We start from the raw sequence: 288,358 nt of genomic DNA on the forward strand, positions 1-288,358 counted from the left end.
GAGTGGGTCATGTGGCGGGGGCTCCCATGGAGGGAGAGGCGGCTGGAGGAGAGGCTGCTGAGCCGCAAGCCCCCACCCACGCTGCCGGCCCCCTGGTGCCCGAAATGCTTCCTGTAAGACGACAGGACTCTCTGACTCTCCATGGCAGGGAATGAAGCCGTCAGGGCACACACATGCCTTTTATAGGGATAGATACCCCCCCATCCCGAGAGAGAGTACACAGAGAGGGGCGGGGGGGACGGTCCGGTCACTGAATGGGACAGAGAGAGGGACCGACAGAGAGAGAGAGAGTGAGAGATAGAGAGAGAGAGAGAGAGAGAGAGAGAGAGAGGATGAGAGCGTCAGTGAGAGAGAGAGAGAGAGCGAGAGAGAGAGAGAGAGAGAGAGAGAGAGAGAGAGATAGAGAGAGAGAGAGGAGGGTGGTTTATGTGATACTCAAAAGCTGTGTGCCAGGGATTGTTTGTGCTCGTCCACTCAGCTGCAAATGTCTCCTGGCCTCTCTCTCTCTCTCTCCCTCGTACTTGTTTGAATAGGATTTGGTGAGACAGAGCTTGGCCACCAAATCAAACCTGCCTCCCACACATGCTCAGTCACACAGACACAGATGGGGACAGAGTGTGATTGAAAGGGAAGAAGAAAAGCAGGGAGGTGAAGGAATGAGATCTCTTTTACTCCATCCCCCGTCCCTGTTAGTTGGTGACTAATAGTGTCAGAAAAAGAGAGGGACAGAGAAAACTGGGACAGAGAGAGGGTCAGATAGTAGCTGTGTTCTTGTGTGGCACTCCGTCTCGCTTGGCGTCCAAAATATCCCACTAAGCCCTCCGGATTTATTGGTATTACTCTGACTGGCCCCCCGCCACTCTGTGTGTGACAGCAGCACCGTCTAGGAGCGTCTCACACCCATCTCTGTTCCTCTGCTCCTCTTTTGTCTTCTCCTTGTCTAAGTCAAAATGGAAATGGGTACAATTACATAACACACTAAGAAAAGAGCAAGTTAGTTAGGTTTGTCTCTCTCTCTTGTCTTATCTAGGTACATCAAATAGAAGTCAAGAACAGTTAATCAATTATTGGAGAGCTACATTGACCACAGTATCTCCAAACTATTGTGAGATACTGAAGACAAAAGTAGGAGAGAAAACAGAGGGGAGTAGAAACAAAATAACGTTATAATAACTAAATGCATTATTAGATTAATTCTTATTCAACAGCTGACCTTATGAGAATAAGTATTGAAAATCCACCAACTGTTTGTCCTTGTAGTCATGGATACATAATGAATGCCAGTGTACTAAACAGTCAACAAGTGACACCATTACAGTGCGCTAGCCAATAGGAGCAACTTTGGGGCCTCAGGGCTGAACAGTAGCAGCTATACATCTCCACCTCTTTGTCCCCCCTAGTGTTTCTGACCATGATGTCACTGACAGGCTACAGATGGATGCATAAGACCTATAGGCCACATCTATCAGTGGGTTGGAGTGCTTCTCTTTGGACAGACACACAGGCACACACAGGAGCATGGCAACATAACACGCACACATTATTAATCGATCACGATCACTACCATTATTAACTGTGATCAACTATAAAGGAAGCTATGCATCAGAGTAAGACCAGAGGCAGCCAGTTGGATTGCAGCCTCTTTACAACAATAACACCACTCCCTCTTCTACAAGTCACAGCTCATAAAGCCCTATTGTAAGTGATGGCAGCTGATTCAATCAGACGTAATGACTGCTTAGCCCAAAAAGAGGGCAATTGGACCTGGAGAAAGAAGTCTGTGTTGGGCATGGTCAAAAAGCCCAACGAGTTCTGGGTAAAGTACCCATCCAAACAACAATAGCTATGGCAAAGTAAGTATTAGGTTACTATAAAGGGGAAAACCTAGTCAGTTGTACAACTGAAATGTGTATTTTGCATTTAACATAATCCCTCTGAATCAGAGAGGTGCAGGGGCTGCCTTAATCGACATAATCACTGCCCAGGAGTAGTTGTTGGGGATTAACTGCCTTACTCAAGGGGATAATTTTTCAACCTTGCTTGCTCTGAGATTCAAACCAGCGACCTTTCAGTTACTAGTCCAACACTCTTAACCGCTAGGCTACCAGAGAGTGAGATTGTCTGTGAGTTATTAGATAGTTGGAACTGTCACAGGACTCCAGCAGATGGATGGTTGTAGAATGGGGGGATGGGACATGAAACCTAGTCTGAACCCGACTAACCAGCAGCCAGTCCGTTACGAATCAATTTCCATCCATTGCCATGGCAACCCCAGGGCCAGTTACTTCAAAACACTTATGTTGAACTCTTGTTGACTCTCATCTAATAGGGATGTGACTCTGGGATGGGATGAAGCCTCATATAAACACGAGACTGAGGATTAATGAGGAGTCAACAGATCCACAGATGACGCAATCTCAATCGCACTCCACACTGCCCTTTCCCACCTGGACAAAAGGAACACCTATGTGAGAATGCTGTTCATTGACTACAACTCAGCATTCAACACCATAGTGCCCACAAAGCTCAGCATTTAAGCTAAGGACCCTGGGACTAAACACCTCCCTCTGCAACTGGATCCTGGACTTCCTGACTGCCGCCCCCAGGTGGTAAGTGTAGGCAACAACACATCTGTAGTCTTTACTAGATGCTGTTCTTCTACTAATCTCACTGCAACTCCCCTCCATGTCTCCGACCACTACTTTGTATCCTTTTCTCTCTCGCTCTCCTCCAACACTACTCACTCTGCCCCTACTCAGATGGTAATGCGCCGTCGCAACCTTCGCTCTCTCTCTCCCGCTACTCTCTCCTCTTCCATCCTATCATCTCTTCCCTCTGCTCAATCCTTCTCCCTCCAATCTCCTGATTCTGCCTCCTCAACCCTCCTCTCCTCCCTTTCTGCATCCTTTGACTCTCTATGTCCCCTATCCTCCCGGCCGGCTCGGTCCTCCCCCTCCAGCTCCGTGGCTTGATGACTCATTGCGAGCTCACAGAACAGGGCTCCGGGCAGCCGAGCGGAAATGGAGGAAAACTAGACTCCCCTGCGGACCTGGCATCTTTTCACTCCCTCCTCTTTACATTTTCTTCATCTGTTTCTGCTGCTAAGGCCACTTTCTACCACTCTAAATTCCAAGCATCTGCCTCTAACCCTAGGAAGCTCTTTGCCACCTTCTCCTCCCTGCTGAATCCTCCCCCCCTCCTCCCTCTCTGTGGATGACTTCGTCAACCATTTTGAAAAGAAGGTTGACGACATCCGATCCTCGTTTGTTAAGTCAAATGACACTGCTGGTCCTGCTCACACTGCCCTACCCTATGCTTTGACTTCTTTCTCCCCTCTCTCTCCAGATAAAATCTTGCGACTTGTGACGGCCGGCCGCCCAACAACCTGCCCGCTTGACCCTATCCCCTCCTCTCTTCTCCAGACCATCTCCGGTGACCTTCTCCCCTTACCTCACCTCGCTGATCAACTCATCCTTGACCGCTGGCTATGTCCCTTCCGTCTTCAAGAGAGCGAGAGTTGCACCCCTTCTCAAAAAACCAACACTCGATCCCTCTGATGTCAACAACTACAGACCAGTATCCCTTCTTTCTTTTCTCTCCAAAACTATTGAGCGTGCCGTCTTTAGCCAACTCTCTTGCTATCTCTCTCAGAATGACCTTCTTGATCCAAACCAGTCAGGTTTCAAGACTGGTCATTCAACTGAGACTGCTCTTCTCTGTGTCACAGAGGCTCTCCGCACTGCTAAAGCTAACTCTCTCTCCTCTGCTCTTGTCCTTCTAGACCTGTCTGCTGCCTTTGATACTGTGAACCATCAGATCCTCCCCTCCACCCTCTCCGAGCTGGGCATCTCCAGCGCGGCTCACTCTTGGATTGCGTCCTACCTGACCGGTCGCTCCTACCAAGTGGCGTGGCGAGAAGCTGTCTCCGCACCACGTGCTCTCACCACTGGTGTCCCCCAGGGCTCAGTTCTAGGCCCTCTCCTATTCTCGCTATACACCAAGTCACTTGGCTCTGTCATATCCTCACATGGCCTCTCCTATCATTGCTACGCAGACGACACACAACTAATCTTCTCCTTTCCCCCTTCTGATAACCAGGTGGCGAATCGCATCTCTGCATGTCTGGCAGACATATCAGTATGGATGACGGATCACCACCTCAAGCTGAACCTTGGCAAGACGGAGCTGCTCTTCCTCCCGGGGAAGGACTGCCCGTTCCATGATCTCGCCATCACGGTTGACAACTCCGTTGTGTCCTCCTCCCAGAGTGCGAAGAGCCTTGGCGTGACCCTGGACAACACCCTGTCGTTCTCCGCTAACATCAAGGCGGTGACCCGATCCTGTAGGTTCATGCTCTACAACATTCGGAGAGTACGACCCTGCCTTACACAGGAAGCGGCACAAGTCCTAATCCAGGCACTTGTCATCTCCCGTCTGGATTACTGCAACTCGCTGTTGGCTGGGCTCCCTGCCTGTGCCATTAAACCCCTACAACTCATCCAGAATGCCGCAGCCCGTCTGGTGTTCAACCTTCCCAAGTTCTCTCACGTCATCCCGCTCCTCCGCACACTACACTGGCTTCCAGTTGAAGCTCGCATCTGCTGCAAGACCATGGTGCTTGCCTACGGAGCTGTGAGGGGAACGGCACCTCCGTACCTTCAGGCTCTGATCAGTCCCTACACCCAAACGAGGGCATTGCGTTCATCCACCTCTGGCCTGCTGGCTCCCCTACCTCTGCTGAAGCACAGTTCCCGCTCAGCCCAGTCAAAACTGTTCGCTGCTCTGGCACCCCAATGGTGGAACAAGCTCCCTCATGACGCCAGGACAGCGGAGTCACTCACCACCTTCCGGAGACATTTGAAACCCCACCTCTTTAAGGAACACCTGGGATAGGATAAAGTAATCCTTCTAACCCCCCCTTACCCCACCAAAAAAAAAAAAAAAAACTTGTAAAGTGGTTATCCCACTGGCTATAAGGTGAATGCACCAATTTGTAAGTCGCTCTGGATAAGAGCGTCTGCTAAATGACGTAAATGTAAATGTAAATCTGCCACGCTGATCCTCAACACGGGGGCCCCTCAGGGTGTGTGCTTAGTCCCCTCCTGTAAGTTTGCTGACGACACAACAGTGGTAGGCCTGATCACCGACAACGATGAGACAGCCTATAGGGAGGAGGTCAGAGACCTGGCAGTGTGGTGCCAGGACAACAACCTCTCCCTCAATGTGAGCAAGACAAAGGAGATGATCGTGGACTACAGAAAAAGGAGGGCCGAACACGCCCCCATGTACATCGACGGGGCTGTAGTGGAGCGGGTCGAGAGTTCCTTGGTGTCCACATCACCAAAAAACATTCATGGTCCAAATGCACCAAGAACGCCTTTTCCCCCTCAGGAGACTGAAAAGATTTGGCATGGGTCCCCAGATCCTCAAAAAGTTCTGCAGCTGCACCATCGAGAGCATCCTGACCGGTTGCATCACCGCCTGGTATGGCAACTGCTCGGCATCTGACCGTAAGGCGCTACAGAGGGTAGTGCGTACATCCCAGTACATCACTGGGGCCAAGCTTCCTGCCATCCAGGACCTATATACTAGGCGGTGTCAGAGGAAGGCTCAAAAAATTGTCAAAGACTCCAGTCACCCAAGTCATAGACTCTCTGCTACCGCATGGCAAGCGGTACCGGAGCGCCAAGTCTAGGTCCAAAAGGCTCCTTAACAGCTTCTATCCCCAAGCCTAAGACCAACGAACAATTAATCAACTGGCCACCCAGACTATTTGCATTGACCCGCCCCCCCCCTTTGTTTTTAAACTGCTGCTACTCGCTGTTTATTATCTATGCATAGTCACTTTACCCCTACCTACATGTACAAATTACCTCGACTAACCTGTACCCCCGTACATTGACTCGGTACAGGTACCCCCTATATTTAGCCTCATTATTGTTATTTTATTGTGTTACTTTTTAATTTTTAATATGTTTTACTTTAGTTTATTTAGCAAATATTTCCTTAACTCTATTTTCTTAAAACTGCATTGTTGGTTAAGGGCTTAAGTAAGTATTTCACGGTAAGGTCTACACCGGTTGTATTCGGCGCATGTGACAAATAACATTTGATTTTATTTTATTTGAGTCTGGGATCCAGAGCTATTAGACAGTAATGCTGCCCAGATCAACATTCAGCAATGAGCAGCAAATATGATCCTAACATGCTCAAACAACCAGGTCTACGATCTCTCAAGCTGCTATACCAGCAAGATCCTAGGCTATTTTCCATCCTACTCGCCTCTGTTCTCCCTCTCCCCTCCAACCAACTCTGGCCCTGCAACAGGTAGTAAAACCCACATCCCAGACCATAGAAACCCTCTTTGTTACCAACACACTCTGTTAAAAGAAATGTGCAGCCAGTGGGAACCAGTATGACTGGAAGACTGTAAATACAGAATACAACAGAGTGAGTAGAATTCCAATTGGTCCCTGTTGATAGAGGCTAACTGAGCGGGTCCACTGTAAATCTGTCTGGATGTGTTGTTTTAAAAGCTTCCATCTAGCAGGATTAACAACGTGGTCTCATCATTAAGGTGAAACTAATTGTATCGCCCCCTGGATTTCTGAGACAGTCATTGTGGTTGCCTCAGATCTGGTCACTTAGGCAATATCTGTCAGATGAGAAACCTTCAGAAAGAGAGAGCGAGAGAAGGAAAGAGACAAGAGAGACAAGAGAGAGAGAGTGAGAGAGTGAGAGAGAGAGAGAGAGAGAGAGAGAGAGAGAGAAAGAGAGAGAAAGAGAGAGAAAGAGAGAGAGAGAGAGAGAGAGAGAGAAAGAGAGAGAAAGAGAGAGAGAGAGAAAAAGAGAGAGAGATGGGTAGGAGGGATGGAGGGTGGCCCCAGACCTCTCCCTCTTTCTCCCTCTCTCTTCCCCCTCTCTCCTCTCAGAGCCAGTGGAAGGCCAACAAACCATCTGATTCATGTGGGGCGACATGAGGAGGAGCCCGTCTCATTTGCAAGGAGCAGAAGAAAAGGCGCCTTGCCTGGGAGCAGAGCAGAATCTTAATGCTGTTCCTCCGGACTGATCTCCCTCCAGAACCACAGGGACTCCAGCTCTGTTTGCCTGCACACACGGCACACCCCACCTCACCATTCAGGCCTTTTAGACCCTTTCTGTTACTGCCGGTTTCAACCCCTTTCCCCTCTCTCCTATGTGAGCTACCCTACCCCAGACCCCCTTGCACTCCCAGCCTACTCTCTATGCAAATGAGCACACCCCAAATTCTGAACATTCAGTTGGATACACCTCATCCCCCACCCATAACAAAACTCACACAGCAGCCCCCTCCTACTCCACTAGATCAAGTGCGCCCCATCAACTCAATGATATGGGCCCCCAGTCAGCTCAATCACGTATAAATCCCCACGTCCCATTACTTAATCTCAGTCCTCACATGGAGCTCAGGGACCCGGGACCCCATCCTCTCTGCCCCTCTTTGCCAACAAAGAGCCCATTGATAACAGCAGAACCCGGGGGAACGGCAGTCCCAATGGCCCATGGGTCTCATCTCACCTCACACTCACAGACTACGCCCACACACAGCATGCAGTGTACTAATCACTGATGTACAGTATCACTGATGTGCATGCTAGCATTAGCACAGGACCTCTCACGTATTATAGGACGTTGTATGTAGTTGTTAGTGGTGGAAGGTTCAGTTGTGAAGTCATAATATGCCAGTTGTGGCTGCAGAGGTCCAGTCCCCGCTGGTGCCCAATGTATGTGTGTGTCTGTGTGTGTGCTGGGAGCTTAACTGGAGCAGACAGGCAGGCTGAATCACTGACTATGACTCAGCACCACTGGGTCCAAACTGAGTGTGGTCACAAAGAGGGGCCTGGGGAGGCAGTTTAGTCTCTGTCCTGCAGTTTGCCTGTCAGCACTAATGCTGGGGCCCCAGCGGCCCAGAGACATACCTCACAGACAGAACTGCATACCATACAGACCCAGACACCTAGCACACGAACAGAACTGTATACCTCCCAAACACTACCACTGACCACAATAACATGCTGACTACAATAACTCACTGACCACAATAACACTACCACTGACCAAAATAACACTACCACTAACCACAATAATACTACTACTGATCACAATAACACTACCACTGATCACAATAACACTACCACTGACCACAATAACACTACCACTGATCACAATAACACTACCACTAACCACAATAACACTACCAGTGACGACAATAACACTACCACTGACCACAATAACACTACCAGTGACGACAATAACACTACCACTGACCACAATAACACTACCAGTGACGACAATAACACTACCAGTGACAACAATAACACTACCAGTGATGACAATAACACTACCACTGACCACAATAATACTACTACTGATCACAATAACACTACCACTGATCACAATAACACTACCAGTGACGACAATAACACTACCAGTGACGACAATAACACTACCACTGACCACAATAACACTACCAGTGACGACAATAACACTACCAGTGACGACAATAACACTACCAGTGACGACAATAACACTACCAGTGACGACAATAACGCTACCACTGACCACAATAACACTACCACTGACCACAATAACACTACCACTGATCACAATAACTACCACTAACCACAATAACACTACCACAATAACACTACTACTGACTACAATAACACTACCACTGACCACAATAATACTACCACTAACCATAATAACACTACCACTGACCACAATAACACTACCACTAACCACATCAACAGACCTGCAGGCCACATGGAGAGGTGCAGTGCAGGTGTAGGGGAAGGTTATGTAACTGGTATCAGATCCTGGTAATCAGGGGCCACGGGTCAGATACACAGGAAGAAAATGGCACAAGCAAGCAGCATGCTAAAACTTATGTACAGTATCACTGATGTGCATGCTAGCATTAGCACAGGACCTCTCACGTCTTATAGCAAGCAGCATGCTAAAACACACACAGAAAAAGTGCATTACCAGGAAAACAAAGCAATAAAGCATTATCTGCCATCCATCCCCTTGTCACAGTAGCTCAGAAAAGGAACCTTTGTTTGGTCCAAGCTTTTCTCTGTCCCATGGCCACACAGATAGGTTAACAGAGCTCTCTCCGCCTCCTCTTCTGTCTTAAAGGGAGGGAGAAAGCGATGGAGCAAGCATCAATCGGGTTGCTTCTTTCTCCCAACAATGAGCTCTATTCAGTGAGATGTCCTTTTATTTACTGGACTTGGCCCGTCTGACTTTCCAACCTGCTGGCTGCTCAAAGATAATGAAGACAGGCTTGGAAAGACTAGCCAGTGTCTTCCAGAGCCGCCGGCCCCAAAACATCTCATACAATACCAAACACACCTCCATCAGAGCGGTGCACATGACTGGAACGTGCACAAAACATTATGCAAACAAACAAGTAACCAGTTCAGAATATTGGACCAGAGACAAAGAATATTTATTTGTTTTTGAAAGTAGGCACTCAAAGATATATAAAAACAATGTCATTTAACATACTGTTCTTTTTTCTACGTAAATACATTTGATACACTGGAGTGACTTTGCACTGCAAGTCCCCTGTCATTAAACAAACATACTCATTTATACATTTACATACATGTATATATCTAAAATTTGAACTCCTATTTCATTTGCTTACCCCAGGGTTCTTTCTGTTAACAGAAACATTTGTTTTGGCTCTTTGCATATAACAGGACCATTTCTAATACTGAACTGATTCTTAGCTGCCTTCTTTAACATCTAGCAGTCACATGATATCCATTTGATTCACTTAAGAAAGTATTTTAGAGCCAGTCACATTGAAAAGGTCAGGACAATAAATGGAAAATAAAACCAAAATAAGGTAATTGTAGAAAGTCCTTCGCTCAGTGTGGAGGGCCCCAGACATTGGGCACCGGTCGGTCTCTTGAACCCTGAGCTAAACAAAGTCGTCATGTTGTTTGGAACCCCGGTCTCTGGCATCCACCTGATCAGAACTCATCCATCCCTGTCCCTGCTCAGCTCAGTCTAACTAACGCACACATTCAGTCTCTCTGCTCAGCAAGAATGACACTAAGAGAAGGTTATTCTGGTGAGACACAGCATTCTAGTGCATACTCTTAAAAGGAGACTTCATATACTTCCCCTCTATTTCCCACACATCACGCAAGCAAGGAGAAATATGGAGAAACTTTAGTAGCCTTTAACTCATAGGCTGTGGCCTTGTTAAAATAAGTATTGAAACTGTGAGAGGTTTGACAGGGCAGTCCAACTGAAAGGGTCCAATGGAAAAGTTTTGCCATATAATAAAGCATGTGAATGTGGATACGTTTCTTGTTTTGGAGCAGAGACCAGGTAAGATTGCCAGAGGTCGTTTTCCACCCAAAGTTTTTCACTAATAAACCCCAATGTTGTAATTTCTGCAAAACCAGCTGCTTTCACAATTTATCATTTCGAACGGCATCATTTACCTCATAGGTCTAAATGCATCATCATTAGATTTCAAATTGTCTAGAGTCAATATATAAAAAATATATTTATACATATATATATTTGAATATAGAAAAAAAACAGAAATGGATGAACACAGGGATATAAATAAAAGTGAAAGAAATGTCACATTAAACGTTTTTTTTTAAAGTTACTTTCGTAAGGCGAACAATAACCAACAACATTAATTTTACATAAAAGTGCATCTGACTCAAATGAATCCTAAATGGCAGAGTTCCACTGTTTGGCGTAGCGTTTTCCTAGATACACCTGTCAACACATAGAAAGCCGGTAAACCTAATGGCAACTCACTTTCAAATCAAGGCATTAGGATTGTATTTGTCTAGGACTAAAAGAAAATCTCTCTTTCAATCACAAAGTACAATATCATTTGTCATATTGTGTAGTTAGCATATCCTCCAACCAAACTGGAAACCAACCCCTTCATGAATGAAATCAGTCATTTTTGGTACACTCAGAAAACACTGGGCTGTCATACTGAGGGGCTGTAGCGGAGGGTTGGAGTATAAGGCACAGTCATCACAATGGTCTACTGTAAAGGTCATAATAAAACAAAAACACTGATGGCTCTGGTTCCCTGTTGTATGGTGAGGACAGGACAGATCAGCATGGGCTTCCATCAGGGACCGTGAGTCTTCAAAACCATAAAGAGGCACTTTCTCAAAAATACAAAGAATTTCAGAGACGGATCCGAGGAGAAAGTGAAAAATAAATCCATCCGTTCTCAATAACACTGAGTGGTGCATCTGTTGGTTTCATCAGTCAGCATGTTGAAGCACTGTGCTGTGACTGTGGGTCTGCTGGCTTGGCCTAAGTAGACCAGACACTGCTCTGCTCAAGCTTACTGTAAGTCCCATATGAAACAGTTCATTATCTCAGGGGTCTCACCCAGCCCATCTAGAGAATGTAAACTTAGGAGGGGACACTCTGGCATTTTTAAAAGGCACATTCGGTGGACATGCTTGATCAAATCCCATCCTGAACCACATATAATAGATTAGATTTGTTTGGAGTGTCTGTGTGTGTGTGTGTGTGTGTGTGTGTGTGTGTGTGCGCGCGTGTTTGATCCTCTCACAGACCACCAAGGTGATAGCTGAATAGCTACAGTTCATGTGGAGTTGGTGGGACCAGTTCTCCACAGCAGACAGCTGAAGACTGATCAGTCATATAGCTCCCTCTAGTGGGGGAAGTTAGAGGTGAATTTGATAAAGGTCATTAACAGCTTGGAATAATGGCACTGTGCTATTATCCATAATAATGGATCATGTGTTGTTGTGGGTTAAGGTACGAGTCTGACTAGAGGTGAGTCTGGTTTGGGGAGAGAGCTGTAGGATGGACAGGGCCATGTTCCAAATTCCAAGTCTAGAGTCTAGATGTCTGCTGTAGACCATGAGTCCTGAGGAGCGGTCGAGACAGAGAGAGTGTACTAGTACTTCCCCTCAGCAGAGGATCTGGGAGAAGGGGTGTCTGAGCAGCTCCTCAGCACTGGGCCGGTGCTTGGCCTCCACAAAGATGCAGTGGATGAAGTCACGGGTGTGGTCCGAGGAGTGTGAGGGCAGCAGGGGTTTGGTGGGCTGGGTGGCGATCTTAAAGATGGCCGCCATGGCCTCGTATTCAGCCCAGGGAGGCTTCTCTGTCAGCATCTCCACCACTGTGCAGCCCAGGCTCCTGGGGAAGGTGACACAAACACACGGTTAAGAGAACACCCATATGAGCTCAAACACACAATTTAAACACTTGCCCCCCAATCCCCCCCTTCCACAAAACGTGTAAATATTGGAATATAAATTGTGCCTTCCTGTATTATACTTACTAATAAATATATTATATTCTACTGAGCCATTTACTTTATGTTCATATTGTTATCTTTTATTAGTTCTTATTGTTGTTGCATTGTTCGAGAAGGAACCAGCAAGTAAGCATTTTGTTGGACGGTGTATACCATAAGTGTCCTGTACATACGACTCATAAAACTTGAAACCCGCTCACACACAAACATCAGAATAGGACATTCAATGCAATACACAATTGTAGAACTTATTGACTTGTGTGAATTGACAAAAACTGTGTTAGCACACACTGAAAAAACAAAGGGCAGCTTTTCCTCACTACAGGCACGAAGGGAACAGACCATCCCTCTGCTCTTCTGCTTTCCCAGGCTCCACTGGAATGTTTTGGTGGAAACTTTTTCCCTGTTGACAATTAAAGTGTCCTTTTGCTGGCTACGGGAGGCTGTTTCAGTCCTGAAGTCAGACAGAGCAGGGGGCTGGTGAGGGGAGCTGGGTGGCCAGTGACAGACTCCCCTTTGGACCTGTTACCCCCTACCGACGCTCCCGGCCTGGTCCCCCAGGGGAGCTATGAAGTCGGAACATTCCGACCCGTCACAAGATGGCTGGTTGGCTGGTTCTTGGCCAATCACATTCCTCGCCTGATGGGACACTACCCAATCAGATTGCACAGGGGAATCCCTGGGCAGCAGGTGGGCCCGACCCATTTCAGGGCCCTGTGCGTGGGAGTGAGGCAGTCCTTCTCAACATTCTCTTTTAAATATAGCACTTTTCCTCTTTTATATATAGCACTTTTTCCCTTTAAGAATAATGGTTTCCCCCTTTTAGAACAGCTATTTTCCCTTCCTTCACATTCCAGCAGTCTAGCCACTCTGCTATCAGGGAAGGAGCCTACTTATAAGAGCACACAAGGAAAGCATCTGACACTTGACTTGAAGATACATTCACACACTCCCAGATGAGACATCTATCCCCCACCTCCCCTCCTATCAACACAACTAATCAGAATTACCTGCATGTGTATAAGACATCTTACCCAAACCCAAACCCCAAGCCCAACCCCATGTGTCCTGGTGCTTACCAGACGTCAGCCTTCCTGCCGTAGCCCTCCCCGCTGATCACCTCGGGGCTCATCCAGTAGGGGGTGCCAGTGACAGAGCGGATGCCCGTGCCAGACATGCAGATGGTCTGCAGCCTCTTGCTGGCGCCAAAATCTCCCAGCTTCACGTTTCCCGCCGAATCCCGCAGGATGTTGGCACCTGGATAAGGAGACGACAGAGTAACACCATGTGACACAGACTCACCAAACCACCTTCCTTGTATTTTAAATGTAGCTTTTAGGTCCTTGTGCTTGAGTCTGGAAGTCTATAGCCATTTAGTTCACTTTCTTTACTACAAATGGCCATCTGAGCAGTGTGTTGACATAACTACCTTTGATGTCACGGTGAACGATCATGTTGCTGTGCAGATAGGACATGCCCTCCAGGATCTGCCGTGTGTACTTCCGGGTCACGTTTTCCGTCAGCGCCCCGTAGGCCTTCAACTGGTCTTTGACTGAACCCTGAGCGACAAGAAGGAAGTGCATGGTTAATACTCATATCCCCAGGAGAGACTGGGACACAGTCCAGGGCTGAACACCACAGATACCCTTTAACCCCCAACACTCCAGCCCTGAGCAGAAGTGTGAAGAACAGACTGACCCCTGGCATGTACTCCATGAAGATGGTGAGGGTCTTCTCGTTGTGGTCCCTCAGACAGCCGTAGTACTGGACGATGCGTTCGTGGTGGAGGTTCTTTAACAACTGGATCTCACACTCCAGAGCACTCACCTCCTACAGACAGACAGGGAACAACAGGTTTAGGGATGTTGTACAGAACCACTGCTCTACACTGTGAACAAACGGAGAGCAAAAACGAAAGGAAAAATACATTACAGCAACCAATCAACAACAAATAAACTGCTCAACATTACATGATATGAATGAGTCAACTGTCCACAAAAAGACAAAAAAAATTCAGACACACAGACTAGCTCTCTCTCTGCAAATAGGACATTAGCGGTAACAGTCCAGTTCCTCAAAAGCAGTTCCTCTGTTTACCTCAGAGAATATGGCCACAGAGATCACATCACAGAGAGAGAGAGAGAGAGAGAGAGAGAGAGAGAGAGAGAGAGAGAGAGAGAGAGAGAGAGAGAGAGAGAGAGAGAGAGAGAGAGAGAGAGAGAGAGAGAGAGAGAGAGAAATTGAGATATATACAAAGTATCTGCAACACAAAGACCCACTAAATAGATAAAAACAACAACAACTGATTAACATCCGCTGCAGGCTGGGGGGCCAGAGGCAGAGAGGGAGAGAGAGAAAAAGAGAGAGAGAGAGAAACAGAGAGAGACAGAGAGAGAGAGAGAGAGAGAGAGAGAGAGAGAGAGAGAGAGAGAGGAGAGGGGAGTTTAAGGGGTGATTGGAGGCCAAGGCAAAGCTGGCTCCGCTACTCTCCCCTTCCTCACCCCCATGCAAATACTCCACTCAGATACAGGAAGTAACAGTGAATGTTTTCTCTGTGGCAGACAGGAAAATACATTAAAGAGGGGGGAGAGAGAAAGGAAAGAAAGTCCCTTGAATCTCCTCAAAGTTCATTGCTCTTAGAGACAGAGATGAGCACTCAGTCAGGATTTAGTGACTGCGTCAGTGATTCAGAGCATGAGTTTATCTGATTCCTGACCACAGATTGTTGAATAGCGCCTGTTGTGTTTAAGACAGTTGACCAACCCTTAGATAGTGAAACTCAGTCAGGTTAAACACTGCACCATACTGCATTCCTCCACAATCGCCTCTTAAGAGTAAAGTAGCTTGCTGAACACATTACCTCATTCTTGGCATTGCTCCAGGCTAAAGGTGCTCCAGGCTAACCCTCTATGCATCAATCTTTAACAATACACGGGAACTCAAGTCATACCGAGTTCTCCTTCAGGCTGGGGAGTCTGAGTCATGTTGGCATAAATACATTACAGTAGCCTGGCTGTGAACAGTAGACTTTGATATAAAAGCAGAAAACAATCTGTGTAGTAGCATACAGTTCCGGCATCCCCTGCTGTCTCACCTTACTGGTGTCAGGACTGTCCGGGTCAAACACCACCTGCTTGGCGGCCAGCTCCCGTCCCGTGTCCACATCGTAACACAGGTAAACCCTCCCAAACGCCCCCTGACCCAGCAGCTTGCCCCGCCTCCATGTCACTGGAGCACTGGGGGCTGTGGAGGGAGGGGCATACACCATACATATCATACTCTCTCCATATAGAAAACATTACACCATACTCTTAAAACACACGTCATTCATCATACAAACTAACTCCCTTATTTGAAATGTATAGGATATAAGAATAGATTAATGAGTATGAAATCTCTAATAACCATACAATATATGTAAAATATGTGTAATATATGTAAATATAAGATGGAGAGGCGGGGTCGGGACTCACACTTGTGGGCGACGGGACGCTCCTGTGGGCGGAGCCTGCCCTGCTTGTCCACTAGCTGCCAGCTGCCCAGACTCTCCTCGCTGCCATTGAGGGAGCGCCGTGAGGGCACCAGGGTGAACAGGTTACCCTGGGGGCGACGGATCCGTGGGAACGTCCTCCGACCTGGGGGGATGAGAGGAGAGTTGAGGGTGAAGGAGAGATGAGAGAAGAACCAAGAGACCAAGAGAAGGAGGAGATGGTTCAAGAAATGGGTCAGGGAAAATGTCAAATACAAAGTAATATGACACAAAGTGGTTTGGTGAGAGGAACAGTGAACAGTGCCCCTACCTTCACTATGGTCCTTGTGATGCAGGGAGACATGGTACCTGCGGGGGTATGTCCCTCCCTTCCCTACCACCTTATCATACACATGGTTCTCCCGGTCTGAGAGGGAGGAATGAGTAAAGAGAGCGAGAGAGAGGGTGAAGGTTAGATTACAACAGGATTCAGACTGTTGGTAAATGCTGCCTTGTTGCTCTGTGCTGTTGCTTGGGACTACATTGTTGCTTTGTTGATAGGAGCTGCGTTGTGGTTCACGCCTGTTGCTAAGGGGCTGGAGAGCGGCGCTGTTGCCAGCACTGTGAAGGGGTTACTGTGAATTTGACAGTAGATTACAGGCAGCTCGGTGGCAAGTAAAATTCTGTATTTCATATTACAGTTCACCTGATGTAATCTGAATACGGTATCAAAGCAAGTAATGTGTAATGACATAAAGTACACTATCATAAAATTGACTGTATTATACTGTAAAAAAATAAATGCTACCGTAATCGTAATTAATTAATAAATAAATGAATGAATTACACTCATTGAGGGGAGGGGTTTTTATTTCACAGTATTTTACTGTAATTTCATGGGATTGGTGCAAGCAGGTTGGCTGATAAGCTTTTACACATTACAGCATATTAATGAATATTTGGTGCTTCATATCACTTGCACTTCTAGAGGCTTTAACAAAGGCTTCCAAACTGGCAGTGACTACAGGGTAAAACAGACCAAAAGGACATGGCAAAATGCTTAACCATTTGCTGCCACTCCAATCTGCCCCTATACATTTTTAATTGATGGGGCACTATAACCACATAGGAGTATAATTGGTACAGCATTCTCACTAACGGGTGCAACAAATATAGCCTCTTAAAAGGCACGCCTCAAAATACGGTAATAAGCCAGAAACAACAATACCATGCACCCACTAGTGGTAAAAAAAGGTTTTTGCCGCTCTGAAGATACGGTACGGTACTGTATTCTGTGGGGTGGAACTGCAGTAACATTTGAAATACAGCAATTTCCCCACAATGCACAGTATTTTACAGTATGCTACAGTAAAACTTTCAATGTTTTTTGCTGTTGATAATACCTCATATTACCATATAAATTACAGTTTTCCGTTACAGTGAGGATCTATATCTTGTGTAGTGATATCAGGAATCTTCCTGGGCACCCACCTGAGACGTTCTCCTGCTGCCGGTTATCAGGGTAGCTCTTAGCTCGGTGCATGCGTGACTTCCTCAGGGAGGGGCTGGGAGGAAGGACAGATAAAGAGAGAGTGAGAGGTGCTGATCACCTCCTTAAAATACATACAATGTCTTTATAACCCAAGTCAAGTATTGTGTGTACGTGTGAGGTAGAATCAGGGGTAAAAGTAGATATAATTTCTTACCGGTACCGGACACCCAAGCGCGCGCACACTTTTTAAAATAAGTGTCATCGTAGAATTACATATAGAATCCTTATTAATTTCATATATGATCTCTGTGGGCCTAGTAAAGATTTGTCATATCACTTTTAACATGCAATACCTGTTAACATAGGCAGCGAGTGGGTTTCAAGTTTGGGGAAAATAATTTTCACCATAAAAATGCACCTTTACAATAAAGTATTTCATCAATCCTCGCATTTACAGACTTATGTAAGATAGCCTACTATTCCTAATGTGATGATTATATTGGATAGTCATAATTTAAGCTAATAATATAACAATCACTGTTCACAAAAAAAAATACTTCAATGCAGTGTGTACTGGCGTAGAGTAGGCCTAGGCTATATCAGATTGATTTCTTCTCCTTTCTTTGCACAGGAAAATGTTGGCCTTTTATAAACACATTTCATACAATTCTACTACACTTTATATGACTGGAGACATAAGCATAATCTTTTTTTAATACGACAAAAATTACAGGGTAGCATACTCTGCTGACACTGACAAACAGATCAATAAAAACAACGTTGTCTGATCCATATAATAGGCCTATGGAAAGGGGAGACACAAATACAATATAGTCCATCTAACCTGGAGGAGGAAATAATGACACAATGTGAATATGCACACTCACCGGGGATATGGACAATGTTCTCCGCTGGTGCCAATAAGATAGGCTACTGTTCACTCAATTAAGTTGAGAATTTTGATGACTAAAAGACAGATTGCAGTCGTTTCATTGTCTTCTCTTTACAGCTATAGCCATTGCTTTCCAAACTGTTTTCCGCAATTTTATTTTTAAATATTACGATATGCCTGGCTGGGTCTCTCTGCTTTTCACTGACAGAAGCAACTCACATTTGGTATTTGCCACGCGCTGCCCAAATTGTGGGCGCTTCCAACTGTAGGCTAGGCGATAAAAAACAATCCACAGCTTTAAAAAAAGAAGCTAATGATCCTCTGTGGCCAAATCATGCCTTCTGGTACAATAGCTTTTTTATGATTTTATTTATTTCTGTATAGAGAGGAGTAGGCTAATTAGGCTATATAATTTTGGCTATTTAATTCAAATTACTTTAGGGAAAGCTTCCCCTAGCCTTATGGACACTCCGCCTATGCATTTTAATGTGGCATAAACACAACCAGTCATGATGTTTTCATCTGATTGTCAAACAAACAATCACTTCAAAGAGGCGGTCCTGTAGCCTACCCGCACACGTTCGTCCACTCACAAAATAATTCCAGCATCCAAACCCCAACAGTGCACCTGCAATTTGATGAATGGAAAGAGACATCTTTTACAAAACACCTACGTGTATTGTAATGACATTCTGCGATTGGCTTAAACTTCTAGCCTGAATTGATGCATCCTCTGTTGTCCACGCGCCTCGGTCTTGGCCACTCATCTCAGCCTTGTCTGTGCGTTTCTCGGTCTCGGCCACTCATCTCCAAGGCATGCAAGTATTCTCGTCGAACCACAATGCAATTTGGGTCATATACCATCCGGTTTCAAGTCAATTCGCAAATTTTTCATGCAGCTGACATTAGGTAAAGTTAAATAATGGTATAATAGACTACAGTTTTCTTGGCATTTTGTGTTAATAGTGATAGGCTCACGTTTTACCAGTACGGAGTACCCCCACTATTTATTTTGCCAGGACGCTGTACCAGTCCATACTGGCTTACTTTCACCCCTGGGTAGAATGTGGGGCAGAGCCCTGCCCTCACCTGTCTGAGCTACTGTCCAGCGACTGGCAGCTTCCTGAGACAGAGTTCTCTGCACTGCTCCAGGGGTCCAGCACCTAGGAAGAGGAGACACAGTATTAGCCCTACAGTGTGTGTGTGTGTGTTTGTGTGCGTGTGTGTGTGTGTTTGTGTGCGCACGTGTTTGTGTACAGTGCAATGACTCACACACTGGTCGCTCTCTGGGATGAACTCTCCCTCACTGTTGATGCTGGTGTAGGAGCCCTGGCGGGCGATCCTCTGCTGCCGTTCAGGGACATAGCCAGGAGGGGGGGAGCTACGGCCTGTGTTCTGAGAGCCTGGGACGGGGGAGAGGAGGAGGAGGATAAGAATCTGTCGATGTGCCCTTGAGCAAGGCACTTAACCCTAATTGCTGAGGTAGTCGCTCTGGATAAGAGCATCTGCTAAATGAAAAAAGTAATATAAAAAAAAAGTTAAACAATGGATTATGTGGGAGAAAAGAAGATACATCCCTAACACTGATAACAGATATGATCTCTCTCTCTCCAACCACAGAATGAAATAAGGGGAAAAAATATCTCAATTATTAATAACGGGATTGTTCAAAATGTAACTCTGCCTCAGGCGGAGGATCTGCAGAGAATTTAGGATATGTACAGATTCCCTCACGCTGCACTAATCTCAAACCCCCCTCCCCTCTCCCAAAACAGCCAGTTTTTCTAAAACCAGGCCATTGGCCCGCTACACTAATAGTGTCTCCAAATCTGATTGGCTTGTGGCCAGCAGGCCATTGTAGAGCAGCCAGTGATGGTGGACAGGAAGAGGAAGAGGACCTACTGCTAAGAGGGGAAGCCAGAGAAACAACAGCAGTCAGAGAGAGAGGGGGGACGAGAGAGAGGAGGGGGTGGGGGGGAGAAGAGAGCGAGGGGGGAGTAGAGAGAGAGAGCGAGAGAGAGGGGGGATAGAGAGACATAGAGAAAGCTAGCAAAAAAAATTAGCTAAGAGAGCAAGACATGACAAACACCAAACCAGACAATATCCAACATTACTGTCTCTCCATAGTGAGAGATACCACTACCCTTCCCTTTCTATTGTAAAAAAAAAGTTAGAGCGAGAGGAAGGGAGAAAGAGGATGTTGAAAGCAAAGGCAGTAGAATAGAGGAAGCAGCAATGAGTTGAATCTGCTGTTCATACTCACTGGTGGAGAGGTGGCGCCCCCTGGGCTCGGAGGGCTGGTACACCGTGCTGACATCCCCCGTGGACTGGGCTTTGATCCTCACCTGCTTACTCACCGTGTGGTGGGAGGAGGGAGAGGGAGAGGGAGAGTGGGACGGGGAGGCCTAGGGGGAGGGATTACAGGGGTGTGGTCAGAGTGCTGGTCCACATATAGACACTACACACTATCCTATTACATATGATTTTAATAACACGTGTTATTGCTTAATGTGTGTGTTTGTTTATTTATGTATGTCTGTGTATTTATGTGTGTGTGTGTGTGTGTCGTACATTGCACTGCTCCTGCGTCAGCAGCAAGATCTTGATGCTCTTAATCTTGGAGCTGCGGTCCAGCAGGTCAATGGCCTTGTCCAGGTCATCCTGACCACGCAGAGGGATGGACAGCTGGACACACAACACACAGAGATGACTCAACCACCACACAGAGACACTAAGGGAGAATTTTCATTAAACATGCATCTTTGTACTTCGGACTAAATGTCCAGGAAAATGTCCGTAAAAGTTATCTACATCCAGTGGGTTGCTGTGAGGGCCAGTGTTTGTGTGTGTATGCATTGTGTTGGTGTATGTCTGAGAGAGTGTTTGTAGGTGAGAAAGGGAGAGAAAGAGATGTGGAGTTAGCTGTACCTCATTGTTCATATAGTGCAAGTCTAGCTGTTGGCCAAAGACTGTCTTGACCTTCTGCTGGATTTCTTCAAACTGCACAGGCCTCCCAAACATCAGTATCCTACACAAATAAAAAAATATGTAGACAACCAGTGGGTAAGATGGACAGACAAACAGCGGGTAAGATGGACAGACAAACAGACAGAAGGAAAAAAAGTGTGTCGGTCAGGAAACTATAACCTCTTTCGATCTGCAACACAAGCGTGCACACACTTTTACAAACATATTCAGTTTCCAGCGTGTGCAGATTCCTCTAAGCACACCTAACATAGCTGTGGTTTCTGCTGGCAGACACAGCTAAACCACAGTCCTTTCCCTTTCCATTCTCCGCTTCACATACCAGTCTGACTGGAGAGCTGGAGTGCGTTTGAGCCGAGCTGACCAAGCTCTTCTCACAGACAAAGACACATGATAAAACAGGCACACACACACACAGACACACACACACACAAAGACACACATCCAAAAACAAGAAAACCAACTCACCTCCTCTCTCCACTGAACTCAAACTTTATTCTGACATCGTCCTGAGGAAGTAGAGAGAAGAAGCCCAGTCAAGAGGGGTCACGGAAGGTCACAGGGTCATGATGGGGTCATGAAGGGAAACAAGATGTCTGGTAGGGATGATATTGACATGCCTGTCTGAGGAGTGTGTGTTGTTGACTGTGTGGGGTGGTAGATGGTTTACCTGTCTCTTAGCAGGAGCAGGGGCAGGGTTGGGCAGAGTCTTGGGTTTTCCCGTGTCATAAGAGGGCACAGGCTGGCGCCTCGTCATCTGGAGGGCCACCAGGTCCTTCATTATGGAGTGGAGAGCCTGGCGCTCATCTGTAGGGGAGAAGGGTTGGTGGAAACACACAGTTACCATAAGATAAAATTGAAGTGTAATTGTGTGTCTGTGTGTAGCCACTTAAATCCCACTTCTAGTGAGAGGACAGACTGCAGTGTTTTTGATATTCCTATTCCCATGTTTGATCTCTAAGCGCTGCATTGGCTGTTTTAGCTCACAAAGGGAAATATTCCCCTAGTGTAGTTTGGACAGACATCACACAGCAGCAGGGCAGGAGAGATAACCAGAGCCCCATCTCCATAACACTGAAAATCAATCCTTCACCCGCCGGCCCGGCCAGCGTCTGGAAAACCAGCTCAGCTCAACTCACACAGGAACGGGGGTTGGGGAATAGTGTGTGTAGGTCTGTGTGTGTGTTCATCTGAGTGTACATTTATGACGTGTAATATTGTGAGTGTTTCATGTGTGTTCTAACATCATCATAATCAACACAAGGAACTCACTCATTTTGGCGATGTCTGAGCCAACAGCCTTCAGAGAACTGCAGATCTTCAGACTCCTCACTCTGCAGTGGCACCCATCAACAGCCTGCAGGGAAAGCACCAATATGTTAACATAGGGAATATATTTCATAACATAAGCTACAGTTGTCATCATATTCACAAGTCATCATCATATTCATCATCTTTATGTTCAACATATTTTGTAGCACTGGCAATAGATTATCTTATAGTGTGAAGTGTACGACATCATCAGTCCTTAAAACACAAGCTGTTTATCTTTGATATAAACATACTAAATGGTTTGTAATGCATTTAAAGATAGCGTGCATGAAGAATGTATATAAGAAAATTTAATTTCTGAAGTACCATCCATTTCTCAAGGAAAGCGTGGAACATAAACTAAAATACATTTTCTGGGACGAGGCCTGGCCGAGCGGGAAACTGCCATTTAAAAAGCACTTGAGATGTGTGTGTTGTGTGACAGAGAGAAACTTTGCACATAAGAAAAATCGAGAGTTGAAAAGGTCTGAAATTTGAGCTCCACTGGCACTGACAGATCTGGCACAAAGCACATTAAAGAGTTTTACTGTGAATATTCTGCCAGCTTTAAACTTATCAGACTGCATGAGCCATAAAACACTCACTCAACCATGTCATAACTCCACTGTTAATGTTAAGAGGGCAATATTCTCTTAAAAAGGATGACAGAGTTGTGCCAAGTATACATTTTTCCCTGATTTAACATAACCCTTGAGAAGGTAAAGTATTAAGGTGTATAGTGTATCCAAGAAGACAACAGCATTAGAAACTCTGGTACAGTGAGGGAAAAAAGTATTTGATCCCCTGCTGATTTTGTACGTTTGCCCACTGACAAAGACATGATCAGTCTATAATTTTAATGGTAGGTTTATTTGAACAGTGAGAGACAGAATAACAACAAAAAAATCCAGAAAAACGCATGTCAAAAATGTTATAAATTGATTTGCATTTTAATGAGGGAAATAAGTATTTGACCCCTCTGCAAAACATGACTTAGTACTTGGTGGCAAACCCCTTGTTGGCAATCATAGAGGTCAGATGATTCTTGTAGTTGGCCACCAGGTTTGCACAAATCTCAGGAGGGATTTTGTCCCATTCATCTTTGCAGATCTTCTCCAAGTCATTAAGGTTTCGAGGCTGACGTTTGGCAACTCCAACCTTCAGCTCCCTCCACAGATTTTCTATGGGATTAAGGTCTGGAGACTGGCTAGGCCACTCCAGGACCTTAATGTGCTTCCTCTTGAGCCACTCCTTTGTTGCCTTGGCCGTGTGTTTTGGGTCATTGTCATGCTGGAATACCCATCCACAACCCATTTTCAATGCCCTGGCTGAGGGAAGGAGGTTCTCACCCAAGATTTGACGGTACATGGCCCCGTCCATCGTCCCTTTGATGCGGTGAAGTTGTCCTGTCCTCTTAGCAGAAAAACACCCCCAAAGCATAATGTTTCCACTTCCATGTTTGACGGTGGGGATGGTGTTCTTGGGGTCATAGGCAGCATTCCTCCTCCTCCAAACACGGCGAGTTGAGTTGATGCAAAGAGCTCGATTTTGGTCTCATCTGACCACAACACTTTCACCCAGTTCTCCTCTGAATCATTCAGATGTTCATTGGCAAACTTCAGACGGGCCTGTATATGTGCTTTCTTGAGCAGAGAGACCTTGCGGGCGCTGCAGGATTACAGTCCTTCACGGCGTAGTGTGTTACCAATTGTTTTCTTGGTGACTATGGTCCCAGCTGCCTGACAAGATCCTCCCGTGTAGTTCTGGGCTGATTCCTCACCGTTCTCATGATCATTGCAACTCCATGAGGTGAGATCTTGCATGGAGCCCCAGGCCGAGGGAGATTGACAGTTCTTTTGTGTTTCTTCCATTTGCGAATAATCGCACCAACTGTTGTCACCTTCTCACCAAGCTGCTTGGCGATGGTTTTGTAGCCCATTCCAGCCTTGTGTAGGTCTACAATCTTGTCCCTGACATCCTAGGAGAGCTCTTTGGTCTTGGCCATGGTGGAGAGTTTGGAATCTGATTGATTGATTGCTTCTGTGGACAGGTGTCTTTTATACAGGTAACAAGATGAGATTAGGAGCACTCCCTTTAAGAGTGTGCTCCTAATCTCAGCTCGTTACCTGTATAAAAGACACCTGGGAGCCAGAAATCTTTCTGATTGAGAGGGGGTCAAATACTTATTTCCCTTATTAAAATGCAAATCAATTTATAACATTTTTGACATGTGTTTTTCTGTATTTTTTTGTTGTTATTCTGTCTCTCACTGTTCAAATAAACCTACCACTAAAATTATAGACTGATCATTTCTTTGTCAATGGGCAAATGTACAAAATCAGCAGGGGATCAAATACTTTTTTCCCTCACTGTATTTCCTTTAGTGGAGTGGGTTGCCATATCTATGACAAAGAAACACTGGAATTTAAAAAAACACTGACACCACTATAAGACTATAATTCAGCAGAGATTAGTGTGCTTGGAAAATGTGTGCTTTATTTGGTAAGTGAAAGGGTATTTTAGTATTTTCTTTACCTAAAGTGGACCAGACACCTATCACATGGGCCTTAAACTACAGTAACAATCAGCACAATAACATTGGTCTTATTACACTGTAACAACGTAGTAAGTACACACAGCTATTGAGAACTCACCAATATAGCGCTCAGTAGGGATGCACAAAATCATTTAGCTGTAGGCTAGTTATTACCATATAGTTTAGTTATTACCATATTATTACACGTACTGGAGTTCATCATCAAAGAATACTGCCTAGGTACGCACTGCTGTTCCTTTTTTTATAAGATCAGCCCCTCAATCTTCCCTGGTCTCTCTGATCAATATTGTTCTATTATTGATCCAAATAGAGCAGGTCAGGAGAGGAACCCAATCCAGAAGGAGCTAGTGTCAACACAGCAGTTATCACCAGCCACCTCACATGCATGGCCACTTTGCCCAGGGGGGTTACCACACTGTAACTCAACTCTAAGTTCAAATATAAATACAGAGAGACACATTGGACCCTAAGGTGAGTGAAAAATATTAACCGAATGAAATGTGTTGTTATTTGAATCTGAGAGGCCTGAAGTTGAAATGGAATGAAACAGGTGTGCTGATGATTGAGCGTTCTCGTAAAAAATACACTACTGCACATGTGCCAAATGCCAACACTGCCCCTGCCTCATAAACAACAGGAAAGAGAGGAAAATGAAGATTGGAGGGAGGTGAGTGGCTGAGGAGGTAGAGTGGTGTGATGAAGAGGGGGGGAGTATAAAGGGGACAACAGCAGCAGCACCTGAAGCACTTCAATGGCCCTTTGGAATTCTGGGTAATAATCACCCACTGGAATGCCAGGTATGTCCGTCTGTGGTCGCCCGAGCGTTACCGCGCTGCTTCCCGGCCAGCCCCCTCGCCACACTCACATTCTCCTCACCCAAGAGACACACTATTTGTTTCTACCCTTTGTACCCCCAAACCAAAGGCCTGCTACCATTGGCCCTCCCTCCACCTATAAAAACATGGGGTGAAATCCCAGGGTCGCAGATAGCTTCAGGACACACCAACCTTCAAACATCTCACTACCTCGGCTCCATATGTTACATCAGAGCTCACATCCGCCTCTTCCACTACAACCCCTATGTGCTGTAAACATGATGAAGTGATGTCACAGCTCCACGAGGAGCCCTTATCTATCTCTGTTATACATTGACTGGCCTCGCTGTCCGTCATTCTGTCGTTATGCTCCCCCGCTCTCCTGATTTTAATTACCTCCCCCGAGGAATGTGGGGAATTCAGCGAGGAGCGAGGCCGCACACTGCCAGCCCAGTCAGCTGTGCCCCCTTCATTTTACTTGTATCGCATTTCCAGGACTCACCGGAGTTACATGGACTTTCCTCCACTTCTCTCTGCCTGCTTTTAGGTGTTTAGTCTAAGGCTGTTTTTCCCAGCCACGGCCCTTGCTCTGTCTGCATCTGGACCCCAAAAACCCTAAGCAGTCCCTGGCCTCATGGCTCTCCTTGCTTAACAGGCTCAAGTGCTCTGGGTTGGGGTGACCTGCTATGTTCACAGCTGCACTGCAAGGCTTGAGTAAAAACTTGCCATAAAAGCTTGTAGTGAGGCCTAGTGGTGCAACTCAGAGTACCGTCTGCCAAGTTTTTTGTAAAAACAAAACAAAAATAAAGATCCCAAACAGCCATCCCAGCAGTGTGAAGAGGAACCCTACTTATTGATTGACTACCACCTCCAGGGGTAATGGCAGAGGGGAAAGAGAGGAGGCAGAGGATCAAGGGAAAGTTCCGAATCATCATATTGCACAATGCTTTGTCATTTCTCCATAACTTTATGCATCCACTCAGTGCTGTAGGGAGGAAAATTCCCTTGCAAAACTCTAGTTGGACAAAATTGCATGCATAGAACTGTCCCCTACTGGTACAGATGTAGGATCTTAATGAGAATTTTCCAGCCCAGCAGGAAACGCAAACTTGTAGTGTATTTCAGTTTTAAAAAATATTCTGAAGTTTGTAATTTCCACTTTGAAATGTCAGACTTGTTTTGCCCTAGCGAAAAAACACTACAGAAATGGCGATTAAAGGAGCAATATGCAGAGCCATTTCCTGGTTTCTAAAATTCTAATAGTTTGCCTAATTTCAGTTTATGTGACAAAACAAGCAATGTATTGTGTAGACAATCATTGTACCATCTAAACCAGTGTAAAATATATTTTCAATAACCAAAAATATTGTATTTTCGGCTGTTTGAAGCTGGAGTACAAAACCGAAAGTAAAGAAGCAAAAACTAAACTTGAGAATGGGAAGCATAGAAATAGTGCACATACAACAGATCTACCGCTACTTAGACTTGCTTTCAATGAGAATGACAGATATATAACTCAGATTTCTATGTGAATTTGGTTGGGTCACCCAAGAAGTTACATATTGCAGTTTTAATTATAATCCACATAATAATTCACATTTCCTGTTGCTGCAGGATTATTTTGCTGCTGTAGCAAAATGGCTCAAATTAAGATCCTACATCTGTATCATTCTAAACTCCAGTTCTTGAGGGCAAGTGTCTGCTGGTTTTCATCATTGCTTTTTAAGGAGTAATTCACTTTGACTTTGGGGACCAGAGCTGGGGACTGTCCAATGTCTGTCCAATTGATCAAGTAATGTCATGGAGAAAGGAGAGAAACCCTAGGAGGCTATGAGAATAACAGGTGATGTACAACTAGGCCTTAATTGGCTTAAGGACACTTTGAGTGGAGCTTATTGAGTGAAGTCCCATAGCCATATTCAGCATAAAAGGCTGTGAGTGTTTCTATACGTTGGATGCCTTTGAAATTGCCATGTGATGTGATGAAAATGCATGAGCTCTCACCTGTGCCGTTGCCCTGGTGATTAACCTCCTTCTGGAGGATGAGAGCCGTTCCCACTAGCGGGGGTCCTGGTTCAACTTCTCACTGGGTCGCTCAGGAGAGATGCTGCAGCGTCAATTCGAACCGTTATCTCCAGAGCATCATCCTCAGCTTTGATCCCCAGTCTTTGTTGTTGTTGATTCACTCACACAACCACACGGAGATACTGAGGGATGAGGGCGCCATGGTGGGGTTGCCCCCAGGTGCGGGGGCACTGGTGCGCGCGCTGGTCCACGAAAGTTTGTTACGCACTAGCCAATAAATATAAATTCTAATGAGCAGTAGGCCTAGAAAACACAATGTCCTCACATCGAGATCGTCACTGTACATGCGTAGACATTTGGATTTCTCTGATGCAAAATTAATTTAACAGAAATATAGTCCAAAATCCGATACATTAGACTGCGCTCAGAAAGTTACCAAAAAGAAAAGTGTCAACCTTCCGTCACCACAAAAACGTTCGACAACTTGCCCATATTTCCAAACTTTATCAAAAAAGAAAAACGTCTGATGGCATTTCATTGTGGAACAAGACGCCCAACTTACAGCCTGGAATAGAAAAAACAAACGTAGGCCATGATAATTCTCTCTATTCAATAATCAATATTTCCCAGTGACATTTTGTCAGCATGGAAAGGGTGAATTAACACAAAAGGTGTAACAATAACCGTGTTGCCTTTATGAAATCCATTTGTAACAGTGTAACAGTACACCAAAGGAAAAGGACGAAGCGATTTCCGTGATTTTTATGGCCTCTTTTCCTGCTAAATTTGCAGATTTTTCCTTTTTGTTCTATGCCCGTATTCTCTCCTAACTGTATTGTTCCATCTCTATACAGAATAATTAGTATTAATCCATAAACTGCAAACAAGCGCCAGACTTTTTATAACAAAGAAATCAGGTGAAAAAAATGTAATTCAACACACAACATGGTGGAGATGGGAGATGAAGATTTAACTATACGAAAGCAGGCTATTCTTGTCGGAATAATGGTGTAAAATTCTAGGAGACGGATGCAACACATAGTTCACCACACACAATTAATAAACTTGCATCGATAACAAGTTATGATCGGATGGTTTTGTCGAGAAAATATATCGTGCGCATAACTGAACTTTTACCATCTCCGCGGTGCCCGATATGCAGTTGTAGAACTCAACAAAAGTGGAAAAAATTGTATTTTCTTTGTGCAATAGAAGTGATAAACATGCCCCAACTGTTCAGAAGACATGAGGGAAAGATATTCCATAAGTTCAGGTACTGATGCTCACCGACATAAAGTAAAATGAATCTTTAATGCAACCAATTTCCTGACAGAAAAAACAATCCGTCACCGGAACCCCTCTAGTACGCTTCCTACAAAACGAGAAAAAGGTTTATATTCCCAATACTTTGCAGGCTTAAGATTCAATGTTCTGAATGCGGTGGTTGGTCATGGGCAAAGGTATATCATAATAACGCAGATTTGTGTTCCATTTGGGTAAAGCATTCAGTAACTAAAACGACTCCGTGCTTTTCTCGGGGGCGCGCTGTTCCTCGGTCAGGGTAGCGCGCACAATATTAATGGCGCGCTCAAAACCAGACTCGCGACCATCTACACATACATTGATGACGTAGGCTGCATAAAAAGTAAAGGCCTACAAATTTCACTTATGCGTTCTCCATCACATAAGGACTTTTTAGACAGAGAGCTGACAATATATTTACATTTACGTCATTTAGCAGACGCTCTTATCCAGAGCGACTTACAGTTAGTGAATACATCTTTTTTTTTTATACTGGCCCCCCGTGGGAATCAAACCCACAACCCTGGCGTTGCAAACGCCATGCTCTATCAACTGAGCTACATCCCTGCCGGCCATTCCCTCCCCTACCCTGGACGACGCTGAGCCAATTGTGTGCCGCCCATGAGTCTCCCGGTCGCGGCCGGCTGCGACAGAGCCTGGATTCGAACCAGGATCTCTAGTGGCACAGTTAACACTGCGATGCAGTGCCTTAGACCACTGCGCCACTCAGGAGACACATGAGCAGATACTATTATGAAGACCAAATATCATCCTTAATTAAAGTTTGACTTCAACTTGATTGAACTCATGAACTTCGGTGACTTTTGACACATTCAATTCAATATAGGGTCTAATCTGCACCCAGGGCTGTAATATAGTTTGTGTGAGTGTAGATTATTCCATAGAAGTATAGGGTCAGCAAGACTTGATGAATGATACCACAAAAGCCATACTGTATATTGTTTAATCCATGGTTCAATAGCAAAAAAAAATGTTTTGCCTATAAAAAGTGAAAGAAACTACAGATGTTCTATCTTCATTTGATCACTCTGTTCTCTCAATATAACTTGTATGTATTCAAGGTTTAAAAAGGCTTCTAAAGTTTGTAATTTCCACTTTAAAATGTCAGACTTCATTTGCGTGAACAAAAAATTTACAGATGTAGAAACTTAATTTGAGCCTGTTAGCTACAGCAGGAACATAATCCTGCAGCAACAGGAAATGTGAATTATGTGGATTGAAATTCATGGACATTTTTGTAGGGGTTGATACATTTCTCACAAGGGAAAATCAAGTCTGAAATTTCAAAGTGGAAATTACTAACTTCAGAATCCTTTTAAAATCTCAAATACAGTGGGGAAAAAAAGTATTTAGTCAGCCACCAATTGTGCAAGTTCTCCCACTTAAAAAGATGAGAGAGGCCTGTAATTTTCATCATAGGTACATGTAAATTATGACAGACAAAATGAGAATTTTTTTCTCCAGAAAATCACATTGTAGGATTTTTAATGAATTTATTTGCAAATTATGGTGGAAAATAAGTATTTGGTCAATAACAAAAGTTTCTCAATACTTTGTTATATACCCTTTGTTGGCAATGACACAGGTCAAACGTTTTCTGTAAGTCTTCACAAGGTTTTCACACACTGTTGCTGGTATTTTGGTCCATTCCTCCATGCAGATCTCCTCTAGAGCAGTGATGTTTTGGGGCTGTCGCTGGGCAACACAGACTTTCAACTCCCTCCAAAGATTTTCTATGGGGTTGAGATCTGGAGACTGGCTAGGCCACTCCAGGACCTTGAAATGCTTCTTACAAAGCCACTCCTTCGTTGCCCGGGCGGTGTGTTTGGGATTATTGTCATGCTGAAAGACCCAGCCACATTTCATCTTCAATGCCCTTGCTGATGGAAGGAGGTTTTCACTCAAAATCTCACGATACATGGCCCCATTCATTCTTTCCTTTACACGGATCATTCATCCTGGTCCCTTTGCAGAAAAACAGCCCCAAAGCATGATGTTTCCACCCCCATGCTTCACAGTAGGTATGGTGTTCTTTGGATGCAACTCAGCATTCTTTCTCCTCCAAACACGATGAGTTGAGTTTTTACCAAAAAGTTCTATTTTGGTTTCATCTGACCATATGACATTCTCCCAATCCTCTTCTGGATCATCCAAATGCACTCTAGCAAACTTCAGACGGGCCTGGACATGTACTGGCTTAAGCAGGGGGACACGTCTGGCACTGCAGGATTTGAGTCCCTGGCGGCGTAGTGTGTTACTGATGGTAGGCTTTGTTACTTTGGTCCCAGCTCTCTGCAGGTCATTCACTAGGTCCCGCCGTGTGGTTCTGGGATTTTTGCTCACCGTTCTTGTGATCATTTTGACCCCACGGGGTGAGATCTTGCGTGGAGCCCCAGATCGAGGGAGATTATCAGTGGTCTTGTATGTCTTCCATTTCCTAATAATTGCTCCCACAGTTGATTTCTTCAAACCAAGCTGCTTACCTATTGCAGATTCAGTCTTCCCAGCCTGGTGCAGGTCTACAATTTTGTTTCTGGTGTCCTTTAACAGCTCTTTGGTCTTGGCCATAGTGGAGTTGAGTGTGACTGTTTGAGGTTGTGGACAGGTGTCTTTTATACTGATAACAAGTTCAAACAGGTGCCATTAATACAGGTAACGAGTGGAGGACAGAAGAGCCTCTTAAAGAAGAAGTTACAGGTCTGTGAGAGCCAGAAATCTTGCTTGTTTGTAGGTGACCAAATACTTATTTTCCACCATAATTTGCAAATAAATTCATAACAAATCCTACAATGTGATTTTCTGGATTTTCTTTTCTCAATTTGTCTATCATAGTTGACGTGTACCTATGATGAAAATTACAGGCCTCTCATCTTTTTAAGTGGGAGAACTTGCACAATTGGTGGCTGACTAAATACTTTTTTCCCCCACTGTACACTACACGTTTTACATTTCTCCTCCAACAGGGTGATCAAATTAAGATCCTACATCCATATCAACTCCTACAAAACATTTCCATTCATTATTATCCACTTAATAATTCAAATGTCCTATTGCTGTAGGATTATTTTCCTGCTGTGAGAAATTTAAGATAGCACATCTGTACCAGTAGGAGACAATATTTATGTTCTATATCGTTTTCTTCAGGCACCTTGAACTAAAACAACTCCCGTTGTCGAGCATCTGAAAGATTGTATAACAGTATATAATTCACACACTAGCTCCTGTACAATTCATTAAAAAGGCTAACTATTTAACCAACAAATGACTTTGGTATCAAATAATGAAATATGCACTGCCTTTAGTCATCATGTAATAAAGACAACCACTTCACTTCTATCAACAACAGCATCTTCATTTATTTTTCCAAAAACATGTAAAAAACAAAAAAATAAAACTATGGAAAGAAATTGATCAAACAAAATATATTTGATTGTGTGTGTGGGGGGGACGACAAATCACATTATTTATAATAATGTTCTTCTACAACACAATTTAACTGGAGTAATAATCCAAAAGAAGAAGGGAGGAGAGTCGAGGTGAAACAGCCAAAAACGTCCTTTTGCGTGTAAGGCCACCATCCACAGGTCAAGTTATATAGAATATTTTTGTTTTTAAACGCATACATATACATTGACAACAGTGACACCTGCATTGAAAAATAAATGTAAAGTCTACATCCAATTTTGCACAAAACTACATGACTCGCAGAACAGATACAGTCACACAGCTCTCATAGACCTGAACCTCCTGGCACCGGGGTGGAAAAGTGTACCTTCTTTCTTTTTGTTTCTCTTTACAAAGAACGTTTATTCACAGAATAATGCCATTGTACCTTGGCACACTGCACGCACATAACAGACCATATGGACACAGTGTTATTTTATATGATGTTCTTGGTTACAAAGCATTCTGGGTGGTCTCGAGGACCCTTACAAAATTTAAAAAGGCAAATAGATATCCTTACAGCTTCAGAAATTGAAATGAGAAGATGAAAACCGTTCAGGAGGGAGTGAAGGGTGAGTGGGTAAAGAAACTGCTGTCTGAGTGAAGCCACTCATATCCACCACTGGGATAAAGTGGAAAAAAGCAGAAGGATTATTTCCTTTCACAAGGGATAGGCTGGAACAGGTAGAAAGGTATGTGCACAGAAAAAAGTTTTTTTGTTGTTGAAAAAGCAATAAATGTTAGGCCATGGTTTTTAGCTATTTATTTCTAAGGCTTTACTTATCAAAAATTAAACATCTCTTTCCTGTTTATTTTCTATTCTGCACAGTATGCTCTAATTCACAGTAAACCTTCTGTCACAATATACATTGTGTCATTCAAGTGTTGTGGCATTGGATACTTCACAAATGATTTAGTTCAATGGCTTTAGTCTCATTCTTAAGCAAGAATGAAGAAAATAGAAATGGAAATCTTGTCTATTGAGTTTGTTGGCCTAAGTAGGTGTCACATTAGAACATTCAAACCTAAAAATGCCTATAGCGCAGCCGTTTCAATCCCGAAGCCACGCCCACATCTTAAAGATAGAGTAAAAACTATACAGAAGAAATAATTGGGGGAAACGTGTTTATTGACAATTGTGTGATATCTAATATCTCAAGCCTTTACTGGGTCTGGCTGAACTGACTCAAGCATTTCCTACCTCTCTTCTCCCACCAGGAGGAGCTACTCTGAGTTTCAGGGCACTGTAGGGCTGAACTCACTGCATAGGCAATTCCCTGAACATGCCCCAGGTCAAACAACATTCCCTGTTAGTGCCCACCACTCATATTACCAGGTCCTGGTGCTCAGAATCAGAGATGGAAGAAGAAGCGAGACATCCCACTCCCCCATTTTTTCTGGTTACATTAGTCAATGAAGTAGACCAGACCCAGCTGCTATCTATCGCATTGGTGTCTATGGGAGATCCACCCTGTTAAGCAGACTGAAACTGACAATTTTTCCAATGGTAAACGGCCTGAAGTGAACAATCTTCATGAATCCAACATCTCTGCTCAGAATCGCATGATGCAGTCGAAACAAGGAACTCATGAGATGGAGACATTTATAAAAAATTTAAAAAAAGATACATTTATGTTCTCAAATGTGATGTCACTGAAGAAAATATTTTACACTATGTTATTTCACTTTGTGGCCCCGTCCGGACATAAGTCATGTGAATTTCTGCCGCGTTCAGAACCGGGGACTCGGAAATCTCAGACTTTAGAACATTCAAGACAATAGGGAACTCAGAAAAACTGGGAAAAATCGTTTTGAGCGGTCATCCAACTCATAATTCCGAGTCGGGAACTCTGGCCTCTTTCTAGAGCGCCAACTTTCCGAGTGGAAGATCACAGACATCAGGATTTGACAACGTTTCCCTCCCCCAGAGTTCACAGTTGTCTTGAAAGCACCAAAAGTAATCCTTAATTTTACACACCAACGTGGCCCAATTTAGCACATGAACAGACAGCTCTGCATGGACAGGAAGCTGCAGGGGATAATGCTGTGACAGTTGTGTGGTTTCCTGTCAGGCTATGTTCCCTGTCAATCTAACATTGTCTTGTCTGGTGAACATGCATGGTCATATGTGCAAGACAATATAGTATAGTGCGATATGTTCACTAAGCACAAGCTACTGCTATGTACAAACACCTATGAGATACTTCTCATATTCAGAATAAAGACAAAAAAGCCTCAATGAGCTACAGCAACGTATCGCATGAGAGCAGTCAAACCCAGCAAATAACAGAGCAAAGAGCGCTTTTTAAAACCGGTAAGTGAGATAAGTAAATTAAGCAGATTAGTTTTAAAAAGTCATCCAGAACACAGGAGGGCAGTACAGACCAAAGGTAATAAGGCTAAGACACTCATTCATACAGGACAAACATGCAGAACTGAAACCTAGCAGCCATTCAGATCATAGGAGCAAAAAATATATAAAAGAAAAATGGAATAAGACAGAATTTCAACAGAATTTACCAAGAGAGAGAATGTGTGACAGTTCTACAGTACCGCGTACCCTGTTTGTTTCTCAGATAAGTGGACCCTGACAAACTCACAAAATGGCCTCTGCCTGTACTACTGCAATGCAGAGGACTGGTCTTTAAAATTGGTATTAGATTTAATTGACTATATGGAACTAAAAGAGGTCATAAAATAATACAAACTTGCTAAATCAATCTAGCTCAGTATGGTTGACCTGAGAGTATGCTCTACAGCTTACAGTGAACTCTAGCTTCTCTAACGATATGTTTATCTTAGCATATGGTCCTTACACCTGTTGCATCAAAAGGGTGCACATTTTCCAGAAAAATAAACAAGAAAACAATATTGTAGTTCTCAAAAAGCCAGCAAAAACATACCACTGGTTTGTGAAGAAGCAGTTTGGTCACAATCAACAAACAATTTCAAAGAGAAATAAAACATAAAAATCATTATTTTTACTAAAACCAAATTAAAGGAATAAACACCCCACTAAATAAAATGTTAAGCAACAGGGGGCGTGACTGGCCAGTCATAGTGGGTCTTCCATGGTGTGGAGAGAGAGCACACAAGAGCGCTGAGTGCACCCCTCATATGACACGTGCTCTTTACGACGTGTTGGAGATGGAGAAGAGGGTTTGGGGGTGAGAAGGGAGATACTATTAAGGATACTGATGACCTGCAAAACAACTACCCAAAACCTAAAACTAACCCTGACCTCAAACAATTCTGAAATTAAATGTCGGTTTGCAGGTCAGGAGTGTCCGTATAGCCTTTCCCGTGGGAGAATGGATGGGACACAGACAGGCAGGCGTGGCTACGCAGTCTTTGTTATGTTCTCTCCCTCCTTGGCGGTCCAAAGCTCCTTGTGCTGCTTGCGGCCAAAGCCCTCGTCATAGTTTCCTTTGCTCTTGAAGAGTTGCTGGTAGTGTGGCTTGCAGTAGAAATCACCCGAGAGGGCAGCAAATGTGCCCAGGCTGCAGGGAGAGGGAAGGGAGGGGTAGAATATAAAGAAAGAGTAACACAGTTTGGTTTGGAGTGAGTGAGTCTCACCTGAGTTTGGTGTTGCAGTGTTTGCAGCAGAAACAGGCCGAGTGGAATATCAGGTTGTTAGCCACCAATCTCTCCATAGGGTAGACTGTCTTCTCACACGACGAGCACACCTCCCTCGGCGTCTTGAAGCTGAAGGACTACGCACATGAACAAAAACCACACCATTACTATGGCTTCAAACGTGGTGTTTCAATGGATAAATCATGCATCTCAACTTGCTAAGTTATCTATAACCAATCTATTGAAATTAGTTGCTGTTGAGAGAGTATGTGACAACATATAAACTGAAGTTCCATTATGGATGATGTTTAAATGACATCTGAGTAAAGGTCAGTAGGGGTGAGAGACACTGGGCTCGACAGACAAGTAATGGAGAAGGATAGTGATTAAAAGATAATGGCCTGCTGGGTTGAAACAGGGACAAAGGAGGAGGATGGAGTGATAATGGCGGTATATTTACTTTGGAGCGCTGGACAGGTTTATCTTCAGGGGCATTTCTGTTGTCCTGGAATAGAAATATGAGTAAACCTCAGTACTTTCCTAGTTAGTGTTATTACAACAGAAGTAGAAGCATGATCAGGATTTCCCCATTTATATTGACAATACCATGACCATAATATCCCTCTTTCATCTCAGTAGTTTCCCCTTTCCCGATCTCTACCTCCCTGCAGCTCCATCTGTCAGTGTACTGTACACCCCGGAGAGGAGGTCAGCTACCTTCTGTCTGGACATGTGAGCAGGTACACTGAACACACAATCACAACTATTTCAAATATTAACCCCAAGGGTGATATTATGGACATCCTTAGGAGACTTAACTTGCACACAGCACTTGCTGTTTAAGAAAGCAACCAGTGCCAGTGTTACACTACATCACTAATCTGGAATTCTGATGTACTACTTTGAGTCAATAAAAAAAGCATTTGTTCACAAACCTTACAACAGTAACAGAGCGGTCCATGCAGGTCTATAGAACTAAAGGCCTTATGTAATGGAGGGATCTGTCTCATTTCTCTACTTGTGGCGCCAAAGCCCTACGCTCTGATACAAACATGCATCCATTGACTTCCTGCTTCAACTTAACTCTACAGAGAGACCCTGAACACTCATTTAATCCATGACAACTGCATGATACCGTACACAAACAAGTTACTTTCAACATACACAAATGTGGACTCCTAGACTGTACTGACTCCCTGTCAAAACCCATGAGGACCGGATAGGTATAATTTTGTCTGCCATATTGCCAACAGATGTTGTCCTAGCTGGCTAGGCCACTCCAGGACCTTGAAATGCGTCTTACGAAGCCACTCCTTCGTTGCCCGGGCGGTGTGTTTGGGATCATTGTCATGCTGAAAGACCCAGCCACGTTTCATCTTCAATGCCCTTCCTGATGGAAGGAGGTTTTCACTCAAAATCGCACGATACATGGCCCCATTCATTCTTTCCTTTACACGGATCAGTCGTCCTGGTCCCTTTGCAGAAAAACAGCCCCAAAGCATGATGTTTCCACCCCCATGCTTCACAGTAGGTATGGTGTTCTTTGGATCTTGGCCATAGTGGAGTTTGGAGTGTGACTGTTTGAGGTTGTGGACAGGTGTCTTTTATACTGATAACAAGTTCAAACAGGTGCCATTAATACAGGTAACGAGTGGAGGACAGAGGAGCCTCTTAAAGAAGAAGTTACAGGTCTGTGAGAGCCAGAAATCTTGCTTGTTTGTCCGTGACCAAATACTTATTTTCCACCATAATTTGCAAATAAATTCAATAAAAATCCTACAATGTGATTTTCTGGATTTTTTCCCCTCAATTTGTCTGTCATAGTTGACGTGTACCTATGATGAAAATTACAGGCCTCTCTCATCTTTTTAAGTGGGAGAACTTGCACAATTGGTGGCTGACTAAATACTTTTCTTCCCCACTGTACTTTAAAGCTCTGTGACCGTCGGGCTTCAGCAGTTTCTCCACATTGACGTCCACGGCCATGCCCTGAAGCAGGACTAGCAGGTCAATTAGCAGACAGACCGGCACATTCAGACACACGCATGTAGGCAGACAGTGAAAAGGCTGTGTCCGCTTGTGTGCAGGCAGAACTGCTCTCTGGGAAAGTCCACTGCAGACATCTCTAAAACTCTGGCTGTTATGCAAGGAGATTGGGGGTAGTGGTGGCGGAGGGGCTCCTCATTTGACAGACAACTGTGCATTGCCACATTCTCGCTACAGCCCTTTCATGAAGCCTGTGCAGCTTCATGTGCAGCAGAAAGGAGGAAATGTAGGCTACATGAATGCACACTGAAGGGGAGTGGACACACACCAAGCACTGAGCCATGGGGGTTTGGGTTGTTTACACCAAATCCAGCTCCTCATTGGGTCTGCTCAATTAGAACGCGTTGGGAAGACCAGAAACACTCCATTAAACTGGATGAAATAAAGTTGAGCCGTTACAAGTGGTTGAGAGTGAAATCCATCAGCCATTGATTCAATCAAATTACAGCCATTAGGGTCAATGGAGAGCTCCCCAAAAGCCCTTACACATCATCTAGCATGTGCACAGATGTGATTACAGTTTGGGAATCCAATTTGTATTCTATTCAATTGTAATTTTTTGCATCAGAGTAACCATCGCTCACTCACTACTGAACCCTGATGTGAAAACCATGTCAGATATCTTTAAACTGAATGACTAAGGAAGCTGGGGTGTTGCCTCAGTTTGTGAGAACGGAATGATGGTCTGATGGAGGCACTGCAACTTCCTGTAGATGCAATCACAATCTTGACAATCTTCCTCCTCGCCAAGTCTCCTTCATTCTCATATTTGGGTAGGGTACAGGGTGCACTGCTTGGTTGGCTGCATGGTAGCTAGCATGACAAACTCACTTCCTGTTGCAGCAAGAGAGCAGCCCCTTCTCTCCAACTTGTAACAGTGAGAGAAAGAAGAAGAACAGCCAGCACTGCTTAATGACTACATTAAAATATCACTCACTGGTGAAAAGCAATAGCCCAATTCACCTAAGAAATCCTCCATATGTAACCGCAAGGTTCACCCAACGGGTGAACAAAAGGGGGAAACCATGAGAGTAACGCTCAACAGGAGCTTTATATTTCCTGTTATAGCACAGCACACAACATACAGTACCTTACAGCAAAGTTGGTCAACAATTCAGGCTGCACAAGTTAAAATCTGCAGCCCAGAATTGCCATAGCCACTAAACAATAATGAAAACAGGATTATGTGCCATGTCAATGGCAGGCACGCACATACAGTCAGACAAATCCTGGAAGGCTTCTACATGGCTGGTGCCATCTGTCTTCTTTTGCCTTATTTGTACATGAAGACACACCACTGACTGGAGCCCAAGAACTGACATTGTGGCAGGAAGTAGTGATGACACAGACTTTAAGAGTCCCTGTGGGGAGCCTGCTACAGCTAACCGCCACCCCACTGGGCTTACAGCACAGGCTGATTACAGCAGATAAGAACTACCACAGTGAATGATCAGTGCACTGACCAAACCTCTCCTTAAAACGGTGAGAAGGACAGAGGGACAATATGCACATTGCGGTGTGCCAACTCTGCTCAAAAACAGTAGGCTAGATGAAGGCCTGCCCATTAGATTAACAATGTAATTCAATTGCAATTTGGTGTACCCATTTAGATGTGTTTGAAGTTGGAACCACTTAAGAAAGTCTCCAGCTAGATAGAAAAAAAATCACTTCACTGATAGCCTACCTTTAGCAACATTCAAATTCAGTCTCTTACCTGTCATTTATTTACACTAAGCGGAAGAGACACTGCATCTCTGTTTGAGTTTCAAGTAGGCTACACTTCATGTGTGATTCTTCTACGCAGCCATTTGAAGAGTTGGGCCCTGCTGTGCTGCACCCACAGTCAGATCAGGTTGAGACTCTCCCTCTCTGCTGACGAGCCCCTAATCTCATTACAATGACAAATCCCATTGCCTGTTCACCCGGAGCTCAGACCACACCAACAATGGCAGGGGGTCTGGGGGGGACTCCACCCTGCCTCGAGTAGAGAGGTGAGGGGGCATGAACCAGGGGATGTCTGTTCAGGCCCAGGGAAACCACACTAGGGCTAGCTCTTCTCTAATAAAAGTATTGAGGGAAGGAGTTTGGAGCGTCAAGTACCTGCTATGATTACCATTTTAGACTTTGAAAAGGTCAGTGTTATAAACCAGACCCCTGTCCAATATTTGGGTATGTTTATACAGATATATCTGGCCTAAATCTGCCCCTTTTAGAAATGTTACAGCAACAGTCAGGAATATTAAAGTCATGGGACGTCAATGTCTCCATCTAGAGTAGAAAGGCTAAGGGACTTTGTGCTGGTAAGTTTACTTAGAACGTGTCACCCCAGGCTGTGTGACTGACACACACACACACAGATGGAGAGAGAGAGATCACCCAGTGTTCTACAGTGAGGGAAAAAAGTATTTGATCCCCTACTGATTTTGTACATTTGCCCACTGATAAAGACATGATCAGTCTATAATTGTAATGGTAGGTTTATTTGAACAGTGAGAGACATTAACAACAACAAAATCCAGAAAAACGCATGTCAAAAATGTTATAAATTGATTTGCATTTTAATGAGAGAAATAAGTATTTGACCCCCTCTCAATCAGAAAGATTTCTGGCTCCCAGGTGTCTTTTATACAGGTAACGAGCTGAGATTAGGAGCACACTCTTAAAGGGAGCGCTCCTAATCTCAGTTTGTTAACTGTATAAAAGACACCTGTCCACAGAAGCAATCAATCAGATTCCAAACTCTCCACCATGGCCAAGACCAACGAGCTCTCCAAGGATGTCAGGGACAAGATTGTAGACCTACACAAGGCTGGAATGGGCTGCAAGACCATCGCCAAGCAGCTTGGTGAGAAGGTGACAACAGTTGGTGCGATTATTCGCAAATGGAAGAAACACAAAAGAACTGTCAATCTCCCTCGGCCTGGGGCTCCATGCAAGATCTCACCTCGTGGAGTTGCAATGATCATGAGAACGGTGAGGAATCAGCCCACAACTACACGGGAGGATCTTGTCAATGATCTCAAGGCAGCTGGGACCATAATCACCAAGAAAACAATTGGTAACACACTACGCCGTGAAGGACTGAAATCCTGCAGCGCCCACAAGGTCCCCCTGCTCAAGAAAGCACATATACAGGCCCGTCTGAAGTTTGCCAATGAACATCTGAATGATTCAGAGGAGAACTGGGTAAAAGTGTTGTGGTCATATGAGACCAAAATCGAGCTCTTTGCAATCAACTCAACTCGCCGTGTTTGGAGGAGGAGGAATGCTGCCTATGACCCCAAGAACACCATCCCCACCATCAAACATGGAGGTGGAAACATTATGCTTTGGGGGTGTTTTTCTGCTAAGGGGACAGGACAACTTCACCGCATCAAAGGAACGATGGACGGGGCCATGTACCGTCAAATCTTGGGTGAGAACCTCCTTCCCTCAGCCAGGGCATTGAAAATGGGTCGTGGATGGGTATTCCAGCATGACAATGACCCAAAACACACGGCCAAGGCAACAAAGGAGTGGCTCAAGAAGAAGCACATTATGGTCCTGGAGTGGGTTAGTCAGTCTCCAGACCTTAATCCCATAGAAAATCTGTGGAGGGAGCTGAAGGTTCGAGTTGCCAAACGTCAGCCTCGAAACCTTAATGACTTGGAGAAGATCTGCAAAGAGGAGTGGGACAAAATCCCTCCTGAGATGTGTGCAAACCTGGTGGCCAACTACAAGAAACATCTGACCTCTGTGATTGCCAACAAGGGTTTTGCCACCAAGTACTAAGTCATGTTTTGCAGAGGGGTCAAATACTTATTTCCCTCATTAAAAGGCAAATCAATGTATACATTTTTTGACATGCATTTTTCTGGATTTAATTTTCTGTCTCTCACTGTTCAAATAAACCTACCATTAAAATTATAGACTGATCATGTCTTTGTCAGTGGGCAAACCTACAAAATCAGCAGGGGATCAAATACTTTTTTCCCCTCACTGTAACGCACACATAGTATAATGAAGCTGGCCCTAGATGTTGAAAGAGGCCCCATGTTAACAGACGTCAGTGGCAATTAATTTCAGTTAGTCTCTCACTCTCATCTTATTTTTAGGACGCTGACCTGCGCCTGATCCCCTTGAGAGAGGGATGGAAAATAAACAGTAAAAATGCACTATGGAGAAAGGCTACACAAGCCTCTTAAAAAGGAAAGTTTCACCCATGTTTAATGTTATATTGTTTATGTGCATCTGAGTGATTGAGTCCCTGGGTCACTTCATATTTTCATATGCATCCGAGTTGTTGGCGTTCAAGCAGGCAGAAATCCGTTCGGTATGACGTAGCACTGTGATAAAGTCGCTCACACTACACTGGAAGTTAATAGGAATAAGACTGAAATAGCAAAAACGTCCATCCTACATGTCAGATTTAAACATTTGGGATGATATATTTTCTCGAATGAGCCATTGATCATATTTTCGCAATATTCCTACATCCAGAAATATGTTATTTAACAGAGGGTATAGCTAATTTGTCTTATTTGCCTGCCTCTTTAGTCCAGGGTACATTGCCTGGTGCGGTTTCCAGATATCTCCTTTCTATAATATAGGAATCCAATGAATTAAGGAACGTATAAATGCTCCACCCTGCAGACCAATTGCATTAATGTGGTCATGCTGCGTCACGCGGTTGCTAAACTAAATTGTCACGCAATCACTTCTCAGTCAGTGTACATGTCGAGAAACGTGGCTATTGTCCTCGAAAGTATGTAATGTCACGATTCCAAAGCTATACGATATTACAGAATGTAACTTTCTATCTCACATCTCTGAAAATATTTGTAGTTCTGTACTTCTTATTGACGAAATTCGATTTTGGGGTTTTGAGCTAGCGCCCAAAAGACTCCCATTCACTCCTTGAAGGAGTGCGCTCCTTGTCCCATAATCGCCCAGAATGCACCGCGCGGCCCATTGCCCTAGCATGGACAACGTTTCCCCATCTCCTCAGAAGTACTGTATATCTGCCGTTGCGAATGTCAGACTCCACTCTGAGACACATCGATCTGCAGGTTGAACATGGTGAGATTGTAGACGCCTAAATTGATAGTGGAGTATGTTTAGGTCACAGTCACAGCTAACTAGCTACTTTACATGCAGAGATTGTATTTGGTATGATCATTTGGTCCTCAGTAGCTCGGCGCTTGTAACGCCAGGGTAGTGGGTTCGATCCCCGGGACCATCCATACACAAACAAAAAAATTATGCACGCACGACTGTAAGTCGCTTTGGATAAAAGCGTCTGCTAAATGGCATATTATATTATTTATCATTTGTAGGTACGTGTGCTAGCTAGCCAGCCAGCCCATAGAGAGCACTGCGGATTTTGTATTCAACTTGAGCTGCAACAGACTTCCACAACGATTTTCCATGTTTCTACCAACCTTATTATAACGCCAAAATGAAAAATGTGTTTACAAAAATATTGTTCTCACTTAGTGTTATTTAACACCGTAAATTAAAAGGAATGAGTTGTTTTGGGTGGATTTTTCCTTTAAGCCACGCACCCAATGACACGCCAAATTTATTTTTATTTTCCTTAACTACAAAGACATAATAATCCCCAGCAATTTAATAACTCAATTGAATGACAGTAGTAGCCTGAAGTGTCAAACGTGGCAATCATTTGAGATAACATCTTGGCTAGTTCTCTTTACTTTTTCCATTCTTCAGGGCATTTGCACTGCTCCCAAAGAGAAAACAGCAGCTGTAGGGTACAAACAGACATATCATCCATCTCTCCTTGAAAGAAAATGCAGAGACAGTAGGAACCATCAAAAACATACAGGCGGAACACACCTGGAGAGAAAAACATGGAGACAACGGTTGAGCATGTTGGCTTACAAAAGAGGTTCTTTGGCAGTTGTCTTGAGGATTAACAATTAGATGTATTTCATTATCTAGGGATATCAGACGTGTTTACACAGATGGATGGTACTGGGGTGAGAAGGGAGAGTCAGCAGACGTTTCTGGTCACAGGTGGTTCTGAAACAAGGCCACTATGTCCAATGAACAAGCCTCCGCTAACAATTAAGTAAGGCAGTATTGAGGCTTTAAAACCACTAAATTAGCACATTTATTTCCAACCTCTGTCAGTTGACAAGTCTTTCTTCACGCGCACATGTCTGGGGAGGCCATTTCCTGTGAGGCTGCGGCGAGAAAGGTTGTCGTGACACGACTAGTGACAGAGAGCCTCAAGGCCATAATCACGGATGTGAAACCTGTCTAGGGAGGTCACAGCCCAGACGTCTGGGAGAAGAGCTTCATAGCTGAAAAACAGGGGTCACGATTGCCCAAGGAAGACGTCTGAATAACATCTACTCTTAGCTTTCACACTTTGACTGGCATAACCCAATATGTTACAGAAACGCTGAATGGACCTCCCATCTCAAAAGGTGAACGAGCAATGTTTAATCTGGGATTTGAACCCACAAACCTTGGCTCGAGGTCAGCCTTTAACAACATTGCTTCTTACTGCCACATCTGCCAATCAACTGATGGAGCCAGCCACACAATGAACACAGCTTGATTCTGTGCCTCAACAAACGTCATTATAACAGAACTTGTTTGAGTTCATGCCGCCTATTAAAAACCCATGACCGTGCCAGGAACTAAAGCATGCATTAAAAGCCTGAAGGCTCTATTGACTTTAGCGTGTAGGGACCCAGCGAGAGGCCGCTGATCATGCATTTACTGAAGTCACTCAAAAACATCCCTCAGCACCAAACCTCAGAACTGATATGACGTTATCGCACAGAGAAGAGAAAGTTTCGCAACCTGGCCTGTGGAGGGACAAGAATTCAGGAAGACATGCCCCATTATGTCGACCAAAACACATGCAAACATGGAAGATTTTTAAACTACCGCGCAAGATACCTTCTGCCCCCTTTGCCTGTTATGTCAGGCTGTGTGACAGCAGAGGCAGGAGACAAAAGCGTGAAAAGTTACACCTATGCATCCCAAGATTTGAAAAGTGGGTGGCGTGTGATGCAGTAGACATTCCTCAGTAAACTGGGTTGCCCACAGCATACACTGCACATGTAGACACTTCGCTGCTGTCATTCTGATTCCTGCTTGAGGGGAGGTTGCTGTGGAAAATGTTGCATTTTTTACTGGGCAGTGGGCACAGTTTGTCCTTGGGTCCTCCCAATGTGATTGCATTTGCTTGGTACTAGGTTGTAAGAACAGCCAATAGAAGGGTTATCTAACTGATGGAAACGTTTTAATAGTCTCGTTGAGTTTGCATCTAAAAAGTATTTCACTACAAGCATCGATACAATAGTGCAGGTGTAAACAACACAATTAACTGTTAGTGCCCTTTAGGAAGTTTCTGTTTTCAAGGGGCTTCCGTGTCACAATAATAAAAACAGGAGCGGAAAAGTTTGGGGGCGGAAACAGCTGGGATAAATCCCATAATGCTGTGTGAATGAAGTCTTACATCCCGCCAGGGCATTAAAAACAACGATTATTGGATTATTTAATGTTTGTTTCTTTCCCCGACTCTGGTTCATTGCTAGTAACTATATTTGGGACTTTTACCCAAGTGCTCTACATAATGACTGAATCAAAATTAATGAAGAGTTTCAAATAACAAATTACATTAATTTAAAAAAAGCAATCTACGAGGCATGGCATTTGTCTTTATGCCATGTCTTAGTTTAATTTAGGTCAGGCTATTGTTCAATGATACCCAGATTCAAAGACATTTACAGTCATTTAGCAGACGCTGTTATCCAGAGCGACTTACAGGAGCAATTAGGGTTAAGTGCCTTGTTCAAGGGCACAGACAGATTTTTCACCTAGTCGGCTCGAGGATTAGAACCAGCGACCTTTCGGTTACTGGCACAACGCTCAACCACTAAGCTACCAACCTGAGGTATCAAAAACTATGAACAATTTAACTGCGCCATTAAGCTAGCTAAAATGGCCATAACCAACTGGGCAGCTTTGGCTACCTACCTTTACTCATTCATAGTCCTATTCTATCTAGCACACAGCAGCTGGATGCATCTCCCACTCACACCCTCCATTGATCTGCACCTTCTAAAACATACAGTACCTGAGGGTCCCTGTCCTATGACGGTGGTAAGGAATTGTTATCTACACCATTCCAACAGACCATTTCTGTGACCATTTGTAAATGATTCTGACACTATGGGGACCTAGCAGTTATCGAGGAAAGCTCAATGAAGTGCAGTTGGAGCTGTTCACTCAAAAATGTGTAAACATTTCCCATAGTGGTATAAAGGAGAGGTGTGCACTATATGGTTAATTCAATTGGACCTGCAATTAACTTAATGAACACATTTTACATTGTGTGACCAAACCCTCCCCTCTGACAGACAGCGGCAGTCTGTGTACCTTTGAATCAAAGGTGCATATGGCTGTACAATGGAAATGCTTCAAGCAAACTGCAGGTGCAATTCTCATTGCAGCCTAGGTGTTTATTTTTTTATATTTTATTTAACTAGGAAAGTCAGTTAAGAACAAATTCTTATTTACAATGACGGCCAAACCCGGACGACGCTGGGCCAATTGTGCGCCGCCCTATGGGACTCCAATCATGGCTGGTTGTGATACAGCCTGGAATCGAACCAGGGGGTCTGCAGTGCCTTAGACCGCTGCGCCACTCGGGTGTCAATACAAGTAGACAGTGTTGGAGCGGAGCGTTCAATGTAGACAGTCAAACCAGCTTCTCTGGGCGCAGAAGTCAGTCACTCAGGACAAATGTCGTCTCGCCACAGAAGCTTGCGCCACAAATCTGAAAGCATTTACGTTAATCTGTCTTCAAACCATGTGTCAATCGTCGGCGAACACTGGGCCAAAATTACAGACAGCATACCGACAGATCCCCGGTCTGTCCCCACAAAGTGACGGTAAACGAAAATGACCATATGCCAAGGCTGTAATTACGGAGATGCGGCGTCTTGAATTGATATTGAGCTGGTTTGGCAAGACCGCAGATAGCGCTGAAAATGTGTACTCTAAATTCTAAACCAGACAAACATACGCGGGAATGGAAGAGAAGGCAATTTGAAAGAGGTACTTTACCCACACTCCGCTAGCGCTGGGCCATGCTGCTACGGTCATGAGCTCGCAGGGAGCCAGATAATTCACACGGGTGTTATTACAATAAATCAATATATGATATAATTGGATGCATTTCAAGGCAAATACCGTTCACCATGACACAGCGTTGGCTTGCAATGATGCGGTCGGCTCATTGCCTTCCAGTTCTAACAAACGCCTACTACACCAGACCCCTTCCACAGCCCTTTATATAACAGGGGGGAGACTCCAGGTTATGTGCACCAAATAATGGCTGGCATGATTAAGTAATACAGTACGTAGACATTAAGATTATCAGCCAGCCAGCGCTTCTGAAGCCAAACTGGTTGATGCATATGATTGGCAGGCGTTACCTACATAATGGCAAAATATAAACATTTACACTATACACAGCCACAATCTGTTAAGAAAACCAACGAAGGGGGATGGACAGTGCACGTTTCTTTATCTGATTCTACATCAGAATGATCAAAACTAAAGTTAAACAAGTGCACTTTATCCTAAAACATTAAAGAAAATGTGACTGTATAAAGCTTCACTTCAGGCAAAACATAATAAAACAAAGCCAGAACCACTGAGAATAGTGATCCGCTATTGCGCTAGCTCGCAAGCTAACGTTAGCTACCAGTACATATTTATTGTTTGAGATAAGCTCATTGAGTGAAATGCTGAGTAGCTGCACAATGCCGTACATAATGCCGGAATGATTAATTAGCGTGCAACAAAGAATTGTCAGAGATGGCAAGTTTGCACAGTGCAATAAAATAGGGTTACATTGCACGTTTTTGCCCTATTTAACAGAACAGCAGGGTAACGTTATACATGTGTCATTACACACAAAAAACTGGTTGGATGGCTAACAACCGTGGTAGCTAGCTAGCATCGACTGGACATCACCTCATCACAAAATGAAAGGGAGGGGGGGAAGAGAGGGTTTGCTGTCTGCTGTCGCTAGCTAGCCATCTCTGTACAAGAAACGCGAGAAATGGCCGAGAAGCACTTACCATCTGTACTTTTGTCAACGTTTTAAATAGAAAGACAATTCGGTGCTCAATAGGCTGTGGTCGATTGCTTTCTCATTCGTTTCCCCGATTTCTGCTGTCAGGATTCTTGCTACAGACCCGGCGAGTTACCTCAGCTTGGCTCTCACCCCTGCTCTTGTTTTTCAGGAGTAGTTTTTTTTGTGCTTTATATTAGCAGGATGTTGCACGCTATTGGTTCCAGTCCCCTCCCCCCACCCAGCTCTCTTCCCCCACCTCCCTCAACTGAAACGGTAATCGGTTCCCCATTACTTTGTTTTCTGCATAGTTCTCAAATTCAGTAAATAAAGTAATTCTTAAGAAAAAGGGATTAAAAAAAAGATTAACAATGTTAATCAGGCTTAGGTTTCAAATAAAACAATTAACTGTCACACACATTAATATGCATACAGCATAACTAATTGTCCTCCCCTTTGCTGACAGGGTTAAAAAAAACAAATTTCGACTGAAAAAACACACCTTTTGACTCTTATTTTTATGATTAACAACAAATCAATACAAAAAGTACATGGGGAAACACAGTTCGACCCTCATCTGCACATAGTCTGACTGCACTGCCACTAATGTTTTTTGTGCTGCAAATTACAAAGAACCCAAAGTCTACAGTACATGTAACAAGTCTCAGCACACTCTTTTGTCCAAAATCCAGTGACTGTGTTTGTCTGGGTGGGTAGGTATGGAACACTCTTTTGCCCTGTGGCCCAGCAAAGAACTAGTTCCACATTTAAGAGGCTGAGACATTCTGCCAGACTCAAATCATTTGTAAAAGTGCAAAGAATAGCACCCGCAAATCCTTAATTCCTGCTCAATTTAACTCACATTCACAGCACAAGTCTGTTATGCACAGTTTTGCCAACAGTTGGCTTTGTGGTGGGAACCTATGTTTAAATATGACATACATGCAAAAGTTGAGCATGATAATAGTAGCACTTAAAATACAATAAAAGCAATTGGTTGTGTATGGCAATTAAAAAAAGACGAAAGAGTGAAGTGTGGAATGGCAGTGTCGTTTGCGGCTGATGTCTTCATTAACTGTTAGGTCCATGTAAGTGCATGTTGTGGGGAGCCAGGGGTGACCCAGAGTCCAGTTATTGAAAACAGATGTTGAGAGGCCTTCATCACACTAGAAAGAGAGGGGTGTGTGGGTCTGTAAGTGGGGGATGGTGTTTAGGCTATTCTGTACTGAGAGAAAGGGGTTGGGGTTGTTACTCTTGAGACTGGAAAACACCTACCATCTAGTGGGGGGTTACTGTGATTGCATTAACGTTGTTGTTGTTGGTGTGGGATCATTTACCATCCATGTTTTATACCAGAGCCCAGTAGCCTGTACACACATCACGTTCAGTATCAGACATACTGTACGCTCTAACTAACTGTTTTTGAGGAGACTCAGGTCTGAAGACCCTGCAGGTCTATGGCAATGCCTGCATTGCGTGTCCGCCACCTTTTCCCCGTCATCCATCCAGCTAGTGTTTCACTCTGTATTGGAATATTGAGGATTGCCATTAGTGCACCATTGACTATGAATCCTGCTAACCTTTAGACAGCACAGCAGTGGGGTGTCACTAAGGGTTTTGCTGGAGCCATCCAGTGCAGTGAGTGACTCATTACATCATCTGGTAGAAGTTGCAATCAGATGGTGTTAGAAGAGCCACGGCTCTTACTTCTTTAATGTCACCCTGCACCACACGGATGGAGTCCACCAGGATATCTCTGGCCGGCCTCTCAATCTTACAGAGCTGAACAGAAGAGCTGTGAGGACAAGAGTGATGTTTAGGTTCATAGGATGGGGTTGTCTTATCTAAACGCAAAATAAAAGTATGGGTAGGATGGGTGGGCGGTAACGCAATGGGTAGCTCTGCAAAGCTTATCCACATGGGCACTAAATTTACACTTGAACAAAAAAGGTTTAGCTGCTACAACGCTATTCGATTAGCAAACAAGGAAAGTGCAAAAGTATGCACAGCAATAGGTTCAAATCAGGGCTTCTCAAACTTTTTGGGTCCGGGGACCCCTATTGATAGCAAATTCTTCAGGGACCCCCCACAATCTGAACACAACTCTAATGAGATAAAAATAGCATACAAGGAGTTTTACTATGACTTCGGGCAGTGAATGGCCGGACAAAGCAAGTCTCAGGCCCTTGGAAGGAAGATTTTAAAGGCCCGCCTCTTGACATTGTAGAGAACATTTAGCAGTTTAAGGCAAATATATTTTTTGTAGTTGCAGTTTTAAAGCTAATATCCTGCAGTTTTAAAGCTAATATCCTGCAGTTTTAAAGCTAATATCCTGCAGTTTTAAAGCTAATATCCTGCAGTTTTAAAGCTAAAATTAGTGCATTTATGTAAATTTAAAAAATGGGGGGAGGGGGAATACAAGTATTGAGTTGAAAAATCTATAATTGGTGGAGTACTGTGGATACCAATATTCCTGTGAGACCCATGTTGCCCAGGGTTAAGAACATAAATTGTAAATTAATAATATTTCATTGTATTACACCCTCTAAACCAGGGGTGTCAAACTCATTTTAGCTCAGGGGCCACATGGAGGAAAATCTATTCCCAAGTGGGCCGGACCGGAAAAATCATGGTATATATAATTTAAAAACAACAACTTCAGATTGTTTTCTTTGTTTTAATACGATCAACATACAACATAAAGCTGGAGCCTGAGGACAGTGTCCAAAATAGTACAAGCACAACAGCACTATTAATCATAAAACACGTCAAGTTTATTTGAAAATTCTAAAGAAAAAGAACAAACACACAATGCCTCAGTGATTAACATAACTGTTTCACAGATCACAGAACTATATCAGGGTGTCATTTCTCAGGCAGAAATGTAGATACAAATAATGAAATCCTGTTCCCCAAACAAGTGCAAGAATCACAGAGTCAAGAATAGGTTAAATAAACAAATAAAATAAAATCAATTAAAAACAATAGCACATCAACATAACAACATATAAACATAAAGCTGGAGCCTGAGGACAGTGTCCAAAAGCACAACATCACTATTAGTCATAAAACACCTCAAGTTATTTGAAAGTTCTGAGGACAAAGAACACAAACACACAATGCCTCAGTGATTAACAGAACTGTTTCACAGATCACAGAACTATATCAGGGTGTCATTTCTCAGGCAGAAATGTAGATAAAAATAATGAAATCCTGTTCCCCAAACAAGTGCAAGAACCACAGAGTCAAGAATAGGTTAAATATACAAATAAAATAAAATCAATTAAAAACAATAGCACATCAACATAAAAACATAAACATAAATCTGAAAGCGTTGCTCAAACTCCCGTAACAGTCCCGTTATTTTATCTTTGAACCACTTCATGTCTGCCACATGTTGGGTCGCGCACACATTTTTCAGACAGGGGAAGTGAGCTGCATCACCACCGGCGAGTTGCGTCTCCCACAATGACAGCTTCAACTTGAAAGAACGTATGCTGTCATAATACTGCGTGACAACTTTGTTGCGCCCTTGCAGCTGTTTGTTCAAGTTATTCAGGTGCTCTGTAACATCCACCATAAATGCAAGGTCCTGCATCCATTCTGCGGAATGAAATTCTAACACTGGTTTGCCCTTTTCTTCCATGAACTGTTCAATTTCTTCTCGTAAATCAAAGAAACGCCTCAGCACAGCACCTCGGCTTAACCATCTTACCTCAGTGTGGTATGGCAGGCCATAGATGTGGTCTTTCTCTCTGAGAAGGCTGTCAAACTGACGGTGATTCAGGCTTCTGGATCGGATGAAATTAACAGTTTGGATGACCACCTTCATGACGTTATCCATCTTTAATGACTTGCAACACAAAGCCTCCTGGTGCAAAATACAGTGAAAAGTCAAAAAATCACGTCCTCCATTTGCAGATTGCACTTTCTCTCTGAACTTTGTCACAACGCCTGCTTTTTTGGGACCAGTCCACTCCGACCCTGTCCAGCGCGCCGACGAGTGCGGTAAAAATATCAGCTGCTGTCGTTGTATCTGTCATCGGCACCAACTCCACGAACTCCTCGGTGACGGTCAATGTGTCATCAACTCCGCGGATGAAAATGGCCAGTTGTGCAACATCTGTAATGTCCGTGCTTTCATCAATTGCAACCGAAAACGCAATAAATGACTTTACTTTTTGCTTCAACTGGCTGTCCAAATCCACTGAAAGATCGGAAATCCTGTCTGCAACTGTGTTTCTTGTCAGGCTGATATTTGCAAAAGCCTGCCGCTTTTCAGGGCACACAATCTCCGCTGCCTTCATCATGCATGTTTTTACAAATTCACCCTCACTAAATGGTTTTGAAGCCACTGCGATTTCATTAGCAATGAGGTAGCTAGCTTTCACTGCAGCATCCCTGATGTCTCGGCTGTGAGTAAACACAGACTGCTGTTTCTTCAGACCCGCCAACAGTTCATTCACCTTCTCTCATCTCCGCTGTCCTTGAAAGTTGTCATATTTGTCGGCATGAAGACTCACATAGTGGCGGCCGAAGGTTATATTCTTTCAGCACTGCAACATGCTCTGAACACACCAAACATACAGCTTTCCCATTCAATTCCGTGAATAAATAGGATGACCATTTTTCTTGGAACACTCTGCACTCTGCGTCCACTTTTCTCTTTTTTGACAGAGACATATTGGGGCAATGAGGGTGCCAAAGCACATAATGTTAAAAGTAGAAGCCGTAATAAATATCGCGGGCAAAACAAAGTAGCTCATTGGCTGCACGTGCTTGACCTACTTGCTCTGCCCCGGTATAAACAGTTTGCTTGCTTAACACAATTGCTATTGCGCCATCCAGTGGACGCAATTGGAACAGCAGTTTATTTAATTGAAAAATTGCAGCGCATTTTTATACTTTACAATGTTTTTTTTTTTTTTTTTTTTTATCATCTTGCGGGCCGGATTAAACCCGTTTGCGGGCCTGATCCGGCCCGCGGGCCGGACGTTTGACACCCCTGCTCTAAACCTATTCCACGGATCCCTTGGCCAAAATTATTTAAATATTTTAGTAAAATTCATTTAAAAAAAATGTATATATGAACATGCAACAATTTCAAAGATTTTACTGAGTTAGTTCATATAAGGATATCAGTCAATTGAAATAAATTCATTAGGCCCTACTCTATGGATTTCACATGATTAGGAATACAGATATGCATCTGTTGTTCAGATACCTTTAAAAAAAAAAGGGCGTGGATCAGAAAACCAGTCAGTATCTGGAGTGACCACCATTTTCCTCATGCAGCACAACATCTCCTTTGCATAGAGTTGATCAGGGTGTTGATTGCGGCCTGTGGAACGTTGCCCACTCCTCTTCAATTACTGTGCAAAGTTGCTGGATATTGGCGGGAACTGCAATAGGCTGTCGTACACGTCGATCAGATCATCCCAAACATGCTCAATGGGTGACATGTCTGGTGAATATACAGGCCATTTTCAGCTTCCAGAAATTGTGTACACATCCTTGCAACATGGGGCCGTGCATTATCATGCCGTCACGGTATCTTTGTGCAATCAAATTACCATTGATAAAATGCAATTGTGTTCTTTGTCTGTAGCTTATGCCTGCCCATACATAACCCCAGCACCACGGGGCACTGTTCACAACGTTGACTTATGCAAACCGCTCGCCCACACGACGCCATACACGCTGTCTAGCATCTGCCCGGTACAGTTGAAACCGGGATTCATCCTTTAAGAGCACACTTCTCCAGTGTGCCAGTTGCCATCGAAGGTGAGAATTTGCCCACTGAAGTCGGTTACAACGCTGAAGTGTAGTCAGATCAAGACCCTGGTGAGGACGACGAGCACGCATATGAGCTTCCGTGAGACGGTTTCTGACAGTTTGTGCAGAAATTCTTCGGTTGTGCAAACCCACAGTTTCATCAGCTGTCCGGGTGCCTGGTCTCAGACTATCCCGCAGGTGAAGAAGCCGGATGTGGAGGTCTGGCGTGGTAACACGTGGTCTACAGTTGTGAGGCCGGTTGGACGTACTGCCAAATTCTCTAAAACGACAGTGAGAGAAATGAACATTAAATTATGTGCCAATTGCACGCTCCCTCAAAACTTGAGACATCTGTAGCATTGTGTTGTGTGACACATTTCTCTCAAATGTTGTGCACTAATTTGTTTACATCCCTGTTAGTAAACATTTCTCCTTTGCCAAGATAATCCATCCACCGGACACGTGGCATATCAAGAAACTGATTAAACAGCATGATCATTACACAGGTGCACCTTGTGCTGGGGACAATAAAAGGCCACTCTAAAATGTGCAGTTTTGTCACACAAAACAATGCCACAGATGTCTTAAGGAATGCCCACCAGAGTTTTTGCCAGATAATTGAATGCTAATTTCTCTACCATAAGCCGCCTCCTCCAATGTCGTTTTAGAGAATTTGGCAGTACGTCCAACGGGCCTCACAACCGCAGACCACGTGTATGACGTCGTGTGGGTAAGCGGTTTGCTGATGTCAACGTCGTGAACAGAGTGCACCATGGCGGCGGTTTGGTTATGGTTTGGGCAGGCATAATGAACACAATTGCATTTTATTGATGGCAATTTGAATGACAAGATCCTGAGGCCCATTGTTGTGCCATTCATCCCCTGCCATCACCTCATATTTCAGCATGATAATGTACGGCCCCATGTCGCAAGGATCTGTACATAATTATTGGAAGCTTAAAATGTACCAGTTCTTCAACAGCCTGCATACTCACCAGACATGTTACTCATTGAGCATGTTTGGGATGCTTTAGATCAACATGTACGACAGCATGTTCCAGTTCCCGCCAATATCCAGCAACTTCGCACAGCCATTGAAGAGGAGTGGGACAACATTCCACAGGCCACAATCAACAGCCTGATCAACTCTATGCGAAGGAGATGTGTCGCTCTGCATGAGGTAAATGGTGTTCACACCAGATACTGACTGGTTCTGATCCACGCCCTTAACTTTTTTTAAAGGTATCTGTGACCAACATATGCATATCTGTATTCCCAGTCATGTGAAATCCATAGATTAGGGCCTAATTAATTTATTGGAATAAACTGATTTCCGTATATTAACTGTAACATCTTTGAAATTGTTGTGTTTATTTTTGTTCAGTATAAAATAAAAAGCAGACATTGAATATCCCTTTGAGCATGGTGAAGTTAATTATACTTTGGACGGTATCAATACACAGTTGCCTGAGAGGAAGGAAATAGCTCTGGGATTTCACCATGAGGCCAATGGTGACTAAAACAGTTAGAGTTTAATGGCTGTGATAAGAGAAACTGAAGATGGATCAACATTGTAGTTACTCCACAATACTAACCTAATTGACAGTGAAGAGAAGAAAGCCTGTACAGAATACAAAAATATTCCAAAACATGCATCCTGTTTGCAACAAGGCGCTAAAGTAATATTGCAAAAAATGTGGCAAACTAATTAACTTAATTAAAAGTGTTATGTTTGAGGCAAATCCAATACCTTACCAAGTACCATTCCATATTTTCAAGCATAGTGGTGGCTGTATCATGTTATGGTTATGCTTGTAATCTTTAAGGATTGGGGAGTTCTTCAGGATAAAAAAGAAACGGAGTGGAGCTAAGCACAGGCAGAATCTTAGAGAAAATCTGGTTCAGTCTGCGTTCCACAAGACACTGGGAGATGAATTCACCTTTCAGCAGGACAATAACCTAAAAACAAAGCCAAATCTACACTGGAGTTGCTTACCAACAAGACAGTGAATGTTCCTGAGTGGCCGAGTTACAGTTCTGACTTAAATCTACTTGAAAATCTATGGCAAGACCTGAAAATGGTTGTCTAACAATGATCAACCAATCTGACAGAGCTTGAAGAATGCTGAAGAGAATGTAGGTGAATGTTGCACAATCCAGGTGTGGAAAGCTCTTAGAGACTTACCCAGGAAGACTCAGCTGTAGTCGCTGCCAAAGGTGCTTCTACAAAGTATTGACTCTGCGGTGTCAACACTTATGTAAATGAGATTTTAGTATTTCATTTTCAATAAATGTGCAAAACAAAATCAAACAATATGTTTTCACTGTCATTATGGGGTATTATGTGTAGATGTAACAACAAAATGTGGAATAGGTCAAGGTACTGTAGGCTAGCTAGCTGGAGAAGGAGAGCTCTAGGGGTTTGGTACACTGACCACTGGAAGGAGAGCGCCTTGGCGGGGTGTAGCTGGTAGCCTGCGGCGGTGGGTAGCTGGTAGCCTGCTGGTAGCTGATTGGCAGGCCATTTAATAGACCATATGGTACGCTGCTACGCTCCCCCAATTGCGTTACCATCCCGGGTTTCGGCACCATGCAAAATAGCTTAAAGTCTGCTAGGCTGGATGGGAGGTAACGCAATGGGTAGGTCTGCAAGAACACAGGGAGATGGTAGCCTTTTGACATTTTCTTAAAATAGGCTTGGTCTTTACAGCTTCATTTATAGTTTTCGTGTAAGGGTTCCATGCTGGTTTGGTTTGAAAGAGGCTAATGATTGCAGGTGGGGATATTTAAAGAGGTAGTCCCGCCTCTTTCAGGTGGACGTGATTTGGTTGAATACATTGACTGAGGTGTGTGGCAACCAATAAGGAGCAGACTCCCCTCCAGGTAGGGGGTGTTTTGCTACGTTTAGACAGGCAGCCCAATTATGATATTTTGACTTTTGACCAATCACCAATCCTATATTTTCACATCAGATCTTTTTCAGAGCTGATCTGATTGGTCAAAATACCAATTAGTGAGAGAAACAAATCAGAATAGGGCTGCCTGTGTAAATGCACCCTATGCCTCTAACAAGTGTACATGCACACATAGGGAGAATCTCAAATGCATACTCCTCGTGTCCTCTCTCCTCTCCTCCTTCTCAAAACCCATTGGATGAGAAAGCAAGGGGTCCCTCCCCTCTGACCTCTTCCAATGGGTTTTGGGAAGGAGGCGAAAACAGAGGCGTCACGGTCTATCCTTTTGAGTTTTGAATCAGAGTCTTTACCTGACAAAGTCATGTTAGGATATATCAGTTATCCTGTTAGAGCTTTTGTGCCGAATCCACTGCAGTGTTTCAGGTGCAACGTTCATGGTCATGTCACAGCAGGGAGTAGGAGGGAGATTCCAAGATGTGGGAAGTGTGTAGGAGGGCATTGAGACAGAGGATTGTGTCGTTTCTGTGGAAAAAGCTGAGTGTGCCAACTTTAGGGGTGACCATGTTGCTAGGGATTGGAAGTGTCTGGTGCGAGAGAGGCAGGTTGAGGTGGCCAGAGTCAGAGTAGTGCAGAAGGTGTTGTATGCTGAGGCAGTGAAGAAAGTAGAAGAGGATCCCTGTGAGTAGTAGATCTGTGCCAGCACATAGGGATAGGCCAACGAGTGATATATACTTCAGTAACGTTAGCTTCTTAGCGTTCATAGCAATGGTTATCAACTGTACCGCAGAAATGGAACGTAAATCACAGAAAATAGATGTTCTGTTGGCAGCTGCAGAGAAGTACTTGGGTGTATGAGATTTGACTTCAGAAGAGTTACATGGTGTGTTGAGTGGTGGTGTCCCGGCCTCCCAGGCCGTTGACATGGTACAGGAGCAGATATGGTCAAAGTAGTGGAATGGGGTTTAACGCCAGCCGTTAAACCCCACCGAAGAGGAGAGCGGACGCGAGGAGTATGCAATTGAGATTCTCCCATACACAGGCACACACTTACTCAGTCGATAAGGCTGGACATGGCTGGCGTTGGACCTCACGTGATACTCTGAAAAAGGATACCTATATATATATATATATATATATATATGTGGCAATATACAGACCACAGTCTTTGGTAAAGAAAAGGCAGTCAACTTACCAAAGCCCATATCAAACACCAGTTAACCAGCAGTGTGTTAATCTAAACAGGAGGCCTGTCTGACCATAGTTCAGCTGTAAGCAAGTGGGTCGGATCTGCTAGCTAAAACACCAGGTATATCACTCTCTTCAGGGTGGTGGCATTCTTTTTCAAATGGTAAATCAGAAGACACTGGCCTTTTCTCAATTGCATACTCCTCACGCCCTCCCCCTTCCTCAAAACCCATTGGAAGAGAAGATCAGCGGGGAGGTACCTCTGGATTTCTCATCCAATGGGTTTTGAGGTGGCGGCGAGGAGAGCGGATGCGAGGAGTGTGCAATTGCGATTCTCCCCATGTGTGAGGAAAGAGATGCATCCAGAGTTGTGGCTGGCTATGGGTACCTTCTAAAAAGGTGCCCTACAAACCACACAAAAAGACACCACTAAAAACCACATGATTTTATTAACAAAAATTAGACCATTGAGTAGATACATGTGAAAAACAGTCTTAACCCTATAGTCTATGGAAGTTATATGTACACTGAGGAGCATAAATGCTTTAAGGATTAAATGCAAAAAGGAATTGCCAATGATATCCTCACATTGACAGCTGTTCGTGTCACATCGTGTGAGCGAAATACAGATATATATATATAACAGAGAACCTCACTGGTATTATCATGCCTAAGACTAGTCATTTTCAAGACAGAAGCAGATTCCAAAATTGAAGTTTTTGAAACAGAATGTTATTGAGTTTATGAGAGTTCCGTTTTTCACTTGCAAATAACCACTTCTACAATATCAGGTGTCAAAATGTAGTGAGTGGTGACAAAAGTGGGACCAAGTGAATTGATGTTTATTACAGTTCAGAACCGCTGTGTCAGCTGCAGCTAAGTTTAGAATGCACACCTATAGAACTGCCAATGACAAATGACAAACAGAAAAGGAAACTATAGACAAACAAAACAAACTGCCAAAGCCATTTAAATAAAAAATACTTGACATCCTCCTGTGAATTAACTCAGGCGTAGCTTCACACACACACATTAACAAATACATTTGACATACACTCCACTTTCAAAAGCATAAAAAACACCTAAGTGACACAGAGGCACTTTACTAAGAAGTGAATACAAGATGCAAAGTTCACATAAACACAGATGGATTCACAGGAAGTAGTACACTTATAAAAAAGGAAACGAGATCTGTCAGCAACTTGGGTTGATAATATACACACTCACATTTAGTAGATGTCCATTAGGGCTGTGTGGGGTTACTAAGGGCTAAGAGTTTAACTAGAACAACTGGGGGGTGTCCAGTGAGAAAGGACGTAAGAATACAACAGACATCTCAATCACAGGTGTTTTCTGTGGTGTCAGGACTGCATAACAGCTCCACTGCTCCCTTCTATTGACCAGAAAGATTGATAAACTCACTTATGGTAAGGATAAAACTATCTGGATGTTATATTTACAGTAGATTTCTTTCTGCATGCACAGGTCTGACACCAGGAGTAGAACTCTATCCAAAATCTCCACACAGCTTCAGACAAGCAGACAATCAGGAGCCATGTTACTGAATCCCAAACCAAAGCAGGATAACATATCTTTCCCCTTGCATTTAAACCATGCAGTAGGGTCGGTTCACACATTAACCCTTTAAATTCTGTGCATGTTTCAGCTGAAATGACCAGCTGTGCATCTACAGGCATGCTCATCTAAGAACAGTTGGTTGGTTGCTTTTCAGGACTTGGTGACATGTTCTGTGCTTTAGTTGTCCCACCTACTCTTTTTGCGTTTTGGTGGATCTGGGACTGCAAAGCTGTCTTCCTCTCGGTCACCTCTCCCCTCACTCCTGTCTCCCCTTCCTTCACCCCCTGCCTTGTCACCTCTACAATCTTCTCGCTCTCTGTCCCTTCTACTTCCGTCTCCATTACGACTATCGCCATGGCGCCCGCTGCTGCCATGGCGATCCTTGTCCCCATATCTGTCGCGGTCTGCGTGGCGGTCCCGCTCCCCGTAGCGGTCCCGCTCTCCCCCGCCACTGTGCCGCTCGCTCCTGTCTCTCCTGTCACGATAGTGGCCATCTCCATGGCGACCCCTGTCGTCACCATGTCTGTCACGGGTCCCTTCTCTGGGTGAGGGTGGGGCGGCATACCCCTGAGGAGCACTGGCCTGGCTGTCTGACACAGAGCTCAGGGAGCCAGCGCTGGTGAAGCCTGCCATCTTGGTGCCCATGCCGAGGGCTGCTGGAGGGGCCATGGGTAAGGAGGGGGGCCCACGGGGCCGGTCTGGGCCCTCAGGGGCCCCGGTGGGGATGGAGCTCAGACTGCCAGCGCTGGTCCAGCCTGAAGAGCTACTGGACTTAGTGGTGAGTTTAGGAACCATGCCGGACGCCGCCACAAAGTGGTTCTTATACTGCGACTGAGGAAAAATAGACACATACAACAATTAAAGAGGGACTTCAAGACGTACAGAAAGAATTCATGAGAAAAAGGGATCATTTAGAGCTAACAGATAGGTAGAATGTGTATAAATTAAAATAAGACGGAATAGATAGTGAGTGACAGTTTAGCTACCTGGAAGGCTGACTTCATTGCTGACATGCGGTCTCCCATGGCTCCAGTAGAAGGCTTGCTGTAGCCCTCATAGTTACCCATGGCAGCACCACCACCACGCTCCTGGAGAAACAACAAAATGTCAACAATCACCAAGAGTTACACTATTATGCCACTGATCTACCAACAAGATATAACACTACAACTAACGCAATAACACACCAATTTCTGTTTCAAATAGACATGGCCAACTCACAGAACTTTCAGCTCCCAAGCCTGGCCTCTCTCTGTAGCCCAGACCACCTCCTCCAATGTTCAGCTTCTTTCCTTTGCCGCCCTTGAAGCGTGATTTCCTGAACCAGGGATTCTGAGAGGAATACATCAAAGAAGGTCAGTAAAGACATCATATAAAATTAACCTTTCCATAGCTGTCCTCAATGGTCAGTCGGAGACATGTAGAATGGCTTACCTGCATTGCCAAGTCCATCAGTTCCTTAGAGACGCTCTGATTGGCTCCCTCCAGGTTACGCACAAGGTCTCCTGCAAATGATGTGTCTTTACTGGTGAGAAGGGTGTAGGCAACGCCCTTTTCCCCAGCACGACCTGTTCGGCCAATTCGGTGTGTGTGTGTGTCGATGTCCCGAGCCACGTCATAGTTCACTACTGTGCGTATTGAAGGGATATCCAGACCACGGGCTAGGGAGAAAATGACAAAGAAGGAGTGAAAAATGATAGAATGACAAGTATGTAGGAGCACTGGAATTCAGGCAAAAACAATCAAATCATTGTCAGTGTCTGTGTAATCATACACAGATCTCTGATGATTGGAATGTTGTGCCACATTCAGTCCCCGTCCCCTCGTCTGCAGCCCACCCCCACCTCACCTGCCACATCAGTGGCCACCAGCACGGGCAGACTCTTCTTCTTGAAGTCAGCGATGACCTTGTTCCTCTCGCTCTGGTCCATGTCTCCGTGCAGCAGGCCCAGGCTGTGGCCCTCCTGGGTCAGGTTGGTGGCCAGTTCCTCACAGTTGGCCTTCTTGGTGACGAAGATAAGTACAGAGCCAGAGGAGGTGAACTCCACCAGGCGGCGGGTCAGCCAGCCCCACTTCTCCACCCCGCTGGGCATGATCTCCACTACCTGGGTCACATCCTCATTGGCCTGGGGAGGAAGGATGGAGGATTGAAGAGCATTAGATGACTAAACTCCAGAAAATGTTCTGCCGCCAGCTGGTTGACATAAAAGTCTAACAGGCTGGTTGACTGTTCTGGCAATGTAGAACTTTCAATAAATTGTAGAAGTTGCAATCAGATGGTGTTAGAAGAGCCTCAGGTCTTACCTCTCCGATGTCTCCCTGCACCACACGGATGGGGTCCACCAGGATATCTCTGGCCAGCCTCTCAATCTTCTTACGGAAGGTGGCGCTGAACAGAAGAGCTGTGAGGACAGGAGTGGAGTTAAGGTTCATAGGATGGTGTTGTCTTATCTAAACCGCTAACAAGTGTACATGCGCGCGCACACACACACACACACACTTACTCTGTCGATCAGGTCGGACATGGCTGGCAAGGGATCTCACTTGATACTCTGAAAAATTTTACCAAAAGAATATGATATAAATAGTTGTCAAACCAACTTCAGTAAACAATCTTCTGGCATAGTGGTCATTGGTAAAAAAAAAAAAAGAAAGAACGGAAAGCCAACTTACCAAAGCCCATATCAAACATACGATCTGCTTCATCAAACACCAGGTATGTCACTCTCTGCAGAGAGGTGGCCTTCTTTTTCACATGGTCAATCAGACGCCCCTGTGTGAGGAACAACATACACAACCCAATAAGTGAAATAACCTCAGGGGATTATTTTCCTCCAATACATAAAGACTAAACTCAGTCTACCACAGCGATTGTCAACTAGAGCTCTTACCGGGGTGCACACAACTATCTCTGCCCCCTCCTGAAGAGCCTTGGCCTGCTCCCACATGCTGCCTCCTCCATACACCGCCACCGAGCGCAGAGAGTAGGCTTTCCCAAAACGCTTACACTCCGCATGGATCTGGGGAGCACAACAATCATTTCCAGGGGCTAAGTCAACTTTTTGTCTTGAAAAATTAAAATCCTGGCCCATCTCTCCCTGGCTGTCTTACCTGCTGACAGAGCTCCCTGGTGGGGCACACGATGACTGCAATGGGCCCCTCTCCAGTCTCCAGTTCCTTCTGGTCCATGATGTGAACTAGCATGGGCCAGATGAAGGCTGCAGTCTTGCCACTACCGGTTTTTGCAATGCCAATCATGTCCCTTCCACTCAGGGCAACGGGCACTCCCTACAGGACAGACGGGGAAGAAAATACAGGTGAGGCCTATATGCTACTAAAGCAATATGAAAGTACCAAAAAAAATGACCTAGGAAACAAGCTGCTTAGGTACCTGGCACTGAATAGGAGTGGGCTGGGTGTACTCCGACTTGCGGATTATGTGCATCAGCTGCTCATCAAACCCAAAGTGGGCGAAGCTGGTGGAGAGTTTAGGAGGGGCGGCACCAGATACCTGCCAACGTCAATGAAGCAAAATAAAGAGAAAGAGACAAGAGGCTTTCAGTTAAAGAGACAATGGGATCATACAACACAGTGTCTGTAAATGGTATGTTGGCTAGGATTTTGTGTGGTTTGGGTTTAGATGTGGTTGTATGTGTGTGTGTCCTCTTCCTGACACTTACCCGCAGGTTGAGTTTGTGTCTCAGCTCAAACACCTCTGTGTCTGTCAGGCTGAGAAGCTCCTCATGCTCGTTGTAGAAGTTCCTCTCAAAGGGTGGGTAGTCAATCTGATAGGGGATGACATAAATGTAGGACCTCAGACACTAAAATAAAAATTATAATTGACAAGATAACATATGACTTACTGACTCTTGGGTCAGATAGGTGCAGTATGCAGTTGTTACCTCAGAGTGGTCCATGGGGGGCAGGGGCATGATGATCTTCTTAGTGGTGGGGGCAATGGGATTCCCATCACTGTCATAGTCTATGTTCTCATCCTCGTCCTCTGCGGTCAGCCCAGCCGTGGGATTCTCTGCCATGTAGCGGAAGTAGGCTTCCTGCACAGAGCACAGCCACATGAGTCAACCAGAGTGCAGCTTAAACGCCTAATGTAGCACACATTCATGCAGGCACTCTTACCACTCTCATAACCTGGGGATATACATTAAAATACAGTCAATGGCTAAATGCTCTGATGATCGCCCAGATCAATGTCGGAGTCTATGCCATTTTATGTTTTAACACTTGATTTAAACCCATCTTTGCGTTATTCGGGCTGAAATTGATCAGTGTCAGATTTTATAACCCCTCCCCCTTCACAAAGCAGTAAGAACAGCAACAGTTAATAGGAAACGTTCATTACAGTATGGCATATTTGAAAATAGATTATAAACTATTAATCAACATGCTTAGAATAGGCATGGGTACATTTTCTAATTTTTTTAAACACCAGAAGTATGCATGTAGATATCCCAGAAGGATAGGGTGAAGGATTCAACCTGCAATTAGGTTTGTTAGCATAGTGTGAGAGAGAGCGAGAGAGAGAAAAAAAGAGAGGGAGAGATGTGGTAGGTGGTGAGACTTGGCCATAGATGGGTCGGGAGGGGAGGTTGGGGTCTGGAGGCTCTCTGATCAGTAGTAAATTAGGAATGTTGGATGGATCACTTACTTGTTCATCTTCCTCTTCAATGTCATCACGTATACCCCTGTAAAAACAAGCGGAGAAAAAAAACTTCCCTGCGACTCGTTTGTTCACCCATGATTCCCCACAACCTGTCTAACGTCACGCTTATCCCCTCCCTACAAAGTCGCTATGCAAGGCAGGGTTGATTAGTTACCTACAGTATGGACCAACTGGGGAAATTTAAGGTAATTGAATGGCAAAACAGATTATTTCAAATGAGACAAGCCTTTGCTCCTCAGTGGTGAATGATTGCAGTTGAAGTGGGAACATTCCATCTACAGTATCTTAATAACATGCTAGAGTTTCGGGATGAGAAGAGATTGACAATTTTGACACTTGACCAATAACCATTGAAATATGTGCAAATCAATACACAGGTGCATGGTAAGAATGTACTACACCTGCCTACCTGGTGGCCTTGAATAGGGCTTTTGCTGATTTATATTATTGACAGGTAATTTCGAAAGGCACTGAGCTTAAAAGGTAGAAATTGAAGGGATCTTACTTTTCACACTTCTTCTCCTTCTCTTTTTCCTCCAGTTTCTTCATGTCTTTAGCTGCTTGGTCCTACAGCAGACAATAGGGTGAACAATATACCCCCATGCAATACTTCCCAACAGCTCTGTGACAATAACCCCAGATCTTAAACAAAGGAACTACAGAGAAAATGTGTATATTTCTACATGATCCAGGTCTAAGAGGGGAATCCTTGACTCACCTCCACTTGGGCCATGAAGGCATCCAGAGGATCATCCTCACTGTCTGAACCCCCTACAGACTGGAACTGTTGCCGTGTGGGGGAGTTCTCAGCTGGGATATAGGGTAAATCTGTGCTGCTTGACTCCTCTTCATCATCTTCAAAATACCTGGAAATGGGTTAGGAAAGGTATCACCAGTCAAATGTCATTGAAAACAATGTCATGATCATACTGCATATGAAGCACACCAAACCCAATCGAACACTAAAGGAATGATACGTCTATACTCACGCATTCTCTTCATCAAAATTTGCTCTTTTTGTTCCTATTTTGTAGAATGCAGGGAGTTGCTGGTTCTTGCCATAACCTCCAGCTATCCCTGCACCTCCGAAGGACGTGTGGGATTTCTGAGGCACGCGCAGTTCTTCTTTCTTTCCTCCTCCTCCTCCACCACCACCACCAAGGGAGAATCCTCCAAACCCGAACCCTCGCTTACCACTCGGGCCACCCTTGCTCCAGTTCATAGCGGTCCTACAGAAGCAAGGGGAAAAGAAAGAATATCACATTTGGTATTTGACTGTTGTACATTGATGTTGCATTCCAGTCCATTCATCGCAGGCCTTGTGTGTCACCCACAAACGTCTGCTAAGTGCTAACCTAATCCAAATAATCTCGTAAATCACTGTCTGGGGGATGTCAAAGATTATTTGTGCCTTCTGGCAAATTAAGATAGAAAATATTGCATTAATCTGTATCTAGCCAATTATGGTTGGATCTCATTAATTGGCTTACTAACGTTAGCTAAACTAGGTAGCATGCTACGCTTCTCTAGCCTAAGGCCGCAGCAGCACGACGAAGAAGTGGATATGTGACAAATTATTGACTGTGCAAATATTACTTGTCCAAGGACATTTGCAAAAGCAGTTGAATCTAGAGTACGTTATACACTATATACTTAATTAATGGATGCATGTACTGTTTATTTACCTGTTTTCACTGCCAAATAAATATATGTTTACCACTGCCAAATCTCACAGCGCGACTCGAACGTGTTCTGCGTCACAACTGTGTGTTCATGTAGATTACACGCGACGGATTGCCTCTCACAACAAGGAACCAATCAACGCAAACATGTGAAATTAGTTACCACCCCTTTTCAATAATTGTTGTTTGTTGAAAATGTTAGCTAACTACCTCGCTCCGCCAGATACTAGCTAGCTATTTCTTCAAGTTACCATAACGGTAGGTTACTAGCTATATTTTTTGTATATAGCTAGATTCCATAGCTACCTAGCGTTAGTTTGTTCCTTGACATAGCTATCTACTGTAGCTAGCTAATGTTGTTAGTTAGTTAGCTAGCAGCTAGTTGTCCTGCTAATAAAATGTTTTTGGGCCTATCATACTATTTGTGAAATGGTTTTCACATATTAGATTTACAGTACAACTTAAACTATTCTATAAGTAATAGGTAGGTAATAGCTAGCTACCTGTCTTGTTCTAGCTAGTTCATAGCGAAGTAATGCTTATGCTTTCCTCTGTTAATGTGTTAGTATTTATTTTGGAGGCATTCTTTCTGGATGGGGTTTCAGCGGTTCTAGCTGCCACAATCAACAGATCCATGTCTTTTCTGGTGAGTGAACTCCGTTAGCGCTCCCCTGCCTGTTGGCATTAGAGCCCAGTCTAGAAAAGGTATCAAATACTTGTGCTGAATCTTTACCAGTCAGTGTCACAGCAATGATCAGTTACTGGAGAAGCGATTTACCTGTGGTATCTGCCCTCTCTCTTTCTTTCTTCCTCTCTATCCCAGCGTTGGGTCTCAGAGAAATTGAGCGTGGAGAGCCTGAGGGATTTGGAGTTTTTTGGAGGTAAGGTCAAAGGTGATGCTGAAAAGGCTTCCCCAATCAACTGCTGCTTATACACAAGACTTATCATCAGCTATGTAGTTGCCCAACCCTCATACAGAACCTGCTAGCTATATCTTAAGTGCAGCTTTGCTTTCAAAACAAGATATTATTGCATTGCGCAGTTTTTAAAAAGCAACACCCTCTAATAAACAATTGGAATAATACAATTTAAACCTACAGGAATCCAATCAGCATTGGTTCTTTGGCAATATGCGGATGGATACCGCTGTCTCCCACATAGATTCAGGACACGTAAGAACTACTGCTTGCTTCGATGTTTTGCAGGTGTCAAATGTCTCACTGTACCATACATGTGTGCGATGAAGAGAGTTTGTTCCAGTGTGATGTGTCCTTGTCTGACAGACTTGATCAATGCAGTAAATGTGCAGCCTCAGAATACTGCATGTCAGATTCATATTCTGTTGCGCCGTCGGTCTTTGTAGTATATATGAAGTCGATATGATACTTAGGTCAAATATTTACGGAAATCATATTTTAAGGGAAACATATGTAGGTCTGTTATTAGACACTAACATGAGGATATGAAAGCGTTGTCAATTTATCAATGGTTGAAGAATCAGTTTTCATAAAGAGAGAAACTGAATAGCTAGTCTATGACAGATATAGGCCTAATGCTGATTTTACTGTATGTATCCTATAAGGGGGGGTTGAACTTTGCATCATCTTTATATTCCTGTGAGCTCAGCTCATCATTGCATCATTGTTCGTTCATGCACTTGATTTCAAGTTTGTTTTTGGCTGCTTCCTGTTCCCATGGCAATGCATAATCACTGAATCCCGCTGGACTGAATCCTCACTGATTTAACAGATTCATCTAATTAGCCTAGACTGAATCCTCCTTGTGACAGGAGCCAGCCAGCAGCATTGATCCGACTCCTGCAACAAACACCACATGCTATACTTTACACTTACAGTGTACCTAAGGGTTCCCGAGCTGCTCTAAACACAGATCCTTCTCGTGTGTGTGTGTGTTTGTGTTTGTCATTGATGTGGTTTCTCTACCACAGAGCAAGCTCAGGGAAGCTCTCACAGGAAAGTAAGTGCGGTACTCCAGTCACGGCTTTTGATCGTTCCATCTGCCTGTTTGTGAGGGTGTAGCCAACGTGAATGAATTCACAAGCCCTGTGTGCTTTTGTGCATGGGCATCTGATTTTCAATGCTGTGCTGTATGTGCTTTGTGTTTTGAGGCCCATCCTACTTCACCCACCAGGGTTTCCTATTGGGGGAGTAGGGAGATTGGTAGAGCTTACAGTAGTGACATCCTGTTGATGAGACATGGTTTATAGGGGGTTGGGTTGGAGGAGAGAGCAACTGAGGTTGTTAAGTATGAAGGAAAGATGTGATCAGTATGTGGATAGATGGATCACCCCATTAATACTACTTGTTGCCTGATGGCTCCATCGGTTGCTCCAGAGATCAAAACAAACAGTCCTTCCTGATTCATAAAGTTGACCACAGGTCCGCTCCATAGCAGGAGTAGTTTGTGTCTTTAGAGTGGGCAATGACGGGTCATCCGTAATTACCAGGCTTAATTGACCTGCACTTGTCTTTTACGGCTGTCATGGAAAAGGGCTGTTTCGTCTCAGCTGACAGATAATCTCCCTGTAATGCTGGCCTTAATGGGCCCTTAGGAACCTCAGTGTGGTCTTAATATGGTGGTGTTACTGTTTGCTTTATGGTTTCTGTTGTTCTTCACTGAAAGTCCTCACTAATTTTGACTGAGCCTGTTTCATGTTTGTGAAGTAGTTTAAGTCTGAAGTGTGGACACTCTTTGTCTGTGGCCTGTGTTCACTGTAGTTCTCCCTGACTAGAAAGCAGAGGGCATGTAGGTGGGTGGTGGGAGGGTATGAGCAACTGGGGTTATTTGTTCATGTCTAATGTGTCACTGTTGTGGAAATCTCTGCATCCACCAATGGTTGTGAACTGGAGTTGGATGGAATGGATGGAGTTCCATGTGTTCTGTTTTTGGCAACGCATGGCAACTCCGTCTGAGTGATTTAACGTGATGGCATCTACCTCGCAATGCTGGCTGGAAATTGGTAGAGAAATGGTTATTAAGCTGTTACTACATTTAAAAAAAATTAATAACCTCATACATTTAGGCCAACACCCCATACCAGGGCAATACAGAGGGACCATTTTGGTTGCATATGCATCTAAATATTTTACTATTACCTGGAATTTTAATTTGGGAGCACCAGTGCCCCTGTGGGGGGAAAAACTATTTTGTAATTGTTGGCAATTCTTATATAAAATAAATAATTGGTCATTTAGCAGACACTCTTATCCAGAGCGACTTACAAGAGCAAATAGGGTTAAGTGCCTTGCTCAAGGGCACATCGACAGATTTTTAACCTAGTCGGCTCGAGGATTAGAACCAGCGACCTTTCAGTTACCGGCACAATGCTCTTAACCACTAAGCTACCTGCCACCCTTATCATTAATACCTTGAATATTTTTCATTGTGCTCCTACATTTCTTTATGTGCTCCTACATTTGTTCAACTTAGGAGCACATGTGATCCTTGTAAAAAAAAATGTCACCATAGAGCCCTGCATACATATTTTTTTTCCAGTCAAGCATTTTGAAAGTGATAGTATGAATCTGAAAATACGTTGTTTTTTTTCTGAGCATCTTTTAAGACTGTTATTGGATCCCTGTTTTGTAATTTGAGGTGAAACACACCAGATACACAAGATCCTCACGTCTACGCCCAACAATGGGAGTCGTTGTCCCAAATGTGGGAAGGCAGGCGACAAGCTTAAGTCCAAAACAAGCCCATAGAAATGCATTGGGCTTATTTTGGACATATTTTGGCAAGAGTGACATTTCTTGCTTCATCTCTTCCTCTCTGAACACACTCATACTATTTTTTTGGGGTGCCCACTCTGCATGTATCTAACCATGAGCGTTAATGTTTCAAGCACTATGGTGTGATGAGGTTTAGAGAAGGCATGATTCATAAATGATGTAGCTTCTTGCTTATAATATGCCACCAACAGAATTCAAACCTGAAGTTAATGTTCTCCACTCAGGTTCCACAAATACTGCTCGTACACACTCCGTTCTGTAGTCTGACTGTATATGATTTAGCATCAACCATCACGTCTGACCAAGCCTTTGCAAGCCACTCTCACAATGCCACAAGTAACACCCAACACTAAGGGCCAATATATGCTATCATTTCCAAAGCTAACTCCTTCCCTGTTGCCGCCTCTCCCCCCAGGCCCATGAAGACAGCCACGAGAGCCTGACCTCACTCCCACGGCGGGACACCATGGGAAGCTTCCTCCCTGACAGCAGCGCCTATGAGCTGCTAACCATCATAGGTCAGTCAGTTTGTCAGTCAGTATCAGGCTTCCAACCTCAGTGACTGGGCTGCCAAGGTGCTTGTTGTTGAATACATTGTTCGTGCTCCTGTCTCTAGTCTAATTTTGTGTGTGCGCTTGGTGTGTGTGTGTGTGTTTTGCTGTGCTAGGTCGAGGCCTAGAGGACTTGATGACCGTTAACCTTGCCAGATACAGACCCACAGGGGAACACGTAGCAATCCGTCGGATTGACCTGGAGTCCTGCACCAATGAAATGGTCAACTACCTGCAGGTCTGGACCTATCACCATCCATCTATCATTCTACCATCCATCTGTCACATTTCCCTTTGCCTCTGCCAGGCAGACTGACATCAGTCAAATCATCCTTCTCTTTATATCCCTCTCTTTCACTCCTCCCCTCTGAATGCATTCATCCCTTGATTTATGACATCACCTGTTATGTAATCCAACCTCTCATCTCAGTCTGTCAAATTTGTATCTATTAGATATAACTCAATGTAATGTCTCTGTTTCTCTCTGTCCATTAAACCTAACCCAGTGTAATCTCTGTCTCTCTCAGGCTGAGCTCCATGTATCTAAGCTGTTCCACCACTCCAGCATCCTGCCCTACAGGAGCATCTTCATAGCAGAGAACGAGCTGTGGGTCATCTCTCCCTTCATGGCCTATGGTGAGGATTCACAGACAGGAGAGCACTCACTGTAACACTACTCTGGTCCTAGTCAAATGTAGTCAAAAGCTAAATGTAGATGGGAGGACTCTAGTTACCATTCCCAGACAAAAGTAATTTGTCTCCACCTAACCCTACTATTATCACAGTCCTCTGTGCTCTCTCACTGACTAATGTAGTGTCTAACATGTCCTAGGGTCGGCCAGAGACCTGATCAGCACCCACTTCACTGATGGGATGAATGAGCTGGCCATCGCCTACATCCTACTGGGCATGCTCAAAGCCCTGGAGTACATCCACCACATGGGCTATGTACACCGGTAAGTACACACAAGCACAGGACTTTTCATGCAGGAATGTGACATGGCGTCTAATTGTGTGCGTGTTTAGGAGCGTGAAGGCCAGCCACGTGTTGATCTCGGTAGACGGTCAGGTGTGTATGTCTGGTCTGCGGAGCATCATCAGTCTGATCCGTCACGGCCAGCGGGCCAGAGTGGTCCATGACTTCCCCCAGTACAGCATCAAGGTGCTGCCCTGGCTCAGCCCAGAGGTGCTGCAGCAGGTAACACCATACCACACCTGGCTAGCATACAATACCTTGCTTTTGGTATACTATAATACCTTTGTTTGTATCGGTCAACCCTAAGTAACCACTTGTTGTGTGTGTGTCAGAATCTGCAGGGATACGACTTCCGGTCAGACATCTACAGTCTTGGCATCACAGCCTGTGAGCTAGCCAATGGACACGTGCCCTTCAAAGACATGCCAGCCACACAGGTGACTAGTGGCCTGATCAACCCCGCACCCTCTCTTGCTTCTGAAAGATCATTTATATTCTGCTTCTCACTTGACTGGCCACTCTCTCTCTGTCCATTCCTCTTCCTCCCCTCTGTCCTCTTCGTGGTCTTCGGTCTTTAGATGTTGCTGGAGAAGCTGAACGGGACAGTCCCCTGTCTGTTGGACACCACCACCATCCCCCCAGAGGAGCTGACCATGAAGCCCTCCCGCTCTGGGGCTGACTCTGGGATCTGTGAGGGCCCCAGTGCCGGAGGGGCCCACCACTCTAACGGAGAGCCCTCCTCGGGGAGCCACCCCTACAGTCGCACCTTCTCTCCCCACTTCCATGCTTTTGTGGAGCTGTGTCTGCAGAGGGACCCAGAGAAGAGGTGAGCCACGCCAAGCTGGGCTGCTGGTCCTCACATTGATTGTTATGAATTTTAGCTCATTTAATTGTGTTTATTTCCCCCCTCAGACCCTCAGCCAGTGCTCTCATTGGTCATTCCTTCTTCAAACAGGTGAGTAGGATCTAGCTCCTCCCTCCTCAACAGTCATGTAAAAGCTTTATTCATTCACACAACACTTGATTATTAGAATCCCAATGAGATATGTTTCCATTCTTCCCTAGATCAAGCGTCGGCCATCGGAGGCTCTGCCTGAGCTGTTCCGGCCCGTGACACCCATCACCGGCTTTGAGAGTACCCAGCCGCAGGACTCTGCCTCTGGGCTGGCCAGCCTGGAGTCTGGCCTCAGCCACATGGATGTGGATGACTGGGACTTCTGACCAGAGGAACAGGAAGCAGACGAGGAGAGGTGTGTGTGTGTGTGTAGTAACCAAGAGATTTTAACAGGAGACGCTCTGAGAAGACTTCGGACTGGATTTACGTTTTGTTCTTATTAAATGTCCCATGTAAATAATTTAAACTAAGGAGTTACTTCTCCATCTGAGTTTAAAAGCCAGCCGCCATCTTGCTATCGCTCTAGTCTAAAAGATGCATGAGCAGACAGACCCTTGCACTGAATGACACCTAATTCCTCTCACGCACACATCTCTCCAGATTCTACTAAAAGCTCTGGACCCATCGAGGAACAGTATGGGGGAGTATGTCCAGTTGGCTCTTTCACTTGCCAATGGAGATGTTCCATTAAAGGTAGAGCAGGGAAACTCTACCTCTTATTTGATCTGAGCTGCACTCGACTTGGCCCAATCTAGAGCCATCTGTTCACGTTACCAAGACCAGGAACTGACGCTCCGACCGCATTACCAAGGGTTGATCCAATCAGCCATCTAGCCAGCACAACAGATGGAAGATTCCAGAAGTTTGTCCCAAGGCTATCACGAACCAGACAGTGTTTGTATTTCCTCACAGCTGAGAGAAGAAGCTCTCATACTGAACCACCAGTTTTACAGGAGAGGGAAGACAAAAAACATATGTTTCTACCTGAAAACCTGAAGATAGCAAAGCTAGTTAACACTAGACTGTGCCAACTGAGGTCCATGTATTTGATTAATCTTCCTGTTACTGGCCACTTATGTCCTGCAAAAAAGTGAATGTTACAATGGTGCTTGTTTCAGATAGTTTGTCTAGGTTTCAGGAAGAGAAGAGGGGAAGGTGTTGAGCAGGGGAGGGAAAGTGTTGGGAGTGTCAACTATTTTACTTGATAATAAATACCTTTCACCTCGGGGCTCTCGCTGTCATTGTATTATAAGGAATCAGTCAATAACTATTACAAAATCGAGTTTTATTCCAGAAGGCTTGACATTGACACAATGAAACAAAACAGGGGAGGGGAGATTTATAACAGACACTGATGGAGTTGGATGGGACAGGTACTGTATTTACAGTAGGTTGCTAATCTTCTTCATCAGAGGGTGGCTGGTCAAGCATGGCTTGGTGTTTGGCGATCTTGGCTGCCAGCTCTGTAGAGTGAAAAAACACTTTTAGGGGTACTGCCTGGAGCTGAATAACTCCACTCAGCCGTACACAGGCATGAATATTCAAGGAGCAGTGAGCTTTTTCTATTTACCTGACTATAGAGACTAGTCTTTTACCCGATGTGCATAAGCGCTTGCCTGGCTACCAAAACTCCTTGCTCTGGCCAAACGCCACGCCGACCAATGTTAGTTTCTTCTTCGCAATGAATCTGGAGCAGAGTACCTCCCCTACGGAAATACGTTCTAGACCATCTGATTGTTCCCAGAAACCGATGGGTTGGGCCAGAACACGACGGTAAAGCAACGTTTAGAAAATTCGGCATTGGTACTCTGATTGGTTAGAGATGATCCAATCGCTGATGACTTTTGTACAGCACTCCTCATTTTGACGTCACCACAAATGACTTCAATGATTGCGGTCTCAGACTGAAGTATGTAGCGAACGATGGAGCAGAGGAAGAATTCAGCTTGAGTCGTCAGGCTACATAAGCTCCATGGTCAACAACAAACTACTGTAGCTTTATATTTGTTTTCTTAGCCCAAAGTTATGCTTTGGTGGATCATCCGAGGCCATTCCCTACTGTACATGCCATATACCACTATGCTGACCATGGTAATTGAAATGCATTATCCTCACCTTTAGCTGGGTTGAAGACGCCGTTGGTCTGGACGTTACACACATAGCAGCGCTGGGACTTGCGGTAGTGCTGAAGAGCACAGGTCTCACAGAAGTAGTGCCGACACCTGCGGGAGACATGACATGAGTGGTTTGATTAGCAATCACTGCTGGAAGTTTCTCTACACACACTTAACGGTGAAGGAGTTCTTAAGGAGCATTGTCTTACTTGGTGATGACAGGGTTCTTAAAGGACTCTCGGCAGATGAAGCATTTGAAGGGCATGTCCTCCTCGTCACTGCTCACCTCGTAGTTCTCATCATCTTCATACAGACCACACATTACTGAACAGCTGTATCACAAACATCTACTCTTTAATCTTTGATCAATCTTAAATCTACACAGCCCCGTGTTTCTCCCCTGTTGTGAACTCACCGTTGGCCCCATAGCGCCCCTCGTCCAGCTCCCTCTCAATCTGCCAGCCATGTTTGTAATCTGAGCGGTCATGGAGGAACTTGCAGCTGTCTAAGAGGGGAAAAGAAACACACAGAGGAGACTTTCAGAGACTTCCACAGATGATAAATTAAAGTAGGGAAAGAAGGACCCGCGCAAAGCTCGACATTGGGGGAGGCAACTTTACGGCAAAGCCCCACTCACCTCCAAAGCCACAGAAGCCAGTCTCTTTGTAGTCCTTGCAGATGTCTGGCTGGTAGTCCCACCTCACTGTGGCCCTCAGGTGCTCTGGGGCCCGTATTGGGCCCTTCCTGACAAATAAAATAGAAAACCGTGATGATGCAAATACATAGCGAAAACATTTAAATAAAAACTTTACCCAAGACATTTCAACTTTACTCTGTCACACAACATGCATGCATACCTGACCATGCCAGAGGATGCATTGCCCATGGTGGAGTCTTTGGGCTTGATGTGCTTTTTGTAGTTGTTCATTCCTCTGTAGATCTTATCATCCTCTTTACCGGTCAGCTCCTGGTGAGGATAGAGACCCTTATTAAGCATTTGCGGACCAACGTTGTCCCAATTTACTACACAAGACTGGGGGAAGAATGCAAATGATACAATACTAAGATGTAGATACACTAAGGAAACAAAGTTCCTCCAACTAGGGACAGATGTCTTACCTCCTGGATCTTCTGACTCCTCTCAAAGATGGCCTGAGCATCATTGTCCTTTGCTGTGTCCAGCTCATAGATTGCAGTTGCTCCCATGTCATCTGGCCCCTCTGGTTTCTATGCACAGAGAAGGAGGAGGACGAGATTGATAGCTTTATACAGGGCAGAGCAATAAAGGGGTAGGTAGGGTATAAATACAAAACATCAAATGGTAGAGGAGAGGTCTTTTTCAAAATAACTCACCGCTGACCTTGTTGACTTGTAAGCAACAGTGACTTTCTTTCTTTCTTTTTCCTCATCACTATCAGCAGATGACACCTCCTCTCTCTCTACTTTCTTTGTCTGGGGAGAAGAGAATAATGATTTCACACTATCAAAAATGTTAAGTATAAAGAATGATTCGTTTGTAGTCAGTCACGCGACGTTACCCTTTGAATCATAGGGTTTGCTGAACCCGTCTTTTTTTCTTTTCTGACGACGGCATTCTTGTCTTCGTCACTGTTGCCATCTGACAATGGAGGAGGCAATGAGACAAGCATCAGAATGTGAGTGGGACATTTTCATGTTTACAGTACTCGGCCATTGTGGGTTCATTTGTCACTTGCACAATCATTTCCATGGCTTGGGTGTTTTATAGCTGGCAGTAGTTTTGTTTTTATTAGGCACAATCTTAACGCCTAACTAAATAAACTTCAAATGTTAGCTATCTCGCTAACTATTACTAGCAATATCTAGCTAGGTTAGTTAGCTAGCTTGGCTATTACTAGTAGCCATTGTTTTCATGTACAATGCAGTCTTTTGGTTAGCTTTTGAAACAACACTGAGTTGGACTCAAACATTGTAGCTCACCTTTGTCGCTGTCACTAGCTTTTCTCTTCCGAGCGTTGCATTTTTTGGTTGATTTTTTAAATAGAAATGTACATGTTGCCTTGGGCTCCCCTGACTCCGCCATCTTTCCTTCTGTTTACAACAAATTGGTGACGTAACTATTTTAGAGCGACCTCTAGCGTAGAGGAGCCACAGTAGTCTACCTTACATTTCTATATATAACATGTTTTAGTCATTTAGCAGACGCTCTTATCCAGAGCGACTTACAGTTTTAGTGAGTGCATACATTTTTCATACTGGCCTCCCGTGGGAATCGAACCGAGAAGATGCTGGCCAATTATCTACCTTACAGCACAAAATATAAAATTAAGTAGAATACATTGGCATTCATTTCAAGCCAATTTGTAATTGTTTTATCACATATTATTTGTAGATATGTTGTGGTGCAACAAAATAATATCTTATATAGTCAGTCATCATCTTCCATAGTGTTATAAAACCTCAAAGCACATTATGATCAAATGTAGGATAATTAAATGATGGGATATTTTATGTAGGCTAATTCAACATATGTGCATTGGGTATCTTGATGCAGAGGGTATTTTAATTATAGTGTCTGTTCACCCTGCAGAACTCGATCGTGAATCGTGAGCGCGTCAACGTAGAGCCCACTAATTAAGCATCAGCATGTCTCTGCTTCTCGCGGAGGACTGAGGACACCGGAATATATGGCATAGGCCTGCCGAGGGAGGGGTCTTGGTGGTGCAGGGCTACCCGAAGGCTCCGTACTGCCGCTGAATGGAATCCGGCTGTGTACGAAAAGCAATGGCTATGGGTTTGACATCGAAAAAAGCATCTTCTCGGAGCGTCGGCGTGGAGCGAAAAAATTTCATCACCGTATGCAGGTACAAAACAAGGGAGCAGAGGTTTCGTGTGTTTGGCACGTCATGTTAACCACACATATTATTTAATGCATGCATGGAAACAAATGTATAATGGTTTAGGCTACAATGTAAGAAGCGTTCAAATAATTTTCTGCCGCATTAACCAATAGTTAAATGTAAGTGCCATCTCTGTGTCCTGTGTTGTTTGTTCTCAATCATGCATTCTCATAAGGAAACGAAAAGAAAAAGAAAAGGCAACATATTTCACAGCTATAGGCACTGTGGTAGCCTATACATTAGACTACTTGGGGAAATTATAATGGATACATTTTTTCTGTTTTTAAATTCTCTCGATTAGAAATAACGGTGAGAGAGAATCAGATCGCCTTATAAATAAACAGCCACAGATGCAGTTTCACCTTGCTGGACACCCGGCTGTCTCCGCCGCTATGTCGGCCTATTTGAAAGGACATGGGATTGAATTGGGTGTGTGAGGCCTATGTTTGAGAGGGCATTGCTCCACCAGAATGCCCCAGGTCGGTGATGTGGCAATGACGACAACATTCTTGGGACGAGGACATTCTTTACCGCTTAGATAAATGCTGCTCCAAGATAATGACATCACAGTGAAATCGGATGTTTATTATGGTCATTGAATGCTACTGTGATGTACTCATATTGCACTGAAAACACCCAGAGGAATTTCACCCGGTGGCCTGAGAGATAGCTCTCAGAAAAAAGTATAGGCCGACGACATCTATGCCAGCTCATCTATACCAGAGTAATTTATATCTACAGCTGATACTGCTGAGAATAAAATTGCATAGCAGTCAAACCCCTGTGGCTGGTTGTCATAGGAATGCTATTTGATAACTTGGTGAAGGAGAAATGATGTTTTACCCAATGTAGGCTAATGTATCATCAGTGCTCCATCCTAGAATATTCAGATTTGTAAAGGCATAATTAATGTGAATACTTCATACATTATGATGACAAACATGTGTCATGTAAATTAATATAATATAATATATTCAATGATATAATATATATATATATATATATATTCACAATTATTTCAAGAGTGCATATGTGTTTTTTCAAAATACTCAATTTGTATCTCATCTCTGTGTCCTTATGCATCTATACTGTAAGCTTCCTCTTCACTGTGTGTCCTCATGTCTGTTGTGTGTTAACACATACCATGGTGAGTCATACTGGTTTATATCCCTGTCTTCATATAAGGAGCTCCAGTAGGAACAGGAACTGGATTGTTGCCTCAGAAACGTGTGGGTCTGTGGCTCGTAGCTTGTATGTTAGCAATGTGAATATGTTATCTGTGGGCACCCTCATGATGAGACGTGAACCCATCAGGCGAGGCATGTATGTGTCCAGTGTGTGCTGTCACTCCGAGGGGCCAGGAGACCCATTGTCCTGTTGTCAGGGACACAACATTTTATCTCCTGAGGGAGGCATTGTTCTACACAGGACCAACGGGAATGACATCACTCAAGCTCCTGGTGGTCTCTCTAAATCATTTCTAGAAAAAGCAATTAGCAGAAAATGATTTACGCATTCTATGTGTAGTGTAGGTAGGCATATATGGTTTATGACATTGTCACTAATCATGGATATCTTTCCATCCTTCCAATCCGATGACATCGACATTGGCCACATATCCTCATGTTGACCTCATGATATGACATGTTGAGTTTAGTGTTTGTTTGCTGCTTGGACAGAAGAATAAATAGACAAATGAAAACTCCAGGAACACGATCAAGCACTTTTAATTACAGCACCTCTCTGCCGAGGGTTCTGTCTGCATTTAGTGGAACATACAGTGTAATAGAACACGTAGAACAAACATAGAACATGACCAAAGAGAAATAACGTTTTAAAACACACAGACTTCAGACTCCAGAAGGATTAGCGAGAGAACAAAGAGACATTTGTTGCAGTTCGGTCATTTTTCAGATGCTGACTGTGCCAATAATATTTTAATCCAAGACATTTAAAGACAGAGGCACAGGACACAAAACAAAAAAGAAATGTTCACAACAGTTTTTCATCAGTAATGCTAATCATACAATTTTCTCCAATGGGAAAGACATTGATTACTTTTCAATGAGAGCTATGGATTCAGTTTAATGCAAGGGTAATACATGTATTCCCCAGGCTTTGAATATCTGAAAGCATCTGTGTCGATGTCAAGTCTTAGCTTTGTATTGTGCAGTCTAAGATAGGCTGTAAATCATAGAAGCCTCTTTTCCTGCCAGACAGACGTGTACCACTTCCATGTGTCGAGGCAAACTGCCAGTGTCAGCCAATGACAGCCCTTGTCCCAGGTGGTGTTCAAGTAGACAAAGGTTGTGAATGTTTGTGACCTCAGGACCTCTGGCTGTACATAGAGTCAGGCTGGTGTTGTGTGTGTCTCATTGTGTAGGCAGGACTACCAGCAGGGCAGAGCAGGGAAGCCTTGGTGCAAAGAGATAGAGGGTGGATCTGTGCACCAGACTAATGCCAAGAGTAATGGAGGGAGTCATGAAAAAGGTTTGACTGATATGGACACAGTTATTTTCAGATCATTAGCCATCCCTCCCAGCTAAGCCCACATTAGTGTTCAGTTAGCACACCAGCCCAAGCATGATCATTCTTCTAATACTAATGCACGTGTATATATTCAAATTGACATACACAACATTTCCTTCACTATCACAACATACACATTTACCAGACATCGACACATAGATTAACATGTTTGGATTTCCTACTTTTCATTTTTTGGAAGTAAATCCTTGTCTTGAGACCTATTTGTGAATGCTCTATTATCATACAGTTGTTCTTGAATACTGAATTTGAATCAGTTCACTGTGTCATTGACCCTTGCTGAAATGCTGGACCCAGAGCTTCCATCCATCCCCATGTCAATTTGTCATCAGGAATCATTATGGATTTTGCCAAACTGGCATCACACTCCCATTCAAAGCTCTTCCTCCAAGTCATTAACATGGTTGTTTTAGTGCTGTACTGATATAGTAGGGCCCAGGGATACTAGTAGGTCTAGTCTCTGATGGCACGTCTCATGGGTTGGCCTTGTTATAGACACCAAAGCCAAGATATAGAGTGACTTCTAAGATGCAGTGATCTGATGTGTCAAAGTGACCTCCCCATTACATCATGTTTCATTGACTAAACTTATTTTGATGACATATATTTCCATGCACAGCAATAGACTGTACAGAAATCTTGAAATACTCTCAACATCACAGGGAACTATCATTGCTTCCCTGGGTCAAAGGTCAATAGTTAAGTCAACAGAGGTCATAGATATACAGTATGGTCCAGCTGGTAGTCTTTGAAAAGGACTGTAGAAATCTCAGTTGGAACTTGGCACCATCAACTTTTCAAGTCCTGAGAAAAATATAACTTTTGAAGGAGATACCACTCATGCCTTAAGCTGGCTTTCATTTATAAGTATTTACCATGCCCAGAATAATAATAAAATGTCAAGAATAAAAGAAAAGTCTTACATAACAGTATAGCTGTTGCTATGGGCTACATATGTTTTTAAAACATGGCGGGACCAGAGCGTCATCTGTACTCGGTTCATCTGAGAGAAACAGACTGTACCAATAGGTGCTATTTTACCTTATTGAAAAGAGGCCAAACCAGGAGAAACAGCTATCACTAGGGAATCTTGTTACAGGCCAGTGGATATATTACTTTGTTGTTGCATATTCTGGCCTAAGAGCTCTCATGACGAGGTCCATGACAGGATGAACACTGTTGGTGCCAACACGTTGAACCTAAGAAAACATAAATGAGATAGTTAAGGATTTGGAGGTCCTATCCTACTGCACCCTTGTTCCCTGTGAATAAAAGTGGATGAGATGAGAACAAAGAGCAAGTCATCTTTTGTCTGTTGAAGCCTTCAATTGTTTTGGGTGTGGCTGGGGAGAATAGGCCATTACTTTCTCTGTTGCAATATCCCAAGGAGGACATATAAAGTGGAACCAGCTGCACAATGAGTGCAAAGTACTTTGAAACTTGAATGTGGGTTCTGTGAGGGACTGTACAGTATACAGTATGGTTCTTCACTCTGAGTGTGTCCTTTCGTGTGTTAAACAATGGCAAAGCACCACAAATGGTCCCACTCTTCGCTACTCTCTACCTCTCTCTGCCTCTCTCTCTCAGCCTCAGGGTTCCACTGCTCTACTTTTTTCCTCATAAAAGCCCTTCTCATCCACTCAGAAGTGTCTGTCCCATTGTTCATTGTGGACATTAAAGCAGCACTCGGAGCCTGCCATCCTAGAATAAAAAATGATGCTCGTAATGGGTGAAAATATTGGTGCTCTTTCCAGCCTAATTATCCTCTTGTTTCTCTCTTGTTTTCACATATTTCTAGCATATTATTGCACAAATGACCTCTGCCTTACTAAACATAAGCAAGGTTCATTGGCATTGCAATGTGAACATTACCAGCAGGACCAAACACTTCACATTACAGTATAAATACACTCTTATACAAGTTCAGATACCACTTTAACCTTTCCCCACCTTCCTTGCAACCTCTCCTCTCCTATTACCATATCCACTTTCTCTGTGACATACTATATCCTTCATATCACATCCCCTCATCATGTTCATTATTATGAATTATGCCATAACGTTTGTAATCTCTCTGTCAGAGCAAATAAGTCAACTAATACTATCTCCTCTCATGATATTTCATGGCACATAGACACAGGGCTTGCATCTCCTCCCCTGGCTGAGCTCATCTCCCCTATGGGAGGGAGAGGGATCCTCCAGGTGCACACACACCCAGTAGAGGATCTGAATAACACCATCAGACAGACAGTGTTCCCTCCACATGGCCATGGCCAGGGAGGAATCCTCCAGTGTCAGCTGATCCTGCTGGTTAGGCCAAAACTGGAGCGAGAGAGAGAGGGGGGTGATGAGGGAGAGAGTTAGTCAGACAAAGAGGGGTAGAGAGAAAATAGTTATTGAGAGCTGTCAATCCTAATCTTCTGAGATTATTTCGGACAAATTAGAGAACCCTGATCCTAAATTCTATTGTAAATAAAACACAACTGAACATAAGTACAGTAGAAAAAAGAACAAGATGACGTTTGAAGAGAGCTGAGAGTGGGTTTGGCTGAGATCCAAGAGGAGTGAGAGGGGGCACAAAAGATGTTTGTTATAAGGACGGGCAGTTGTTTTTCAGTGTCAAATCGTACCAAGAGCATCTTGATGTGGCACTCAATCTATTAGCATTTAAGGCATACCAGTTATTGCCGCTCTTTAACTCCCCTTCACATCGAGAGACTTTGTCAATTTCTAATAATTCAACCACAGTATTAGATTCTGATGTTGTAATCACATATAAACTGATTTTACTGATAATCAGAGATGACTATCTTGCAATCTACTGATTTCTTTGACATATCAGTAAAGCATAAATACTTAAAGTTCCTAATTGCCATAGAATATTGCAACAATGTAGCAGGTCAAATGTTCTCAAAGTTTTGTTCTAGGCAACTGAATAGGGTGTCCAACAGTAACATGTATAACAGACATTGACTTCTGCACAACACATAACTCAGACTGACCTGGAATCATGGGTGGAGTAGAACACATCTAAGAATTCTAAAACCACTGACCTGTTTCCTTGATAAAATCCTGTTTGATCGAAAAAGAAAATGGTCCAAAGCAAAATAATCCAGTGTTTTAGAAGTCAATTTAGATCTAGCCTGTGTAGATGTTGCGGTGATGTCCTTATGTCCCCTATGATGGTGTTGTTGTATGTTGTCTTTATGTTTTGTTGAGTTAGCCGCCAGTCCCTCCACCCAATGATGTCCCCTCTCATCTAGAGGGTCTTGCGTTTGGCGAAAAATGCTTTTCGAAACGAGGTGGTGGTGGTGCCCCTGCTGAAGGAGGCATTGCCCATGGTGAGCTTGGTCTTGGCACTGGCGATGGTGGAGGCGCCCAGAGAAGTGGTCTTCTTGCCCCTGGTGATAGACGAGTTGCCCACAGTGAGCTTGGTCTTGCCCCTCTTGATGGTGGTGTTGCCCAGGGAGAGGGCCGTCTTCCCCTCGGTGATGCTGGTGTTGCCCATTTGAGAAGAAGGTTGTCTTCCTGACCCTGCTGAGGTGGTGGATTTTGGGGTTCACTCGGCACGACACATCGCACGCTCATGCAGCACACCCCACTTAGTAAGCCTTGGGTGTGATAGTAACAGTAACGAGAGTCCAGAGTAGACCAGAATGCTAAGCGTGGATAGTGCTACCCCCTGTCACATAATGCCTTCGTTGAGCTTATAGACGTGGGCTCTGGAAGGCCACATACCGCCCATGTGTCCCTGTGAATGGACAGAGGCAGCCGTAGGTGGCTGTAGCCTATCTAAGGGCTGGGGACAGTGGAACGATTGTCCCATCACCACCACGACGCTGCTGAGCGGCTGAAGGAGACATTGTTGCCCAGAGGACAATCTGTGGTGACATCACTTGATCCTGTGGCATTGTTCCCTATATCCCCTGATTGTAAAGCCTTGGTTCCGTGTGAAACTGTATGGAACATGTGCAACATGAAACATATGTGAGACATTATTAGATAGGCAAGGAAGTTGACATAAGTTCATGTTTTCCATCCATGGCCTATGACTGCTCTTCTCAAATGTGCAATGTGCATCTTGGCTTCAGTCTCCAATATGGGTGTGGCTCTTAGTAGTTTTACAAGTGTCTGTGTCCCTAAAATTTTATATTTGATTTAGAGATGATCAGATCATCTTATATTGCATTTGACTATGGTCCTTGTCCTTTAGTATGAAAATAATTCATTATTCCACTTCAGGAGAGTACATATAATTTGTTTCCTACTACTTGTATATTATATAAAAAGTCAAATTTGCAAACAAACAAAATCAAGCCAAGCAGTGTTGAAGCAGTTATTTTATGAGCATCAGGTTACATCAATCAATCAGTTATGACAGACACTTTTCCTAGTTTAAGACTGTCCTTATAAACTGAACATAGCATAGTTATTGTAATGCATGCAACCTTGAAACATAGACCAATTTAATCAGCATGCAATTGTTGTTCTATAACAAAAAGGGGGACATTTAAACTGTATTTTTGCTTCAGAGAATTACCGTTTCTCTGTTGATCAGCACACTGATGATGACACATGCTCTGTCTCCACATACATCACACACAGCTGTGTCCTACTGCCTCCCTCCCTGCCAACACACCACCAACCTCATCTCCTCTGTCACACATTTGAATAATGTTCCTCCGTCAGGCTCCAGAACATCTTATCTGATTTCAAGCCTGTTAGATCCGTAACACATCCTAACAATACTCTCATCATGTGGGATTCATTTTGAAAGACATGATAAATGTTTTTCTTCTAAAACATTAATGCTTCATTGACACTCGAGCTGCAGAATGCTGCACATTGATCAGACACATGGAATAATTGATTACAAATGGACATGATTTAAGCTACAACTGACCTGCTAAAAATCCCTCCGTTTTGAGTGTAACCATATACAATAATCACAGGTGGAAATCCCAGTAGATGTTCCGTGTAGTTTGTCTGCCCCTGGTGAGGCTGGATTTGACCACAGACACAGACTTATCTCCATGGGTGAAGGTGAGAGTGGTCAGAGAGCTGGTGGTCTGGTCTCGTGTCACGGAGGTCTTTCCCATGGTCACGGTGATCTTGCCCAGGGTAACGGTGGTTCTGCTCCACGAGACAGAGGACTTGCCCCAGGAGATGGCGTACTTAGTCTTCAGAATCAAGATCCTGCCCTTAGTGAAGGTAGTCTTGCTGGACAGGAAGGTGGCTTTCCAATCCTCCTCTTCAGTCAAGTCTTTTTTTGACGTCCTGGTTGCTTTGGGAGTCTTGGCCCTGGCGTCTGAGCTCCTGTCCATTTATTCTAGGTGGTCCTGCGCTTTGGCATCAGAGCCTTCCGGAAGGAGGTGGTGGTGGTTCCCCTGGTGAAGCTAGCGCGGCCAAGAGCTACTGTGGTCTTCTCCCTACTGATGGTGGAGTCCCCCATGGAGGTGGTGGTCACTCCCCTGGAGACGGAGGTATTGCCCATCGCGACCGTGGTCTTGCCCCTGGCTATGGAAGTTTTGCCCACTGCCAGGGCAGTCTTGCCCTCGGTGATGCTAGTGTTTCCCATGGAACAAGAGGCAGTCAGCCCTAGTCTGTGCCTGGACTCCGACTCCTAGCGTACACACAGCAGGCACAGCATAGCCTCTAGCTCTTAGCTCTCAGTGGTATGTGCAGTGAGATCTTGAGGTCATCAGCCAAACTAAATCAGTGGCTACAGCTGTCCTAAATAGATCAGACCACCGTGTATGAGGGGGGGGGGGGATTTGATTTGGTCATACTCTGATGTCGGCTGGTTCCTTACAGAGATCAGACCAAGGGACGGACAGGACCTGGGAGCCCATACTGAACAAAGGCTGCCACGCCGACAACCGTGTCATCTGCCATTGGTTGAGACAAGGGGGTTAATTGTGTTGTTGTCACAGCAACTTTGCGGAGCATCTGAAGGGGGACATTGTGTTGCACACAAGACAATTGGAGGTGACCTCAGATGTATTCGATGGCATTGCTCCCAAAAAACTCCTCTCAGCTATTGTTTAGCACAAGTCAAGTACAGTAGTACATTTGTCTATGCCTGTCTGCTCCTACTGTTGTTTTTTACATTATACTTTCAACATTCTGTCCCTCTTTGCTACTTTTTATTGCATATAAATGGTTTTGCAAAGAAATACATTACCAGTCAAAAGTTTGGACACACCTACTCATTCAAGGGTTTTTCTTTATTTTTAGTATTTTTTACATTGTAGAATAATAGTGAAGACATAACAACAATGAAATAACACATCATGTATCATGTAGTAACCAAATAAGTGTTAAACAAATCAAAATATATTTTATATTTGAGATCCTTCAAATAGCCACCCTTTGCCTTGATGACAGCCTTGCACACTCTTGGCATTCTCTCAACCAGCTTCATGAGGAATGCTTTTCCAACAGTCTTGAAGGAGTTCCCACATATGCTGAGCACTTGTTGGCTGCTTTTCCTTCACTCTGCGGTCAGACTCATCCCAAACCATCTCAATTTGGTTAAGGTCGGGCGATTGTGGAGGCCAGGTCATCTGATGCAGCACTCCATCACTCTCCTTCTTGGTAAAATAGCCCTTACACAGCCTGGAGGTGTGTTGGGTCATTGTCCTGTTGAAAAACAAATGATAGTCCCACTAAGCCCAAACCAGATGGGATGGTGTATCGCTGCAGAATGCTGTGGTAGCCATGCTGGTTAAGTGTACCTTGAATTCTAAATAAATCACAGACAGTGTCACCAGCAAAGCACCCCCACACCATAACACCTCCTCCTCCATGCTTTACGGTGGGAAATACACATGCAGAGATCATCCGTTCACCCACACCGCGTCTCACAAAGACACAGCGGTGTCAACCAAAAATCTCAAATTTGGACTCCAGACCAAAGGACAAATTTCCACCGGTCTAATGTCCATTGCTCGTGTTTCTTGGCTCATGCAGGTCTCTTCTTCTTATTGGTGTCCTTTAGGAGTGGTTTCTTTGCAGCAATTCGACCATGAACGCCTGATATTGAGATGTGTCTGTTGAACTCTGTGAATCATTTATTTGGGCTGCAATTTCTGAGGCTGGTAACTCTAATGAACTTATCCTCTGCAGCAGAGTTAACTCTGGGTCTTCCATTCCTGCCGCGGTCCTCATGAGAGCCAGTTTCATCATAGCGCTTGATGGTTTTTGCGACTGCACTTGAAGAAACTTTCAAAGTTCTTGACATTTTCCGTATTGACTGACCTTCATGTCTTAAAGTAATGATGAACTGTTGTTTCTCTTTGCTTATTTGAGCTGTTCTTGCCATAATATTGACTTGGTATTTAACCAAATAGGGCTATCTTCTGTATATCCCCCCTATCTTGTCACAACACAACTGATTGGTTCAAACGCATTAAGAAAGAAAGAAATTCCACAAATTAACTTTTAAGAAGGCACACCTGTTAATTGAAATGCATTCCAGGTGACTACCTCGTGAAGCTGGTTGAGAGAATGCCAAGATTGTGCAAAGCTGTCATCAAGGCAAAGGGTGGCTATTTGAAGAATCTCAAATATTAAATATATTTTGATTTGTTTAACACTTTTTTGGTTACTACATGATTCCATATGTGTTATTTCATAGTTTTGATGTCTTCACTATTATTCTACAATGTAAAAAATAGTAAAAATAAAGAAAAACCCTTGGATGAGTAGGTGTGTCCAAAATTTTGACTCGTACTGTACGCAGTTATCTTTGTTTCTCATTCCTCTGTCTCTCTCTTCTCCTCTCTTTTAGATTCTCGGTGAAGACACTCCTGGAAAAGTACACAGCTGAGCCCATCGATGACTCATCCGAGGAGTTTGTCAACTTCGCTGCCATCTTGGAACACATCCTCAGCCACCGCTTCAAAGGTAACACAGCAGGTACAGGACATGGAAGTGTCCATCAGTCTCTTGGTCTTCTAATTCAGGAAACGGAAGCCTCAAGGCTTCCCCTAGTTTCAAATGTTACTATTTACCTATTTACATAATATGTATAATGTCACACATATAATAGGCAAATGTAATGATTTTTACATGAGCTCATGGCATGCCCATCGGTTTTGACTGAGTTAAAGTGCTGGATGCAAAGCCAATCTGCTGTGGTGCGTTGAGCGACAGGGACACTGTGTTGGCTGTTGTAGGAGATGGGAGTCATTGTCAGTGTTTTATCTTTGGACCAGGTCCAGGAAGCTGGTTCAGCTCAGATGGCCAGCGCAGTTTCTGGGACTACATCCGGCTGGCATGCAGCAAGGTGCAGAACAACTGCATCGCCAGCATCGAAAACATCGAAAACATCAGCACCTCACGCGCCAAGGCAAGGACGGGGATCCTCTGTGTGTGTGTGTGTGTGTGTGTGTGTGTGTGTGCATGTTTGTGTCACCAGAGATTCAGAGTAAAATCCCTTAGCTGTCACTCTTTTTCGTTCCCTCTGACCCCCTCTCTCTCTCTTTCTCTCTTTCCCTCCTTCCATCGTTTTCTGCAGGGTCGGGCATGGATCCGTGTGGCGCTGATGGAGAAGCGTCTGTCTGAGTATGTGGCTACAGCCCTGAGGGACACACGGACAACCAGGTCAGATATACCACAAAATAGTATCCCATCTAGCCTATTAACTACCAATCTACCTTAGAAACAACATGCAATACATAACTAATCATAAGGCTTTGCACAGCAGGAGGTTCTATGATGACGGAGCCATCATGCTGAGAGAGGAGGCCACTGTTCTGACGGGCATGCTCATTGGTCTCAGTGCCATAGACTTCAGGTGAGGCAGCATCACTCAGGCCTGCAGAATCATAGCATTATTATTTGTTACATTGTTATTATAAAGTTTACAATTCTTTCTCTGTCCAGTTTTTGCTTGAAGGGGGAGGCGCTGGATGGGAAGTCCCCTGCAGTGATTGACTTCACACCTTACCTGAAGTTTACTCAGAGGTGAGACAACCACGTGCTCACTTCGCCAATATATGTCATACTAGTCAGTAGCTTAGTCATAGCCATCCAAATGACTAGAAGCAGTGTGTGAATGTGTGCAACTCCCCTGCTATGTGTCCCTTGCTTACAGCTATGACTACCTGAGTGATGAGGATGACCGGTGCAGTGTGGACAGCAGTGCCAGTGACGAAAGTGTCCCAGAACACCCCTACATCCCCCTGGTCACCGACGAGGAGAGCTGGAGAAACAAGTGTCGCAAGATGGAGCAGAGGTTTAAGATTGTCTACGCCCAGAAGGTGACCTTTTGACCTCCTGATAACCTTACATTCCTAAAGACATGGGGCATAGAATCTCTTCCAGAACAGAGTGTCATGGTGGAAATGTTGATGGTCCTCAATGTACTGTATATAGAGTAATAACTTTGTTTGTACTTTTGGGGTATGCAGAACACAGTCTATCTGTATGCACTCCAGTCCTATCTTCTAACTGTGCGTCTGTGTCTGCGCCTGTGTCTGTGTCTGTGATGCAGGGCTACCTGGAGGAGCTGGTGCGTCTGCGGGAGTCCCAGCTGAAGAACGTGGAGACGGAGAACAAAAAGCTGAGTGCCAGGCTGGAGGAGCTCAGTGTCCAGAGCCTGCAGGAGAAGAAGGAGCTGGAGTCCATCGTACTGGAGCTGCAGGCACAAATGTGAGAGCAATATACACAGCACACACACTAGTATACATCGACGGGGACACATACAAACATCATAAACAGACACACACAAATACAGAACATCACATATCAGATGATGTTAAGAGTTAATCCCATGCGTGTTCCCTCCAGCACTGCCCTCATCCCCTGTGATTCCTCCCACCTGACCAAGGACCTGTCCATCCCTCTGGTCAACCAGTGGCACTCCATACGAGGCTACAACAACCAGGGGGACGTCAAGCTCTTCCGCAGGTACATCTACTGTATGAGTGTGTGTATATGTGCATGTGTGTTTGGTCCTATATTTATATACACTACCAGTCAAATGTTTGGACACACCTACTCATTCAAGGGTTTTTCTTGATTTTACTATTTTTTACAGTGTAGAATAATAGTGAAGAAATCAAAATAATGAAATAACACATATGGAATCATGTAGGAAACAAAAAGGTCTTAAAGAAATCAAAGTATATTTTATATTTGAGAATCTTTCAAATAGCCACCCTTCGCCTTTATGACAGCTTTGCACACTCTTGGCATTCTCTCAACCAGCTTCATCTGGAATACTTTTCCAACAGTCTTGAAGGAGTTCCCACATATGCTGAGCACTTGTTGGCTGCTTTTCCTTCACTCTGCGGTCCGACTCATCCCAAACCATCTCAATTTGGTTGAGGTCGGGGGATTGTGGAAGCCAGGTCATCTGATGCAGCACTCCATCACTTTCCTTCTTGGTAAAATATTTATTTATTACACAGCCTGGAGGTGTGTTGGGTCATTGTCCTGTTGAAAAACAAGTGATAGTCCCACTAAGCCCATACCAGATGGGATGGCGTATCGCTGTAGAATGCTTTGGTAGCCATGCTGGTTAAGCGTGCCTTGAATTCTAAATAAATCACAGACAGTGTCACCAGCAAAGCACCCCCACGCCATAACACCTCCTCCTCCATGCTTTACGGTGGGAAATACACATGCAGAGATCCTCCGTTCACCCACACCGCATCTCACAAAGACACGGCGGTTGGAACCCAAAATCTCCAATTTGGAATCCAGACCAAAGGACACATTTCCACCGGTCTAATGTCCATTGCTTGTGTTTCTTGGCCCAAGCAGGTCTCTTCTTCTTATTGTCCTTTAGTAGTGGTTTCTTTGCAGCAATTGGACCATGAAGGCCTGATTCACACAGTCCCCTCTGAACAGCTGATGTTGAGATGTGTCTGTTACTTGAACTCTGTGAATCATTTATTTGGGCTGCAATTTCTGAGGCTGGTAACTCTAATGAACTTATCCTCTGCAGCAGAGTTAACTCTGGGTCTTCCATTCCTGCCGCGGTCCTCATGAGAGCCAGTTTCATCATAGCGCTTGATGGTTTTTGCGACTGCACTTGAAGAAACTTTCAAAGTTCTTGACATTTTCCGTATTGACTGACCTTCATGTCTTAAAGTAATGATGAACTGTTGTTTCTCTTTGCTTATTTGAGCTGTTCTTGCCATAATATTGACTTGGTATTTAACCAAATAGGGCTATCTTCTGTATATCCCCCCCTATCTTGTCACAACACAACTGATTGGCTCAAACGCATTAAGAAAGAAATTCCACAAATTAACTTTTAAGAAGGCACACCTGTTAATTGAAATGCATTCCAGGTGACTACCTCATGAAGCTGGTTGAGAGAATGCCAAGATTGTGCAAAGCTGTCATCAAGGCAAAGGGTGGCTATTTGAAGAATCTCAAATATTATATATATTAAGATTTGTTTAACACTTTTTTGGTTACTACATGATTCCATATGTTATTTCATCGTTTTGATGTCTTCACTATTATTCTACAATGTAGAAAATAGTAAAAATAAAGAAAAACCATGGAATAAGTAGGTGTGTCTGTCACGATCGTTGACACATGATGAAGCGGACCAAGGCGCAGCGTGATAGGCGTACATACTTTTATTAGTGTACACACAACGAACCAAAACAATAAACCATACGTGAAGTCCTAGGTTAAATACACAAACCTTCCGGAACAAGATCCCACAATAAACTAGTGCCAAAAGGCTGCCTAAGTATGGTTCCCAATCAGAGACAACGAGAATCAGCTGCCTCTGATTGAGAACCACCCTGGCCAACATAGAAAACACGAACTAGAACACAACATAGAAAATAACACATAGAAACTCCACACCCTGGCTCAACATATAAGAGTCCCCAGAGCCAGAGCGTGACAGTGTCCAAACTTTTGACTGGTAGTGTATATTTATTTGTATTAATCCCAGCCCCTGTCCCCGCAGGAGGAGCTTTTGCCTTTTGGGAGGCCGTCATTGTAAATAAGAATTTGTTCTTAACTGACTTGCCTAGTTAAATAAAGCTGCAATATGTAACTTTTTGGGTGAACCAACCAAATTCACATAGAAATGTGTGATATAGACATCTCATTCTCATTGAAAGCAAGTCTAAGAAGCGTAGATCTGTTCAATGTGCGCTTGTTGTATGTTTCCGTTAAGTTTAGTTACTTTTACTTTCGGTTTTGTACATCAGCTTCAAACAGCTGAAAATACAATATTTTTGGTTATGGAAAATATATTTCATGGTGGTATACAGTGAGGGAAAAAAGTATTTGATCCCCTGCTGATTTTGTACGTTTGCCCACTGACAAAGAAATGATCAGTCTATAATTTTAATGGTAGGTTTATTTGAACAGTGAGAGACAGAATAACGACAAAAAAATCCAGAAAAACGCATGTAAAAAATGTTATAAATTGATTTGCATTTTAATGAGAGAAATAAGTATTTGACCCCCTCTCAATCAGAAAGATTTCTGGCTCCCAGGTGTCTTTTATACAGGTAACGAGCTGAGATTAGGAGCACACTCTTAAAGGGAGTGCTCCTAATCTCAGTTTGTTAACTGTATAAAAGACACCTGTCCACAGAAGCAATCAATCAATCAGATTCCAAACTCTCCACCATGGCCAAGACCAACGAGCTCTCCAAGGATGTCAGGGACAAGATTGTAGACCTACACAAGGCTGGAATGGGCTACAAGACCATCGCCAAGCAGCTTGGTGAGAAGGTGACAACCGTTTGACCCCTCTGCAAAACATGACTTAGTACTTGGTGGCAAAACCGTTGTTGGCAATCACAGAGGTCAGACGTTTCTTGTAGTTGGCCACCAGGTTTGCACACATCTCAGGAGGGATTTTGTCCCACTCCTCTTTGCAGATCTTCTCCAAGTCATTAAGGTTTCGAGGCTGACGTTTGGCAACTCGAACCTTCAGCTCCCTTCACAGATTTTCTATGGGATTAAGGTCTGGAGACTGACTAACCCACTCCAGGACCATAATGTGCTTCTTCTTGAGCCACTCCTTTGTTGCCTTGGCCGTGTGTTTTGGGTCATTGTCATGCTGGAATACCCATCCACGACCCATTTTCAATGCCCTGGCTGAGGGAAGGAGGTTCTCACCCAAGATTTGACGGTACATGGCCCCGTCCATCGTCCCTTTGATGCGGTGAACTTGTCCTGTCCCCTTAGCAGAAAAACACCCCCAAAGCATAATGTTTCCACCTCCAGGTTTGACAGTGGGGATGGTGTTCTTGGGGTCATAGGCAGCATTCCTCCTCCTCCAAACACGGCGAGTTGAGTTGATGCCAAAGAGCTCGATTGTGGTCTCATCTGACCACAACACTTTCACCCAGTTCTCCTCTGAATCATTCAGATGTTCATTGGCAAACTTCAGACGGCCCTGTATATGTGCTTTCTTGAGCAGGGGGACCTTGCGGGCGCTGCAGGATTTCAGTCCTTACCAATTGTTTTCTTGGTGACTATGGTCCCAGCTGCCTTGAGATCATTGACAAGATCCTCCCGTGTAGTTCTGGGCTGATTCCTCACCGTTCTCATGATCATTGCAACTCTACGAGGTGAGATCTTGCATGGAGCCTTAGGCCGAGGGAGATTGACAGTTATTTTGTGTTTCTTCCATTTGCGAATAATTGCACCAACGGTTGTCACCTTCTCACCAAGCTGCTTGGCGATGGTCTTGTAGCCCATTCCAGCCTTGTGTAGGTCTACAATCTTGTCCCTGACATCCTTGGAGAGCTCGTTGGTCTTGGCCATGGTGGAGCGTTTGGAATCTGATTGATTGATTGCTTCTGTGGACAGGTGTCTTTTATACAGTTAACAAACTGAGATTAGGAGCGCTCCCTTTAAGAGTGTGCTCCTAATCTCAGCTCGTTACCTGTATAAAAGACACCTGGGAGCCAGAAATCTTTCTGATTGAGAGGGGGTCAAATACTTATTTCTCTCATTAAAATGCAAATCAATTTATAACATTTTTGACATGCGGTTTTCTGGATTTTGTTGTTGTTAATCTGTCTCTCACTGTTCAAATAAACCTACCATTAAAATTATAGACTGATCATTTCTTTGTCAGTGGGCAAACGTACAAAATCAGCAGGGGATCAAATACTTTTTTCCCCTCACTGTAGATGGTACAATGATTCTCTACACTGTACTTGCTTGTTTTGTCACATAAACTGAAATTAGGCGAACTATTAAAATGTTTGCAACCAGGAAATGTCTGTGCGATTTCTACATAGGTGTTAATGTAACAGTATTTCATGATGTCACTCATCCCTTCAGGAGAAGCTTCCACAGTTTGGAGCAGCTCTCAGCTGACGTCAGTCTGAACTCTGATTCCCAGAAGACAGACGGGCAACAGAACGGAGATACAGGTTGGTGCTCAAAAGATAAATGTACATTATCCAAATACATTTGCAGAAGCACAGCAATGCATACTGATGCTGCAGAAATATGTGCACCGAGGCACCCACTGTCATACATGCACCAACACAAAACCACACAGAAACAGAAACCCACTTAGAAGAATGCATCCACATGTCCTCACAAACATACAAAGGCATGTTTGAACCTTGTCTATGGTGTATTTTGCGTGGGTGTTTAAGTTATGCTGATAGCCAAAGTGTGCTTTAGGGACAGAGTTTTATTGTGTTTTGTCTATTCGCTCCTCTGTAGGAAAAGACTACACCCCTTCTATGCTGGGTCTCTGTGGCTCTCTGGCCTCTCTCCCCAGCTGCAAGTCCATGTCCAGCCTCAAGTCCAGTGAGTGTCTGGTCAACATCAGCACGGAACCCAGCCCTGCATTCTCCCCCAGCTAGGGGACGCCATGCCGACGGCGCTCTGTCTGCGCAGCGCAAAGCCAGCAACAAACCAACCCCACCCGCCTGCCTCAACTTGGAGACACTGCATAGACCATGAACATCTACCTACCTACTGTCAACACTATTAACACACAGTTACCAACCAAACCCTTTTCCAACCAAACCGTTCTCCAACCAACTCCACTCATCCCACTGCTTCATGTCTGCAAAGATTAGAGGGGGAAAAGCTCTTCAATATTTCTGGATCTTTGTGTGGATTAAATGAAAGTTATAATGAAACTAAAAGGATCCTAGTTGTTCTGTGCCCCTCCTCACCCACACCCTCTCTCACATCCTCACACTGTCCATCCTGCTCTTTCACAGCTGTATGTGTGAATTCCTAGGTCAAAATGTTGGCCTGTATATTCAATGCCTTTTTGGACACATCTAACCATCCCAATTCAAAGCTACACAACTATCCAAAAGCATATATTTATTTATCTATTTAAATTCTCCTCTCCTCTAGATCTCCTTATCCAACTCTTTCTCTGCACCTGATACATCTGCTCATTGTACTGTCTGTCCGTCAGTCTGTCCCAGCCCTGCCTCGGCCTATACTATCCTCCTGCCTGCCTGGCAAAATGACAGGCAAATTGGAAAGACGCACTTGCGATTAAGTCAGAACACTTGGAGGAGAAGGCTGAACTCTATTCTAACAAAAACATTAGCTATTCTTAGGTGTTTGTGAGTGGATGCAGATTGAGTGTTGCTGACATAGCGGCTAGACGTGTGTTTGATGCATGTGGCTGATTGATATTGGCATTGTTCCTCCATTATACTGGGTTTTGGATGATTGTCCAGGCCTGAATCTCCAAATCATTGACCTGCTTGGGTAATCAGACATAACTGTTTCAGTATGTGTCAATGTGTGCAGCAATTGGTTAAGTCTGTCTATCAACAGTTTTGTCACTTTGCTTTTGATATTTTGTTGATGAATCAGATTTTATAAATCAAGTGTTATGTTATTTTTACACGTGCATATTTGGTTATTTTTGTTCAATGACCTATGCTATTAGTTGCAATAAACTGCCTTTTGGTTATGTCAATCCCTTTTGAGTGAGTATATTTTCTCTGCAAGGTGCGTAAACGTTGTTAAAGTACGTGTACCCTCAACTACTCCACTGGTTTCAACAGTATAAATCTGTAATGCTCATGTTGATTTTCTACTAACAAAAGGATCAACTTTAAGCAGCCCTTGATTAGTTGAGTCAGGTGTTTTAGTAAGCTACTGGGCCAAGACAAAAGTAATTGATTTCAGTACACTGTGCTGCAAACCTGCAGGACCAGTGCCCAGATTTAGCCTATAGGATTAAATCCATAGAAATAGAATGGACGACTCATTGTCTTGAATGGGGGATACCGTTCTATTAATGATATTTCTATGCATTTAATACTATATGAAAAGTGAAATCCAGATGGATAACTTTTGAAAAATTGGGGCCAGGATGGAATGTGTCCAATGTGCGCTATGGCACCATCTAGTGGTCTATTTACTAATGTGTCCCTAATCAATCAATTGGTGGGCAGTGCACCAGCAGGGGTGGTGTCCAATTAACCATCACATCAGCTCATTTTTCGGTTTCTGGAAGGCAGAGAGTTGGTAAGTTTGATAGAACTTTGTAAAACCAAATGTAAGATTTAGGATTGATTTGTAGGCCTATGCATGTTGGTAATGGGGACATTTAGATCACTAAAGTTCATATTTAGTTTAGAGTGATTAACACAATGTTTAGCATATTAATATATTTTCCCTTTCTGTAATACACATGATTTCCAGTGTTTGTGACACTCAAGGTGCGGGTTGATGGTCAATAGACTTTAATGTTATGAATTATTCTCATATCTGTTGATAGTGGGTGATGCCAGACTGGATGTACAAGGACCGAGGACACACTGATTATTACATTTACATTTACATTTTAGTCATTTAGCAGACGCTCTTATCCAGAGCGACTTTATTCACTATAGTATTGTATTGATGACACTGTGTGATTCTGTAGTAGCTGACAAAGTCACTGCCTTTTGTTTTGACTTCCTACAAGGTTCTTGGGCTGGTGTTTTGATAGCCTAATCAATCACACTTTGATACTAATTATTGATATACAGTCTGAAGCAAAGCACTGCAGAATCGTGGAAATGTTCCTTAGAAGCCAGAATGTTTAATAAAATTACATTTTAACTTACTCTATCGGTTGTTTGTGCAGTTGGACCTTCAGCTGCTTGAAATTTGAGACAAAATCCATAGGAAAATATTGTTTACCCAACTTTTTAGAGCACTGGTACTGAAGTAGAAATTTCTAGCAAAACCATGTAAACACCTGGTAGTATGTGTGCATGTACTTCCATCTTGTGCACGTGCCTTCGGTCATGAGCAAACACACATTGATTGCCACACACAGACCCATGTTTTGAAGTCTGTTTAATAATAATTTTCTGTGGATATTTGGTCATATTTCGACCAGCTGAACAACCAACACCCAGGACAATCATCAGAGTACGTTAAAATAATTGTATTCAACATTTGTGACAGACTAGGGACGTTTAGTTTTTTTTCTACGTAAATGTGTGTGGCATTGCCTACATAATTGAAGGCCCACTTTCGTGACTAGAACATTTGGGGCTGTCTGATTAGTATATGAAGGGCCTGTCCAAGATGTCAGTAAGACATTTTCTGTGCTGGACGTGTCTCCCTGTTGCAACTTCTTATAAACCGGATAGATTTTTGATTTACTTTATCTGCGAATGCTCTTCTCTTTTGTTCACCTGTACATTACTTGTACAATCTGATTTTTGTCTTGTGCAGATGATTATGTCTAAGCCCACTTCAAAGCCTTCCAGGCTCTCGGATTTTATGTTCTGTGCTGGCTTTGTGTTGGGGTTCTGTCTCTGTTTCATGGCCATTGCTTACTACAGAGCATATCAGATCTCTCAGGGGACAGTGCCCTTGCCCTCACGGACCAGCAGCCTCTTGGGTGAGCTCCCTTCAGGTAAATTGGAGCTACAGTATTTTTTACACCTCTGAATATCTCTAATACACTCAGCCACATGATAATCTCTCTCTCTCTCTCTCTCTCTCTCTCTCTCTCTCTCTCTCTCTCAGTACACCACTCTGCTGTTGCCACTAATGCCTCAGTCCTATCGCCATTGCCCCCCTCCCCCACCCCCTCCTCTTCGGGTCGGCTGCTCTGCTGGGTGTTGACCTCACCCAAGACTCTGTGGACCAAAGCTAAACACATAGTGAACACCTGGGGGCCTCGCTGTGACACACTGCTCTTCATGAGCTCTAAGCCGGACCTCCTGTTCCCTGGGACCGTGCTGGCTCTGGCGACAGAGGAGGGACGGGACAAACTGTACAATAAGACCATGGCCGCTTTCAACTTACTGCATGATGGGTAATGCTCCCACAACATCAGTATGTTCTCCTAATCTCTCTCACATTGATGGAGGACATGATTCTGGTGGTGAAGAGTTATCCATGTGGTATGGGAGATCTACAGTGCATTCAGAAAGTATTCAGACCCCTTCACTTTTTCCACATTTGTTTATATTACTGCCTTATTCTAAAATTGGTTAAATTATTTTTTTCCCTCATCAATCTACACACAATACCCCATAATGACAGCGAAAACAGGTTTTTAGAAATGTTTGCAAATTTATTAAAAATAAAAAACATTAATACCTTATTTACATAAGTATTCAGACCCTTTGCTATGAGACTTGAAATTGAGCTCAGGTGCATCCTGTTTCCATTGATCATCCTTGAGATGTTTCTACAACTTGATTGGAATCCACCTGTGGTAAATTCAATTGATTGGACATGATCTGAAAAGGCACACAACTGTCTATACAGTGAGGGGGAAAAAGTATTTGATCCCCTGCTGATTTTGTACGTTTGCCCACTGACAAAGAAATGATCAGTCTATAATTTTAATGGTAGGTTTATTTGAACAGTGAGAGACATAACAACAACAAAATCCAGAAAAACTCAATGACTTAATGAGGGAAATAAGTATTTCACCCCCTCTCAATCAGAAAGATTTCTGGCTCCCAGGTGTCTTTTATACAGGTAACGAGCTGAGATTAGGAGCACACTCTTAAAGGGAGCGCTCCTAATCTCAGTTTGTTACCTGTAAAAAAGACACCTGTCCACAGAAGCAATCAATCAATCAGATTCCAAACTCTCCACCATGGCCAAGACCAAAGAGTTTTCCAAGGATGTCAGGGACAAGATTGTAGACCTACACAAGGCTGGAATGGGCTACAAGACCATCGCCAAGCAGCTTGGTGAGAAGGTGACAACAGTTGGTGCGATTATTCGCAAATGGAAGAAACACAAAATAACTGTAAATCTCCCTTGGCCTGGGGCTCCATGCAAGATCTCACCTCGTGGAGTTGCAATGATCATGAGAACGGTGAGGAATCAGCCCAGAACTACACGGGAGGATCTTGTCAATGATTTCAAGGCAGCTGGTACCATAGTCACCAAGAAAACAATTGGTAACACACTACGCCATGAAGGACTGAAATCCTGCAGCGCCCGCAAGGTCCCCCTGCTCAAGAAAGCACATATACAGGGCCGTCTGAAGTTTGCCAATGAACATCTGAACGATTCAGAGGAGAACTGGGTGAAAGTGTTGTGGTCAGATGAGACCAAAATTGAGCTCTTTGGCATCAACTCAACTCGCCGTGTTTGGAGGAGGAGGAATGCTGCCTATGACCCCAAGAACACCATCCCCACCGTCAAACATGGAGGTGGAAACATTATGCTTTGGGGGTGTTTTTCTGCTAAGGGGACAGGATAACTTCACCGCATCAAAGGGATGATGGACGGGGCCATGTACCGTGAAATCTTGGGTGAGAACCTCCTTCCCTCAGCCAGGGCATTGAAAATTGGTCGTGGATGGGTATTCCAGCATGATAATGACCCAAAACACACGGCCAAGGCAACAAAGGAGTGGCTCAAGAAGAAGGACATTATGGTCCTGGAGTGGGTTAGCCAGTCTCCAGACCTTAATCCCATGGAAAATCTGTGGAGGGAGCTGAAGGTTTGAGTTGCCAAACGTCAGCCTCGAAACCTTAATGACTTAAGGTTTTGCAGAGGGATCAAATACTTATTTCCCTCATTAAAATGCAAATCAATTTATAACATTTTTGACATGCCTTTTTCTGGATTTTGTTGTTGTTATTCTGTCTCACTGTTCAAATAAACCTACCATTAAAATTATAGACTGATCATGTCTTTGTCTGTGGGCAAACGTACAAAATCAGCAGGGGATCAAATACTTTTTTCCCTCACTGTATAAGGTCCCACAGTTGACCGTGCATGTCAGAGCAAAAACCAAGCCATGAGGTCGTAGGAATTGTCCGTAGAGCTCCGAGACAGTATTGTGTCGGCACAGATCTGGGGAAGGGTCCCAAAAAATGTCTGCAGCATTGAAGGTCCCCAAGAACACAGTGGCCTCTATCATTCTTAAATGGAAGAAGTTTGGAACCACCAAGACTCTTCCTTGAGCTGGCCGCCCGGCCAAACTGAGCAATCTGGGGAGAAGGGCCTTGGTCAGGGAGGTGACCAAGAACCTGATGGTCACTCTGACAGAGCTCCAGAGTTCCTCTGTGGAGATGGGAGATCCTTCCAGAAGGACAACCATCTCTGCAGCAATCCATCAATCAGGCCTTTATGGTAGAGTGGCCAGACGGAAGCCATTCCTCAGTAAAAGGCACATGACAGCCCGCTTAAAGTTTTCCAAAAGGCACCTAAAGACTCTCAGACCATGAGAAACAAGATTCTCTTGTCTGATGATACCAAGATTGAACTATTTGGAGGAACCCTGGCACTATCCCTACGGTGAAGCATGGTGGTGGCAGCATCATGCTGTGGGGATTTATTTTTAGCAGCAGGGACTGGGAGACTAGTCAGGATCGAGGGAAAGGTGAACGGAGCAAAGTACAGAGAGATCCTTGATTTAAAACCTGCTCCAGAGCGCTCAGGACCTCAGACTGGGGCGAAGGTTCACCTTCCAACAGGACAATGACCCTAAGCACACAGGCAAGACAACGCAGGAGTGGCTTCGGGACAAGTCTCTGAATGTCCTTGCCAGCCAGAGCCTGGACTTGAACCCGATCAAACATCTCTGGAGAGACCTGAAAATAGCTGTGCAGTAACACTCCGCATCCAACCTGACAGAGCTTGAGAGGATCTGCAGAGAAGAATGGGAGAAACTCCCAAAATACAGGTGTGCCAAGCTTGTAGCGTCATACCCAAGAAGACTCGAGGCTGTAATCGCTGCCAAAGGTATTTCAAGAAAGTACGGAGTAAAGGGTCTGAATACTTATGGAAATATGATATTTTCATTAATTTTTTTATACATTTGCAAAAATGTCTAAAAACCTGTTTTTGCTTTGTCATTGTGGGGTATTGTGTGTAGATTGATGAGGGAAAAAACAATCATCCATTTTAGAAGTGTTATGAGAATTTATATCCCAATGTTTCAAAAATGAACTTATTACTCAGTCTGTATCCCAGAGGTTGTAAATCTCTAATAATCAGACCAAGCAGCCCAGCATACAATCATCAAGGTTTATTCATGAGAACGTTCTAAAACAAAATGGTCGTACAATATTTTATATGCACACGTCAGAGAAAAAATCCCTCCCCTCTGTAGGCAGGCTGTAGTTTTCCACTTTATAATTGCTCTCCTGACCATCAGTTCACACACACACAACCCTAACAGTTTATCTCCTCCCTAAATTCCTCAGTTATCTTGGTTTCTCAGTTGCCTGTAGACAGTTCTCCTTGTCCTTTGTTGTCTGGCCTAACTCTTACTCACATTGCTAAATAGTATCACAATGTCATAATCTTTACTGGTCCTACACTCACACATTACCAGGTAGTAGATTCTAACACATCTCACACAGTTTCAGAGTGTAATAATTAGTCACTACTAAGAAAGTACTAATCATACTTAAAACAAGAACATTTCACAAGTATATTTAAGGGTGGAACATTTAGTCATTACTTTTAACCTGATTCCTATATCAATCCACCCTTTGACTAAATTATCCACACTTTAATACACAGAAAATCATTACAATTACTTTTAAACTAGAGATTTATAGTTCTAGTAAAACATCTAGTCTCAAACTATCTGAATCGTCTGTCGTCCTCCACCAAGCCTGGTGGGTCATATTCTTCATTCCTTAGGTCGGAGTCCGGGATTGGGCCGTATCTCACCATCTGCTGTGATACTGCATTCTCCAACGCCTTGCTCACCAACCCTCGGCCACAGGGAATAAGACAACATCCACAAAGAACAAGTATACCCATAGAAGCTATAGCTGCACCCAGAATAGTTACAACAATAGTTTTCCATTTACCAAACATGTTATCAAACCAACCAGTCATTGATGTATTCACCCCCCAGTTCTCAGCCCATTCTTTACTTAAGGCAGTGAGACCTGCCAGTGCTCTAGTTACTGTTTCATCTGGGGCTGTATTGTTGGGGATAAACATACAACAATGACCTCCCACCATCTTGCAAATCCGCCCTTCTCTGCTAAAAGCATTCCGAGAACCAAACTATTCTGCAGGTCATGAGTGAGGTGGCGAATAGTTGGCCTGAGATTCTCTTCACTGCATCCCTTGTCTAATCAACGAACCTTTGTAGATGTAATTAATCCAGTCAACATTTTTATCAATTGTAACCCACCAGAAAAACGTTGTTGTAAACCCTTCTCCAATTTGATCTGTGATTCGCATTACTTTGGTGTCTATAACATTGATAATCTCCGGGGTTCATGGTGAATTGGGGTGCCTTAGTATTATCCTTTTTAAGAGTGGTTATTTTAATATCAGAACAATTAGGTGAGGTTTGATTTGATCCCAAATCTATCACACAAGAGAACATGGTCTGAGGCATAGATGCAGTTACAAGGGTTGGCCTACCTGTTGAACAGGCATAACAATTAGTTTGACCCAACGCCCTAGCTGTGTAGTTCATCCACCTTACCCAGAAGTTCTCATTTGAAATTCCTTCTACTTCTCCTTGGTTCATTTCCTGCAAGAGGAAATATTCTACCCTTGGTGGTTTAGTGCTATTTAGGATTCCTTCTGAGGGCCTTCCAAGGGGTATTCGACTATTTGTTGATACCTCTGGTGATAACATTAGATCTACCTGCTGTTCTGTCTCGGGGTGGAAGATTAATTTCTCTCCTGAAAAATGAACCTCAAACATATATCTGCCCCGAAATCATCAACACAGGCCCAATAGTTCCTTGCTATGTCATCTTGCATAATTGACTTTACCGTTATCACCAGTTCCGTTTTACATTTATCATGGGTATGTTTAATTCCCCATCGGTGTACTGCGTCCATTCCATTTTCATAGCATGTTCCCCAGGTATGTTTAAACACCCTTGCCCAAGGACATGAGCGTTCTCCAGTGCAAATGTATTTACCATACCTTCTAGGACCTAACTTTCTTGTACACGCCCCCTTCTTACCAAAGCCCCCAAAACCTCCTATCTCTTCATGGGAGAAGTTGAATGGTATCTTGAATCCCCCATCTTGTCCTAAACTGACTTTAACTATTAAAATAATCATTCCCCCAATAGTCTTTCTTGGTTTCAGTATTTCTACAAGATCAAATCAGTGCATCATTTCCCTGTTTAGGTTGACCTGGATTAATCCATAATATGGTTAACATGATGATGCAGCTCAGAGTCCCCCAAAATCCCCAAAACCGCCATCCCAATCTTGTCCCTTACCCACCTGTCTGGTACTTCCCCATACCCACACCTCTATAAACACCCCACAGTGATGAAAGGTCAGGGTAGGGTTTCTTCGTTAACAGAGTTTACCCCCGAACCCTAGTGGTTTAGTTCTTCTCTTTAACCCTGTGTGTGTTCAACGGTGTTGTTATGTGGCCCTACCTTTTTGCAGTGGGTAACGTGGACCCAAGTGGCTCTCTCAGCTATTCTTATAGCGAAGGCAGTTACCAATAGGACTTGGTATGGTCCCTCCCAGCGTGACTGCTTTCAATCCTTTTTCCTCAACGATTGGCTCCACACCCAGTCTCCAGGTTATATAGAGTGGGTCACCTTCTCCTTTAGTTCACCTGTGGGGAACAAAACCTCTAACATACAGGTGTGGTTAATAAACTACCTTCTCACGTGTTCTGCTAGGGTGCTCTCAATTTCTATTTCTGCCTGCTCCGGTCCTCCTAACTCGGGCATTTTGTATGGTCTATCAAATCCCTTCTCCAATGGCAATAACCCTTCTTTATCTGGAGTTCTCCTGATTGTAGTTAATACTATCGGTAGACATTGTACCCCATTTCTTCCTGCTCTCCTGTGTGTTTTCCTTAACCCCTCTCTAATCATACCGTTCACATTAGTATTCTCTTTCTAGACTGTATCTAAAAAAAACGTTTTATTTTAAGTATTTAATCTTGACTTCGTCTAATTATCTTTAATCCTACCACTACCATCTACCATCATCCCCCCTCTTGACACATCATCCCCCCTCTGCCCATGTGTCAATATTACCACCTACCTAAACAATCACTTAGGTAATATTGGTAATTTATCATCCAATTGCCATCCCTTATTTATTGTTGAGACTGTCCCTTGCTTCTTTATTGCTCCTATCTTCCTGATCTCATTACTAAATCAATGATCTAGGTAATAGCTGTTTAGCATTAGATTGTGCCTTACTCTGATTACTGCAGCTCATTGCATTAATTTAGTTTCAAATACCAACCTGTTGTTTATTAAAGCATAATAAAAATGAAATTTAAATGACATTTGATAATACCTCAACTTCTATCCCGTAAAAGTAATCCCAGATTAGTACAATTGACTAGCAACAGGTATCCCTCATTCAGGTAAAGCTCTCTCTCTCTTCTGTTATTTTATGGTTCAAATCATATATATTATTACCAAATTATAATCTTCACACTTCTCACAGTATTATAAATTACCCTCAACTTGGTAAAATAAACTATCTTAAAGTCCTCCTCTCATGCCTTTAGAATTACCAGTGTGGATGATTAACACCAGAAAGTCAAAACAGAGTTCAGAGGCAATTGAAATCATTAAACAAACTGTTCCATCCCATAGTATACTAAACATTACCGTCATCCTAAATATTTCATAAATGTTACTTATCCCAAGTGTTTATTAAGTCCTCATGACATTTATTCTCATAAGAAATCATATATATCCTAAACTCAGTCAAAACAGAAACTCCATAAAATTCACTGTGTGCTACTTTAAGACTTATCACCTTTGACCTGTTGAAAACCCCCTAAAATTGAAATAACAACCCTTTATAAACATCATACTAGGTGTGTTGTTTTTTATTTGAAAAACCCAATTGAAAAACAACAACCAAAAATAGCCAGGCCCCACTTAATTTGGTAGCTCACTTTTACGACCTAAATACTGCCTAACTCCACTAAACTGCTCCCCCTATCCCTGGGCAACATTCCAATGAGATAAGCGAATATCTTTCTCCTGGAAGAGAAATTATTCATTTTGTTAACCTTCAATTACCATCAGTAATCTAAAGATGGTAAGTACACACAGAACATGATACAGATATCCCCAGTCCTAACTCATCAATAATCATTTGTATCAATCTAATTACTCATAACTAATCCATAAAACCACTCAATATTCCTCGAGTATACAATGATTATGTTTAATTGATTACCCTTCAGATCATATCCTCTTTAAATCTCACAATGATTATTGAACCCCTAAATCTGCTCCATGTGATCTCATCTCAAATGATCCATTATCAATTATTTGATCAACACCATAGGAAAATCTGTCTCCACTTCTATTGTTCCTGTCACCCTTCTTAATGTCATATTTCCCTTATTTGCCAATATAATCCCTTACTTCATATAAGTAAGCAGTGATATTTTATTCCAGGCATCTATTAAAAAATATATATATATATACGTTGTCTCCTACTGTCCCTTAACATATGCTGTAGGGGATTTCCCTCAATCCTGGGAAAAAACAAAAACAAAAAAACTCCCCCCTCAGAACACATCGGAAAACTCGACGTGTCATTAAATTAACTAAACATATAAATAACAAACCCATAACCACCTTCCGGTAATCTACTGATTTAAGCCTGTTGCATTAATTTATTAAAATATAAACCTATTGTTTAATAAATCCACTGTTTGCATTGAACACATCTCTCAGTCTCTCTAGGTATTGACTAATAGTCTCACTGTCTCCCTGCTTAAACTCGTGGACTTTGGAGAAGTCGGCATGTCTGTGATAATATTCTCTCAGATTATCACAGATTTGTGCCAATTTATCCCCATAAGCCCCTTCCTCTTCCCACTCTAACACCGGCGCGTTCCCATCTCCGGGAACCCAGTTTCCCCTTACTGCCGCCCAGTCCTTCAACACTATCTGTCTGACTGCCCTCTCTAGTTCCCCTGTATTCAGCTTAAAGTGGGCGGTCAGCCCTTCCATATCTCTTCTGAACTGGTGTACCCCCGTTTTAGGGTGGGGTATCCCTTCCACTGCTCTCACTACATCTCTCTGCTTCCAAAAAAACGAATAACATATTTGCATACACATAACTAGAAAGCATTAATTTAATACCATTCTTGCTTAAACAATGCAATGCAATTCAACATTTCTCATCATCAAATATACTCCCAGCAGAACTGAAAGAAACAAAACAGACTGTGATTTCCAGGACACTGCTCCTTTGTTCTGGCCTCACTATCTCCCCGAGAGTTGGCACTCCCTTAAGGTCTCTCTCAATCAGCTCTTGGTAAACTGCAAACCTTTTAACCTCAATATGTGTTGCTGTGCTTTTCTCCACCCTATCAAATTATTTTTAATGGTCCTGTTTATCTCTGGTCTCATTCCACTGAGGAACATTGATGGTAGGGCGTATCATTCCCCTGTCTCTGGTCTGGTTCGGGTATGCCACTGTTTGCATTAAACACATATTTAACCCTCTCTAAGTACTGGCTGACAGTCTCACTATCCTCTTGTTTATACTCATGTGCTTTAGAGAAGTCTGCATGACGATGGTAATGTTCTCTGAGGCTATTACACAATTCAGTTATTTTCCCAACATACTCTCCGTGATCGGCCCATGGCAAAAGTGCCCTCTGGGCATCCCCTGAAACCCACTGCCCTCTAACAGCAGCCCAAACCTTACTATTCCTGTTTTGGGGTGGGTCATTCCTTCTACCGCTCTGGCCACGTCCTCTGTGTTCATGGCCTGTCTGCTAAATATCATATTATTATTATTATTATTACTGTATACATCTAAGGTTGCTGGGGCCCCTTCATTCCCTGCCAATAGATTAGGTATGGCTATCAGTTGGGTACTGGCCCCCTCCTACTCTCTCATCTCCTGACCCATAATGACTCCCTCCTAAGCTCAGCTCAGGGACCTGGGTCTTCCACCCTTCGGTCCCTTGACCCCCCTATTGTACCCTTGTACTCTAGTTACTTTCTTAGCCTTCTCTTTCCGTCTCTCTCTCTCTCTCTCTTTCTAATTTCTGCAATGACCAATTGGGTTGCTGCTGTTATTCCAAACATTTCCTTAGAACCTCAACTGTACTATCTTCCTTTGCCTTATCCTCAACCCCCCTCTGTGCTCCCTCAGCTTCCCCTTGGTTCTGGTAAGGGGGTGGAAACTCCAAAATGGCAGCCTGCTGTGGCACCCTTCCCCTCACCACTACCACCTCATCGTCTGGATTTATTCCTCCAGGCCTGATCTGCCAGGGAGGTGTATAGTCTTGATCTAGACCTTTCTACAGGGGGAGCTGTGGGTTCTGTCTTAGACCTCTCTCTCTCTCTCTCTCTCACTGCTTCTTTCTCCTTTACACACCTTATGTATCTGTTTTAAGCATGGATTCGAATTTATCTGCGTCCAGACGTCCCTCAAAACCATACCTCTCCCTCCACCTGGTTACATAATGGAGATTTCTTCTATCCCTGGATTCCATAAATCTCTCATCTCCGGTTGACCCCGGGACCTCCTTGGAGGGTTTGCTTCCCATATTGGCAGGACTCTTTGATCATCCTATACCCAAAACTTTGAACAATTACTTTATGGCTTTTACCAAATTCCTGAATCTCACCTTTATTTGAATTTAGATTACTTCCAACTCTCTAATAATTGTTTTTGTCACTTTAACTGAGTTGTTAGGTATTAAATAATTTTACAATTTTGCTTTTAATGATTTATTCGATCTTTAATTAATTTCTTATATGTTTCTTCCTCAAAATAGTCAATTATAATTACTTACTTCCTCACACTACCTATTTTGGTCCCTGTCTTTTGGAATTTATTCTTAGATGTGACTTTTGAGCAAATATTAAGTCTCACACAAGATTATTGGTTAACACTATCGGCAACTTGGAGTTTGTACTTAGACAAATTACGGCCCCAATTTCATGACGTGGAGTTTGTACTAAGACAAATTACGGCTCCAGTTTCATGGAACGGATAAAGTTACTGCTAATCTACAGTTGTTTATGACTTATAATATTCTATTTCTCACACATACTATTTTAAATTCCCTTTACTTGATATTTATTGACGATCCCAGACCATCTCACTATCACACTCTCTTCCTTTGAAGTTTCACCCCCGTTTTCCTATTTATCTAGAATACTCACGCGTGGTTTTCTCTAGATAAACGTCTAAAAAACACTACGTTTACTCCCTTCTTGTATACTTTTGACAATCCTTGATTGTCTCAACACAAGGCTAGTTTATGTTCGGTAATGGCCTCTCTACCCAGACTCTATTTCGGACCCCCCCGTCTTATATTTATATAGAATACTGGCACATCGGGTTTTCTCTAGATAAACGTCTAAAAACGGGCTACCGGGATGTTGATCCCTTTGTGGATTATTGACGGAACCTCACTACAGCAAATTTAAACTCCATAAATCCTTACTGCAGGTTACAGTTAAATTCCCCCAAAATCCAATGAATAAAGATTACTGACCTTATTCTTGTAGCTGGGACTCAATTTGGTTGGATCTCGTCACCGTTCCTGTCGTTAACCAGTTCACCGCCGGCCTGGATTAACCCTCAATCTTAGAGGTCAGGACCTTGTCCCACGGATCCTAGATCCACCCGTGCACGGTTTCGGGGTTCCCTGGGACGACAGACAACGGGTGTTGAGATCCGGCTCGAAAGAACCAAGCTGTTATGAGAGTTTCTATCCCAATGTTTCAAAAATGAACTTATTACTCAGTCGGTATCCCAGAGGTTGTAACTTTCTAATAATCAGACCAAGCAGCCCAGCATACAATCATCAGGGTTTATTCATGAGAACGCTCTAAAACAAAATGGTCGTACAATATTTTTATATGCACACGTCAGAGAAAAAATCCCTCCCCTCTGTAGGCAGGCTGTAGTTTTCCACTTTTATAATTGCTCTCCTGACCATCAGTACACACACACACACACACACACACACACACACACACACACACACACACACACACACACACACACACACACACAGTTTCTCTCCTCCCTAAATTCCTCAGTTATCTTGGTTTCTCAGTTGCCTGTAGACAGTTCTCCTTGTCCTTTGTTGTCTGGCCTAACTCTTGCTCACATTGCTAAATAGTAGCACAATGTCATAATCTTTACTGGTCCTACACTCACACATTACCAGGTAGTAGATTCTAACACATCTCACACAGTTTCAGAGTGTAATAATTAGTCACTACTAAGAAAGTACTAATCATACTTAAAACAAGAACATTTCACAAGTATATTTAAGGGTGGAACATTTAGTCATTACTTTTAACCTGATTCCTATATCAAGAAGGCTGTAACGTAAGAAAATGTGGAAAAGTGAAGGGGTCTGAATACTTTCCGAATGCACTGTATGTATGTATGTATGTAGTGTTTTTAAATGCAATGTGGATGGATGGGCTGATGACAGACTGTGTCAGTCAGGTGACCTATGTAAAGCCTGCCCTGTCTGGTTGTAATGTATTGGCCACCTGTTGTGTTCTCAACAACCCCTAGTACCAGCGCCTTCAGAAAGTATTCATACACTTTGACTTATTCCACATTTTGTTGTGTTACAGCCTGAATTCAAAATGGATTAAATATATTTTTTGGGTCACCCATCTACACACAATATCCCATAATGACAAAGTGAAAACATGTTTTTAGAAATGTTTGCACATTTATTGGAAATTAAATACGGAATGATCTGATTTACATAAGTATTCACACCACTGAGTCAATACATGTTAGAATCACATTTGGCAGCGATTACAGCTGTGAGTCTTTCTGGGTAAGTCTCTAAGAGCTCTGTACACCTGGATTGTACAATATTTGTACATTATTCTTTTTAAAGATCTTTAAGCTTTGTCAAGTTGGTTGTTGATCATTGCTAGACAGCCATTTTCAAGTCTTAGTCATAGATTTTATTAGCCAATTTAAGTCAAAACTGTAACTAGGCCACTCAGGAACATTCAATGTTGTCTTGGTAAGCAAGTCCAGTGTATATTTGGCCTTGTGTTTTAGGTTATTGTCCTGCTGAAATGTGAATTTGTCTCCCAGTGTCTGTTGGAAAGCTGTCTGAACCAAGTTTTCCTGTAGGTTGTTCCCTGTGCTTAGCTCTATTCCGTTTATTTTTATCCACAAAAAGAACTCCCTAGTCCTTGCCGATGACAAGCATACCCATAACATGATGCAGCCACCACCATGCTTGAAAATATGAAGTGGTACTCAGTGATGTGTTGTTGATTTGCCCCAAACATAACTCTTTGTATTCAGGACATTTTTTGCTGTTTTACTTTAGTGCCTTATTGCAAACAGGATGCATGTTTTGGAATATTTTGTACAGGCTTCCTTCTTTTCACTATGTCATTTAGGTTAGTATTGTGAACTAACTACAATGTTGTTGATCCATCCTCAGTTTTCTCCTAACACAGCCATGAAACTCTATAACTGTTTTAAAGTCACCATTGGCCTCATGGTGAAATCCCTGGCAACTGAGTTAGGAAGGACGCCTGTATCTTTGTAGTGACTGGGTGTATTGATACACCATCCAAAGTGTAATTAATAACTTCACCATGCTCAAACAGATATTCAATGTCTGCTTTTTTTTTTTTTACCCATCTACCAATAGGTGTCCTTCTTTGCGAGGCATTGGAAAACCTCCCTGGTCTTTGTGGTCGAATCTGTTTTGAAATTCAATGCTCGACTGAGGGACCTTACAGATAATTGTATGGGGTACAGAGATGAGGTAGTCATTCGAAAATAATGTTAAACACTTATTGCACACAGTTTATTATGTGACTGGTTTAGCAGATTTGTACTCCTGAACTTTAGGCTTGCCATATCAAAGGGGTTGAATACTTATTGACTGAAGACATTTCAGCTTTTCATTTTTACTTAATTTGTAAACATTTCTAAAAACATATTTCCACTTTGACATTATGGGGTATTGTGTGTGTAGGCCAGTGACACAGAATCTCAAATTAATCAATTTTTAAATTCAGGCTGTAACAAAATATGGGAAAAGTCAAGGGGTGTGAATACTTTCTTAAAGCACTGTATGTGTATTTGTTTGTGCTGGCAAAGGAGACAAACTCTACCTTCTGTCTTTGACCCCTCTTCCCCTCCATTTCCAGTTACCTAGACAAGGCTGACTGGTTCCTCAAAGCTGATGATGACACCTATGTGATCGTGGAAAACCTTCGTCTGCTCCTGTCTCGGTTCAGCCCAGACAGGCCTGTGTATCTGGGCAGACGTTTTCGCCGCTTTGTCCATCAAGGTTACATGAGTGGTGGTGCTGGCTATGTACTGAGCCGCGAGTCTGTGAGCCGCTACGTCAGGGCCCTGCACCACGGGACCTGCACCCAGTCCACCTCTGCAGAGGACCTACAGCTGGGTTTCTGCCTCCAGAAGCTGGGAGTCCCGGCAGGGGACTCTAGAGACCACCAACACAGTGAAACCTTCCACCCCCTGTGGCTGGGTAACCTTCTCTGTCCCAAAGACATACTGCCCAAATGGTTCTACCAGTACAACTATTACCCTTCCAAAGTGGTAAGTAGGTCTACACTCTCAGTAGAACACATAGCAAATTACCTCCCTTCAGTGCCATTGAGCTTCCTGCTCATCAGTTTTTTTTCCTTTCTTTCTCCCTCTCTCTCTGTCAGGGTCCAGACTGCTGCTCCAATTCATCTGTATCCTTCCATTACGTTCGGCCAGTCAGAATGTACATGCTAGATTACTTCCTGTACCATCTCAGTCCAGTGGGTGGCCACAGCCCAAAGCTGGGTGAGACCAGAGAGGAATAAGCAGAGACTCCTTTCTGTGGATTTGACAGTGACATCCCTGATAATAAATAATAATATACATGCTCGCACCCTAATTAATGATGTCATTCTCTTGCAAAGAGAGTTGTCTTGCAAACATTAAAACCAATATTGTTACTAAGGTCTTTGATAAGGTCCATGCTAGTTCCAACCAATTCATCATGATCTAGTCTGGATATTTGCCTAGTTAGAGCATGTATTCATACATTTGAGTCTGTCATCATGACACCAATGGGCTTTGGTTTGTTGGTTAAAGTCATAGAGATCCTATTAAATACTATTCTAATTCCTAATTATATGGTTAAAATACTGTCCTCCAGTGAGCATTAGCTGAATTAGCCCATTAGCTGTCCTACATTAGCTGAGGTTCCAAATTAGGTTATTTTTATTTATTTTTTACCTCAACAGGACAGTTTGTAGTTTGAACTGTATAAGAGGCCCTTTGGAGCCCCCAGATCACTGAAGCGTTACTGGCTGTTTGATTTATGTTTTCTTCTCCAATGCAGGTCTTTTGCATCTCATCTTTCTTCAGAATATTTGATAAGAGCTCTGATTTTCAGTGTCTTACTTCAGCAGCATCAGCTAATATAATTTGGTAGATCTATGGACCAGCTGAAAGATCTGAACAGAACTCCAAATCAGGTCATTAACATTCTGGTTGTATATAGGCCTTTTTAACACTCAAGTTGATCCAATATTGACAATGTCTTGATGAAAATTATATACTGAACAAAAATATAAACGTAACATGTAAAGTGTTGGTCCCATGTTTCATTACCTGAAATAAAGGATCCCAGCAATTTTCCATACCCACAAAAAAGCTTAGCTCTCAAATTTTGCGCACAAATTTGTTTACATCCCTGTTAGTGAGCATTTCTCCTTTACCAAGATAATCCACCCACCAGACAGGTGTGGCATATCAAGAAGCTGATTAAACAACATGATCATTACACAGGTGCACCTTGTGCTCGGGACAAGAAAAGGCCACTCTAAAATGTACAGTTTTGTCACACAACACAATGCCACAGATGTCTCAAGTTTTGAGGGAGTGTGCAAATGGCATGCATACTGCAAGAATGTCCACCAGAGCTGTTACCAGATAATTTGTTAATTTCTCTACCATAAGCCACCTCAACGTCGTTTTAGAGAATTTGGCAGTACGTCCAACCGGCTTCACAACCGCAGACCGCATGTAACCACGCCAACCCAGGACCTCAACATCCGGCTTCTTCACTTGCGGGCTCGTCTGAGACCAGCAACCCAGACAGCTGATGAAATTGTGGGTTTGCTCAACCAAATAATTTCTGCACAAACTGTCAGAAACCATCTTGGGAAGCTCATCTGAGTGCTCGTTGTCGACACCAGGGTCTTCACCTGACTGCAGTTCGGTTTTGTAACCGACTTCAGTGGATAAATGCTCACTTTCGATGGCCACTGGCATGCTGGAGAAGTGTGCTCTTCACGGATGAATCCCGGTTTCAACTGTACCGGGCAGATGGCGTGTATGGCGTTGTATGGGCTAACGGGTTGCTGATGTCAACGTTGTCAACAGAGTGCCCCATGGTGGGGTTATGGTATGGGAAGGCATAAGCCATAAATAATTTTATCGATGGCAATTTGAATGCACAGAGATACCGTGATGAGAGCCTGAGGCCCATTGTCGTGCCATTCATCCGCTGCCACCACCTCATGTTTCAGCATGATATTGCACGGCCCCATGTCGCAAGGATCTGTACACAATTCCTGGAAGCTGAAAATATCCCAGTTCTTCCATGGCCTGCATACTCACCAGACATGTCACTCATTGAGCATGTCACCCATTGAGCATGTTTGGGATGCTCTGGATTGACGTATATGGCAGCATGTTCCAGTTCCCGCCAATATCCAGCAACTTTGCACAGCCATTGAAGAGGAGTGGGATAACATTCCACAGGCCACAATCAACAGCCTGATCAACTCTATGCGAAGGAGATGTCACTCTGCATGAGGCAAATGGTGGTAACACCAGATACTGACTGGTTTTCTGATCCACGCCCCTCCCATTTTCTTTCAAGATATCTGTGACCAACAGATGCATATCTCTATTCCCAGTCATGTGAAATCAATAGATTAGGGCCTAATTCATTTATTTCAATTGCCTGATTTCCTTATATGAACTGTAACTCACTAAAAACTTTGAAATCGTTGCATGTTGCGTTTATATTTTGTTCAGTGTAGATAAGGAGTTCAATCCAGTATGTTCGAACATGAAAGAGGAATGTGTGTGAATGTATTGTGGGAGGCCCTGGTGCACGCTGCTGGTTTTTGATTGAATAAACTGGGAGGGAACTTTGACTTTCGAGGGCAGACCCTTGATAGATAGATAGAGTTTATGACCAATAGAAGTTAAGTTGTATTTTTCAGTACCCAATCATATCAAGAATTTGTCCTTCACCTCGCCCACTTGTAAGTAAATTAGACACGATAATTTAGCTAGTTGAGCAGTTGTCAGTTTCAGACATAAGATTTGGCAATATTTTGTCAACGGTGTAGCTGAATAGTTTACATAAAGTAAAGTTATAATAGCCAACGGTAGATGAAAAGGTTGGGTATTTAATACTTTAATTGTGAACTAATACAGGGCTAATATTTGAGATTATTTCTTTATTTTAGTTCGAGAGAGAAGTTAGAGGAAATCATGGTCATCACAAAAGAAGGCTGGCTGCTAGCAAGAAGCTAACCATGTTGGATAGCTATCATAAATAAATATTGAAAACTGGCTAATTTAAACCGAAGAAGAGGTAGCTAAAACTACTGATTGTGAGCTTTGATACGGTCGCCTGTTGAAGTCGAAGTGTTTTCGGCTGCTTCATTTTGCACTTGGGGGGAATGTCGTGCAGAAGTGAAGCGGCTCGGGGGGGCACCCCTTGTCTACAACCACTTCGAGCCACTGTCCCATTCCAGCTTCACAACAAAGCACAACCGCGCAGCAAAGATTCCAAGACGGGTAAATAAATATGCTCATTTTGGTGCTAAATACATGTCCCTTGCTAAATATTACACTATGGTGGGAATGTCGCTAGAGTTTGATTTGTTATTGCTGTCTATCACTAGTCTAACGGGTATGTGGGCTATCTATTATGAATAACTGTTATAGTATCTTACTGTAGAGCTACATGGGCCTATTGTACGTTTAGTAGCCTCTGGCTAGAAACTCCCACCTCTCAATTTTTCTAAACAGACCACCGACTTTCAGTGAATATAGCCTAATTTGCACCAGCCATCCCCCACCCTGTGTGCCCTGCTCAAGCATGTGTGTTTTGATGTGGGTCTCTGTAGGACCCTATAAAATGAAGTGTTAAAAAAAACGATTAAAGCAGAAATGTGCTACTTAATTTGAGCATAATGTCATGTTTGTTCCATCATATTTTTTATTCTATAATTTCATTATTACACCACATAACTGGAACATCATAATATAAAGAGTTCTCAGTCAGTGACATCAACGTTTTTTTATTACATCACAAATTATTGGAATGACATCTAGAGTTCACAGTGACATCAATACTTTTATTATGTCACAAATGATTTGAATGGCATCATAAAGAGTTCTCAGTAACCACGTTTCTATCCACAGTTTTTATGCGACTAAAGTTGTACCATCTATAAAAAAAAACAAATCCCGACAGGTAGTTTCGGTACAATTTTATAAATGCTGACAGGTTATTTGTTCGTTTGACATGGTGGGATCTTTTTGTGTCAGTAAAATGTATTATGCGAGAAATGCTGGTGGAAATATTGATATAATAACCACAGTGGAGGCTGGTGGGAGGAGCTATAGGAGGACGGGCTCATTGTAAAGACTGCAATGGTATAAATTGAAGAGTATCAAACACATCAAATATATGGAAACCACATGTATGACTCCTTTCCATTAATTCCATTCCAGCCATTACAATGAGCCCGTCCTCCTATAACTACTCCCACCAGCCTCCACTGAATAACCATCATATCGAAGTAAACTTGGAGTCACACGATGATAAGGTGTGTGGTCCTCCCACTATTACTCAGGAAACCATACAGTTTATTAGGCTACAGATTAAATAAGTTATGCTGAACTTCACAGGGTGGTGAAAGTGCACGGGGATCTTGATGCTACTTTCCAATAAATATCAAGGGTATTATTCTGGTGACATGATTGATGCTTGACTGCCGTTTGACAAATACAAATATTCTCGCTCTTATCCATAATAATCTCAAGTAGACCACCCTACCAAGAGAGGTTTAAAGGGACCTTTGTTTTGGGCCCTGTGGCCTGTAATTCCCCAGTGTGTTTCAACGGTACACTGTAAGGATGCACCAGTAACTCTAGTGCTTGTTCTGTGATGTTTATGTATACATCCTATCTGCCCTGGGAAGTGGGGTGGAGGGAAGTGGTATGAGTTGGGGAATAGGTTTCAGGAGTAGAATTGTTGCCAGTCTTGTGCAACATGTCTTTGGAGGGCTTTGCTGCAGGCTCAGTGGCTTGGCTCACACCTGCCAGAGATTACAAAGAGCTGCCAACACACACCTACTTGTACTACGAGCTCACCAAGCCCTGCAAGAGGTGGTGGGGGCCGGGGGAGGCCATTTTGTGAACTCCTGCTGGTGCTAAAGTAGTTTTGATCCTCCTTTATTATGATGTGACTATTTGTTGCAGCGGTAGGCTGAGCATTGAGTTTGCCAGACCAACATGCTGTCATACTGGGGCACCGTAACACAAAACAGCCCTCCATACAATATTTGCATCTGTCTTCTGTTAGAAATATTCACCTCATCACACACTCACAGTATAAAGCAGACACATTTCATATCAGTACATGTGATGTCTTTTGGCTGTTTCCATAAGGTGACAGGAACAAGTCTCGCCCCCCAAAGCCGACCATTCGTCGCACCCTGTCCCTGGATACAATCGTTGGACCATATCTGCAGGGCCGGTGGCCTAAGGAGGGGGAGAGCCAAGGAGTCACCTGTGTCAATGACAAGGCCACACAGGTAAACTCACCGGACTCGGTCACAGCCCAAATGTGAATTTAACATTAACAGCCATTTAACTCATGTAGATCTGAAACCGAGAGGAATATACTCATGTCAAGCCTTTATTGATATAAACTCAGCAAAAAAAGAAACGTCCCTTTTTCAGGACCCTATCTTTCAAAGATAATTAGTAAAAATCCAAATAACTTCACAGATCTTCATTGTAAAGGGTTTAAACACGGTTTCCCATGCTTGTTCAATGAACCATAAACTATTAATGAACATGAACCTGTGGAACGGTCTTTAAGACACTAACTGTAGGCAATTAAGGTCACAGTTATGAAAACGTAGGACACTAAAGAGGCCTTTCTACTGACTCTGAAAAACACCAAAAGAAAGATGCCCAGGGTCCCTGCTCATCTGCGTGAACGTGCCTTAGGCATGCTGCAAGGAGGCATGAGGACTGCAGATGTGGCCAGGGCAATAAATTGCAATGTCCGTACTGTGAGATGCCTAAGACAGCGCTACATGGAGACAGAACGGACAGCTGATCATCCTAGCAGTGGCAGACCACGTGTAACAACACCTGCACAGGATCGGTACATCCAAACATCACACCTGCGGGACAGGTACAGGATGGCAACTACAACTGCCCGAGTTACACCAGGAACGCACAATCCCTCCATCAGTGCTCAGACTGTCCACAATAGGCTGAGAGAGGCTGGACTGAGGGCTTGTAGGCCTGTTGTAAGGCAGGTCCTCAGCAGACATCACCGGCAACAACGTCGCCTATTGGCACAAACCCACTGTCGCTGGACCAGACAGGACTGGCAAAAAGTGCTCTTCACTGATGAGTCGCAGTTTTGTCTCACCAGGGGTGATGGTCGGATTCGCGTTTATCGTTGAAAGAATGAGTGTTACACCGAGGCCTGTACTCTGGAGCGGGATGGATTAGGAGGTGGAGGGTCCGTCATGGTATGGGGCGGTGTGTCACAGCATCATCGGACTGAGCTTGTTTTCATTGCAGGCAATCTCAACGCTGTGTGTTACAGGGAAGACATCCTCCTCCCTCGTGGTACCCTTCCTGCAGGCTCATCCTGACATGACCCTCTAGCATGACAATGCCACCAGCCATACTGCTCGTTCTGTGCGTGATTTCCTGCAAGGAATGTCAGTGTTCTGCCATGGCCAGCGAAGAGCCTGGATCTCAATCCCATTGAGCACGTCTGGGACCTGTTGGATCGGAGGGTGAGGGCTAGGGCCATTCCCCCAAAAATTTCCGGGAACTTGCAGGTGCCTTGGTGGAAGAGTGGGGTAACATCTCACAGCAATAACTGGCAAATCTGGTGCCGTCCATGAGGAGGAGATGCACTACAGTACTTAATGCAGCTGGTGGCCACACCAGATACTGACTGTTACTTTTGATTTTGACCCCCCCTTTGTTCAGGGACACATTATTCAATTTCTGTTAGTCACATGTCTGTGGAACTTGTTCAGTTTATGTCTGTTGTTGAATCTTATGTTCATACAAATATTTACACATGTGAAGTTTGCTGAAAATAAACGTAGTTGACAGTGAGATGACATTTCTTTTTTTGCTGAGTTTAGCTTAAACGCCATTTGTAGCTCTCCATTCAATTTGTCACCATTCTTGCTTACAATGGCCAGACTTATAATCTATGAAAATGTATGTTATAAACACTGTTGCGTTATTCTGTGTACTCTGAAGTAAAAAGACTTAGTGAGGCTATCTGAGGCTGGCTCTGCAGGTGTCTAACAGTTCCAGTCTGAAGCTGAGGAGCAGTGGAAGGCAGCCAACTGGAAATAGTTGTTTTGTTCTCTTCAACCTCTGCTGTCTCTTCAACCTACCCTTGTGCCCCCTCTACTGTATCCACCCCCCCATCTAGTGCACAAAGCCTGGGCTAACCTAACCACACTCCACCACTGTGCCCTCAATCTTGACACAGTTTACACTGAACAATCCCCCTGCCCTCCATTGTACAGAACAGACCCCTCCCGACCTCATTATACAGACCCCCCCCACCGGCACAGTTTCCCTGCTTTATTTAAGATGATATAACTGTCTCCTATTGTCCGCCATTATCTCCTTTCTTCAGTAATGAAACTGTCACATTTTCCCATACAACCAGCCTCTTGTGGATTTGGGGGAGTTCCCCTCTGCCACAAACACACAGACTGAAGAGATACCCGATCTAAACAATTTGTAGTAACAGGTTCAAAACCCCTTTGTAACATATACATAAAATCAAACACAAGGCTGAATTGGCATTTGAAGCGTTAGACACCCAGAACATTCCATCACCTTTTGACCGGGTCTTTTAATAGCCATGTGTCCTGTGATCTCTCTGGTCATGTTTGGTGGAGGAAGGGAGGAGGAGGGGGGATGTAAGGAGCAGTAACACTACACCGACCGGGTTGGGTAACTGACTGGTGTCCCTCCATGACATATTTAGCCATGTCTGACCACGGCTCCACCAGATAGGGCGGAAGATGGCGTTAAGGTTTTTTATTGTAATTTATAGCCCGGGACCGACTCTGTTACACTACTGTGCGTCATGACATCAGTGTGGAACTCTGTGAGAGGACTGAGAGCTCTAGGAGACTAGACGCAGAGAGAAGGTTGCATTTTGGGGAAACGTGACCTGGAGAGGGACCTGCATTTGGAGGAGTGGAGGCCCAGAGAAAATAGCTAAGTTAGGGGGAGGCAGAACAGAAAAAAAGAAATTGTTGTTGAGGAGAAATTGGGCAACAGCAAGAGGATCCTCTCCAGGCTGTGTGTGTGAAGCAGGAGTGTGGAGACGAGGGAGGGCAGCTCAGCAGATAGACCGCCACACACTCACATCCTCCCATCTGCTAGCAACGCTCACCCCGGGGCTTGTGGGTATAGGAGGAGCCGGGCTATGTCGGTAGGAACTCTCCACTGTACGCTCTCTTCTTCCTCCTCCTCTTGCATGTGAAGTGAGGGAGCTCAGTTGTGATAAATGAAGGAGGGACAGCACAGGATGTCACCATGTTGATTACCCAAACTCTGTGTGGCGTTCTCCAATTGTGTGTGAATACAGCTGTCAGTGTGCATGTCTTGTGTTTGTGTAGGTAGGCCCTATGTGTACTTGTGTTAAACTGTGTCTTTGCTGTTTTGTAGCCTTTATTGCTGTAGTTGACATGTGTCGCTTGTGTATTTGCATTGCTGTGGTTTTTGTTTTACTCGTTTGTAGGGGGTGTTGTCAGCATCAGTGGTTTACTCCTCGCCTGACTGTCTGCCTCTACACAGCTGTGTGACTGGCAGGTGTGCCTGACAGCTGTAGGGCACCACTTCTGTACTCTAGTCAAATCATGTAGCTCGGGTGCTGTTTCACTTCCATAGGTGTAAATTGTACAACGAGAGAGGTGCAAAACAGGTTCACTGCTCTGTAATGTGCTACTGAAAGGTCAATCTTAGAACTCCTAGATAAAATTACCAGTTGTGTAATTGAATGATCGACAAGAACATAATGCTCTCTGACTCCAATCCAATCACCAAAGTTTCCACAGGGGAAAAAAAACTAATATTTTCAAGTCAGTTACATTTTTCAGAAAGTTTGTGTGTGTTGTGCAGAGTTGTATAAGCAATGTGTGGCTGGTTACTATGATAACATCCCTGCTCCTCCCATAGACTCCCAGCTCCTGGGCAGAGGAGACTCGGGGAAGAAGAAGTGTTGGCGGACACAAACGCTCAGCATCATGGGGCAGCGCTGAACACTTGAGGGAGGTGAGTACTTCCTTTTTGAATGTAAATGTTTAATAAAAAATATCCTTTAACCAGGAGCTTGTCAATCAAATGTCATTCTCACAATATACCAGTAGAACTCAGAGATGGGACTATTTTTACTCTCCTGTTGTCAGGGGTGACTAGGCCAGTCACACCCCTCTCTCCCTGTTGAAACATTCCTCCCCTCATTCTTTCCTCTGAAAGACAAGCGTCTCTTCTAAGTCCTTTCCCCTCTATGCCTTGGCCTCAGGTGGCTAAGCTCAGGCACCAGCTGCAGAAGCGCTCCCGACACGCCCCTCCCTCTGGGGGATATGAGCGTCCCCACCACCCCCTACCTGGAGGCCATGCACCAGGCGCTACACAGGTACGTCCTATACAGCCCTCCCCATAATACTGTGGATTTGATCTGCACTCTGAACCAGTCCTGAACCAGTACTTATTTATACTGCACCTTGTTTACTTGAATGTTATTTTTGAATTTGAATGTCCCCTGAATGACTGTAATGTAAGATCATGTATGCAGACAGTGGGACCCAGGAGGTGTTCAGAGTATTCACTGATGCAGAACACTGATGGTTGGCCTTCTGAATTTCTCAGGCAGAGTAGAGTGAAGCTAGCAACAGGGCTATAAAAACAGCACTGCTTTTCTTAGGAGCTGGTGTCATCAAGCTGCCTGGTTGCACCACCACCACGCTATGACAGGAATACATTCTTACTCACACGTGTAGATACATGGCCTTTGGCACATACCCTCACACTCAAGCCACTTTGTGTGGCACAGATAAAATTAGACCATAGACACTCCTGTGCTCCATTTTCATGTGTGTTTGGTGACCCCCCAGACGGTGCACCTGAGCAGGTTGGCCCCTCGGCTGCGGCGCAGTGTGGAAGGTCTGAACCTGGAGCTGGAGGGTGTCTTTGTGTCAGAGACACCTGAGGACCAGCACAAGGTGAGCATGTTTAAATGCAGCCTGTCTGCTTGGGTACCGGCTGGCTTAGATCCATGATCTCAACCCTGTATGGATCCGCTGGATCCCCCTAGTGACAGCCAATTAGCCCAGTCCTTATTTTTCTCAAATGGCCAGTGTCCCAGAGCCTCACCATACCCTCTCCCTGTTCCCCTGTTAGATCCTGGATGTCCCAGACGGCCACAGAGCCCCAGTTCCTGCCCAGAGGTGCAGCAGTGGTACCCAGAGTGAGCCCTCCCCTGCCTCGTTCGACCCTGCTTTGCTCTCTCCATCTGAGTCTCCCTGTGCCCTGAACCCGGCTCTACTCTCCCCATCTCAGTCTCCCTGCCCCATCGGAGAGCCAGGCGAGTAAATGGATGGTTTGTTAGACTTGAATGACTTAAATACCGGAGTGGACGTTTAAATCATGTTTTTTTCTTCTGTGCAGACCCTGTGGACTGTGAGACCATGTGCCCCTCTCCCTCTCCAGTTGTTCTGGACCCCTCCCTGTTGCAGCCCTCCTCCTCCTCCCCTCGTCCCAACAAGACCTACTCCTTCCAGAGGGAGCCCCCTGAGGGCTGTGAGCGAGTACGAGTAGTGTGTGAAGAGGCTATGTGAGTATTGAAACACACACAGACTTTGTGTTATTAGACATTATTTGGTCTAATCGCCTCTATTTCTGACCCTCAACCCCAGGTCTCCCTGTCAGAGAGAGCCTCTCCTCCAGGTATCCTGCCCTGACCCCAACAAGGTGAATTTCACTCCTCATGGAGGCTCTGCCTTCTGCCCTGTCAGTCTGCTCAAGCCCCTGCTGCCCTCCATGGACCTCCTGTTCCGCGGCCTGTCAGTCTCGCCTGTCACAGGCTGCTCAGGTCAAGGCTCTGCCCCCTACCAGACAGTTGGGCATTCGGTTGGCAGCTACATGAGTGGACCCCTCCAGGACTCAACCACCATGTGAATGTGGAGAGGTGGTTGTTCTCAGACTGGTGAAGATGTGGATTTATCCTAATAGGAGATTCAATCAAAATGGCTGCAACCACTTTGTCAGGGACTGTTGTGACAATGACAAACCTCCAGATCTATTCAGCTAAGATCAACAAAAAGAGAGACCAGAGAGACATCTACAGTGGGTTCTCTGTGGGATCAGGATAAAATCTGTCATTGGTGTTCTTTCCTGATTGGTTCTCAGAGGGACTTGCTGGCCACTGGGTACATTGATAGTCACTTACCCCCTTGGTTGGGTAGAGGGTGGGGGGGTAAATTAGTTGTGGGAATGTTAGTGTGTGACTGTGTAAAAAACATATTTTTATACTACAAAACATGGCCTTTCTCTGATGCCCTTAGATTTGTTACAGATATAGCTAGAGCTTGGAGTCAGATGTACTTATTAGTGATACCCGGGTTGACTCTGTAGCTCAGCTGGTAGAGCACGGCGCTTGTAACACCAAGGTAGTGGGTTCGATCCCCGGGACCACCCATACACAAATAAATGTATGCACGCATGACTGTAAGTCGCTTTGGATAAAAGCGTCTGCTAAATGGCATATTATTATTATTATTATTATTATTGACTCAACCTGCAGTCCCCGCGGTTATATCAGCAGGGCGGACGGGTTTAGTCATCAAATATTGTGTGGCTGAAGGGCGGTTGTTGAATAAAGAGAGAACTATACCTTAAAAAAATCCATAAATGTATAATTCTTGTGCAATTTATATCTATAGGCTACATTGAGGTTGTTCTTTCATTATTTTAGCCTATCTGGTATTAGTGCATAAACCTCAGATTTAGGGCTTAACTGTACACGTGCCAAATAGCCTACACAGCATATCACCAAATATGCTTTTGGGAACGGGCAGAAAAAGTTAATGTCAATCCATGGAAGCAAAAAGGACATTGTCGAAGTTTAATTAAATAAGACAAAAGCTGCGAAAGGAGAGTTGAAAATAAAGCGAAGGGGCCTCCCGAGTGGCGCAGTGGTCCAAGGCACTGCATCGCAGCGCTAGAGGCGTCACTACAGACCCGGGTCTGTAAAAATACCTGATATACTAAGAAAATGTACACTGAGTATACCAAACATTAGGAACACCTTCCTAATATTGAGTTGCAAAAAATTAGAAATGTTGCAATAAATTGAATACCTGAATTCCCACCAAAATGTCTGAACAATATCTGATTTAAAAATTCAAAATGTTTGGAGTATCTACATTCATCATCCAACTGTTGTATTTATTATTATTTTTATACCTTTTAACAATTTCGCTGACTGTTGCTAACTTATGGGAATGTTAAATGGACATATGGAAGTCTAGTGAGCACTTAATAAGTATTGTGCCCAAAAGTGCCATGAGCTATATTTTGGGGAAGTGATCAGAAAGCCACATTTTTAGTTCAGTTATGATCTCCTGGTGTTCATGAAGCTGCCTTCCAATGGCACTTTTTAACCGTGTGATGTTTGCAGATCTACATTGTATGTTTTCATGTTCAAGATCACATTATGTTGCATCCATGCTGTATAATGTGTATTTTCTTCCAGGTTTGTGTGATGACAAAATAGGACATTGTCCCAAATGTTTGTAACAAAGATTGTTGTTAAACTATATGAATGTGTCATAGGCCTACCAAGCAAAATCTCCATGACGAGTCGAGCACTTAGAAATTGCAGTAATGTAGCTAGCCAGTATACTGATGGAGTCAGTACAATTGACATGCAGTATTAATAACTCACTGAGGCCCAGTTAACTGGTTCTTCAACTTTCAGTTCAAATGTTTATGAGCATACATACTTATTGTCAAGGGAGATTAATAATCAGGGTACGAATGACACATTTACTCTTCGGGTTGCCTACATTCATATGTCAATTTCTAGACCCCAATGGGGGGTACTGTTTTTGTATCTGTGAAGTAATTTCATTATGATAGACGTTTCCCATATATAGGGCCTAGTAGAACGTTTTTACAGTTGCTTTATGAGTATACCTAGTGAGTACTCGCTATGTTTATGACATGACCTATCCCCTGCTCAGGTTGATGATGAGCAATCGTTATGGCAATATAGTGGCTGTTCCTTTCAAAGGTGTCATATGAACAATTTGCCTGGGGTTTAGTTGCCCATCAGTTAGAAATGCAGCGATGAGCTTCGAACGCATGTAGTCATACATCAGCATGAACATCTGCTCTGTTCTGATGTAAAGGTACAATTTGAATCATTTAGGCATAGTTGTCTTTCCCCCCAGCTTCTGACGTTTTACCTACCTGTTTTGTGGTGTAAAATGACATTGTATCAACAATATGTAGGCGTTCTTCCATTACTTTCCTGTATAATTTCAAGTTTTAAGCATTGAAGTTGTATAAAATGTTTTTAGTTTGACAGTGGACACTAATACTAAATGAACATTAAACGAATTGTGAATGGGTTCAGTCATTATGGTTATTGAACAATGGTAAAATGTGGTGGTGCATATCATTGTTGTCAACTTTCCCTTTGACACGTGTAGCTGTGTCTCTAGAGTATAAGCCCCGCCCTTTCACAATTCCGTCTGTTTTAATGGCCGAATCTAGTGGTTTATTGCCTTATTTGGACCAATAGAATCCATCCACATACCTGGACGAAAAAAGGCACGCGACAAGTTAGAGAAAGGCCCCCAAATGTTTTAAATAGTAGTCTGTGTAGACTGCTATTTAAATTAACAATAAATCAAAGAGTATAGATCACATATGTTACAGCTGAATATTTTGATACATCAACAAAAATAAGAACATTATTGAGCTACCTTGTATGCTGCATATAAGTCGATTCAAATGAGAAAACAAATCACATGGTTCATGCATAGTTACAAAATTGTAGCATCTGAGTTCTGCCAACACGTCCACCCACTCAATACCAGTACAACCTACTGATGTATATGAAGGGTATGGTAGCTACAAACTCAGGCATATCCGTTGAGGGCTCTGAATGAACCACTGAGGTCTTTGAGCCAGCTTGTTATCTGACGTACCTCAATGAAAACAACTACACTCCGGTATCCTTTCCACCGGGAAAATTGTCTAAATGGGATGCCTTTGACATAGAACCTGGATCGGGACAGGAGTAACACTGGCCATTTGAGACCTGCAAATCTACTCCGGATTCAACACTGTACTGCGACAGCTGGCTTGACAACAATGATGGCTTTTGCTAATTGCTAGCTAGCAACAAACACACCAATCTAACGTTGGCTAACTAGCTGGCTAGCTAACAGGCGCATTTAACTAAATCTTTGAAGAGGAACCAAAGACAGATCTATAGTCACATTAGCAACTGTCTGCCCAGTTGGGGTAACGTTACAGCGTCACCATTTCCGGGCTTGTGACATCTGGGATAGTGGAGCGGGACGTTGCTTTGAGGGGTACGGGGATCGGATCTGTATCGGTTTCCATACCCGGACTGCTAGAGGACAGCATGGCTGCAGGAAAGGGAGCGGGGAAGCCCTCGCTACTGCAGAACGAGCGTATACGATTCATTGTCTGTTTCCTCGGAGTCTTCGTTTGTTATTTTTACTATGGCATATTACAAGAGACAATGTAAGTAGCATCCTGGTCTGACATCCGAGCCACAGCATTGATTTCAAAACATAATCTCGTGGCTCTTTGTGCTCACTGCTTTCATTGGCTGTTTCTTTGTGCATATTTAGTTGGTGATACTGTAGTGTAACAAGATCATGTCAATATTGAATGTAGGCGAGCCAACACTACAGAGCTAAAATGGTGAAAAACTATAATCCCTATGGTATTAGCTAGCTAAATACTGTAGATATGTCTTGAATGGTATGTCACTTGAGGGTGAGGAACCATATCTTGTTTACAGTGATGATTTGTATCTGTAGTCAACCAGAGCAGACTACTAGTACCTCACACTGCCCTCTCCTTCTATTTGTATAGCCTACAGATACTCCACAGTCTAATTAACAAATTCCCTCGCTGGAAATCAAGGCCTGTGTGTCCTATCTGTGTGTTATAAGAAGTGGATTAACATGAGTGGTTGCACTGATAAATGGTCATAATGCTGTTTGTCTGATTTACCCAGTACCCGAGGACAGTATGGTGAGGGGGAGAAGAAGGAGAAGTTTGTTTATGCCACAACGCTGGTATTCATCCAATGCATCATCAATGCTGGGTTCGCCAAGATCTGTGAGTAAACCACACGTAGTCATCAATCATGGCCTTTCACCTTCTGCCCAACACATGAATCTCCAACATATCATGCCAACGTGGGTGTTTCAATGGTCTGTTGGTGTTGAATCTCCATTTATTATAGATTTGTATCTTCTCTCCCTCCTCCCCATCAGTGATTCAGTTTTTTGAGGGTTCCAGACCGGACCACACCAAGAGCTGGCTCTATGGAGTGTGTTCCCTGTCTTATCTTGGAGCCATGGTATCCAGCAACTCTGCCCTACAGTATGTTAATTACCCCACACAGGTCAGTCTTATCCCTCACCCCATACTGTCTCTCGCTGTCGTCATCATTTTTTGTGATATTGTATTATTCTAATATCTAAACATCCTCTCTATTGTTGTCACAGGTGTTGGGGAAGTCTTGTAAGCCCATCCCAGGTAGGTGTAATAATTATATTATTGCTCATCCTGACCCCACTCTCAACACGTGAATATGTAATAAACAAGTCATATGTAGGCTTTGGCTTGGTGACCAGTACAGATTTGAGGGGTTAGTTTGCCATATTTTATTGCAGGGCCTCTTTCTGTAGCAGTGTGTCATGTTTCAGTGTCAGCCGGACTCCCTTAGCTTCATTTCCTGTGCCCTTTTTTTAAAGCTGCAATATGAAACTTTTTGGGCGACCCGACCAAGTTCACATTGAAATATGAGTTATAGATCTGTCATTCTCATTGCAAGCAAGTCTAAGAAGCAGTATATCTGTTCGATGTGCACTATTTCTATCCTTCCCGTTCTTAAGTTTTGTTTTTGCATCTTTTACTTTCGGTTTTGTTGAAAATACAATATTTTTGGATATTGAAAATATATTTCACCACGGTTTAGATGGTACAATGATTCTTTACACTATACATGTCTTGTTTTGTCACATAAACTGAAATTAGACAAACGATTAGAATTTATGCAACCAGGAAATGGCGGAGCGATTTCTGCATATTGCACCTTTTAAACTACACATCACATCAGCCCTTCCAAACTCAGTGTCCCTGTTCATTGAACATACATTCTATTTGCATGCACCTACTGTGAGTCTCTGACTCCCCATGTAGACTACCCTATGACTGCAAGTGTCATGCTATCAATAAGTACATGAAGGTTATCTTCTGTCCCTCCCGGTATGTTGTAATATGTAAACACTGTCTCGGGTAAGTGTGTTCTGTAGTAATACACTGCCCAGTCTTATCCCTTGAGCATGTATAGCCCATTAACCTACAAAGCCATGATTATTACCCCCTGACTGACTTGTCTTTCTATGTGCACATTGACCTAATAGACCAGTGATGGCTGCTGCTGATAACCGCCCGTCACATCCCTTTGCCTTTGGTTCCACAGTGATGATCCTGGGTGTATTTGTACTGAGGAAGAAATACCCGCTGGCCAAGTACCTGTGTGTGCTGTTGATCGTCAGCGGGGTGGCCCTGTTCCTCTATAAACCCAACAAGAGTGTCACTTCCACAGAATCTGCTTTCGGCTTCGGGGAGATCCTGTTGGTGAGTGTAACTGTCCTCACACTGTCCTCATCTGCCTGTGTTATTATCTCTTTGACCTGGTATGTGTTTCTCTGTGTGTGTCTCTGCCTATATGTGTATTTGCTGTCTGTGTCTCTGTGGGATCGTAAATGTGACCTTCTCTCTCCCTGTAACTAGCTGCTATCTCTGACCATGGACGGTTTGACTGGTGTGGCCCAGGACCACATGAGGAGTCTCTTCCAGACCAGTGCCAACCACATGATGCTCAACATCAACATGTGGTCCACCCTGGTGCTGGGACTAGGTGAGTCACCTGTTCCCCCTCACTAGTCTGAAATTATACACTTTGTCAGATCTCTCTGCTTTGTGTTTCTTCTATATATCCATCTCTGCCAGCTCCATGTCTCTACAAATACCATTATCTTCATCTCAGATCTCCCTTCTTAGTCTAATAAGTGTCCCCATCTCATGCTTTTCTATGGCCCTACTTTTGTCAGAAACCTTTTCTTCTGTTTTGGCCAAAGCAGTCCCCACTTCCACAATTTTATTCAACCCAATCAAACTGCTGTTACTGCTCCGTTCCAGTAGGGGGAGCCCTTAATCCACTGTTGATTTGGATTTTGGATCAGGTATTTTCACTGGAAAGTTATGGAACCAATCTCAGCATGGGTTTGATTCCAAAACAATCAAAGTAATTAATTGGCTTCTCCCCCCATTTGTAGCAGAAGAAAAAGCTAACCAATCGTATAACTTGAGATTAAAAAATAAGAATCAAGCAGCAATTGTTACATGCAGGATAAAAACATATATTTATTCTGAATTGTGTCACTTTCAGTCAATTATCTCATGTGTTTCTCTCTTTCAGGGGTGTTGTGGACAGGTGAGGTATGGGACTTCCTGAGCTTCACAGACCGTCACCCCAGCATCCTCTGGAACATCCTTTTGTTTGGAATCACCAGCGCTTTAGGCCAGGTGGGTTTCACATGGGTGTGACTGTGTGTGCCATGTCTGCAAATCACATTATACATTTTCATTGGTTCACATGTGTGTAATTCTTATGGATACGTGCTAGTAGTTTACAGTGGTCTTGTTTACAGTGCAGAGGGTATTTTATAGTAACAGTCATTCACTCCTCTTCCTCTCTTAGACCTTCATCTTCATGACCGTGGTGTACTTCGGCCCTCTCACCTGCTCCATCGTCACTACCACACGGAAGTTCTTTACCATCCTGGGCTCTGTCCTTCTGTTCGGCAATGTCCTCAACACCATGCAGTGGGTCGGCACTATCCTCGTGTTCCTTGGTGAGTAACAACACTAACTTGTTAACTCTTAATATCTCTCTCAGATGTTGTGACTGTCTCTCAGTCTGTTTCTCTTTATCACTTACTCTCTCTCTCTCATTCTTGCCATCTCCCTCCACCGTGTGCTCCTGTGTCTGTAGTAATTTTCTGCTTCACCTCATTGTACAAATGCTGAGCTGCTTTTCAGCTGCTTATGGCACTGTTCCATTAGCGCTTATAGGCCTAGATTAGTAGTGAAGTCTTTTTTGGCTGATGAGATGACTAGACACCTCTATTTTCTTAATTGTATCATGTGCTTTCTCGTTTAAGGTCTCGGGTTTGATGCCAAATTTGGCAAGACACCAAAGAAGACAACACACTAAGGAACCTGGAATATGTGTCATGGCAAAACTGACAAACTGAAAGTCCAGTGGACAGAAATGTTCTTATCACATCCTGCCTAGGCAGTACACCTACATAAACCTAGTCATTGTTAGTTACCATATTATATTTTTAAAAAATTACTTAATCATGAAAGAAGCCCCTATGTTTTGTTATGTCTACTAAGACAGACAAGCATCATCTACTTAGACCGCAAGACCACATCCACATGAAGAGGAAATGGGACAGAATGAGATGGGTGGGCAGAGGAAAGATGACAACATGCACATCAAATCACTTGTGGTTGTTGAGGCTGCTCCTCTCTCTGGACTACATCTGAACCACACAGGCCTATGAATCTCAGCTCCAAGATTTACCTCATGAACTCATCACCAAGGAATGACTGGTTTTCACTGGTATTTGTTACCGTAGTAAATGAATCGGTTACAGAAAAACACCCCAATAAACGAGTCGATTGTCTTGTCAGTTAGTAGAAGTGTACCAAGTAAAGATCTATTATCAGATCTCAAGTTGTTGAGACAAGCACAATATTCTGAAAGTTGACATGCAATAGATGAGGAGTTTTTACACTTCCATGTAGTTTACTCATGATGTTAGTCTTCATTTCCATTATTATCCTGGCAGACAACTAGCCTCTGTATTATGGAATGAATCAACATAAAATACTGTAAATTAACCAATTTGTTTATGATACTCATGGCCATTCTGACAGCTAAATTGTTGTTGCTCTTTTTTAAAAATAAATGTAGGATATGCTATGAACTACAAAATAAAAGGGAAACCATAATATTATGGTATCAGCCTAGCTATATGTTTAATAAATTGCTATTATTAAAAGTTTTGGCCAAACTGGATGGAAATCTGCCAACGTACAATTATTTTTCAGAGAATTAAAACCAGATGAAATTAAACAGAATGATACATGATTTGGCTTGTATCTGTGTTTTGATATGACCATTAAACATGTTTTCCACAGTTCTAGGATTGTAACACCAGGCTGACAATGGCCTAGTTATTTCTCAACATTATAAATGTATCATGTATGCATGTCATGGGAGTCCATTTGTTTTACATAATACTGAAAGATTTTTGGAAGGTTTGTTCGTTGTAGTCTATCAAATTAGGTCTACTCCCCTGGTTAGAACTTTCCCACACACAGACACATAGACAGGCTGTGTAGAAACTCTTATGAGATGTTAATGACCAATTTTCTGTGAAAATACAATTTAGAGGAAACAAACATTGGTAGATGTTGGAGAGGCAATCTGATTAACAGGGTGAGCTGCAGGATGCTGGCAGAGCACACAGAAAACTAAATTGTCCAGCCCACTGTTTGGGCAAGCTATCCTGAGGTCCTGCTGATAGAGACAGATGAATGAAAACACATGTAGTGTGAGGATGCTGTTCTCTGATGTAACATCACCCTTATAATATACAAGAATTATGTCGAATAGCAGTAGTTGAACAGTACTATACTGTTTTACAGCCTCCTTAGTACATCACCAGCAGCAACTTTGTGAAGACCTTCAGACCTGTTGGTGCAGTGGCTTGGACTCGCAGGTTTGAGTCCTGGTTGGCTACCCCACAAATTGGTTGTATTGGTATCAGAAGTGGGATGATGTCGTTGTGCGCTTCCCAGGGGATAGTGTCGCATCCCACCTTGTTAAGAGCTTCAGACAGCTAGGCATAATGTCTCAGGTGTTGGATGAACAGATGAAGGGTTAGTTTGAGTCTAGCTTGGTCTACCCCTGAAGACGCTGGAGTATCATTACTGAAAGTACTGTAGGTGTGTGAAACAGTCAAGTGAAAGTAATCTGACATCCCTCTACAAATATTCTCCCATGAATGCTTCTGTTGTATGACTGGTGGGATTTATCTTCAAACCTACCTAGGCCCTGTTTAAATACTTTGAAAAAGCATCCTTCCTGATTCCCTTCCTTGAAGTAGGCTAATCAATGATTGAATATAATCAGATATAATTGGACTGGTCAAAGCTTTATTAGGTTGTGGTACTTTATTTACTGCCAGATGACAAACATATTATGTGGTGGTATTAACTAAACCATGTCTGCCTACTGGTTGAAAAATAAAACAAGACTCTGCAATGGAAAAAAAATATGTATTTATTTCGACAGATGTACAGTGGGGAGAACAAGTATTTGATACACTGCCGATTTTGCAGGTTTTCCTACTTACAAAGCATTTAGAGGTCTGTAATTTTTATCATAGGTACACTTCAACTGTAAGAGACAGAATCTAAAACAAAAATCCAGAAAATCACATTGTATGATTTTTAAGTAATTAATTTGCATTTTATTGCATGACATAAGTATTTGATACATCAGAAAAGCAGAACTTAATATTTGGTTTGTTTGCAATTACAGAGATCATACGTTTCCTGTAGGTCTTGACCAGGTTTGCACACACTGCAGCAGGGATTTTGGCCCACTCCTCCATACAGACCTTCTCCAGATCCTTCAGGTTTTGGGGCTGTCGCTGGGCAATACGGACTTTCAGCTCCCTCCAAAGATTTTCTATTGGGTTCAGGTCTGGAGACTGGCTAGGCCACTCCAGGACCTTGAGATGCTTCTTATGGAGCCACTCCTTAGTTGCCCTGGCTGTGTGTTTCAGGTCGTTGTCATGCTGGAAGACCCAGCCACGACCCATCTTCAATGCTCTTACTGAGGGAAGGAGGTTGTTGGCCAAGATCTCGCGATACATGGCCCCATCCATCCTCCCCTCAATACGGTGCAGTCATCCTGTCCCCTTTGCAGAAAAGCATCCCCAAAGAATGATGTTTCCACCTCCATGCTTCACGGTTGGGATGGTGTTCTTGGGGTTGTACTCATCCTTCTTCTTCCTCCAAACACGGCGAGTGGAGTTTAGACCAAAAAGCTCTATTTTTGTCTCATCAGACCACATGACCTTCTCCCATTCCTCCTCTGGATCATCCAGATGGTCATTGGCAAACTTCAGACGGGCCTGGACATGCGCTGGCTTGAGCAGAGGGACCTTGCGTGCACTGCAGGATTTTAATCCATGACGGCGTGGTGTGTTACTAATGGTTTTCTTTGAGACTGTGGTCCCAGCTCTCTTCAGGTCATTGACCAGGTCCTGCCGTGTAGTTCTGGGCTGATCCCTCACCGTCCTCATGATCATTGATGCCCCACGAGGTGAGATCTTGCATGGAGCCCCAGACCGAGGGTGATTGACCGTCATCTTGAACTTCTTCCATTTTCTAATAATTGTGCCAACAGTTGTTGCCTTCTCACCAAGCTGCTTGCCTATTGTCCTGTAGCCCATCCCAGCCTTGTGCAGGTCTACAATTTTATCCCTGATGTCCTTACACAGCTCTCTGGTCTTGGCCATTGTGGAGAGGTTGGAGTCTGTTTGATTGAGTGTGTGGACAGGTGTATTTTATAGAGGTAACGACTTCAAACAGGTGCAGTTAATACAGGTAATGAGTGGAGAACAGGAGGGCTTCTTAAAGAAAAACTAACAGGTCTGTGAGAGCCGGAATTCTTACTGGTTGGTAGGTGATCAAATACTTATGTCATGCAATAAAATGCAAATTAATTACTTAAAAATCATACAATATGATTTTCTAGATTTTTGTTTTAGATTCCGTCTCTCACAGTTGAAGTGTACCTATGATACAAATTACAATCCTCTACATGCTTTGTAAGTAGGAAAACCTGCAAAATCGGCAGTGTATCAAATACTTGTTCTCCCTACTGTATCTACATTTTTGGCCATGAAGTCACAAGTTATATCAGATAGGATATTATCATTCAGGCAGTGCAGCAAGGAGTCCACTGTGTTTTTATTTTTCCTTGTTTCCTCATGTCCCTAACTCCTTGATTCCTCACCTACTCATCAACACACATTGGAGGAAAAGGTCAGTGGTTCTGTCCCCCGGAACTTGTCCTCCAATGAATGTTGAGAAGGAGGCGAGGAATGGAGACTTTGATCAAGGGAGGAGGAGAGTGAGTCCCTTGAGAGGGCAAAAACGAGATGTATGTTAGGAGAAGTGCAATATTATCACATGGAGACATATTTTTGGAATACGGAGGAAGAATGGAGGGAAAGAGAGAGGTGGCGGTTGAAGAGAGTGAGGGTGGCAGAGGGTGAGATTGAATCTGTTGAAGATGGTGAAAAAAAGGGAGATGGTAGGTCGAAGAAGGCTGGTGGCAAGTGCAAACAGAGTGAGCCGTACACCAGATCCAGTTCTGAAGGTGAAATGGAAGTGAATGAGGGCGAATTACCAGAGGTGGCAGGTTTGGTGAGGTTCTTGGAGCCTGAGCCTTGTACCGATGGTCAGGATAAATAGTTACGGTAGGAGTGACAAGTCTGTTACGGTAGGAGTGACATTTTTGGAGAAAGTAGACCCCTGCCTTTTGGCTGATCCATATGTGGTTTCAGGGTGGGTGAAAACGGAGTTGGGTGCTGTGGAGTCGGTGAAGGTAACCCGAAGTGGGCTTGTGATAATTATTTGTATTTCTGTCAGTCAACGGGAGTGGGTGCTCCGCGCCACACGAATGGGGACAAGAGCGGTGACTTGTTTTTCTCTCAAGAACAGGGCGCCATTGAAAGGAGTGATTACTGGGGTAGCGGTAAATGTGAAGGTGGACCAGATGAAGGGGAAGATTCCCGGTGATTGTGATGCTCGTCATTTTGTGCGACGCAGACAGGGTGGCGTGAGTGGTGAAACAGAAGAGTCATTGTCTGTTCTTTTGAGTTTTGATGTTGAGTCTTTGCCCGACAAAGTGATGTTAGGATATTTCAGTTATCCTGTACGAGCTTTTGTGCCGAATCCATTAGGTTGTTACAGGTGTCAAGCTTATGGGCATGTGGCAGCAGTGTGTAGGAGGTAGGTTCCTCGGTGTGAGAAGTGTGCTGAAGGGCATGAGACAAAGCAATGTGTAGTATTGGGGAAAGAAGCGCTATGTGTTAATTGTAGGGGTGCCCATGGTGCTGGGGATCAGAAGTGTCCATTGCGAGAGAGGCAGATTGAGGTTACCAGGGTTACAGTAGTGCAGAGGGTGTCATATGCTGAGGCAGTGAAGAAAGTAGATGAAGATGGGTCAAGGGGGAAGGATCCTGAGAGGATCCGTGTGAGTAGTAGATCTGTGCCAGCACAGAGGGATCGGCCTATGAGTGACATATGCTTCAGTAAGATTGGCTTCTTAGCGTTTATAGCAATGGTTATCAACTGTACCGCAGGGATGGAACGTAATTCGCAGAAAATAGAGGTTGTGGTGGCAGCTGCAGAGAAGTATTTGGGTGTACGAGATTTTACTTCAGAAGTGTTACAGGGTGTGTTTTGTGGACCAGATATGGTTAAATAGTGGAATTGGGTGGTGGGTTTTTAATGAGTGTAGGGTTAGATGGCCGTTTAAAAATATATATATTATTTTATTTCATTTTGTTCCGTAAGGTATAAGGGATTTATACCCCAGTGTAGTTAGTGGCGGTAATGCGACATATATTGGATGTCAACCGCCGTTAAACCACACCGAAGAAGAAGGAGGCGAGGATTCAAGGGCGTGAGGAATCTCCACAGATAGAACAATGAGCCAGATATTTCACCGAATATATAAATGTGAAGCATCCGGTTGCTGTTTCTACTCACTACCAAATATGGTGATGAGAGGAAGCCCAGTGGCCGGCAGTGGGAGAAGATCGAGCGAGATGGATTTAAGCCGATATTCTGCTAATTTTCTCATCGATGAAACATTTGATCTCCATACAGGTTAGTGTTTCCAAAACTAGAATCTGTAGACTTAGGAGTGCAAGGGCGAATTGAGTTATCGCACACGCGCATTTCACAGAGTAGGCGTTCCCTAATGGAAATATGCAAATAACTGCTCAAATGCGCCAATAGGATCTCACTAGTTCGAGTTTGGCTCCCACCTCCTTGCTTGTTCGGCCCACTATGATTCGTTAATTTGCTCCCATTGGAAACGATAGGCTCTAATCTGTCTTGGGTTAGTTATAAAAATCTTTGCTATCTCTGCAACGCATCTGAAAATACGCTCAGCTCCTGCCTGGCAAGGCCTACATTAATCCTGTTATTGCTGTACAAATTGGGAGAAGTAAACCTTCACAATGCTGAGCACAGTTAGCCGGCAACTTAAAAGCCACCCAGCTGTAAGTACATGGAAAATCGGGAAGGGTGGGGGGATTTGCGTCGTGCCAACGACGTTAACTAGCAAACCACGTCAACTTCGAAGCTAACGCTAGCCACATTGCGATTTTGAATATACTCGTTTCCCCCCCAAAATGTCGCGTTTTTGTCATGTATTGTTTCGTGTTTGGAAAAAGACGACAAGATTGAATATAACGATATGGTGTTTGCTGCGTTTCTCGTTGATTGACAAGTGATGGCATTTACCACACAGACCATAAAACGGCCCTGTTTGCTAACTAGTTAGCTACTGTAGCTAGTTGGCGCCAGTGCCACTGGCAGTGGGTTATTTACTTGAAAGGGGAAGGTCTCAAAGATAATTAAATGTATAGTTACTATTATTTAAACTTTTTAAGTTACTGTCCGAGGGAGCGAGCGTGTTTACCTACATGGTTAGTTGCGGAAGTGCGACCTGCCAAAAAAGGCCTCAACTCAGTCAAGGACGAGATGGTTAACCGAGGACAGGCAACTATGCCAGTGTCACAGAACGACCTAGTGGCCCTATCTTGAAAAAAAAGAACACTACAAACATCACACGGTATAGGCATACTAGTAGTACACAAGGTTACCTAGCTATAATAAATAGTACACCTTATTTTTTAAATCAAGGTTGATTTGGTGGAAATCTGGTAACTAGTCTCGGGACTATTTTTTTGGGTAGGAAAGCAATCCAGTTAGCTAAATGTTTTTATAGCCGACCCTCCTCTCGATCCTGCTGGCCTTAGCAGATTCTGCCATTATGCTCCTGAAGTTGCTGGTAATAGGCTACACCAGGGGTCGGCAATCTTTTTCATGTGGTGTGCCAATTTACATTTTATCTAACCATTTCTACCGATCTCCGTGCCAGTTATGGTTTTCGTGCACATTTTCGTGGGACAGTTTAATTTCTATTAAATCAACATTTTTGTAGTATTGCCAACTAGGTAAAAATAACCTACATGAAGCCAACAAATAACATTGCAGGAAAAAAATATCCTATAAATCACATTGGCTATGAATGGAGGTTTGTTCATTTCATGTTCTTCGATGGCATTCATCTCTACTCCGTCTGCAACGAACTTGAAACATTGTAGCAACTGTATCAACTCTTCTTGGTCCTCAAAATGTAATGCAACAGTGCGCTGCTGACTGACACAGCTGTATTTGCGCAAGGGATGAGAACTAATCAGCTGTTTTATGACGTTTCCACTGGATCAGAGCATTACTTCTTTATTTTCACGCTGAGGCTAGGTGGTTATCAAAAGTGAGCAAGCTGGAAAGATTTTTCGAATACAGTGAGGAACTATTGTCTTTCTCAATGGATGTAAACAGACTGTTTACTTGCTGTTTGAGGTGAAGAAAAAAAATACTTTGAGAAACTCCACTGCTCATTAGTGGTGGTGAGTTAAGACAATCAGAAATACTATCAGACATCCCCAAATGGGCACATTTTATACATTTGCGCGTAGGCCAGGTAGCCTAGACTTACTTCTATGTGTAATCAGGTGCGCGTCCTTACTCAACATTGACAGGAGTGCTCCAAACAAAATACAATGAATAAATTGACAAAACTCGTAAATGGAATGAAATGAACCAAAACGTTTCTCACAATTGTAGCATAGGTTGTGAGCTCTGCAAACGTGTCCACTCCGACAATGGGAATGGTAAACGACTGTAATGATGATGATATATTGAATGCGTTAACAGAAATTACCGTAACCAAACAAATGTAGATTAGAAATGATGGGAATTAACATTAAATATACTACTGGTCATATATGTATTGGTGAATTGATAGACAAACAATTCACACAATGAAGTTATGACACAATGAATGCACACGAATTGGCGGGAGAGAGCAGATTCTGGAGAGACACAAACCTTGTACATCTAAGCCACTCATCTTAACTCAACATTTTTAAATTATACCCAAGACACATTTTCTTCACACATACTGTAGGCCTAAGGAATACTCTCACAAACGGCCTCTGGTCCAAAGCAGTAGCCATTTATGGAAAACCAATGGAATTTAACTTGTTTTCTAAATTTTCCCAAATACCCTCACGGGACCCATGCCTTGCCGATGCTCTTCTTAGTGTGATGGACGGTGCCATCCCCAGCGGCCTCCGCAATGGATTAGTCCACTGAGACAAGCACCAATCAGACGGGTGTCTAGTGTGCCATGAAAAGTAAAAAAATCTATCGACCAAACAATTGACCAGTTGACTAAATGGGGTCAGCCCTATTATAGCCATATTTCCCATGATTGCCACCTTACCCTGTCCTCCTATTGTTCCCCCTAACTATTTTCTGTTCCCTCCAGTTGGTCCCCCTCTTCATCTTCATCGGTGGTGGGATGGCTATGTCTGGGGCGTACCTCCTGCGCCTGGCAATGGGACCCCATGTCAGGTAAGGGCCCTTCTAAAACAAGCCAGTAATATTGAAACTGTCTGAAATGGGAACCGCATAGTAACTGGATTGACCTTGAGTGTTTTGATGTAACTTTAGCTATAGTTAGTCAATGTGCAGGACAGGTATATTGCTATTAGTTTAAAAACTTTTAATTTCAATATGTATGTTGTTTCTATAGTTGGAATCGTAACGGCAACCCCGAGCCATGGAACAAGATGGCACCCACACATCAGCACAAGGTAGGTCACTCACTTGCAGTATGATCCATTATGTCTGGATAAATGTATCACAATGGCCAGTGCATTAAACTTGGTCTCTGCTGCACATGGTAGTGAGCAGTTGTACAGCGCAGTGAGGGAACATGTTAATGTAGTGGCTTGAGCCAAAAATGTAATTGAGCTGTAGTCTGATTTCACTAATCCCATAGTTGAATGAATTAAACAGGATAATCCTGTTAGTTTAGTAAGTAATCTGATCAACCAATCTACTTGTCAGTCACAACAACAAAGCAAGTTTGACACTGACTGAATAACAGACCTGGGAATGATTCAGAAAGTAAAGGCAGGTTTTTGCTCAGATTATCTACTGTTATTAATCAATATTGGATCTCTGCTGGTCTTGTCCTTAATCTTTTATTGTTCCTTTATTTCATTCATAGTTTTATGCTGTGAACATGGACTACAGCAAGCTGAAGAAGGAGGGTCCTGACTTCTAAACTCTTATCTACTGCTGGACCAAAGGCTTGAGAAAAAAACCACTTACAGACTGACTCCCTTAAACCTCTAACTTGAACCCAGTGGATGCAAAGGGGCTAAACCGCACAAGTTCCCATCCCCTTTGCCCTTTTAACCATCTTTTTTTCTCATACCTCATGGTTGTGTGCAGCAATAAAGTGAAGGAGTCTTTTCTCCTGTGTACATAGAAAATTGTGTCTCTGTATTTCTTTGTAGTCAGTGTTTTTTTTTTTTAAAGGGTCTGAGGACTGATGATTTAATCCTAAAACATTATATTCTGGTACCACATTATAGGTTTGAAATCATGAAGTCAGTCATTCTTGTTTCCCTACACTGGCTTGATTGTCAATATTTTGTTCTTGGTTTTGCTCTCTAGTGGTGCTCACCCTCAAATTATCAGATGGGTCCTCGACATGTAAGTGCTGTGTGCCTTTGATAGATCTTCATGGTCTGACCATCTGTCTGAAGGTCTGCAATCACTCACTGACTAAAACCAGGCAGGTGGGAGTAAAGGAGAACACAGACAAACTATAAAGGTTGACATTGTATTAGCAACCAATAAAGCAATAATAATGTGCCCGAGAGTAATAAATTGAGCAGATAAAACCGGGTTCTCAGGGAGACGGGTGTGGAGGTGTTTCTCCTAGAATGTCATGGCTCTCTGCCTGATGAGTTTGTAAATGTCATCAGGTCACACTGCATCTCTCAGGCTGGGAAAATTTTGACAAGGATGTTCAGCAAACCACGCAGGAAATGTCAAGGATGACTTCACATTTGAATAGAAAGCCACATATAAAAACTTCCCCCACCCTCTTAAAGGTTGGAACAGGCTTTGTCTCCCATAAAATAATTGTTTCAGCTGAGAGATGAAACTGTTTCCATCAACTTTTCTTTGTTTTGCAATGAACCTGTTTGATTACTCTGAAATATTCAGATTGTAGAAAACTAATTACATGAGTTGCTACCTTTTTGTGCTTTATCAGAGACTACTGTAATTGGGCCCAGGAGTATTTTCCTCACCGTGAGACCTATGTTTAGTCATACAAAATATTGTCACAATATAAAATTGGATATATGTTATTGGTCCTCTTTATTACGTGGTGAATGCTCCCTACAAGTGGAAGAACAGTCAATAGTGAGAAACCAGCTGTGAGTGGCAGCTCTGCACTGTACAAAGAAAACCGTTTGCATGAATTCTTCAAGGGTCCTGGCTCACCTTAACCACTGGCCAGCATATTTACCCTTTTTCACATGAACCCTGACCTCTTGGCTGGACAAGGCTGTTTGTGTCGCTGTACTGCCAGAGCAGCTGAGAGAAAATAATGAGTATGTGGAGCCTGGTGAATGCTGCTGCAGCTAATTGTCTTCTGCAGGTCACAACAGAGGTCATGTCGGCCAGGAACACAAAAGACTAGCAACACACTGTCCATCCAGATATACAGTATATCCCCTGCTTCATATTTTCTGACAATGAGTAGGTACTTGGAACGCTTCCACCACAGTTTGTGTGTGTGCACACAGGTACTAATTACATATTCACATTGATGTGTACTTTATAAACTTGTATAAATTTGAATGAATGTCTGTACTCGACAGACATTAGCTCTGTCACACAGCCATGTTTAGGTTACATAGCAGTTTAGCATGGTATTATAATGTATAACTGGATGGCACTCCCAGACACCCAGGCAATCTGAGTCACATGATAATACATGCATGCACGCACGCACACACAGGCTAGCAGGGTTTCAATAGCAGCATGAACAATACAGAGATCTGTCTCCATGTTTGGTGAGAAGTGAATCTGAAGTTATTACATATTGGTGGTTCATTGGTAAACACAGCAACACTGTGCTCACACTTTCATTAGTTTTCAGCTTCAATATACATCAGCAATAACTCTCCAATGCCCCCTCCCTCTCTAGCTCATTCCCCCAACATCACTGAGGTTCACAGAGTTCAACCACAATTTCAAATCCAAAGTAAACATGACATTTAGTCTTCTGATATTAATCATGTTTTCTTTGACAATTTATAACCCATTAAGGCAAAGAGCAGGAGTTTCTATCTTTATCAGAACAGTCACTGCTCTCTCTCTGGGAATATTAATGTTTACCCAGGATCATAGCATTCTTAGTAGAAGGATCCTCTGGTAAATCTGTGTTATGAATATCTTATATTAGATATATTTGCAGAGATATTTAGAGATTTAGATGGCTTCAGTGCTCTGTGCTGTGTATTATTATTAAATTAAAACAATGAAGAATAGGAATCATGAGGTGGATTTTAATGATAAACTGTATAGTATATCAAGATTTATTGCACTACAAATGAGGTTTGACAGGCAGCAGGTAACCCCTCACACCTACAGCTGTGCCGTCCCGACCCCAGTGTATAATACCAATGACACACCCTAATCTGACACGCACTGTGTGGTGATGACAGGTGGCACGGGCTGCTAAAGGGGAAACCAGGCTCATGATTGGGTTACAACTAAAACCTGATTGAATTAGAGTGATGGATATGCTCATGTGTTGACAGCCCCCTCTCTCTCTCTCTCTCTCTCTCTCTCTCTCTCTCTCTCTCTCTCTCTCTCTCTCTCCAGAACGGTGGTTTTCCAGGCACCCTACACACCTAGACCAGAAACAGCTGTACTGTTTACCACTCCATACATGATCACTTTTTGTTCATTCAGAGAGAAAAGGGGTGAGGTTGTGGGAGGTCATCTAAGCTATATTTTCCTGTCCAAATAAAAGTTTGTCTCTTTCTCTGCTCCCTTTCTCCCCCTGATCACTATCGTTCTTCCTCTGCCATCATTTTGTTATCTAATACAACTCAATCATGCACAAACAAACCCATAGGCACGCACATGCACAGAGTGAAGTCAATGCTGTTGTATACCAAGACAATCACATTGATCCTAGGGCTCCTTCACTCCCTCTGACAAACTGCCATTGGCTTCAGACACCCAGAAAGGTCAGGGCTGTCTATGTAGTTTTGAGTGAGAGATTGAGTAAGGACACTGCAATTTAACAGCCAATTCAAAGGAAATACCGTTGGAATGAATCAGGGACTGTGCTGGAGTCTAAGGTGCCTAGTCACTTTGGAACCATTTCTTGATTCTGAAGTTAAATGGCAGCTACTGTCTGTGTTATGAACACCTTTACTCAGAGGGATAAGATACAGTAGGAGAATATAGACAACAAAAAACAACAACAGATAAAACAAACATCTTTCTCCAAGTTCTTACCATCCATGGCATCTGTGTGTTGATTAAAATCGAATCGAATCTTTTCTTCAACCGTGGAAAGAAAACAGGTCAAAATTTAAATAGCTGAAAATAGAACATCTGGCTGGGCCTTGTCAGTCAGCGGTGCGTAATGAAATATGGAAATGAGGGCGCTCTTCAAAGAGATACGGGCCTTCCGTGCCGTCCTGGGTCTCCAGCAGGCCCCTCGACATCCCTGGTAGAACCCCGCCCCCCTGAAACGCACGCTGCATTTTCAGGTGCTGTGGCCCGAGCCACAGGCGCTGCCAGCTCATTAGTGCCTGCAGACTGGCAAGGCTGGCAGCTGGCATCATTAAACTTCAAACCTGCTTTCGACCTGGGGTTCCGCCGCAAGGAGACCGCCCGCTCACACGCTTGCCAGCAGCTGATTAGCACCACACCACCACCCAACAACCTACACACCTTACCCCCTCTGCTACCATCACCAGTCCTAATAGAAAGCACCCCGTCTCTGGCCAAGCATAATATCTTTATCAATATCACCAGTCTGTCTTCCTTTTGTTTTCCCCAACGTCACTCTTCTCGTTTCTTCTCCTCCACTGAAGGCTGACGGCATGTCTTCCCCTGGCAATTTCCTCTGTGATTGAGTCATGAATGATAATGGCTGAATTATTTGCTGAAATGGTCTCAGAGGATTCATTTCATGTTCACTGATAATGGAGGGGCTTTGTCTGTCTTGATAATGGTAAACTGGTGAGAGAGACGGATCATCTGTTTTGTAGGCAGCCTGACTTTGCATTTTCATTGCCAAATTGTAGAATCATAGATGTGTTTTTATCTTTGTGTAGTGGTTCAACCTATGGACGACAGGATCCATTTCCCACATGTTCTACTTTATTACCACAATATCTAAGAGGGACCAGAAATCCTGCGAGTCTGCAACTTTTACTTTGAGGTCCACATGATCTCGCCATCCCTTCAGATCCCAACAGGCTGTGTCACTGACCTCCCATCATGCCATGCAAAGCCCCAGAGTGTTGTCAGGGAGCTGTGGCCCTCCCATTAGGCCCCCTGGTCACTGCGTAGCACAGTCTGTCACTCTAACAGCCAGAGCCTTGAGGAGGTACAGTCTAGAATTTTAAGACCCAGTGAGATTCCCTCAGTCCTGTCTCTAAATATAAATCACAGACATATCAGTTGGGACTCTTTCTGTAATGCTGAGAGGGAGCTTTTGCCAACTGTACCTTTTTAACTGGACAGAAGAAGATCTGATAATATGCTCCAAAAGCACCTCCGGGAGATGTAAGGACTGCTGTGAGGAGAAACAACAGTTTTGCTGCTGTAAGACTATAAGAAAAGGGGCCTTACTTATAATTCAGATCTGTAGCTAATGAACACAGACACCCACACAACTGAGGCAGATTCCAGGAGAAACTGGAACAGGACTGAACCAAAATGTCCTCTGACGGGGAGGGAGACAGATGTAGGTCTAAGGAAGCCCTAGAGTAAAAAATAAACACATTTAGAAATATTTGTAACTTGTCTCTCCTCTGCAAGGGAAACAGTTTCCACTTTTTGGATTGTTATATTTTTTGCCACATTGCTATCTTGGTACCAGTAATTAGTGTCTAAGGCATGAACAACAACAAATGAGCATGAGGTTAATAGGAAGATCAATAGATCAAGCAACATTTGCTTGTTTATGTCTTAGAACAGTCCACTCTGTATGGCTGTAGAGACCCTCTCCATTGATTTTCCACATGAGCAGTGACACAGAGGTCACACAGTTACTCTCATCAACTTCACAGCCCTGGGGCTTTAACACGATCCAGTGACCCCCACTATGCTGTTCCTCCTGAGTCAGGATTGTCTTCTCATCATGTTGTCACACAGTGCACGCAAGCCACGCGTACAAAGAAGTCATAGGGGACCACAGACAGAAATGTTCTACTGCCTTATTGCAGAGGATTGCTGGGTATGTTACTGTAGCTGTCAACATGACTGCTGATGAAAATGAATGTACATTCATACACATTCTGTGAGTTTGGGTGAATAAGCATAGGTCCACGATGATATACAATACTATTCTCTAATAAGAGTATATGCATCAGTGTATTCATCTTAATTACAATTATTTTTCTCTCTGTATTGTTGGGAAGGGCCCGTATGCATTTCACTGTTAGTCTACACCTGTTGTCTACGAAGCATGTGACAAATAATATTTGATTTGATTTGAATTCACCGATTGCTTTGACAGGGTAATTGCTATGTTGTTTTTATTTCCGCCACAGGGAGGCAGCAGAGTGTGTGTGTGGCAGCAGAGGTGAGCACCAGGCAAGGCGACCCCACTCTGTAAGCGGTTGACCCCCGGGGCTAGGCATGGCCACCATGTTCCCCTGGCTCCTGGCCCTCATCCTGGGCAGCCAGCAGAGCTGGGCAGGCAGACTGGAGGAGCAGCGCTGGGACTGGAGCAGAACCTTCTGACTCCATCTGTCGCCTTCTCCACAGTCACACCAGAGCAGAGGGAGACAGAGTGAGCCACAGACAGGTGTGCCCACCCCCACCAGCTGCCACCGCTCCCAGCATCTGCAGCCCGCAGCCAAACAAAGTTTCCTTCCTCCTCATCTTCTCTATCACATCCTCTACTCCTTCTCGCTTTGCCTCGTTCTGTTTCCGCTCAAAATGTCTTCACCCAGGGTGTTATTATTGTTGGGGCTATTTGTGATAACCTACAATTTCTACACTTGGAGTACATTTATCTGTAGAAAACACCAGGTTAGAGGGGAAGTGTTCTTGCTTTTCTAGATGTTGCTCCAGAGTATGTGGACAACTACAAATATCTAGGTGTCTGGTTAGACTGTAAACTCTCCTTCCAGACTCACATTAAGAATCTCCAATCCAAAGTTAAATCTAGAATCGGTTTCCTATTTCGCAACAAAGCCTCCTTCACTCATGCTGCCAAACATGCCCTCGTAAAACTGACTATCCTACCGATCCTTGACTTCGGCGATGTCATTTACAAAATAGCCTCCAACACTCTACTCAGCAAATTGGATGTAGTCTATCACAGTGCCATCCGTTTTGTCTCCAAAGCCCCATATAATACCCACCACTGTGACCTGTACGCTCTTGTTGGCTGGTCCTCACTACATATTCGCTCGCCAAACCCACTGGCTCCAGGCCATCTATAAATCACTGCTAGGCAAATCCCCGCCTTATCTTAGCTCATTGGTCACCATAGCAACACCCACCCGTAGTCTGCGCTCCAGCGGGTATATCTCACTGGTAATCCCCAAAGCCAACACCTCCTTTGGCCGCAATTCCTTCCAGTTCTCTGCTGCCAATGACTGGAACAAATTGCAAAAATCTCTGAAGCTGGAGACACTTATCTCCCTCACTAACTTTAAGCATAAATTGTCAGAGCACCTTACCGATCACTGCACCTGTACACAGCCCATCTGAAATTAGCCCGCCCAACTACCTCATCCCTATATTGTTATTTATTTTGCTCATTTGTACCCCAGTATCTCTATTTGCACATCATCTCTTGCACATCTATCATTCCAGTGTTAATACTAATTGTAATTATTTTGCACTATAGCCTATTTTATTGCCTTACCTCCATAACTTGCTAAATTTGCACACACTGTATATATATGTATTTCTGTTGTATTTTTTTTTTTGACTTTGTTTTGTTTTACCCCATATGTAACTCTGTGTTGTTGTTTTTATCGCACTGCTTTGCTTTATCTTGGCCAGGTCGCAGTTGTAAATGAGAACTTGTTCTCAACTGGTTTACCTGGTTAAATAAAGGTGAAATAAAAAAAAATAAAAAAAGTAAGAATATGAGTGTGTGCAATATATGACGCTGGCCCTAGGGGGCGGTGTCACCTCTTCTACATGCCAGCCACTGTATTGTAATTATGTGAAGGTCCTGTACACTGTTGGGACACAAGAGTCGTGCTCTGCTACACTGGGACTGGTTTTTCTATTCTGAGCTCAAGTGCTTCTAAATCGTACCACAAGGTCTTCACATTGGGATTCACACTCTATCCTTCCCCTGTATTATAGCCTAATGCAGAAATGAACCTGTGACCGCAGATGTGTTTGACTGAGAGAGAAAAAAGAGTGATGAAAAACACATTACTAATTCTGATACATCTCTGGCAGACTGTTCCTATTTAGTTGCAAATTGATACAGGCTGGAGAGGAATTTTCAAAACAGACAATCAGCCAGACCTGATTAGGCTGTATGTAGCCAATTCACTCAGCTTTAACAGCTACAGACATATTGGCTTGCTGTAGTTTTTTGTATATATGCTACCCTGGCCCCCATAACACACTGCACATTCAATATTCTGGACATGTAACTACATAATATAGCAGATTTAATTTGTCAAGCAAGGTTGATGTTACTGATTGAAAACTGAATCATATAGTCAAAGCAAAACATTTAATGAGACCTGGAGACTTCTAGCATGCTTAAAACCCAAACATTATGCACAGCTAAAGTGAAAACTCATCAGGAGCCATGCTGGTCATTATAGCTGGAGCCTAGAGGCAATGATATGAAAAAGTGAAAAAAATATAAATAATGAACTATTTTGTCTAGACTTTCATATCCGTTTTTCCTTCCTGACAAATGTGTACGTGCATGAGGCAGAGATGAGATTATCACAATATTGTATTCATGCTGGCAGTATTTTGATGAGAGACAGGGATATAGCCTAGGTCTACTTCCAAACCACTGTGCGTAGGCTGCTGTTCAGGGTCAAACGCCACACGGGGGACACGGACTGCGCGCTCTCCTAAAACCGGAGAGCTAAACAATAATTTGTCCCTGCAAATATCCTCAGCAATAGCATCTACAGTCACGTAGTCGATAAAGCGACACATTGTGACATGGTGCGAATATGGTCTCTGATTTCTTAGGGCCTCTATTCCCCCAGACAGACCTGACACTGATTGTGTCCCTGCTGGGTCACTAAACTCAGCGCTTTGTGAAACTTGCAGGCTATCAATTGCAAGAAGATTGATGGATGTGCAGCAGAGCATTTATTCAATGGCCCAAGATTACATTATTTGTTTAAAAATGCCTATGATGTGATGGTCATCCTCATAAAATCATTTAAAACATATGCCTATGCTGATAGGTGCTTATACCTCTTCTCTAAACTCATGGACCTCTCTTACAGTGACAAATATTTGGCTAGCCTCCCTGTCTTATTGACACATTGGTGGTTTGATATGTGAGTGAGGTGAGAAATGTTCATTTTCTACCTTGGTTTGCTCAAACGTCCCGGCAGACGGCAGACGGTTAGGCAGACGGTTAGGCCGACGGTTAGGCAGACGGTTAGGCCGACGGTTAGGCCGCGGCTCAGCTCACAATCACATCGAAGAAATGGCCGAGCGCGCAGTAGAGGTGATTACCGCCTACACCTTTGGCTTTTCGCTCCCGGCCTGCTGTGATGCATCGCATTCGGAATTCCGACAGTCGTTTTATAAAGCTATTTCAGCCACCCAGGTGCTTTTATACGCACGCTTTCCTCTACCCACACAGAAGAACAACCATCCAAATAAAAATCCCTTTTATCATCTATCCGCGTGAGGATATTAGGCCACAAATCAAAGAAGTCTGGGCCTATGTTTAGCCAACTGAAAATAATATGGTGGATGTGTAACCAACCACGCTAGCCTAGTACAGCTTGGCTCAGCATGGTTTGGCTCAGTGGTGTGAAAAGGGTAATAGGCTATGCGGAAAATGGGAGCGAGTGCTAAATAGTAGCATAGTCATATGCTTTTCTTGTGTATTCTGTTAGAAATCTGTCTACATAAGTGATACCACTTATTTTCAATGAACATCTCCCTGTGTGTTTTATCTGAGTTGAGTAACAGCTGATGCAGGAATTCTGTTCTGGACCATGCGAATAATTGTAGGTATATTCCTGATTTCTAAAGCTCCCGTCTCGTTAACGATATGAGCCTACTGTATTGCTGCCATATGTGCACAATATAGTGGAGACAAATGCCCCAAATCGCCCACATCCGCACTTTCATAGGAAGTCTAATCCCATTGCTAGTTATTGCCTTCATCTGTCTCCCTTGTTATCATTACTGTGCATGTGATTGACAGTCCCCCGAGAATCTATTTGGCAGGCTCACCTTCCGTTCCTCTCCTGTAATGTGCAAACCCGGCGTGATAGAAGCTTCTCTCGGGGCCGATGCACCTATCTTCTGATCATTCTTTATCTCTGACTGAACATATTGGATTATTGATTTTGCGAAATACTCGGCGTGTCGGGAGTGTGTGGTTGTGAGCGTTCAACAGACCTACATTCCTCCTGCTCATAATATCTATCAACATACAGACACAAAATGGGGCATAAAGAGCAGGTTATTTATTCAGTCGCAGTTTAAATTCCATTCGCTATATAATTGGGCCTATGTAATAGGGGATAAAGCTGTCCATGGTGCTGAAATTTTTCACACGCAATATCGAATCTCAGAGAAGTGGAGAAAGAGATTGAGAGCAGATGATTAAGGAAACCCTTCCTTCCAAACCTTACTCTACTCTCTGTGCCGTTGTTGGGCTGACTCATGGGTGCTTCTTTACCCAAGGTAGGCACACATAGGGCTCCAATGTGGAAGAGGATTAGGCAAAGTGGAGCGAGGTCATTAAACAGAAGTTAATAATCCAATAAAACAACACACACACACACCATCAGAGACCATCTGGAATCTCACTCATCCTCTGAAGAGATGAATTACTGGACTGTAGCTCCAGCGCCAGCAGCATCCACAGGCAGTCCTCCTCAGCAGTACAGAGGGAGGAGGAGAGGGGAAAGCTGGGAAGAGAACACAGACAAAACACCTAGCACTTTCATGGCTCCTCAGGAGACTGTGGGAATTAGGGCAGTCTGATGGGGAAATCAGCAGGAGGAGGGAGGAGGCTTCAGTCAGGAGGAAGACATCAACTTGGGACATGGATTTTATTGATATTAGTGTGTAAACTCAGTTGGTGTCTGTGTGAGAGAGGGAAAGAGGCAGAGAGAGAGGAAAGAGAGAGAGACAGAGAGAGGTCGTCTGAGTATTTGTCTGCAAAGGCCTTCCCAAGTGGGACGCCTCTCGCTGTTCACTGACGTCAATGGAGCAGTGACACGTGACTCATTAGAGCAGGAGACACGTGACACGTGCCACCCCACCACAACCAGCCCCTTGTCCCCTACCCTCTCCCCGACAGCTTGTGGCATACAGTGTGTAAAGCAGAGAAAGCACCAGGGACCTGCTCCCCGTGTCACCCCACTGTCTAAATGAATTAGTAACATGCAATGCTACTAACGCTAGCAGATCACAGATTCATGCACAGCAACATCTGTGCACACCTGAGCATCACAGTGACACCGGAAGCCCCCTTGAACTTACTAGGGAAGAACCCCTAAAGGAAACGTATAACTGTTACCATATGGAATGTGTAATTGTTTGAGTACAAACACTCACATGATGACCATACTGAGTGTCTCAGCATAACAGCATATACAATATGGCTGTCCTCCCTGTACTGTGTTTACCAGTGTGGTTGTCTTGTCATATTTAGGACTGAGATAATTGGTGTGTATTCAGGTGAAGTCATTCCCACTTGATTCACTGACTGTGTGTATAACTAGCTTGTGTTGACAAAGCCCTACCGCTCCCACTGCTTCCTCAACACTTCAGTTAGACTGCAGAGAATCTCAATATCTTGTCTCCTCTGCCTGTCTCTCTGTTAGGACTCCTCTTTCTCTCTATCTCTTCTTGCTATCTCTCCATTTTCTCTCAACATTTCCATGTTTCTTCTCCTCTCTCCCCCTCTTTCCTTCTCTCGTTCTCTCTCTCCTCCAGACAAATGCCACCAGTGGCAGAAACAGCTCTGCTGGCCTGCTCTTAATTTGCATACTGCATGTAAATGAGTGTCAATGTTGTTCATAGATCTGTAATTAACCAAACAGCTGAAGCTTACAAACAAACGTCGGTCTCCATTACTTTTCCAATAATAGAGTTTCTGGTGTGCCGCTTTTAAGTGGCAAACCCGATTACCTCTCCACGATTGGTTGAAACTAATGTCCTAGACGGGACTGCAGGTCTTTGACTATTGGAGCTCGAGATTGTTTCAAGATGAAAAGAAGCTCCCCACTCTGAATGCCTGAACGGAGGCATTTATATTCATAATAGGCTCTAGACCAGAACATTTATATAATAATGTGATACTTTCATGTTTTTGATATACCACTGCCTGAGCATATGTGTCATCTATATTTTACATTTTAGTCATTTAGCAGACGCCCTTATCCAGAGCGACTTACAGTTAGTGCATACATTATTTTTAATTTTTTCATACGTGGGAATCGAACCCACAACCCTGGCGTTGCAAACGCCATGCTCTAACAACTGAGCATCCCTGCCGGCCATTCCCTCCCCTACCATGGGCCAATTGTGCGCCGCCACATGGGTCTCCCGGTCGCGGCCGGCTACGACAGAGCCTGGATTCGAACCAGGATCTCTAGTGGCACAGCTAGCACTGCGCCACTCGGGAGGCCACAATATATGAATTGTGTGCTGTACAAAGAAGACTTAAGCCATTCCCAGTCTGTCAGTTGATATGAGGTAGGACACAGTTTGATCTGGTGATGCCATGTGAGAATGGCCCTAGGAGTGGGTCACCAGATAGGTGCAGTAAAATGTGCTGTTTTACAGGGCCAGCCATAGTAGTACCGCGCACCTGGAGCAAATTGGGTAAAATGCCTTGCTCAAGGGCACAGGCAGATTATTCAACTTGCCGGCTCAGGTATTCGAACCAGCGACCTCTGGCCCAACGCTCTAACCACTAGGCTACCTGCCGACCAACCAACCCTCTATTTGTCAGTAGCATGTTTGATGATGGGTCAACCCAGGTCCTGCTAGCCCAGACTATGCGTGAAGATTTGAGGTCAGTGTGACCTGTCTCATGTGTGAGGTCTATGAAGGTTTTCCAATAACACCTTGTCCCTGGATAACTCCACTACAGACTGGGATTTAAAGGATTTAAAGCCCATTTGTGCCTGGGGAGTCAACGTCTGAAGCTATCCAAATCCAGGTCATGCATTTCTCTCTCTATAAATCAGTAATGTGATTGATGGCTGAGGTGAAAAGGGAGCGGTAATAAGAAAAGTCAGTATTGCTTTGGGAGATGATGAGGCATTACTAAGACACTGATAACAGAGACGTTAAACTTTTCTGTTTCAGCTCTTCTCTAAGACACTGAAATGAGAACACACTCTTCTCTGAACACACAACCGAGATAGGATGGGCTTTACTCCGTATCACTTGATAGTGCCTTAATGTGTGACGAGGTGTGAATGAAGGAGTCAGGCGCAGGAGGTAAAACACTGAAGTCCAGAGTTTATTCTATTTACATAAATCAAACGCTCCCAGCGTGAAAACGAAACTAATACAAGGGAAAATATTCCACCTTGGCAATTACAAATAGAAGCAAACCGGATGGACATCATGAAAATGATCGGAGAGGTTGAGAGTAGAAGAAGTTCAGGAGAAAGAACAAACAAAATGTAATTACTGTAAAATTGACTGTGTCCATAAAATGTAGATAGTAGGTATGGGCTGGAAGTAGAGGCCTAGGCGTTGTTGTTCACTAGTTTACTCCAAGTGGGGAAAGGGTGGCGGGGTTGGAAAGTAATAAAGGGGAATATATATATATTTTTAAAGGATATATGTATGTATGTAGAGATATATATATATATATATATATATATATATATATATATATATATACAGTGGGGGAAAAAGTATTTAGTCAGCCACCAATTGTGCATGTTCTCCCACTTAAAAAGATGAGAGAGGCCTGTAATTTTCATCATAAGTACATGTCAACTATGACAGACAAAATGAGATTTTTTTTCTCCAGAAAATCACATTGTAGGATTTTTAATGAATTTATTTGCAAATTATGGTGGAAAATAAGTATTTGGTCAATAACAAAAGTTTCTCAATACTTTGTTATATACCCTTTGTTGGCAATGACACAGGTCAAACGTTTTCTGTAAGTCTTCACAAGGTTTTCACACACTGTTGCTGGTATTTTGGCCCATTCCTCCATGCAGATCTCCTCTAGAGCAGTGATGTTTTGGGGCTGTCGCTGGGCAACACAGACTTTCAACTCCCTCCAAAGATTTTCTATGGGGTTGAGATCTGGAGACTGGTTAGGCCACTCCAGGACCTTGAAATGCTTCTTACGAAGCCACTCCTTCGTTGCCCGGGCGGTGTGTTGGGGATCATTGTCATGCTGAAAGACCCAGCCACGTTTAATCTTCAATGCCCTTGCTGATGGAAGGAGGTTTTCACTCAAAATCTCACGATACATGGCCCCATTCATTCTTTCCTTTACACGGATCAGTCGTCCTTGTCCCTTTGCAGAAAAACAGCCCCAAAGCATGATGTTTCCACCCTCATGCTTCACAGTAGGTATGGTGTTCTTTGGATGCAACTCAGCATTCTTTGTCCTCCAAACACGACGAGTTGAGTTTTTACCAAAAAGTTCTATTTTGGTTTCATCTGACCATATGACATTCTCCCAATCCTCTTCTGGATCATCCAAATGCTCTCTAGCAAACTTCAGATGGGCCTGGACATGTACAGGCTTAAGCAGGGGGACACGTCTGGCACTGCAGGATTTGAGTCCCTGGCGGCGTAGTGTGTTACTGATGGTAGGCTTTGTTACTTTGGTCCCAGCTCTCTGCAGGTCATTCACTAGGTCCCCCCGTGTGGTTGTGGGATTTTTGCTCACCGTTCTTGTGATAATTTTGACCCCCATGGGGTGAGATCTTGCGTGGAGCCCCAGATCGAGGGGAGATTATCAGTGGTCTTGTATGTCTTCCATTTCCTAATAATTGCTCCCACAGTTGATTTCTTCAAACCAAGCTGCTTACCTATTGCAGATTCAGTCTTCCCAGCCTGGTGCAGGTCTACAATTTTGTTTCTGGTGTCCTTTGACAGCTCTTTGGTCTTGGCCATAGTGGAGTTTGGAGTGTGACTGTTTGAGGTTGTGGACAGGTGTCTTTTATACTGATAACAAGTTCAAACAGGTACCATTAATACAGGTAACGAATGGAGGACAGAGGAGCCTCTTAAAGAAGAAGTTACAGGTCTGTGAGAGCCAGAAAGTCTTGCTTGTTTGTAGGTGACCAAATACTTATTTTCCACCATAATTTGCAAATAAATTCATTAAAAAATCCTACAAATGTGATTTTCTGGAGAAAAAAAATCTAATTTTGTCTGTCATAGTTGACGTGTACCTATGATGAAAATTACAGGCCTCTCTCATCTTTTTAAGTGGGAGAACTTGCACAATTGGTAGCTGACTAAATACTTTTTTCCCCCACTGTATATATAAAACATGGGGGATTGGAAGTGATGCAGACAATTACATTGATGGAAGTTACAATCTATCTGCAATATTAAGCTGATCTACCCCCCCAAAAAATAAAAAAATAAAAAATAGAAGAGTAGCTCAACCGAGCTACTCACTCTCACAATAAACAATCACTCACAAAGACAAGGGGAACAGAGAGAACACTTATACACATACTAATTAGGGGAATGAGCACCAGGTGTGTGTGATTGACAAGACATGACAAGTGGAGTGATGAGAATGGGATCGGCAGTAGCTAGTAAGCCGGTGACGACGAACGCCGAAACCTACCCGAACAAGGAGGGGAGGCAGCCTCGGCGGAAGTCGTGATATAATGAGACTTAATTAAAACGTAGATGGCATCTTTAATGGCCACAACAGTTTTTGTTTGTCTATAAGCACTGCTGCACTAATGGCCTAATTCGGGGATGGACGTCACACCCTGATCTGTTTCACTTGTCTTTGTGATTGTCTCCACCCCCCTCCAGGTGTCGCCCATCTTCCCCATTATTCCCAGTGTATTTATACCTGTGTTCTCTGTTTGTCTGTTGCCAGTTCGTTTTGTTTCGTCAAGCCTACCAGTGGTTTTCCCCCTTGCGCCTGTCGTTTTCAAGTTCCCAGTTTTGACCATTCTGCCTGCCCTGACCCTGAGACTGCCTGCTGTTCTGTACCTTTTGGACTGTGATCTGGATTACTGACCTCTGCCTGCCCTTGACCTGTCATTTGCCTGCCCCCTGTTTTTGTAATAAACTTTAGTTACTTCGACACTGTCTGCATCTGTGTCTTTTCCTGAAACGTGATAATGGAAGAGAAGAAAAAGTGCATTGACCTTTGGCTTAGGGTCGTTATGCCCTTTCAGTGTCAGGAAAACAGATTGATAAAGACAGGTACAAACCCATACTGAGCTGATTGGTATCTACTGCAGTGAGCAGACATACAGTATGGGCTAAACAGTGTGAAGAACATGACTTGTGTGCCAATGTGTCTCAGTTGGAAGTGCAGCAGTGCAGGTACAGTAAATGGCACATAGCCCTGAGATTTACCTTGCTGAGAAGTCAATTATAGCAGAAATGTATTCCAGGCTTTATGAAGCAATTCTAATTCCAATTGCATAGTGCTGGCTACAGCTTAACTGTGTCCGAGCAGCTTTCATTTAAAATATTTCTCCCTCACTTTTCATCTCCTGGTAGCTAATTAAGATATCAATAATTGGCTCCTTTGACAAGCAATGTGGGGAGAAAACTAAAATAGCAAATAGGACATCTATCTGGGAAGCATTATATTGGTTGGATTGTGAAGAGATCCCCTTCCCATCTTGGGCAAACTGAGAATCTGGTTCCCACAAATGTATGCTAATGTCTCAGAGCACACAAACTATCTTGTTGTGCTGTCAGCCCTCAACGCCTTTCTGGAAATGTTCAAACTATCTTTTCAACGTAATACGTTTTCCACCCGGCTGACTGATTGAGTATGCATTTCAAGCTTATTCATAAGAGAGGCAGCAAGCACAAACGGCGCTGCTTTGTTCTCTTCAATAAAGAAAACGACCACTGTTTGGAATAGTGGGACAGTCTTTTAATGGTTGCCTCTAATTGGAGGAGAAAGAGTCCCTTTCTAACAGCATTGGGATTTTGAAAAAGTCAATTTGCCAGAGTAAGGAATCATTAAACACGCCATTAAAGCCCTCTCCTTTAATATTGTTGAAGGGAGTTTTTGCCCATTTAGTCTGTGGATTGGGCTTTGTGAGCTTTTTCTATTCATATTTTCATTTCTCTGGCAAGGAAGTCAAGGATACAAGCCTGATCAGGCAAACACGCACACTGAATATTTAGTCTTCATTGAGTGTAGGCCTAAAGTCCAGCATTCATTTCCATACAAACCACAGTGAAATAAAGTAGAATACCATATGACAGTTGGCATCTAAAAGACAGTCATTGATCCCAGACTAGCTGTGTTCCTTTGTCTGACTTGTAGTTTTTTGTTTCTGTCTTTGCAGTTTATTTTTTTCACTCACTTGGCCTGCAGCGAGCGGCTGGTGAGTCTCGGTGGATATGTCGGCCTAAGCAGCCTGGTCTGAAGTGATTATGAGAGTGCGGTGGGAGAGATTTCTTCAGGGCTTGTGGGAAGACTACACACAAGGCTACACGGGTCTATGTTGATGGTGGGCCTCTATGTTGACGAGAGAGAGATCTGATCTGATGTGGGCTCAAATCCCAGACTAATTAATATTATGCACAGCATGTGGACAATGAACATATCATTTAAGGCCTATTACTTTCTAAATGAGTACAGGAGGCTAATAAGCTTCAAGTCATTCCTCTGTGTCTGTTCACACATTTTGTGTAGGGATATATAAAAAAAATAAAATAATTATGACATATTATTATATAAGTTTGACTCAAGAATTTTAAACAGATTTTTGCCACTGTATTGCCTCTGTTCAATTTCTCCCTTTGAAATGTTTAATCTGAGTCTGTCTTGATTGTGTCTCCCGAGTGGCGCAGTGGTCTAAGGCACTGCATCGCAGTGCTAGCTGTGCCACTAGAGATCCTGGTTCGAATCCAGGCTCTGTCGTAGCCGGCCGTGACCGGGAGACCAATGGGGCGGCGCACAATTGGCCCAGCGTCGTCTAGAGTAGGGGAGGAAATGGCCGGCAGGGATGTAGCTCAGTTGATAGAGCATGGCGTTTGCAACGCCAGGGTTGTGGGTTCGATTCCCATGGGGTATGAAAAATTAAAAATAAATAATGTAGGTCGCTCTGGATAAGAGCGTCAGCTAAATGATGTAAATGTAATTGTGCAAACAACACTCAGTAATTAAGTAGTAAAAGCCTATCATAATGACCTGTAACAATTCATTATTCATATTATCTCGCTTTGTCTCTTAAAGTGAAGCCAAGTAATCAAATTAGTTTATTTTTCCTTTTTCCATTGCCTTGTTTACTCTACAAACACGTCCTTCAACAATTTCCTTTTCAGAACGGAGGAGCTAAGCAGAAGAAAGGCTGTCGTTTATCGCTGCCTAACAGACAAATCCACTCTAAATGGCTGGAGATATTCACTCTTTGGCTCAATTATCCATTTGTGAATTTACCCAGGGACTCCAGCGCATTGTTGTGGTTGATGTTGTTGTTTACGCTCCTTTTTTACTGACTCCTCAGTATAGCCTCTTCAACTTGAAGGATAATTATGTAAATAAACAGCATAGAAATGTAAAATGGGAAGATAAACACTTAAACAGGCAGAAAGTCATCACTGTTGGACTAAGTGGTTGGTATCCATTTGCTTTTAATAAAACCCAGAGAAGTGCACTGGGAATGTATTATACCTTCCTCTCTGCTCAATGTTTCATCATTCTCTTCATTTCTTAGGGTCTTCCTTTTGCCTACCCCACCCATTCTTTATCCCCTTCTCACTCTCCTCCCATGTCCTCAGTCCAGTCCACTAAATGCCCTTAACTGCACCTCAGTGCCTCATCCTGTCATATCCAACCTTCGTCATTTCCTCCTGTACCTTCTCTCTCCTCACCCTAACCCTCCCGTTCCCCCTCCCTGCTGTCCCTCCTCCCATGGTGTGGTTGGTGTAGTAATTGAGTGAGAGCGGTGGCCCTGGAGTCCTACGTGTAATCCACACTCTATAAGCACTCTAATTGAAGTGCAAATTCAATACTCCCTCATCAACCTTTTACTGGCTGTGCATTTGCTCGCCTGACACCACTCAGGTAATTACAGGGAGACTGGCAGTTCAATCATTCACCAGAAAAAAACATGAACAAAAAACATGCACAAAGAAAAAATACAATGTGCTGCCTTTTTATGGTGTGGGGATAGGAGTGCACAACTAAGGCACACTGACTGTACCACCAATTGACTTGCCTCCCGGCCATCTTGTCTTCACTTTCTTCCCCATTCAGGTAATCTAATTCCTTTCTGTCTAATGATAATGATTACATTATCAAAACCAATGAAGTGATAAGTGTGGCCACATGAGACGATATTCTCTAGATGCTACACATAATGAAAGTCCATCCATGAACACACAGGCACGCGCGCACGCACACACAAATAATTTTCGCCAGCATGTGTTTGTTTGTGTGTTTCACTGTGTGTGTGTGTGTGTGTGTGCTTGTGTGTGTCTGTGAGTAGGAGTATGGTTTTGCAGCTTTAATTAAACTTCCTCTATTTTCTCTCAGCTTGTCCCCAAAGGGCCCCGTCTTCTTCCCCACCACATTCTTATTTATTTATAATTGCATTAAACTCCTTCAGAGTGGAGCTACTGGAGAACATGGTGCCAACCCTGCAGACTGAGCAGACACTGTCACAGGGTAATACACTACTATGTGGTGACTGCATTCTAATGGCTTGAAATAACAAGGATTTTGCATGAAAAAAATAAAAAATAAAAAATGGATGCACTCTGGATAAGAGCGTCTGCTAAATGACTAAAATGTAAAAATAACTCATGATCATGTGTGTTACGATTGGTAGTGAAAATCACCAATAAAATATGTAATGGTATTGCTGTTCCCCTTGCTATGAGAGTGGGAAAGAGCAAACACATCCACTGTTTTGGGAACATCATTGATGTTCAAGCCAACGCCCAAATGCTGGTGCCAATGCACTTTGAAGTTTTAGTAAGAGTTCAATTAACATTTAAAAAGGATCTTCCGTTTGTGATATGACGTCTCCATACTTTTTCTTCTTCTTGACAAATATTTTACATTTCTTTACTGTATTTCTATGAACGTCTTCTGCCTTCAGAGCCATATATCCTGGTAGACAACTGCTTCAGAACCATATGTCCTGGTAGACAACTGCTTCAGAACCATATATCCCGGTAGACAACTGCTTCAGAACCATATATCCCGGTAGACAACTGCTTCAGAACCATATATCCTGGTAGACAAATGCTTCAGAACCATATATCCCGGTAGACAACTGCTTCAGAACCATATATCCTGGTAGACAACTGCTTCAGAACCATATATCCAGGTAGACAACTTCTTCAGAACCATATATCCTGGTAGACAACTGCTTAAGAACCATATATCCCGGTAGACAACTGCTTGGATGTCACGATCGTCGTTAGATGAAGCGGATCAAGGCGCAGCGTGATATGCGTACATTCTTTTATTTAGGTACACACACAAACAAAAACAACAAAACAAACGATACGTGAAGTCCTGGGTTGAACACAAACCTTCCGGAACAAGATCCCACAAAGTAACATGCCCGCAGGCTGCCTAAGTATGGTTCCCAATCAGAGACAACAAGCTACAGCTGCCTCTGATTGGGAACCACCCTGGCCAACATAGATCTAAACGATCTAGAACACAAACGTAGAAAACTAAACAATAGAAAATCCACACCCTGGCTCAACATTTAATGGTCCCCAGAGCCAGGGCATGACAGTACCCCCCCCCAAAGGCGCGGACTGCGACCGCGCCAACCAAACACAAGAGGGTAGGGGCCGGGTGGGCATTCCGCCTCGGCGGCGGATCCGGCTCCGGGCGTGACCACCCCTCTATCTCTACCCCCCCGTAGCGCCCCTGGTCTGGACCGGCCCCGCTGGCTGGAGCTGGACTGAACACCGGTGGAGCGGATTGCTCTGGCTCCGGCGTGGAGCAGCTGACCGGTGCCGGACCAGGCACCGGTGGAACAGGCACGGACCGTGCCGGACTGACGACGCACACCACTGGCTTGGTGCGGGGAGCAGGAACGGGCCGGACCGGGCTGGCGACGCGCACCATTGGCTTGGTGCGGGGAGCAGGAACGGGCCGGACCGGGCTGACGACGCGCACCACTCGCTTGGTGCGGGGATCAGGAACGGGCCGGACCGGGCTGACGACGCGCACCACTGGCTTGGTGCGGGGAGCAGGAACGGACCGGACCGGGCTGACGACGCGCACCATTGGCTTGGTGCGGGGAGAAGGAACAGGCCGGACTGGGCTGACGACGCGCACCACTGGCCTGGTGCGGGGATTAGGAACAGGCCGGACCGGGCTGGCGACGCGCACCACAGGCTTAGTGCGGGGAGCAGGAACGGGCCTGACCGTACTGGGAACACACACCACTGGCCTTGTGCGGGAATCAGGAACGGGCCGGACCGGGCTGACGACGCGCACCACTGGCTTGGTGCGGGGAGCAGGAACGGGCCGGACCGGGCTGATGACGCGCACCATTGGCTTGGTGCGGGGAGCAGGAACAGGCCGGACCGGGCTGACGACGCGCACCACTGGCCTGGTGCGGGGATTAGGAACAGGCCGGACCGGGCTGGCGACGCGCACCACAGGCTTAGTGCGGGGAGCAGGAACGGGCCTGACCGTACTGGGAACACACACCACTGGCCTTGTGTGGGAATCAGGAACGGGCCGGACCGGGCTGACGACGCGCACCACTGGCTTGGTGCGGGGAGCAGGAACGGGCCGGACCGGACTGACGACGCGCACCATTGGCTTGGTGCGAGGAGCGGGACTGGGTTTCCTCATAAACCTCCGCTCCCTCTGCTGCCTACTCAGTTCCTCTCGCCGTGCCTCTACACTATCCTTCTCCCTCGTGACCAGTGGCCTCCGTAACCTGGCGGCCTCCTCTGCCAACCTGCTGAACCGCTCTATCGCGGCCTCCCGCTGCCTCGTCGTCCACGGCGTGAGCCCCCCCAAACATTTTTTGGGCTTGTCTCTCCCCCGTGCTCATGGCCTCCATCCCTCTTGCCAGACTCTCACTCATCTCCTCCCAGGTCCATCCTCTCTCCTCGTCACGCTGCTTGATCCAGTCGAGGTGGGATCTTCTGTCGCGATCGTCGTTAGATGAAGCGGACCAAGGCGCAGCGTGATATGCGTACATTATTTTATTTAGGTACACACACGAACAAAAACAACAAAACAAACGATATGTGAAGTCCTGGGTTGAACACAAACCTTCCGGAACAAGATCCCACAAAGTAACATGCCCGCAGGCTGCCTAAGTATGGTTCCCAATCAGAGACAACAAGCTACAGCTGCCTCTGATTGGGAACCACCATGGCCAACATAGATCTAAACGATCTAGAACACAAACATAGAAAACTAAACAATAGAAAATCCACACCCTGGCTCAACATTTAATAGTCCCCAGAGCCAGGGCTGAAGATGAAGAAGAAGACTGTATCATCATGCTTTTTCACATACTGACTGTCCTTCTATTACAGCATGGCAATTATTATATATATATATATATATATATATATATATATATATATATACAGTATATATATATAGACACAGTACCAGTCAAAGGTTTGGACACCTATTCATTCAAGGGTTTTTCTTTATTTTTTACTATTTTCTACATTGTAGAATAATAGTGAAGACATCAAAACTATGAAATAACACATATGGAATCACGTAGTAACCAAATCAAAATATATTGTGTATTTGAGATTCTTCAAAGTAGCCACCCTTTGTCTTGATGACAGCTTTGCACACTCTTGGCATTCTCTCAACCAGCTTCATGAGGAATGCTTTTCCAACAGTCTTGAAGGAGTTCCCACATATGCTGAGCACTTGTTGGCTGCTTTTCCTTCACTCTGCGGTCCAACCATCTCAATTGTGTTGAGGTCGGGTGAATGTGGAGGCCAGGTCATCTGATGCAGCACTCCATCACTCTCCTTGGTCAAATAGCCCTTACACAGCCTGGAGGTGTGTTTTGGGTCATTGTCCTGTTGATAAACAAATGATAGTCCCACTAAGCGCAAACCAGATGGGATGGCGTGTCAATGCTGTGGTAGCCATGCTGGTTAAGTGTGCCTTGAATTCTAAATGAATCACAGACAGTGTCACCAGCAAAGCACCCCCACACCATCACACCTCCATCTCCATGCTTCACGGTGGGAAACACACATGCAGAGATCATCCGTTCACCTACTCTGCGTCTCACAAAGACACGGCGGTTGGAAACAAAAATCTCAAATTTGGACTCATCAGACCAAAGGACAGATTTCCACTGGTCTAATGTCCATTGCTCGTGTTTCTTGGCCCAAGCAAGTCTCTTCTTATTATTGGTGTCCTTTAGTAATGGTTTCTTTGCAGCAATTCGACCATGAAGGCCTAATTCACGCAGTCTCCTCTGAACAGTTGATGTTGAGATGTGTCTGTTACTTGAACTCTGTGAAGCATTTATTTGGGCTGCAATCTGAGGTGCAATTAACTCTAATGAACTTATCCTCTGCAGCAGAGGTAACTGGGTCTTCCTTTCCTGTGGCGGTCCTCATGAGAGCCAGTTTCATCATAGCGCTTGATGTTTTTTGCGACTGCACTTGAAGAAACTTTGAAAGTTCTTGAAATGTTCCATATTGACTGACCTTCATGTCTTAAAGTAATGATGGACTGTCGTTTCTCTTTGCTTATTTGAGCTGTTCTTGCCATAATATGGACTTGGTATTTACCAAATAGGGCTATCTTCTGTATAACCCCCCTACCTCGTCACAAGACAACTGATTGGCTCAAACGCATTAAGGAAAGAAATTCCACAAATTAACTTTTAAGAAGGCACACCTGTTAATTGAAAGGCATTCCAGGTGACTACCTCATGAAGCTGGTTGAGAGAATGCCAAGAGTGTGAAAAGCTGTCATCAAAGCAAAGGGTGGCAATTTGAAAAATCTCAAATATATTTTGATTTGTTTAACACTTTTGGTTACTACATGATTTCATATGTGTTATTTCATAGTTTTGATGTCTTCACCATTATTCTACGATGCATAAAATAGAACAAATAAAGAAAAACCCTTGAATGAGTAGGTGTGTCCAAACTTTTGACTGGTATTGTATATATATTATTTTTATTGTAAAGCAATTCAAAATGTATCATATAGAACAACAAAGAGTTTACAACAGTGTATACAACATTACAAACGACAGTCAGGGTAATACATATAATACAGTATATAAACACCTTGTTTTGATTGCTTTTTTGTTATGAGATACATACATTGTGTTTATATATTGTTCAATTTAATTCTCAAAAAGAATAAACATAGGTTTTCTACTCATACATTCACATTAATAAATGTTTTAATAATACATTTACGTTTACATTTATGAATAACACAGCATGGAAATGTTTTGGTATGGGCGTGCATGTTTTCGTCACAAGCATAACCCGGATGTAGAGTGCCAGTGCTGACAAAAAATCCTATCCTGTCCTGGAACAGACTGAAGAAAGGTGAGTTTTAAAACAAAAGAAAACCTTTCTTTGAACAAATACTAACTTTGCTTGTACTCGCTTAAATTCTGAGACCAAACACCAGTGAACGTGTGAGTTTGGTATCTGACAGGAATACGGAAGGCACTTAGCTAACTTGTATCTATTTTACTGTCTCGACTGTTGATGTTCAAGCTAGCAAGCTACACTTAGCTAGCGAGCTAATGTTAGCTCGCTAGATAGCTAGTTAACAAGCCATCAAACTGGTAGCTAGCTCGTCGGAAGCAAGCCCTGTCAAATCGTTAACCAAACATTAGCTAATCGTGCTAAAATGTAGCAAACTACTTGGTGTAGCTTCCTAGTTAGCCAGTTTGCTAGCTAGTTTGCTAGCTAGTTAGCCAGCTAGTTAGCCAGCTGAGCTAGTTAGCTAGCCAATCTACGCTGCCTCGCGTTTGTCTGACAATGGTTTGACAGCTGGTTTTAGTTTGACCGTTTGTGAAGGAAAAATGAATTTGATGCAGTTGGTGTGCGGGAAAAGAGTTGGGTTATTCGTAGAATGAATACATGAGTAATTCTCACAGGGGCCCTGTGCGTCAGTAAAATATTTGTTTTGCCAGATTATGAACCCACAATTTGTTATGAAGCCACCCTCCCACAGCTGCCTGTATCCTGCCAAATAGTAACCATCACTTGTCTCCCGTATTTGTTTGCATGAGCTGTGCAGCGCAGTGTCCTTTGCCAGAAACTGAGCACTGTCCTTCGCCAGAAACTGAGCTCCATAGAGAATGTGAAGAGCCAGGCTGAGGGGGTTGCTGCATTGCAGAATAAGGTCCTGCCTCAAGATGAGCAAGCAGTGACATTTTCGATAGGGTTACCACGCACAGACTGAGAAAATTACGGTGGCAGATGTCTTTTAAGTGGGTGTTTTGGGGCACAGCTGGTATTTCAGCAAATAAAATTGACGGAAGATTAGTTTTAGTACATGAAGTGATGTGGGAATTTTCAATCATTCTTTTGTGGTCCTTCAGCATTTTTCCAGATTTTAAACACATGCAGGTTGAAACTGAGGGAGCCATGTTGGAGGAGTTTAGTTGAGCATCTGAGTGGTTTAGTGAGGAATGCTGTGAGACATCATAGATAACAACTACTGGGACACCCACTACAGTCCCAAAAGCTGCCTTCAAGGAGCAGCACTAGAAGTACTCACTCACCTGTCACACACCTGCTCCCACAGACACCACAAAACTGATAGGCCTACACTATTTCAGTGTAAGTGAGAGTTTTGGCTCTATTGATGAGAAAAGGGGGCCTGTGAAAGCCTGAAGACAGGTGTTTAGTTGTGGCTTGAGTGCAGAGACTTCCTCTTGGCAGCTGTTTAACTGGAAAAGTCATTTTGGTGTGAGTGGAGTACTTGTCTGACTGGAGTACTTACCTTGATTTGACATGCTGGCCTCATCAGTCAGTGTGGTTGTGCTGAGAGACAGCCATCTCATCACGGTAAGGAAAACCCTGTGGTTGTCAACAGGAATGTGCTTCTCTGTTTGAAGGCTGCTTTTGTACATGCTTCCAGACTGCGTTGACAGGAGAGGATCCTCAGAGCAGGCACAGAGTTCCATTGTTCCATAGTTAAAGTCAGGCTGAGGTCAGTGATTAGGCCAAAATGGTACAAGACAGGCTAGGCATTTTCTGTAGCACAACACCTTCATGACCATGACTGGCGATGGAACACTTCAACAGTTACCGGTACTGCAGTGCCTACCTACAGACGTTTCACTGCACACAAACTCATAACCAGCCATCACTTCCCAGCCAACTCCATCCATTCTATGTTATGTAATGTTAAATTGGACTGCTCTCGGTTTAGCAGAGATGCACTCTACACACCATCCCCCAGCCCGGCCCTCCTCACCCTCCATAGGACAGAGCCCTTTGGTTTATTTACGCCAGGTGCTTCTCTAACTGCTAGGAATAACAGCCAATCGAAGTGCATGGCGGAGGGCAAGCTAATGGAATCTGACAGCAATATAGTGGTAGAGGCCGCTCAGGCATCGTAAAGCTGTTGCTGTTTAAGCCCCTAAATTTGTCGCTAATACCCGCCTGCCTCAGCTCCCAAATGGCCACAGAGCTGTGAGGAGAAGAGCACCGGAGTGTGCGACCAGGCAGTTTAGTTGTGTAACTGTGTCTCTCCACCTGTGTTAAGTATATATGTGGATAAGGGTGGTAATAGATATTTGTGTGTGTGTGCAGCTCCAGTAAATGTGTGTGTGAGTCAGTGTGACATTACAGGTGCAGCTTTAGAAGAAGCCCATTTCTCACATTGCTGATCGCTTGTGTGGGAATGCAACAAGTATTGAATTAGTTTGCTGAGAGGATGAAAATTGAAATATGGATTGGGGTCGCAAACGCCTGCCTGTTCTATTGGCTGTTTCGGATGTGCGGGATGAAATGTATTTTGTGTGTGTGTCAGCGTGTGACTGATGCAGACAGTAGCGGTATCTAATGGTTTTCCACTGCTCGTTCCTGCATTCCAATAACAGGATGGGAGCAGGAGTGACACAGACGAAGTGGATGTTTTCAGTCACCTTAAAGAGATGCCAGACTAACACCCAGCCTGCTGCTCTTCCATTACATTATGGCATCCATTTTAAAGTGAAACACAAACCAGGGCCCGGTTTCCCAAAAGCATCATAAGGCTAAGTTCATCGTTAGATCCTTCGTAGGAGCATCGTTAAATCCAAGCTTTTTCCACAAACCATCGTTATTAACGTTGCACTTGAAAATGCTCGTAATTTATCGCCTGCCTCGGACCACTCGTAGAACTGCTAAGTGCGTCGTTAGATGCCCACCCACGTCACTTTATACACAGAAGATCTCCACTAAACATAGAATCAAATGGTTTATCTGTCTCTCTGTGACCGCCGATAACTTCAGAACAAAGTTGATTACAAATACAAAGTTGTCAATGTCTATGCAATTGATTACAAGCTACGTATAAAAATATTATTCAAATGAAAACCGAGATGACTGCATTCAAATATAAACAGTAAGCTATAGGCTTATTTCAATCATATTGAAATACATTTAATGTTCAATCAATTGAGTTCTATTTTGCTACTTGTAGGCTACTCTAATTTGTCTCAATATATTTCATGATGTGTAGACTAACGTGCGCAATGATGTGCCAAATCGGTCATTTAGCGCCTCAATATTTGCAACCTCAGGTGGTAACTTCTCTCTAGGAACAAATCTGTTGTCAGTATTGGGAATTCATTCTAATGTTAAGGCAAGATTCCAATGTTAAAGTTGATCCGAGAGCAGCACTCCCTTTCTATTGATCCTATCAGTATCGACACATGCTCCAACGACGCACTTAGCGACCGTTCTCTCTGCGTGGTGTTTTGGGAAACGCTTGTTACATCTTCGGCCGTTGTAGGAAAGATGCATTGTTAAAACACTAGTAAGCCTAAATTCCATCGCTATCGAGAAACCGGGCCCAGCTCACTCCATCAGCCATTTAGATTTATTTAAATGTGCTGCTGTGCTGTGCTGGTTGCGGTTTAGTTTAGTGAGTGTGTGTCTGGCTGGCTGGGTGTGGAGAGTGTGGGCTGGAGGTCTGCCTGGTCTGGGGGCTGGAGGCCTACTTCTCCCTGGCCGGGTAGCCTTGCCGCTGACCCCGGGAAGCAATCTGAATATCAATGACAATGCAGTGATTTAGAAGCGGCCGTGGCCCCAAAGTCAGATCTAATCCTGCTGGTATTTACTGCCATTTGAGCTTGGAAAGCAGCAGTAGACCATCTTGCTGTTGTGATTCGAGACCAGTTGAATTCTAAGATAATTTCCATATGGTTGTTTGGTATTTGGGGAATGAATCACCCATCTAGGGGTAGTATGTCTGAGGATTGGGTGAGAGACGGGGTTTAAGCGCCGTGCAAATTCGGGGTCAAAGGTGAAATTATACAAAGAGAGGCCCAGCCAGACAGAGAGAGAAAGATAAAAGAATGAGACTTTACAGAGTGAGATACTAAACTATTGTCGAGTAAATTGGGAGTGAGAGCAATGGGTTTAATGCAGGAGGAGTGTTATGTGGAAAGATGGAGATTTAAAAAAAGAAAACATAATGAACAAATCTAGATGGAATGAGAAAATGAGTTATATAGTAGGTGAGGTGGAGGTATAGAGAGAGAGGGTGGAGAGAGCGAGAGAGAGGTGGAGAGAGACAGGTGGTGGAAGAGGATTGCGGTAGTGAAATCGATAGTTCATACATTTCTGAAATTGAGTTTTTTTTTTTTGGGTCAGAGAAACAGGTATGGAGGGTATAATATGAAATGGCTCTGGCTGAGGACCGTTACTCGAGCAGCAGTATCGATTCCTGGGCCGTGTTCAAATTATTGTTGGGTGTTTTTGTCCGAGGCCCTTGCTCTGTGTCCCTTAAAGAGCTGGGGACAAGGCCGGACTAAGTTTTTGGGTGCCGACTGACTCTGTCTTATCGCTTCCCCAAAGCGGCCCACTTTTTCCAGTCATCAAAGAAGCTAGCTGGGAAATATAATGTGCTGTCTCTCAGAGGACATCACTAGAAAACGGAGATTTCCCCCATGGCTGTCCTTCTTCAGAGAGTCAATGGCATTACAGCATAAAGAGAAAATAATCCTGTTTGTGTTTGTTTCTGTGTAGGGTTGTCAGTGTGTGAATCTGTGTTTGTGGCTAAGTGGATTTGAGTATGTCTCTGTTGTGGGAGTGGGCTTGCATAGCCTATGTGCAGGAAACATACTTTCTTTGCACACTTGTGTGATTGAGTGTGTATATTTGTGGGGGCAGGTTGGAAAAAGAACCCCAGGTTGCAGACTCTTTTCTCTGGCTGAATGGCAGTAGAATGACAGCAGATTGCTCTGTGGATTCCTCCATGCTGCACTTAGCCGTTCAGTGTGTGTTCAGCCAGACATGATCAGTGAAATTGCAGCTGGTTGTAGCCTTCGTTGCTGGAGGATTTTTAAGGTAAAATGGCATGTAATTCCCAGCCTGCTGTCCTTGGCTCTGCTCCTGCTTTCAGAAAGCCTTCTCTGGGTTTGGAATTGGGGGACAGGGGGCTGCTTGCTCTTGGAATAATGTAGGACAACTTTCTGGTACTTGAGGTTCAGTAAAGAGTTAGTGTTGTCTGTCTCTACTAGCAGACTCTCTCTTCCCCTCCTCTCTCTAGCGTCTGTCCCATCAGTATTTTCATCCTTATCTCTCTCCCTCCATCCCATCTCTCCGTCTCTCCAAATAATGTCAGGCTCATGCAATATGTTGTTTCCCCACTTGTGTGTTAATGAGGTGGATGAGTATTCATGAGGCAGAGCTGACATCGTTGTGGAGATCTTGTCGAGGGAATATGGAGTGGCAGGGCTAGACATGTACTTTTTTTGCTTGTCATGTCACTAACACCATTTTTACATTGTATGATGCGAAGAACCACTTTACAAAATAAAATCTTTGTTACCATAAACAATCAGACAAAAATCTAGGCTACACTCTTCCTATTGGCTTCTTTGCATATTCAAGCCTGTCTCAAAATATAACACTGCCCCTTTAAGGCTCTCCTGGAGGATGTTTGGCCACCCTTGGTAGCCTATAAAATATTGCAAAATTACAATTACAACCAAATACTTTTTTTGTCTTTATAAAAGAATTCCCTACAGGGTACTTTAAAGTTTGTTAAATATAGCAACTTACCAAGACAGTTAGTAGAAAGAAAGCACTTCTAGCTACCCTACCATAAAAAACTGCATAAACAACACAGCCACACATCAATCAGCAATGTTTGTTGTTGTCAGGGCAACAATAGAACATTATATGCTGGAGCAGAATTCTAGTGTCTGAAAAGGTACAGACAACATGTTACTGTACTGTGTTTTATGTCTGTAAAGGGTCGCGGTAGATATAACTTCCTTGCCCGCCACTAATGGTCATACATATGTAATAGGACCATTATTCTGCATTATAAATTAATGTGGAATTTTATTATTTTTTCGTATCATTTTAAACGGAAAACCGGCAGTTTAAATGTTAAGAAATTGTCAATTTGGCACATCCCTAAATAAAACTTTAAAATATTATTCCAATGTTGTCCTCTGATCTAATTCTGATCAGAGTAATTGTTTTTATATTGTGATTTTATGTGGATATTTTTTTTTCTTGTCCATTCCGACAACTTGTCCTAATTGTTTTTTAAAACTTGTCCCGGACAAGAGGACAAGCGTTAATGTCGAGCCCTGGACTGGTGTGCGTATTGAGATGGAAGGATTTGATACTTTCACTTCATATTTGTTTTCTACATTGAGTTTTTAAGTTCTTGTTGCGTGTTTTTCAGGACATTTGGCAGGGATTTATTTGTGTTGTGTAGCGTACGTATTGTGTGTGTTTGTGTGATGGCAGGTTGAGTGATGACCCCATGCCCCCCTCTCCTGTCCCTGCTGAGGGTGTCTGTGCTGGGGCAGAGCAGCCAGGTAGCAGAGGACATAGGGGGTACCGCTGAATGGGCCTCAGTCTATCCCCCTCTCTTCTCCTGCCTTGGTCTCTAGACAAAATGACACCCTGGGAAGTCTCTCTCCAGGGAACCTCCACGCTTTCACCGTTCCTTCTTTCTCCTTCTCCTTCTCTCCGTCTTTCTTATTTTCCTCCTCCAAGGATATTTTCTTTCAGAGAACAGATCGCGCTCAGTGCTGTGATGTTTGGAGCAGTTTTACCTTCTGAAGGACATGTGAGAAATACAGCGCTGCCCATTTTAGAAATGAAAGCTCAATGTATTTGATGTATGCTGTGCTTACATCTCTCCTCTCACATGTTGCCAACATACCTCTCACTTTCCCCTCCTCTTCTTTCATTATGTCAGCTTTGTTCTGCTTTCCATTTTAGAGATTCTCTACCTCTTTCTTTCCCTTTTTCTTTTTGCTTGGCAGCCTTTCATTTGGATTCTCTCTCTCTCTCTCTCTCTCTCTCATTCTTCCTCACTCTCTTCCTCTCTCCTCCCTTGCTCCATACCTTTGTCTCCGTGGCAGTGGATGTCAGACCCCTGCAGCCCACCACTAAAGCAGCTCATACGATCTGTCAAATCTTTGATCTCACGCCATCCCTGCACTGAGCCACGACAGCGAAGTGTATGGATGTTGCGGCACAAGAAAGAAACATGTGCATGTGACTGTGTGTCATTGTGTGTGTGCTCAAAAACCTTTCATTTGGCAGTGTGAGCCTGTCAGCATTTGTGGGAGAAACTCTTAATAAGAGGGAAGATCTTGTCCTCTCTCTGCTTGTTCCTGTTGGTCTTTTTCCTAGTGTGTCCTTTCCTTTGTTCTGTCGTTCGATAGAGCAGTAGTTTTGTCAGATGATATTTAACCTGTCAGCTCCAGACAGTATGACAGATCTCCAGTCTCATTCTCCCAGACATGCTCCCTATGGTCAGGGAAGGGTGGGGGCTGGTCAATTCATCAACACTCTATTACAGGACCCCTCCATCTTCATAAATCCACTCACCAGCTATCTATAGGCTATACACAACCCACTGCTATAGGCTTTATACAACCCACTGTCACTTCACCTGTCTCATCACTCACTAAAACTGCTGCTGGGATCACTAGCAAGAGCTTGTGTTGTTGCTCAAGTTGATGAGCGTGAGGATAATATTCAAGGCCATGGAATGGGGTTGCACCCTGACTTTGGGGGTTGCACCCTGACTTTGGGGGTTGCACCCTAACTTTGGGGGTAGCAGCCTAACTTAAGCCATTACAGTGTAATTGAGCCAACCTTCTTGGGGGAAGCTATGGAGGCAGACGGCCCTTTGAATATGCCCCACTGTCATCTCCTTGGACACCTCAGGGTCCTGATGACAGGGAAGGACACTCATCTTGTCTGTGTGTCTGTCTCTCTGTCCCTCGCTCCTCTGACAGTGTGTGTGGGCCGTGTCCTCGCCCCCCTCTGTCCGTTCGCTCTCCTCGCCCCTCGACTGATCAAAGCCCCTTTGAGGGTTCTGAGTGGTTCTGAGCTAATAGCCGATAGTGATCTGATGTGTGCGTGTGTCTCCTCAGTGATTAGACACCCAATGACAGGCTGAGCCAGCCCCATTAGGCCCCAGCCAGCCAGCCTGCTGTTTTGATCCTTTAAAGGGGCAATCTGCAGTTGCGAAATCCATTTTAAAAAACGTATTAATGAATGATAAGTACCCAATTGATTCTTGAAGAATATAGCTTATAAATGCCTCATGAGCTTAGTTCAACTGTCGTAGCCTATCAAAACCCAAAATATAAGCTTGTTTTACTCCACTGTTTGTAAACTAAGTGTAAACAAACAATGTATAGCCTTGCATCCATAGCTCTGCCTATGAATTTGATAGTGGTTACATTTCTCCAGCCCCATCCCTCAGTCTCCAGCCCCATCCCTCAACTGCGGATTACCCCTTTTAATGTTGCACCTTCCCCACCAGCCGAATCAATTATCAGTGATTAAAGTTAGTGTCAGTCTTTAGCGCTGAGCCATACCTCTCCTCCCCAACGTGTGGCACAGAGGCCCCGAGCAGAGCTACTGATCCCAAGCCAGCTCTGTGGAGGGACGTATGTAGACAGCTCTAAGTATAAGCCCTGTCCTCAACTCTGATCCCCAGACAGCAAGGTGACAGCGTACTGAAAGTTGGCAACACTCCCAAAGCCTTAACCTCAGCGAGGAGGAAGAGGCATTGCATTACATTATAGGATAACTGTATAAAGCTATCCTTTTGCTTAGGTTCTTATCCAAGCTGAGATGACCCTGCTTTCAGAAGGAGATACAAGGACAGGGCCTTACGTTGCAGAATGTTATTAGTGATTCTTATTATTCCAGTTAAAGAGATTTAGGACATGCAGGGGGTTATAGAAGATAGCATAGAGATGTATAAGATCTGAGCCCTTGTCGCTCAGTCCTCACACCCTCCACTCCCCCCTCTCCTCCAGCCTCTCTAGAGTAGAGGACTGGCCTTGGTGGTGGCACAGGCGTGTGTGTGTGTGTGTGTGTGTGTGTGTGTGTGTGTGTGTGGATTATTGTGCAGCAATGCAGCGCAGTGAGGCGTCTTGTGAGGCGTCTTGTAAAAAAATACAACTCTCGACTGCAAGGTCACATCTCTTCTCTGCCTCATCCCCTCATCCTGGCCTATAAATATCTAACACCATAATACCTCTCCTCAGCTACACACACCCCTAACCCTCTCTGTTCTGCCCTGAAATCTCGGGAAGGCACACCTCCCACACGCTCACATGTCTTTGCCTGTAGCATTTTGACAAGTGAATAAACATGCTTGCTTCGTTGCCCCCCTGCCTCCCAGCCTCCCAGCCTCTACCTAACGCATAATGCTCTCCTCTCTTCCACCTCTATCTTATCTGCCCCCCACTTGTCCTCTACTCTCCCTCTAACTCTACCATATCTGACAGGCTGTAAGTGGAAACCGACGTGTGTAGGCTGGTTATGGATCCCCACCATCACTGGGCTATTACCTCTACCTTGTCATTACATATAGATAAGACCCACCTCTAGTCTTTAGTCTATCTATAGAAAACCTAGCTAACCGCTCTCTCCTTAGGCTCTGAGACAGGTGTGGGTTGGACCGGTAGGGAGTTCTCAGTTTGGATTTAAATGTGTACACCTCTGAATTAGGATGTAAATACCTTTTGCAGATTTGGTGGGTGTAGCTCTCTCCTGGTTTGGGGCTCAAGCCACGATCTCCCTTCCTATGCCTCCCTCCCTGTGTTGTCCAGTGAGCAGCAGCAGTGTTCAGTAAGGAGATATGGTAATCTGCCGTAACCTTGGCACTCTCTGGCTCTCTGCTCTCGTTGAAGAAGATAGATGGCCCTCCTGGAATGGCTGGTATTGTGGACGGTCAGAAAAAAAGAGAAGAGGGAGAGAAATGGATTTAGAATGGGAGATTTGAAGGAGAGGGATAGAGGGAGCTAGTCTGATAGTGGAAAAAGGAGAGAAAAAGTGATGTAGAAAGAGATGGTGCTTGAGTGGTTAGGAGATGAAGGGAGGACGAGTTGGGAGTTTATGAAATGATGTGAAGGAGAACGGGTCAGGGGGACTGTGTTTATCTGAATGTGTGTATGTCTAAACATGGCCAAGGATTAGGCTTGGATTAGCACTCATCACAGTCCTCACCCATTATCTGACTCCCACACACGCAGTAGTCGTACACACAAAATTGTCTGTTGGTTTAATCCATTTGAATTCAATCACTTTTTGACAGCATTCCTTTTGATTTAAACACAACTTTCCATACATGTTTTCCCATGGAAGAAGTGGCCAGAAAGTGACTTTTTGGACCTGATTGCCAAAACATTAAGAAGATAACGGTGCTCAAAGTTGATCCATTTTGCATACCATACCATGAGACCTCCGTGTCTTCATCACTGGAAAAGATAAATGGTTGAGTTTAAATAATATCAAATGCTTACATTACATTTACATTTACGTCATTTAGCAGACGCTCTTATCCAGAGCGACTTACAGTTAGCGCATACATTATTTTATCGAACCCACAACCCTGGCGTTGCAAACGCCATGCTCTACCAACTGAGCTACATCCCCTGCCGGCCATTCCCTCCCCTACCCTTACAAACAGGGTTGTCAAACTATTTAATAACTTAACTGTTAATAAAAAATTTAATCGACCAATTATCAAAAAATACACAAACTCCAATTTTTGGGATATTCGCGTATGTTGTAGTTTAGACCCTACTTGACATAATGTGTTTTTTGTGTTGTGCCGTTATCAGTTAAGACACAACATGCTCTTGAATACAGGCTGGTTGGTGTCATTTCAATCATAGAACAATTATTCATAGAATGGACCTATCACTTCAGACCACTGCAATTTAGCTGGTATACCATTGAAATGTAAATTTAATTGAAATTGTAACTTCTAATTACTACCACAAAGATGGCCGCTGGTCCACCAACCATCAGATGTCAACTTAAATGGTAATGTCTATACCAGGGGTGTCAAACTCATTTTAGCTCAGGGGCCACATGGACGAAAATCTATTCCCAAGTGGGCCGGACCGGAAAAATCATGGTATATATATAACTTAAAAACAACAACTTCAGATTGTTTTCTTTGTTTAATACGATCAACATACAACATAAAGCTGGAGCCTGAGGACAGTGTGTCCAAAATAGTACAAGCACAACATCACTATTAATCATAAAACACGTCAAGTTTATTTGACAATTCTAAAGAAAAAGAACACAAACACACAATGCCTCAGTGATTAACAGAACTGTTTCACAGATCACAGAACTATATCAGGGTGTCATTTCTCAGGCAGAAATGTAGATAAAAATAATGAAATCCTGTTCCCCAAACAAGTGCAAGAACCACAGAGTCAAGAATAGGTTAAATATACAAATAAAATAAAATCAATTAAAAACAATAGCACATCAACATAAAAACATATAAACATAAATCTGAAAGCGTTGCTCAAACTCCCGTAACAGTCCCGTTATTTTATCTTTGAACCGCTTCATGTCTGCCACATGTTGGGTCGCGCACACATTTTTCAGACAGGGGAAGTGAGCTGCATCACCACCGGCAAGTTGCGTCTCCCACAATGACAGCTTCAACTTGAAAGAACATATGCTGTCATAATACTGCGTGACAACTTTGTTGCGCCCTTGCAGCTGTTTGTTCAAGTTATTCAGGTGCTCTGTAACATCCACCATAAATGCAAGGTCCTGCATCCATTCTGCGGAATGAAATTCTAACACTGGTTTGCCCTTTTCTTCCATGAACTGTTCAATTTCTTCTCGTAAATCAAAGAAACGCCTCAGCACAGCACCTCGGCTTAACCATCTTACCTCAGTGTGGTATGGCAGGCCATAGATGTGGTCTTTCTCTCTGAGAAGGCTGTCAAACTGACGGTGATTCAGGCTTCTGGATCGGATGAAATTAACAGTTTGGATGACCACCTTCATGACGTTATCCATCTTTAATGACTTGCAACACAAAGCCTCCTGGTGCAAAATACAGTGAAAAGTCAAAAAAATCACGTCCTCCATTTGCAGATTGCACTTTCTCTCTGAACTTTGTCACAACGCCTGCTTTTTTCCCGATCATTGAGGGCGCACCATCTGTAGCCAGGCTGACAGCGCGGGACCAGTCCACTCCGACCCTGTCCAGCGCGCCCGACGAGTGCGGTAAAAATATCAGCTGCTGTCGTTGTATCTGTCATCGGCACCAACTCCACGAACTCCTCGGTGACGGTCAATGTGTCATCAACTCCGCGGATGAAAATGGCCAGTTGTGCAACATCTGTAATGTCCTTGCTTTCATCAATTGCAACCGAAAACGCAATAAATGACTTTACTTTTTGCTTCAACTGGCTGTCCAAATCCACTGAAAGATCGGAAATCCTGTCTGCAACTGTGTTTCTTGTCAGGCTGATATTTGCAAAAGCCTGCCGCTTTTCAGGGCACACAATCTCCGCTGCCTTCATCATGCATGTTTTTACAAATTCACCCTCACTAAATGGTTTTGAAGCCACTGCGATTTCATTAGCAATGAGGTAGCTAGCTTTCACTGCAGCGTCACTGATGTCTCGGCTGTGAGTAAACACAGACTGCTGTTTCTTCAGACCCGCCAACAGTTCATTCACCTTCTCTCATCTCCGCTGTCCTTGAAAGTTGTCATATTTGTCGGCATGAAGACTCACATAGTGGCGACGAAGGTTACATTCTTTCAGCACTGCAACATGCTCTGAACACACCAAACATACTGCTTTCCCATTCAATTCCGTGAATAAATAGGATGACCATTTTTCTTGGAACACTCTGCACTCTGCGTCCACTTTTCTCTTTTTTGACAGAGACATATTGGGGCAATGAGGGTGCCAAAGCACATAATGTTAAAAGTAGAAGCCGTAATAAATATTGCGGGCAAAACAAAGTAGCTCATTGGCTGCACGTGCTTGACCTACTTGCTCTGCCCCGGTATAAACAGTTTGCTTGCTTAACACAATTGCTATTGCGCCATCCAGTGGACGCAATTGGAACAGCAGTTTATTTTATTGAAAAATTGCAGCGCATTTTTATACTTTACAAAATTATTATTATTATTATTATTTATTTATTTTCAAAATCATCTCGCGGGCCGGATTAAACCCGTTTGCGGTCCTGATCCGGCCCGCGGGCCGGACGTTTGACACCCCTGGTCTATACTATTATCTATAGTTCTATGATTTCAATAGGTTTCCTATGGAGGATTGACAGTATCATTTAAAACAACAGATATTCCCATTCAAGGCAACATTCCCTCTCCAACCATCTTTGTGGTACCATTTGTAAATTGAAATTCCCATTTCAGTACATTTAGAAGCCAAAACATGACACCTATTCAAGAACATGTTGTCTCAACCGATGGCGGGCACAACACAAACTCCAGGATGTAAAGTAGGGTCTAAGCTACAACATATGCGAATATGAAAACAAACCCAGAAGTTTACGCGTTTTTAGATAATTGAAGTTTTAAGAAGAAAAAAAAAGACCCCTTGACTTTTCCCACATTTTGTTAAGTTACAGCCTTATTCTAAAATGGAATCAGTTATGTTTTTTCCTCATTAATTTACACACAATACCCAATAATGACAAAGCAAAAACAAGTTTTTTGATATTTTTCAAAGTGATATTGATTTACTCTCTTATAAGTTGAAGTTTTCACTAATAAACAGATTTGTACTACAGTTCCTGTCAAGATGCATATTTCCATACACAAAAGAGCTGTGCATAAGAACCATGTGTATCCATAATGTGTGTCTAGGTCTGTGAGCACATACTGTTCCATTCTACATGTTCCATTTTAGTCATTTAGCAGAAGCTCTTATCCAGAGCGACGTACAATTAGTACATTCATCTTAAGATAGCTAGGTGAGACAACAACACATCACAATTGTATCAAGTACATTTCCCTCAACATATTTCTTCCAGATGTTTTCGAAAGATGGGCAGGGACTCTGCTGCCCTAACTTTAGGGGGAAGCTTATTCCACCATAAGGGTGCCACGACAAGTTGCAGGAGTTGGATGGCAGAAGCGGGTAGACCAGCCAAAAGAGAGTTGCAGTAGTCTAGACGTGCCTGGATTAGGACCTGCGCCGCTTCCTGTGTGAGGGAAGGTTGTACTCTGTAGAGCATAAACCTGCAGGAGCGAGTCACTGCTTTGATGTTTGCAGAGAATGACAGTGTGGTCCAGGGTCACGCCAAGGTTATTTGCACTCTGGGAGGGGGGCACCTTGGAGTTGTCAACTGTGATGGAGAGGTCTTGGAGCAGGCAGTCCTTCCCTGGGAGGAAGAGCAGCTGCTTTTTGTTGAGCTTGAGGTGGTGGGCCGACATCCAAGCTGAGTTATCTGCCAGGCACGCAGAGATACGTGTCGCCACCTGGCTGTCAGAAGGGGGAAGGAGAAAAGTAGTTGAGTGTCATCTGCATACCAATGATAGGAAAGACCATGAAAGGATATGACAGAGCAGAGTGACTTAGTGAAAAGAGGAGAGGGCCTAGAACCGAGCCCTGGGGGACACCAGTAGTGAGAGTACGTGGTGCAGACACAGAGAGTCCTATTTGGCAGAGTGGAAAGCCTCCGTGACACAGAGGAGAGCGGTCTCGGTTGAGTGACCCGACTTGAAGCCTAACTGGTTAGGATCAAGAAGGTCATTCTGAGAGAGATAACGAGTGAGTTGATCAGAGATAGCACGCTCAAGTGTTTTGGAAAGAAAGAAGGGATACCGGTCTATAGTTGTTGACGTCAGAGGGATCAAGTGTTGGTTTCTTAAGGAGGGGAGCGACTCTGGCCATCTTGAAGTCAGAGGGGACGCAGCCAGTGGTCAGGGATGAGTTGATGAGGGAAGTGAGGAATGGAGAAGGTCTGTAGAGATGGTCTGGAGAAGGGATGAGGGAATGGGTCAAGTGGGCAGGTTGTTTGGCAGCCGGACATCACTAGTCGCAGGATTTCATCTAGAGAGAGAGGGGAGAAAGAGGTCAAGTAGTTCTGTGTGAGTGGGACCAGTGGACTAAGTAGGCTGAGTGAATGAGGAGCGGATGTCGTCAACCTTTTTTTCAAAGTGGTTGACAAAGTCGTCCGCAGAGGGAGGGAGGTAGAGGAGTAAGGAGGGAAGAAAAATAGTTTCCCAGGGTTGGAGGCAGAAGCCTGAAATTTAGCGTGATCGAAAGTGGCTTAAACAGAGGAAGAGAAGGTAGAGTGGAAGGATGATAGGTCCTCTGGAAGTTTAGTTTTCCTCCATTTCCGCTAAGCTGCCCTCAGTGTGTAAGTAGTGATGGGGGTATCCGCTGCTTAAGCCACTTTCTATCACGAAAATCAATACAGTTGCATATTGGGATATTATTTTTGACGATATATTGTATTATTTTTTATTTCAATATTTTTACATCCTTTTTCTCCCCAATTTTGTGATATCCAATTGGTAGTTACGATCTTGTCTCATCGCAGCAACTCCCCAACGGACTCAGGAGAGGTGAAGGTTGACAGTTATGCGTCCTCCGAAACATGACCTGCCAATCCGTGCTGCTTCTTAACTTACTGCTCACTTAACCCGGAAGCCAGCCGCACCAATGTGTCGGAGGAAACACCGTCCAACTGACAACCGAAGTCAGCTTGCAGGCGCCCAGCCCGCCACAAGGAGTCGCTAGAGCACGATGAGCTAAGGAAATCCCCCGGCCAAACCCTCCCCTAGCCCGGACGACGCAGGGCCATTTGTGCGCCACCCCATGGGGCTCCCGGTCACGACCGGCTGTGACACAGACTGGGATCGAACTGTAGTGGCTGTAGTGGCGTCTCAGCACTGCGATGCAGTGCCTTAGACCGCTGCGCCACTCGGGAGTCTGTATTGTTTTGACAATATCGCAATGTTATTTTTGCGCTAGTTGGCTGTACCTGCACCAAAACTCCAGTATTTTTCCTTCATATATTGTTTTCCAACTTCTTTTTAAATAGGTTGATCAAAACTCATTTTATCATGGCTCTTTGTTGTCCCTCTGCAGCAGACAAATGGTGAGCAATATGCTTGGAACATCGAATGGCAATAAAATCACATTATCGAATCGCAATACATATAGAATCGTGAGAATCGCAATACATATCGTAACAGCACCTAAGCACCTAATTATTGTGATTAATATCGTATCGTGAGGTCCCTGGCAATTCCCAGCCATAGTATTAAGTAGCCGCCGGAGTGGCCGCTCACCTGGACAGGAAGCTAGTCTATCGTAGACGACCTCTTTGAATTACTCTAGGCATATTACTCCTTTATGGCCGTGTGTGTGAGTAACCCAGAGCCTTCACTGTGTGTGTGAGTAACCCAGAGCCTTCACTGTGTGTGTGAGTAACCCAGAGCCTTCACTGTGTGTGTGAGTAACCCAGAGCCTTCACTGTGTGTGTGTGTGAGTAACCCAGAGCCTTCACTGTGTGTGTGAGTAACCCAGAGCCTTCACTGTGTGTGCAGTAGTAGTAGTAGTAGTAGTAGTAGCAGCACAGGGTTGACTGGCCCAGTTGGGTTCATAATTATGACAGTTTTTCACTCTTAGTGGCTCTTTCTAAACATAGTCAAGCGCTTGATGTGACCCCCTGGCGAGCTGCCACTCTCTAAATATTCCTATTTTTCAAGTCTTGGGGGGTTTCAGCAGCAGTGAACCTGTGAGGAACAGTCTTTTCTTCCTCTCTTTTTTTCTCTCCTTCATTTTCCCCGTATCATGGCTGACGTTTCTTTTTATGTCTATCCCCATCTCTCCCTGTCCCTTTCCGCCCTCTGCTTAATTTGTCTTCAATCCTTTCTCGTGTCGTTTTTTAAATCCTCTCCTTGTCTTGCCGTTTGTTTGGGCTGCTGCTCCCCTTCCCTGTCTCTTTTTCATCAGCCTGTAGTACATCCACCCATCTTTCATCCTGCCCCCTCCTCCATCTCCCATTCTTCCTCTCTCTTTGCCTTTTCTGCTTTCTATTATTTTTTTTCTGTTTTATTCTTACACTTTTGTTTCCCCACTACTCTCCTGTCTCTCTCAGCTCCATCTTCCTCTCCTCCCTCTCCCTCATTCCCCTCCTCACCATCCAATCCCTGTTCTCTCAAGCTGAGGGATTGAGGAGATTTAGGTTGGCTCTGCCATGGAGTCTTGACAGGATGGATGGCAGTGGGTGTCTGTGTTGTCATCTCATCTCCCCTCCCCTCTCCAACCTGACTAATCGATCAGCCTCACTGGTGGACAGACAGACAGACAGGCCGGGGCAGGGAGTGCAGAGGCAAGGAGTGCAGAGGCAAGGAGGGTGACAGGGTTAGGCCCCAGCATTTACCCAACCTGATTACAGGATCACACACTGCAGGTCAACCCTCATTTCCTGGAGTCACAACTCATTACCACACCGCTGACCAACACCTATCAGTCAGGGAGGGAGGGAGGGCGGGAGGAGAAGAGAAGGAGGAAGGGAGCGTGAAAGAGTAAGGCTGGAGAAGGATACATAGATAATGAGTACAGGTCAGAGAAGGAGGGAGTGAAGGAGGGATGGCCAGAAGAGATTTGAGGAGGTGAGAGAAAGCACAGTCAGAGTAAATGATCATCGGTCATAGACAGGGAGAGGAGGATAGCTGTTGCAGTGAGCCAAGGTGATTTTAGTCTCTGATTCAGACAGTAGAGGTAGCAGTAGTAGGTCGAAGTAGCTGTGCAGCTGTTTATGTAGGTCTGAAGGCTGGTTTGGCCAGATGACCTTCACTGTACAGACCAACCAGGCAGGCTCTGCCCACCACAGGAGCACAGAGACATAGCCTCTCCACCTCATACATTTGACACATTAATTTGTACACAGTCTGACTCAATCACAGCATATTGTCAGACCTAAGTTTCTCTCAATCCCCGTTTTGCCTGTTAAAACGGTGCTTTGAACCAGGAGGCATTAGAGGGATTTTGGAGACAAAAAATATCGATCGGACTCATACCTCTGTTGTTGCCAGGTTTTGAATACACATCTGCTTGTCCAGTCAATAAGAACACTCACATATTCATTGCAGGTGAGCTATTGATCAAGCCTCTCTCCCCCCGACACACACACCTCTGAGAATAGCACTTTCACATTCTGTGCATGTATTTTACCTCTATATTTTGCATCTGATTGACATTTGTATGACTGGTATGTGTAAACCTGAGGGTGTTAAGACGATTTCATTCATTCCTTCAGTCCAGCTCTCTTCTCTCTGTATTTCTTACCCAGGGGCTATGGCAGCGTCTGGATTAAAGAGAGGGGGAAAGTGTTCTTTATTCAGAACATGTCACAGAGAGAGATTGTTAGTCAGAATGGTATTTGTCATGTGAATTTCTATCTCTAATTCAACCTAAGCTTGAATCATTACCAGAGGTTGTAAGGCTCTGGTTTTAATCATCAATGATTCAAGGTCCATAACCACGAAGAAGGATTTTTTGTATGTTTATTCATGGGGAGCTCTGGCGCCAAAGACACAAACATGCGATTATATACCTCCTGACCTTGACTCCTCCCACCTTTAGGTGGGTTTTCTAAACAGTTTCCGCCTTCCCCTTCACCCTTGAATGTTTAGTACCGCCCCCTCTGTTAGTGGGTTGACACTACATGATAATTCTAACATTTATACTGTATTTGGGGTGAAATCCTTTAGTCATTATTCTTAAAATCCAAATTACTTTAACAATCCACCCCTTTGACTAAATATTCCCACATTCAGGATAAATGTATTTTACAAGCATGATTAATCTCAGAGATCACATCAGAACTAATAAACATTTCAACCAATTGCGGTCTTTCAGAGTCCAAATCCTCGTCATCCACCAAGCCTGGAGGATCATTTTTTTCTTTCCCCTGGTCAGAGTCCGGAGTCAGTCCATCTCTCATCATTGTTTAGATACTGCATTTCACCTACGCCTGACTCACCAATCCTCGGACACAGGGAACAAGACAACAACCACATAATACAAGAATACCCATACAAACACTGACCGCTCCTAAGATGGTGGCTGCTAGGGTTTTCCATTTACCAAATATTTCATCAAACCACCCTATCCACAATGTACTAACTTCTGAGTTCAGTTCATCCTTCACTTAGTGCAGTTAATTCTGTAAGAGCTCTGATGACTGTCCCATCCAGTGTGGTGTTGTTAGGGATAAATGTGCAACAATGGCTTATCTTTCTATAGACACCGGCCCTTTCTGCCTGATCTAGAACCAACCTCTACGAAGTTATGAGCGGGATGGCGGATAATCGCTCAGAGATCCCCTTTACTGCATCTCTAATCTGGTCAATAAATCGTTGTTGGTTGTAATAGATCAAATTTATCCAATCCATATTTTTGTTTATTGTCACCCACCAGAAAAATGTTGTAGTAAAACTCTCCCATATTTGATTCATAGCTTTGTATTCGTCTGGAACACCCCTGGGGATGCCTATACCATCTATCCAAATTGGGCTATTTCCTTCCTGACTTATATTTCTTTTTCTCCTAATTATTCTTCCTGTCACTGGTCTTTGATGACCAATTCTTACAGGTTGGACCAACAATACTGGTGCACAAGTACCCACCCATCCCTCTGGTAATGTCTGCCGAATGCTCCCTTTGTTAGTGCATGCCCACCACACATCAGTCAGAGGGATGGTTAGGCTCCTATTTTTTTTCCCTCCCTTCCTTATCTAAATCAGTCACATTAATTATCTCCTTACAGCCATCAAAATCACCCAAGTTACGGGTGCCATTTCTATGTCTGTAACACTGGTATTCGCCAGGAGTTAAAGTGAATCTAGGTGGGCTGGCCGAGTATGTCAATTTTGCCAGCCCAATCCCTGTGCAATTTGGCTCTTTTTGATTGGACCCCAGGTCTAATACACAGGGAAACATTGCCTTTGGCATTGGGGCGGTCAACATTGTCGATCGCCCAATGGAGCATGCATAACAATTGGTCTCCCCCAAGGCCCTAGCGGTGTATTTCATCCACTTTAACCAGAGATTCTCATCAGGGACCCCCTCCACTTCCCCTTGGTTCCATTCTTGGAGGAGAAAATCTTTCATAGTGGACGGGTTAGTCGAATTGACTCCGTCATCCCTTGACTGATCTACTCGGTCTATTGCTGTTAGTGGATTAATGACAGTACCTGTGCTTTCCATATCTTTTGACTCCATCAAATGTAATCTTAGACAAGTATCCCATCCGTATTTGTCCGCGCAAGCCCAGTAAGTTGAATCTTACTCCCCACCCTTCTCTGACTCCTATTTTGTAGATCACTCGCCCTTGACGGTCAGTATGTTGGGTCGCTTCCCTTTTATTTCTTAATAATGGTAAGGCCATAGCATAATTGGTGTGAGGTGGTGGTGGATCTTGACATACCACGACTATTGTCGAGACTATGATGCAGCTCAGGGTCACCCATATTCCCAAAAACCGCCAACCCTCTCCTGTCTTGAGTCCTTCTGCTCGGTACCACCCCATACTCACACCCTAGGAACACACTACAGTGATGATAGGTCTGGGTAGGAGATCTTCGTTGACAGAGGTGACCCCAGGACCCTGTGGCCCAGTTCTGCTCTTCAACTCTGCGTGTGCTAATTGGTGCTTGTATGTGGTCTTACCTTCTTGCAGTGGGTAACATGGACCCAGGTTCCTCTCTCTGCTATTCTAATGGCCAAGGCGGTGACCAACATAACCTGATAGGGCCCTTCCCAACAGGCCTGCTTCCAGTTTTCCTTCTAGTGACTGGATGCTCACCAGTCACCTGGTTAGATAGTGGGTCACCTTCTCCTTTAGTTCACCTGTGGGGCACAAAACCTCTGACATACGGGTGTGGTTAATAAACTATCTTCACACATGTTCAGATTAATGTAACAATTTCTGACTGCATTCTCTTTTTAGACTGTATCTAAAAAATTTTTTTTTTTTTAAGTATTTTGTCCTCTCCTTCGTATATTATTTAATCCTACAATTAGCCTCTTCCCCCCTCTTGACACATAGTTCTGCTTATGTGTCAATATTTATCACCTTCCTAAACATTCCCTTAGGTAATTTATCAACCAATTGCCATGCCTTTCATTTTTGAGATTGTCTTTTGCTTCTTTATTGCTCCTCCCACTTCCTTTGTCTTTATGGCGGCTAAATTCGACTTTCATTCAGTTCAGAATCAATTAGTAATCCAATCAAACAATCTCTTATCTTGTAAAAACACTTATGTTTAGTTCAACCTCTGTTCTACCCCGGCTCTCCCGGGCTTGACCTGAAGACTGATTGTTGGACATGACAAGTCCATATTTAGGTCACCTAAGTGTTCTGCCTAGCAACAAAGAATAAAAACCTCTATGTTCGTGATTAACCCAGTTATCTCTAATAGCCCACCAAAATTTAAAAAAAAACCCATCATCTTTAAATCACGACCAATGTCATATCCCTCTTTACTCTCTACCATTTGGGTAACATTCCTGATATATGTATGAAAAGCTAAGACTGTTTGGGAAGAGAGCAACAACATAAACTGTTCTTCCTCCTCAGAGTTCCAAATGATTTTACCATGGGCTGCCATTGCCTTCCCATAGATAAGATCACTTAATTTACCCGTATGCAGTACATAATGGCGTACCCAAGCTTTACAGCAGTCTATCCTTACCAAAAAGCTCATCATTCTTCATCTATTTTTTTCCCCCTCTAGTCCTTATCTACCTGATCCTATTGCTAAATCAATGATCTAGGCAATAGTTGTCTCGCCTTAGATTGTACATTCCTCTGATTACTGCAGCTTATTCCATTAATTTAGGTTCAAATATCCCCCAACAAACCATTCCATCCTACAGCATAGTAAACACCACCTATGAACTGTTGAAAATCCCCTAAATTCAACATAACAACCCTTTATAAACATCATGCTGGGTGTGTTTTTTTTATTTGAAAAACCCAATTGAAAAATAACAATCAAAGATAGTTAGGCTCAACTTAATTTGGTAGCTCCCTCTTATGACCTAAATACTGCCTAACTTCACTACTGCTCCCCCTCCCCCTTAGCAACATTCCAATGAGATAAGGTAATCTCTTTCTCCTGGTTATACATTTTGTTAACCTTCAATTACCATCCGTAATCTAAAGATGGTAGTACACACAAAACATGATACAGATATCCCCAGTCCTAACCCATGAATAATGTTTGTATCAATCTAATTCCTTATAACTAATCCATAAAATCCCTCAAAATTCCTCGAGTATACAATGATTATTTAATTGATTACTCTAAATCTGCTACATGTGATCTCATTTCAAATGATCCATTATCAATTATTTGATCCACCCCCTAAGAAAATCTCTCTCCCCTTCTATTCTGGAGTTCTACCTCTACCAGCTATTTCCCCTAGTGGCCATTAAATACTCAGCTCCCGTATGTTATTTTTCTTACTCTATTCTGTATACTATTACTGAATCAATGATAATACATTTACATTCTAGTCACCCAGCAGACGCTCCTATCCAGAGCGACCTACAGTTAGTGAATACTTTTTATTTACTTTTTTTTTTACTGCCCTTCCCCCGTGGGAATCGAACCCACAACCCTGGCGTTGCAAACACCATGCTCTATCAACTGAGCTACATCCCTGCCGGCCATTTTCCCCCCTACCCTGGACGACGCTGGGCCAATTGTGCGCCGCCCATGAGTCTCCCGGTCGCGGCCGGCTGTGACAGAGCCTGGATTCGAACCAGGATCACTAGTGGCACAGTTAGCACTACGATGCAGTGCCTTAGACCACTGCGCCACTCAGGAGCTAATAACTGCAATAACTATCAATAATAACTATTACGAATTATATTGTCCTTTTTCTGATGTTATAATTGTAGTCTATTCCATCACTTTAGTTTAAAATATAAAGTTATTTATAACAAATCCAGAACCCACCACAGGCTGGCGCTATTCCCCCAGCACAACAGCCAATGCCACTTGCTTTCCTGTAACGAAAATAAATTATCGTTTTAAAATTTTACAACTATTTGTATTTTCCCGCTAACCCATTTCAGTTCGCTATTCAATCTCTTTAACAGTTCTCTCTGATTCGGCCCCAATCAATAAAACAAATGCTTGATATCGTTGATCAGCATACACTTAATGACATTCCTACCATTTGAACTATGTACTGTCTCATCTCCTCCCCCTCTCCTGCTCCTTCCTACATTATGGGGGAGGCGCGGGAAACTTCCCTACAATCTACCTTCTTAGGAAATAATGTCATTCGTAATTGTAACATATTTTCATAGACCTATCTAGAATACTACTAAAGCTATCTTATGCAACTTTTAATACACGTAAAAACTCTCTCTCTCTCCACCCATTCCCTATTGAATAAGTGTGTTTTTAACCCCCAACCACGCTCCAAATCTTTTATTCAGCATTTAACCAACCAAATACTAAGTAGTATCCGGTTATCATTCATACCAGCCGTTGAATTCCCTCATACACACATATTTCACCTTATGCCATTCAAATGCCCAACACAACATAATAGTTCAATGCAACCCTCTATTGGTTCTGCAAGTCGCTCCGGACCAGAGCGTCTGCCAAATGACCAAAAATGCAAATGTAAATATTCTCTACTTTCTCACTCATGACGTACGTCTACGTTTGAGTGCGAAAGTTCATACATATGCATCGTTGGATTTTTATAGGTACCTCTCAAATAATCACTTTGTGGTGTTTTTAGCCAATTCTTAATTGACACGAATCATTTTTTCAAACATTTTCCTTTGTTACCGTTAAAGCACTTTCGCGCTTTAAAAAAAACACTCGCTGTCTCTAGCCCCTCCTTTCGCTGTTTTTTCAAATTCATTTTATATGCATCTGCCTACTAACTTTTTTACTTCGAGATGCCCAATAAATTCATACCTCTTCTCCCAAATGGATCCATAAAACATATTTCTTCGATCTCTTCCTACATCCCCCGTTAATTCTCGGACCTAGAAATCCCCCCCCCCTTTTGTAATAATTCAATCCCGAATTATTTTCGTAGGAGCTAATATCTTAGTGCGCCTCTTGAGCCAATGTATGATCTGCTTTTGTAATTAACCATTTACAATTATTTAACCCCTAACCCAGAGTTTTTTATTTAAAACTCCGGTTTCATGAAAGGGGTCGATAACCATTTTTTCTCACGCGACCTAATTTTTAGCTCCTTCCTTGAAACAATTATCACGTCTCCCGATGGATTAAGTCTCACACATATACGACCTTATACAATCATTTGCTAAACTTATTTGCAAAGTTCTAGCAAATCCCCAGTCGTATACGCTACTCCCGACTCATCTATCTCACACGATGATAATTATCTCCCTGTTTATACTGTTACACTGCATCTCGCACAATGACAATATTAACTAGTTTACCTTGGTGAATACCCTTCACTCCATGTCATTTCGGACTAGTTTATTTTTGTAATAGCTATTTACTTAGGGTCATTTTCGGACCCTCCCCAGTCGTAATAATTATTACCTCCTTTGAGATTTTGGTAACCTGTCTGCCCTTTACAAGAATTCCTATTCTTATACAAGTTCAAATCATTTCACCAAAATCCATGAATAAAAATTACTGACCTTTTCCTTGCAGTTTGGATTTAAATGCTTTTTCAAACTCGTTAACGTCTTTATCGTTCATAAAGAGTAATCACCGGCCTGTTTATAACCTTAACGTCGAAGGCCAGGACTCTTTCACGGATGCTATCACCCGCCCGTGCACGGGTTTCGGTGTCCTTAGAACGATAAAAATTTATTAAGATCCGGCTCGAAGGACCAATCTGTCATGTGAATTTCTATCTCTAATTCAACCTAAGCTTGAATCATTACCAGAGGTTGTAAGGCTCTGGTTTTAATCATCAATGATTCAAGGTCCATAACCACGAAGAAGGATTTTTTGTATGTTTATTCATGGAGAGCTCTGGCGCCAAAGACACAAACATACGATTTTATACCTCCTGACCTTGACTCCTCCCACCTTTAGGTGGGTTTTCTAAACAGTTTCCGCCTTCCCCTTCACCCTTGAATGTTTAGTACCGCCCCCTCTGTTAGTGGGTTGACACTACATGATAATTCTAACATTTATACTGTATTTGGGGTGAAATCCTTTAGTCATTATTCTTAAAATCCAAATTAATCTAACAGTATTGCACTTGGCTTTCTTCATGGTCTCAAGTTGGGCCTATTTGTTTTTGATGACTGCTCTGAAACAGTACTTTGTCTTACAAACCAGATGAGCTTGAAGTGACTCGCATCTCTCAGCTATTGTCTTTGTACAGTTTGTAAGTTATATAACACCATACAGCCTGAAAAACCCCATATCCTGTTCAGTTACATGGGAGTCTCCTGTAAGAACTAGGAAGTGCTAGTGTGCATTATTATTATTATTATTATTATTATTATTATTATTACTAGACACATCCTCCCTGTTGAAGTATTTAATAATTCTGCTGTGTGGCATCGGTCTGGTTTCACCTCAAATCAGACACCTCACTAAATGAACCCCGCTCATCCATGAGGGAGACGGGGCCACCTCAGCTATGTCGACAGAGGGAAAGGGAAGGAGGGAAGAGAATGGTGACAGACAGACCTCTCCTCCACCAGAGACTGGAACTGTTCAGCCAGGGGGGGAGAGAGAGGGCCAGACAGACAGCACTGTTATTGGAGTCTCACTGATATCATCTTCTCTGAGTGAACTACTGGGGCCCTACTGTGTATTTTCTGGCTGGACTTTCCTTGCTAAGCTAACACTACACATTCACAAAAGTATTATTCTGTGCTTACACGTCAAGTAGAGGTACCCGTTCAGATACAAACCAACCAACCAACCAACCAACCTCCCTCTCTTTTTCTCTTTCTCTCGCTCAATTAATCTCTTGTGTTTGTGTTCTCTCCCTCTCTGCAGCCGGACAGGAGGCCCAGGCAGACAGGGGGACACAGCCAGAGACAGACAGAGAGACGTACAGACAGAGGACCTCTCTCAGACTGACGGACAGAGGGCCCAGCTGGCCCAGCCGTGGCATCAGCCAGCAGCACATATGTTTGAGGGACTTTGATCTGGGTGAGTACCAACTGGGGTGGAGATAAGGGGGGGGGGGGATGACGCTGGTACGTACCAACACAGGGAAGTGGGGGGATGGGAGGGGGAGCATTGGCTGGTGGCTAGTTTGAAGAGACTGAGGGAAATGTTGAGAGAGATATACATAAATAAATAGGGGTGGAAGAATTTTGTTGACAGAGAGGAAGAAGTTTAGATGGGAGAAGGTGTGAGATTTAGGGTTTGAATAAATCAATGACACAAAGAAATGAAAGAGGACGAGGATAGACAAACGAGGAGAGGGAAGGGAGTGGATGCACAGAGACCACAATTAGATGTATGTGGCAGCATTGAATCATTTAGGATATGATTCAGATGTGTCTGTCTTAAAAGAGCTAAAGTAACACTTAATTTCTAATAAAGGGCTTAAAGGTGTGAAAATGAGAATAATTATCAGTGTTGGAGTGAGAGATGAGGGAGGGGAGGATAATGCAGCTGTATATGACAGGTGACAGAACTGTAAAGTGGAGAGAATATAGGATTCCCAAGAAATAAAAAGTGTGTGTTTGTAGACATTCTAATACACACTTAACAAATCCTTAAATATTATTTGAAACAACCCTCTAGATAGAACGAAAGGTCAACAGAATCCTTTCTGTATAAATTGAACATCGCATTTGAGGACCTGTCACTGGGTGTCTCTCATCCTTCAGCCCCCTTCCACCTCACCTCATCGGTCAGTGGCTCCATCCCCCTTCCACCTCACCTCATCGGTCAGTGGCTCCATCCCCTGTCCACCTCACCTCATCGGTCAGTGGCTCCATCCCCCTTCCACCTCACCTCATCGGTCAGTGGCTCCATCCCCCTTCCACCTCACCTCATCGGTCAGTGGCTCCATCCCCTGTCCCCCTCACCTCATCGGTCAGTGGCTCCATCCCCTGTCCACCTCACCTCATCGGTCAGTGGCTCCATCCCCTGTCCCCCTCACCTCATCGGTCAGTGGCTCCATCCCCTGTCCCCTTCACCTCATCGGTCAGTGGCTCCATCCCCTGTCCCCCTCACCTCATCGGTCAGTGGCTCCATCCCCTGTCCCCCTCCCTCACGCACGGCTACTCCAGGGTAATTGACGCCACTTCAGATCATTCAGTGGCTTTTTATTTATTTTTGTCATTCAGTGGCTTTGCTCTGCTCTATGCTTGCTGGCTTCACCACGCCTGACTCAACTGCGTCGCTCACCTGACCTGACACTCACCCTTAGCTGGCCTGCCAGCCGGCTGCCAGGCCCAACGAGCTCCCAACGCTCTGCCTCTCCCATTCACAGCACAGCAGGGGTGACCCTGGAGGACCTGTGATATATGGCCAATATACCACGGCTAAGGACTGTTCTTTGTACGACGCAATGCGGAGTGCCTGGTTACAGCCCTTAGCCGTGGTATATTGGACATATACCACAAACCCCCAAGGTGCCTTATTGCTATTATAAACTGGTTACCAACGTATTTAGAGCAATACAAATAAATGTTTTACCCGTGGTATACGGCTGTCAGCCAGTCAGCATTCAGTGCTCGAACCACCCAGTTTATAAAACTTTTTATACCATGGCATTGTTAAATACTAGTTTCTGATTGGCTTGAAGGGCATTCTAGAGTTCATTATTTCCCTATAACGCATGGTATATTTGCACGGTAGAATTAAATGGCTATAGTTAATTCTTACATGTCCTATGTTTGAGCTGCTTTTGAAAGCAAAAGTCGAATTGAAAACATTATTGGCATTGTTGAATTCGATTTCCATAATAGCAAGGTAAGACTGATGGTTTGGTTAGCTAAACTAGCAAGTCTGTTTGTTTGGTTACCAAGGCAACAACTGTAGCTAACTTGCTAGCTACTTCAGTGGATGTTGAACGCATTTCTAGCGGCAAATGTGTTAAATTATAGCCATGGTATAAAAGGGATAATCAACTAGGGGCTCTATGTGCTCTCTGGAAAAGAATGCAACTCCGTGGAAGGTCACTTCCACTCTGCTAGCGTGTCGTGGAACATGCCTTCCACATCGTTCATTATATTCCATAGAATGCATATCCCCTCGTTGATTATCCCTTACATGATTTGATCCTTTGAGACCACGTAACAATGAACCTATTAGTGCTGGGAATGGAATCCTTAGGACTTGTCTGATATACACATATAACCCAGTCATTACTCCAACCATATTGCAATTACTCACTGACACATATGCTAACAGATGGATGTGGCAGCTCAACGGCCATATGTGACAGTCCAGGTTTCCATCTTAATAGGTCTTTTCACATTAATTATTTTGGGACGTAGCCCAGCGGCCAACTTTGATCAACTGTGCTCTACATTCACTGACTGGCATCGCCTGTCGCTTGGCAACCTGGAAAGATGTTTGATTCCTCTCCCTCTCTTTCGCTCCATCTCTCCCTCAATCGCTCTCACTTCTCTTTTACCTGGTTTCTGTCTCACACTCGGCCTCCTGGTTCTAATTCCAGTTGCCGCGGCAACCCTGCAGCTGTTCTGCCGGTGGATCCCTCAGTCTCAAACATGCTGCTTGTGTGGAGTTGCTTAATGATTGGGTTTTATTTCTCCTCCTGAAGGGCCACACTCCAACTGTGATCAGCTCCTCTACCACCCTGTGTCAATCCCTCTCCTTCTTTCCTTTCCTCACTTTCTTCCACCTATTTTCCCAGCCACGCCTTCCCTCATGCCTCTACAGGTACTTGCTCTGTGATGTGCAGTTGTTTACTTCTACCGGTTTGTGCATTGTGAGTGGAGACTTTCTCACGCCATCACTCTCTCCAGTCTCTCTTTGCGTCATTGTCTGGTGTTGTCACCATGAGTCTCCTGTCTGCTGTAACTCAATCAGTCTCTGTGGTGCGTTTGACTGGCCGGGTGGAGATGGGAATGTGCCAGACTCTAATGACTCCATTAGATTGTGTTAATCTGTGAGAGCTCTGTTACTAGGCAGTGCTGATTGATTTAGCACAGCCATGCTGAAAAAATACCAAGAGTGGCTGGGGGAAAGTTAACTTAATCAACCTCAGCACAGACTGACAAGATGGACTGATAGACTAAAGGGTCTGGGCTGCTGAGAGTGATGGCTGGAGTATTATGTTGAGGATAAGCTGCAGTGAGGAGAATGGGTCATGTTAAACTAAACTGGTGTGTTTGGGCCTGCACTGAGAAGCAGTGAGGACTTTTAAAATGTCACCTGGCACTGTGTGTGTGTGCATCTGTGCACGGCCCACACCAGAGCAGCCTTATCTGCCTGGCATTTCCAACCTCAGCGAATACTGCTGCAGCCGGCGCTATCTGATGACTCACCAAAAGGCCTCTCTGAGAGAACAATATTGAGAGGCAGCGAGCGCAGGTACACTTAACCTTAACATGAATTAGGAAAGGTCAGAGGGTGAGGTACGAGGTGGGGACCGCCACTTACAGCACTGTTATTGTTTGGATCTTATCTTAACAGACTCTGGCTGGGTGGATGTGATGCCTGTTGTCCGCCAGGCAGCTTTGAGCAGCGCTCTTTGGCCAGGTAATACACTGATCCTGGATCAGATCAGTCTAGATGTTATTAAGTCGACAACATGCCTCAGCCTGAGATGGCCAAATGCTCTGGAATCAGGTTGTAAAAGTTGCAAAGCTTTACAATTTTGTATATTTTTCTCAGTCCCAGTCCTTCTGAGTCAAGGCAGTGTTGGGTCTGAGTACAGGCTAGACACGGTGGCATTTAGAGGCCAGCCACCACCGAGACACCAAGGTGTCTAGATGCACTCATCATTCAGCCTAGTCTCAACACTTCATCACAACCGCAGGGCTTTAAAAATAGTTATTTTGCCACAGCTACGGGAGGTGGCGGCATCTCTCTGTTAGTCTTTATGCACTGGTTTTACACCTTCGAGAGAGGAGCTGCGCATTCTCAGCCTTCACTGTATAACTAACTCACTGTTTAATTAATGTATGGCTAATATATGTGTATAAAGGAGAGATGGAAGTACTCACTTTGAAAAGGTGATCCATCTTATATGGATTTAATGGTAAGCATTTAAAATAGTGCTGCAGAACTGTAAATGAGGGAAGGAGTGTGTGTATATATGCTGTGTGTATCAGTGTGCGTGCAGTACAAGGTGAAGTGTGTAAATGTGGTAATTGGGAAGCAGAGTGACGTCGGGACACCAGAAGAGTAGCCCCTGTCTCAGGGCGAGCAGCAGATGGATAGAGCTGAACTTATTAGTGCTGCTGCCTTCCCCTTCTTTCCCCAAGAGGAAAAGAGCAGCACAAGAAGACAGAAAGAGGGAGAGCACGGTGTTTCCTTCTTTACCTCCATCTCTCTCTTTTCTCTCCCTCTCCTTTCTGCTTGTCTACTGTCGAGTGTTTGGCCAAAAATGGCCAAGAAAATGGCTCCAGTGTTGTGTCCATGTTACTTTTTGTTGTATTGTCTCTGTCCATGCATTACCATTCACTTGGACCCTCCAGTATCTGACTTGCCCTTATATCTTATCCTCCATTACTGGGCACAGCTCTGGCGATGGTGTAGTACAGTGGTCCTCGCTGACATGCCTATTCCACAGGGGGTTTGTGGTGTTGAATGGTCCTGCTTAGTCTCATTGTGGGGGGGCCACAGGTTCTTCTGGGAGGGGGGTGAGGAGGGGCAGGAAGGGAGGCTGTGTTCTTTCTGTTAGAAATGAGGGAGAATCTTCAGAGGTGGGGTGAGGGGCAAGGGGTGTACCCCGTTATCTCCCTGTGGCAGGCGTTTGACCTTGATCGCAGTGTCTCACTCTACTCACTCCACTTTCTCTCTCTCTCTCTCTCTCTCTGCTCACTCTACTCTCTCTCCCTCATTTGCAGACTGCATATCACAAATTCAGCGACTTGTACCGCTGCCGGCACGGTTCATCATTATAATTGTTAGAAGTGCGGAAAGGGCAGCGGGAGGGATGCACGCCGGGGATAGACAACTTTGATGGGGGTCAGGGCCACAAAATCTTAACTCATTTCATTAATATTTTTAAGTTTGTGTTAATTTCGTGCAATTCATTTTGCCATGGGGTACCAAAGAAAACAAGCGATTAGAAAACAATACAATAAAACATTTTAAATAATGGTGCAGGTGTGTTCGAAAGTTCAAGGGCTTATATGAAAACCACACCACAAAAAAACAATATACAATACATAAGTATTCAGACCCTTTGTTATGAGATTTGAAATTGAGCTCGGGTGCATCCTGTTTCCATTTTTCATCCTTGAGATATTTCTACAACTTGATTGGAGTCCACCTGTGGTAAATTCAATTGATTGGACATGATTTGGAAAGGCACACACCTGTCTATATAAGGTCTCATTGTTGACAGTGCATATCAGAGCAAAAACTAAGCCATGAGGTCGAAGGAATTGCCCATAGAGCTCCGAGACAGGATTGTGTCAAGGCACAGATCTGGGGAAGGGTACCAAAAAATGTCTGCAGTATTGAAGGTCGCCAAGAACACAGTGGCCTCCATCATTCTTAAATTGAAGAAGTTTGGAACCACAAAGGCTCTTCCTAGAGCTGGCCCGCCAGCCAAACTGAGCAATCGGGGGAGAAGGGCCTTGGTCAGGGAGGTGACCAAGAACCAGATGGTCACTCTGACAGAGCTCCTGGGCTCCTCTATAGAGATTGGAGAACCTTCCAGAACGACAACCATCTCTGCAGCACTCCACCAATCAGGCCTTTATGGTAGAGTGGCCAGACGGAAGCCACTCCTCAGTAAGGCACATGACAGCCCGCTTGGAGTTTGCCAAAAGGCACCTAAAGGACTCTGACCATGAGAAACAAGATTCTCTGGTCTGATGAAACCAAGATTGAACTATTTCGCCTGAATGCCAAGTGTCACGTCTGGAGGAAACCTGGCACCATCCCTATGGTGAAACATGGTGGTGGCAGCATTATACTGTGGGGATATCTTTTAGCGGCAGGGACTGGGAGACTAGTTAGGATCGAGGGAAAGATGAACGGAGCAAAGTACAGAGAGATCCTTGATGAAAACCTACTCCAGAGCGCTCAATACCTCAGACTGGTGCGAAGGTTCACCTTCCAATAGGACAACGACCCTAAGCACACAGCCAAGACAATGCAGGAGTGGCTTCGGGACAAGTCTCTGAATGTCCTTGAGTGGCCAAGCCAGAGCCCGGACTTGAACCCGATCGAACATCTCTGGAGAGACCTGAAAATAGCAGCGACGCCCACATCCAACCTGACAGAGCTTGAGAGGATCTGCAGAGAAGAATGGGAGAAATTCCCCAAATGCAGGTGTGCCAAGCTTGTAACGTCATACCCAAGAACATTCGAGGCTGTAATCGCTGCCAAAGGTGCTTCAAGAAAGTACTGACTAAAGGGTCTGAATACTTATGTAAATGTGATATTTCAGAGGTTAATTTTGTATACATTTGCAAACATTTCTAAACACCTGTTTTTGCTTTGTTATTATGGGGTATTGTGTGTAGATTGATGAGAGAATAAAAAATTAAAAAACTATTTTAGAATAAGGCTGTAACGTAACAAAACCTTTGACCTGTGTCATTGCCAACAAAGGGTATATAACAAAGTATTGAGAAACTTTTGTTATTGACCAAATACTTATTTTCCACCATAATTTGCAACTAAATTCATTAAAAATCCTACAATGTGATTTTCTGGATTTTCTTTTCTCAATTTGTCTGTCATAGTTGACGTGTACCTATGATGAAAATTACAGGCCTCTCTCATCTTTTTAAGTGGGAGAACTTGCACAATTGGTGGCTGACTAAATACTTTTTTTCCCCACTGTACATTTTAGTCATTTAGCAGACGCTCTTATCCAGAGTGACTTACAGTTAGTGAGTGCATTCATTTTTTCATACTGGCCCCCCGTGGGAAACGAACCCACAACCCTGGCGTTGCAAGCGCCATGCTCTACCAACTGAGCTACACGGGGCCACACCACCAAGGTTTCCAGAACCCTTTTGCTGCTGTCTTACATGGTTTAACTAAGGGAAAGCAGTGGTGAAATACAGAATTGAAAGATGTGAGAAAAGTCTGGTAAGCAGACTCCACATCGGCCTGATTATAAACATTTCCCCATGAAATATCATCAATTTATTTTTGTATTAATGTTATCTGAAATTTATCAGAGGATCTTCAAAAGGGGGGCCGCCAGTTGCCCATTCCTGCACTAGGCCGATGGGGAGAGAGCGAAGGGGTGAGGAGAAGAGAGCGGGAGGGGCTGAGTTGGACCAAGGGATGAAGGGGAAGATGGAAATGCCCCTCATTGAAATGGGCCTTTATTGGGCGTCCAGGGAAATGCAGCAGTACCTGAGGCTACGTTCCTGTGCTAGAGCATACTGAAAGTGATTTAAACCACATTAAAATGGAAAACAATGCATGGAGGATTGAAGGAAGGATGGCGGCTGGAGTTTGGGGTGGTTTTGGCCTCATTATGAATATCATACATATCATGATTATGAAAAGCAAATAGATTTAGTAGGAACTGGACTGAGAGGCTGCCATGATGTGAGTGAAGTATTATTTATTTGTGTGGGAAACGTGGTGATGTCTCCAGATTGGGGTTTATAACAAGGAACTGAGGATTGTGGACCGAGACTAGATTTTGAAAATAATTTATTTGAAGAGATAAGGGTTAGGCCTCTGTCAGAAAAACGGCATTTATAGTAGACATTTTATGTAATGTAGCCTACTACATTAGACTGTAAGTGAAGTCTGTCTTAGCTCTTGTATCTGTCAGTGTAGACCAGTCAAGTTGTCAAGGGCAGAAAGGACTGTCACAACAACGTTATATTTCGGGAACAGAAAATAGGCCGAAGGCCTGGCAGCTTTGGTCAGCATATGTTAAAAATAAAACATTTAGGCATATTGATTGTTTCCAGGCGACATGATTTGTGGGAGGAGAGGAATCAAAAGAGAGACAACTGGAGGGTATGGAGAAATTGAGTTTAAGACAGGCTTTGTTTTTGGTCCCTTTATGAGCAAGGACTGCTAATTACCAAGCTCTCTGGTCCTCAAAAAATTTGTTTGAAATCCACTGGATGCGGATAATGGTCCTCTGTAGCTCAGCTGGTAGAGCACGGCGCTTGTAACGCCAAGGTAGTGGGTTCGATCCCCGGGATCACCCATACACAAAAAATGTATGCACGCATGACTGTAAGTCGCTTTGGATAAAAGCGTCTGCTAAATGGCATATTATATATTATATTATATTATATTATAATTGAGGCGAAAGCGTGTTACCTGGCAAAGTCAAACTGAAGGACGTCTACTTCAAAAACATTCTCTAATTCTCCTCTTTTTGTTTGCTTTTTTCCTCTCATGCTCTCCTTTGAATTGTAATTTATAGAGCAGTTTAGAGTATCTCTCTTGGTTGTTTATCGGGTTGCAGTTTTAAGCTCAAAGGAGATTTGGGTCCACATTGAGACACCTTTTTGTTATCTGCAGCAAAAGAGAAAGGGTCGAAGAGGGAGCCTGGGGGATCCCCACTCTGTCTGAAAGCTCTCTTCTTGCTTTACTGATTTGCTTGGAGCTTATTATGGAATTCAAGCGTCTCTTCACGTTTACAGATAGTTACCTCTATGTTTGCAGCTCATGTCCTCTGCCAGGTGTAATGATTGCGTTCACAGATACGAACATGGGCCTTGAGAGCTGTTATATGACTGTAGGAGTGTGGGTTGTAGAGACTTTGTTGAGGGAAGTGCACAGATCAAGGAGAGAATACAGTAGACTGTCTTTTGGGATTTTTCCTGATGGTATGAGCCTTATGGTCCATGTAAGTCTTACTTTTAATTGGGCTCATCCCACTTATGTCATCTGACTTGTTTGGGTGTTAGCCACATGAGTGAATACGTGTGCGTGGTTTTCTGTTTATGTTGATATTCTTGTTCTTGTTTCTGGCAGTTTCTCTTTGTTCACATTTCTCTCTTGGCTAGTCTCTAACCAATGGAGTACCAAATACCAAGAAGGTCACTGTGAGTGAAATTAAATGGATGACCAGAGTTGTTTCCATAACCACCATTAGCAAGTAGCACCATCCATCTAAAATGTGCTGTAACACGGAAGTAACCAATCAGCAGCCTTTCGGGCTCCTCTGTAAGAGACTAATGGAACAATGGAGAAAAAACTGGAAAAAAATTAAACAAGCCGAAGAAAGACCCCCTCTCACTTCATTTGCATTTTAATTATAAATCGCATAATTACACCGAGTAAGGTATCACACCAGCCTCTCTCTCTTCCTCCCAGCTTTGTTCGCTTCATAGGTTAGAAGAACTCTTAACTCCAAGTATTTCTTTAGGGTAGAAAAATAAATAGGTGGAGGAGGAAAACAGCAGATTGCGGCAAAGGTTAAAGCAGCATTACTCTTAGCTCTGCAGTTTGTTGGTTTATACACAATCCATCCTGGCAACTTAATGTGGACGAGATGGATATATAGCTACGGTCTAGAGTTATGTCTGGCCAGAGCCCTTCTATGGCCACTGTCATCTTTAATCGGGAGAAGGTTGGCGCGTTAAGGGCCTCTAAAGCTCACAACCATTTGTCTTTGTCAGGGAATCCTGTCATGTTGGAAAAAGTTATACTTATATGTGGGGTTTGACTGTGCCTATGTGACTGTGTGTGTGAGCTTACATCTGTGAATATTTGTCTGCCCTTACAATTGCACACAGTTAGGGCTTTGTATGATGTGTGTGTGTCTTTGCTTCAGAGGTGTTCTGTTGTGAGTGTAGCTTTAATTGATCCTACTGGAACTGTGTGCAAGGACAAACTGCCAGCAAGGCTTCAGATATGTGACTTAATGAGTGTACAGATAGCAAGGCTTCAGATCTGTGACTTAATGAGAGTACAGATAGCAAGGCTTCAGATCTGTGACTTAATGAGAGTACAGATGTCACAGGTCTGAAGCCTTGCTTTAATGAGAGGGGACTGAGCCACACGGCAGCTGGCCAGCTCTGAGGGGAAGCAGGGAGGGGAGAGGGTTGTGATATAAGACGTGATGGAGCCAAAGAAGGGGTGAGTGTGAGATGAAGGTTTAATGCTATGGCAGCCTTCTGGGGGCTATAGAATGCCAGAGGAGAAAGGGGGATGAGGTGGAGGTATACTGAGCGAAGGTTGGAGATCGCTAGGTTGAGAGTCAGTGATATGGAGCCAGATAGTGATGTAGTGTCATTAGGGCTTTCTCCACGGTTCACATAGGGCTTTTGTCTCTGTGAGCGGCTCTTAATCCATCACGCCCCCTGGTCCTGCCTGCAGCTCTGCAGCCCTGGCTCGGCTCTGACACACTCCAGTGTGTTCCCAGCTCGCCACCGCGCCGCACTGCTCCTTGATGAGGTCATGCTCAACCCTGTCACACGTGTGTGCTCACCTCTGCTCTGCTCTCCTTGCCTCTGGTCTTTGTGTCTGGGGTATCAGGGCTGCTCTGTGCTGAGCTGTCTGGACAGACACAGCTCGGCTTAAATACACCACGACCACCACCTCTTTTTGTCAGAGCTGTACATGTCTGTCAGACAGTTGCTGTACGTTACTCTTCTGACTGTCAAGCCTACCTGTAACTGCACTCAATATATTTTGTATTCTCTTGCCGTTAAGGCCAGTATCTCTTCCTTTCTTTTATTTACTTTAACCATCATAATGCATTATCCTCTCTCCAATCTCTCTTACCTTAGCCTGTTACTCTTTCTTACCTTATCTTTGATTCCTGTATCTGGAAATCAAGTTATCCCGTTACTCTTCCCTGCATGTCACCTCTTCCTGTTCCTTTGACCCCCACTGATGTTCGAGCAGATTATATCCCAGACTCAGTGAGACTCCTAGATCGTATCAGAGCTAAGATCCCACTTCTACTGCTCACCACACAGCAGCCTGCTAGCCTGCAGATGAAATTATACATACTCTAATAGCAGAGTGTTTCAGCGATTAGTTATGACTGGTCGGTCTGTCTAATTGGTGTGGAACCTTCAGTCAGTACCGTGTGTGTTTTTCAAATGGGGTCAGAGCCTTCAGCTGATCGGTCTGGTCTGTACACACTGCTTTAATACGCTCCCTTTCATCGCTCTACCAACCTAGCCGCTTTTAATTCAACCTGACCTTATAATTAGCAGACTTCTTTAACCCTCTGTCAGATGTCTCGCCAGAGCTGGAGGGAAGGAAGGGGTGGGGGAGAAGGGGGGCGATGTTAAAATATGGTAACGAGAATGTAAGTATTTTGATATGTGGATAAACTTCACCCCCCCCCCCCTCTTCCTCTGGCTGCACATCATCCCCCTGGCCAGGTGGTGGCGGTGTCTGGCTGCACGGCGCTAGCTAGCGTGTGTCTTCTCATCCCAGCAGGAAGTGGGCCCGGAGGGAGAGGCTGGTGGGTGGTGCCGTGTATTTGATGTTTCTCTTTCATGTTGCAAGTGAAAGGGAATTTAAATGGAGAGCCGTTATGTGTGTAATGTTGTATTTTTCATAATGAATGTTTTTTCTTCTTCTGAGTAGAGCAGTAGCCAGCTGTAATGAATTCTAGAAGGGGTTCCATCCTCTTCTTCTCTTGTCATCCAGCAGGACCTCCTATTTCACAGCAGGCCTGGCGTCTTTAAGTCCCTGCCATATGTTGTTTAGGCTATATTTAACTATTCTATATGGATGTATTTAGATACTCACTAGTCCAGGGGTGGGGAATCATTTTGGCTTGAGGGCCACCCCAGGATTTCAAAATTCAGCGGAGGGTGGCACAGATTTCTTTCCGGCTGATTTGTTCGTCAAAAGCAATTTGCGGACCAGAGAAAGGACATTTATTTGAAAACATATAGGTCCATTATCATTTCTACGTACATTCTATCTACTATTAGATGTTCAAGAGTGGCCTGGAGTGTTTGTTTTTTTACCCCCACCCCAAATAATAATAAAAAAGAACTCCTCCCCCAGGCCGGATTGAATGAGCTTGCAGGCCGGATTCGGTACTAGAGCCGTATGTTGCCCCCTCCTGCGCTTGTCACTACACAACTTGACTACACTTGCACTAGTGTAGGATTATGTGTGTCTACAAATGTTCAACATATACCCAGGGCTTTGTTCATGTGGGTCGATTTTATTTATGTTTCTCAAAATAGTGTATGTAATATGTTGTGGTTATTAAGAAGTGGACTGTTGAATCTGCAGGCTCTCTCCAAGCTACTGTCCAGCTGTATATTAAGTCTAGGAGAGAGAGGTTGGAGCATCGTTCTGAATGCTTATAGATTGGAATCATGGCTGGTCTGCCATAAATATGAGTAGACTAAACCCCCACTGGTCTGTTCTAGAGAGAAAGAGAACCACTTGAGGTGGGTGGGATGCCCCAACTGTCAGTTAGGCTAACTGAACTCACCTGAGATGACTGAGAAACATTCATATCGCCCCAGGCTCTCCATGTCTCAACAACCTCCTCTGCATCCCTATCTTCTGTTTCTAATGGGAGGGATGGGGAGGACATGACATCATTCAGCTCCTTGGTTTCCTGGGAACTGTTGTCCATATGTCAATGTTTCAGTAACGCACGCACCTCTTAGTGGTGTGATGAAGACTGTGGTGGGAGTGTGATGAAGACTGTGGTGGGAGTGTGATGAAGACTGTGGTGGGAGTGTGATGAAGACTGTGGTGGGAGTGTGATGAAGGCTGTGGTGGGAGTGTGATGAAGGCTGTGGTGGGAGTGTGATGAAGGCTGTGGTGGGAGTGTGATGAAGGCTGTGGTGGGAGTGTGATGAAGGCTGTGGTGGGAGTGTGATGAAGACTGTGGTGGGAGTGTGATGAAGACTGTGGTGGGAGTGTGATGAAGACTGTGGTGGGAGTGTGATGAAGGCTGTGGTGGGAGTGTGATGAAGGCTGTGGTGGAGTGTGATGAAGGCTGTGGTGGGAGTGTGATGAAGACTGTGGTGGGAGTGTGATGAAGACTGTGGTGGGAGTGTGATGAAGACTGTGGTGGGAGTGTGATGAAGACTGTGGTGGGAGTGTGATGAAGACTGTGGTGGGAGTGTGATGAAGACTGTGGTGGGAGTGTGATGAAGACTGTGGTGGGAGTGTGATGAAGACTGTGGTGGGAGTGTGATGAAGACTGTGGTGGGAGTGTGATGAAGACTGTGGTGGGAGTGTGATGAAGACTGGTGGGAGTATGATGAAGACTGGTGGGAGTGTGATGAAGACTGTGGTGGGAGTGTGATGAAGACTGTGGTGGGAGTGTGATGAAGACTGTGGTGGGAGTGTGATGAAGACTGTGGTGGGAGTGTGATGAAGACTGTGGTGGGAGTGTGATGAAGACTGTGGTGGGAGTGTGATGAAGACTGTGGTGGGAGTATGATGAAGACTGTGGTGGGAGTGTGATGAAGACTGTGGTGGGAGTGTGATGAAGACTGTGGTGGGAGTGTGATGAAGACTGTGGTGGGAGTATGATGAAGACTGGTGGGAGTGTGATGAAGACTGTGGTGGGAGTGTGATGAAGACTGTGGTGGGAGTGTGATGAAGACTGTGGTGGGAGTGTGATGAAGACTGTGGTGGGAGGGAGATGTGGACCGTGGTGGGAGGGAGATGTAGACCGTGGTGGGAGGGAGATGTAGACCGTGGTGGGAGGGAGATGTATACCGTGGTGGGAGGGAGATGTAGACCGTGGTGGGAGGGAGATGTATACTGTGGTGGGAGGGAGATGTAGACCGTGGTGGGAGGGAGATGTAGACCGTGGTGGGAGGGAGATGTATACCGTGGTGGGAGGGAGATGTAGACCGTGGTGGGAGGGAGATGTAGACCGTGGTGGGAGGGAGATGTAGACCGTGGTGGGAGGGAGATGTAGACCGTGGTGGGAGGGAGATGTATACTGTGGTGGGAGGGAGATGTATACTGTGGTGGGAGGGAGATGTAGACCGTGGTGAGGAGATACTGTGGTGGGAGGGAGATGTATACTGTGGTGGGAGGGAGATGTAGACCGTGGTGGGAGGGAGATGTAGACCGTGGTGGGAGGGAGATGTATACTGTGGTGGGAGGGAGATGTATACTGTGGTGGGAGGGAGATGTATACCGTGGTGGGAGGGAGATGTAGACCGTGGTGGGAGGGAGATGTAGACCGTGGTGGGAGGGAGATGTATACTGTGGTGGGAGGGAGATGTATACCGTGGTGGGAGGGAGATGTGGAGTGAGGTGAAGACTGGACTGGCAGAGTGCGAGAGGCCTGTCTATGTAGTGAATATAAATGTGCTCCAGGCGTCCTTTCTCCCTCATCCTGTCAGTCCCCACAGCAGCAGACTAGGATGTGATAGGGAAATGAAATGTGGGCGGTAGGCAATCACGCATACGCACATATACACAACCCGTGGGATCACACACAACACACTGACTTTATCTGTTACACACCGGTGCCATCCTTACCTCATACTTTGTCTAGTGATTGTTTTCGGGGGAGCACACAATCCACACAATCTCCTTAACTCTCTCTGACGTACTGCTGTTGTGACCATATTTATTTCCCCCTGCTGTGTGTGTTAGCCCCGGTTAGTCCTACTGTCCATTGGTGCTGACTGTCACCAGCTGAATCACCATGATGAATGAACTGTCTCAATACTTTTTAGTGAGGGAGTACAAGGATTACCAACCACACACACACACACACACACACACACACCCCACTATCTCTAAGTTGTTACTGTCATTTTGCTGCTGCTCAATGAATCAATCCCCAGCTTTATTCTGGTTAAGTGTCATCTGGGTGTATTTAGAAAAGCTGTGAAGTTGTTAGCGACACTGCCAGTATTGTCAGGTTTTCTTAAAGTGGTTCCCTCGTGATAGCTGTTGGCAGCACACACGTTGGGAGACAGTAACCTATACAGAGACAAGAGAGAACACACAGCTTAAGGAAACATACGGGGACACACATGCACACATTTATGCACCCACGCAACGCGCACACTCCGTCAAACAGCAGTTTGCATGTGTGCATGCATTTGTGCACTTACGCTACATATTTGTAACACACATCAACACACACTAGTTCATCCACACAGACTATAATTCATTGTTAGGAAGTCTCAGGTAATTTAAATTGCAAATCAGTGGCACCTTGTTCTCCATCTTTTGTGATTCATATTGTATTGTTTTACTGAGCAATAATGGCACCAGTGTTTTTCATCAGATACAAAAGAAGAAACAGGGGGAGGGCAGTGAAGATCAGATCCAACTGAAAGTTATCTCTAAACATTCATAAAGTCCTGTCTGCGTCCGTGGAGGTCTTATTTCGTTCCCTCTTCCTTTCACTCACACACACACACGCACAGTTTCTGGGAAGTTTTCCAGGTCCTGAACTTCCCTTTCAATCAGCCACTAATTAAGAAGCAAAGTGAAGGGATCGTCTGGCTGCGAGACAGGGGGACTTGCAGGTTGACTGAGAAAAGAGAGAAAAGAGGAGACTTTGCCCTGAGACCCTGTGATAGCTTCAATTTGACATGCAGGATGAGTGAGAAAAGAGAGAAAGGGGCAGGGGAGAAATTAGAGAAAAGTGAACAGAAGATCATTTGTTGATTTTATTTAACCTTTATTAACCAGGCAAGTCAATTAAGAACACATTCTTCTTCTATTCCCAGGGGTCTTCTGTGGTTCTGTAAAGGTGATATTGAAGAGAAGTAATTGGATAAAGTCACAGTTCTCTCTCTGCATAGATTGCAGATCTGTGGTTCAGCTGAAGTCAATGCTGTTTTTCTATTGTGGCTGTATTCACACATTTACCTTGAAAAACAGAGTGAATAACTTGTGCACACACACACACACACACACACACACACACACACACACACACACACACACACACACACACAGATTGGGAGAAGTTTGCACATTTTGGAATAGGCTATGTCCTTTCCTAGTCAATGTGGTCTTTGAAAGTTTTATCTGACCTTGTGTAGGCTACTTGAGTGAGTGGAGATTGGCAGGTAGGCGTGGGATGAAAGTCTTAAGCCTTGCTCTTCACTCTCAGCCACGGCACACAGCGACAGATCAGCTGGCTGGCTGGCTGGCTGGCTTGCGCTCCACTCAAAGCAAAAGAAAGGCAGACCCACAGGCAGATAAACAAAGGCTTTTCTCACTGAAGCCGAGCGAGCGAATGCAGAGGCCCTTTGAAAACAAATGAATTCAGAGTTGTTTTGTCCTACTTACTGAGCAATACCGCTCAATTACACTAACGGCTCAATTACAATTAGCCTTTTAAAAGTACTGTGTATGCTATGCATGCAAGCACACACAAACACACACACACACACTGACTATAACACCTATGATAATGCCACACTCTCTGGTTGTAGGTTGTAGGGTGCTGCTGCCTGTGGCTGTGGGTTCCCTGGACGTTCCTCAGACGTTCTCCTTGTCTGGACCCTGGTGCTGTGTGTGGAGGACTGGAGGTGTTAGTGTGTGTGGTGGTCTGGTTGAATACTTAGCCCATTCGGTGGTGTTGTTGGGCTCAGCCAACCCCCCCACGCTGCCCCCCTCCTGGCTGGTGCTCAGGCCTCCCCCGCCTCAACGCTGGCGATGTCAAGAGTCCCGAGTCCCCCTCCCCCCGCGGACATGTCCAGCGGCCCTGTTGCTGAGAGCTGGTGTTACACTCAGGTAAGGCTGGGTGTGCGTGTGTGTACATGTATCTATTTTTCTATGTACATGTTTGTGTTTACTTGTACCTGTGTGTCAGTCTGGACTGCCAGTGCTGGTGTTTTTGACACGCCTGTTTAAAGAAGGATGTTTTGTTTTCTATTGATGTGTTTTTTCATCATCATCTCCTCTCTCTGTCCTTGCAAAATCGTTTTTTGTTGCAGCTTTTTAATATCCTTTCTTCTCCCCCTGTTTGTTGTCAGTGTTTATTGAGATGAAAGGCAGGTTTGATGTGTGGTTTTGAAGTCCAGGCTGACCAACCAGCCACTTAGCTACCTGTATGGAATAGATAAATAAATTAAAGTCATCATGTCTGATTCCTGCCGTGTGTTTGTGTGTGTCTCCCCCTACCTCTGTTAGATCAAAGTGGTGAAGTTCTCCTACATGTGGACTATCAACAACTTCAGCTTTTGTCGTGAGGAGATGGGCGAGGTCATCAAGAGCTCCACCTTCTCTTCTGGAGCCAATGACAAGCTTAAATGGTGAGTGGAGGCGGGGCCAAGAAGTGGGCACTATGGATAAGCCGTAGGGGACTACAGGACCAGTAGCTTGTCCATGATGGATCTGATTTGAACTCCTAAGTATATTGAACTGGTATTATTCTATTGGACTGTTAATGAGCATAGTTGACTGACTTTGTCTCTGTATGACTGGGTCTGATGATCACTGATGCTGATGCTGTTCCCTCCCTCTGTGTCAAGGTGTTTGCGTGTAAACCCTAAAGGTCTGGACGAGGAGAGTAAAGACTACCTGTCCCTCTACCTGCTCCTGGTCAGCTGTCCCAAGAGCGAAGTGCGCGCCAAGTTCAAGTTTTCCATCCTCAACGCCAAGGGAGAGGAGACTAAGGCCATGGGTGAGTCGCACTTGATTTGAGTTTAGTTGGATCCCCATTAGCTAACGCCATGACGACAGCTAGTCTTCCTGGGGTCCGACACATGACGAAAAAGGCATTACAGACAAAAATACTTTACAATTTACATACAGTTAAATAACATTAACAAGTAGATATTGCAGACATTTAAAATAACTGAAAGGTAACATTTAACAGTCAATCCAGGGGTCAGTATCTGTCCAGTCATATGGTCAATCTTAGTAGATGTACTTGTAATGTTTTCTTGAATGTGAATACATTTTTCGCTTAGGAAATATTTGTCCCCAACAACCCACCCTCTCTATAGGGTCAGTGGTGCTCTGTCATTGTAGTCCCATAGTGTACCTGGCTTGATATTATGCTGGTGTGAGAGAGGTCATGTGATAACAGAACAACATACTTATAAGAATCCACTCTTGAACCTCTCAGCCCAAACATGTAGCTTGGCAGTAGAAAATGGAAGACATGTTTCCGATGGAAACAAGGTTAGAAAGTTTCAGAGCTTTATTACCGGTGTCTTTGAGGTTTACTAAGTGAGTGTGTGTATAGGAGGGGGTGAGGGAGCCAAAGTGTGTCTAATTCAGTGTGTGGCCCGAGGTGTTAATAGCCATATGGGTGTGTATAATCACTGCAGGTGGGATTCGTCTCCCCCCCCCACACACACACACACACACTTTTAATTCAAAGTAGCATGGGGCAATATTTGATTTTAATTTAAAAAGAACCAACCTTTTTAGAAAGTCATCTGCCTCTTCGCCTCTTATCTGGCTGATGAATTGGAAAGGAAACGTGTTTCTTCCAATGCCTACTCTTTTTAATTAGGTTATGTTATGGGGAGGAAAAGCAAACTTGTTGTGTGGAATTGAATTAGAGTGGGCCAGATGTGACCGCTTCCTGGTTATCAGGCTCTCTACCTGGTTGGTTGTCTCTCCTCCGGCACCCCGTCGAGCACAGGAAGTATGGAAGGAGGAGAGGAGAGGAGAGGAGAGGGGCAGAGGAGGAATGTTTGTATCGGAGGTGTATGCAGCAAGACTGTTTACAACCCCCCGCCGTGCAGGTCATGTAGAAAGGGAAATCGTTTTCCTGCTGAGAAACATCTACCGCGTGAACTCAACTCCTCACTCCCTCTTTCTCACACACTTTCACTCTCTTTGTTCTACACTCTCACTCCATCTTCATTGTGGCAGTGCTTTTTCACCCTCTCTCAACAACAACACGTTCACAAACACTACTGTTATGAAACAGGCCCTGTGTCTCATACTGTAATTGTGCATCAAGCTCATTTGAGAGGCTCTTAAGGTACAGTTAATGCATAGTGGGCTGTGTCCATGTCGCTGTACCACTCTAAGGGGGACAGCAGTAGCCTGCAGAGTGGGTGGTAAACACCACCTGGAGCCGTTTCATTCCTTCACTCGGTCAGCTCACCTGAATCTGCCTCTCCACATGACCACTGAAAGAGATTAAGGATGGAGAATGGTGAGAAAATGTCTTATCTTCTGTTCTCCTCTTCGTGTCTCTGGGGGGTTTGCTGTAAATGGTGTTCTTTGGTGGTACAACCCCCCCGCCCTCACATAGTATCGACACGGCTAGAAGGAACATCGTTACACATGTTTGTGCTGACACTTGCTTATAGAGCTCATTCTTCAATAGAGATTAGATTTTCTTTGTGAATGGCGTATGTGTGTGTGTGTGCGCGTTTATGTGTGCCTGTGTATTTGTGGTGTGTGTGTGTGAGCGAGCGAGCAAGCAAGCATGTGTGCCTGCCTTCCTGGTTATATGCCAGCCTATGTAGATGTGTGTGTATAAGGAGTGTGGGGTTGATGCAAATGCAGGTACTCCATTACATATATTGAAGCATTGTCTATCATGCTGTTAGACATTGGACTGAATGTGTACTGTATTTAATGAATGGGTTTTAGACTAAAGGGCAGCAATTGAAGTGGAGGGAAGAAGTGGGATGGGGATGTAGGCAGTAGTGGTTGGGAGGATGGGGTTGGAGTTGTGAGTGTCAACGTCAGTGTGTGTGAATGTTTGAATGTGTTTGTGTAATGGGGGAAAATATCCAGGCTCCTTTGGGATTCTCTAAACCTCCTTACGGAGAACAGATGATCGCCCACGGAGGGAGGGATTAGAATTGTGTTTTGAACTGATGTACATACTGTACATTACCCACACTTTCTCTGTCATGCCTGCACACACAATCTCTTGGTGTGACCCCCACTATTGAGGAGTGCTCTGCTGTTGGCCCAGAGTGTGTGATGTTTGCCAGCCAGTGTTCTGGGCGACCTTCTCACTGTGTGTGCCAACCAGGCCCCTGAGCCACAGCCTGAATATGTATGCCATGCTCTCTAAAACACCCTGGCACTCCTCTCTCGCTCGCTCTGACTCCAGCTTTCCGTTCTCCTCTCTGAAACTCTGTCCCGGTCTCTCTCTCCTTCCCATTTCTAAATCAGCATTTCTTTCCATCCATCTACATATCTCACCTCACATGCTACCCCTCTGCCTGCACTGTTTGAGTGACAGGCTTCCATCTCTATTCTTCTCACTCACCCCCCTCCTCTTCTCCTATTTGTTATTCCTGGTGTGTTCCTCCCCTCCTGACTCGGTGGCCCCAGCCTGCTGTGACCCGACCGTGACCACTTGCGGTCTGACCTGCGGTTGATCCCCTGCCAGGGTGAGGTTCTGGTCCTGCTCAGGAGACCCAGTGGAGGCTGCAGGGTCAGCTGAGCTCAGCTTAATACACACACACACACACGCACACACACACACACACACACGCGCACAGGCACACACACACACGTGCACACAGACATACACCTTAGTGTGGAGAGTGAGCAGGGACTTAGCAGTGAGCCGTGGAGGGGAAATCTCACCTCTCTCCCTCTTCCTGCCGTAGGACTCCTCTCACCCTTTCTCCTCCGTACTCTGTGCTCCGGTTCTCTCCCTTCCTCTTCCCAGCTAGCCTTCTCTCTCTCCTCCCACTGTCCTCACACCTCAGTTTAGGCTGAGACCCAACCCAGTAGGAAGTTGTCACAGGTTGCTGGTCTTCTTCCATATACCCTGATAACACTGAGAACCCACCACCACACAGGGAGAGGAGCTGCTGGCCAGGGGACCATGCCTGAGTCTCTCTCGCATATCAGAAAGGACGGAAAAGAAAGGAAATAGAAAAAAGGCAGACAAAGGTTTGAGACAAACAGGCAGATGAGGATGAGGCAAAGATGCAGTGCTTTTGCGCTGTGTGTTTGTGTGTATCCAACCATACACTACTTGGCATGTCATGACCACAGAAGTTTGACGTGGCCTTCAACAACACAGGTTTCAGATGAGAGAGAGTGAGAGACTGACACAAAGCCTTTAAATGAAACGCTTCTGACATCAGTTCCTGTTATGCAGAGAGGAAAAGAGGAGAGTGACGATGAATAAAGAAGAGGAGAGAAAAGAGCCTTTGGAGTGTTTGGATTTCTGTCAGTCTGAGAGGGGGTGGCTGTCAGGGCCTGTTTGGAGCCCGTCTCCAGAGGGGGGATTAGAGGGAGAGGACTCCCTGATTGAGCACTGGGGTGGAGAACTGCATATGCACTCAACTCCATCACTGCCTGCATGCGTCCAGAATGGCAGCATATTCCTTATTCCATATAACCCATAGGGCTCTGTTCAATATAGTGCACTATAAACGGAATAGGGTGCCATTTGGGACACAGCCCCTGCTTGCCTGCCTGGTTGGCTGCTGTACCCACCACTGCATCATACCGCTGCTGGTGGATTTGACATAGCGCTTACAGCAGAGCTGTTACCCCATCTGAATGACTCCCACTGGGATCTGGCAGGAGATCTCTTAAGGCTTGGACACACCAGTAGCGTTTGCTGGCCGATGGTACTTTGCACCTCTGAACAGTGCCGGCTGTAATTTGCAAACCGATTCTTCATGTAGAATCGCGCGAAAACGTCTGCAGCCAGACGTCCATCAGCAGGTGGTCCCTAAAACACACCACCCCAAACGAGCGGCAGACGAACGGCAGATCGACAATCGGCCTGGTGTGTGTGGTTCTTTAGGCCCTAGGGACCCTCATCCTATACTGCAGGAGATACATGCCCTACAGGAGCTTCTTAGGATCCTGTCATACTATACATGACGAGATCTTTATGTGAAGTTTAATTGGAGATCTTTGAGAGGGTCTTGGAGGAGTAAAATCTCTGAGCAGGGAATTCATTGTGATCTGACTTGGCAGACGCTTTGATCCAAAGCCACTTACAGTAAAGTGAGGCCATTTATATTTGTAGTATGTGATCCCTGAGGGACTTGAACCCATGACCTTGGCATTGTTAGCATCACACTCTTACCAACTGGGCCACCAGAACCACCATGGTACAGCAACGTCTGACTCTAGTCATTGTGATATGTACGGTGAGTATGTCCTCAGTGTTTGTGTCCCAAATGGCACCCTATTCCCTACATAGTGCACTACTTTTGTAGTACACTATATGGGGAAAGGGGTGCCATTCTGGACGCAGCCAGTGTGTGTAAGTATTCCTGGTGAAGGACCGGATGAAGGCATTTCTCCAGTGTGTTTGTAGTGCCCAGAATCCCTCCCTGCCTCTCCTCAGGCAGACATACTTGGCAGTCCATAAGCACATTATAATGGGAGGCTTTGATCCCTGCTTATCCCACCTGCTTATCGTGCTTGTGTGCGTGAGTGCGTGCCAGAGATGAGAGAGTGTGTAAAAAATGTGTGGCATCGTTTTCTTATGAGGTGTTAAATGTCCCCTGCAGGTGACACTAACTTCATTCAACCTCCTCCTGTCTTGTCGGGCTGTGCTCACTCTCTCTCTCTCTCTCTCCTTTCTCATGGTCATGACACACACACACATGCACTAACTGTCTGTGTGTTGTTCCCCTTTACAGAGAGCCAGAGGGCGTACCGGTTTGTCCAGGGGAAGGACTGGGGCTTTAAGAAGTTCATCAGGAGAGACTTCCTGCTGGACGAGGCCAATGGGCTGCTGCCTGACGACAAGCTCACTCTCTTCTGTGAGGTAGGACACAAGTTCACACAACATAGAGATACAGGTAACTGCCAAAATAAAGGAAATAAGGTGAATGAGGGATTCAAAGTACAGTGAGGGAAAAAAGTATTTGATCCCCTGCTGATTTTGTACGTTTGCCCACTGACAAAGACATGATCAGTCTAATTTTAATGGTAGATTTATTTGAACAGTGAGAGACAGAATAACGCATGTCAAAAATGTTATAAATTGATTTGCATTTTAATGAGGGAAATAAGTATTTGACCCCTCTGCAAAACATGACTTAGTACTTGGTGGCAAAACCCTTGTTGGCAATCACAGAGGTCAGACGTTTCTTGTAGTTGGCCACCAGGTTTGCACACATCTCAGGAGGAATTTTGTTCCACTCCTCTTTGCAGATCTTCTCCAAGTCATTAAGGTTTCGAGGCTGACGTTTGGCAACTCGAACCTTCAGCTCCCTCCACAGATTTTCTATGGGATTAAGGTCTGGAGACTGTCTAGGCCACTCCAGGACCTTAATGTGCTTCTTCTTGAGTCACTCCTTTGTTGCCTTGGCTGTGTGTTTTGGGTCATTGTCATGCTGGAATACCCATCCACGACCCATTTTCAATGCCCTGGCTGAGGGAAGGAGGTTCTCACCCAAGATTTGACGGTACATGGCCCCGTCCATTGTCCCTTTGATGCAGTGAAGTTGTCCTGTCCCCTTAGCAGAAAAATACCCCCAAAGCATAATTTTTCCACCTCCATGTTTGACGGTGGGGATGGTGTTCTTGGGGTCATAGGCAGCATTCCTCCTCCTCCAAACACGGCGAGTTGAGTTGATGGCGAAGAGCTCGATTTTGGTCTCATCTGACCACAACACTTTCACCCAGTTCTCCTCTGAATCATTCAGATGTTCATTGGCAAACTTCAGACGGGCCTGTATATGTGCTTTCTTGAGCGGGGGGACCTTGCGGGCGCTGCAGGATTTCAGTCCTTCACGGCGTAGTGTGTCACCAATTGTTTTCTTGGTGACTATGGTCCCAGCTGCCTTGAGATCATTGACAAGATCCTCCCGTGTAGTTCTGGGCTGATTCCTCACCGTTCTCATGATCATTGCAACTCCACGAGGTGAGATCTTGCATGGAGCCCCAGGCCGAGGGAGATTGACAGTTATTTTGTGTTTCTTCCATTTTGCGAATAATCGCACCAACTGTTGTCACCTTCTCACCAAGCTGCTTGGCGATGGTCTTGTAGCCCATTCCAGCCTTGTGTAGGTCTACAATCTTGTCCCTGACATCCTTGGAGAGCTCTTTGGTCTTGGCCATGGTGAAGAGTTTGGAATCTGATTGATTGATCGCTTCTGTGGACAGGTGTCTTTTATACAGGTAACAAGATGAGATTAGGAGCACTCCCTTTAAGAGTGTGCTCCTAATCTCAGCTCGTTACCTGTATAAAAGACACCTGGGAGCCAGAAATCTTTCTGATTGAGAGGGGGTCAAATACTTATTTCCCTCATTAAAATGCAAATCAGTTTAACATTTTTGACATGTGTTTTTCTGGATTTTTTTGTTGTTATTCGGTCTCTCACTGTTCAAATAAACCTACCATTAAAATTATAGACTGATAATTTCTTTGTCAGTGGGCAAACGTACAAAATCAGCAGGGGATCAAATACTTTTTTCCCTCACTGAAAACAGGTGCGGTTTCTGAGTTAATTATGCAATTAACATCCCATCATGCTTAGGGTCATGTATAAAAATGCCCAGTTGCCCATTATTTTGAGTACCATGGCTAGAAGAAGAGATCTCAGTGACTTTGAAAGAGGGGTCTCAAAGGAGCATAGGGGGTTTAAAGGGTGTGTGTCTGTCACCAGATCTCAACCCAATTGAACACTTTATAGGAGATTCTGGAGTGGCGCCTGAGACAGCGTTTTCCAACACCATCAACAAAATACTAAATGATGGAATTTCTCTGTGTAGAATGGTGTCAAGGCGCATTGAAGCTGTTCTGGCAGCTCATTGTGGCCCAACGCCCTATTAAGACACTGTTACTGTTTCCTTTATTTTGGCAGTTACCTGTATCTCTATAGACTGGTTGGTCATTTAGCAACAAAGCCGACTTGTGAGCAAAACAGACGGGGTTGGCTTAGATTGTTGATAACATGTAAACTATATTTTGTCTCCAATGTTTATTGAAAACATAAATAAAGTTGCACAATGAGAACTTGTCTCTCAAAGACATTGTTACAGTTGTTGGTTAGCTATCTAGCTAGCAGATTTTAGCCATATTAGCATAGATGTGACATCAGCCAAAACACCTCAAAACAAGACATGGTATCAAGAACAAGATCAAATGAGCTGAAACAATGTGACCTGACCAGGAAAACCTCTGGGTCCTAGTGATGGGTCATCACTAGTTACCACAGCCACAAAGTCATAAACCCTGTCTATTGCTACAATTTCTCTTCGCTAACCCTAACCACACTGCTAACCTTATTTCCTAATCTTAAATTGAGACCAAAAAGCAAATGTTTGTTTTCAGGAGTTACGATTTAGCCCATTTTAATTTTTGTGGCTGTGGAAACTAGTGGAAACCCTATGAATGGGCTATAACTAGGTGTCAGAGTTTTTCCTGATCAGGTCAAATTATTAGGAAAACGCCTGGCTCTAACTGATACATGTATGTGTGATGTGTGCATGTTCTGTGACAAAAGCACCTGTGTGTCTGTGTGACTCCCTCTCTCCAGCTCCATGCTGATTCTCATTCTGTCAATTTGTCAGTAGGGCTCAGATCAGATGCTGTGTAGTGTTGGGTGCTGTTGTTGCCCTCCTGTAGCTCAGTTGGTAGAGCATGGCGCTTGCAACGCCCGGGTTGTGGGTTCGTCTCCCACGGGGGGCCAGTATGAAAAATGTATGCACTCACTAACTGTATGTCGCTCTGGATAAGAGTGTCTGCTAAATGACTAAAATGTAAAATGATATCCCCTGTCATTACTAGGCTGTAACAGAGGGGGCAGCAGAGGTCAACCTTCCCTCCCTCTCTCTGTCTCTCTCTCTCCGCTCTCGCTCGCTCTCTCTCTGTGTGTGTGTGTGTCTCTGTCTCTCTCTGTGTCTCTCTCTTTGTCTCTCTCTCTCACTTTCTGGATATGTTAATGTCCTCGTTGTAATGCATGTGCCCATAAATGTTTAAAAAGCATGGCAGTGGCTGTTTAAAACAATCCTAATTAACCCTGCGGGGGTATGGTGCTGGAAACCATGTCTTGAAGTTTCCCCATGTTTGTTACGAGAGAGAGAGGAGCGATGTGCAAGTCTGTTTAAAGTGTTTCCAAACTGGGCCTATTGACTGAGGAGTAGGAGGGGCATAGCAGCTACTACAGAGCCATGTTGGGGGGTGGGTGGAGAGGTGTGTGTGTGTGACTGCGTGTACTGTGCCTGTGTATGTGAGAGAGGCTTGGCATAGAGAGAGTACTTCAACACAGCCCTCTCCAGTGGTGTGAGGCTGCTGGGTGGTTGTAGTAATGGGTGGCTGCGCCTCGTCTGTAAATCTCTGGTAATTACACCAGCTCCATTAATGAGGAAACCAATGTGGGTTACTGTGTGGTTTAGGGCTGGGCGGTATACCGTATTTTACTATATACCAGCATTGCTGCATAGACCGGTTTGGGTTTTTACTTTACCTTCTATAACGGTATTTGAATGTTTGGTTTGTGATATGCCGTGTGTAACGTCCATTTTTATTGTTTACACCGCTACTTGAGTCATCCCGCTCCACTTTCTCTCTCAATTCCGCTTTCCTCACAGACCTAGCCCCACCACCTGTCACTCAAGGAGCACATTTGTTGTTGCTTGACCATGAGACACTTGTGTTAAGTCTGCATCGTCAATGCAGCACATGCAACAATATTAATGACAACGATGTTGCTTCTTAATAATAAATCCACAAGCGTTCTATCATTAATTACACTGTTAGTTTGTGTTTCTTACATCTGCAAACAGCTAGTTTGTCTTTTCTTAGCAAGTTTTAGCTAAATCGTGTTAGCCGATAATGCTAATCGCTAGTTAGCTGGCTAGCTAGCTAGCTAGTTAATAAATGTACTGAATCAGAGCGAACTTAGCTAGCTAGTACAGCCTGATATGAGTTTTGGTGTAGGCCTAAATATGCATATTGTTTGTGCAACAGTATCTTCTAAATGAAAGAGGAATAGGCAAAGCATGAATATGTTAGCTACATGAAGAAACATTTAATGTAGCCAAAGATGATGGATTCGGCTATTTCAGCCACACCCCTTGCTGACAGGTGTATAAAATCGAGCACACAGCCATGCAATCTCCGTAGACAAACATTGGCAGTAGAATGGTCTTTTCCAACAAGTCAGTTCGTCAAATTTCTGCCCTGTTAGAGCTGCCCTGGTCAACTCGAAGTGCTGTTATTGTGAAGTGGAAACTTCTAGGAGCAACAACGGCTTAGCCGCGAAATTGTAGGCCACACAAGCTCACAGAACGGGACCTCCAGGTGCTGAAGCGCGTAAATATTATCTGTCAGTTGCAACACTCACTACCAAGTTCGGCCATGGAAGCAACGTCGGCACAAGAACTGTTCATCGGGAACTTCATGAAATGGGTTTCCATGGCCGAGCAGCCGCACATAAGCATAAGATCACCCTGCACAATGTCAAGCGTCGGCTGGGGTGTTGTAAAGCTCGCCGCCATTGGACTCTGGAGCAGTGGAAACGCGTTCTCTGGAGTGATGATTCATACTTCACCATCTGGCAGTCCGACGGACAAATCTGGTTTTGGTGGATGCCAGGAGAAGGCTACCTGCCCAAATGCATAGTGCCAACTATAAAGTTTGGTGGTGGAGGAATAATGGTCTGGGGCTGTTTTTCATGGTTCGGGCTAGGCCCCTTAGTTCCAGTGAAGGGAAATCTTAACTCTACAGCATACAATGACATTCTAGATGATTCTGTGCTTCCAACTTTGTGGCAACAGTTTTGGGAAGGCCCTTTCCTGTTTCAGCATGACAATGTCCCCGTGCACAAAGCGAGGTCCATACAGAAATGGTTTGTCGAGATCGTGTGGAAGAACTTGACTGCCCTGACCTCAACTCCATCGAACAGCTTTGGGATGAATTGGAACGACAACTGTGAGCCAGGCCTAATCGCCCAACATCGGTGCCTGATCTCACTAATGCTCTTGTGGCTGAATGGAAGTCCCCGAAGCAATGTTCCAACATCTAGTGGAAAGTGTTCCCAGAAGAGTGGAGGCTGTTATAGCAGCAAAGGGGGGACCATCTCCATATTAATGCCCATGATTTTGGAATGAGATATCGCCCAGCCCTAGTGTGGGTTACTGTAGTGAGTTAGTGACCCTGGAATAAATGATGACGGTGCTACCACAAGGTCTGGTAGTGTAAAGTACTTCAATATTCCTGGTCCTTGTTCTCCCTGTGATGCAGTCTTACCTACCATCAGAGACCTGGCTCCTTGTTCTCCCTGTGATGCAGTCTTTACTACCATCAGATACCTGGTCCTTGTTCTCCCTGTGATGCAGTCTTACCTACCATCAGAGACCTGGCTCCTTGTTCTCGCCTCCTCTCATTCTGTTTCCTTCTCTTTTTTTTTCTCTTTCTCCCTTTTCTCTCTCGTTCTCTTTCTCTCTCTCTCCACTCTTTCTCTCTCCTTTTGTGAGAATGCTTTTCATTGACTACAGCTCAGCGTTCAACACCATTGTCCCCTCCAAGCTCGGCACCAAGCTTAGGACCCTGGGACTGAACATCTCCCCCTGTATCTGGATCCTGGACTTCCTGGTGGGCCGACCCCAGGTGGTGAAGGGTAGGCAACATCACGTCCGCCACACTGACCCTCAACACGGGTGCCCCACAGGGGTGTGTGCTTAGTCCCCTCCTGTACTTCCTGTTCACACACGACTGCATGGCCACACACGACTCTAACACCATCATTAAGTTTGCTGACGATACGACGGTGGTAGGCCTGATCACCGGCGACGATGAGACAGCCTACAAGGAGGAGATTGGTGACCTGGCAGTGTGGTGGCGGGACAACAACCTCTCCCTCAACGTCAGTAAGATCAAGGAGCTGATCATGGACTGCAGTAAACGGGAGGGCGGGCGAGCACTCCCCCATCCACATCGACGGGGCTAAAGTGGAGCGGGTTGAGAGCTTCGAGTTCCTCTGTGTCCAAATCACTAAGCACTTAAAATTGTCCACGTGCACAGTCGTGAAGAAGGCGCAACAGTGCCTCTTCTCCCTCAGGAAGTTGAAAAGGTTAGGCAATGCTCAAAAAGATCTACAGCTGCACCATTGAGAGCATCTTGACTGGCTGCATCACTGCTTGGTATGGCAACAACACCGCCCTCGTTCGCATGGCGCTACAGAAGGTGGTGCAGACAGGCCAGTACATCACTGGGGCCGAGCTCTCTGCCATCCAGGACCTCTATATCAGGCGGTGTGAAACGAAGACCCGGAAAATCATTAAAGACTCCAGCCACCCAAGCCATAGACTGTTCTCTCGGCTTCCGCACGGCAAGTGGTACCGGTGCATCAAGTATGACACCAACAGGATCCTGAACAGCTTCTATCCCCAAGCCATAACACTTCTAAATAGCTAACAGAATGGTTATACGGAATATCTGAGTTGGCCCTTGTATTTATTTTTTATCTCTATGCACACTCACAGGACTCTACACACACACTGACACTCCAACACACACATAACATGCACACAAATTTATACGGACTCCACAGAAACGCACAAACACTCACATACAATCATAATTTACGCTGCTGCTACTCTGTTTATCGTACACTGAGCATACAAAACATTAAGGACACCTGCTCTTTCCATGACAGACTGACAAGTGAATCCAGGTGAAAGCTATGATCCCTTATTGATATAAGGGATGCAACTCAATAATTAGTATGGTGTTCCTAATGTTTGATATACTCTGTGTATATCCTGATGCCTAGTCACCTTACCCCTATATGTACAGTGCATTCGGAAAGTATTCAGGCCCCTTTACTTTTTTCACATTTTTGTTACTTTACAGCCTTATTCTAAAATGGATTACATATTTTTTTTGCCTCATCAATCTACACACATTACCCCATAATGACAAAGCGAAAACAGGTTCTTAGAATGTTTTGCAAATGTATTAAAAAGAAAAAACGGAAATATCTTATTTACATAAGTATTCAGACCCTTTGCTATGAGACTCGAAATTGAGCTCAGGTGCTTCCTGTTTCCATTGATCATCCTTTTGATGTTTCTACAACTTGATTGGAGTCCACCTGTGGTAAATTCAAATGATTGGACATGATTTGGAAAGGCACCAACCTGTCTATGTAATGTCCCACAGTTGACGGACATTGGTCGAAGTCATGAGGTCGAAGGAATTGTCCGTAGAGCTCTGAGACAGGATTGTGTTGAGGCACAGGAACCCAAGAACACAGTGGCCTCCATCTTTCTTAAATGGAAGAAGTTTGGAACCACCAAGACTCTTCCTAGAGCTGACCGCCTGGCCAAACTGAGCAGTCACGGGATGGTCTCTCTGACAGAGCTCCAGAGTTCCTCTGTGGAGATGGGAGAACCTTCCAGAAGGACAACCATCTCTGCAGCACTCCACCAATCAGGCCTTTATGGTAGAGTGGCCAGACGGAAGCCACTCCTCAGTAAAAGGCACATGACAGTCCGCTTGGAGTTTGCCAAAAGGCACCTAAAGGACTCAGACCATGAGAAACAAGAGAAACTGCCTCCCGAGTGGCGCAGTGGTCTAAGGCACTGCATCGCAGTGCTAGCTGTGCCACTACAGATCCTGGTTCGAATCCAGGCTCTGTCGTAGCCGGCCGCGACCGGGAGACCCATGGGGCGGCATGCAATTGGCCCAGCATCGTCCAGGGTAGGGGAGGGAATGGCCGGCAGGGATGTAGCTCAGTTGATAGAGCATGGTGTTTGCAACGCCAGGGTTGTGGGTTCGATTCTCACGGGGTATGAAAAAAAATTATGTATGCACTCACTAACTGTAAGGCGCTCTGGATAAGAGCGTCTGCTAAATGACTAAAATGTAATGTAAATGTAAGATTCTCTGGTATGATGAAACCAAGATTGAACTCTTTGGCCTGAATGCCAAGCCTCACGTCTGGAGGAAACCTGGCACTATCCCTACGGTGAAGCATGGTGGTGGCAGCTGTGGGTATGTTTTCAGCGGCAGGGACTGGGAGACTAGTCGGGATCGAGGGAAAGATGAACGGAGCAAAGTACAGAGAGCTCCTTAATGAAAACCTGCTCCAGAGCACTCAGGACCTCAGACTGGGGTGAAGGTTCACCTTCCAATAGGACAACGACCCTAAGCACACAGCCAAGACAACGCAGGAGTGGCTTCAGGACAAGTGGCCCAGCCAGAGCACGGACTTGAACCTGATCGAACATCTCTGGAGAGACCTGTAAATAGCTGTGCAGCGACGCTCCCCATCCAACCTGACAGAGCTTGAGAGGATCTGCAGAGAAGAATGGGAGACATTCCCCAAATACAGGTGTGCCAAGCTTGTAGCATCATACCCAAGAAGATTCAAGGCTGTAATCGCTGCCAAAGGTGCTTCAACAAAGTACTGAGTAAAAGGTCTGAATACTTATGTAAATGTGATATTTCAGTTTTTTATTTTTGCTTTGTCATTATGGGGTATTGTGTGTAGATTGATTAGGGGAAAAAACAATTTAATCAATTTTAGAATAAGGCTGTAATGTAACAAAATGTGGAAAAAGTCAAGGGGTCTGAACACTTTCAGAATGCACTGTACATACCTCTATCACTCCAGTATACCTGCACATTGTAAATATGGTGTTGGAACTGACCTTGTATATAGCTTCTTACTTTCTCGTGTTCTTCTTATTTTTATTTCTTGTGTTTTTGTTCTACCTTATGTTATTTTTAGTGCTACATTGATATTGATTACTGCATTGTTGGGTTTGGAGCTTGCAAGAAAGGGATTTCACTGTACTTGTGCACGTGACATTAAAACTTGAAACCTCTCCTTTCGTTCTTTCTCTCGGTCTCTCTCTCTCTCCTTCCCTCTCTCTCTCCTTCCCGCTCTCTCTCCTTCCCTCTCTCTCTCTCTCTCGCTCTCTTCGCTCTCTCCCTCTCTCTCCGCTTTCTCTCGCTCTCTTGGCCACATGGTCCTGTCCTGCTTCTGAGAGAGAGGGAACTCCCCAGAGCCCAGTGCTCTTCTATCTCTTGGCTCTCTTCTCAATGCCACCCCTCATCTCTTCCCTCTCTCCTTGCTTTGCTCCTCTCCCTTCTCTCTATTTTCCTCCTCTGCTCCCTCCTCTCCCTTCCTCTGCTCTACGCCTCCCCTCTTTTACGTCTCTCCCTCTCCTCTACCTGCAGGTATTTAATGAGAAGATAGTTCCCATTAAAGGTTCTGTGCTGGCTGTCATAAGAGGTGCTCTGAGAGGAGGAGTGAAGGAAAGGAGAGGTCCCTTCAGAGGAGGAGAGAGAACAGGAGGTGGCAGAGGAGGAGAGACGGAGCGAGAGAAAAGGAAATGTGGATGACAGGAAAAAGGGGAGCTGATGGGCAGAATTGGATGGATATAAGTTTAGGAGAAATGTGGATTCAGGCAGACAGATTAATGGGTTGGTATGTGGAGGAGAAGTGTTTCTTTATTTTCCACACTTCTCTAATGAGACACCCTGGTAAATGACTAAATGGCTGCGCTCTCGACCTCGCTCTCTGTCTCTCTCTGTCTCTCTCTTTATCTCTCTTGTTATCTTTCTCTCTCGTTATCTCTCTCTCGCTCATGGCCAGATGGTCCCGGCCTGCCTCTGAGAGAGTGGAATCGCCCCAGAGCCCAGCACACTTCTCTTCTCTTCCCTCTCTTCTCCATGCCATCCCTCATCTCTTCCCTCTCTCCTGGCATTTGTTCTCCATCTCTTATCCTCTCCTGTGGCCCCCTTCCCTCTCCTATCCTCTCTCCCTCCCCTGGCCCCTCTCATCTTCTCCCCTCAGGCAGAGATGTATGGATGTAGAACAGGGTGTGTGGTGGAGAGGAGACATGTACCAGTGTGAATAGGTGCCAGCTGAAGGCCCTACTCTAACCCCTCTGTCTATCTGTCTGCTCCTTAGGCATTAGTTATTAAACACCGCACCAGGGGTCTGGCTGTGCGTCATGTAGGAAAGGGCCAGAACAAACCCTGCCATCCTTTCTAGCCATCTTTCTTCTTTTTTTTTCTCTCTCTATATGTATATATATATATATATCTCCCTCCCTCTCTCCGTCTCTGCCAAAGCTCCAGACACCTGCAGGTATTTAATGAGAAGATGGTTCCCATTAAATGTTCTGTGCTGGCTGTCATAAGAGGCGCTCTGAGAGGAGGAGTGAAGGAAAGGAGAGGTCCCTTCAGAGGAGGAGCGAGAACAGGAGGTGGCAGGAGGGGAGGGGGCAGAGGAGGAGAGACAGAGCGAGAGAAAAGGAAATGTGGATGACAGGAAAAAGGGGAGATGATGGGCAGAATTGGATGGATATAAGTTTAGGAGCAATGTGGAGGCAGACAGATTAATGGGTTGGTATGTGGAGGAGAAGTGTTTCTTTATTTTCCTCACTACTCCTCTAATGAGACACCCTGGTAAATGACTGATCTCTCTCTTCTCTCCTATCTTTGACAGGGCTCATAGTAACCTCACTAAGGTCACAGTTTAAATACACTGTATGGATCTGGTTTTAAAGCAGTGTACTGTATGGATCTCTAGCTCCGGTCCTGGAGAACTGTGTATGCAGGCTTTTGTTTCAAAACCAGCTGGGATGGAGCAAAACCTGCACACCAGTAGCTCTCAAGGACCGTCATTTACCACCCCTTACATACGTTACAGTTGGAGAACTTACTCATAAAACTTACTTTGTGTCTCTGCCTAAGGGGTTTTGTTTACTGTTAAGTGTGGCTAGGTCTATTCAGACAGACAAAGTGTTTTTTGGATACCCATCTATCTGTCAGTCATCCTAAATTTGTAAGTCAGTGGTCCACCTTTAGGCAGCCAGAGGTAGTGTCAGAGAGCATCGGCTGGTGGACATGATTGGCTTGTTTCAGGGAACCTCCATCTTTTTCACCCACTCTGTTACCTCAGGGAGAGTGAATGAACCACTGAAGGGTTTTCTCATTCTACACCAGCATAACTCACTTCATAACAGTGATGATACAATAGTGCTTCTAGTCTCATCCTAACCACCCTACAGCTTCTTTGCATCCAAAGAGCTTTCTATCTATATTTCTCTCACTCCTCCGTATCCTCTCCCCTCCCTTCCTCTCCACCGTCTCCTCCCAGGGATGGAGGGATGAGTGTGTGTGTGTGAATAAATGAGGTGGGTGCTGATGTTCAGCTGTTTCCTCCTCTTACTCCTGGTGTTTGAGCTGAGCTCCTCTCTCTCGCTCTCTCCCTTCTTTCTCCTGGCTGTCTGTGGGTAAGCACTTTGCCGGGTGACAGCGCCCATCCTTCACAGGGCCCTGCCATATGCCGCGCTGGTGTCAGAGGAGACTGCTGCAGATGCTCCAGCTGCCCCCCCCACCACCCACCACCTCCCTCTCTCGCCTCACACACCTCCCCAAAACTGAGATGGAGAGAGGGGGGAGATGTGTAGAGGCTCAGTGAGACACAAAGTGAGAGACTTAGTTAGGGAGGATAGACAGAGAAAGAATGGGAAGGATGGAAGATGAGTATAAGAAAAGGGTGGAAATGGTTTGAGAGAAGATGTAAGTAACAGGGTTTGGAGTAGGCTTGGGTGGTATCCAGACTTTCATGTTGTCATATCATCCTTCTCTCATACTGGGATTTACGGTATTTCCAGCATAGCACAGAAGGGGGTGCTAAAAACGCATTACCAGAATGCTAACAAAATTAGCACAAACTAATTGCAAAGACTTGCTCATAAAGTTATACAAGCATAGCTAGTAGCTACCAAATGTCATTTTCGGTCAGTGTGGACATTTACAAGCGAAAGTGGACAAGATAAATTGTGCAAATGAACAAAGTTGTGATGCATGCTTTTCTAAAGGAAGAGCAGCATGTGTACATGGACCAAATGGGAGAAGAACGGAGGAGAAAAAAACACTAGTAGGAAGCACAGGGGAAAATGGCAGCTGTACAGAACTCATCCAGAACTCTTTGACTTCTGGCAGAAAGCCATACTAAGATATCTAACGTCTACACCTCATGTGCACTGCACAACAGAGACTCGCAGATAGATATAGAACGCTATGGACTCACCAGCTCGCTTTCTCCCGTTGTGCAATTTATAAACAAACCCATGACTGGTGCAACTGTTTTTGGGAACTACGGTAAGCCTCATAATTTAAAATGTGACAGGTGAAATGAAGAAAGCAATCTGCTTTATCTCCTAAGGTATTGCACAAGTTGACTGCAGGTAACAACTTAAAAAGTAGCTACAAATATTCCAATTTTTTGAAACACTTCTAATAAATATTTTTGCCAGTATTAAAAAAAACATCCCATGGCTTTTTCCAAATACCCCGGTATACGATATATACGATATACAGCCCAAGCCTAGTTTGGAGTAGGGAGAGAGCGAGGGGAAAATGGCGTAGAAAGGAGTTGGCGACAGAGAGAATAAGTGAGAAGAAAAGTAGGATGACCGTTGAGAGAAAGAAAGAGGGTTAGAGACACAGTAACTGAGATGGATAGATGATTAGTGATAGATGGAGAGAAGGTGAGAAAGGAGAAAAGTGCCTTCGTTTCATGTTGATCTTCATCTACTGGGTTTTCACCATGGCGCTGTGCCCCCAGCCTCTCACCTTTTGACTTCACGTGTATCTGTTTCTAGTAGGGTTTGGCAGTATCCAGATTTGTATAACTTCATACCGTGCTTGTGCCTTCCCGGGATAGACAGTCTTACCGGTAGTGCAGATAAGGGGCGCATTTTTGGTTTCAAAACGTAAAAAACCTGCAAAAAACCTAACTTACCAGAATAGCGGATGTTAAGTAAATGCTAACGAGCGCTAAGACAGACAACCCAGCTCATACAGGTCTGCAAGTATCTCAAAACGTACAAAACAAATATCAGACAGCAGGGATCTTAATCCAGGAGGGGATTGTCTCTTCTGTTGTTACCAAGAAGCTTGATCTTTCAAGCTAACGTTAGCCACTTAGCAAGTTAGCAAAACCTAGCTGGAGAGAATGTATTTGGCACATCTTAGATAATTTACTTAATATTTATAAGATGTGTAGCTGGCAAACATTAGTAGAATTTCAGACAAGTGTAACTTGATCACCTCACTTCAGTTGTGCTGCAGGAGTGACTCGCCTCAAGAAGCCCCCATTTTGCTCGTTTTGCTTCTTTGTAAACAAACACACGTGACTGGCTCAAACAGCTGTTTTGGGAAACAGTCGAAATGATGAATGCAATCTGCTTTATCTATTACCTAGTGCCCAAGTTGACTGCAGGTATTTATTAAAATTAGCTTAAAACGGTATTAGCAAATCATATGAGGGTATTTCAAAATGTATATGGTATACCGCCCAACCCTAGTTTCTAGGCCACCTCATTCGGTTGAGAACAAGTTACACCTTGACGCAACAACATCAACAGTTCTTTAAACCCAAGCAAAAAGCCCCTTTAGTTCTTCTCATAAAAAATGAAGCAGCAAGTAATTTTCTTTCTCCCTCGCTCCTACAGATTGTTTCCTTCAAGCGCTGTTAAATCAGGCCTCTGAGTCTCAAAGCTATCAGTTTAGTGTCTCTGTGATCTTCCAGCAGAGAAAACACAACTAGTTTAAAGGGACTTGAATGGTTGGCCTGCCTGTTTGCCTGCATCCGTCTGTCTGTGTCTGCGTCTGTCTGTCTGCACTGCTCTCTGCCAGCCAGACAGTTGTTTGTCTCTGTGGAAGAACAAGGCCGGCGAGACAACAGCAACACTTGGCTCCGAAACAATGGGAAACTGGCTGCTGTGGCTTGGGTCTGCTCGCTCTCTCTCTCTCTCTCGTGCGCGTCGTTCACCAGCTTGACTTCAAATCATGCATGAAATATGCCTCTGTCTCTGTCGATCCACTCAAAAACCTCTGTGGCAGACGGGTGCAGGTGCAGGCTGGTCTGCTGAAATACCAGCTGTAGATCTAGTCCAGTACCCTGGTGTGAATGGTGTCTCCACGGACTCAATGGAATGCTCATCAGTAGTGGTAACTGTCACTCACTATCTAATAAAGTAGGGGAATAATTTGGCTCATCCACTATGAAGCTTTAATGGGTTGCCAACAGGGTTGACTGGTATGTTTTGCCCCAGTTAAGCACCTAGATTGAAGTCATTTGGTTTAATGTATGCATGTGTGAGTGTGGGCTTTTAGATGTGTGTGTGGCCTTATTTTGGGGTTTGCTGATACCTCTGAGGAAAGTGTGTTTATAAAGATAATGTCTGTGTATTCAATATAGTTTGTGTGTGTCTTGAGCAGCACTGTTTACTCTGGTTGAGTGGAGAGCAGCTGGAGAGAGAGCGGAGGGAGGGCCAGTCATGCAGTATAAAAAGCTGCTGATGAGTTCTGCGCTCGGGGGTTCAGACGACAAGTTTAAAAGATCACACACCTATTAAGGCAGAACTGAGGAAAGGTGTGCGTGCGAGTGTATGCGCTTGGGTGTGTGTGTGTGCGTGGGTGTGTGTGTGACCCAGTATGCTCTGGATTGATTAGAGAAAAGTGGAGACACTGGAGGGAAAGAACAAGTGTTCCATAACTTAATTAACTTTATTTGATTTGATGATTTTTTCGGGACTATTTCACGCATGAGGTACTGTAAATCTATAAACTGACACATAGACGGGTAAAAGAGACTGATGCATAAATGAATGAATCTTCTGGGCTCTGAGATTCCATAGCAACTGGCTTGTCTGCAGAGATCAAGAGGGCTGCTGTGAGTCATTAATAAAGAAACCAGCAGGTCAGGGGTTAAGACCATTAATGAACATCGCCACCATAATGATACAGTAATATACGGCCTAGCTGACGAGGAGGAGGATGATGATGATTGTTGAACATGATGAAGATGACAGGAGAACACGACAGTGAGGTGAAGACAGAGAGTAGTTCAGTCAGTGTGTGTAAATAGTCGAGCTAGCTGCAGAGCTACATCATAGTGGTTAGTTGGTGGAATAATGGGCCAGGTTAGCCAGTGTGATTAGCCTAGCGTGGCTAGCCGTGCCATACAGCGGCTGAGTGCACCGCCATGCTTATTGGTCTATATATACCTACAGACACACCTGAAACAGAAACACACATCTGCATTTACTACTGTAGATAATGGGTGCGGCCCAATTGGCACCCTATTCCCTGCAGTCAAAGGTTGAGCACTATATAAGGAATAGGGCGCTATTTGAGAAGCAGCCATACAGAGTGCATCTCAACAGACACAGTGCTGCCTGTGTTGACTTACCTGTTCCCTCCCTCTTACTCAGTCTCCAGTTTACCTCCTTTAATCTGCCTCTCTCTCTTCTTTCTCCTCTCTCTCTCCATCTCAATCTTCATCTCCCCGACACACATGTCCCTCTCTCCCAGTCCTTGTTGCTAATAAGTGTCTTATGAGTGCCTTGCGAGTGTACTCTTGAGTGAATGTGTGTGTGGAGATGGATGTACGTCATTCATACTGAAGTCCCCCTGGAGTGTGATTTATGGAGCCAGCTGTGGGGACCAGCCTGTGCCACACACCCACACGGTGATACACAATACTCATGGTCACAATGCCCTCCTCCTCTCAACAGCACCATTTTCTTTGTACTGTGCCCCTGTAATGTCATCACAGGAAATGAGCTTGTGTTTATGAGAGTCTATTTCCTCCTTAGGATCCTATACCGTCCTATTATTTCTCTCTATCTGTCTGTCACCCTGTCCTGCCTTTTATCTCCCGGTCTTTTATTCTCTATCTCTCTCCATCCCTCTGTCTAACCCTCCCTCCCTCTTTCTCTCCCTCCAGGCTAACACTTACACCTCCATCAGGAGCAAACAAGGGTCCTTGACATTCAATTTCCTGCTTGCCACACACTTTTTCATTGTGTTTTTCTCCCCTTTCGTCTCTGCCTGAGTTAGACAGGCAGACAGAGGGGCGGGCAGACAGAGGGGCGGGCAGACAGAGGGGCGGGCAGACAGAGGGGCGGGCAGACAGAGGGGCGGGCAGACAGAGGGACAGGCAGACAGAGGGACAGAGAGATGAACAGATAGACGGGGACAGTGGGTGGAACTGGGAGGGTGTTTTTCCATGGGGGGCAGCCTCCATCCCTCCCTGTCTGAACAGCCCAGTAGCAAGGTCACCTTACTAGGATGCATTTGGGCGTTTCAGTGGCCATGACACAGTTTTTTCTGGGAACAGTTTCAGTGGCATTGAAACATATTTTTCTGGGAAAAGTTTGTGTCTTAAACTGTTTTCAAAGGAATGCTGCTTGAAAATGTTTGAATTCTTCTTGGAAATGGTTGGGTGATGTTTGGTTCTTTACTTCTGTGGTTTCAAAGGTTGCTGATAACCTCAGAGGAGTGTGTGTGGACGTGGGTGTGTGGACGTGTGTGTGTGGACGTGTTTAACTATACTTGTGGGGACCAGAACTCCCCACAAGAAGAGTAAACGAACAAAAATTGGGGACATTTTGTTAGTCCCTACAAGGTCAAATGCTATTTCTAGGGGGTTTAGGGTTAAGGTTAGAATTAGTGTTAGGGTTAGGAGGGAAAATAGGATTTTGAATGGGACTGAATTTGGTGTTAGTTGTACAAGACTGTGTGTGTGGCGCTCGCTGTCCTGTAGTGAGAGAAATTAGTATTGTCGATGTTGTCTTGAACAGGTGGCTAAGTCAGCATTGAGTGTATATACAGTGAGGGGAAAAAAGTATTTGATCCCCTGCTGATTCTGTAAGTTTGCCCACTGACAAAGACATGATCAGTCTATAATTTTAATGGTAGGTTTATTTGAACAGTGAGAGACAGAATAACAACAAAAAAATCCAGAAAAACGCATGTAAAAAATGTTATAAATTGATTTGCATTTTAATGAGGGAAATAAGTATTTGACCCCTCTGCAAAACATGACTTAGTACTTGGTGGCAAAACCCTTGTTGGCAATCACAGAGGTCAGACGTTTCTTGTAGTTGGCCACCAGGTTTGCACACATCTCAGGAGGGATTTTGTCCCACTCCTCTTTGCAGATCTTCTCCAAGTCATTAAGGTTTCAAGCCTGATGTTTGGCAACTCGAACCTTCAGCTTCCTCCACAGATTTTCTATGGGATTAAGGTCTGGAGACTGGCTAGGCCACTCCAGGACCTTAATGTGCTTATTCTTGAGCCACTCCTTTGTTGCCTTGGCCGTGTGTTTTGGGTCATTGTCATGCAGGAATACCCATCCACGACCCATTTTCAATACCCTGGCTGAGGGAAGGAGGTTCTCACCCAAGATTTGACGGTACATGGCCCCGTCCATCGTCCCTTTGATGCAGTCAAGTTGTCCTGTCCCCTTTAGCAGAAAAACACCCCCAAAGCATAATGTTTCCACCTCCATGTTTGACGGTGGGGATGGTGTTCTTGGGGTCATAGGCAGCATTCCTCCTCCTCCAAACACGGCGAGTTGAGTTGATGCCAAAGAGCTCGATTTTGGTCTCATCTGACCACAACGCTTTCACCCAGTTCTCCACTGAATCATTCAGATGTTCATTGGCAAACTTCAGACGGGCCTGTATATGTGCTTTCTTGAGCAGGGGGACCTTGCGGGCGCAGCAGGATTTCAGTCCTTCACGGCGTAGTGTGTTACCAATTGTTTTCTTGGTGACTATGGTCCCAGCTGCCTTGAGATCATTGACAAGATACAAGATAGTTCTGGGCTGATTCCTCACCGTTCTCATGATCATTGCAACTCCACGAGGTGAGATCTTGCATGGAGCCCCAGGCCGAGGAAGATTGACAGTTATTTTGTGTTTCTTCCATTTGCGAATAATCGCACCAACTGTTGTCACCTTCTCACCAAGCTGCTTGGCGATGGTCTTGTAGCCCATTCCAGCCTTGTGTAGGTCTACAATCTTTGCCCTGACATCCTTGGAGAGCTCTTTGGTCTTGGCCATGGTGGAGAGTTTGGAATCTGATTGATTGATTGCTTCTGTGGACAGGTGTCTTTTATACAGGTAACAAACTGAGATTAGGAGCACTCCCTTTAAGAGTGTGCTCCTAATCTCAGTTCGTTACCTGTATAAAAGACACCTGGGAGCCAGAAATCTTTTTGATTGAGAGGGGGTCAAATGCTTATTTCCCTCATTAAAATGCAAATCAATTTATAACATTTTTGACATGTTTTTCTGGATTTTTTTTTGTTATTCTGTCTCACTGTTAAAATAAACCTACCATTAAAATTATAGACTGATCATGTCTTTGTCAGTGGGCAAACTTACAAAATCAGCAGGGGATCAAATACTTTTTTCCCTCACTGTATGCAGTATCTCACAAAAGTGAGTACACCCCTCACATTTTTGTAAATATTTGAGTATCTTTTCATGTGTAAATTTGCTGTCCCCTCAAAATAACACAACACACAGCCATTAATGTCTAAACCACTGGCAACAAAAGTGAGTACACCCATAAGTGAAAATGTCCAGATTGAGCCCAAAGTGTCAATATTTTGTGTGGCCACCATCATTTTCCAGCACTGCCTTAACCCTCTTGGGCATGGAGTTCACCAGAGCTTCACAGGTTGCCACTGGAGTCCTCTTCCACTCCTCCATGACGACATCATGGAGCTGGTGGATGTTAGAGACCTTGCACTCCTCCACCTTCCGTTTGAGGATGCCCCACAGATGCTCAATAGGGTTTAGGTCTGGAGACATGCTTGGCCAGTCCATCACCTTTACCCTCAGCTTCTTTAACAAGGCAGTGGTCGTCTTGGAGGTGTGTTTGGGGGCGTTATCATGTTGGAATACTGTCCTGCGGCCCAGTCTCCGAAGGGAGGGGATCATGCTCTGCTTCAGTATGTCACAGTACATGTTGGCATTCATGGTTCCCTCAATTTTGGCCACCGTGCTGCAGCTCAGTTTCAGGGTCTTGGCAATCTTCTTATAGCCCAGGCCATCTTTATGTAGAGCAACAATTCTTTTTTTCAGATCCTCAGAGAGTTCTTTGCCATGAGGTGCCATGTTGAACTTCCAGTGACCAGTAGGAGTGTGAGAGCAATGACACCAAATTTAACACACCTGCTCCCCATTCACACCTGAGACCTTGTAACACTAACGAGTCACATGACACCAGGGAGGGAAAATGGCTAATTGGGCCCAATTTTGACATTTTCACTTAGGGGTGCACTCACTTTTGTTGCCAGCGGTTTAGACATTAATGGCTGTGTGAGTTATTTTGAGGGGACAGCAAATTTACACTGTTATACAAGCTGTACACTCACTACTTTACATTGTAGCAAAGTGTCATTTCTTCAGTGTTGTCACATGAAAAGATATAATCAAAAATGTGAGGGGTGTACTCACTTTTGTGAGATACTGTATATATATATATATATATATACACACACTAATGAGTAATAGACTGAGTCAAGTCCCTGTGTTGTCTTGTTTGTGTGTGGATGTGGTAAATGAGCAGAGCACACAGTTAATTATTGGAGGTGTGTCTTTGCATGGTAGCTTTATTTAACAGTTGATGTATTGATTAGTGTGGCAGAGATAATCTGTTCATGGCTGGTCTTCCTGTATATGATTTGATTGTGTGTGTTGTCTGTTTTGTCAATTAGAAGGTCTGTCTCTGTCCATTGTTTGCATAAGTGTAAGGTGATAGACGGTCTAATTCACTGATGTTTCTGTCTGTTGGTTACTGTGATGTATACATTGTGAGTAGACTGACTGACTGATCTTCCCTGTCTCTGTCCCTCTGTCCCTCTGTCTCTCTGTCTCTGTCCCTCTGTCTCTGTCCCTCTGTCTCTGTCCCTCTGTCTCTGTCCCTCTGTCTCTGTCCCTCTGTCTCTGTCTCTGTCCCTGTCTCTCTCTCTGTCTCTCCATCTATCTCTCCCTCCCTGTAGGTGAGTGTGGTGCAGGACTCTGTGAACATCTCAGGTCAGAACACTATGAACATGGTGAAGGTGCCTGACTGCAGGCTGGCTGATGAGCTGGGAGGGCTGTGGGAACACTCCCGCTTCACTGACTGCTCCCTGTGTGTGGCGGGGCAGGAGTTCCAGGCACACAAAGCCATCCTGGCAGGTAAGACTACTATTGTCACGCACGCGATGCGCGCGCACACCACACCGAACACCCGACCGACCGACTTCTTACAGATATTGTCAGATCAATGACAGAAACACAGACTATGGGCTCTATTTTAACAAACCTAACGCAATGTTAAACATTAGTGCTGCAGGTTCGGGGGTGTCAGAAATATTTTTGATTATTTTTTCACAACCATAATTATGGGCGCAGTAACTGGCGGTGGAGCGAAAGGTCTGGACTTTGATGAATAAACAAGTTATGGGTGTGTCGATGCTTGACCCCTCAATGACCAATCAGAACGTGCTCCATGGTTAAATATGTAGTTGCTTTAAGTTGTTTAATTACGGTCTTTTATGTATTGCATTGTCATCAACTCCAATCGAATATTAGTCCGTTGTAGCCTATCTCATTAAATAGCCTGCCCCATATTTGCTAAATACATGTTTGCAGTCCACGTTGTTTTAATTGCATTGCTTCAATATGGAAATACATTATTAAACATAGGCTGTAGCATTCGCACTGATATAGGGGCTAGGCCTACTGTAAATTGCAGTCTGGACATGGCAAACAGTCAATTAGCAAGATTAAATTCACTAGGCTATTGATAAGGCCTAAAAAGAAAGTGTATAATTCTAATCAAATTCTAATAATTAACTAAACAGCAACTTGTTTTAAATAAGCTATGTCTAAATTGTTACAGGCACCATAATTGCTCCTCGTGGGCATATAATACAGACAAGGAAACTTGGACTATGTAGGGTTTTACGCACATCCAAACTTTTTAAAGGAGCTGCATAAAGATCCAATATAAAGAGAAAGGACGAATGTCCACTCACCCTTATACTGCTCACAAATGTAATGTTTTATAAACAGATCATATTTGCACTTCTGCAGAAATAGCAGTTGGAGTCTCAACTTATAGTAGAATACGCAAGGTGGAATTTTGAAATTTGTTTATCAGCAGTTTTTGTCTTTTGTCAGTCAATTAGCCCATGTCAACTAAGTTTTTTTAGATTGCTAAGTTAGTTTAGCGGCCAGCTATTTAAACTTGTTATCATGGTCAAATTTCTGGCCGAGGTCCCCCATTGATTTTGTTAGTCAATCTCACTCATGCTAAGCACTGCAAACACTTCTCTCTGTCCCATGGCAAAATGAGTAGAATTCCAGCAAACTTGCTTTAAATCTGCAATATGTAATGTTTTGGGTGACCTGACCAAATTCACATAGAAATCTGAGTTATGTGTGCTATTTCTATGCTTCCTGTTCATAAGTTTCGTTTTTGCGTCTTTTACTTTTGGTTTTGTACACCAGCTGAAAATACATTATTTTTGGTTATTGAAAGATATTTCACACTGCTTGTTTTGTCACAAACTGAAATTAGGCGAACTATTAGAATTTTAGCAACCACCTTTAAACTGCAACATTTTCTCTACACCCCATAGCAAAATGTGTAGAATTGCACGAAATTAACTAAAACATAAAGCATTTCTTTCCACTGTCAACAGGGGGGCCACCAATGTTCCACTCGCAATGTGTGTGTGGGGGCAACTACGGCCCATCATGATGAGTTTAGATTTTTTGTGGCCCCCCCACCCCCATAAAAGTTACCCATCCCTGCCATAAACTCATAGATGGTGAATCTTTCTAATACGTTTTTTTTAAAAGCGAAAAACAATCAATCTGTTTTTTAAACTAACACCAATATTTCTAAATAGGATCGGGCCATTTTAATTGTGCTCTCTCCTCTCTTTCCCTCCTCTCTTTCCCTCTCCTCTCTCTCTTTTTCTCTCTCTCTCTGGGACTGAACAACACTGTGGTTTAGTGAGGTATAATTGCAGATACTGTGTGTCCCACCCTATTCCCTAGTGCACTACCCTGGTCAAAAATAGTACGCTATATAGGGAATAGGGTGCCATTTGGGGCACATCCTGCTTCTCCTGGATCATGGCCCTGCTAGTCTTCAGTGAGAACTGGTGCTGCTTGTCAAACTCACTGAAGAGGGCTTCATTAGGCCTAGGCAGTAGCAGCAGCAGGACGGTGTGTACAGGAGGATTTTCTTTCTTTCCACTGCCTCTGTGGCAGACAGACAGATGGGAGACTTTGGGGGTGTTTAGCACATCAGCCAACTAAACTATTTTCTCTCTTGCTCTCTCCTCCTCCCATTCTCCCTCTCTCTCTTGCTCTCTCCTCCTCCCATTCTCCCTCTCTCCCTCTCTCTCTTGCTCTCCCTCCCATCCATGTACAAATTGCCTCGATTAACCTGTACCCCCGCACGTTGACTCAGTACCGGTACCCCATGCATATAGCCTCCATTGTTATTTTGTGTTACTCTTTATTTATATAAAAAAAGAATTATATTATTTTATTTAGTAAATATTTTCTTTACTCTATTTCTTCAACTGTATTGTTGGTTAAGTGCTTGTAAGTACCGTAAGCATTTCACTGTAAGGTCTACACCTGTTGTATTCGGCATGTGACAAATAAAATCTAATGTCTCTCTCATCCCCCCAGCCCGATCGCCAGTGTTCAGTGCCATGTTTGAGCATGAGATGGAGGAGAGCAAGAAGGTGAGTGAGTGTTGGAGACGGTGTTGTGACCTGAACACTCATGTGTCTCGATGGGGAGGATTTTCACATATCTTTCTCTCTGTTGCATCATCACTAGTTCAGACAGGGATGTGTCTACGCGGTTACTGTACCCTTCCAGAATGTTGCATCTGTCTGCATGGAGTTGGCAGGCTCACTATAAGAGCTGTAACTGTAGGATTTGTGGGAGTTTGACCAAAATAGATCCTTGCTAGGTATATGTTTGAGAGTTGCTTATTATTGTGTGTGTGTGCATGAGTGAGAGCCCTGTGTCATGGTGGGTCCTGCTCATCTGATAGGGAGGTGGTGAGATTGAACCTCAGTGATTTAGAGGCCGTGTCAGCGGAATATTGATGCGGGCCCCACTCAAATGGGGAAATTATAAAGCACACAGCAAGGAAATGCATCTTAATTGCTATTTAAGTGGGAGTCTTCATCAGGGAGAGGGGGAGGGATATGTCTCCATATGATAGAGAAAACAGATCGATTCAACAGTCTATAGAGGGAGGATGAATGAGTTTGTAAAGAAATACACTAATAGCCAAGCTGTCTGCCTGTTTGTGTGTATTGGTAGACTCTGTGTGTATTGGTAGACTCTGTGTGTGCCTATAGACCATGAAAGATCATGTGTGTACTCTCTGTACAGCATGAGTGTTTGTGTTTGTTGGTGATAAACACGTATGTGTTTGTCTGTGCTAATGTGTAATCGGGTCATTTGTAGTGTGCTGTTTTGTTGTTAGTGTCCAGAGTGGAACATTAATGTGCTATGAGCTGTCTGTATACCCGGCCTGACCCCGCTGAAATACCTCAGGTCGCCGTGGCGACGATAAAGCAGCAACATAATTGGTTTATTGCCTTGTTCTGCCTCTCGGAGCGGAGAAAAGGGTTCAGGTTGCCGTTACCGTGCCGACGAGCGATAAAGAGCGCCTGCCGTTGGCTGCAGGCACCGTGCGTTGGGAACGAATGCTCCGGATTAATTCCAGGAATCGACTGGGGGAAAAAAATATATCTCAAATGTCGTTTTCAATTTTGGGGTTGAACGTGTTCAGACTGTTTCAGAGGTGTTTTGGTGTGTGTGTGTGTTTTATGGGGTTAGACATGGTGGGTTTGTGACATGAATGATACAGTAGATAGTAAAATTAGCTATACTGAACAAAAATAGAAACACAATAATTTCAAAGATTTTTACAGAGTTACAGTTCATAAAAGGAAATCAGTCAATTGGAATAAATAAATTAGGCCCTAATCTATGGATTTCACATGACTGGGCAGGGGCGCAGCCATGGGTGGGCCTGGCTCCCAGGTGGGTGGGCCTATGCCCTCCCAGGCCCAGACAATCATGAGTTTTTCCCCACAAAAGGGCTTTATTGCAGACAAATACTCCTTAGCACAAGGAGCACCTGTGTAATTATCATGCTATTCAATCAGCTTCTTGATATGCCACACCTGTCAGGTGGATGGACTATCTTGGCCATGGAGAAATGCTCACTAACAGGGATGTAAACAAATTTGTGCACAAAATGTGAGATAAATAAGCTTTTTGTGCGTATGGATCATTTCTGGGATCTTTTATTTCAGCTCATGAAACATGGGACCAGCACTTTACATGTTGCGTTTTATATTTTTGTTCAGTGTAGATAGTTAACTTCACCTATCTGAAACGAGTTAAGCAGACTGCATCATGGGAAGACTGCTGGAACAGGATCATAAACAGTGGAGTGCTCATAATGGGTCTCATGTATGGAAGTTGTGGTAATATAGGCTCTGAGTACTGACCTGGGTCTGTTCTCTTCTCCTCCTCCAGAACCGTGTGGAGATCAACGATGTGGAGCCCGAGGTGTTCAAAGAGATGATGTGCTTCATCTACACGGGCAAAGCCCCCAACCTGGACAAGATGGCTGACGACCTGCTGGCTGCGGCTGACAAGGTTAGTGTGGGTGGTGGAGGAATGAGGAGGTGTGTGTATACCGTATCTGATATCATATTTTATGGATGAGTGATTGAGTATATCATATGTTATAACGTTCCCTGACGTACAGTATGTTATGTTCATGTGTGTGAGGTGTATGTGATGCTATGTGTACCCTATGTAGTGGTCCTGTATGCAGAATGATGCTATATACCATGTAATGGTCCTGTGTGCAGAATGATGCTATGTACCATATGTAGTGGTCCTGTGTGTGGTGCAGAATGATGGTACCATATGTGGTGGTCCTGTGTGCAGAATGATGGTACCATATGTAGTGGTCCTGTGTGCAGAATGATGGTACCATATGTAGTGGTCCTGTGTGCAGAATGATGGTACCATATGTGGTGGTCCTGTGTGCAGAATGATGGTACCATATGTAGTGGTCCTGTGTGTGGTGCAGAATGATGGTACCATATGTGGTGGTCCTGTGTGCAGAATGATGGTACCATATGTGGTGGTCCTGTGTGCAGAATGATGGTACCATATGTGGTGGTCCTGTGTGCAGAATGATGGTACCATATGTAGTGGTCCTGTGTGCAGAATGATGGTACCATATGTGGTGGTCCTGTGTGCAGAATGATGGTACCATATGTGGTGGTCCTGTGTGCAGAATGATGGTACCATATGTAGTGGTCCTGTGTGTGGTGCAGAATGATGGTACCATATGTAGTGGTCCTGTGTGCAGAATGATGGTACCATATGTAGTGGTCCTGTGTGTGGTGCAGAATGATGGTACCATATGTAGTGGTCCTGTGTGTGGTGCAGAATGATGGTACCATATGTGGTGGTCCTGTGTGCAGAAGGATGGTACCATATGTAGTGGTCCTGTGTGCAGAATGATGGTACCATATGTGGTGGTCCTGTGTGCAGAAGGATGGTACCATATGTAGTGGTTCTGTGTGCATAATGATGGTACCATATGTAGTGGTCCTGTGTGCAGAAGGATGGTACCATATGTAGTGGTTCTGTGTGCATAATGATGCTACCATATGTAGTGGTCCTGTGTGCAGAATGATGGTACCATATGTAGTGGTCCTGTGTGTGGTGCAGAATGATGGTACCATATGTAGTGGTCCTGTGTGTGGTGCAGAATGATGGTACCATATGTGGTGGTCCTGTGTGCAGAAGGATGGTACCATATGTAGTGGTCCTGTGTGCAGAATGATGGTACCATATGTGGTGGTCCTGTGTGCAGAAGGATGGTACCATATGTAGTGGTTCTGTGTGCATAATGATGGTACCATATGTAGTGGTCCTGTGTGCAGAAGGATGGTACCATATGTAGTGGTTCTGTGTGCATAATGATGCTACCATATGTAGTGGTTCTGTGTGCAGAAGGATGGTACCATATGTAGTGGTTCTGTGTGCAGAATGATGCTACCATATGTAGTGGTCCTGTGTGCAGAATGATGGTACCATATGTAGTGGTCCTGTGTGTGGTGCAGAATGATGGTACCATATGTAGTGGTCCTGTGTGCATAATGATGCTATGTCTGTGTGAGGTGTATGTGACTCGGTGTGTGTTGTGAAATCTAACTTACTTTTTATGGAGTTCGATTTCTACCAAAAATAAATTAACTGAATGTGGCAGAATTCAACCTCCATAAATTCCTTGGTTTTCTGTCAACATTTTTGAATAATTGCTAGGACCTCAGATCTGTTGATGCGCACACACACACACACACACACACACACACACACACACACACACACACACACACACACACACACACACACATTGTTTGTGTTAAGTGCTGCCCTTCGCTCCTCAAGGATTCCTATTGTGACACTCCCTCGTCTTCACTCTGCATTCATCCACTCCTCCTCTCTCCTTCCATTAATTTCCTTCCCTCTCTTTTCTCATGCAGTGTGTGTGTGTGATTTATTTAATAAAGGTGCACGTGTGTAACTCTGTGGGGAGCTGCTGTGATAACAGGAGGCCAAGGCCAAGTCTCACTAAGGTCCTCCTTACCCCTCTGATGCTATCCCAGCAGCCTCTCTGGCAATAGTACAGCTCTTATGTAATCCACACACACACACATACCTGAATCGCCAGCCGCAGTCCTCCTGGCCGCAGTCAGAAGATTAGCACTGTTGTGGGGCTTTGTGTGTGTGTGGGTACATACACTATACAGTGCTTTCAGAAATTATTCAGACCCCTTGACTTATTCCACATTCTGTTACGTTAAAGCCTTATTCTAAAATGGATTCAATTGTTTTTTCCCCCTCATCAATATACACACAATACCCCATAATGACAAAGCAAAATAAGGTTTTTTAGAAATGTTTCCATATTTATTCAAAAAATTAATAATGAAATATGACATTTACATAAGTATTCAGACCCTTTACTCAGTACTTTGTTGAAGCACCTTTGGCAGCGATTACGCCTCGAGTCTTCTTGGGTATGACGCTACAAGCTTGTCACACCTGTATTTGGGGAGTTTCTCCCATTCTTCTCTGCAGATCCTCTCAAGCTCTGTCAGGTTGGATGGGGAGCGCCGCTGCACAGCTATTTTCAGGTCTCTCCAGAGATGTTTGATCAGGTTCAAGTCTGTGCTCTGGCTGGGCCACTCAAGGACATTCAGAGACTTGTCCCGAAGCCACTCCTGCGTTGTCTTGCCTGTGTGCTTAGGGTCGTTGTCCTATTGGAAAGGTGAACCTTCGACCCAGTCTGAGGTCCTTAGCGCTCTGGAGTAGGTTTTAATCAAGGATCTCTCTGTACTTTGCTCCGTTCATCTTTCCCTCGATCCTAACTAGTCTCCCAGTCCCTGCCGCTGAAAAACATCCCCACAGCATGATGGTGCCACCACCATGCTTCACCGTAGGGATGGTGCCAGGTTTCCTCCAGACGTGACAATTGGCATTCAGGCCAACGAGTTCAATCTTGGTTTCATCAGACCAGAGAATCTTGTTTCTCTTGGTCTGAGAGTCCTTTAGGTGCCTTTTGGCAAACTCCAAACTGGCTGTCATGTGCCTTTTACTGAGGAGTGGCTTCCGTCTGGCCACTCTACCATAAAGGTCTGATTGGTGGAGTGCTGCAGAGATGGTTGTGCTGCAGAGATATTAGTGTGTGTTAATGAAAGTGTGTGTCTGTGTGTCTAGGAGCATACCTCCCAGACATCCAGCCCACCTCTGACCCAGTTCCCTGGTAGGGACATGAACCCCCTTGCTCCCTCTAATGGCCAATGAGCTGTGAGCTATGAGCTGTGCCTGGGGTAGCAGACCAGCAAAGGGCACTGGTCTGCTACCCCAGACCTCTACATGCTTTGTAAGTAGGAAAACCTGAAAAATCGGTAGTGTATCAAATACTTGTTCTCCCCACTGTATGTGGTGTGCCCATTTGCACGCAAGGACACACTCACCTATCTGTCAGTGTGTGGACGGTGGCCAGGCCTTTTGTGAGTGACTTTCTGCCTCAGAGTTGTGTGTATTTGTCTACACTGTGGGTGTACTGTACCGTGGTGTATTGAGTTGGACACCCAGGGCTTAACAGGATGTCAGATAAATCACCTTTCAGTGTTTACACACTAACATGATCTCTGCTCTATCTCTCTCCCTGGTTCCTGCGCTCTGCTCCTCTCCTCCACCTCCACCACTCAATGTCATCACTCCTTTTCAAACCCTCTCTCCCGCTCTCTCAAAGTCAAACTAGCTTCATTGACGTGACAGGAGCAATTTGATGTTACGAAACCATTACACAGTCCAACATTTCCAATTGTAAATGGTGATAGATAGCAAGTACAAATAAATGAGTTCTCTCTCCCCCCCCCCATCTCTCTATGTCAGTATGCTCTGGAGAGGCTGAAGGTGATGTGTGAGGATGCTCTGTGCACCAGTCTGTCTGTGGAGAACACTGCAGAGATCCTCATCCTGGCAGACCTGCACAGTGCCGACCAGCTCAAAACACAGGCTGTGGACTTCATCAACTAGTGAGTGGCACACATACACACACACTGCACCCCTCTCTCATTCTATACTCCTCACTCAAACACACTCACGTTACTGTACCCCTCACTCAAAACACTCACTATATACCTAACACACACGCACACAGTAACTCTGTCAGACAGTCTTTGGTATTTGAACAGAAATATCGTCATTAATTTTCACTGGGAGCTCGATTACTCTTTTTGGAAATAGCATTTTACTTCTCAGACCAATTTTATGCCATATGAACAGGGGCAATTTAGCAGAAAACATGTTTTGACAAATCTGAACTTGTTTGTCAAGGATTAAAGTGATACTTTGGGATTTTGGCAATGAGGCCCTTTATCTACTTCCCCAGAGTCAGATGAACTTGTGGATACCATTGTTAGATCGCTGTGTCCAGTATGACGGAAGTTAGAGGTAGCATGCTAGCAGATACCCATAGACTTCCAGGCATTGCACTAACGCTAGTTAGCATTGGCTCGCAAAACCACCTCTAGCTTCCTTCATACTGGACACAGAGATGTAAAAATGGTATCCACAAGTTCTTCTGACTTTGGGGAAGTAGATAAAGGGCCTCATTGCCAAAGTCCCGAAGTATCTGACAGAGGCCATAAACGGCATTAGGTTGCTCCTCAATGTGCTGGTTGTTTATGATTCGTCAACATTCATGTGAACACTACATTACTGTTCCCTTTAGTCAACACTGACGAAGGCCATCCATTGAACTTGCCATACAAATAAAGGCATTTTAATTAATTATATGAAGAGGGACTTGGTCCTCTCTTTTTGATGACTAAGATCTATATTATTTACTCCCTTCAGTCCCTACCCCTGCACACATCCACTCTCTTTTCTTTCTCTATCTTTGAGTCGGTTTTTCCTTTCTCAGTCACACTCTCCCCCGTTACCTCACGCTCCAACCTCAATGTCTCCTACCCTTCTCTCCTACTCCTCTGTCCTCTTCTCTTCTCTCCTCTCGCTCTCTCTCTCCTAATCCTGGTCATTAATTATGGTTATGGGTTTTATGACAGTTTAATTTGTGACAGTATTGTTGTTGTGGAAATTGACCGCGGGGGACTCTGGCTTGCAAAGCGCTATCAACCCTCCTCCCTCGGACAACATCAATAACAACTCAAATCAATAAAGAGGACGAATATAGAAAATAAACTACAATGTGTAAAACCAATAAACCCCAGACCGCCCTGCCATCAACACCACTGTCTCTTCTCCTCCCTCCCTCCCTCCTCTCACCTTCTCCTTCATCTCCCCCTCCCTTCTCTCTCCCTCCTCTCCTCTCCCCCAGTCCCCTGGGCCTGGCCTGCTCTCCAGCTGTGGCTGCTCTCTCAGTGCCCTTTGCTGGTCTGCTACCCCAGGCACAGCTCATAGCTCACAGCTCATTGGCCATTAGAGGGAGCAAGGGGGTTCATGTCCCTACCAGGGAACTGGGTCAGAGGTGGGCTGGATGTCTGGGAGGTATGCTCCTAGACACACAGACACACACTTTCATTAACACACACTAATACACATAACAAATGTCATTAAAGGCCATGTATGTGTGTGCGTGATAGTGCAGTACAGCACCCTGAGGGTGTGAGGAGGCTGGGGATTCCCACAGGGCCTAGTGGTGTGCAGTCTGTCAGGCCTGTGGAGGATGGAGGGGCCAGGAGAGGGACAGTGCTAATATCTCTCCTTCTCGCGCTCTGCCTCACTCTTTCCTCCACTCCTTCTGACTTTTTTCTCTTTGTCTCTCCCTCCCTCTTTGTCTCTCCCCCTCCCACCTCTCTCTCTCCATTTCCCTCCCTCCCCCCTCTCTCTCGCTCTCTCTAGCCATGCTGCTGAGGTGATGGAGACGTCTGGCTGGAAGTCCATGGTGGCATCCCACCCCCACCTGGTGGCTGAGGCCTATCGCTCCCTGGCCTCGGCCCAGTGCCCATTCCTGGGACCCCCACGCAAACGCCTCAAACAGTCCTAGTGTCCCTGGATCCCTTGCCCAGCTCTGCTCTGCCCTGGGACCACAGAGGGCCCTACTCTGATCTCCTCCTCCTCCAGGCCTCCTCCAGAACCTAGAGACGCCCAGATTGATACCAGAGCTCCTCCCTCCCTCCTCCCTCAGCTGAAAAGACAGGGGGGATGGTATGGATTTGGTACAAAGACGATGACAAAGGGATGATCCACCCTTATAACTGTTATCAACTGAATATGGACATTGACCAGTGACTGCCTTGTCTTACCCTGTACACCTGTAGAGAACAGAGTGTTTGGGTAGAGAGGGAGGGAGGGAGGTAGAAGTTGTAAATTGTTTTTGTTTTTTTACATTTAATTTTTTTAAAGACCTCCTTTCTTGTAGCATTGTGTTAAAAGCCAAGCTTTATGTATGAAATCAGAAAAACTAACAAAAAAGACAATGGACGAAGAGACAGTTTTGGGTAAAGAGGAAGTGCCACCATGTCCCCTCCATCTTCCCTGAGCAGAAAAACACCCCTGTAGTTCATGTTTGACATCCATCTTGTACAAAAGAAGAACACTGAAGCATTTTTCTCGCCGAAGGGCAAAAATAAAAGTGATTTTTGCAAGAAACAAGATGGAGATGAACACGTTTTAATGTTCAAAATGTCCAACCTTTTTCTCTCAGAAAAACGACACACAAAAAAACATAATATCGACTGTTTTTACTCCAACCCTTTCAGGACTACTTTCCTCATTGGTGGAATTAGAATTCACTCCTACATGACTGTCACAACGCAAACAAATGTTTAGTCTCTCAACTCAACATAAAATACAGCTATTTTGCATTGTAAAAGCCTTGTTGTCTTTCAATATCTACTGAGTTCTTATTAGTGTGTGTGTGTGTGTGTGTGCGTGTGTGTGTGTACACTGTGTGTGGTGACCATGACTGCCAACGATTGACTGGTTAAACACCTGTTTGAAACTGCTGCACTCAGCCCTATTTACATCTCATCCACACATGATCAAAGTCTCTACTTGATGTTAAATCCCCTACACACATCTCATCCTACTGTGCTGTAACTGCCAGGATACCTCTAGTGTATAACCTTCCTATTGGCACTGTCAGTTCTAGTTGTGTTTGACTTGGTCTTAGTGTGCTTCCTCTCTGTGAGTACAGATGTAATCTCCTCGGTCCTCTGGGCTAATGGTGTGTATTTTAAAAGGATTTGTCTCTGTTGACTGAGGTTGTAGCCCAGAAGGACTCCTATCAGGACTCCCATCACCCTGAAGTCTGTAGAGAAGCTGTTTCCACACCACAGTCTATCAGTCATCATCTGCCATGTGTCCCAGCTACGTCTGTCCATTAGCTTACACACCGTCCAGACTACAGTAGCTACGATTGTGCCCCAAATGGTACCCTATTCCATGTTTAGTACACTACTTGTGACTAGGGCTCATTCCTATATGGGGAATAGGGGGCCATTTGGGACGCAGCCTACATCTCTTTCAGGATAGGATGGAGTGATCCCTGGTATTAGTGGTGTAGAGAGGAGGAGATGGACATCTGAGTGGTCACAGGCAGGGCTAGCCTAGTGGGAGGGAAAGGGGGGGAGAGAGTTCAGAGGGTCAGCTAACTTGGGTGTATGGGGCTCAGAGAGAGAGGAGAGGTTTAGAGGCCAGAGAGTAGACAATATGACATTCTGATATAATACTGTTTGCATAACATTCTGATATAGTACTGTTTTCACAACAGCCTCTGAGTATGCCTTCCAGACACTACAACGATGGCAGAGACTGCCGTCAAGATCAAGGTGTGTGTGTGTCATCACAAACCACATGAATGAGTATTTCTATACATATGGTTTAGTCACACTTCCTCTTACTAAGCCTTGTCCTTGAAATTGTTGTTTGTTCTCATTTATAATACCAACAAGACTGTCTTTGAGGAGAGAAAAGTCTTGAATTCATCTGAGCTGGCTTCTTTACTTTACATACTCATGTCCTAGCTTCCCTTGAGTCTATGTAACCGTGTGTGTGTGTGTGTAGGCGCTGTACGCGGATGAGACCGTCGGGGAGAGATAGAGGGATAGATGTGGAGAGGCGTGTGCTATTGTCATGCATGCTGTATAAGTCTGTCGCTCTCTCCCTCCTTCCCCTCCTCCCTCTTTCCCATGCCACCCCATCACTCACTCTCTCTTTATGGGAGTGTGAGATGAGCCGGCAGGTCAGTGCTGTAAACTGGGTGACAAGCTCTGTGTCAGCCCGCCACAGCTAAAGATGAGGAGGAGCCGGCCTTACGATTGATGTCCTCTGCTCTGCTCTGCCCTGCAGCAGGAAGAAGAGGGAGAGAAAGAGGGGAGGGGAGGAAAAAGGAGGGGAGAGGAGGAGGAGGAGGAGGGGAGGAGAAAGAGGGAGGGGAGGGGAAAGAGAAGGAGGAGGGGAGGGGAGGGGAAAGAGGAGGAGGAGGAGGAGAGGAGGGAGGAGGGGAGGAGAAAGAGGGAGGGGGGGGAACGAGGAGGAGGAGGAGGAGGAGGAGGGGAAAGAGAAGGAGGAGGAGGAGGAGGAGGAGGGGAGGAGAGGAGAAAGAGGGAGGAGGAGGGGAGGAAAAAGGAGGGAGGAGGAGGGGAGGAAAAAGGAGGGAGGAGGAGGGGAGGAAAAAGGAGGGGGGAGGAGAGGGAGAGGAGGGGCGAGTTGAAGAGGAGGAGAGGGAGGAGGGGGGAGTGGTTGTGAAATGGGATGGCTTAGAATTTGCTTTGGTTTTCCAGACAGCAGTGTAAACCCTGACAACTCCAATGGCAAAGCCTGGAGATGGATTATAAACGCGCACACGCTCGTCTGCCCCCAATGTGTTCACATACGTACACTCAGCATATCTACTAATACACTGTCGCATCCACATGGCTGATATTTTCAAAAGCATACTATTGATACAACATTATACTATTGTACAACACTGTCTGTACACTCACCAATCAATGTATACAAGGTCATATCATATCCCTTTGGTCTATTTCTGTACAGTATGTAACAGGCTTCACTGTACTGCTGAGCGGTATTGTTTCCTCTCCCACAACATGCTTGATCTCGTGCTCCCTGCCACACCAACACATCTACTTCACCGCCATGCTTGACAACGTACTAACCAGTTGTGCCACTGAAAAATATGATTCAATGGCGCCATTTCAAGCTGTGGGTGACTATCCGGTACGATCTGACTCTGTTACACATACATACACATTACAACGTGTATGATAAGTCCTCTACTCCATGAACCCTGCCTCTCCTGTGACAAGTGAAAAAAAAACAGGCCTCAGGGGAGAGATGGAAGAGGAGACGGATGGGATAATAGCTAGATGAAGAGCGGGATGATCAGGTGACAGAGATGATCAGGTGACAGAGAGATGGGACAAGTCAGATGGAGTGAGAGAAGGAGAACTAGACAGAAAATACATTGATCCTCTTGTACAGATCTGTCTGGTTTATTGACGGATCTTGACAAAATAAATAACATAAAACTTTGTTTTGACAACAAACATATTTCTTTTTCCCAGTGTGTCTGTTTAGTTTCGGAAGTAAAAAGTAGGCGTTAGGCTGATTCCACCATAGTGCTCTGAGAGGATAGTCTGCAGCATACAGTCACGTTCTCCCCCAGATATGTGAAATAAACCGGCTGCTAACAACGGATGGAGAAATTAGAAAATGGAATGAATTAGACCAGGGAGTTGAGCGCACACCTACACACCAATACACAAACACACTAACACGTAGACACATACACACACGTACACACTGAAACACGCACACACGCACACACACACACACATTAACTGCTAATTACTTTGTGAGCTCCAATCCGTGGTGCGAAGGAGCAGGAGCAATATTGTGCTATTGTGGGTGTTTGCCTGGCTCATAACAACAGACCAGTGAGGGGGAGACAAGCTCATGTATTAAGATAACCCTGAAATGAATTGTATTTCCCTGGTGGTTCAAACGACTTCTGTGGTTGTGAAGTGATAGTGGATGAGATTTGGCTTTAATGAAGCAAGACTTATGCACAGTGCAGCAGAGGTAGGTAGGTGGGGTGTGTGTGCGAGAGAGTATGTGTGTATCCCATTTTCAGATTAGGTGCGCTGTTATCAGTGTGTTTGTGTTGCCACAGAGACTTTGTGTTGCTATTATTCAAGTGAGGTTGGAGTGTGTGTCTGAGCGCGGTGATTCATTTGACTTGAAATAATCAAGTGAAAGGGTTTTATTCCGTGAGTGCCGGGCTCATCCCTGGCTTAATCTTTCTCAAGATCCCCAAAGACGTGTGCGAGTGTGTGTTAATTTGTGTGTGTTTGCGCGTGTATGCATTTGTGTGTGTGTGTGTGTGTGTGTGTGTGTGTGTGTGTACCCACTGTTGAGGCAGTGTCACATTCATCTATTTATTAAAATGTTCCCTCCTCCCCTGGCCCATCCCTAATGAGACCTGTGGAGCAGAGGAGTGATGGAGCTGAACTCTGCCTGGGAGGACAACTCACACCTCGAGCAGAGGAGAGGGAAAGGCAGGTAGGGGGAGAGCAGGAGCGAGGAAAGGGAGCTGGTAGAAGGAAGGAAGGAGAGATGGTGAGGAGGGAGGGAAGAAAGAGGGAAATAGGGTCTGTGGAGAGAAAGCAAGATATAAAGCATAGGGGAATAAGTGTAGAGGGAGGGTGTGTGACTGATAGAGAGGCACTGTTGGTTAAGACAAGGAGAAGAGGTAGGAGAGGGAAGAGGCTGAAAGGCTAGAGGAGTAGGTGATGAGAGACTGAGGGAGGCGGAAGAGGATGAGACCAGAAGACAGGTGGGATGAAAGACAGGCAGAGACGGGAGGAAGACAGAGGGAGGACGTGAGAGTGGGGAGGGAGGAGAGGAGTGAGGGAGCACGCTAACACAGAGGGGAAGAGACAGAGTTGGCATGAGCTGGAGGGAAGGAGACAGACAGTGTGTCATGATAGTGAGAGATTGAAGCACAGCAAGGGAGGGGGGTTGTCTTGCGAGGGGCCCGGTCCATTTGTTACCAGCGTATGGGTAAATGAAAGGCTTCTCTCAGCCTCGTTAAGCTTGATGCACTGCCCCAGCCATCCTAGCGCAGCGCTGATTAAAATTCATGGTCTGCAGCAGCAGGACTAGAGGAGCTAGAGGAGTGGGCAGCAGAGCAGGGCTGAGGCTGCACTCCTGTCCTCCTGCTGCAGTGCCACAGCAAATGGGCCGAAAGGTCACGCCTCAGTGACCCCACAGCCATGCCTTATTTATCTAGCCTTTTACCTCAGCCAGATGGGTGGGGGAAGGGATGAGGGGAGAGGGAGGTCCTTTGGCTCATTTGTCCATTGTGAGGACAAGTGATTTACAGGTTATACAGAAGCTTGAACTTGCGACTCCTCGTGAGTTATTGGTATAGTTGAAATCCATCTTCTTGGAATAATCAATTCAGCCACACACACACACACACTGGCTAGCACTAAGGCTCACACTTATACCATTGACGCAGGCTTCTCAGAATTAAGTCTTCACATACACATATACACGCACACACACACACACACCTGCCCTCTCCCCCTCTTCCATTCACTCAGTGTATTGAGCCCGTACCTGAGAATGAGCTTGAAAGACAGGGAAGTGCACTCGTTTAATCTCCTCCTCGTTTCATCTCTCTCTCTCTCCCTCTCTCTCTCGTCTCTCCTGCTTGCTCATGTTTGTTGCATCAAACTCTTTGATAGTTACAAAAACCAAGTGTATAATCTCTGAACAGTTTTGGCGGCTTGGGGGAAAAAGGAAAATGAGGAAAAAAGATTTGAAGATTTAACCTGCTTCTGTCTGCCCACCTCCTCAGCCCAACCTTCACTCTCCATGTGATCTGTGGCTGCCTGCTGTGCTGTTCTCCATGAGCTGATGACGGAGGCTAAAAGGAAGGAATTAGGTTAGAACCTTAAACCACTAGACTGCTAGTAAACCAACAATAGCTGGGACTCGGATAGAAGACAGATCTATAGATCTGGCACAGTTCCTTATTCAGTTGAAGGACAAGGCATGGATAGTGACAGGATTGGTCTGGAGACAGTGGGAACTTCCCAATTGTCACCCTTTTCCCTTTATAGGGCACTACTTTTGATCAGTGCCCATAGGGCTCTGGTCAAAAGTAGTGCACTATGTAGGGAATAGGGTGCCATTTGGGACACAACCATACTGTTGAAGGGCAAGGAATTAGGTAGCGACAGGTAGTTACTGTACTGTCTGTCCAGTCATGCTGATATATGGTCTCGTTATAGAGGTTTATAAAGACTTGGCTGTTTGATCTGTGGATTCACCTGGCTGCACAAGTTGGGTGGTGTGACAGGCTTTCGTTCATTTGAATTCCTCCATAGTTGTCTCGTTCCGCTCTCCCTTCTCTACCCCCCCTCCTTTTCTCCCTCTATTGCACCCTTCTTGTTTTTCCTCTCCACCACCTTCCCCTCTCCTGCTTTCTCTTGAACCCCCACTTTGTTTGTTTGCTCCCTCTCTCTCCTACCTCTCCAGCTTCTCTTCCCATTCTTGCAAACAGTCTATTTCCCCATGTTCCTTCCTTCCTTCCTTCCTTCCTTCCTTCCTTCCTTCCTTCCTTCCTTCCTTCCTTCCTTCCTTCCTTCCTTCCTTCCTTCCTTCCTTCCTTCCTCTCTCTCTCGCCTCTCTCTCTCTCTCTCTCTCTCCCCCCTCTCTACCTCTCCACTCTCTCTGTGGTCTGTGGTGCAGGTCCAGAGAGGTATAATTGGGCTGTGCTCTGTTAGAGAGCTGCTGGGAGAGGAGCTTTAATCTTTAGTCTCGCTCAAAATGCAAAGTGAAGGCTGGAGGCTGCTTGCTACACCACGGCCGGGATTTTACTCTACTTTACGCACACACACACACACACACACACACAAAAATATATACAGACACACACGTGCGCACACATACACACACATATTAAGCATTTCACTGTTAGTCTACACCTATTGTTTACGAAGCATGTGACACATACAATTTTATTTTATTTACATATAAATGCACATACACGAACACACATGCTCACATGTACATGCACGCACGTACGCACACACACATGCAGACGCTGCTGTATGTCTGTCCAGCTGTCCGTTTTCCATATGTTGTTGGGAGCTATGAATATTGATTAGGTGTTTGTACAGAACATGTCATAGAAGCCGTGTCTCATTTTAAATAAAGCCAAAATCAGACTCAGATCTCATGTCCACACTCAGACCTTAGCTGTACCTTATCCTCAACCGTAACAACATCCAGTAAACCACAGTGGGGCTATGGAGGATATAGAGACGTCTTGGTGTTGTTGTCTGGGGAATGCTATGGAGGATATAGAGATGTCTTGGTGTTGTGTTGTCTGGGTAATGCTATGGAGGATATAGAGATGTCTTGGTGTTGTGTTGTCTGGGTAATGCTATGGAGGATATAGAGATGTCTTGGTGTTGTGTTGTCTGGGTAATGCTATGGAGGATATAGAGATGTCTTGGTGTTGTGTTGTCTGGGTAATGCTATGGAGGATATAGAGATGTCTTGGTGTTGTGTTGTCTGGGTAATGCTATGGAGGATATAGAGATGTCTTGGTGTTGTGTTGTCTGGGTAATGCTATGGAGGATATAGAGATGTCTTGGTGTTGTGTTGTCTGGGTAATGCTATGGAGGATATAGAGATGTCTTGGTGTTGTGTTGTCTGGTTAATGCTATGGGGGATATAGAGATGTCTTGGTGTTGTGTTGTCTGGGTAATGCTATGGAGGATATAGAGATGTCTTGGTGTTGTGTTGACTGGTTGATGCTATGGAGGATATAGAGATGTCTTGGTGTTGTCTGGGTAATACTATGGAGGATATAGAGACGTCTTGGTGTTGTCTGGGTAATGCTATGGAGGATATAGAGATGTCTTGGTGTTGTGTTGACTGGATGATGCTATGGAGGATATAGAGATGTCTTGGTGTTGTGTTGACTGGGTAATGAGTGTGGAGGTAATTGATTGGAGGCTGTAATTAGTAGTTTGCTGTCATTGATTAATCACAGTCCAGTAGAGCCTGTTGTTGATGTTATTCTGAGCATGTGTGTTTGCTCTGGTGAACAGACTAGCTATATTCATCCCTCTCACAACGTGTACCAGCACTGGAGACCTTCTGTCTTCCTTTCAACAGGCGAGGACACAGAACAGTCTGTATTCTTTTTCCTATGCTCACTATCTTCTCCTTTTTTGTGTCCTCCATTTTACCCATCATTCCATCCTTCTTTTCTACTCCGTTTTCTGTCATCATTTTCCTCTCTCTCTTCATTCCTTGCTCCCTTTCTCACCCTCTATTTCTCACTGTCTTTTCTCTCTCTCTCTCTCTCTCCCCCCTCTCTCTCTCTCTCTCTCTCTCTCTCTCTCTCTCTCTCTCTCTCTCTCCGTCTCTCCCTCTCTCTCTCTCTCTCTCTCTCTTCACTGTTCGTTGTCATTTTGGATTAGTGCTGATTCGTCTAATTATTCTAGTTTGAACGCTAAAATGATTTCTTCATTGCTTTTTGGCCATAGTATCAGATGGAACTTTTCTAAATGACTCATGTATTTTATCACTTGTTAAGTCACTTTGCTAATAGGATAATTATTCTGCTAATCAGCATGTTTCCTTGAGATACTAAAAGTATAAGGATATTCTGCCATATCTCCAGATTCTTGTCAGATAGCTAGTGCACGTACAGTACAGTACAGTACAGGACAGGACAGTACAGGACAGGACAGGACAGTACATGCTGTATGGTACAGAATAAAAAGGGGAGAAATGTAATATAATCAAATCAAATCACATTTTATTGGCCACATGCGCCGAATACAACAGGTGCAGACATTACAGTGAAATGCTTACTTACAGCCCTTAACCAACAGTGCATTTCTTTTTAATAAAAAAGTAGAATAAAACAAAAAAGTGTTGAGAAAAAAGAAGTAAAATAAAATAACAGTAGGGAGGGTATATATACAGGGGGGTACCGGTGCAGAGTCAATGTGCGGGGGCACCGGCTAGTTACAGTGGGGAAAAAAAGTATTTAGTCAGCCACCAATTGTGCAAGTTCTCCCACTTAAAAAGATGAGAGAGGCCTGTAATTTTCATCATAGGTACACGTCAACTATGACAGACAAATTGAGAAAGAAAAATCCAGAAAATCACATTGTAGGATTTTTAATGAATTTATTTGCAAATTATGGTGGAAAATAAGTATTTGGTCACCTACAAACAAGCAAGATTTCTGGCTCTTACAGACCTGTAACTTCTTCTTTAAGAGGCTCCTCTGTCCTCCACTCGTTACTTGTATTAATGGCACCTGTTTGAACTTGTTATCAGTATAAAAGACACCTGTCCACAACCTCAAACAGTCACACTCCAAACTCCACTATGGCCAAGACCAAAGAGCTGTCAAAGGACACCAGAAACAAAATTGTAGACCTGCACCAGGCTGGGAAGACTGAATCTGCAATAGGTAAGCAGCTTGGTTTGAAGAAATCAACTGTGGGAGCAATTATTAGGAAATGGAAGACAGACAAGACCACTGATAATCTCCCTTGATCTGGGGCTCCATGCAAGATCTCACCCCGTGGGGTCAAAAGGATCACAAGAACGGTGAGCAAAAAGGAAAGAATGAATGGGGCCATGTATCATGAGATTTTGAGTGAAAACCTCCTTCCATCAGCAAGGGCATTGAAGATGAAACGTGGCTGGGTCTTTCAGCATGACAATGATCCCAAACACACAATGATCCCAAACCTACAATGTGGCTTCGTAAGAATCATTTCAAGGTCCTGGAGTGGCCTAGCCAGTCTCCAGATCTCAACCCCATAGAAAATCTTTGGAGGGAGTTGAAAGTCTGTGTTGCCCAGCGACAGCCCCAAAACATTACTGCTCTAGAGGAGATCTGCATGGAGGAATGGGCCAAAATATCAGCAACAGTGTGTGAAAACCTTGTGAAAACTTACAGAAAACGTTTGACATGTGTCATTGCCAACAAAGGGTATATAACAAAGTATTGAGAAACTTTTGTTATTGACCAAATACTTATTTTCCACCATATTTTGCAAATAAATTCATTAAAAATCCTACAATGTGTTTTTCTGGAAAAGAAATTCTCATTTTGTCTGTCATAGTTGATGTGTACCTATGATGAAAATTACAGGCTCTCTCATCTTTTTAAGTGGGAGAACTTGCACAATTGGTGGCTGACTAAATACTTTTTTTCCCCACTGTATATTGTCCGTATACAGGTGTGTGTGTGTATGTGTGTATATTCATGGCTCTAGTGGAAGTGTGTAGGGAAGGCTCCCTGATTGATAGTCTGGTTGTGTAGGAGAGGCTGGATGGACTCCAGACAGGCAGTGTCATGGTAACGGACAATAACCCACGGTAGCGTGTCCATCTCAAGCTGAGGTGTGTGTGTGTGTGTTCATATCATGTGTGTGTGGGTGCGTATCGTGTGTGTGTATGCACATGTATGCATTTCCGCACGCGTGTGTGTGCATGTGTTTGTGCGAGCAGGGGGGAGAAAATCCCTCATTTCACTGAGGCCAGCAGAGTCCCAGGGTGATGTATGAGGTCAAATCAAATCAAATCAAATCAAATTTTATTGGTCACATGCGCCGAATACAACAGGTGCAGACATTACAGTGAAATGCTTACTTACAGCCCTTAACCAACAGTGCATTTATTTTAAACAAAAAAGTAAGAATAAAACAACAACAAAAAAGTGTTGAGAAAAAAAGAGCAGAAGTAAAAATAATGTGACAGTAGGGAGGCTATATATACAATAGAATAAAGTGACAGTAGGGAGGCTATATATACAGGGGGGTACCGTTGCATAGTCAATGTGCGGGGGCACCGGCTAGTTGAGGTAGTTGAGGTAATATGTACATGTGGGTAGAGTTAAAGTGACTATGCACTCAACCGTCAGAGGCTCAGCCTTCTCCAGAGTTATCTAGTCCCCTGTCCTTCCAACACACACACACACACACACACACACACACCTGAAAGGTCACACTGGAGAGTGTTTGTCGTGTCGCCTTGAGCTATTACCCCATTATTACCCTTACTGGATATGTCTCTGTCACCTTCTTTCTCACTACCTACCTATCTCACTACCTCCCTATCTCACTACCTCCCTATCTCACCATCTCCATATCTCACTACCTCCCTACCTTCTATCTCACTACCTCCCCATCTCACTACTTCCCCATCTCACAATCTTCCCATCTCCCTCTGTGTTTCTCTGTCCACTTGTCTGTGTCGATAGATGCTTTCATCTAAGCATCCGTACTCATTATCTATGCACCTTTTAAGAAATATGAATAACACATGTTGACCAGCCTAAGCTATCACTCAGTAAAGTGGCCAATAGCACCATCAGAGGGTCCTTGAACAGCCAATTAGAATTGCTCCAGACACATCTAAGTGTTCAACCAATCATATAGTCCTAGAGTGGCTTATGAAAACATCATCAATTCTTCAAGGGACCCATTGCCTTTCTCCTGGACTGGAGACTCTAGTCCCACTTCTTCTTCTGATGATTCATGTGTTGATGGGCTTAAGCCCAAGTCATAATGCATTCTCATCACTCTGGCTAAGGTGAGTGTGTGACTATCACTCAGTCAGTCTCGTTAAAAATTCCATCAAAACCCAACACTGATCTTGTTGTGCTGCTTTATTGTTTACGTATCATTGTATTATTTTCTTTATTTACATTCCATTCAAAATGTTCATTAAAATGCAAAGGATTTTCTCCCCCCCTCACTTTTTTTTTCTTTAATCTCCCGAATCCCTCAGCACTTGAGAATTATCTTGACTTGTAAGGCTTTGTTCTCTCCTCTCCTCTGCTTTTGCTGTCTCTCTCTCTCTCTCTCTCTGTCTCTCACTCTCTCTCTCTCTCTGTCTGAGGACTCCCTAGTGTTTGGGGGGTTCTGTGTAGAGGGGTAGAGACGGGGGGTCTCTCTTTGCTGTACTGGGGTGATTGCTCACACTTTGACTGTTTCTGTGAACTTTAGAGTTTACAACAGAGGATTAGAGAGTGGAGTTGCTTTGTAACCCACTGTAACATAATGTGTTAACCAGGTCTGATGGACAGAACACCTGCCATCAACACTATAATAACCAGCCGCTTGTTTACATTTGATAATTGTGTTTTCTTCGAGAAATGTAATTCAATCATTTAACCTATTAAACTCAAACAATATAACCGTTTTCTGACGACTTACAAGGTACTCATTTGAATTAGTGCCGAAATAATGTATTAATGATGGGGAAGTGTAGCAGGATAGAAAGTCATATAACCTTACAAACAATGCTATTACATTGCAGATTCTTTATTCTAATGTTCTTCTCATCTCTCTCAGATCACTTCACTTCTGGTAGGACTGTTCAGCTTTTCCATTTGTGTTAACATTATTTACTGTATTCTCCTCTCCTCTCTTGTTTGGTTGGGCTTGGTTACTGTGCCAAATTGAGCTGGAATCCAATGTCCCCTGAAACTATTCCAGCAAGGTGTGCCGGTAGGGATGTGTGTTTTTGTGTGTGCGGTACAGCATGCACAGTACGTTTGTAGGTGTGTGTGTACCTGCGCAGCCTGTAAAACACAGAGGGCATGTGGTGGTGCTTCAACGATCTGCGTCATCACTACATTTAAAATGAATGAATGAATTAGCCTCACAAAGGTGCGAGTGCAATGACGTGAAAAATTATCAGCATTACGCTGTCGCTCTGGCTAATGAGTATTACCGTGATGGCTGCCTAGTACACTACACACACTATTTGATTATCTTACAGAAATCAGATTTAGCTGGTGCCTAAAGATAAACATTGCATTAAAAACAAAGGTGTCATTGTACGCTGATGATTCATGTTTTCTTTTAAATCCACAACTAGAATCCCTCCACACTCTCATAGAGGATCTAGATGCATTTTCTAACCTCTCTGGATTACAACCAAATTATGACAACTGTACTATATTACGTATTGGATCACAAAAAAATTAAAAATGTACATTACCATGTAGTTTACCAATAAAATGGTCTGATGGTGATGATACTCTGAATACATATCCCAAAGGAAATAAATGATCTCACTTCAATAAATTTTAATAGAAAGTTAGCAAAAATAGATAAGATCTTACTACCATGGAAAGGAAAATACCTGTCAATTTGTGGAAAAATCACCCTTATTAACTCTTTAGTATTATCCCAGTTTACCTATTTGCTTATGGTCTTGCCTACGCCTAGCGAACAGTTTTTTTAAATTATATGAGAAAAAAATATTCAATTTTATTTGGAACGGCAAGCCAGACAAAATTAAAAGGGCATATTTATATAATGAATATGAATTCGGAGGACAGAAATTATTAAATAGTGAAGCATTAGACCTCACTAAAAGCTTCAGTCATACAAAAGTTATACTTAAATCCGAACGGGTTCTCTAGCAAATTAGTAAGATTGTCTCACCCAATGTTCAAGAAAGGCCTTTTTCCCTTTATTCAGATTACAACAATCTGGGCGGGGCGGCAGGTAGCTTAGTGGTTAAGAGCGTAGTGCCAGTAACCGAAAGGTCGCTGGTTCTAATCCCCGAGCCGACTAGGTGAAAAATCTGTCGATGTGCCCTTGAGCAAGGCACTTAACCCTAATTGTTCCTGTAAATCGCTCTGGATAAGAGCGTCTGCTAAATGACTAAAATGTAAAATGTAAACAACTCATTTGCAGTTATTTGAGAAGGAAATCATCTCCCAAATATCACTACAGTGGGGAGAACAAGTATTTGATACACTGCCGATTTTGCAGGTTTTCCTACTTACAAAGCATGTAGAGGTCTGTAATTTTTATCATAGGTACACTTCAACTGTGAGAGACGGAATCTAAAACAAAAATCCAGAAAATCACATTGTATGATTTTTAAGTAATTAATTTGCATTTTATTGCATGACATAAGTATTTGATCACCTACCAACCAGTAAGAATTCCGGCTCTCACAGACCTGTTAGTTTTTCTTTAAGAAGCCCTCCTGTTCTCCACTCATTACCTGTATTAACTGCACCTGTTTGAACTCGTTACCTGTATAAAAGACACCTGTCCACACACTCAATCAAACAGACTCCAACCTCTCCACAATGGCCAAGACCAGAGAGCTGTGTAAGGACATCAGGGATAAAATTGTAGACCTGCACAAGGCTGGGATGGGCTACAGGACAATAGGCAAGCAGCTTGGTGAGAAGGCAACAACTGTTGGCGCAATTATTAGAAAATGGAAGAAGTTCAAGATGACGGTCAATCACCCTCGGTCTGGGGGCTCCATGCAAGATCTCACCTCGTGGGGCATCAATGATCATGAGGAAGGTGAGGGATCAGCCCAAAACTACACGGCAGGATCTGGTCAATGACCTGAAGAGAGCTGGGACCACAGTCTCAAAGAAAACCATTAGTAACATACTACGCCGTCATGGATTAAAATCCTGCAGCGCACGCAAGGTCCCCCTGCTCAAGCCAGCGCATGTCCAGGCCTGTCTGAAGTTTGCCAATGACCATCTGGATGATACAGAGGAGGAATGGGAGAAGGTCATGTGGTCTGATGAGACAAAAATAGATATTTTTGGTCTAAACTCCACTCGCCGTGTTTGGAGGAAGAAGAAGGATGAGTACATCCCCAAGAACACTATCCCAACCGTGAAGCATGGAGGTGGAAACATCATTCTTTGGGGATGCTTTTCTGCAAAGGGGACAGGACGACTGCACCGTATTGAGGGGAGGATGGATGGGGCCATGTATCGCGAGATCTTGGCCAACAACCTCCTTCCCTCAGTAAGAGCATTGAAGATGGGTCGTGGCTGGGTCTTCCAGCATGACAACGACCCGAAACACACAGCCAGGGAAACTAAGGAGTGGCTCCGTAAGAAGCATCTCAAGGTCCTGGAGTGGCCTAGCCAGTCTGCAGACCTGAACCCAATAGAAAATCTTTGGAGGGTGCTGAAAGTCCGTATTGCCCAGCGACAGCCCCAAAACCTGAAGGATCTGGAGAAGGTCTGTATGGAGGAGTGTGCCAAAATCCCTGCTGCAGTGTGTGCAAACCTTGTCAAGACCTATAGGAAACGTATGATCTCTGTAATTGCAAACAAACGTTCCTGTACCAAATATTAAGTTCTGCTTTTCTGATGTATCAAATACTTATGTCATGCAATAAAATGCAAATTAATTACTTAAAAATCATACAATGTGATTTTCTAGATTTTTGTTTTAGATTCCGTCTCTCACAGTTGAAGTGTACCTATGATAAAAGTTACAGACCTCTACATGCTTTGTAAGTAGGAAAACCTGTAAAATCGGCAGTGTATCAAATACTTGTTCTCCCCACTGTACTTCTAAAACAAGCCATAGAAAGTTGGTTGCAATTTCAATTTAATCCTCCAGAAACGACAGAACAAATAATGCAACAAATATTGTGGTTAAATTCAAATATGCTAATTGACAAAAAACGTTATTTTTTGACAGAATGTTTAAGAAAGGTATAATCTTCGTAAATGATATCATCGGTAGGACTGGTGGAGTTATGTTGCACATGCAGCTAACAAAAACACATGGAAATGTCTACCCAAAATTACAACCAAATAATTGCAGCCTTACCGCAAAAGTGGAAGAGGAAAGTGGAAGGGGGAGAAAGTAAGGAACTTGTCTGTCGGCCTTGCATTAAAGAACATAATTGGTTAAGGAAACTGTGATAAATAGAAAAGTATATCAGTTTCACTTAAGGACCAAAGGATTGACAGCCGTCCCATATAGATTGCAAAATAGTTGGGAAGAGATTTTTGACGTACCGATCCCATGGCATAGTGTTTATGAACTGACACGCAAAACGACACCGGATTAAAAAATTAGTATATAAAATTCTTGCTACCAATAGAATGTTATTTATATGGGGGATACAATCTTCCCAGCTCTGCAGATTTTGCTGTGAAGAGACAGAATCATTAGATCATTTGTTTTGGTTCTGTCCATTTGTAGCTTGTTTTTGGACACAGGTCCAGGAATGGCTAAAGGATTGCAATATTTACCTGGAGCTAACCTTGCAGATAGCATTACTGGGTGATCTGAAAAGTCATAGTCAATCGATCAATAATATAATAATACTTTTAGCAAAAATGTTTATTTTTAATTCACAATCTGTAGAAGCAATGAGAATAGAACGGTTCAGAACTTTTGTAAAACATCACAGTACGGTTGAAATATACAGTGGGGAAAAAAAGTATTTAGTCAGCCACCAATTGTGCAAGTTCTCCCACTTAAAAAGATGAGAGAGGCCTGTAATTTTCATCATAGGTACACGTCAACTATGACAGACAAATTGAGGAAAAAAAATCCAGAAAATCACATTGTAGGATTTTTTATAAATTTATTTGCAAATTATGGTGGAAAATAAGTATTTGGTCACCTACAAACAAGCAAGATTTCTGGCTCTTACAGACCTGTAACTTATTCTTTAAGAGGCTCCTCTGTCCTCCACTCGTTACCTGTATTAATGGCACCTGTTTGAACTTGTTATCAGTATAAAAGACACCTGTCCACAACCTCAAACAGTCACACTCCAAACTCCACTATGGCCAAGACCAAAGAGCTGTCAAAGGACACCAGAAACAAAATTGTAGACCTGCACCAGGCTGGGAAGACTGAATCTGCAATAGGTAAGCAGCTTGGTTTGAAGAAATCAACTGTGGGAGCAATTATTAGGAAATGGAAGACATACAAGACCACTGATAATCTCCCTCGATCTGGGGCTCCACGCAAGATCTCACCCCGTGGGGTCAAAATGATCACAAGAACGGTGAGCAAAAATCCCAGAACCACACGGGGGGACCTAGTGAATGACCTGCAGAGAGCTGGGACCAAAGTAACAAAGCCTACCATCAGTAACACACTACGCCGCCAGGGACTCAAATCCTGCAGTGCAAGACGTGTCCCCCTGCTTAAGCCAGTACATGTCCAGGCCCGTCTGAAGTTTGCTAGAGTGCATTTGGATGATCCAGAAGAGGATTGGGAGAATGTCATATGGTCAGATGAAACCAAAATAGAACTTTTTGGTAAAAACTCAACTCGTCGTGTTTGGAGGACAAAGAATGCTGAGTTGCATCCAAAGAACACCATACCTACTGTGAAGCATGGGGGGTGGAAACATCATGCTTTGGGGCTGTTTTTCTGCAAAGGGACCAGGACGACTGATCCGTGTAAAGGAAAGAATGAATGGGGCCATTTATCGTGAGATTTTGAGTGAAAACCTCCTTCCATCAGCAAGGGCATTGAAGATGAAACGTGGCTGGGTCTTTCAGCATGACAATGATCCCAAACACACCGCCCGGGCAACGAAGGAGTGGCTTGGTAAGAAGCATTTCAAGGTCCTGGAGTGGCCTAGTCAGTCTCCAGATCTCAACCCCATAGAAAATCTTTGGAGGGAGTTGAAAGTCTGTGTTGCCCAGCGACAGCCCCAAAACATCACTGCTCTAGAGGAGATCTGCATGGAGGAATGGGCCAAAATACCAGCAACAGTGTGTGAAAACCTTGTGAAGACTTACAGAAAACGTTTGACCTGTGTCATTGCCAACAAAGGGTATATAACAAAGTATTGAGAAACTTTTGTTATTGACCAAATACTTATTTTCCACCATAATTTGCAAATAAATTCATAAAAAATCCTACAATGTGATTTTCTTGATTTTTTTTTACTCATTTTGTCTGTCATAGTTGACGTGTACCTATGATGAAAATTACAGGCCTCTCTCATCTTTTTAAGTGGGAGTACATGCACAATTGGTGGCTGAATTAATGCAAATTAATTACTTAAAAATCATACAATGTGATTTTCTGGATTTTTGTTTTAGATTCCGTCTCTCACAGTTGAAGTGTACCTATGATAAAAATTACAGACCTCTACATGCTTGTAAGTAGGAAAACCTGCAAAATCGGCAGTGTATCAAATACTTGTTCTCCCCACTGTGTATGTATATATATATATATATATATATATATATATATATATATATATACATAATATAATTATTGTAAAATTAACTGTGTCCATAAGGTGTAGATAGTAAGTATAGACTGGAAGTAGAGGCCTGGGCATTGTTGTTCACTAATTAACTCCAAGTAGGGAAAGGATGGCGGGGTTGAAAAGTAATAAAGGGGAGTATATATATAAAAAACATGGGGGATTGGAAGTGATGCAGACAATTACATTGATAGAAGATACAATCTATCTGCAATATTAAGCTGATCCACCCCCCCAAATTTTTTTTTTTAAATAAAAAGATAAACATTACATATCCTCTACTGTACCTCTACCCAGATTTATAGATATATTAGGTTTGACGAATGGAAGAATTACACTGAAAATAGATACTAATTTGATGCCAGCTCACTAAAGCAATATTTTTTCAACATAAAGCAATTGAGGGCTATCACTTTTACTACTCATACAATCACATGAAGTTCTCTCAATTGAAATGTACTGTACAGCTGTGTTGAGTCTGGATGGGTTTTCAGACAGACAGGTGTGTGCTTGGTGCTTGGGGCTGACATCATTCTTCTCTTAGACAGCAGATATGTATGCTCGTGAAGTTTCCTGTCCTTTGTTCAATTACTCTACTCTCCTCTCCTCCATCTAGCTGATGAGCTTGGATATCTGATCTGTCTGTCTGTCTGTCTGTCTGTCGGGTCTGTCGGGTCTGTCTGGTCTGTCTGGTCTGTCTGGTCTGTCTGGTCTGTCTGGTCTGTCTGGTCTGTCTGGTCTGTCTGGTCTGTCTGTCTGTCTGTCTGTCTGTCTGTCTGTCTGTCTGTCTGGTGTGTCTGTCTGTCTGGTGTGTCTGTCTGTCTGGTGTGTCTGTCTGTCTGTCTGTCTGGTGTGTCTGTCTTGTGTAAGTGTGTGTGCCTGTGTGTGCGCGTGCATGTCTGTCTGTGTGACCAATCACGTTTTGTACAGATGTTTAGTTCATTTCATTCCGATCTCCTCTGCATTATTGTAGCCATTTGCTACAGCCTGTCAACTATGCCTCTGCCTATCCCTGTTCTCTCCTCTCTGCACAGGCTACACAAACGCCCCACACCGCGTGGCTGCTGCCTCTCTAACCTGGTGGTCCCTGCACGCACCCCACACCTGGAGTTCCAGGTCTCAGGCAGCCTCTGGAACTGCCGTTCTGCTGCCAACAAAGCTGACTTCATCCCAGCCTATGCTAATCTCCAGTCCCTCGACTTCCTGGTGCTGATGGAAACATGGATTACCACTGAAAACACTGCTACTCCTACTGCTCTCTCCTCGTCTGACCATGTGTTCTCGCATACCCCGAGAGCATCTGGTCAGAGGGGTGGTGGCACAGGAATCCTCATCTCTCCCAAGTGGACATTCTCAATTTTTCCCCTAACCCATCTGTCTATCTCCTCATTTGAATTCCATGCTGTCACAGTCACTAGCCCATTTAAGCTTAATATCCTTGTCATCTATCGCCCTCCAGGTTCCCTTGGAGAGTTCATCAATGAGCTTGACGCCTTGATAAGTTCCTTTCCTGAGGATGGCTCACCCCTCACAGTTTTGGGGGATTTCAACCTCCCTATGTCCACATTTGACTCATTTCTCTCTGCCTCCTTCTTTCCACTCCTCTCCTCTTTTGACCTCACCCTCTCACCGTCCCCCTACTCACAAGGCAGGCAATACGCTTGACCTCATCTTTACTAGATGCTGCTCTTCTACTAATCTCACTGCAACTCCCCTCCATGTCTCCGACCACTACTTTGTTTCCTTTTCTCTCTCGCTCTCCTCCCACACTACTCACTCTGCCCCTACACAGATGGTAATGCGCCGCCGCAACCTTCGCTCTCTCTCTCCCACTACTCTCTCCTCTTCCATCCTATCATCTCTTCCCTCTGCTCAATCCTTCTCCCTCCAATCTCCTGATTCTGCCTCCTCAACCCTCCTCTCCTCCCTTTCTGCATCCTTTGACTCTCTGTGTCCCCTATCCTCCCGGCCGGCTCGGTCCTCCCCTCCAGCTCCGTGGCTTGATGACTCATTGCGAGCTCACAGAACAGAGCTCCGGGCAGCGGAGCGGAAATGGAAGAAAACTAAACTCCCTGCCGACCTGGCATCTTTTCACTCCCTCCTCTCTACATTTTCTTCATCTGTTTCTGCTGCTAAGGCCACTTTCTACCACTCTAAATTCCAAGCATCTGCCTCTAACCCTAGGAAGCTATTTGCCACATTTTCCTCACTGCTGAATCCTCCCCCCCCCCTCTCTCTCTGTGGATGACTTCGTCAACCACTTTGAAAAGAAGGTTGACGACATCCGATCCTCGTTTGTTAAGTCTAATGACTCTGCTGGTCCTACTCACACTGCCCTACCCTATGCTTTGACTTCTTTCTCCCCTCTCTCTCCAGATAAAATCCTGCGACTTGTGACTGCAGGCCGCCCAACAACCTGCCCGCTTGACCCCATCCCCTCCTCTCTTCTCCAGACCATCTCCGGTGACCTTCTCCCCTACCTCACCTCGCTGATCAACTCATCCTTGACCGCTGGCCATGTCCCTTCCGTCTTCAAGAGAGCGAGAGTTGCTCCCCTTCTCAAAAAACCAACACTCGATCCCACTGATGTCAACAACTACAGACCAGTATCCCTTCTTTCTTTTCTTTCCAAAACTATTGAGCGTGCCGTCTTTAGCCAACTCTCTTGCTATCTCTCTCAGAATGACCTTCTTGATCCAAACCAGTCAGGTTTCAGGACTGGTCATTCAACTGAGACTGCTCTTCTCTGTGTCACGGAGGCTCTCCGCACTGCTAAAGCTAACTCTCTCTCCTCTGCTCTTGTCCTTCTAGACCTGTCTGCTGCCTTTGATACTGTGAACCATCAGATCCTCCTCTCCACCCTCTCCGAGCTGGGCATCTCCGGCGCGGCTCACTCCTGGATTGCGTCCTACCTGACCGGTCGCTCCTACCAAGTGGCGTGGCGAGAAGCTGTCTCCGCACCACGTGCTCTCACCACTGGTGTCCCCCAGGGCTCAGTTCTAGGCCCTCTCCTTTTCTCCCTATACACCAAGTCACTTGGCTCTGTCATATCCTCACATGGCCTCTCCTATCATTGCTACGCTGACGATACACAACTAATCTTCTCCTTTCCCCCTTCTGATAACCAGGTGGCGAATCGCATCTCTGCATGTCTGGCAGACATATCAGTATGGATGACGGATCACCACCTAAAGCTGAACCCTGGCAAGACGGAGCTGCTCTTCCTCCCGGGGAAGGACTGCCCGTTCCATGATCTCGCCATCACGGTTGACAACTCCGTTGTGTCCTCCTCCCAGAGTGCGAAGAGCCTTGGCGTGACCCTGGACAACACCCTGTCGTTCTCCGCTAACATCAAGGCGGTGACCCGCTCCTGCAGGTTCATGCTCTACAACATTCGGAGAGTACGACCCTGCCTTACACAGGAAGCGGCACAGGTCCTAATCCAGGCACTTGTCATCTCCCGTCTGGACTACTGCAACTCGCTGTTGGCTGGCCTTAATGGCCTGTGCCATTAAACCCCTACAACTCATCCAGAATGCCGCAGCCCGTCTGGTGTTCAACCTTCCCAAGTTTTCTCACGTCACCCCCCTCCTCCACACACTCCACTGGCTTCCAGTTGAAGCTCGCATCCGCTACAAGACCATGGTGCTTGCCTATGGAGCAGTGAGGGGAACGGCACCTCTGTACCTTCGGGCTTTGATCAGTCCCTACACCCAAACGAGGGCATTGCGTTCATCCACCTCTGGCCTGCTGGCTCCCCTTCCTCTGCGGAAGCATAGTTCCCGCTCAGCCCAGTCAAAACTGTTCGCTGCTCTGGCACCCCAATGGTGGAACAAGCTCCCTCACGACGCCAGGACAGCGGAGTCACTCACCACCTTCCGGAGACATTTGAAACCCCAACTCTTTAAGGAATACCTGGGATAGGATAAAGTAATCCTTCTACCCCCCCCCCCCCAAAAAAAAAAATTGTAAAGTGGTTATCCCACTGCCTATAGGGTGAATGCACCAATTTGTGAGTCGCTCTGTTTAAGAGCGTCTGCTAAATGACGTAAATGTGCCCTTGAGCAAGGCACTTAACCCTAATTGCTCCTGTAAGTCGCTCTGGATAAGAGCGTCTGCTAAATGACTAAAATGTAAATGTAAATGTATGTACTGTAGTGTGTGCACAAGAAGTCTCAACAAACACATACGTTTTGTGCAACACTCACCTACTGCAAAGTATTAGGCTGACTTGTTTATCAGATTATGGTGGGGGCATATAGCCAAGCAGGTGAATTGGCTGTGGAAAGATAGGGAGAACAGTAATCCATATGAGGGAGGGAAGGTCAGAGGGGAAATGAGACCAAAACAGATAAACTGTTGACATATGATGGGACTTTTGTTTCACTGCAACTTTGCCTTTGTGAAAATAACCTAATTCCAGCAGTCTGGAAGTAAGTTCCATACCTGAGTCAATATTCTTTTGAAGCAGTTTTTAAAATAGTTTTTAAGATATGACGCAGCACGTGAACAGGGGCAGATGATGGATGTTACTACTTTACAGGAGAGGCATTTGAAAGTAGAACATGTTTTTGTCAGAAATGCCTTCATGAACGTGAAATTTCATGTCATGTCAACTTTAATTTCTATTGGGCACAAAATAATCTGAAACACAACCAAAACAAACATCAAATGAATCCAACAAAGCTTGATGTAATCATTGCGTGTTAGGAATATGGGACCAAATACTACACTTTTGACTACTTTAATACACATGGGGGGACTATGTACCAAAAGTGCTGTAATTTCTAAACGGTTCACCCGATATGGATGAAAATACCCTCAAATTAAAGCTGACAGTCTGTACTTTAAACTCATAGTCATTTTATGATTTAAAATCCAAGGTGCTGTACAGAGCCAAAACAACAACAAATGTATCACTGTCCCAGTACTTTTGGAGCTCACTGTACTGTATATACACACAGTACAAATATGTTTAAAAGTGAATGAGATTGCACAATAAAGTCGGGGACTTATTTCCATTCTGGTCCCTATTTTTTACTAAATATATATACTATGACATACTGTAGATACAGACACATTACAGAGACAAAAAAAAAGGTTCTGCTGTTCACACCAGCTTGTCACGCCCTGGCTCTGGGGACTCTAGTATGTTGAGCCAGGGTGTGAGTTTTCATGTGTGTTGGTTCTAGTTGGTGTATATCTATGCTGGCCAGGGTGGCTCCCAATCAGAGACGGCTGTAGCTCGTTGTCTCTGATTGGGAGTCATACTTAGGTAGCCGTTAGGCATTCATTCATTGTGGTTTCTTGTTCGTGTTGGTTTGTGTTTGACCATTGACTGTCACGTCATCGTTTTGTTGTTTTGATCGTGTGATCATTAATTAAATAAATATGTTCGCATTCAACGCTGCGCCTTGGTCCTCCTCTCTCACCGACGATCGTGACAGAAGAAACCACCAAGACTGGACCAAGCAGCGTGTCCAGGAGCCATCGCCAGGGAGATCTCTAGCAGATCTCCTTCGCCTCCTCGACTGGGTCAAGCCGGGTGAGGAAGAGAAGGGCTTGACATGGAGGCAGAAGGGCGAAAGGCTGGCAAGGGACATGGAGACCTGGTCCACGGGTAGGAGAGACGGCCAGAAATTTTTTAGGGGGGGGCTAACGCCGTGGACGACGGGCCAGCAGGAGACCGCGGCAGAGCGGCCCAGCGGGTTGGCAGAGGAGGCCGCCAGGTTACGGGGGCCACTGGTCGAAGAGGGGATGGAAGGTGTAGAGGCACGGCGAGAGGTACTGGGGTGTGTTTCCAGTCCGGTCCGGCCCATTCCAGATCCCTGCGTAGGACCAGTGGTGTGTGTCCCCAGTACGGTCCGGCCTGTTCCTGCTCCCCGCACCAAGTCAGTGGTGCGCTTCGTCAGCCCGGCTCGGCCCGTTCCTGCTCCCCGCACCAAGTCAGTGGTGCGCCGTCAGCCCGGCTCGGCCCGTTCCTGCTCCCCGCACCAAGTCAGTGGTGCGTTTCGTCAGCCGGTTCGGCCCGCTCCTGCTCCCCGCACCAAGTCAGGGGTGCGTTTCGTCAGCCCGGCTCGGGCCGTTCCTGCTCCCCACACCAAGCCACTGGTGTGCGTCGTCAGTCCGGCACAGCCCGTGCCTGTTCCACTGGTGCCTGGTTCAGCACGGGTCAGCTGCTTCACGCCGGAGCTAGAGCAATCCGCTCCACCAGTGTGCAGTCCAGCTCCGGTCAGCAGGGCCAGACCGGACCAGGGGTACTTTGGGGGGTTAGAGAGCGAGTGGGGATCATGCCCGGAGCCGGATCCGCCGCCAAGGCGGAGTGCCCACCCGGTCCCTCCCCTGTGGTATTTGGTTGGCGCAGTCGGAGTCTGCCCCTTTAGGGGGGGGTACTGTCACGCCCTGGCTCTGGGGACTCTAGTATGTTGAGCCAGGGTGTGAGTTTTCATGTGTGTTGGTTCTAGTTGGTGTATATCTATGTTGGCCAGGGTGGCTCCCAATCAGAGACGGCTGTAGCTCGTTGTCTCTGATTGGGAGTCATACTTAGGTAGCCGTTAGGCATTCATTCATTGTGGTTTCTTGTTCGTGTTGGTTTGTGTTTGACCATTGACTGTCACGTCATCGTTTTGTTGTTTTGATCGTGTGATCATTAATTAAATAAATATGTTCGCATTCAACGCTGCGCCTTGGTCCTCCTCTCTCACCGACGATCGTGACACAGCTTTTGACATTCTTTTTAAAAGTGGTTTTGGTTGGTAAGGCTTTGATTTGCTGTGGTTGTTTTTTCCACTCAACAGCACTGGTATATAAACGTGTTCTTACCAAATAAGACTCTTATATTTAAAACGGTGAGTATCTGGCTCTGGTATTATGCTGGTGGACATCTGTAATGTAGTGTATTAAGATTATGACTTAGTTAAGGTTTTAAGTGGAATCTGAGAGGATGTTTATTTAGTGTCAAAGGGAATGGTTTTTAGGGTGACGCCCCAGGAAAGACAGGGGATTGGACAGTAGAGGGAGCCACCCATATTTTTGTATATCTTATAAGTATAGGCTAGAGACAAGAACGGCAGAGCAGACATTGTAATTTGGGAATCACTGCTCTCCGGATGATATATACATCCGTACACTTATGCTGAAATCTTGTGATATGAATAAAACTTGTGATCAAAGTTCAGTATAAGCGGACTCCTTTGTTACAGCATTATTAGCAACAATTTAACTCGACACAACAGAATGGCGTCACGAAAAGGGACGGTCTGCGTCTCTTCAGTGTTATATTCATGAGCAGCGACGTGACTCTCGCTCAAGGCGCCGGCATAAGGTGAGATTTCTCCCGGTCTTGTGTGCGTTTCGTTCGTCTGGTTATGGGTATGTGCGCTGGGGAGATGTACCGTTGGGGACCGATGTGTGCTTTGTGTTGCTTTTATTGCTGTTGACTATAAGGGGTCTGGCCTAACCATTCTAAACTTGTTTGCACTGGTAGACAGCGCAAAAGGGGGGAGAGAGCCTATAGAGTGTCTATAGAGAAATGTTGCTTGAATAACAGTTCAAGAACAATCGATTAAGTGGAATAAGGAATGCCTAGGCAGATGTGTATGTAACTTAGAGCCGCCATGAATCATGGAAAAGCCCTGGAAGACAGGCGACCTATTAAAGGTGGGCCGAAAATCCTGATAACGCGTTAGATGTGTTTTAGGTGAGTCCTATGGGCTGGAGACCGTGGTATATTGATGATGTATGTTGCCCCTCAGCTGGTGGTTGACGAATGGCTTGTTTGATGCAGTCTCTCGTGTCGATTCCACAGATCTCGTGGTAGCACAAATTTAGCTAACAAATGGAATTTTACGGCATGGCGGAGGGAGAAATGCTAACGTGGCCTGCTAATTATGCTTCATGCTACATGCTAATGCTAATGCTAAATGCTAATGCTAATTCATGCTATATGCCAATTTTTAATGCGGGGTTATGATTAATATTTCTTCCTTGGTGGTCCATTGGAATGGGACGAGCCACCAGAAATGTGTTTAGTTAGCTTGGGCTTGTGCTTCTGTCAATTCATAAAGCAGTTCAAAAGAAAGGGAAAAAAGGGGAGCAACGTAAAGAAAAAGAGAGGAGCTATAGCAGAATGCTAACGTTCTGTTGTCTGGAGCTGCTTCCATGGTGAAATCGTGGTGATGAATGTACTGCGCATGCGTGTGATTTTACGACACTAGAGTGACGTAGGGGTAAATAGGTCAATCCTCTGTTACACTGTGCAAGGGGGGAGGCACAGACGAAGGAACAAAAGACAGAGAGAGATTTGAACACGAATGGAATGTTCTGGTTGTTACATCGGCTGTTGTTTGAAGATGAAACTGTTTTCTTGAGACCTATTGAATTGATAAATGAGAGAGAGATGTTGACGGATTAAAAATAAAATAATTAAGTAAATAAATAAAATAAAGACTGATTGAATTAAAAATTGCATTTTGGAGTTTCTGTGAATGAGTGGGTTTGATTAGAGTTCTGTTGGGAATCGAGTACTGACATTATTCTGTAAGATTGAGACAATTGGGTGCTTATTAAATAATTGGTTTATGAGTACTGTAGTGTTGCTGGATTATAGATATTATACATACCACCTTCAATCAGGAAGGGGGTAAGATAGCCACTAATTGATAAATTAGTAAAATAGGAAATAGAAATAAAAAAATATATTTTTGATTATTCATAAATTTATTGAGTAATTGTTTAATTGGGGGGGAAAAAAAGGGGTTTATATTAAAAATTAAAGGGAGGAAGCCATAGGCTATATAGTCTAAAATAAAATAATGCACAATAAAGGAATATAAAAGAGTTGTTACAATGGGGAAAAAGGATATCAGGACTATGAAGGTAATTACACCTGTTGATATAGTACAAAATAGTAATCCTCTAGTTAATGGGATTGCAAAGTTATCTGGCAAATGGAACAAACGTTGGCCTGACATTGAACAACCATGGCCAGTGGAAGGGACTCTTAACCCTGACGTCATCAACATCATGAAAGTGCTTCTGTCAATTCATAAAGCAGTTCAAAAGAAAGGGAAAAAAGGGGAGCAACGTAAAGAAAAGAGACAAAGAGAGCTGGGTGTTCTTAAGCTGTTTGAGAATGAAGGACAAAAACTGATGAAAGATGCCAGCGATAAGATAAACAAAGGTATAGAGAAAATGCTAAAGGAAGAGAAGGCGACAGAAAAACTAATGGCAGAAGTCAGTACACCTTTCTCACATACGGATTCAGCAAAAAGACCCCCACCTTATGAGAAGGAAGTAGAGCTTAGGGGCGTTTATCCTCAGCTTCCGGTGATCATTCAGGAGGGTGATTATTGCATCAGAGATGAAGATGAACGAATAATAGAGAGAGGACAAGCAGAAACTACCATAAGAATGAATCCAAACTCCAGAAGTAAGAAAAAACCGAGATGTCTGGAAACTAAGGGTAGAATGAGGTTCAGGAGAATGGAACTTGATGAAGACGACGATGATGATGATGATGATCAGAGTGATTCAGAAGAAATCATGGGTGGATATGACCCTGTGATCAGACGGAGGTTGGCAAGAGCGGAAAGAAGGGGTGATGGATGTTTGAAGAAGACAACAAGAGATTCAAGTTCTGATAAAAGCGAAGATGAAGACAGCGATAAAGAGTGGGAGAGTAAGGGTGCTTCATATTCAAGAGGATTTTATCCAGCAATGACTAGCACAGAAGAAATAGAAAGAGATATAGAACGATGCGTCTCATGCCTGGATAAAGCGACTAGTTTAGAAGAAGTAAAAGAACTGGAGGAACAACTCAAGAAGCTGAAGATAAAGAAAAAGAAGCTGCTGAGAAAAGAATCCCAAGAATCTGAGAAGAAATATACATTGAGGCCAAGGAAAGAGGGCACTAGTAAGAAAATTATGCCGGTGATCATTCGAGGTCAAAACTTAGAATATAAGCCTTTGCAAAGTACCGATATGTCAGATATACTTGAGAAGCTGCCTACTCTTCAAGATGGAGCCTATCCTTGGATTTCAAAATTGGAAGAAATTACAGTGGGAACACAGTCTGCTATAGGAGATATTAAGATACTTTTTGCTAATCTTCTGGGGATTCCAGGTATGGAAGAAATTTTTCAGAGAGCGGGACTGAATAGATATGTGGGGACTGCAGTGAATGATCCTGAATTGTTGGCTGCAAGTAGGAATCGACTGTGGAGAGCATTGAAAGATATGTTTCCAACAAATGTGCATCCTGATAATATTCTGATTGACCCACTAGGACAACAAGAAAATCCGAGAGCCTATGTGTCAAGAGTCCATCAAGTGTGGAGAAATATTACTGGAAATGATCCAGATGTGAGTCAAATTGAGCAGTCAATTTTGAGAGCTAAATTGCAGATGGGACTGCCCTCACCAGTAAGGAGTAAACTGGCAGAGGTGGTTGGACTTGGAAGCATGACAAAAGGCGTCTATACAGATCATATAGCCCATCAAGTGGATTTGTACAGAAAAAAGGAACACAACCAGAAAGAACAGGACGAAGAAACTCTCAGAAAACTCAATCAAATACAGCTGGGGGAGAATAAGAAGGAGAAGAAGCAAGCTTTGGTTATGAAGAATCAGGGTGAACCAAATCAACAATCACTGCTACAGCTTCAACAGGACCAGTTCCAATCGCAATTGTATCAGCCACCAATAGCGGTTCCAGTTGTTCCATATCCACAGCCAGTTTCTGGACAGACACAGAATTGGAGAGGAAGAGGACGAGAAGGCTTAGAAGGAGGAGGAAGGATTCAGCCACACTTCCAGCAACTTTCAGAAGAGTGCTATAATTGTGGACAGGTTGGTTACTTTACCTGTGAGTGCAATGCGCCAGGAGGAAACAACAGAGGGAATTTCTGAGGAAGATAAAGGAGCAAGTGAAGATCACCTGTTCTCCAGGTGAACCCTTAAAGGAGCAAGGATTCTAGAGTGCCTAGAAGATCCGAAGGGGGGTGTCAGCTGATAGCACCGATTAGGGAGGAAAAAATATCCAACAATTGAAGTGAAAACAAAGGACGAGGAGAGGTGATAGTGGAAAAGCTTTTATCTGTGTTGAGCCTAAAGAGGTTAAACATCTCACTATGTAAAATTAACTAATTAGGATAGGGATTTGAGAAGGTAAAACAGTTGATTACTCTTAAGGAACCAATTGAGCTCTGCTATAAAAAATCAAAGAGAAATTAAAATACACATACTGGTATCAGAACATATACCTATTGCATTGTTGGGAAGAGATGCATTGTGTAAATTGAACTGTACAATAAGATGTACACTAGACGGCTGTCTGGTAGAAGATTTTAAAAGAGTAGGGTTTTTGGGAATCATATTTGCTTGAAAAGATAATGTCCTCCTTCCTATGATAATCTATTAGACTGCCTATTAGACAATCTGTCTGAAAAATGAAGTTAAAAGGGGTGACAGTTATTCTTGGTTACATTCCTACACCAAGAGGTGCAAGAGATTTCAAACTAGGCTAAAAGATGTTCGATCGTTTGCCAAGTCTGTGTGTAAAGAAGTCAGAAGCAGGTGGGGACTTCCCAATCACATATTCTAAAAATTGGTGGTAAAGGCTTTTGTGAATAAATCAGTGGAAAGGGTTTTTAAAAGTTAGGAGAAAAGTCAGGGAAAAAAGTTAGGAGAACTAGGGTTGAAAGAACTCTAGGACAGTTAGCTAAGTTTCAATGTTAGTTAGTAGTAAGAGAGGGAGAACTAGTGGTGATAGATGGAAATACAAGTAAGGAGTTAAAAGTCTTAGGGAGAATGGATGAAGTAACAACAAGGACATCAACACTTCAGTGTATTATAACAACAGTGGGTAGCAATTTAACTCTTTCAACATTTGATAGTTATTAAAGCCATAAATATTGCATTTGATTACAAGGGAGCAGATAGCTCCAGCATCAATTTTAGAGGAATTTCATAGTCTGGGAAGCCTATCATTGGAGGATAAGTCTAAGAGAGAAGTGGGGATTTTTCCATGGTATGGTATAAAATTTGGGAAGATCATATTGATAATATTAGCTATACTTTGATTCCAGATAGTTCAGATAATATCACTAATGTTATAGATGCATTGAAGAATATAAGGGATGCATTTGGTAGATCTGAAGGAGCTGGATGGTCAGAGAAGTCTTGGTTGCAAGATCATCCCTGCACCCTCCGCTGCAACTTGCCCATGCCCCCCCCGCTTCTCCTTCACACAAATCCAGACAGCTGATGTTCTAAAAGAGCTGCAAAATCTGGACCCCTACAAATCATCTGGGCTAGACAATCTGGACCCTTTCTTTCTAAAACTAGCCGCCGAAATTGTCGCAACCCCTATTACTAGCCTGTTCAACCTCTCTTTCGTAACGTCTGAGATCCCCAGAGATTGGAAAGCTGCCGCGGTCATCCCCCTCTTCAAAGGGGGTGACACTCTAGATCCAAACTGTTACAGACCCATATCCATCCTGCCCTGCCTTTCAAAAGTTTTTGAAAGCCAAGTCAACAAACAGATCACCGACCATTTCGAATCCCACCGTACCTTCTCCGCTATGCAATCCGGTTTCCGAGCTGGTCATGGGTGCACTTCAGCCACGCTCAAGGTCCTAAACGATATTATAACCGCGATCGATAATAGACAGTACTGTGCAGCCGTTTTCATTGACCTGGCCAAGGCTTTCGACTCTGTCAACCACCGCATTCTTATTGGCAGACTAAATAGCCTTGGTTTCTCAAATGACTGCCTCGCCTGGTTCACCAACTACTTCTCAGATAGAGTTCAATGTGTCAAATCGGAGGGCCTGTTGTCTGGACCTATGGCAGTCTCTGTGGGGGGTGCCACAGGGTTCAATTCTTGGGCCGACTCTTTTCTCTGTGTATATCAATGACGTCGCTCTTGCTGCTGGTGACTCTCAGATCCACCTCTACGCAGACGACACCATTTTGTATACATCTGGCCCTTCATTGGACACTGTGTTAACAAACCTCCAAACGAGCTTCAATTCCATACAACACTCCTTCAGTAGCCTCCAACTGCTCTTAAACACTAGTAAAACTAAATGCATGCTCTTCAACCGAACGCTGCTTGCACCCGCCCACCCGACTAGAATCACTACACTCGACGGGTCTGACCTAGAGTATGTGGACAACTACAAATATCTAGGTGTCTGGTTAGACTGTAAACTCTCCTTTCAGACTCACATTAAGAATCTCCAATCCAAAGTAAAATCTAGAATCGGTTTCCTATTTCGCAACAAAGCCTCCTTCACTCATGCTGCCAAACATGCCCTCGTAAAACTGACTATCCTACCGATCCTTGACTTCGGCGATGTCATTTACAAAATAGCCTCCAACACTCTACTCAGCAAATTGGATGTAGTCTATCACAGTGCCATCCGTTTTGTCTCCAAAGCCCCATATAATACCCACCACTGTGACCTGTACGCTCTTGTTGGCTGGTCCTCACTACATATTCGTCACCAAACCCACTGGCTCCAGGCCATCTATAAATCACTGCTAGGCAAATCCCCGCCTTATCTTAGCTCATTGGTCACCATAGCAACACCCACCCGTAGTCTGCGCTCCAGCGGGTATATCTCACTGGTCATCCCCAAAGCCAACACCTCCTTTGGCCGCAATTCCTTCCAGTTCTCTGCTGCCAATGACTGGAACAAATTGCAAAAATCTCTGAAGCTGGAGACACTTATCTCCCTCACTAACTTTAAGCATCAGTTGTCAGAGCACCTTACCGATCACTGCACCTGTACACAGCCCATCTGAAATTAGCCCGCCCAACTACCTCATCCCTATATTGTTATTTATTTTGCTCATTTGTACCCCATTATCTCTATTTGCACATCATCTCTTGCACATCTATCATTCCAGTGTTAATACTAATTGTAATTATTTTGCACTATAGCCTATTTTATTGCCTTACCTCCATAACTTGCTAAATTTGCACACACTGTATATATATGTATTTCTGTTGTATTTTTTTACTTTGTTTTGTTTTACCCCATATGTAACTCTGTGTTGTTGTTTTTATCGCACTGCTTTGCTTTATCTTGGCCAGGTCGCAGTTGTAAATGAGAACTTGTTCTCAACTGGTTTACCTGGTTAAATAAAGGTGAAAAAAAAAAATAAAAAAAAAAGTTAGGCCCAGTGGGAGCAGTGATGCTTCAGATTTTAATATCAGCTTTGATGGCACTGTATGTGATGTTTTTCTTTTGTAATTTGTTACTGACCTTTGAGAAAGCTATGATATTGAGATAGGTTGGAGTAGTGATGCCTGGAGACAACACTCAGATGCCGTTGTTGACTGTTCCTGATCTGGATGAAGAGGGACAAGTGGGACTGGATGGAGTATTGATGGATAAATATCCTTTTTGATTATTTGATCATTTTTAAATGTTTTTCAATATTAGTGTGATTTTAGTATGATGTTATGAATCAAAGGGGGGAAATGTATGAATTAATCACATTATCATATCATTTTATATCATTTTTATATTGATTCATATATCATTTTATATTTTTTATATTCTTAGTTGATATTGATGTTTTAATTTGAAAGTGTTGTTTTGCAAAAGATACTGTTTGGTCTTTTCTTTTCTTCCAGAAGCATTTGGGGGAATATGTAGAGATTGAAATACTCAAACAAGGACAATATGAAGGGACAATATGAAAGGAGGAGATGGAACAAGGAAGGTGTGGAAATGTTCCAATTCCATCATCAAAGATGCATTGGAAGAGGAGACTACGGAGGAGATGAAGTGTAGTGGACTACATTCCAGTGTCTGCAATGAAATATAGACATATTTGCATGTGTAATACATAATTTGTGTCATATTCTTTCTGTATTAATTTTGTAGAATGATATTTGATGTTATTGAATACATGTGGGGATCTTAGATGTTTTTGTTTATTTCGTGAATGCTTAGGGACATGGAGTCTAGGCAGGGATAGAGATCCACTGTAGGGTCCGATGGGTCGACCAGCCTTAGTGTGGATATTTTTTGGATAGTATTTTGTTTGTTGGGGCTTTCATGTGTATTTAATTGCATCATAGTTTCAAATGCATTGATAAAGATTTATGAATTGATCTGGAGTACCTAGGTGGTTGCCTGGGGCAGAGGGGCCGTGAGATAATTTTACTGTCTTGATTGATGGATGGATATTTGGAAAGAAGGCTGCCAGACAGGTTTTTCGCTCTCACACTCCATAAAGATTTGTTCATATTTCATAGTAATGTATTCACACTTCATAAAGATTTGTTCATATTTCATAGAAAGGTATTTACACTCCAGAGAAAAGTGTTTTGGGGTTTATTGTTAAAGATACTCAATGAGAGAAATTGTTATTTGTCATAATCCTATTCTTTTTGTTTTCGAGACTTTTAATTAGTCTCGAAGGGGGGAAATATGTAGTGTATTAAGATTATGACTTAGTTAAGGTTTTAAGTGGAATCTGAGAGGATGTTTATTTAGTGTCAAAGGGAATGGTTTTTAGGGTGACGCCCCAGGGAAGACAGGGGATTGGACAGTAGAGGGAGCCACCCATATTTTTGTATATCTTATAAGTATAGGCTAGAGACAAGAACGGCAGAGCAGACATTGTAATTTGGGAATCACTGCTCTCCGGATGATATATACATCCGTACACTTATGCTGAAATCTTGTGATATGAATAAAACTTGTGATCAAAGTTCAGTATAAGCGGACTCCTTTGTTACAGCATTATTAGCAACAATTTAACTCGACACAACAGTAACAAATGAAAAATAGTTGGATAGGTACCTGGGGGCTGAGTCCATGATAATTCTGTGGACCAGACCAAGTTGAATTGATACTACGTTTCCACAGATAGCCAGCCTAGCTGCTTAAAATGTCCAGATGAGTATGAGGGGGGTGTTTATGTACAATTACTTGTTTTGGCTGGTCTGTACAGTAGCTTATTCTTTAGATGTTTGGGGCTGCTGGTGAACCATAATGTGCAGATATCATCAAAGTGACACTGGACTAGCGCACTTGCCAGTCTTTAGGGGGTCTATAGCTAGGTTTCCATCCAATTGACGACAGATTGTCATGCAAATATTCCAAAACAATATGCACATTTTCCCATCAGAGTTGTGTTTCCATCAAATTGACTTGTTGCGGAAAAGGTCTGTGCGTAAATAGGTAGTCCACCTAAAAATAACTTTTGCAATTAAATTTCTATGTAGCAAATAAAAAATTAAAGTTAAATGGGTTTCCATAGCATTTTCAACTCTAGCCATACTGATGGTTTTGTCACAAAAAGTGTTGAGTAGGTATAGCGAATGTGGCCACTCTGGTATTGGCACCTGTGCTCTAGCCAGCAGCTCACAGATACAGTGTGGGTATAGCCTACATGATGAGATTATTATGGACAGAAGAACAATATTATTTTCATTTGTCAAATAGCAGCAAAGCATCGATCATCATGTCACCAGAATAAGACCCTTGATATTTATTGAAAGTAGCATCAAGCTCATCACCGTGCACTTTCACCACCCTGTGAAGTTCATCGTAACTTATTTCATCTGTAGCCTAATAAACGGCATACTATCAAATCAAATGTTATTTGTCACATGCGCCGAATACAAGCGTAGACTTTACCGTGAAATGCTTACTTATGAGCCCTTTCCCAACAATGCAGTTAAAGTAAGAAAATTAGCAAATTGATAAAGAACATACTCTTAGTGGGAGGACCACACAACATGTCATCGCGTGACTCCAAGTTTACTTCGATATGATGGTTATTATATCAATATTTGTGCATAAAAGCATTTCCACTGCCATTTCTCGCATAATACATTTTAGACACTAAAATATCCCACCTTGTCGAACGTATTTTGTTTTGTCGACATTTGAAAAGTTTACCGATAAATTTGCTGCTTCCATCAGGCCTGTCATTAAATGTTTTATCCGACATGTACTTTACTCACATAAAAAGGTTAGATGGTTAATGGCAAGCCATTTTGAGGATGCTGGAATTATATTTTGGACCAATGTGCGCATGCCTACAGGAGACTTTTGAAATAGCATAATCAGATGAAAACATTGTGACTGGTTGTGTTTATGCCATATATAAAATGTAATACATTTCAAAAGTCAAATGAAAAATATTTAGGCTATATTGAAGTGGCCTGCCAGGAGTATAAGTAGCCACATTATTATAGGACGACTTGGGAAAATGATGATCTGCAACAGACAGCGCATCTCAGTATCAGAAGAAAAAATACATCCAGACTGGCCTGCTACTGTGCCTTTCTAGAACATATAAAATGTCTAGAGTAGACCCAAACTGATCCAAATGGAATGAAACATTCAAATGCACCGTTATTCAAATGCCATTTTCACTGCAGCCTAGAGTATAATTTTGGACTCGAAAACAATCATGCAATTATTCATTGTATTGTGGTGTTGTAGGCTAGCCTAGGTAGGATAATTGTATTGTCCCTAAACAAGATCAATAGGGGAGCTTTTTGAGCTGCTTGTCTCATGTCTTCACTGTTTCCACTGGGCACACACTGGTTGAATCAACGTTGTTTCCACATAATTTAAATTAAATTACGCTGAACCAACGTGGAGTAGACGTTTGTGCCCAATGGGTTCTTTCATGCGCAAGGATTCACCTGGCCCCTCTGCTGCTTATCAGCTATTCCTATTTGTTCTTGGGGATTCATATTGAAAATCTATGCAACTTTGAATGCTTTTATGTGTGGTAAGATTGCTAGTTAGCCTATTGCATATCTGGACAAATGATCCACCTACCACTATTGTCACTATGAATGGTGGATAGAGGGCATGATAGACAGTTAGACTGGTAGACTATATTGACCTGTGGTATAGTAAAAGTTAGCGTGCAGAGAAGTGTAGTGCATAAGGGAAGTACCAAAACACCTTGATATAGGGGAGGTGCATGAAAGCAGATGAGGAAATTTGCTAGGATGGAAGAAATGATATAGTAAAACCTGCAAAAGAGTGAATGTAAACCAAGGAAAAACACACTATCCTCCCCTGTGCCCAATAGAAAACCACACTACCCTCCCCTGTGCCCAATAGAAAACCACACTACCCTGTGCCCAATAGAAAACCACACTACCCTCCCCTGTGCCCAATAGAAAACCACACTACCCTCCCCTGTGCCCAATAGAAAAACACACTACCCTCCCCTGTGCCCAATAGAAAACCACACTACCCTCCCCTGTGCCCAATAGAAAACCACACTACCCTGTGCCCAATAGAAAACCACACTACCCTCCCCTGTGCCCAATAGAAAACCACACTACCCTCCCCTGTGCCCAATAGAAAAACACACTATCCTCCCCTGTGCCCAATAGAAAACCACACTACCCTCCCCTGTGCCCAATAGAAAACCACACTACCCTGTGCCCAATAGAAAACCACACTACCCTCCCCTGTGCCCAATAGAAAACCACACTACCCTCCCCTGTGCCCAATAGAAAAACACACTACCCTCCCCTGTGCCCAATAGAAAACCACACAATACTCCACAAAGCATTTCGAACTGTCTCTAATAACAAACTAGTATGCAAAGTGTAAATACTAATACCAAAACAATATTACAAGTTGGTAAGGCAGGAGAAAAGACAGGAACCTTCCTGCTAGCCATGATTGGTTGAGATAATGGTGGGGCTGAACATGCCAAGAGATATGTTCTGATTGGTCTGCCATATCATAGGCTTCTGTCTATAACAGGAATGGGAGCTTCATTGCTGTGTGTTGCATTTTGTTGAAGGGTGTTTCTTCTCACCAACATTTGTATGCATATGTTTACACTTATACATATACATGATTTACGTATTTAGCATCCTGATGTTATGTTGCTCTTCTTGTACACTGCATGTTTGTTGTGTGTCTCCTGCTGCTGTGTTACTTGTCTCTGTATTCTTCATGCTGTGCAGTAGGTGTTCTTTGTTGGTCTCTCCCTTTCTCTCTCTCTTGCTCTCTCTCTCTCTCTCTCTCTCTCTCTCTCTCTCTCGCTCTCTTTCTCTCTCTCTCTCTCTCTGTCTCTTTCTCCCCCCCCCCTCCCTTCCTCCCTCCCTACCCCCTCTCTCTCTCTCTTGATGATAGGGCGTCATGTGTTGATATGTAATATATGACTGGGGCCCAGTGACCCTGAAGCCAAAGCGATATTAGCCCACTCTGGGTTCTTTAGTGATATGGATGGTGAAAAAATAAAGATGAGACGGGGCCCATGATATTTACTGAAGGACAACGTGATTATGTGAGCCCTGTTTGTTCTGCTATGGAGAGCTCTGGTTGTGATGAAAAGCAAGAGAGGACGATATTAAAGCTGAACCATTTTGTCAACGATTGGAAGATGGACAGACAGAAGGAGGGGAGAGTGAAGGACAGACGGAGGAGCGGTAAAGATGGTAAATGATTGGAAGATGGAGAGAGGGAGGAAGCGAGAGGGAGGGAGAGCGAGGGATGGAGGGAGAGTTTGTTGGTTTGTTTGCTGTCACTGGGGTGTTGCTATTTCAAACCTGAGGTGGCTACATTGCGTTTTTCCCTTTGAGGCTGGCACTAAAGCTGAACTGCTCTGCTGTGTACCAAGCTGCTTTAACATCATTTGTATAATCATAATCCCCAAGGTACTGTACATTTATGTGTGGGAGGCAAAGAAAAATTTGTAAACATTAACAAAATGGGTCGTCTGTGGTAACAACTATGTAATAACACCATAATAGTAGTATTAACGCTGTGATCATAACAGTTATGCTAATGCTGACAGTCTAGATTGTGATCGAGGTGCAATATCATGGACAGTTTGAATGAGATGTGTTGATGGAGGGAATATCATTTGAGTCTCCAGCCTCCCAGTGGCCTAAAATGTAATTCAAGTTCTGAAGATGGTGCTTCTCTTCTACTACATCTGAATTTCCGAGTGGGTGAATCTGATTTACGACAATTTCACAGACTTTCACATTGAGCTCCATGTGAGAGGACGGTGTGAATGCACTGTGTCCAGTGGCTTGACGTGACAGGGTTTTTGGACTGAGAAACCCCTGAATTGAAGCTAGTGCTGCAGGCCTCGTCAAATCGGAAGTGGAAGTGGAAAAGTGGGAGGTCAGTGAAAGTATGGTGGTAATAGTTTTAGGGGTCTGAGCAGCGGGCCAGCTCCTGTGGCTTGAAGGTCGCGAGGCTCGGCCAACGCTAAAAGCTGCTCGACCATTCCTTCCCTGCTAATAGAATTAGTGCACCATCTGTTTTCTCGCGGCATGCCAGCCCAGAACCCCTGCTAATTATGATATAATATCCCGTTCTGCGGCGGTCCGACGTCTTTTTAATATTCCCCGAGCAAACACACCAGGGGCGGCTGCAGCAGCACGTAGACACACAGAGACAGAAACCTCCACACTACCAGCTAATAAAATAACATTTCCATACCGAAAGAATATATCTTACCCCAAGTAGAGCTAGGAAATATGTTTAGAGCCTTAACGATGTTGCCAGGCGACTGTTGCCTGGGCTCTGGGGTCCCTGATGGCAGACGGAGGGACAAGGCTGGTGGCAGAGCTGAGGCTTTGTACAAAGTGTCTAATGGAGATTTTTGCTGCTCGGCTGTCATCACCGTGACTATGATAGGTCTGTTCACAATGTCACGCTCTAACAGGGAGCAGGAAGGCCAACACTTCCCCTGTTCACTCTCTCTTACTCTCTCAGGGGTTTTCCTTTTGAAAATAGCCCACTATAAACTGGATATGTATCCAGGAAAATAGCATTTTTGTTATCTCTACTTCAATTTGAGCAATTTTCTCTGGCCATTGTGTCTTTTGCTGCATTTGTTGTAATGCAAGACCATGTCCTCAATATGAAGTCTGTGGTTCAGCTCATTTCAGTGATGCCGTCCCTGTTTATGCTGGGTTTTAATCTTATTATTAATCTGGCTACTTGACTCTCCCAGGTCGCTCTGTCTTGTTGATGTTTTCCCTGCATTGTTTTCACAGATTAACCTTGCTCCAGACAAAGTGAGACGGCGACTCGACAGAGCACGCAGAGCATGCCTCAATAAATTAAAGCACTGTCAGAGGGGAATTGAAGTAATGCTGTTACACCCATCGTCTAGCCCTCTTTGTCACCTCAATGAGGCCTCTGCTAGATTATTTTCTTGTGTCATCTCTCCATGTGTAGAGGTGACAATGGCCAGATAAAATTGCTCAAATTGAAGTAGAGATAACAAAAATGCTATTTTCCTGGATACATATCCAGTTTATAGTGGGCTATTTTCTCTCCAGATAAAATCTTGCGACTTGTGACGGCAGGCCGCCCAACAACCTGCCCGCTTGACCCTATCCCCTCCTCTCTTCTCCAGACCATCTCCGGTGACTTTCTCCCTTACCTCACCTCGCTGATCAACTCATCCTTGACCGCTGGCTATGTCCCTTCCGTCTTCAAGAGAGCGAGAGTTGCACCCCTTCTCAAAAAACCAACACTCGATCCCTCCGATGCCTTGGCTCTGTCATATCCTCACATGGCCTCTCCTATCATTGCTACGCTGACGACACACAACTAATCTTCTCCTTTCCCCCTTCTGATAACCAGGTGGCGAATCGCATCTCTGCATGTCTGGCAGACATATCAGTATGGATGACGGATCACCACCTCAAGCTGAACCTCGGCAAGACGGAGCTGCTCTTCCTCCCGGGGAAGGACTGCCCGTTCCATGATCTCGCCATCACGGTTGACAACTCCGTTGTGTCCTCCTCCCAGAGTGCGAAGAGCCTTGGCGTGACCCTGGACAACACCCTGTCGTTCTCCGCTAACATCAAAGGCGGTGACCCGATCCTGTAGGTTCATGCTCTACAACATTCGGAGAGTACGACCCTGCCTTAGGGCACAGGTCCTAATCCAGGCACTTGTCATCTCCCGTCTGGATTACTGCAACTCGCTGTTGGCCGGGCTCCCTGCCTGTGCCATTAAACCCCTACAACTCATCCAGAATGCCGCAGCCCGTCTGGTGTTCAACCTTCCCAAGTTCTCTCACGTCACCCCGCTCCTCCGCACACTCCACTGGCTTCCAGTTGAAGCTCGCATCTGCTACAAGACCATGGTGCTTGCCTACGGAGCTGTGAGGGGAACGGCACCTCCGTACCTTCAGGCTCTGATCAGTCCCTACACCCAAACGAGGGCACTGCGTTCATCCACCTCTGGCCTGCTGGCTCCCTACCTCTGCGGAAGCATAGTTCCCGCTCAGCCCAGTCAAAACTGTTCGCTGCTCTGGCACCCCAATGGTGGAACAAGCTCCCTCACGACGCCAGGACAGCGGAGTCACTCACCACCTTCCGGAGACATTTGAAACCCCACCTCTTTAAGGAATACCTGGGATAGGATAAAGTAATCCTTCTACCCCCCCAAAAAAAAACATTGTAAAGTGGTTATCCCACTGGCTATAAGGTGAATGCACCTATTTGTAAGTCGCTCTGGATAAGAGCGTCTGCTAAATGACGTAAATGTAATGTAAATGTGTTATGGTGCATGACTACAATAAACTTGACAACAAAAGGGAATGCTGGTGCTGTTGTGTGGAACTGGGAGTTCTGAATATAGGAATAAAAGAGATAAATATTTGTGAAAAATAGTTCATTTCACCACATGCTCCCTTTGCTAAGACTTTACTTATTATAACCCTAAGTCTCACCTAGCGATCTTAAGATGAATTCACTTACTGTAAGTCGCTCTGGATAAGAGCGTCTGCTAAAGGACTAAATTGGAAATGTAATGCAAATATAAATGCTTGCTATGGTTACTGTGTTTTGTAGTTGTTACATTCACTGTCTGTCTGTCTAATGTGTATTCTGGTCTGGTTACCAGATATATCCCTTTTGTGCTTTGGACAACTCCTCCAAGGTTCGTTGTCATGCCATATGTGTATGACAGGACAACATGTACATGTATAGCATGACAACAAACTTCACATGAGATGGCTAGAGCACAAACAGATCTAGAGACCAGATATGTCTCCACTGTCTATCATAGCATGAATCTGGTCATGGTGTAGAAGATGCTATGAGGACCGAGGGATTTGAAAGAGATATGGTGAGAAAAGGAAAATATCCCTTTGGAATTGGATGCGTATATACAAAATTACCATGCTGCTGCTATGTCTGTCTGACCATTTGTGTTGATTGGGATTTCCCCCCTGAGGTAAAGGGCCCTCTGACAAGATTCGGGGCGTTAGCCGTCCGTCAGATGCCTGTCTGTAATTTGTGATTACAGAAGGGGTGGCAGAGATTAATTCAATCCAACACGCAAATCTGATTGCCTGTATTTACATATTAATGAGAAAATGTTTGGAGTGTTCTTTGGCAGGTGGCAAGGCATAAGATGGTTAAAAGCTGGGAAAATTTGATATTTACTGCTTTCGTCTGGCAAGTTGAGGTCAGTGTCTGGTTGTGCATGGATTTGCATATATTAGCATACCAAATGTAGGAAGGACAGTGTATAGCTCACAGTCTCTTTAGTCAGGTGTGGTAGTGGTAGTGTATAGCTCACAGTCTCTTTAGTCAGGTGTGGTAGTGGTAGTGTATAGCTCACAGTCTCTTTAGTCAGGTGTGGTAGTGGTAGTGTATAGCTCACAGTCTCTTTAGTCAGGTGTGGTAGTGGTAGTGTATAGCTCACAGTCTCTTTAGTCAGGTGTGGTAGTGGTAGTGTATAGCTCACAGTCTCTTTAGTCAGGTGTGGTAGTGGTAGTGTATATCGCAGCTCTTTTGTAAAGGTTGTCTGGCTCTTAAATGGTGTCGTCTATATTGATGTTTGTCTTTACCCCCTCCTATCATGTACAGAAATATGCTGGATGGCCCTGGTTTAAATTCAATTCCCCAACACAAGCCTGAAATGATACAGCAAATGAATGTCTTCCTTTCACAGACACACAGACACACAGACACACACACACCTCGCTCCACACACCACGTCCCGTTTAGCCCTGACGATATAGCGGCCATAAATGTGGCTGCCTGCGTGAACGGGTCTACAAATCACAGCAGAGGAGATTAAATGACCGTGTACCGCCGTCCCCAACACCAGCGGCAGGAAGGGGCACGGCAGAGGACAGGCTGTCAATCTCCCGCCAAGGAGTAAAAAAAAAAAAAGGAGTGAAGCATTTCCTGAAACTATATTCTCTGCATCATCGTAATGTTCTACTGGCTCGCTTTTCCACCTAGTCATTTTGCTGCTGTTTATCAATAACTCTGGTATGTTCTTGTTGCTCAGACACTAAAACACTTCTGTAACAGCCACTTACGGCGTCTAGCTTCAACATCTTCTCTCTGTATTTCTTGCGTATACAGTAGATGCTCTGGAGCTGTATCTCTGAGCTAAGGTCCCAATCTAAATGTGATGCACAGAGGACTAACAGACAGACAGTGCCTAACTATTGATCTTCTGAAACGTTCATGCTCTCTTAACTACTGTACCCTCGAATGCTTCTGTCTTTACATGACACAGTCAGTCTCTCGGTCTGTGGTTGCTTTTGTGGTCTGGCTGGTTATGTGTTCTTCACTGCTAATAATGACTGCTAATTGTGGCACGGCAGGGGGAGAGATGCTATGAGCTGAATATTGCACCCTCACTGCCAGGTCTGGTGCTGCTGGGGACACTGGAGGAACCAAATTCCATTCAATCAATCAAGTCGATCGATCAGTAAATCCATTAATCAATAAGAGTATTACAGTTTTTCTCAGTCGCTTTGGTGCATTTCTTAGATCAAAAGTGCAATTCTTGATACTACTTGTACAAATTCCAAATCATCTAGTCACTTGTGCACATCATTAAAGCAATTTCTTATTCCTTTGAACAAATTGCAATTGCTTTTGTACATATTGCAATTGATAATGTACAAGTGTCAGCTTTTTTCCACATTTTCAATTGCTCATGTCATGTTGATCAAAATATAGTAGATGGTTCTCTGTTGAATAGTCTTACCCCTCAAAACATCTAGGCATTAGTTCCTTGCATAAGCCATTACATGCAAAATTGTTGAACTATTTGTCATAAACTGTCAAGCATAGTTTTACACATTTCTATTAGACCTTTTGTACAAAAACGTAAATTGCTGAATCGTGCAGGTGAAATTAACCCTCACTCATGAAGGAATGTAAAGTGTTAGTTCAACCAAAAATCAACCAGTTGTCTAAATTGCTCAAAGGTGCATCTCATGAAGAATCAATTGGCAAGCATATATAGACAGACCACAACACAGAGTTGCAATTTTCCAATAATGGATGGACCAGGAAACGAACAGGGTCAACAGCCAAGAGGAGGAAGAAGAGGAGCAAGGATGCGTGGTGGAAGGCAAAACAGAGGAAGAGGCAGAAGAGGACATAGGCGCATATCTGATGACATAAGGGCCACTATTGTAGACCATGTTGTCAATCATGGCCTTACAATGGCTGAGGCGGGTCGAAGGGTGCAGCCGAATATTGGGAGATCAACCGTGTCCTCAATAGTACAAACGTTTTCAAGAGAGAACAGGTATGTCCACCAATGTACAGTGCACTGTTACTGTATATAAGCAGTATACTGTATACTTCCTACAATGCTTCATATTACAGTAGTCCACTTGTATTTCACAGCATACAGAAATATACTCTATACAGATACATACTGCACCTTACATGCACCCACCTGTATGTTTTACAGTAAAATGTGTGTTCGCATAGTTTTTGTCTATGTGAAAGTGTGCGATGCATCACTGCATTTTTCCACACATAGGACTGCAAGATTACCTCAAACCGGTGGCAGAGGACGCCTTTTCACACCTCAACAGGAGGAGGCTATTTGCACCATGGTCCGAGCAAACAATGCCATGAGACTCAGGGAAATACAAAGGACCATTATAGAAGACAACGATGTCTTTGAAAACATCCATACGGTTAGCATCTCAACCATCGACAGGGTGCTGCATAGAAACCAGATGAGTATGAAACAGCTGTACCGTGTACCATTCCAAAGGAATGAGGACAGAGTTAAGGAGCTACGGTACCAGTATGTACAGGTAAAACATATATCTATGTAACTACTTTACAGCAACATTTTATAGTGTTACATAGTACAGTAAGCATAAACTGCACACATTTCCATTGCTGTGGAAGGAACATGCAATATATGTACATTTTATGTCACTCTTCCTTACCAAAACAAATTCAACTGTGTGTTCTGGGATATAGCGTATAATGGAGTTGGAATCAAGTGAACCCTCTCACAACTTTGTATACGTGGATGAGGCTGGCTTCAACCTGACCAAATGCAGAAGGCGGGGTCGGAATATCATCGGTCACAGAGCTACTGTGGATTTGCCAGGCCAACGGGGAGGAAATATCACCATGTGTGCTGCTATTTCGGAGCATGGTGTCCTAACCCATATCCCCCTTTTAGGGCCATACAACACCCAGCATCTACTCAACTTTTTTAGAGACTCTCTACAGGGCTCTCATCCCTGATGATGAGAGGGGTCTGTTTAGAGAGGATTTGCCAAAGTATGTGGTCATTTGTGATAATGTGAGTTTCCATCGATCAAACATCATAAGGCAATGGTTTGTGACCCACCCGAGGATGCTCATAGAATTCCTCCCACCTTATTCACCATTCCTTAACCCAATTGAGGAGTTCTTTTCAGCATGGAGGTGGAAGGTGTACGATCGTCAGCCACACACACAGATGACCCTGCTGGCTGCAATGGATGCAGCATGTGAGGACACCACAGTAGACGCCTGCAGAGGATGGATAAGGCATTCCAAAAGATTCTTTCCACGTTGCATTGGAAGGGAAAATATCCGGTGTGATGTGGATGAGAATATGTGGGCTGACAGACAGGAACGTCTGGATGTGTAGAGACAGCACTAGAACAGTGCTGTGGGCAAAGTTGTGCCTTAGGGGTGGTTTCCTGTGTTTCTTTCTAATTTAGTTTTTTTCCTTTGTGCCCCTTGGGTTGTCCAGTCTCTTTCAATCAATAACCCACATACAGTAATATGTAAATAGTACTGTTGAAATTGATATATGCCATAGAAGTGCAGCCTTGTGCATTTTCAATACAGTAACTGTCATCCAAACTGTAGCCTAAGTTTACATCAGGTAATACTGTCAAAGTACACAGTTCCATTGACAACATGCCTAAACATTTTGACAACCTTGTTCGTGAACAATGACTCAATGACTTATCATTCTGATGACACTGACATGATCATTGGCATGAATATTTACTTTTGAGAGATGTACTAAGGATTTTTAGTGACTGACTAGCTTTAGAAACATATCTATTGTATATTGCAGTTTGTACAAATTGTTCTGAGAAATGCACTTATTATTTTGCACATGTTAGGGATGATGTGAAAAATGCACCAAAGCGACTGAGAAAAACTGTAACTCCTTCTCTATCCATTTTGGTTTATAGTCACTCGATTATCCCACTAACCACTCCCTCCTCTCTGTATCCAGACTGCTGAATTGCACCCTTGTTTTTTGGGGCTGAAAGATGGTGTTAAAGAAGTATCCCTGGGAGATGCTCCTCTCAATTCAGCTGAAATTAGGAAATGTTTCACGGTGGAAGACTGATCTAAACAGTGCAGGGAAGGCCTGTTCCA

At 44.2% G+C, this 288,358-nt stretch overlaps 12 protein-coding genes and 1 long non-coding RNA gene across 22 annotated transcripts in view; 7 read left to right on the plus strand and 6 right to left on the minus strand.

Moving 5' to 3' along the window:
- Positions 1–158, minus strand: part of LOC121568900 (glial fibrillary acidic protein) — a 10,695-nt gene extending 10,537 nt beyond the window's left edge. Inside the window, exon 1 of the mRNA XM_041879372.2 lies at positions 1–158. This exon is cut by the window's left edge and continues 384 nt beyond it. Coding sequence (XP_041735306.2) covers positions 1–143 — 143 coding nt within the window. The 5' untranslated portion in view covers positions 144–158.
- Positions 159–9,469: 9,311 nt separating this feature from the next.
- LOC121568899 (mitogen-activated protein kinase kinase kinase 3) lies at positions 9,470–29,436 on the minus strand. The gene is made up of 17 exons (XM_041879371.2): positions 27,860–29,436; positions 22,445–22,529; positions 21,843–21,979; positions 21,641–21,681; positions 21,116–21,215; positions 20,759–20,872; positions 20,451–20,592; positions 19,460–19,590; positions 19,277–19,350; positions 17,295–17,368; positions 16,135–16,230; positions 15,808–15,969; positions 15,429–15,577; positions 14,033–14,164; positions 13,764–13,893; positions 13,414–13,591; positions 9,470–12,213 (listed from the first exon to the last, which is right to left on the minus strand). The coding sequence occupies exons 2-17, from the start codon at positions 22,446–22,448 to the stop codon at positions 11,985–11,987; spliced, it is 1,893 nt and encodes a 630-aa protein (XP_041735305.2). The 5' UTR covers positions 22,449–22,529; positions 27,860–29,436; the 3' UTR covers positions 9,470–11,984.
- A 3,098-nt stretch (positions 29,437–32,534) lies between these two features.
- LOC123482594 (LIM domain-containing protein 2-like) lies at positions 32,535–48,563 on the minus strand. Its single transcript, XM_045210799.1, has 4 exons — positions 48,379–48,563; positions 36,684–36,728; positions 36,224–36,360; positions 32,535–36,147 (listed from the first exon to the last, which is right to left on the minus strand). The coding sequence occupies exons 1-4, from the start codon at positions 48,379–48,381 to the stop codon at positions 35,988–35,990; spliced, it is 345 nt and encodes a 114-aa protein (XP_045066734.1). The 5' UTR covers positions 48,382–48,563; the 3' UTR covers positions 32,535–35,987.
- Positions 48,564–58,676: 10,113 nt separating this feature from the next.
- LOC123482595 (ATP-dependent RNA helicase DDX42-like) lies at positions 58,677–66,268 on the minus strand. The gene is made up of 18 exons (XM_045210800.1): positions 66,191–66,268; positions 65,495–65,734; positions 65,224–65,371; positions 65,011–65,072; positions 64,491–64,527; positions 63,727–63,879; positions 63,505–63,609; positions 63,216–63,335; positions 62,936–63,112; positions 62,716–62,844; positions 62,498–62,597; positions 62,329–62,376; positions 62,129–62,226; positions 61,674–61,950; positions 61,259–61,485; positions 61,046–61,156; positions 60,811–60,912; positions 58,677–60,655 (listed from the first exon to the last, which is right to left on the minus strand). The coding sequence occupies exons 2-18, from the start codon at positions 65,725–65,727 to the stop codon at positions 60,002–60,004; spliced, it is 2,781 nt and encodes a 926-aa protein (XP_045066735.1). The 5' UTR covers positions 65,728–65,734; positions 66,191–66,268; the 3' UTR covers positions 58,677–60,001.
- Positions 66,269–66,346: 78 nt separating this feature from the next.
- LOC121568896 (STE20-related kinase adapter protein alpha) lies at positions 66,347–73,586 on the plus strand. Of its 6 annotated transcripts, XM_045210803.1 has the most exons (15): positions 66,347–66,445; positions 66,754–66,833; positions 67,011–67,068; positions 67,288–67,359; positions 68,136–68,164; positions 70,355–70,457; positions 70,607–70,728; positions 71,018–71,126; positions 71,323–71,446; positions 71,517–71,688; positions 71,799–71,903; positions 72,045–72,292; positions 72,379–72,421; positions 72,532–72,716; positions 72,962–73,586. In XM_045210803.1, exons 2-14 carry the CDS (start codon positions 66,822–66,824, stop codon positions 72,685–72,687), a joined length of 1,353 nt encoding a protein of 450 aa, XP_045066738.1. In that variant the 5' UTR covers positions 66,347–66,445; positions 66,754–66,821; the 3' UTR covers positions 72,688–72,716; positions 72,962–73,586. The 6 variants fall into 6 exon arrangements, with proteins under 6 accessions (XP_045066738.1, XP_045066736.1, XP_045066737.1 ...); XM_045210801.1 differs by having other exon boundaries at positions 66,768–66,833; positions 72,532–73,586; XM_045210802.1 differs by having other exon boundaries at positions 66,793–66,833; positions 72,532–73,586.
- Positions 73,587–73,629: 43 nt separating this feature from the next.
- On the minus strand, positions 73,630–76,559 carry LOC123482596 (E3 ubiquitin-protein ligase RNF113A-like). The gene is made up of 10 exons (XM_045210811.1): positions 76,435–76,559; positions 76,014–76,093; positions 75,829–75,927; positions 75,595–75,702; positions 75,333–75,442; positions 75,113–75,219; positions 74,891–74,980; positions 74,685–74,778; positions 74,477–74,583; positions 73,630–73,824 (listed from the first exon to the last, which is right to left on the minus strand). Exons 1-10 carry the CDS (start codon positions 76,535–76,537, stop codon positions 73,757–73,759), a joined length of 966 nt encoding a protein of 321 aa, XP_045066746.1. The 5' UTR covers positions 76,538–76,559; the 3' UTR covers positions 73,630–73,756.
- Positions 76,560–77,040: 481 nt separating this feature from the next.
- LOC123480997 (RUN domain-containing protein 3A-like) lies at positions 77,041–95,819 on the plus strand. 4 transcript variants are annotated; one of them, XM_045210807.1, is made up of 11 exons: positions 77,041–77,318; positions 87,694–87,821; positions 88,121–88,254; positions 88,423–88,508; positions 88,609–88,701; positions 88,791–88,871; positions 89,002–89,167; positions 89,401–89,558; positions 89,697–89,816; positions 94,191–94,282; positions 94,584–95,819. In XM_045210807.1, the coding sequence occupies exons 1-11, from the start codon at positions 77,212–77,214 to the stop codon at positions 94,724–94,726; spliced, it is 1,308 nt and encodes a 435-aa protein (XP_045066742.1). In that variant the 5' UTR covers positions 77,041–77,211; the 3' UTR covers positions 94,727–95,819. The 4 variants fall into 4 exon arrangements, with proteins under 4 accessions (XP_045066742.1, XP_045066743.1, XP_045066744.1 ...); XM_045210808.1 differs by having other exon boundaries at positions 77,045–77,318; positions 88,612–88,701; XM_045210809.1 differs by having other exon boundaries at positions 77,045–77,318; positions 87,694–87,809.
- Positions 79,066–83,157, minus strand: LOC123481054. Of its 2 annotated transcripts, none has more exons than XR_006657803.1 (2): positions 82,955–83,157; positions 79,066–81,100 (listed from the first exon to the last, which is right to left on the minus strand). It is a non-coding gene; the product is annotated as an uncharacterized LOC123481054 (long non-coding RNA). The 2 variants fall into 2 exon arrangements; XR_006657802.1 differs by having other exon boundaries at positions 79,066–82,223.
- A 469-nt stretch (positions 95,820–96,288) lies between the features above and the next one.
- Positions 96,289–112,176, plus strand: LOC121570380 (glycoprotein-N-acetylgalactosamine 3-beta-galactosyltransferase 1). The gene is made up of 5 exons (XM_041881840.2): positions 96,289–96,368; positions 97,572–97,755; positions 97,869–98,160; positions 111,434–111,848; positions 111,962–112,176. Exons 2-5 carry the CDS (start codon positions 97,572–97,574, stop codon positions 112,100–112,102), a joined length of 1,032 nt encoding a protein of 343 aa, XP_041737774.2. The 5' UTR covers positions 96,289–96,368; the 3' UTR covers positions 112,103–112,176.
- Positions 112,177–114,987: 2,811 nt separating this feature from the next.
- LOC123482597 (protein FAM117A-like) lies at positions 114,988–123,082 on the plus strand. Its single transcript, XM_045210812.1, has 8 exons — positions 114,988–115,106; positions 116,988–117,133; positions 120,789–120,884; positions 121,135–121,248; positions 121,727–121,834; positions 122,013–122,196; positions 122,280–122,445; positions 122,528–123,082. The coding sequence occupies exons 1-8, from the start codon at positions 114,989–114,991 to the stop codon at positions 122,787–122,789; spliced, it is 1,194 nt and encodes a 397-aa protein (XP_045066747.1). The 5' UTR covers position 114,988; the 3' UTR covers positions 122,790–123,082.
- A 2,692-nt stretch (positions 123,083–125,774) lies between these two features.
- Positions 125,775–131,241, plus strand: LOC123482509 (solute carrier family 35 member B1). The gene is made up of 9 exons (XM_045210627.1): positions 125,775–126,392; positions 126,895–126,998; positions 127,157–127,287; positions 127,391–127,421; positions 128,371–128,528; positions 128,685–128,811; positions 129,373–129,479; positions 129,655–129,808; positions 130,118–131,241. The coding sequence occupies exons 1-9, from the start codon at positions 126,271–126,273 to the stop codon at positions 130,168–130,170; spliced, it is 987 nt and encodes a 328-aa protein (XP_045066562.1). The 5' UTR covers positions 125,775–126,270; the 3' UTR covers positions 130,171–131,241.
- A 4,937-nt stretch (positions 131,242–136,178) lies between these two features.
- Positions 136,179–139,693, plus strand: LOC123482510 (cytochrome c oxidase subunit NDUFA4-like). Its single transcript, XM_045210628.1, has 4 exons — positions 136,179–136,339; positions 138,679–138,764; positions 138,946–139,006; positions 139,426–139,693. The coding sequence occupies exons 1-4, from the start codon at positions 136,298–136,300 to the stop codon at positions 139,480–139,482; spliced, it is 246 nt and encodes an 81-aa protein (XP_045066563.1). The 5' UTR covers positions 136,179–136,297; the 3' UTR covers positions 139,483–139,693.
- A 23,597-nt stretch (positions 139,694–163,290) lies between these two features.
- LOC121568890 (speckle-type POZ protein) lies at positions 163,291–243,475 on the plus strand. Its single transcript, XM_045210813.1, has 11 exons — positions 163,291–163,367; positions 189,283–189,438; positions 205,746–206,046; positions 206,446–206,567; positions 206,787–206,938; positions 211,860–211,987; positions 232,005–232,182; positions 234,700–234,755; positions 236,578–236,700; positions 240,532–240,674; positions 242,503–243,475. Exons 3-11 carry the CDS (start codon positions 205,969–205,971, stop codon positions 242,645–242,647), a joined length of 1,125 nt encoding a protein of 374 aa, XP_045066748.1. The 5' UTR covers positions 163,291–163,367; positions 189,283–189,438; positions 205,746–205,968; the 3' UTR covers positions 242,648–243,475.
- Positions 243,476–288,358: the final 44,883 nt, after the last annotated feature.

The sequence above is a fragment of the Coregonus clupeaformis genome, chromosome 35 (genome assembly GCF_020615455.1).
Source record: "Coregonus clupeaformis isolate EN_2021a chromosome 35, ASM2061545v1, whole genome shotgun sequence".
NCBI lineage: Eukaryota > Metazoa > Chordata > Actinopteri > Salmoniformes > Salmonidae > Coregonus > Coregonus clupeaformis.

Coding starts and splice junctions, on each gene's coding strand:
- LOC121568899 (XM_041879371.2), bottom strand. Junction 20,593..20,758: donor TGACGCAGGAGCAGTGCAAT/GTACGACACACA, acceptor CCCTCCCCCTAG/GCCTCCCCGTCCCACTCTCC. Junction 16,231..17,294: donor GCAGCAGGAGAACGTCTCAG/GTGGGTGCCCAG, acceptor CCTCCCTCTCAG/ACCGGGAGAACCATGTGTAT.
- LOC123482594 (XM_045210799.1), bottom strand. Junction 36,361..36,683: donor AACCTGTCCAGCGCTCCAAA/GTAAATATACCG, acceptor TCATGTGCGTAG/TCCTTCAGCTTCAAGACGCC. Junction 36,148..36,223: donor CACTGCAACACCAAACTCAG/GTGAGACTCACT, acceptor CTCTCCCTGCAG/CCTGGGCACATTTGCTGCCC.
- LOC123482595 (XM_045210800.1), bottom strand. CDS start 65,727: ATGAACTGGAGCAAGGGTGGCCCGAGTGGTAAGCGAGGGTTCGGGTTT. Junction 65,073..65,223: donor CCTTCATGGCCCAAGTGGAG/GTGAGTCAAGGA, acceptor TGTCTGCTGTAG/GACCAAGCAGCTAAAGACAT. Junction 63,336..63,504: donor GACACAAACTCAACCTGCGG/GTAAGTGTCAGG, acceptor TGACGTTGGCAG/GTATCTGGTGCCGCCCCTCC.
- LOC121568896 (XM_045210803.1), top strand. Junction 70,729..71,017: donor AAATGGTCAACTACCTGCAG/GTCTGGACCTAT, acceptor TGTCTCTCTCAG/GCTGAGCTCCATGTATCTAA. Junction 72,293..72,378: donor CAGAGGGACCCAGAGAAGAG/GTGAGCCACGCC, acceptor TTCCCCCCTCAG/ACCCTCAGCCAGTGCTCTCA.
- LOC123482596 (XM_045210811.1), bottom strand. CDS start 76,537: ATGGCGGAGTCAGGGGAGCCCAAGGCAACATGTACATTTCTATTTAAA. Junction 75,220..75,332: donor GCATCCTCTGGCATGGTCAG/GTATGCATGCAT, acceptor TTTATTTGTCAG/GAAGGGCCCAATACGGGCCC. Junction 74,779..74,890: donor GGGGCGCTATGGGGCCAACG/GTGAGTTCACAA, acceptor GTCTGTATGAAG/ATGATGAGAACTACGAGGTG.
- LOC123480997 (XM_045210807.1), top strand. CDS start 77,212: ATGGAATCCGGCTGTGTACGAAAAGCAATGGCTATGGGTTTGACATCG. Junction 88,509..88,608: donor AGGGACACACGGACAACCAG/GTCAGATATACC, acceptor GGCTTTGCACAG/CAGGAGGTTCTATGATGACG. Junction 94,283..94,583: donor GCAACAGAACGGAGATACAG/GTTGGTGCTCAA, acceptor GCTCCTCTGTAG/GAAAAGACTACACCCCTTCT.
- LOC121570380 (XM_041881840.2), top strand. CDS start 97,572: ATGATTATGTCTAAGCCCACTTCAAAGCCTTCCAGGCTCTCGGATTTT. Junction 97,756..97,868: donor CTTGGGTGAGCTCCCTTCAG/GTAAATTGGAGC, acceptor TCTCTCTCTCAG/TACACCACTCTGCTGTTGCC. Junction 111,849..111,961: donor ACTATTACCCTTCCAAAGTG/GTAAGTAGGTCT, acceptor TCTCTCTGTCAG/GGTCCAGACTGCTGCTCCAA.
- LOC123482597 (XM_045210812.1), top strand. CDS start 114,989: ATGTCGTGCAGAAGTGAAGCGGCTCGGGGGGGCACCCCTTGTCTACAA. Junction 121,835..122,012: donor CACCTGAGGACCAGCACAAG/GTGAGCATGTTT, acceptor TTCCCCTGTTAG/ATCCTGGATGTCCCAGACGG. Junction 122,197..122,279: donor CTGCCCCATCGGAGAGCCAG/GCGAGTAAATGG, acceptor TCTTCTGTGCAG/ACCCTGTGGACTGTGAGACC.
- LOC123482509 (XM_045210627.1), top strand. CDS start 126,271: ATGGCTGCAGGAAAGGGAGCGGGGAAGCCCTCGCTACTGCAGAACGAG. Junction 127,288..127,390: donor ATGTTAATTACCCCACACAG/GTCAGTCTTATC, acceptor TTGTTGTCACAG/GTGTTGGGGAAGTCTTGTAA. Junction 128,529..128,684: donor GCTTCGGGGAGATCCTGTTG/GTGAGTGTAACT, acceptor CCCTGTAACTAG/CTGCTATCTCTGACCATGGA.
- LOC123482510 (XM_045210628.1), top strand. CDS start 136,298: ATGCTGAGCACAGTTAGCCGGCAACTTAAAAGCCACCCAGCT. Junction 138,765..138,945: donor GCAATGGGACCCCATGTCAG/GTAAGGGCCCTT, acceptor TTGTTTCTATAG/TTGGAATCGTAACGGCAACC. Junction 139,007..139,425: donor CACCCACACATCAGCACAAG/GTAGGTCACTCA, acceptor TTTCATTCATAG/TTTTATGCTGTGAACATGGA.
- LOC121568890 (XM_045210813.1), top strand. CDS start 205,969: ATGTCAAGAGTCCCGAGTCCCCCTCCCCCCGCGGACATGTCCAGCGGC. Junction 206,568..206,786: donor GCCAATGACAAGCTTAAATG/GTGAGTGGAGGC, acceptor CTCTGTGTCAAG/GTGTTTGCGTGTAAACCCTA. Junction 232,183..234,699: donor ACACAAAGCCATCCTGGCAG/GTAAGACTACTA, acceptor TCATCCCCCCAG/CCCGATCGCCAGTGTTCAGT.